At 39.6% G+C, this 288358-nt stretch overlaps 4 protein-coding genes and 2 long non-coding RNA genes across 42 annotated transcripts; 2 read left to right on the top strand and 4 right to left on the bottom strand.

Moving 5' to 3' along the window:
• Positions 1-22464: 22464 nt before the first annotated feature.
• On the bottom strand, positions 22465-29599 carry LOC118243895 (uncharacterized). Of its 3 annotated transcripts, none has more exons than XR_007708032.1 (3): positions 29375-29599; positions 26302-27752; positions 22465-22542 (listed from the first exon to the last, which is right to left on the bottom strand). It is a non-coding gene; the product is annotated as an uncharacterized LOC118243895 (long non-coding RNA). The 3 variants fall into 3 exon arrangements; XR_004777377.2 differs by lacking the exon at positions 22465-22542 and adding an exon at positions 24824-25289; XR_004777378.2 differs by lacking the exon at positions 22465-22542 and having other exon boundaries at positions 26080-26402; positions 27634-27752.
• A 29030-nt stretch (positions 29600-58629) lies between these two features.
• On the bottom strand, positions 58630-97348 carry LOC126913244 (uncharacterized). 34 transcript variants are annotated; one of them, XR_007708025.1, is made up of 10 exons: positions 96839-97342; positions 86073-86290; positions 82582-82905; positions 78320-78503; positions 73412-73502; positions 69889-70014; positions 68563-69753; positions 61571-61829; positions 59761-59865; positions 58630-58761 (listed from the first exon to the last, which is right to left on the bottom strand). It is a non-coding gene; the product is annotated as an uncharacterized LOC126913244 (long non-coding RNA). The 34 variants fall into 34 exon arrangements; XR_007708031.1 differs by lacking the exons at positions 58630-58761; positions 59761-59865; positions 61571-61829 and adding exons at positions 74317-74470; positions 75825-76081; positions 81049-81266 and having other exon boundaries at positions 69222-69753; XR_007708029.1 differs by lacking the exons at positions 58630-58761; positions 59761-59865; positions 61571-61829; positions 96839-97342 and adding exons at positions 81049-81266; positions 86563-86790; positions 87674-87748; positions 88595-88753; positions 92934-93008 and having other exon boundaries at positions 69222-69753; positions 82582-86290.
• A 5823-nt stretch (positions 97349-103171) lies between these two features.
• Positions 103172-105359, top strand: CCN2 (cellular communication network factor 2). The gene is made up of 5 exons (XM_035538433.2): positions 103172-103520; positions 103625-103850; positions 103946-104197; positions 104431-104642; positions 104983-105359. Exons 1-5 carry the CDS (start codon positions 103464-103466, stop codon positions 105277-105279), a joined length of 1044 nt encoding a protein of 347 aa, XP_035394326.1. The 5' UTR covers positions 103172-103463; the 3' UTR covers positions 105280-105359.
• A 16824-nt stretch (positions 105360-122183) lies between these two features.
• On the bottom strand, positions 122184-180338 carry ENPP1 (ectonucleotide pyrophosphatase/phosphodiesterase 1). The gene is made up of 27 exons (XM_035538667.2): positions 180177-180338; positions 176394-176945; positions 169524-169619; positions 168361-168433; positions 160356-160472; positions 158007-158132; positions 157776-157836; positions 152494-152591; positions 149286-149365; positions 147862-147981; positions 146678-146787; positions 145407-145472; positions 145025-145097; positions 143364-143472; positions 142524-142655; positions 140981-141012; positions 139899-140026; positions 138755-138824; positions 135866-135953; positions 132671-132846; positions 132080-132131; positions 129124-129278; positions 126925-127060; positions 125842-125922; positions 124845-124977; positions 123956-124112; positions 122184-123085 (listed from the first exon to the last, which is right to left on the bottom strand). Exons 1-27 carry the CDS (start codon positions 180336-180338, stop codon positions 122918-122920), a joined length of 3351 nt encoding a protein of 1116 aa, XP_035394560.2. The 3' UTR covers positions 122184-122917.
• Positions 180339-202614: 22276 nt separating this feature from the next.
• On the bottom strand, positions 202615-244663 carry ENPP3 (ectonucleotide pyrophosphatase/phosphodiesterase 3). Its single transcript, XM_035538516.2, has 25 exons — positions 244547-244663; positions 241362-241440; positions 238680-238802; positions 237386-237511; positions 235888-235948; positions 233394-233491; positions 230459-230538; positions 229742-229861; positions 228380-228489; positions 227445-227510; positions 226258-226330; positions 224155-224263; positions 223884-224012; positions 222925-222956; positions 219852-219979; positions 217894-217960; positions 216259-216346; positions 214871-215040; positions 214709-214760; positions 213810-213964; positions 209084-209219; positions 208053-208130; positions 206076-206208; positions 204326-204482; positions 202615-202788 (listed from the first exon to the last, which is right to left on the bottom strand). Exons 1-25 carry the CDS (start codon positions 244661-244663, stop codon positions 202615-202617), a joined length of 2661 nt encoding a protein of 886 aa, XP_035394409.1.
• Positions 244664-248925: 4262 nt separating this feature from the next.
• On the top strand, positions 248926-286325 carry MED23 (mediator complex subunit 23). Of its 2 annotated transcripts, XM_035538512.2 has the most exons (30): positions 248939-249052; positions 249954-249985; positions 250094-250181; positions 250897-251021; positions 251167-251278; positions 252055-252153; positions 252695-252796; positions 253801-253870; positions 255527-255639; positions 256853-256948; positions 257545-257562; positions 263988-264188; positions 265726-265869; positions 267038-267183; positions 267795-268040; positions 268212-268354; positions 268922-269096; positions 270804-270967; positions 272106-272230; positions 272696-272901; positions 273852-274032; positions 274861-275031; positions 275977-276193; positions 277011-277247; positions 278781-278946; positions 279912-279984; positions 281087-281301; positions 282167-282287; positions 284362-284493; positions 285184-286317. In XM_035538512.2, exons 1-30 carry the CDS (start codon positions 248993-248995, stop codon positions 285355-285357), a joined length of 4152 nt encoding a protein of 1383 aa, XP_035394405.1. In that variant the 5' UTR covers positions 248939-248992; the 3' UTR covers positions 285358-286317. The 2 variants fall into 2 exon arrangements, with proteins under 2 accessions (XP_035394406.1, XP_035394405.1); XM_035538513.2 differs by lacking the exon at positions 257545-257562 and having other exon boundaries at positions 248926-249052; positions 285184-286325.
• The last annotated feature ends 2033 nt before the right edge of the window (positions 286326-288358 follow it).

Below are 288358 nucleotides of genomic sequence, written 5' to 3'. Positions count from 1 at the left end.
TTGGAAATAAATCAACATTTCTAAAAGGTAACTCCTCTCATCCCCCCTACAGCCATCCAACAGGAGATGACTTGCCCTTTGAAGAGGTATCTATGCCTTTCTATTTATTTGTAAATGGAAGGTATTTACACAGCCTTTCTTCATGCTTTTGTCAACACAAATCCTTAGTCAAACACATATAACATAGGGCACTAGAAGGGGAGGGAGAGATAATAGCAGTAGGTAGTGGGCAGTCAGAATTTCTACTTTCTCTTATTTCTTTCCCTGATGAAGAAGCGCAGCTTTCAATATAAATGCATAGATATAGCCAAATTTAACCAGAGCCACTTCACTATGCTTATCTGCTTTTTGGCAAACCACCTGACTAAACAGTAGAGCTTATTAAAAATATAATTGTCTGAAATAGCTTTCTAAAAAGATTTTAAATGTCTTTTTCAATAACTGTGCCTTCCTAAGCAGGTACAACTGTTTGTATATGAACAGTTTCTCAGTCTTCAAACAAAAATATTGTATGATCCACAGTGCCATGGAGAAGGTGTATTTTATTATTTTGAGGGGGCAAGTATTTTTGAATATTGCAAAAGGTTAGCATTTTGATTTGAGCCATGTGACAGGACTTCAGACATACTCTGAATGATGTTTATGTGGGCATCATAAATTCCTTAGGATTTTGTAAACTCCCTCATCTGCCAGCCAGTTATTAACATGCACAGGTGTAAATCTTGCCTGCTCCTCCATAGAAGTAAAATGCCTCCATTTACTGTCAGAAGTTACCACCATGCTATTGCTCAGAAGAAAAGCATGAATAGCATTCAGAGGTGAAGTATGTCTCCCGTGAGGCTTCCAGGAGAGTTTTCTTCATGGGATCTCTGTGATGAGAATAGGGAGAAGATAAAGCAGTGTGGTTCCCACATACAAAGATGCAACATTAGCCTGATATGTTTTACAAATTTGTTTTACATGGGAATGACTTTTAGGAAATAGTTGTTTTTAATAAAGAATAGGGAAAGAGGAATGAATTCTCCCAAAATGCTCTAATCCAGTAACCATGAAGTCAGCAGTCATTTATGCCTAGATAAAATTCCTGCATCAAAACTGCAAGGCTACCTCAAACCCCAGGGATCTTCATATGCCAGATGAATCACATCTTCACTTATCATTTGGGAATGGAATGCCAGTAATGACTGCGTTCAAGCAGTAAATACAAAATAAGTGCTTCAGGTTTTTGCACCCTGAGTAATGCCAGTGAGGCCAGACAGTATATTTGGACTTCCGAGTTTTGTGTGTGTGTGCATGTGTGTGCTGTCATACTCTTCCATTTTAAGTAGCAGGCTTCCACCATTGTCTTGTATGCAAATCCAGAGCTAAGTGAACTGAGGAGAACCATAGACCAAGTTATTTACACAGTACCCACAGTCTGCTTACTGAGGTGTAGTGGTTTTAAAATGCTCTGGTAAGGAGCACACTGTGTTCTCTGCTGTCTAAATGTGCTGGAAAGCACACTGCATGTGTTGTCCTACCAGGTTTTGGTGATGTGAGCTCCGTGCCACTCTGCTGCAGGTGGATAACTTATAAGGCTCTCTTAGTACAGTAAAGACATGCAGTGGAAATGACTCACTTGAAAACCTGGAGCAAGTAGGGATGCAGAGAAGCAGGAGTTATGGTGAAGTTGTACTAATGAGGCAAAAATGGTGTAGTTTCATTACTTACACAGACATGCAGAAATTTACTCTTGAAATCTTGCCTGATTCATTGGTGTTTTCAATCCTGCTAATAGGGTTTACAGGAGAAATATTTTTAAATACTTTGATATTCCATGGAAAATTATATCATTCCACAGGGATATAAATTGATTGCATCTCTAGATCTTGGTAGGATGTACCAAGAGGAAAAGTTAGAACAAAGTCTGATCTGTTCTGGGATCCACAAAAAAAGAATAGGAATTTTGCCATTAAGTTCAGGAAAAGACATCTTCTTTGAACCTGAAATCCTTCTAATCACAGCACCTCCTTTACTAGGTAGTAAGTTATGGAGCTTGTGAGTGAAATACATTGTATTCTGTTACTAAAGCTACTTGCAACTTCATACAGTTGCCTGTTTTAATGTGTTAAGTAATTGGCAAAAATGTTTATTGTAGAATTTTTTTTTACAGTTAAATTTCATATGGAGGCCTGAATCAGCACAGTTTACCCGTGTGGATTTCAAAAGGAGCAAACACAAATAGCAGTTGTGGTATTGGGAGCTGCAGGATGAGTGTCAAGAGTGGGTCTCTTTAATTAGCAAACCCCTTCATCACGGGATGTAGGGACCTCCCAGATTCATGAACAGCTCTGAGAGGGATTTTCTACAAAAACAGCAGGAAGTAGAATGAAGTCAGAGGAAGAGCTATGACGAAAGCAAGGTCGGCAAGGATATTACTGACCAATCCAGACAACATGTTGGTGAAACAATGTAAATAACAATTTCAGGTAAGAAATCCTTCCCCAAATGTCTTTGGTCAACACCTGAGCTCAATCCAAACTTCCTTGGAGGTCCAAGAGAATTATTGCATTCTTCTCAGGCTTCTTCCTGTTTGTCTGCCACTGTCCTCCTAAGTTTTAGCCTGAATAGAGCCACTCAGAAATCATAGCATAAATTACAGAACACCATAATGGCACTGTCTCTCTTCTAGGGTACTACCTAATTTTCCAAACCCCAAAGGGTCCAAAAGCAACTTCAGCCAGCCAAGGGCCGCTCAAACAGGATCAGTTCTGATCCTAATGCACAGGTTCCCAAGAAGTCAAGCTGTCACTAAGAGCAAAGCAAGGGAGAGATGAGGCTTTGAGTTGCTGCTAGGCAAAGGCATAGGCTCCTTGCTGGCACTAAGACTGCTTGTAGCTGACACTGATAAAAGGAGGCTCTTATCCTTGTGGGGGACTTCAACTTCCCAGACATATCCTGGACATGCAATACAGCTCAGAGGAAGCAGTCTAGGAGGTTTCTGGAGAATGTGGAAGATAGTTTCCTGATGCAGTTGGTTAGTGAGCCTGCTAGGGGAGGTGCCCCGCTGGACCTTCTGTTCACAAACAGAGAAGGACTGGTGGGAGATGTAGTGGTTGGGAGCTGTCTTGGGCAGAGTGACCACGAAATGGTAGACTTCTCTATTCTTGTCGAAGTCAGGAGGGGGACAAGTAAAACTACTGTCTTGGACTTCCGGAGGGCAGACTTTGAGCTGTTCAGGACACTGGTTGGCCGAGTCCCTTGGGAGGCAGTTCTGAAGGGCAGAGGAGTCCAGAAAGGCTGGGCACTCCTCAAGAAGGAAATATTAAAGGCTCAGGAATGGTCTGTCCCCACGTGCCCAAAGATGAGCTGGCGTGGAAGAAGACCAGCCTGGCTGAACAGAGAGTTGTGGCTAGAGCTTAGGAAAAAAAAGAGGGTTTATGATCTTTGGAAAAGACGGCAGGCCAAAGCTCATCTGGAGCTCAATGTGGCTACTGCTGTTAAAGATAAAAAAAAATGTTTTTATAAATACATAAACACGAAAAGGAGGACTAAGGAGAATCTCTGTCCTTTACTGGATGCAGGGGGAAACTTAGTGACAAGAAATGAGGAAAAGGCTGAGGTGCTTAATGCCTTCTTTGCCTCAGTCTTTACCGGCAAGACCAGTTGTCCTCTAGATACCCAGTACCCTGAGCTGGTGGAAGGGGATGGGGAGCAGGATGTGGCCCTCACAATCCACGAGGAAATGGTTGGTGACCTGCTACAGCACTTAGATGTATGCAAGTCGATGGGGCTGGATGGGATCCACCCGAGGGTGCTGAGAGAACTGGCAGAAGAGCTGGCCAAGCCGCTTTCCATCGTTTATCGGCAGTCCTGGCTGTCAGGGGAGGTCCCAGTCGACTGGCGGCTAGCAAACATGACGCCCATCTACAAGAAGGGCCACAAGGTTGACCCAGGAAACTATAGGCCTTTTAGTTTGACGTCAGTGCCAGGGAAGCTCATGGAGCAGATTATCTTGAGTGTCATCACGCAGCACTTGCAGGGCAAGCAGGCGATCAGGCCCAGTCAGCATGGGTTTATGAAAGGCAGGTCCTGCTTGACGAACCTGATCTCCTTCTATGACAAAGTGACGCTCTTGATGGATGAGGGAAAGGCTGTGGATGTGGTCTACCTTGACTTCAGTAAGGCTTTTGACACCGTTTCCCACAGCATTCTCCTCAAGAAACTGGCTGCTCATGGCTTGGACTGGCATACGCTACGTTGCGTTAGAAACTGGCTGGGTAGCCGGGCCCAAAGAGTCGTGGTGAATGGAGTTAAATCCAGTTGGAGGCCGGTCACTAGTGGAGTCCCCCAGGGCTCAGTACTGGGGCCAGTTCTCTTAAATATCTTTATCGATGATCTGGATGAGGGGATCGAGTGCACCCTCAGTAAGTTTGCAGACGACACCAAGTTAGGCATGTGTGTCGATCTGCTCAAGGTTGGGAAGGCTCTGCAGGAGGATCTGGATAGGCTGGACCGATGAGCTGAGGCCAACTGTATGAGGTTCAACAAGGCCAAGTGCCGGGTCCTGCACTTGGAGCACAACAACCCCAAGCAGAGCTACAGGCTGGGAGATGAGTGGTTAGAAAGCTGCCTGGCAGAGAAGGACCTGGGAGTACTGGTTGATAGTTGGCTGAATATGAGCCAGCAGTGTGCTCAGGTGGCCAAGAAGGCCAACAGCATCCTGGCTTGCATAAGAAACAGTGTGGCCAGCAGGGCTAGGGAAGTGATTGTCCCCCTGTACTCGGCTCTGGTGAGGCCGCACCTCGAGTATTGTGTTCAGTTTTGGGCCCCTCGCTACAAGAAGGACATGGAGGTGCTTGAGCGAGTCCAGAGAAGGGCAACGAAGCTGGTGAGGGGTCTAGAGAACAAGTCTTACAAGGAGTGGCTGAGGGAGCTGGGATTGTTCAGCCTGGAGAAGAGGAGGCTCAGGGGAGACCTCATCATGGTCTACAGCTTCCTCAAAAGGTGGAGTGGAGGGGCAGGCGCCGATCTTTTCTCTTTAGTCACCAGTGATAGGACCCACGGGAATAGTGTCAAGCTGAGGCAGGGGAGGTTTAGGATAGGCATCCGGAAGAGGTTCTTTACTGAGAGGGTTGTCACACACTGGAACAGACTCCCCAGGGAAGTAGTCACTGCACCAAGCCTGTCGGAGTTTAAGAAGCATTTGGACTGTGCACTTAATCACATGGTCTGAATTTTTGGGTAGACCTGTATGGTGCCAGGAGTTGGACTTGATGATCCTTATGGGACCATTCCAACTCAGGCTATTCTATGATTCTATACCCACCTTTGGTTTCAATGAGAATTCAGGCCCTAACTTTCTGGATGGATGGTGTTTTTTCAGAATAGGATAATTTCATTTCCCTTTTGAAGACTTACAAGGATGTAGTAACAAAAGCAAAGACATAAAACAGTACCTGAAGCATAGGCTACTTTTCAACCTGCAGCAGCCTATAGGTATGATATTATCTTTTCAGACAAATATGATCTACGTAATATGAAGTGTTCCAGCATGCTTACGAGCTGTCAAAGGCCAGAAAATGGGATCTTCATTTTAAGACTGTATGATAAAGAAAATGAAAAACAACAACAACAGGGAAGGAACTTTTCCTTCACCTAAATTTTATTATTATTTTGCAACTCCTTCAGGTGTCCACAAGGAGTTCTGACCCCCCCCCCCAAAAAAAAAGACATTGTGGCATAGAGGTGTAAATAGAGGTATAATTTCAGTTCACACCAGAAGAACTTCTTCTCACTGAAGTACAGTTAAGCCCCACAAAGCACCAAAAAAACCTGCCAAAAAGTAATGCATTCACAAGCTAGTTTTACATATTGGCCTTATTTACTTCTCTGGTCTTGCATTCAGGGCTTGATCCATCTCGGGGGGAACATGTAATGCCGTGCAAGGCTGTTTGGTTGTATGACTGACAACATGACTTTACAACTTTGAACTGTTTGTATAGAAGCAAAATACAGAAGAGTACACTATCCCCAAGGGAAACGTAAAAACTACCGGTTGCTTCTCAGGTTTAAAAGTTTAAAGGTGGAAGCATCTGTTCAGGTATAAGAAAGAGTGTAATCAGCTGTTTGAGTATAATTCTTACATATACATGAACATTTTCCTCTCCAATTTCTAACTTGGAGTGCAATATTTTTCATCATACTCTTAGAACAGGATTCTGATGCTAAAATGGTACCTTGTGCAAATTTCCAGAGAAGAGAGAAGTAAACCAGTCCTGACTGCTATCTCCACCTCATTCAAAGCAAACAACTGTAAGAGAAGAAAATAAACCTGTACGAATGTTTTCAAGTAATTGTCATTATCCAAAAGCTTTAAATTGGTAGAATCCTTCAAAGGTAACTGATGTAAACTCAAATTACATCACTGAATTTGAAGTAGTAAGATACACTTGCACCATTGCAGAGCCTCAGCCACAGTTTAAATAGGCACTGCCTATAACTTCACAAGAATGAAAGAGAAAAGCATATCATTCTACCTTATCAGCTACTGGCAGACCTAGAGAAAGAAAAAACAAAGTTGTTAAAATTAAAAAGTAATGTTTATTTTACGACATCTCACTGAATGTGATATTGAATAGTAACCAGACAAAAAATAAAAGGCAAGATGAAAACGTACAAGGTACTTGCATTAATTTAGCTACAACGCAATTGACAACAACCACAATCTGCAATGATTTATAAGTGCCTTACACCATTCACCCTTCAGACAGAAAAATGGGATTCCCATATTATGTAACAAAAGTGCAATCCCTCTCACAATACGAGAATCTAGGGTACGTGACTGAGTACTGAAAATCTTCAGACTAAGCAGCACCAAAGCAAACTGAGAAGGGAGGATAAGTCTCTCAGAATGTTTATGTAAGAGAAAGAAGACCTCCATTTTAGACCTAGAATACAACTCTCAGAGAATGGCTGGGGACCAGATCTGGGGACCAGATCTGGGGACCAGATCTGGGGACCAGATCTGGGGACCAGATCTGGGGACCAGATCTGGGGACCAGATCTGGGGACCAGATCTGGGGACCAGATCTGGGGACCAGATCTGGGGACCAGATCTGGGGACCAGATCTGGGGACCAGATCTGGGGACCAGATCTGGGGACCAGATCTGGGGACCAGATCTGGGGACCAGATCTGGGGACCAGATCTGGGGACCAGATCTGGGGACCAGATCTGGGGACCAGATCTGGGGACCAGATCTGGGGACCAGATCTGGGGACCAGATCTGGGGACCAGATCTGGGGACCAGATCTGGGGACCAGATCTGGGGACCAGATCTGGGGACCAGATCTGGGGACCAGATCTGGGGACCAGATCTGGGGACCAGATCTGGGGACCAGATCTGGGGACCAGATCTGGGGACCAGATCTGGGGACCAGATCTGGGGACCAGATCTGGGGACCAGATCTGGGGACCAGATCTGGGGACCAGATCTGGGGACCAGATCTGGGGACCAGATCTGGGGACCAGATCTGGGGACCAGATCTGGGGACCAGATCTGGGGACCAGATCTGGGGACCAGATCTGGGGACCAGATCTGGGGACCAGATCTGGGGACCAGATCTGGGGACCAGATCTGGGGACCAGATCTGGGGACCAGATCTGGGGACCAGATCTGGGGACCAGATCTGGGGACCAGATCTGGGGACCAGATCTGGGGACCAGATCTGGGGACCAGATCTGGGGACCAGATCTGGGGACCAGATCTGGGGACCAGATCTGGGGACCAGATCTGGGGACCAGATCTGGGGACCAGATCTGGGGACCAGATCTGGGGACCAGATCTGGGGACCAGATCTGGGGACCAGATCTGGGGACCAGATCTGGGGACCAGATCTGGGGACCAGATCTGGGGACCAGATCTGGGGACCAGATCTGGGGACCAGATCTGGGGACCAGATCTGGGGACCAGATCTGGGGACCAGATCTGGGGACCAGATCTGGGGACCAGATCTGGGGACCAGATCTGGGGACCAGATCTGGGGACCAGATCTGGGGACCAGATCTGGGGACCAGATCTGGGGACCAGATCTGGGGACCAGATCTGGGGACCAGATCTGGGGACCAGATCTGGGGACCAGATCTGGGGACCAGATCTGGGGACCAGATCTGGGGACCAGATCTGGGGACCAGATCTGGGGACCAGATCTGGGGACCAGATCTGGGGACCAGATCTGGGGACCAGATCTGGGGACCAGATCTGGGGACCAGATCTGGGGACCAGATCTGGGGACCAGATCTGGGGACCAGATCTGGGGACCAGATCTGGGGACCAGATCTGGGGACCAGATCTGGGGACCAGATCTGGGGACCAGATCTGGGGACCAGATCTGGGGACCAGATCTGGGGACCAGATCTGGGGACCAGATCTGGGGACCAGATCTGGGGACCAGATCTGGGGACCAGATCTGGGGACCAGATCTGGGGACCAGATCTGGGGACCAGATCTGGGGACCAGATCTGGGGACCAGATCTGGGGACCAGATCTGGGGACCAGATCTGGGGACCAGATCTGGGGACCAGATCTGGGGACCAGATCTGGGGACCAGATCTGGGGACCAGATCTGGGGACCAGATCTGGGGACCAGATCTGGGGACCAGATCTGGGGACCAGATCTGGGGACCAGATCTGGGGACCAGATCTGGGGACCAGATCTGGGGACCAGATCTGGGGACCAGATCTGGGGACCAGATCTGGGGACCAGATCTGGGGACCAGATCTGGGGACCAGATCTGGGGACCAGATCTGGGGACCAGATCTGGGGACCAGATCTGGGGACCAGATCTGGGGACCAGATCTGGGGACCAGATCTGGGGACCAGATCTGGGGACCAGATCTGGGGACCAGATCTGGGGACCAGATCTGGGGACCAGATCTGGGGACCAGATCTGGGGACCAGATCTGGGGACCAGATCTGGGGACCAGATCTGGGGACCAGATCTGGGGACCAGATCTGGGGACCAGATCTGGGGACCAGATCTGGGGACCAGATCTGGGGACCAGATCTGGGGACCAGATCTGGGGACCAGATCTGGGGACCAGATCTGGGGACCAGATCTGGGGACCAGATCTGGGGACCAGATCTGGGGACCAGATCACTTCCCTGGGCAGCCCATTCCAATGCCTAACAGCCCTTTTTGTAAAGTTCTTCCTAAGATCCAACCTAAACCTCCCCTGGTGCAGCTGTTGCCCATTCCCCCTTGTCCTGTCACCAGGCACATGGGAGAATAGACCAACCCCCACCTTGCTTCAGCCTCCTTTAAGGTAGCTGTAGGCAGCGATAATGTTGCCCCTGAGCCTCCTCTTCTTCAGGAGGAACAATCCCAGATCCCTCAGCCACTCCTCATAAGCCTTTTTCTCCAGACCCATCACCAGCTTCGTTGCTGTTCTCTGGATTCTCTCGAGCACCTGCATGTCCAGCACTGCCCACTGCAATTCAGAGCAGAAAGCTTCTCGGAGAATCCCTTTTTCCTGCTTTTTTTTTTTGTCCTTGCAACTGATGTCCCCATGCATCTAGTTTTCCTAGTAGATTTTTTTATCCATTTTTCTCCTGTCCTCCCCATCATCACATCAGTAAAAGCACAGGGTGGCACTGTGTGTGTACCCACTCTGTCATCTTGCTTGCACAGAAGGATGCTTACCCCTGATAGCAGAGACACTGATTTGTACAGGTGGGGAGGTAGATCAATTCTCTTTAAGTTGGTGGACCTCTTCAGAAAGTTTCTCCACAGCTAAGACCCAGGCCTGTAGGGAAGAGGACAGACTTTCTCCCTTCTGCTTTTGACTTACATATTGTGAAAACAGCATTTCTTTCATGAACAGCACCTTCTCACCATTTCCACTTAGTGGTAGTAACTATCATGCCACCCATATCTATCCAAATCTGTTTCTACTTACCCGAAGGCAAAATTTGAATTCGCATTAAGGCACCTTTTTCACACAGCCTGTTGTTCAGTCTTACCAAATACTTAAGAACATTCTTCAAAGTCAGGCTTACCTGTATGCACTTGAGCTTCTGAGTTTTTTGTTTGTTTTTTTAAGGGCTGGGAATGGAGATTAGAATCCATATAAGTAATTTCACTGAAAACAGACAAGGTGAAGGAACTACTCAAACTCCTCAACATTAAACAACCATAGAACCCAGAAACACTTACCTGCTGGCTTCTAAACTTGAATGACTTCGAAACTGCTTCACAGTGAAGTAGTACCACCAGCATTTTACTGTACTGAGAAGGCACTACCCATGTAACTAGCTCATAGAGTCTCTAAAACTATTTCACAGAGGTGGAAGAAAACACAAAGAAAAGGCAACCTACCAGTAAACACTGAGTCCATTTCACCACAAGAGAAAAGCACCTCAGACAATCCAAGCCTCAAACTTCCCTAGGAAGGCAACTCCCCACAACTCCTCAGGCTTCCTATATAGCAAAGGTCAAATGATCCACACCTGGCAGATTTCACTTAACAAGGGCAGAGCCAAGAGACCTTGTGGAATAGGCTCATCTACCTGGCTTCAGTGTTTTAAGGTCAATTGCTCCTTATCACTACTAGAAATGACCTGACAAGGGGCTTAGTGGTTGGAGTTGACCTAATGAATTAACTACAAAAGGTCCACAAAGGTCATATTTCTGTTAGTTATTCTGTGAGGAAAATTAGTACAGAGCCTGTTAAAAAAATAAATAAAAATAAATAAAATAAATAAAGAAAGAAAGAAAGAAAGAAAATGACCTTAAAGACAAAATTGCTATCATAGATTTTCATCTGTCTAGTCATGACAGATAAAGAATGTAGCAATCAGAATTCCTTTTCTTGACATTAATGTTATTTAAATTTGCTTTTCTGAGATCTCTTCTTTATGCAGGGCTTTTCAAAATCTAGCCCCATGACCTCTGACTACAGTATTTACTTTGGCTGCATATAAACTATCACATATAAATGCCAGGATCCGGATCCTCACTCACTATTCTGGTCAAGGACTGGGCTGAAAGTTTTGGCTTTAATTTGGTTACAAGCCTACATTGCTGTTTTCTGTCAGGTCATGGGAAGAAGGCTGGCTGGCTTGGGGGAGCTTATATAGACATGGCTTTTAGGCGGCAAAGTGTTCCTCTAGATCTGGAAGTTTGAAGATGGTTGGAAAAGCCATCTGAGTGGTCTGAGTGGTTAGAAAGCTGCCTGGCAGAGAAGGACCTGGGGGTATTGGTGGATAGTCGGCTGAATGTGAGCCAGCAGTGTGCTCAGGTGGCCAAGAAGGCCAACAGCATCCTGGCTTGTATAAGAAACAGCGTGGCCAGCAGGACTAGGGAAGTGGTTGTCCCCCTGTACTCGGCTCTGGTGAGGCCGCACCTCGAGTACTGTGTTCAGTTTTGGGCCCCTCGCTACAAGAAGGACATGGAGGTGCTCGAGCGAGTCCAGAGAAGGGCAACGAAGCTGGTGAGGGGTTTGGACAACAGGTCTTATGAGGAGTGGCTGAGGGAGCTGGGATTGTTCAGCCTGGAGAAGAGGAGGCTCAGGGGCAACATTATTGCTCTCTACAGCTACCTTAAAGGAGGCTGTAGCGAGGTGGGGATTGGTCTATTCTCCCATGTGCCTGGTGACAGGACAAGGGGGAATGGGCTACAGCTGCACCAGGGGAGGTTTAGGTTGGATATTAGGAAGAACTTCTTTACAAAAAGGGCTGTTAGGCATTGGAATGGGCTGCCCAGGGAAGTGGTTGAGTCACCATCCCTGGAGGTCTTGAAAAGACATTTAGATTTAGAGCTTAGTGATATGGTTTAGTGGAGGACTTGTTAGTGTTAGGTCAGAGGTTGGACTCGGTGATCTTGAAGGTCTCTTCCCACCTAGATGATTCTGTGATTCTGTGAGGCATTTGGGGCAAGGGGAGATTAGATGGAGGCATAAACTGGGAAATTACCTTAGAAATGTCTCTGTTTCTGATGGCAGTACAGGTTCACTCTCTCCAGCATGGTCCTGCTTCTGGTCATGCCTTACCATGAGGATGCTCTGTGCTTGGACACCCCACTCAACCAGCTGGCCTAGCGTGAAGGAAGAGGCGCAGACCACCTTGCATTTAGTGTTGTTTCACATAACCAAGTTTAGAAAGTCTTGGATATAAAAGCTTCACTTGCCCCAAAAGGCTGGCACAGGAACATCTACAACTGACACCTGTTTCAAGCACAGGAAACCTCACAGCAGCCCTGTTAGAGCCTCTGAATCTTTGTGACTATCTAACTCATGTTCCATGGGGATTTCAGTGGTTTGTGGGGTTGATCCTGAATTCTCGCGCTTAAGAGAAGCCTAAGGAAACTGGATTTACACGGAGTCATAAGTATTCCCCTCAACCTGCTTTTATTGAAAGAAATTTCAGCAACACTTACAACAACTGCTGAGTGTTTTCAAAAATCCTTCTCCTTTGATCCTACTTTTGTGATGAAGGGATATGGTACTTTCCTTTCCAAACTTGTACTTTCCCACACTGTTTTGTGAATAGTGAACAATATTAAGAGACTTTCTTACCTTAAAATCTCGGGAAGATTTTAAACTCATTACTTAAAATAAATTATTTATATCCTGTTTTTCCTTTCTGAGAGGACTAAGAAACAAACAAACAAACAAAAATGCACTTTAAGATACCATGATAAACGCAAGAGAATGAAAAGTCCAGGTTTATGTTCAGTCCTAAATGACAGCACTTCAATATATTTTTATTCTTTTAATGAGCTCATTTTTCAATTACTTCTCTTATCTGATATTCCTGGAGGGCCCTTGACATTCCTCGCATTTTTTGCCATTTACATTCAACTGCTTCATGGTCTCCTTCCTACTTCAATCTTTCACTGAGATGCAAAGTTGAGTGACAGACTTTAATGAGGTGACATTTGTTGCTAAGGAGACATGCTTATTTAAACTAAATAAGAGGAGGTTACTTTAAAATCCAAATACACTATAAATGGTAGCTTTATGTTTGGGAGGGGGTAGTAGGTTTATCAGAGTGGCTATTAGCATATTTCTTATGTGCTATACTGGAAAGAAACCACCTACAATAACTTTTTTTTTTTTTTGCTTCCCAACATAGTTCCAGTCTTGCCAGTCTGCCATGCTAATTAAATCTTTTTCACAATTCTGCAGTTGAAGTTGGCAGTGTCTTGCAAGCACTTTGATTTAAATCCTCTTGGAGTCAATGTTGACTTGTTACTATAAGACGTATGCTTTTACCATGCTTATTTTGGCATTTTGCAGCCCTAATTCTAGTAATGATAATAACAACTTTAAAAAAAAAAAAAAAGTAAATGTTTCATTTTCTGGAGTACCCAGCCTGGTTAGGTCTTGTCTAAATTCCCCCTCTAGTGAAAGACTGAAAAGATGAAGAACATACAGTATTAGTTACGGGAATATACAGTGGCATATCAGATTAGGACTTCATAGCATGTTTTAACATCCATTGGCACACACGTGTTTCAGTTAAAGCCATTAAGAACCTTTAGAAATTTAAAAACTTAAGTGCATGACATGATGAAAGGTAGAGGGCAAAGACTGGTATAACATATATTAAAACAAGTTTACAAAATAAATTAGGCAATCAATACGTAGCTTTACAGTTACAGAAATCTCCTGCAGAGACTAATATACCAAATTCCAGAGAGTTTTGAACCCTCCCACAGCTTTTGTTCCTGATGTGGAACCTTATTCATTTTAGAACAGTTGTCTAATACAATCTTGGTTCAATTTCTGTAGATGAAAGTCCTATATATCCTTGAAGACTTTTCCATAAGAATGAGGTCAGAAAAGGTTGTTTTGAAGTTAGTGAAAATTCAATTTTCACTTAGATAAGAGTAAAATAACTTATTATCTCACATAAGAATTATCAGGAAAGGACAAAAAAACTTTTGTTTTGTTGTAGTAATAGTGATAAAGGAGATCATTACTACCGCCTTGTACTGCAGTTGTTTGTCTTTGACCTTGCCTTTTTCCTTGGACAATACTGATTGCAACAAGAGAGGAGGGAAAATGAAACTTTTCCACCCAGAGTAGCAAGAAATAGCTTTGGCCCCTGAAGTATTTTTAGTGCCTTTGAACTTATCCTGCAAAACATTTTATGTTAGATGCACATTTAGAATAGCTAAATTTATGTGACACATACTAAAAATAATATATATATGTATATATTTTGCTATCATAACTACATCTGTAACTATTATCTCATTATGTGATACAAAATTTAAAAAATAAAGTCTCTGTTCAGAAGCATGGAGCATACAGCAGCCAGAATATATTTAGTAATAAACATAAATCCATAAGTGCCTTCCTGATCCAGGTAAGAATCTAATCTCACATATGTTTTTCTACCTGGCTTCATTAGGACTAAACCTATCTGCAAGGATTACTTGTGAGCACAAGGAGTCTGAAGATCAGACATTTTACCTTTATAATATATACATATTTTTTTTCATGGAATCAAACCTTATAGGAAAAAGTAATTCTGAAATAGTGGTCATATTTTGTAATCTTTGTAGGTTTTTTTTTCAAAATCATGCACCAGTAATCTTATACATTCTCCCGTGGTTGTCCTTAGTCTTTAGTTGTCTGTTCCATGACCAGCCACAGACGTGAGCCTACACTAGAGAAAGCTGCAGACTGTAGATATTAGGCTCATCAATTTATCTACTGAGATAATGCCTACTAGAAGAGCGTTAGGACAATGTTCTAGGACAATGTATTTCCTACACAAGTGCAGACGTTTCCTGTGCGGGTGGATAGCCACTAGACTCCCAGAGGTTTAGGTCTGGGTTTGCCAAAAACTGCAGCCAACATAAACCAGGGATAACAAATGCTCTGTATTTTTGGTTGGGTGTGGGCTTGTAGGCCTGCTCCTGCCTCTCCAGTTGGCAGTGTTGCTCGTGGATGCCCCACTTTGGCACCACGGGGGTGAGACATGGTCAAGAGGGGTGGCTCACTTTGGCAGCTGGATCCCAGAGCTGGTACCTGGGTCTGCCTCTGCCACAGTCTGTGCTTGCTGTAGCAATCAATCTTTATTGATTTGTTTCAGCAAAACAGGATATCGTCCAAGAGAAAAACAGTGTCCCTTCCTTTAGCTAAGCATTACGATAACCATTTAGCATCATGATTTTTAAAGCTGAAAGCTAGGAAATGGGAGTGAAGTTTTCTTCAAGAAGATGAGGGAAACGAAGCGGGTTTCCCACACCCTGACAAGTGCCTGAGGGAACTATTCACTCAGTACAAGGCAAGGGCAAGGAGTTCATCTATAGTTATGGGAAATCGTACACATTTTTCTAACCCAATTTCATGAACTGTTTTGTAGTAAATATGAAATGGAACTGGGCTCTAGTGAAATGAGCATTGATAGAAAAAAAGGATTTTACTTTCATAACTTCAAATTCAAGGCAGCTCTAGGAAGAAGACATCCTGATAAAACAGTTATCTGAATCTACAATTCCCCTCAGACATCGCATTCCATACTTCTTTGCAGAATTTTTTTACACTGTTAACCCAAATATAACATAAATGAAGGCAAGTGACTTGGGCAAGCTAATAACAAAGAACAGAGTACAGGACTCTTAAAAAAGATTTATTAGATCAGCTAGGTTCTTGCTGTGAGACAAAAAGGGACGGTGTTTGCACAGCATCAAAGAAAATGAGCTCTGATTGATAGCTGATGCTTCAAATCTATCAGTAAATCATTTAGGCACATTTTAATATTTTCCTGAATCAGAGTTCTTGTTCAGGATATCTTAGTGCTGTTCCCTTCACAATACTTACAAATGGTTTATTAGAGAGATGCTAAACGTGCTCTGTAAGCAGCCTTTTCCAAAAAGATGAGAGTCAGGTAGAATGAAATTACTGCCACTCTTGCACCTTCTCTCACTTCTATTTTTGCTTCCCTAACAAAGAAAACTTCAGTGGAAATACCAAGATTCATTTTCTCTTGCTGTTTATTTCTTGTTAAACCTTTTTAATTGAAATTTATATTGAAAGTTTCATTCTATCTAGTTATTTGTGTATGTCTATACATTTCTATCTTACTATTTCTTTTCATAGAGATACAATTATATCTACAAAACACAGGGAAAAACACATTTATTTATTGAATCGTATGACATAATAACATGTCTATCCATGATTTCAGTCTAATTTGATTTAAAATAAACAGAAAAATATTTTACTTTGATTAAAATCCAGGGTTTGACCCCACCCTTCCTCCCACATCCCAACCCACCAGCCCAGGGAGAGCCTAAAGCAATAACATAGCAATTCTGCAATATGGCCTAAAGGTTAAGCGATTCAAGCTCTGCTGGATCAGGTGGAAATCTGGTCTAAAAGTCCCTGACTGAAACAGTTTTCTTTTCTTTTTAAAAACAAATGAGACTCCGGAGACAGCCACTGCTTCTCTAGTTTTCCTGATGGGAATGTTCAGTCATTATTCTGCATGGCATGATGTGTTGACTCCATTGACTTCATTTGGGTAATACCCAGTGTACTCTGGCATTAGGAAGGTCAGTAGTGAACTTAAGAAGTCTCAGAGGCAGAAATTTTATTCTCTTCCAGCATCACAATAAAAGCTACCATTTAATGCACAGATAACTCTCAGCTGTATATCTGTGCTAAGAGTACACTACACTCAATTTTTACCCTATGGCTTTCTTTTCCTCCTGCCACTCTCTCTACAGAGAAAAGTATTTAAAGGTGAATCTACCAAATATGTTTTTAGAGTAAAAATTTGTAACCGATAATAATAGTTTCCTGTGTTATTCACCCGTCCTCCATTAGGACAGGCAATAAGGAGATGGCTATAGTACTATTTACTTGTGTAAAAGTTTTTCTTTTTAATTTGTTTTTAACTGCTAACTTTGGAACCAAAAGCTTTTGAAAGTCCAGCTACAAGTGGAATATAGGTGGTGAATCAGACTTTAAGCATACTTGAAGATGGGAATGAGTATGGGCATGCCTGTACAATTTTGCTTTGGTGCCAGGATGGGCAGGACTCCCCTGAGAGAGCAATTGAGAGCTGACCACAGCACAACCAGATAACCAGATTGTTTCCAGCCCTGTCACTGATTCCCTTCACGTGAGTGCCAGTACCTCTCTGCTGAATGCAGTGCAGAAAAGCCATATACACACACAGTTCATCTTTCAGTTCTTCCCTTGGACCCAGGGGAAGCCCAAAGATTTATTTATCTGCAACGCTGACATTCCATTTTCTTTCTTATGATGAGGTCAGGAGAGAATTGCCACCCACCCTGAATCATAACATGCTAAACCTCAAAGCAGTAACACCAAAGCAAACAGTGGGGTGTATTTTCCCATTGAGAAAGAGAAGGACAGGTTGTCAGAGAAAGTGTTGTGACTGTGACTCTTCTGATCTCTTGAGATGATTGGATGAAACCGTGTCCACAATTAATATTTACTTCCTTTAAAAAACAATCACTGAATATACCTTGCTGCTAAAAGGCATTAAATGCCAGTAACAGCAGGGTTCTGCTGGACTATAGCTCTGGTAAAGCTCCTGAAGGCAGCCTGGTTAATGTAAGATCTGGTTCCTTATCCTTGCTAGCATGTTAACAGTAAATGGATGTGATTACTCCTGAATCCCACATCTTCTGTGAGGTGGTGTGAATAGAGAGAGACTGGAACAGGATCTCCTTGGGATAATATTTTGCTTGGATAGGACAAAAACACAAGAAGAATGCTTGCTGGGGACCACCACCCTTTGCTCAGAAGGTGGTGGTGTATTTAGCTACATGCTGTTATGCCTTTTGAAGTTGTCCTGGAAGAGTGTTGCCAGCTACAGTGCAATAATGCTTTTGCAGGATATCCCTTTGCATATTCTGTACTTCTACAGTGCAAAATTTGGTGGATACATAAACATTCCTCTGTGTAATTCTGATTAAATAATGTGTTATTTGGACTAAAGACCAACGCCTATAATAATAGTACCTGTCAGATCAAACACGTGAATTTCAAAGGAGTGCCATATACTGAAGCTATAAGTTTAATTCCAGCTTTCTGTGTAAGTTGTCTGATTTTAAAGGGTGTTTTGGAGGAATCTTTAACTTTCTTTGCCTAAGTCAAGCAAAATACTTACCAGATATGACCGGTCTTCTGAAACCCTCATTTTCTACCTGGTTTCTCTGCTTTTAGAACTCTTCATATCTGCTGTCTGTGAAATACCTGACTCCTTCTTCAAGATTTTCCACACTTTTGAAAGCAGTTACCACTTATGTAGTCTTCTGAACTTTAAAATATTTAACAAGTGGACATTTGCAGTATTAGAACAAAGAACTAGAGTTAGCATCCTACAAGTTAATGAGATAGTTCATGTTAGAGAATTGTTATTTCATTCTACATTTGTAGTCCAAGTATTTGTGTGTGTTTGCAAACACATAGGCACCTGCATAATGAGAGGTTTGAAAAGACAGCATCATACAAAACAAGAACAGTAAAGGCTATACGTCACTAAGATAACAAGAAGATAACAATATTTGCTTCTTAGGCATTGGAAAACAGAAGAGAAAAAAAAAAGGAAAAAAAAGGAAAAAGAAAAACAAAACACAACAAAAAAAAGGCTTTTACCTTTGAAAACACCTTGAAAGCTTTTGTAATCAACACCACTTCCTATGTTCTCATCCCTGAAAGCTTGGGGATAGGCAGTAATATTCCCACCAAAGGCTTATCGTGCAGGCACATGGCTACACAAAAACTCCTGCCACATTTAAGTTAAAAAAAGCTTCTGTGGAAACTTATAACATTTTTGCATGTCCAAGTTTGTCCAATGTTTGTAATTACTTCTGTTATCATTGCATATCACCAACATGACAGAAAGATTACAGTGAGGTTTCTAAAATTCTGAAGATGATGGACCCCTATATCCCTAAACCGAGAGACCACTCTGGGACAAAGTAAATCTTTATGTTGATTTTGGGTATTAGAAACTAGAATCACAGTCCTGGAAAGGTCAGATTAGCTACCATCTAACCCTGATATAGACTAAATTCTGTATGTGCATCTTCTGATGAAATTTTCCATGTATCTAAATTTGTTTCCTCATATGCCTGAAATCTGTTCCAGCCTGAGTTACCCTATGATCCTATGAACTTGATGCCTAACTTACACATAGGTAAAACAAGGAGCAGACATTCCTTCACCCTGACTAAGGGGACATGCAAAGAATATACCTAATACAGTACAGTATTGACAAAAACAAACAAACATCCACTACCACCACCACCAAAAAACAGTGAGAATAAACATTTTCTTTGGGAATATTGCCACAGCATGCAGCAGGTCCCTTCTGGCAACCTGCTGGCTGTTTACTGATAATGCTGACTAAGGCACTCCCTGCATGGGATGGTGTTTGTCCTCGACACTGAGTAACAACTGCCATGGAATCCACAGGGAATCTGGATGTTTAAAAGTTAGGCATTACAATGCTCACTGTTGTAGTCTACAAATCACTTTTTTTTTTTAATTTGTCCTTCAATTTGTTTGTTTTAAATGAAAGCTGAAACCCTGAAGATAAGCAGGAGCCTGTTTTATGCCTTTCAAGTGGCTTTCCTAGGTGCAGGAAAACACTGTCCTACTGGAAGTGCAAAGTAAATTCAAAACGTTACTGTATAACCTGCCCAGATCCCTAAAGCAAAAGTACAACAGAGAAATGGCAGAAGTATAAACTCTACAGACCGTAGAACCCATATTTCCTTGCCCTGTCCTGACATCTTGAATTTTAAAAATGGATAAACATTAAAAACAGTAAAATAATCAAATCATGGAATATAAGCCTGATGGACAAAGGTAGCCAGATGTAGTTCCCACCCTTGTCAAAAACAATAGGAAATCCACTTCAGACATGAAAATAAATTTCTGCCGAAGAAGTCTAATTCGAAGCCAAAATGAAATACTGGCTTTTCACAGACGTTTGTGTTTGTCTAGTTACTCAGTCAAGGTCACCTAAGCAGGAAAAAAAAAAAAAAAAAAAAAAAAGAGAGAGAGAGAGAGAGAGAGAAAGAACTAAAAGTGCTGAAATACAAAATAATCCATGCAGGAGATGAAAATATTTTTTTCTCCATACTAATATTTGAAAATGGAGTAGAGTTGCATTACCTTTGCTTGCTTGACAGACACTTTCTTTTTTTCCCCTGTATTCCTGTGCCAAACCAAAGCTCTGATTTGACAATATGAAAAGCCTGTGGCAATACAGATTTGGCTACTGCCTTCCACAGACAAAGTAACAACCATAAAGGTGTAGCTTGGGATTTCATGGCTATTCATGACAGCCACAAGGTTTTAGAGATAGAATTCATATGCAAAGGTAAAGGTGAGGAAAAGATGAGTTGATCAAAACTTACATTTCTTTTTAAAGGAAACCCTTAAAGAATCTCTGTCTGTTCTGAAAGATCCCCTCTTATTCCTAAATTTTGCTTTGTAAGGGATTGGTACGTACAGACAGAGGGTAACTGTGTATTCTACTGACCCTAGACATAAAAGGATAATCTGTCCATTTCATCAAGAATATAAGGATGGTAGTTAAAAAGTCTTAGAAAAATAATCAAGATAGAAAAACATGCCTGTGACAACTTCTCACTGAGAAATTGGCCCACAATCAAACACAAAGCCACAAAGACATTTCTTGCCCATATAATGCAGTCTTCTTTGACTACTGTACTATTCACAGTACTTCTTCAATTAGCACACTACAGTTTTCTCACACTTTATCATTATTATTCATAATATTCCAATTTCCTTTAGTGACAAGTGGGAACAATACTAGTAGAAGGAGGAGTTATTTCATAAGAAGAAACAAACTTTATTTGGAAAAAATAAAATATGGTCAGAAAGACTGCATTCACTTTGGCAGGTAGCAAAAAATTCTCATCATGATGTACCATGGAGGAAAAATATACTGAATGATAAAAAATAAAATTAGTGAGTTTAAAAAAAAATGACTGCCTATTCTGTTAGATACTTAGAACAAGTTTGTTAAAAATATTCCAAAATTAAGTTTAAGAGTGCTACCCTGAAGATTTACTGCAGTCTGGAAAAGCACCCAATGAACGAGGAACATAGACTGCATCCTGTATGCGTTAGCACAGCTGTATAATTTCTTAAAGCTGATTTTATTGTGCAGTAAAAGCATATTCTTTCTTTGGAAAGACCCTGGAAAAATAATTACATGTCTTATATGCTCAATGTTAATTTTCTTACTCAATGAAGTAAAATTCAATCTATTTTATGTCCAAAGACTGTCATCTTTTTGGGACACACTTATCTTGCCATCACTTCCATCCATACTAGCAAGTGAGCTGGCTTCAACAATCCATAAGCTGACAGATTATTTATAGGGTGAAACAGTTATTTAAAATGCCTATTTTTGCATTTACCTCTACATTAATCAATTTTATACCAGCTTTCTGCATCACTTCACCTTTCATCAGAAGTCCACATTGGAAAATTATAGCCTCACTCATGGACATTACAGAAATTTAAGTAACCAAAAAGGAGTAAGAAGAAGAGTAATTCTCTCCCACAGATAACTTTGCCATTTCAAAATCTGAGTTACGTCTGGTTAAAAATTCTTTATGAAACTGCATTATCAGCAGAAGATTCACAGAAGCACAGGAAGCCAAGCAAGCAGGGGATCAGGCAGGCGGTAAAGGCAGCCTGGTTGGCTTCTAGCAGAACATTTTCCAAACAGCTGAAGTCCCATGGCATTTCTCCATTCTGACTGATGAGCAGACTCAGGAGAGCAGATGTTTCACTCAGTGTTTCTGTGCCCAGCTCTAATCATGACAGCAATTAGTCTTCCTAGACTGCAAAAAATATTAGTCAGTTTTAAATGCAGGATGCTGGTCTAAGCAGTCACTTTGACTGCCCTTTTAAAGAAGTGTCTTTTTTCAGAAGAACACTGAACATGTGCCTATTTCCTATTTTCATCAAACAAGCACAATTAAGCACCAATAAGTTAAGCACCTATTTAGACTAGACACATGCTTGGCTTTTTACTAAGTATCAATAGGTATAAATGCAATCCCTGTCTAAGTTTTCCAAGCCAGTTCTGCCACATCAGCTCTGAACTGGAACACCTCTAGAAAGCTAGAAAGGAAGATCTGAGCAGAAACTGTCTATCACCAGTTCTGTCTGTCCATGGGGTAGTAAAAATGAGACTTAAGAGAAGACTGATGTTTTCCTTAATTGATACGAGGTCAAAAATTGAGCTCGACTTGCAGAGCCTCACATGACTACATCCACTGACTCTCAATAATTCTGCCCCTGAAGACATGCATTAGTAATACAGCTATAAATGAAAAAAAAAATGCTACTTACATAACCAAGCATAGCGTTTCAGCTCCTTCTGTATTCCTACAGTGAATTAGTACAGGGCAAGGCTAAGAAGAGGTGATATCCTGTCCCCATGAAGATTATCTTCATGAAGGAATTTTTCATTATTTCCTCCTGTGGTTCAACTTTGATGAAATTAGTGGTTTTACTTGCCTTAAACAGAAAAAATGATGGTTGCCACCAAGTTTTTAAGACTGGGAATACCTATTACTGGAGTCCGTCTCAGTAGGAGTCCTCTACTGGGCCTTCAAAGCCAGGTCAAGGGAAATCTAATTGGCATGCAGCTTCACTGTGAACTGATTTCAACCTCCCCATAATTTTTTTTTTCTTTTTTGAGATGCACAGTTTTTCCTATTGCCCATATTCATACAAGCAGGCATAGTGTGTGATTTAAGGATGTAATTGTAAATATTTTGGCTTGCACTGGCAATAGCATTTATTTTTTCACATGTACTTTGAAAAATGAATAAAGCTCAGCTTGAGAAGGGGCTTTCTGTGATTGTTGCAGTTAGAGGGTGGTACTTTTAGAGAAAAAACATTGTCCTTACAGATGTTTTCAGAGTGCCAGATGGTTGCAGGCTGTCCAGTTTCACAACTTGTAAGAAGACTGGATTATATTTTTATTTAAATATGTGCTTTTCAAATTGTGGTGACATCAGTTATTATCTGCTACAGCCTGTCCTGGTTCGTTAATGTAAGTGTAGAAATGAAAATTCCACCCACTGAATTAGGCAAGGAAAATGGGATTCTCCCACAGGCCACCTCAGAGTATTTTTGAAAATCCCACCCATGGAGTACTTGTAAGAATTGATAGCAGTCAGTACCTCAGAGTTAAGTCCTTCCTTAAGTCCTGGTTCAAAATATCTAAATTAATGGATTCAGTATGGGGAAAAGAAAATGAAAAGTCAGGGAGGATTGTGAGGTTTGTGTTTTCTAAACATTTTTGTTCTGGACAGTTTGTTCACAGTTATAGCATCTCAGGGCCAAATTATCTGATTTGTTTAATTCATCTAGTATTGTCCTTCCGTGCCGAAGGATTCACTGCTGGGGAATTCCCACAAGCCAAGGTAGTCTCTGGCCACTTCAGTCACTGAGGGGAGAGCTCTGCCATCTGCCCCCCATGCCTGTGTCAGCACCTGCTTTACTGGACACTCATCTCCTCTAGTAAGGGAAACCAGAATGCAAATGAATATTTTTCTTGTGTTTTCCACCCAGAGAGACTCAACAGAAGAAGCAGTCTTATTTTATAGGTAGTAAGTTAGAGGGGTGCTTCTCTCAGATGAAAGTGCCTCAATTTTTCAGGATCCAGATGTGTGGGGCACATAGTCCCCAAGGGCAGTTCCTTAGCATGAAGTCTCTCTCACTTCTGCAGGAAAACGATGTGAAAAGCTGCTTTATCAAACAGATATGCTGCCCAGCCATGCCACTTCATTTGTCCGTTTCTTTCCTGTGCTTTTATTAATATGGTATTACCCCCTTCATAGTCATTCAGAAAGTTCCTACAATGATCATTTTCCTAATCCAGACCTATTGTCACCTTACTCTTTACCTTAAACCGTTTCTTTACTCTTTCATGTCATAGAAAAGTCATACTTTTCTTCATGTCATACTTCACCTTCAAGCTAGTTCTTAACTAGTTCTTAACTAGTTCTCCTCTCTCCTACTATTTCACCTATATTTATAGTTGGTTTCCATCTTTTGCAGTCACATTTCTCCACAAATTTTCAAATGTGGTCTCAAAACCCAAGCTATTTATTTGGTTTCCTTTGAATCCCCATTGAAATCTTTCTCTTGACAGGATGCCTGTGACAATCTGGAGGGTTGACACTGCCAAGAGCGCTTAAAGTGCCTGTAACCAGTCTTCTGCTGGTGTCCAGCCTCTGCCATCTTTTTTCAAAGAGACAACAAATTTATGGGAGCATGACCCCTTTTTGATTCCCCACAGTGTGTTCATAGTCTATGATTATGGCTCCTAGGCACAATGAAGACACTACCTCAAAAAATTATTATTAGTAAAAGTACTTGGGAGGGTTTTTTATAGCTCACTTTTCCATTACAGTTGGTTCAGACACTCAGGAAGTTTCACATTTTGTCAGTCACATGTTTAAATCTCCACAGTAGTGTTATTCATCACTCTGCTTAGTTTTCACAACAATAACAAATAAATGTTATAAAATAATGAATAAGTAAATTAAATAAATGTGACAGTAGTGTCCCCACATTTTTCTGATTGGAATGTTTGCAGGTGTGTGCAGAGATTGGTTTTGCTAATTAAAGCCTGGGATGAAAATTCTGTGTAGAAAAGAATACAGTTTGACTAACTTTATAGGGAGCTATGAGTTCATCCTACCAAATGCTTTAAAAAAGGTTTCAGTCAAAACATTTTAAAGCAATTCCAGTAGAACTGGAATTTGTCTTTAGAACATGATTGGTTTTATTTAAATCATTATTTTCAACATCTTTACATAAGAGACATCAGTATTCCAGACACATCATGAAATTACATCTAAGAACATAGCCTGTACAGGTGAAGTGGTACTTTGCTTTAGTTTATGTTCACTAGTGAAACATATGGATACAGACCTCATGGGAAAACAAATGTTAATGTTCATCGGAAATTCAGCAAATCTGTGTTGACTCTTCCTAATATTCTTTTCCTAAAATTCATCTTTCTCCATCTCTCAGAAAATAAATTACCCAGCCATTCCCTGTCTGGTTAGAAAACAGGCACCCTGGATTACCAGGTTGACAAAAAGTATGTCCTTTGTCAGATCTCATGCAGTCATAGCTGAAAAGTACAATAAATGGAAAACTTCTCTGTATAGAGGTTACCACAAACTCCTCTTAGCTGATCAAGATTCAGTTCAGATGCTGTATATTTTTGATGTAGTGTATTTCAACTGAAAGTAAAAGAGTAGAGTCACAAAACCAGCAAGGCTGGAAAGTTGCCATCTCCATACCACAGTGATTAGGACATTCACAATGGATGTACAAAACAGATCCAAGGTCCTTCCTTCTCTCATCCAGCACAAGGCAATGAACCAAGGAGTAACAAACTATGACCAAAGTGATTCATTGAAGTTAAATTCTTCCCTGATGAGGTTTGTTTTACCTTCTGCATCATTCTTAACTGTTTGGAGGGAGAAGGTGTAACCTAAATGACTGTACAGTCTGGCAAGTGATTGATCTGTGGGATAACTTTGGGAAAGACATCATATCTTTTAGTTGTCAGGATCACTTTGATCACTTTAAGGGCAGAGCCTGTCTCTCGCCATGTGTTTACACAAAGCCTAGAAATGCAGGCCTCACTTTGGATCAGGGCCTCTAAGTACTACAACTTTCAGAGAAACAAAAATCAAATTTGAAAACTACGAGGAGATGAAAAGCACACATGGTTTTATGGTGACTCATTTTGTTCAGTCCTGAACACGTTGTTTTATTTTGCTCGCAAAGGCCAAGTCACGCATGGTGCCCTCCAAAGTAGAGCAAGGATGCCAAGCACAGAGGAGTAATGAACAGCAGAGCTCAGGGCAAGCATGTAGGGACTTTTTTTTTTTTTTTTTTCCATTTTTCCTTCACTGAGTACTGCATCACTAAGCAAATATATCTCCCTGCTGGTTATAAATAGGCTCTAGTGCCTTATCATGTTCTTGCTCACTGGGAAAGAATGTGGATCAGCTGAAGAATGAGACACCCAGGAAGGCTGCTTGAGCTTCAACAACAACTATTTTTTTTAAACCATCTCTCCTAAAGTCAGAGGCATACGTTCTTTGGGAATTAGTTTCTTGACCTGGTAAATGACACGATGCTTTATATACAAAAATATTAAGAGGAGATTATGTCACTGGTAAAAATGTGCTGAAATGAGGCCTTTCCATTTTGCATGCCTTTAAAGGAACTTTCCAAGCTTACCAAAACTGTGCAGTCATGCTTCTGATAGACAGCCAAGTTCACACAAGGACCAGTCCAAGGGCACCTTCAAAGGCAGTGTGCTAATTGACCTACCATACAAACTGCAAGACATGTTAGGCACCACATTTTACCAATGCAGGATCTCATTAAATGTAGCCCAGAAACAACTACTTTCCTTTATTCTTGTGTCACAAAGTGAGCCTTGCAATATCTGTAAATCATGACTCCAGGGGACATGGAGAAGGTTAAGGAAAAGAAGCTATAAAGACAAGGCACCGGGGTCAAAAGACAAGCCATGATGTATGTAGCTACTTAGGCTCCTATCCTCCCATCAATTTCATGGCGAGTGTTGGAGCCTAGAAGGAGTTACAATCTTAAATTCTTGTGTAGTTTTTGGCCTTCTGTTTTATACCTAGGGTCATTCAACTGACAAATCAATTCACCTTTTTGTGAGGAGTTCACAGTTCATAACTTGTAAAACATGTATAACACATGTATCACAAGCACATCTTCACAGAATTGAGGTCATGGCAACAAGAATGACAGAATATCCCCAAGCAAAAATGTTTTGGTCAAATAATTGAACATTAGTTCTGCTTGTCTGGTGGGAGGTACTTAATGTTTCTGTGGGTACTTCCAAAAAAGCAAGGCATCAGATTTCTGTTCCAGTTCAAATGCATTCAGAAGTGACAAGCCAGAGATCTTTACTTCTGAATATTGTCTCTTTGGATTTCACCTGTCATTTCATTTCTCCCTACAATAAGCATCTAATTCAAATTGATCCAGCTTTATTCAGATTTCCCAGACAGAAGTTCTATAGATTGAACCCCTATCATCCTTGATCTTCAGACCAGAAGAAAATTAAAGTAATTAAATAAAAGAAAAGAAAAGAAAAGAAAAGAAAAGAAAAGAAAAGAAAAGAAAAGAAAAGAAAAGAAAAACACTATATAGAAGATAAAAATATGGTCAGGATTTGACCTTAAAAGGCATAAAGATTAATTTAAAAAATAATAAGAGTAATGAACATCCTTTTCATCTTTACAGATTGGTTCTGCAGGAGAATTTTTGTTACATATTCATTGTTTTAAGCTTTAGGAATGCCTTACCTAAAGCATATATAGATTCAAAAGACAGGCCTATTTTTAGAGTGATATTTCTCAGCTTGTTTTGGCAAGGTAAATGTCAAAGCATTCAAAAGACTTGCATTCCCTGAGATTATAAACTTTGAGAATACACAGATCAGTCCCTGTCTTTAGAGCTTTCCAGAAGGAAACTCTTGCTTCAATAGCTTATTTGCTATGGATGTAGTACCTAGGGCAAAGAAATACTTACCATTGCCCAGGGTTCTATAAAACAGGGTGTTGGTATAGTATTTTCTAGATTACTCCATGGTTTTCAGAACTTCGTGAAGGCCTTTCTATGAACATCCACCCCATTCAGATAACTAAAAACTAAAAAAAAAAAAAAAAAAAAAAAAAAGTGCCATTAGAGATCTATTTTCTTCCATTAACACTCCAGAAAACTTTCTAAAACTCAACAATAACTGCAAAAGACTGGTCTGGTGTTCCAAATTAAGCATAACTTCAGAGGAAACATATACTAAATAAAAAGGAATCCCTTGACCACAGATAACTGTCCAATGTATGAACAAGATAGAAAACAAGACATTTCTTCCCTGTACAGCTGAAGTTTCATTTAGAAGATTGTCTCCTACTTCTGGCAGGAAACGTAGTGTCAGCATGAAGAATAGAATCACCCATAATCACAGGTCACCTAGTATCTCTCCAAGGCACCCAGACTTCTATAGCACTTTTTTTTTTTTTTTTTTTAACCAACAGAGATAATTTCTGTTCAAATAAATGTAACTGCAGACAGGAATCTGGGCTAGGTATGGTAGAATTACACAAGCAGACTGACTTACATCAAACTTAGAGAGCTACTCCTAAAATGTATACACACCCTTTATGCTTGGAAGTGCTGGACTTTGATCTCTGTTTCAATTTAAACCACAGCCAGGGTCTAATTTCCCTTTCCTCACATTTTTAAGCTCTCAAAACCAACATCAGCAAGTTCTCATCCTCCCCTGCACCTGGGGAGAAAAAAAGGCCAAAAAGGCAAGAGAACCAGCCAAAAGGAACAGGGGTGTTCCTGGTTTGCTAACTGGCTTTGCTCTGGGAGAGGAAAAAGAAGTTGACATTTGAGGAAAAATCAGGTAGAGCCAAAAACCTTGTTAAGCAGAAGCATCTGCGGCTTTGTCTTTGCTGAAACCATTTTTCATAGTAGTCACTGCCCTCTTAAAAATTAGTTACTCAAGTACAGATGCCAGTGGAGGCAGTTCCTCAGGATAGGTGACAGCTAAGTGTTTCACAGGGTGCACATTGGAAAGCCATTCAGCCTTTCCCTTTGCCTTTTGATTAATCATGCCCTTTCTGAGTTCTTCAGCTTGTTATACACCTCATCAAAAACTTTTGGAAATTGTATTAGAAGAAAGACTCATGTCTCATGTAACTTTGTTTTATACATGAGAATTTTCATTTTGAAAAAAAATACTGGTTAATGATAGAAAGATTCTATAAAAATAAAATCCTGTCCATAAAATTCCTTTATTCTACAGCTCCCGGACTTGAGTTCAGCATAGGAAACTTGCTTTTCTGATATGGGAGTCTGTTCTTTTACAAGAACAACTCAGAGTACTTCCTAATCTAATCTGTTTATCCCTCTAGCACAATATAAAGGAACCTTTTCTGACATGATCCTCTGCTGTCTTGTCTGCACAATGTCAGCCATGCTATCAGTCTACCAGCACAGACAAAAATGGTGTCAGTGCACTGATACTGTCAATGGCTGTGTGATGGAGCTGTCACAAAAAGTCTGTCCAAGCTTTCTTTGCAACATTTTCAGACACTTTTCAAAAAGCAGATGAGAGATGAGATGAAAGCAGTTGGACTTGATGATCTTAGAGGTGTTTTCCAACTTAAATGATTCTATGATTCTATAATTTTACTTTTTCACAGTGAAAACACACGGCAGTTCATGTGCAAAGCATGATAGAAACATACCTACTAGAACATACCTACAGAGACGGGTGCAGTCATTTGTGTGTCTGTTAGAGGGCTCCAAATTATTCTATGGTATAATGTGCCTCCTCCCAGGAATGCACCTCCAGCCACCTCCTCCTCCTCAGCAGTGTCACCCTTCATGTATCCACCACCCCCAGCAGCTGCTGCTCTTAAATACTTTTGAGAAGGGCACCAAGGGCTCTGCTGACCAGCCAAAGCTTTGACACGCAGTAGGTAACCTGTGAAAACACAACAGGATGGAATAAGGCCCAGAAAAGGAGGTGAACTAAGCTATAGAAAGCAAGGAAAGAGAGAAGATACAGGCTTTGGAGGTCTATTCATATTTGTGGAAGAACCTCCTTTATTGGTTTAAAACAAAACAAAACAAAACAAAACAAAATAAAATAAAATGCTGATGGACTTGAGCACCAGTGGTTGGACTCAAACCAGGATCTTGACTTCATTACAGTTCTGGATTGTTGGAGAGTTGTGTTGTCTGCTCTCTGTTGCATAATGGCATTACATGAGGAACAGATCAGCGTTCCCTACAAAGAATGTGAGTATAAACTGTCCTTCCTTTCTCTGGAGTAAATCTAGTTTATAAAGACAGTAAATTGCATGATGTGGGCTGTAACATTTGTCACCATTTAACCCCTTTTGTACATATAATCAAGTTTCCACCTTAATAATAATGGGAGGGGAATAAACTTTTACTTGGAAATCTATGTTAATTTCTCAATGAAAACAACTTAACTGATCATGAAAAGAATATACTGAATTAAAATAGTTACAAACTGATGAAATTCACATTTGTTTCACATAAAATGAAATGAGAACATGGGACAGGAAGACACAGCTTAACACTGTAAGAATGCTATTACAACTGACTACCCACATTTAAAAGTTGTAAACACTATAGAGTGAGGTGAATTGTGTATAATTACAAGCGATAATATGGCACTGAACAATACAAAATTTTGGCTTCATATCTGGAAAATAGCTCTCTTCGTTTGAGACAAATCTGCTGTATAGCACAAACATAACCCCACCTTGGTTTGCTGTAGATGTTCCAGTTTCAGGCTAGGAGTTTTGGAAAAGGTGCCATACACTACTGGCAGAAGGGTAATAAGATTTTCTTCATCTTTAAGAACAACAGCTTGTATACTAGGAACCTCACCCACTTAATGTCTGTATCACTGATTCCTGTTTCCTGATATTGCATATACCTTCCTATATAACCCCATTCAACAAGCATCTTACAAAACAGTTGTATCCTAAAAACAGTTGAGTTCTTTGTCCCAGACTCATAATACCTCTGCTAAAACTTTGCAGTACTGCCACTACTTTCAGTTTCTAACTTAGACTGATTTATAGTCAAATTAAAAAACGTGTTTCTTTTTTCCTGTGCAACACTCTCTTTCAGCTCAGATGGTTCCTTCACTGTTCTCTTTCACCCATGAACATATGTAGGGAGTGCAATCTTATTCTTTCTCTCATTATTCTAGGCCATACAAACCAGTCCTTCCTAGTCCTTACAAAACAGGATTCTCATCCCATAGCTATTCCAGTCATCCTCTCTGCACCTGTTTTGATTCCAACTCAGCTTGATGGAGAAATTGTACTGGATTCCAGAGGTAAAATCTCCTATGATGCATCAGACTCATCTACATGCCTATGTTAGAAACATCATATCTGATAAATTTTAGGATTATGTGTCTTTTTCAGTACTAGTTCTATCAGTGTTTCCTGGTTATCCTATGACTGACTCTACAGCATACACTACATCCTGTTTTCCAAGTGAATTCCAAGTTTTCAATGGAAAAAGTGTAACTTCTGCACCTTGACAATTCAAATGGGACAGGGATTTAATCACCTAGGAGCACAAAACCTGTGCAGTTGCTGTCATTCCCTTTGTCTTGAGAATGTTTCTCTCTTCCCCAGAGAAAAAGAATGACCTAAATAGAAATACAATGCATTGCATGTTTGCATGACCTCACCCTCATCTTGTCTCTTTGGAAAGTACCCTACACTTGACGTGCATTCCAAGTACATTCTACTTTGTAAATGTTTTTTATTCCTTATTCCCAGAGTTTATTTTAAGCTACTAGTCCCTAAACGAGGGTCATGACCTTCACTTTTGTTCACAAGCTTGGCAGTATAATTGAAAGTGGGGTCATGACCCCAGAAGTGGGTCTTGACAGACAGATGTTCTGAGATTCAAAACCCCCTTCTGACCTCTTTTAACACTGTTAAGGTCTCTAGTAGTGTGAAGCACATCATGAGAAGATGAAGCTCCACTTACCACGATTTAAGCAATTCTGATGAACCCTGCAACACTCAGCGTGAGTAGGAGTGATGTTGGCTGGTCTCAAGATATAACTCTCGTGTGTTTACCCAATGTACAATTAGCAATACAATTTTCTCTGTGTCAAAAAAGGTATTTTCAAGCAAGTGCAAGTAATATAGTAAAGCTCCTAGTAATATGCAGCACTTTACAAAGACTGTGAAGTTTATTCTAGGCTTCTGTACTTAAGCTGTGAAATTATTCTGGCATGCTGATAAAGTCTTTCCAGGCTTCCATAGGGATCATACGCATCGTTCCTCTCAGATAGATTGCATTCAGTTATTCCAGTGAGGTTAAATTGTTTGGTTTAGTTACAGAACTGTTCATGCCTAGACAAGTAATCTGGAAAGAATTCAAGGGCAAACATAGCCATTTTCCATAGAAAGGGCACAGAAGTATAATAGACACAGACTGAGCCCTAGTGTCATGATAATTCTTATTTATGACCATATTCTAGTACATTCATAAAATGAGGAAGTGTCTTATCCTGTTAGGGTGGGTGTGAAACAGTGATGAAATGTGTGTCACAGAGCTCTGGTTCCACAGTTGTCTGGATAGTCACCCTTCTCGTGTGTGTGTCTAAGTCTCCTTCTCAGAGCAACAAAGTATTGAGATCATCTTTGTCTCATTTCAGAATGAGTTTGGGAGGCAAAGGGACATATATCCAGATTCTGGAGTTAAGAAGCTTGCTGGAGTCCATCACTTCAGACAATGAGGCTGTGTCTATGCTAGTAAATCAAACAGTGCCCAGGAGCAGTCCCAAGCAATGTAATGCAATTGTCTATACAGTTCTCCTGTCAGAGTGCTCCCAGGCATGCTTTTGGTCTGTGCCAGCCAGCACTCCCAAACAATTCCTGGACATGGTTTGAGGGGCAGAACATTCCCGGGATCATTCCCAGCAAAGATTTTGAATGCATGTTTTCTGCTTTGCATGCTGAAAGAGTTTATTAGAATAGACATTGACTATTCCTGACAGTAAGCTGTTTTAAATTACGTATGTAGGGCGTGAAAGGTTCCATTACCTTTGGTAAAGCTATTTGTGATGTAATGTGTTATTGTGTTTAAGGTTTTGGGATCCTCACTGTAGGAGGACAATAAAGAGGCCTTCTGAAACACTCTGAGCAAGAAGCAAGGCCACAAACAGCTTTTAATGGAACCGAAGAATACAGAAGTATTCACTTTCTTCTTGTATAAGACCTGCTCATAGTATCAGCCCTGAATCCACCTACCTTCCCCAGAGCATGGAGTGATTAACAGGAGGCTGCAGGGCAACAGAGCTAGAAGTGGTGCTTGAGGAAGGTTATACAACAGGAAGGATATGCCAGCCAAACATAAACTCTATGGTGGACCCTAATAAGTCTCCACCACACTGACTAAAGGAGTCTTCACTTTACATGTTACCCTTTCCCTTCAGTCTGTCATTTCTTTTACTTCTTTCTTGAAGAAGAATAGTTGACACCCAATCTCATGTTAACACTACCTGCTTTTCCCTTTTGGTGGGGACTTTTTTTCTCCTTGTGAACTACTGCCAGCCTTTTTTCTTTTGATGTTATATTGTCCACTTTTGATTTAGGCCTGTGTATTCTGTCAGCAATCCCTCTGAATTTCAGGTAGTTTTGCCACAGTTCCTTATATACCAAATTTGTCAAAGGAAATGAACGTGCCTCTGCAAGGGTAATACTAACCCTCTTTAAATGACTGTGCAAGTGTCCACATCCAGGACTTAACAAAAATAAACCATCCTCTGCTCTGAGACCATCAGTTCAAGATCAATGGCTCTGAGCCCAAGTGCTTTATTTTGGTACCTGAACCACAAGCTGGCTGGCAGGACTGTGCATCAGCAGCCAGGCAGTCTTGGTCTGCTCTATTTAGACAGTTCTAGACACCTGGCACATTTGTCAGCATATTTCCCAAGGTGCTCTGACATGTATGTTCAGCTGTAGGGTAGCTCCTGAACATTCAGAGAGTCTTCCTTGGATCCAATTGCATTTGTATCAGAATGCTACTAAAACCTGGATAAATGTGTGTAGCATGCTTACCACACTACTATTTAACATGCTAGGGAAGAGAAGTCACCTCAGTATCTGTCTACTTACTATAAATGCTTATTATGAGAAGAAAAGCCTACAGGCTTCTAGCTTTTTACAGATGAGCCAAAAACTCCCTTCTCAGATGAAATATTTTCACTTTAACTTTTTTTCCCTGAGATAAAACAAAAAATCTGGCAATGAATATTCATACCCACTTGAGTACATAGGTCTTGTGCCCACAGCTACATCTGTAGCCATATGGAGAGCTCAAACAGTGAGCCACAAAGGCAGCACAAACCTTCACGAAGGCCTAAATTGCTATGCAGTAGATATGATGATTGAGTCATACATGACAATTCCTCTCACCATCAAGTCCAGCTGTTCTGTTTGCTGATCAGTTTGCCTTTTTCATTCTCTGTCTCCAGCCATCCTCGTTGCTCTTCCCTGAACTCTTTCTAGTTTTGTTACACCCTTTTTTAGACGACAAGATGGGAATAGCATGCATCACTCAAGGTGTGGGCAATGACATTCCCTGTTTTATTTGAACCTTCTTACTTTCTTGCCTGCATTGCATTTCCATCTCCCTAGGATGACAGTCTGTGTTGCTTACTTCATCAGACAGCTGAAGACAGTGACCTGATGATATATTTTTCTTCCTGTTTAGGCCTGGGATTTCATCTGTACAAACTTGTTGTTGCTCATTGAGGTAGTTAATTTGCTAATTTGCCTTTATGTTAAGTTTTAATTAATAGAAAACACATCTTGAGTGCCAGAACAGTTTACTACTTGTTCAGGTATATTCTATCACTATGTATCATGGTGATCTTTCTTCCACCGAGGTCCCAGCATACGCAGTGCTGATATTTTCATGAAAGACTGTGTACTCCAGTTTTCTCATCTTCTTTATTCGACTCCTTGCAATTCTCTGGGAGCATGCATATCACTTTTTCAGTTCTTAGCAGTCTAAATGACAGTTTTCCATTTCCATGATATCATCTCCTCTGATCTCCTATTTGGATAGAGAATCCACGTCATATCCACAACAAAAGAACTGACTAAAACCTTGAGCTCTTCCATATCCATCAGCCTCCTTTCATGCTCTTCAGTTTAAAAACTTATTAACAATCTTCTTAAGTGCTAGAAAACTTTGGTTTCTTTAATGTCTACACAAAGCCTGTATATCTTTGTATGTCTCCAATATAAGAGAAGGATCCCCTCTTTCTGTGATCCTGAAACCCTGTTCATTTACCATCTTTTCTGCTGGACACTGGAACTCTGCCTTTTGGCTTCTCCCTCCAGCCCTGCTCAGATCACTGTAAACCTTGCAGAGGATACAGCCATAGAAAGAAGTCTTATTCTGTTTTTAAGCTTCTGCCTACACTTAGCCTCCCAAATCTTTGTCCTGGCCTTCTTATGCTTTAAAGTACATAAGTTGACTAGGGCTCCAGGATGCTACTTCATAAATTTCATGAGACAACTCAGATCTCTTAGGAGACTTTTCACCTTTGCAGCCCTCTCCAGCCTGTTCCCAGCAGATGACACCTGTGTCCCTCAGGCAGAGTGGGGCCTCAGCTCTGTCCATCCTTCAGTATCTGCTCCCCAGCCCAGATCTTTGGGATCCAAAGCTTTACACAAGTGTCCAAAATGCTGGAGTCAATGTGAGGCAATAGACATCCCCCCCCCCCCCCCCCCAAAAAAAAAATAAAAATCTGCTCTGTCTGAGGGGAGAAGTTTAGCAATGCTCTCCTTCTCCCCTATGCAGCCTGGCAGCCTGGAGACCCCATGAAGTCTCCCCACTGCCCACAGAGCCCTCTGCGTCGCTAGCAAGGAACAGATAGCCAAATGAGTCCCTTCTGTTTCAAGAACGGCTCTGAGCCTGAAGTAAAGAAACCTCCATTTCCTGGGGCACTGCAACTACACATCACCCAATCTCAACTGCATTCAAATGAAAAATCATGTCAGGGCACACACCTTTGATCTATGCCAGATGCAAGAAATTGGACCCCACAGGTGCTGGAGCATAGGGAGACACAAAATGGATTGCTTCCTTTTAATTGCTTACGGTTAAAAATTTGAGAGTATAAACTCTGCAAGGCTGAACAATATATTCTCCCATAACTTATTAAAGTTGAATGGCACACAGGCTTGTTTTTTTTTTGCCATTCTGTTTCACAGAGCTGTCTCAGAATGGTTAGTGAAAACATGCTTTAAGATGAAAAGCTTTTGGAAGGAGAACAGCACATTCTGAGCACATAACAAGTACTCTGAGGCAAGAAAGGCTTTCTCTGATTTTTATAGTTAAGCTCATTAGGGATTGGGCTCATGCTTTGTAAATGATGCAATGGCAACAAAGCTGTATACTTAATCACTCGAGGTGGAACAGACTCACCTCTTCACATCTGCATATGCCTCTCCCAGCCCGGATATTTTGTTCCTCTTACATTCAAGCCCACAGAAAAATCTGTGGGTTGTGCATCCCCTCTCACTCGGCCCAGGCAAGCAGTGTCTGACTGTCTGGCTTTTGAAAACAGATTGCTTTTACTCTCCCTCTCTGAAAGTACAGTAGTCATCTGCTGGAATAGTGGAGCAGAAAAAAAGTGCCTATAGAGCTGTTTGCAGCTGTGTCCTGTATATCATCTATGGCTGTGCCCATAATAATCTCTGTCTACCACTTTCCAATATTAGAGAATTCTGGTTCACAGAAAGCAAAACGACTGACAAAAAGTTCTGATCATATCGGTTTTCTTTCTACTGGATTTCCTTCTTTCCCTGAAGCAGAATACGAGTCCTTGTCCTTTCCTTCAAGACCATTTAAAACTCTGTCCCTCCTAATTTGTTTTGCCCCATCCCTGGAGGTGTTCATGACCAGGTTAGATGAGGCCCTGATCTAGTAAGTGGTGTCCTTGCCCATGGCAGGGGGGATGGAACTAGGTGATCTTTACGGTCCCTTCCAACCCAAGCCATTCTATGATTCTATGCATCACAAATTACAGCTTCAGTCTTTTCACCCTTCAAGTCAATTACTCTCCATTCTCCAAACCACATCTGTTATTCCATAGTCCTCAGCTCACTCAGACTTTTCAAGTTTTCCATTTACATCAAACCCTAGGGAAGAGTGAGGAGATCATAATACTTTAAAAGTAAAACAACTTCTTAAACATGTGTAAAGTAGAATCAAATAATCCTTAGCTCCCTGTGGAGAAAGAGGGACAAGAATCCATCATGCAAAACAGGCAGTCACTCTGTGGTTCCCCTGACTCATCCCTTGTTTGTTGCTTCTTCTCAAAGCTGCAGTTTTAAGAGTTTATGTGCTCCAACATGTCTGTGTAGATCTTAACACGCAGCTATACTCTATGGTCAAGGAGAAAGGATAATCCCAAGAAGAATGAAAGCTGGAGGCTTTTCTCCAGCAGTAGTACTTTCTGTTAATTATTTTGTTTTGTTCTGCTATTTCCATGTAGAATGACAAAGGTAACACTGTTATGGCCTACATTATATTTGGACCTACTCATTATTAATGTCTTCCATATTTTCCCACTGGACAGAACATAGATTTTTTCCTTTAAAATTTTTTTCAACTTTCTCCCAGAGGACTAGTTTTCATTTTACACAAACTCAATTACTTTTGGTGTTTAAACTTACAAAATGACTGAAGAGTCAATTACTTCTCTCGATCCCAGTGTTCAAGGTGTAACATTTCAAAATTCCTCCTCTGTGCACCATCACAGCTTTTCAAGGCTGTGAAAAAAATGGCAACAAATATGGCATATATCTGGGGAAAAATACTGACGGTGAACTCCATGTGATGTGAGGTGAAAAACATACTGTGATGTCATGAGAAAAAATAAACTTTTTTTTTAGACAGGAAAAAGAAAGATGTCTTGGCTTGAAACGGTGGTCTAAATTGCTTTGCTGGAGCAACTGGCCTTTATCCACACTACTGTTAAGTACATATATAAGCACATAAAAATGTCACTAGGAGAAAAAAAAAAAAAACAAAAACAAAAACAAAAAAACTACTTTATTTGGTAGTGACAAAGTGGAAGCATCATATTATGAGAAGGATTAAAATAGCTTGTAGCAGCCAGATCAAAGAAAAGAATTCAATAACAACTGTTAATTTATTTCCCTCAGCTGGGCATAAGAGAAAGAAAAGGAAAACAAAAGAGGAGAAAAAGCCACAGAAATGATAAAAAGTAGAAGAGAAGCAGAAGGCAGCAAAAATGGGGCACATATTTTACCCGATGGGCATACAGAGAAGTGGGCTGGCATGACAGTGAGTTAGGAGCCAGAGAACAAAACCTCAGTGATGTGAACACTTTGCGTTGATTTGCTGCAGTCACTAGCATTCTACCTAAGAAAAGACACTGTGTGCAAGTGCCACGCCATTTTATGAGCACTTGACACAAGGCATTAATCATTTTTCTTCAGTAGAGGCAGCCTGCCAAGTATTGTTCTCTATTCTGGGGGAGAATTGAATGTGTTGCACCTACCTAATAGAGAGTGAAAGCTGGCCCAAAGTTTCACTTTGAAGCCATTTTGTTGGAGCTTTCCTGTCATATTGCATTCATTTCTATAAGATTCAAAATCTTCATCTCCTTAAACAGCTACATGGGGACACAGATATGTGGGGTCACTCCACTGGCCCACGCAGCTCAGCATCCTGCCCCCAACAGCCTCCATTTACCACTGCTCTGGGAAAAGATGGAAACCACTCAGACAACTGCATAAAGCTCTCATGAGGGGAAATGCCTTCCTGGTTCCTGCAGAGAACAGCATGTGCCCCGAAGCATGAGATTTGATTACCTTACTCCAGAACATTAAACTTCTAATGCTCTTAGAAAGCCTACAAGCTATTAGGCATTTTCTTGAAATACAACTACCATGTCTAGCTTGATGGCCCCCTATAGAACAGGCCATGTGCCTGGTATTTCCTTGTACTAATCACTAATCATTAATATCATCACATGATCCCTGCTCATAGCCAAACATCCGTTTGCCAAAGGCCAAGTGTCACCCAGTCTTAGATTCCACCACAAAAGAAAAGGTCAGTCTTGGATTTGGGGCCAATGAGACAACTTGCTTAGTGATAAGAAGGATCTATTTTACCATTTCTTGCAAGCAGCTGCACATACAACACTCAGGGAACCCAAACCTTCCCTGTGGCAGGGACATCCTAAGAGGAAAAGTGCACCTGCCAGCTGAGTGAAGTGGGTCAGCAGCCTGACCATTAGCATTTCACCCAGGGGCTTATTCTCAGTCTTGTGGTGCACCTGCTCTTTTGCTCCAGGGCTTAAATAGAAAAAAAGCCCTGTGAACTAACAGTGATTTGGAGAATCTTGAGTCTGAGATATTCTGAGGAGAAAAGAAAGAAAAAGAAAGACAAAGTGAGTTATTTCACCGTTGGCTGAGCCTGTGATCCCTTGTTTTAAAGCTGACAGGCAAACTGTTCCTACAGGCAGACACTGTAAAGTCATTTGATCTGCACCATAAGCATAGATCATTCCAAGTGGTCTAGGAAAAGGTAAATTTTTATCTAACCCCATCCACTGCAGATCATTCAGCTGTGAAGGGTTCTTAACTTTCCCCAGAAGAGACAAGATGCTCCTCTTTCATCATTGATACCCAGAGATTTGCTGGAAGTAAGGCCACTTATCTGGAGTCCCTGGGTATGCCATGACCAGATCTGACCAGGTAACATCACTGACAAAATTCCTGCCATTCTAAATGAAACCAGGGTTTCATTCCCTGTGACTGTAAAAGCTTTAGGTTCTGCAGTTCCTCTACAGTAGGATCTGTGGCTCTCAAAGCTGCGCTCTATAGTTACCCTTCAGGCATTTTTCTACCATATGCTAGCAGGCTTTAAAGGCAGTATAGTCAGCTAGATTATACCAAATGTTTCTGGGTCAACTTACTCGGCCCAGGCTCCTTTCTGCGAGCAGACTCCTTTCTCCCTCCATACAGATCTTTAACAGAATCAGTGGTATGCAGAAGTAATGCAGCATTCTCCTGCAGGTTTAATGGGACATGCATACACAGATGGGTGTATGGCTAACATCAAAAGATATGAAAATAAAAATAACTCCTTCCTTATTGAATAACTTTATAGATGCCACAGAAGAGATGAGAGAAGACAAGCAATGGTTTCTGCTGTACTATATAGTAACAATCTCCTCTCTTGTTAGAGATACAGCTGAGTAGAGAATAGATTTAAAGCCTTGAACTTGCTCAAAAGAATAACCACGTTTTATTTTTCAAGTTGTGCTGAAAGGTGCCAACATAAAAATATATTTAAAATAATAAATATATGAAGATATAGCTTAAACTTAATATTTCACAATTAAAAAAAAAAAAAAAAAGTATAAAGAATTGAGACAAAAATGACCAGTACTGTATATGTAAGAGGAAAAACTTGATATTCTCCATCTCATAAAATGACTGGAATTAGAATTAGGTGAGATTTGCTGTTCTGCTTGGTGTCTGTGTCTGCTTGGTTCTTTATGTTATCAAATCTTAATTTGATTTGAGTTCTATGCTGAATTAAATAAAGCAAGAAAAACAACTTTCATTCAATCTTAAGATGACATTGCTTGTTTTTACAGGGTTCCTAATTGAAAACACTTTTCATCCATGACTTAGATAGTGGACGATGTTACCTGAGCTACAAAATTGAGACCTGGATATTTAACCTCCATTTGTACTCAAGGTTTAAGAGAATTTGTAGTAAGTCTTTTTTTTTTTTTTTTTTGTACACAGCCAATTTAGATGGCTGCAGTTCTCATGAATTTTCTAATAAGTCTGCGCTGTGAATTTTTCTCTGTAACAGGAATCTAGACAACTTTTAATCTGCCTCCAGTTTTTGGGGAAATCATTCTGAACCCTCTAGTCCTGTGCCAATTGCCATCAGGCTCAGGCAGAACTATTTCTTTCAGAAAATATAGATCTATTCATACGCAATGATTCTTTGTATGAATTAAAGAAGTGCACTTTTTCTTTCTAACATATTTTTATTTCTGACAGATTATTTATGCACATTCATATTAAACTGGGACAATCTATCAGAAACAAACTTCTGCAGAAAGGAGGTCTGACAAAAGCCAAATTAGAAAAGTGTCACATATCTATGTAATAATCATTGTTCTGTGTAATTAGAGAAGACAACATAGGATAAATAGGGAAATGATACTAGTACTTCAAAGTAGCATTTTACTAACATCCTGTGACTTGAATTCCCTGCTTTACATTTAAAGTGAGCCAACTGATTGTTAAAAGCGTGTTTATTGGGGATTAACATTCATGTAAAGAATGAGTGCTTCCTAAGCTTTGGCATATCTGTTTTTAATGATCAACTGGCATGCAATTAGCCAAGAATAATGAACCTTTAAGATCTACATTAAACGTGTACTGGAGACATGTTTCAAACTGTCACTGAAGTCTTTCTTAGCTAATAGCATCAACATTTTTATTCAGAAATATAGAAATAACCACAGGCTCTTATTTTTATTGCCTCTCACTGTGGAAAGTCTGATTGGAGTAATTAAGTATGTCATCTAGATTAATGCCCTCTGATTCTTAGAAGTTGAAAATGGGTTCCTCTCCACATTTGCATTCATTAAAACTCATAAGAATTGTCTCCGGTTAATGCCAGTATTCTAATGACTTCTTAACGTTAACAGCTTTAAGGTTTGAGAAGAAAAGCATTAGTTAAAATAACTCTGTTCTCATAAGTTTTCTTGCCACAGCAGCTCACTGAAAACTTCACAGCTGACTTTGGTGGATAGGAAACAGTTGTGACTCTGAAGCTGTCACCACTGCAGAAGTTATTGTAGCTCTGCACTAGCAAAACTGAGCATTTATCTATATATGTGTGTATATATATATATGCGTATATATATATATATATTTTTAAGACAAGCAACTGAAGAATGACCTGTCCATTTGAAATATGAACTCTTCTGCCAGTAGGTGTTGCCTCATTCAGGTAAGCTGCCAAGGGCTTCAGTCAGTTCTATTCTGCTGCTCACACTTCATCCGTGATGGTCACTCTAGCACTGACCTTCAGTTCCTGGATCTCAGGGACTATTTTCCCATGGTTGCCGTGCACTTACATTATAATGTTGCAAACTGATCCGTATGTTGGTTCACTCAAAAAAGTCCTGTGATTACAGTGCTTGGGGATGTTTGACTGTTTACAAATGCCCACTGTCATAACTTTGTCTAGAAGTCATCATTTCCATTTCTACCAGTGTTGATCTAAGATTAGGATTTATGTTTATCAATTTTCTGTTGTGTTTGGATAGATACTTGACAAGAAGAAAGTAAAAGAATTATTTGAGTGAAATTAACTGTTTTTTTTTTAAACTTTCTGTATTTTTAAATTATACCTCATGCCAACAGACTCTAAATCTCACACAACAACAGTCATTAAATCAGTCAGAAAAGCATAACTGGGAAATTCTTTGGGGCAAGAAATACACTTCCAGAGGCATGTCAAGGAGCAAATACTAATAGTTAATTGTTACTGTTAGCCTGTTCTAGCTAGTGGCTTTTTTTTTTTTTTTTTTTTTAAGAGGCTGCAGCCTTCTGCTTCCTGAGAAATGATAAGGCCTTGGACTTCTCAACAGGAAACTCTTATTTTTTAGAAGAATTATTATTTCAACTGTTCTTTTACGCACGTTCTTCTGGAAAACCTAAAAAGGGAGGAGGAGTTTCTCCAAATAAAGTTGCAAGGATCTGTTCCTTACAAAAGATTCTTTTTCTGCAGTTCAACTGGACTTGTCCTTGTACTGAGACAGCAATTCCTCATGATGAGAAAAGACAAATAAGGAAAAACAAGTCATCTTGTTGTGCATCTTAACAATCCCTTTCAGAAGCCTTAATTTAAATAGCAATTTTCCCCCCATTAACAGCAAATAGATAGCAACTTTGCAGTTGGAATATACATAAACTCATGTGAAATCATACTATTCACATTTGGCAGATGTAAAATTGAAGCACAGAAATCAAGGTGAGTGCAGCCTATCATGATTCTGTGGCTGAGTAGTTTGTGCAAGATAACGCAGCAGGTCTGTGACAGAGATTTTAATTCAGATTTCCTGAATTTTCATCTGTCATCCTGACCATCCTCCTGCCTTTTCTCTCTCATCAGTAATATTACCAGAGTGATCCTTTCCAAACATCAAGCATGTATTTGGAAAGGAAGTGGGAGGTAGCTACTAAGGTTAAAAAGAAAGTCTATGTTTTAGAAAGAAAGAAAGCTCCATAAACTTCAGCTGGCACCTACAGTTGGAAAATGAGGTTTTCTTTCTTTCAGGGTGCAATTAAAAATACTACTTGTTGTGGTCATATGCAAAATATGCACGGAGGAGAATAGGCACAAGCTGGGGAATAAAATAACTGACTAGCTAGCACCATTGAGTCTCAAATACCCTGAAGATTGCTTTCTCTAGAAAAAAGACTGAGGAAGTGTGAGGACTTTTCCACTGCTGCCAATTCTCTCTTCTTTCCGGGCATAAAAAGGAGGCTTCCCCTTGCCTTTGTCTCCATCTCATGATCTGAGACAGAAACCCTCCTCACATAAGTAGCACTGTGGTTGGCCTTCAGAGAGAGCATTTTCTGCATTAAAAAAAATCCATGTTAATTTCATAACACAACATTGTTTTGGAGAGACATGCTGAGATTGGAAATTGTGCTTATGAAGTAGCCTTGAATTCCTGTGCATCTCTGGCATGCCATAACCCTACCCAGCCTGCTGCCTCCAGCAAAACAATGCATTTTTATAGAAAAGGCCCCTAGCCATGACTGCAGTTGAGGGTCTGCTGTTTTGAAGTGACCTTAGACACAGGCTACATCCATTCACTGGGCAAGGAAAGAAAGTACTCCTTTTTATCTACTCCATACAGAAGCAATGGATGAGGGAAGGCAAAACCATACAATTATCACTGACAAGTATACAGTGGAGAAGCAAGTCTGCTGTAAAACCGACCTTTTCAGTAGTGGAATGAAACTGAGAGATAAGGCTTAGAAAAGTTGTCCTCTAAAACTTATCGGGAATTGTGTGGGGTTTTTTTGTTTTTTTGTTTTGTCGCACACAGAAACCTTGCCAGCACAGTGAGAATCCAAGAGAACTTAGTGTCCCCATTTGGGCGGAAAATGGCCATGATAAACAACTGGAGGATGATGATAGCATATTGTACTACATGCTTTCTCCACAATATCCTTGCATTGCTCATTTTAAAAGAAGAAAAACATTTCCTGACTGGATACATAACAGAGGAGGGCAAATGTTCTGGAATGACCTGAGACAAAGGCAGGGTTTTGTTTTGTTTTCTTTTGTTTTAATGAGACTCAGAGAAAAATAATGGTTCAGGATACCAGCAAATAGCCCAGTTGGGCTTTTGCCCTCAATCTCAGAAGGAAGAAAAACAACCTTCCCAGACTCCTGACATTTTTCCCTATACCTGTCTTACATCTTATCCAGGATGGCCTGCTAGTACTTGGAGAGTGGTATTGCTCATGCTAGAATTTGGTATCAAAAGGCCTTCAAGTCTTAAGATTTCTTCTTTATGTTGGGTGATGCGGTTGCCTTTTCTCGAGACGTTTCTCCGTGGCATAGCTGTAGTTTAGTAGCAACTGTAATGACTAGTAGTCAGGCACAGAGATGACCTCTTCACCAGCACTGAAAAAGTAAAAATAGGCCCTAACCTCAGAAACTCAGAAACTTTTTTTCTAATACTTCTTAAGTATTTTACATAGGAAACTATTTGGTATTTGAAAATGCAGTATTTATTCAAATAAAGTATTTTACAATATCTTGAATAACATGTTAACTCATTAAAATCAAAACCAGAGAAAGCCAAGATTTGAAGAATCTGTTTGCTGGATTTTCCTGTTAAAAGCGAAGCCTCTTTTTGAATTTTCATTAGTGTGTCATTATTTTTGCTCAGCTGGCTTGCAAAGAACTCTTCACACCACTGTCAAATGCAATAGGATCCAGGGACAATGTTTTGATTGCATTCAAAAATAATTTCTTGTGTAACAGCAGAATATATACACAGGCATCCAACTCCTGACTCCAAGACTAACCTTTCATAGCATATAATATCACCAGTCACAAGAAGTTTCCACTTTCCTCAGCTGTTAGTTCTGAAGAGAAGTAAAAGCAAGAGACATGCTGAATGATTCTGCTTTCACATCACTGAAAGTCAGGACTAATTCCAGAAAGATCAACTGAACTATACTAGCATAATCTTAGCATAAGTGAGAACACAAGCAATATGTAATACCATTGTAATTGTTGGCAGTAAGAGTTCTGCCCTCTTGTGTATTTGTTCTTGTAATTATGACTGTCTGCCTAGTGTCTTTTCACATGCTGAATTTCATAATTATGTTAGCCCCTGTTTATTTCTTTTTGTCTGGTGACACCCATTCTCAGACATTTTTTTTCAGGTTCTCCTGATAAGGTTAGGAAATCTTAGTAGATCGTGAAATTTGAACAATGTCATAACACTGAATGAAGATTAAAATTTTCTCCTTCTTTAGGCCAGAATTGCAGACTTTGCTGTAATTCTCTGGATGATTTTATTTTAAAAGTCTTCATAAACAAATTTGAACCACTGTTAATAATTCTTATCTTTTTCTGTTTAATTTTCCACTTAAATTTTTTTTGAGTCTCTTCACACTTTCTGCAGCCTGAAGAGAACTTCATTGCTAATATATTGTGCACCACCGATAGCTTCAGGTATGCTTGCTATAGTCATCTTATAGATGATGTTCAGTACTGCATCTTCCTTCAAACTTTTTTTGCACCATCTCATCTCTAATGCTCAAGTACTGTTCAGATCCGGAGCAGAACTCATCTCACATAACTATCCCAAAGTCATGCCATCTGGTCAAGTCCATTGCCCTGGTTTCTTCTGTAGTTAAAAGAGTTAAGCCATTTTGTCAAGATACAAATATTTTCTTCATAAGATCAGTGAACTGAATTGCTTTACATCAATTAGAGCTTTACCCTAGACAGCTAGCACGGACTAGGTTTCGGCTTTCCTATGGCAAAGATTAAATGAGATGAATCTAAATTCTGGTGACAGGAGTTGGGAACCCCAGGCACACAGTGAATGGGAAAAAAATAACACTAGAAATGGCGGTTTCAAGCAGGTAGACAAGAAACTTCATCAAAAAATCTTATTTTACCATTTGAAAATATCTCCATGGCTAATGTGATAAGGCTATGAAAAGTAAATAAATAAATAAGTAAATAAATAAATAAAGCCTGTTCTTGCAATGTGCACAGGTAGGAGTATATCTGGTTTATTTTGCACAAGTACAGCCACTTAATTGTATGTAGTCTCCTACATTCAAATGTGATGAAGTAAAATAAAACCTCTTAGAAAATCCGGAGTGCAGAAAATAATACCTAGACAGTAAGTTAGCGTGGTCTGTTTGGTTTGGCAAGACAATGCATGGAAAGTATTTTTCAGTTGCTTTCTTTAACAGATACAATGCAGGAAAGAGAAAACACAACAACAGTGAAAAAAAAAAAACAGCACTGGCAGAAGACTGTGTGGAAACAAAGGGACCAAAACCACACTTAGGTCAGTTTTCAGAACTGTTCCTGCCTGTAGGAACCAGGCAGCAGTATGGCTTTGTAGGCATGTCATTAACTTTTGGTTTCATGTGTGAACACAGGACAGAGGCTCAGAGTCCTCAATACAACAGAGTGAGTTGAAACAGAGAGTGTTAGGTGTTTTGAAAGAGGTGTCAAAGACACATCTATTTACATGATACTCAAGCCCCTGTTTGATACTGACACAACACATATAACTGCTAAAACCAGTCTTCTTACAATGGTTAAACAGGTAAAAAAATCCAACACATCCCTTATCCATCCAGTCTGCTCTTCCTTCTTTTCAGAATGAGTGAGGCTTTTGCTAATTGCTGCCACATGCAGTTTTAATGCATGAACAAATGTCTCAGAAAAATATATAACAAACATCAACAGCTACTTTAGTTTGTGATTTAGATCCAATGTCACCCTTCCAAGACAGGAAAACAACAACAACAACAACAACAACAACAACAACAAACAACTTCCATGATAATCTTCTTCTCCAAGTACTGGTAGGGACATCATAATCCCTTGAAAAAAAAGTATTAAACTGGAAATACTGATAAGTATTTCACTAGAAGAGCCCAACTACTGCTATAGGAAGGAAATGGAAAGAATGAAATTTAAGAATTCAGCTATCAATTTCTTGAAGAGCTTAATTTTTCCATAGAATGCTTTTATTATTTTACCAACTCTGTAAAAAGTCTTGTTGCCTCTCTAAATGTGTGCCAGGTTATGCAATCAAAAAAAAAAAAAGGATTAAAGAGCCATCACTTTAAATAGAAGTTGCTGTTGCAAGTGAACACTTTTTTTATGTCATGTCTTGTAGAATCTGACCCTGTATTAATAGGCACTCTGTGGTATGCTCTCCGTTTATAACTTTATGCTCAATTTAGAATAAACACTACTAATGAAGAATGGTTTGAAGTAGAGGATGCCGTGCAGAAGTGTTTATTCTGGGCCAACGCCCTGTTAACAAAACTCTTTCCATTTGGTCCTCTTAGACATTTTAGCCTGCAAGTGGCCACATGAGGGGAAGAGACATTAGAGAGGACTACAGATTATCTTCTCTTATTTTTGCTCCAAAAGGAAAACGTGTTTTGATACAGACCTCAACCCAGCCAGAAATAATTGTGTGCTAACGGTCATAGGTCAAAATGAAAATAATCCATTTGGGGAGCTGGCATGGCAGGGCTGGGTGTAAGAGGAATAGATGCAGGTGCAGACTGACACACAGGACACTTGCAATGTGTATGGTTCATATTGGTTATTAAATCCAAAAGTAGAACTAAATTCCCAAAGGATAGGTATTGCAACATTTAATTTTTAGGGTTCTGTCCAAAACGTTAGATCTCCACTTTCCTTTGTACCACACCAGAGTAGAGCTGAGGCTTGAATATTAAACCACCTGCACTACAACACTTGCAGCTGCCTACAGCCAGTCAGGTGGGACAGACTAAGCCCAGGTTTTCAGTCAATGCCCAAAGCAGGGTGAGTATGGTTCATGCAAACATTGGATGCAGACATGGAAACAGCCTTGCAACCTGCTATCCCTTAAGTCTCATACTCCCTCTCCCTGCCTTCCTGGCCCAGTGAGTGTTGGATTCCTCATTGCACAAGGTTTTCTCTTTAACAGAAGCTGTGGAAAACAAGTTTTCCAAAAGCCAGATGATTAAGAAATTCTTCAAGGACATCAGAATCCAGATATGCCACAGCCTGGGCAACTATACTTAGATTAACTAACTTCTTGAGGACTAAGGCAGGATAAATCCCACCCCACATGCCCACCAAAGTATAAGACATTGCTTAAAATCAGAACTGGACCCTGCACCCCTGATTCAGAACTAGCTGGCATCCAGACCCCCTAAAGCTCAGCGATGCCTAGACTTAAAAGGTTTTTAATTAGTTCTTTGGTTATTCACTTGTTTGTATAAACAGTGATCTCTACTCAGAGGTCCACAAAGTAACAGCACTGCATGTTAAGCCCATTCACACCCATTCACCACAGGAACAGATCAATATTTATTTCTTTTTATAATGCACTTTTTATGTCATGTATTTTTGCATCTGGAGCCCAGTAACAGGGGAACTATTTCAGGCTGCAGAGTATGTATACCCTTTGAGTAGCTTGCATGTCCTTAGAAAGGCCAAAAGCAAGCAAGCAGCAATGAGAGGGGTCGTAACTTCACTGCCTGCCCACCACACCTGACTTCTTCTGGCAATGAGGACTGGTATTGACAAAATACAAGAGCTTTCTGCTAAATGCACCGGGGGGGGGGGGGGGGGGGGTCAGATCCATGTGCTGCCCCCTTGCACTTGGCAGCCCTGGCTGTCAGCAGTGGCATGAGGCTCAGCCTTCCCCAGCCACCACGTGCTTCGGTGCAACCTGGCTGCAGTCTGGCTGGCAGGGCCTCAACAGGATCAGTATTATCAGCTCAAACCTGTTTCTTATATTATCTCTCATGCACATAACAGTTTCAAAGAAAAATTTATGTCTGGAAACTTCTGCGTCCCCACAAGCCTTAGAAAGTCAAATCCCTTAGGGCTCAATCCAGATGCCTTTCGGTCAACCAGAAGACTCCCGTTGGCCACAGTAAGGACTGAACTGACAGTGGTTCTTGCTGCCAAGAGCAGCATTCACTTCAACAGCTGCTGGGTAGCCTGGAAGCTTTCAATCATGGGAAATAACGGGAAGCTGTAACGTTATGTGCCGTAAGGAGCCTGAGGAATTTGCTTAGGAAAAGAAAGCTGAGTATATATATTAAAAAAAAAAAAATCCTTTGTTTTAGTCTTCAAGTATCATAACAGATTAATTATGACTTGCAATATTTACTTTCACTTTTTTTTTCCAGCAAAGTTCTTTTGTGAGGCTTTTTTGTATATAATGTTAGATTCTGCCCTTTGTCCCCCACTTAACCGTTCTCCTTCCTATTAAAATGCATTAAAAATATATCCTGTTCTGAGCTGTTGTTTCATCTCAAGGTAAGGCACTTCAGTGACTTGGAAAGTATTACATCCCACTGGTTTTATGGCAGTATCTGGCTCTCATGGAGATGTGGTTCCTACTCATCCAGCTTTCTTTGGATTACTGCATGCAGCTAAAGGTCGTTATTACAGGAAAAATGAAACATCTTGGTCAAACTGCAGCTTGGAGCTTAAAAAATCCTGAGGAGAGTCACAGCCCAACACTGTTCCCATAGCTCACACTGTCCCAGATGCATATCAAGGTTTCTGAGATCCAATTCTATTGTTACCCCTATCCTGCATTAAACAAACAGAAAAAAACATCTAGACCTGCCTTGAGAACTGGGGCTGAAGAGAATTAAAGGTAGCAAAGGCTATCCACAGAAAATTTTGTAACAAATTAACAGCAAATATTAAAATATTAGCAAAAATTAAAATTTTAGCTAGGCCTCAATGGAAAGTGAAATGGTATCATAATGCCTTAAGCACATTATAATTGTTTTTATGCTCTTATTTCCCTCTTTAGACATAGGTCTCCAGTTATACCACAATTTCAGGACATACCACAGCCTCCTCACTTGGAGAAGAGGTCTGGTTCAGTATTGGAGCTGCAGGGCAACGAAGGAGTGTGCCCTTCTATCAGAAAATTTGAATGCAAAGATTCAACTCTACTGCTTTGCCCAAAACAAATTTATTTTGACTCTTGGCATTCTGCTTTTCCATTGCTAACAGTAGATATATTGACAGACAGAGACAGACAGATAGAATATATACCAAAGACAAATATATTTCTCATGTATTGCTGTTTTTGAAAAGACAGTTTTCAAACACCGCTATAAAGACTGATTATCATAGAATAAGCAAAATTTGAATTCAGCGGCAATTAAAAGTCAAATTACAATGCACAAATTCATAACCCACCTACAGCTCTGTGGTTCTGGCCACATCTGGCTGTTCATGCTCAAATTAGAAAACGTGCTCTAAGCCTGAGACACGGTAAGAGGAAGCTTAATGCTGTTTGCCATAGGGTAGCAAACGTGCCTGAGTTCATAGCTCTCAAGGTGCATTTGAAGTCTTGCTGTGGAAATATTTCTCTGGCCTACAGCCAACAACAGAATGAATGGTGAAGCACATGCCCTTCTCCTTGGACAACTGTATTAATAATGGGGTCTTCTTGTGACCTTTCCACAAGACATGTTTGAACACCATACCCTGTTATTAGGTCTGTACAACTTTCAGATCAGAACTGGCTGGCCAGCCTAGAGGACAGAAAACATTATATTGAAGTCTAGTCTGTACCCATTTAGAAAAAGATGCCCTTGTAAGATTCATCATCACATTCCTGGATATTTTATGCAGACAACACCTGAAGTGATATATAATCAACTATGTGGAAAGAAGAAGGGCTCATTCCCTTAACATAAGAGCTCATTCTCTAGACCAGTATGAATTAGTCCTTCTTCTCATGTCTCTTTAATTCTTTTTCTTTTTCTTTTTCCTTTTTTTTTTTTTTTTGAAAATATAATTATTGTCTGGGAAATCTGACTCCAGCTAGCCACCTGCCAAGTACTGACTCACATCTGTGTACAAGATGTTCCCAGCTCTTCTGCATGCATCTGTATCTATTTGCAGAACATATCGGATCAGCTGCTTTTTGCATGCACAGAAATAAAGAAGAAAGAGCCCCCAGCATAACCACAAGGACAGGACCTATGGTTTCTTTCCCTGCCTCCTAATTGCTCTATGCTTATCTCTCCATTCCTCTTGACTGGTGACAGAATTGATCACTGTGGCTCAGAAGCATTGCCTTGGACTCCCAGGTACAACTAAATCAAGTGGCAAATCTCTAATCCTTGGTTTGGATATGTTGTAGTCTACTGTGACTACATAGTGTCTTGATAACAAGCTGGCTAAAACGGCTCAGTTCCCATTCCTCAATTATCAGGTTAGAGCATTTCTCTAGTGATAGCAGTGTTCAAATATAACATCATTCATGGCATCAGCCTTGCATTGATGCTGCCTTCCAACACACTCAGTGATATGTGGGCACTCCTGAAATTAATTTGGACTCTTTCATGGGGGGAGAGCAGCATGTACACATGTGCATCACTCATGAATGATTGTTTAGATTGGCCTTGTCCTTCAAATTTGGTTCAGTCTTCTGTCAGGGACCTGAGTGCACCTGAGGGATACTGCAGGGGGAAGACAAAGACTGCAGAGAATCACTGCCCTGAGTAAGGCAGTCACTGAACCCAGAGCCCTAACATCTACTACTGGATAAGAGTCAGGCAACCTCTCTTACACATTAAGCCACCCCATCCGTAAGCTATGCAGACTAAGGAAGAAATTCCTCTAGTAGCTTGCAATTTGCTTCCTGTCAGTCCATTGCTGGTCTACCTTTTGGTTATTCTTGCAGTATAGCACTCTCAAGGAAATCTGAAGTTACACTTTTCTGACTCAAATCCATTTAATCTGGTGAGCTGCAGAAGACCCTGGAATTTTCTGGAAGCTAGAAATAGCTGGAAATAGCATGCTGTAAGCCTTCTTCTAAGAGCAATTGAGAGTTCATCTTATCTTGTGTTGCATCTGAGAAGGTTATTTTCACCAGTAAGAAAACCTATCATATCTGGTCTCCAATAATTTTCTTTAATTATCAATCTATAGAAAAAAGATATTTAAATGAAAAGAAAATGACCAAAGAAAAACACTTGGGCTCCTTTATATAGCTCTCTGCCAAATAATAAAATTTTTCCAGAAGAAAAAACTTCAACTCATTGCAACAAAAGAAAATACAGCACAAACTCCTTTACAAGTTAAGTGAAAAGCTATGTACAGTATTTAGCCATATTTTTATTCTTTGTGTCATAGCAGATCCTACCTGTATATTATGTACATGACACATGATTAGGTGTTCATAGTTTAATGTGTGTTCATAGTTTGTTAACACTCTTCAAAATCTCACTTTGAGAAGCAAAAATGCAAGAGGTTATGCTCCTGCAGCCTTGTAGAAATAACAGTTCTGGCAGGGAACAGAAGCACTGCCAAACTGTGTTGTCTGATTGTCTAATCTTCTTTTTACCCACCTTTCTGTGAAGAGGAATGCTCAGAGTTGCACTGTACAACCAAAAACCAATCTCTTTTACTTTTCACAGAAATTTATATTTAGACAGTCTGGGACAGGAGCCCATATTCTCTCTGCAGTGTATTGATACCCATCTGGTTGTTCAGCAGATATGAGAGGGGCCATTATGGTTGTGACTGTGTTGAAAAGGCAATTACTATGTAGGTATGTGTCACACTGTCTAAAGCCTGCCTTTCTCAGTGTTTTTGAAATTTGGACTTCTCAAATGATTCAAAGGGCAGAACAGTGAAAGCAGAGAAGAACAGAAAAATAAAACAGTCTGATGTCTCCTGAAGAGCAACATGAGCCTCTGGCTGTTACTTCATCCACTGATGCCATTTGGCAGAGGGCAGCCACATAATGACTCAACAACACACGACTGCTTCAGAGCACCTTCACGTTGCTTCCATAGCGCTGTGTTTCAACAGATTGCAGAGTGTATTCCTTGTTTAGTTCTACTATGGTCATCTTCAGATCTAGCTATTTCAATAGGAAAAAACAAAGTCTTTCCTAAAGGAACAAAATCTATTCCCATTATGTTAAGAGTAGATGTAGGAACTTTGCTTCCAGAAAGCAAACAACTCTTAAAACCCATCTCTGAAAGCAGTGAATGCTAGAAACAAGCAAGCAAAGAGAGTAAAATCTGAAATTCACCCTGGAGAAAGATCTCACAGGTGCAAAGATCCACTGAGGGAGGCTTTGGGAATCATTATGAGAATGAAAAAGACGAAGTGTAGCAACTGAGCTGATGATGCCTGAAACTAGGCATCATAATGACATTATGATAGCATTATAATGACAGCGATAGCTTTATTAGTGGTGTTTGTTTTTGTTTGTTTGGTTGGTTGTTTTATATTCCTGAATATGACCTACATGACCTCGAGGAAGTATTCCAGGATGTCAGTAATAGTCTCATTACCTGCTGGGACTGCTTGCACTTACCATGCAACTCCTGCAGTACCACTGATCAGCAATCCCATTCTTATCTCATCGGCTGCCCAGCTTTCAGCAGTGGCTCCAGCGGTGACATGGCTGGAACTGCTGCTGTGTGCCTTGGAGATAAAAAAGAACACCCTATCTGACTCACTGAGTTAATATCTATTAGCTCTGCCAACACTGTGTTCAGTGTCTGGGAAGCTGATATAGTAAATTTCTGCCCATATTGGTAATGGCAATGATTCACTGAAGCAGTTTTAAAGATGTTAGGATCATGTAACAGGATTAGGATTTCTCTAACTGGCAAAAGAAATAGGGATTTAAACTACTATAAATTATCGCTGAAATCTTTCTTTTGCCTTGGCTTTCTTTTCCATACTTACTTGGATTTCTCTTCCCAATGTTCTTTTGTTGTTCCCCTTCTTTTAATTTCCTTCTTTTTTTCTTAATTTTCCTTCTTTTTGAATTCTTTCTTTCCTTCTTTCTTTCTCTTTCTTTCTTCCCTTCTTTCCTTCCTTCTTTCTTTCTCTCTTTCTTTCTTTCTTTCTTTCTTTCTTTCTAACTGAAACCAGGACACTTTCTTTCTTTCTTTCAGCACAAACTGAGGCACAAGAAATACATTGATTACACTATGTGCCTTTGGTTTTTAACCTGTTCATACTGTACTTCTGGGAGCCTGTAGTTCCGCTTCTGTCAATGCAACTCTGCAAAAGTTTGGACCCTGCAATTTTCATGGGACATGCCTATATCTATACCCCTTCTTGAGAGTTCATATTACTTTGCTAATGACTGACCCCACAGAAGTAACTGGTGTCTAGAAATCTTGTAAGGGATGTGAGGCTACAAGATAGAATAGAAACTCAGAAGAATTAAAGTTGCAGGATTTGGACACAGCAAACAAATATGATGCATCTATTTTGGATGGGCCTGAGGGAAGGAAGGAGTCTGAAGGGCAGAAGACAATGTAGGCATGGAGGTGAACTGAAATGAAATGTAAGTGTACCAGGGAGGTAGCAGAAGAGTCTTCACTGAGCAGCTGTCACAGGACCACTAGAAACTGAACTGCTATGGCCCTCCCTGGGAAAGCAGAACTTTTTAAGAGGGATGGGTCCAGGAAATCTGTCCTTCATCACTTGTTCCCCTACCTTTCTCCCAGCAATAGCTCTGAGTATCAAGCAGACACCACAGCAAAACTTGTTGATGCCAAGAGCCTGGATGTGTCAGGAACACAAAACAAAATGAGTCACAACAGGAAGAACATAACTAATTCTAATTGCATATGTAGGAACACTGTTTACATCTGATCCGTTTTCCAGATTTATAATTTTTTTTTACCAGAAAACTTACTGGACGAGCAGAAGGAATCTCTATCCCACTTGCTTGCTTTTGCCCTTCCAGCTATGAGATAATAATCACATTGCATCTTTTCTTCCCCCGACACTTGTTCTCAGAAGTTTTAATCTTCTTATTTTCTAACCACCACACATTTTCCATCCGTAGAATCAACATGATAAAACACCTCTATACAAAGTTGAACTTTTTCTCCTACTTGTTTCTAGTATTCTATTTTTTACACCAAGTTGTCTGTTGTTCCCATAGTGTCCAGGTTTCTAATTTTTCCACTGAACTAGGGTTATGTGCAGTTCTCCTTTGTGTTCTCATCTACCCCTGTTTTCAAGTCTTCCTCAAATCTTCATGTGGCGGTTCATGTTGCTGCCATCATCCCCACCAGGAGGAATAGTGACTGTGTACTTGCCAAAATTGGAAACAAAAAGCTGTAGATGGAACAAGAGCTGTTATTGCCTATCTACAGATGAAGGTCTTGCCTTGAGGATATAGATACTTTACTTTCGTGATACTTTGCAACAGTGATCTTGAAATATGTGGAGCTCCATGAATGAGTCATCAGTAGTGTCTATCTAGTGTTCACTAATTCCCAACTACTGTTATTCATAGTTCTACCTTCAGCAGTACTTCTGAATATGAGCGCTACAGTTGGCTATAAAATCATTGCTTAGCCTGGTTTAAATCTGCACAGGCTGAATTTTCTTGACTTGCATGAGGCTGGAGATCCAGACCTCTTCCTAAGATGCATTTCTTCCAAGTGAAAACCCCAAAATATATGTTTATAAAAGCCTCCTAATATTTTTTACAAAAAAATTAGGCAGAAAGGACCAAAACAAATTATGGAACTTGGTTCATTCAAGGTGGCTTAACAGCAACAGACAAGACCAATGTCTCATCAACAACATACCACCTTGGACTGTAATCAGTACAGAGCATTCTTCAAATATTGAAACAGGACAGTGTTTAGATCCCAGGTTTGCTCAAAAACACTGGAATGAAAAAAAAAAAAAAGCATTAGAAGAAAATAGTTGGCTACCACTTACATATCTTCTGTTTGTTTGGAGCTGGGAGAAAAAATGTTACTACAAGCTGTAGTGAGACTTCTCTAATTATACTGAAAGGGATAGATTGAAGCCCAGGTTAGGTAGATGTAACTATTGCCCACTAACTATAAAAAAGGTGTACTTCTGTGGCTTTTTTTTGCAAAAAGTACCTTGTGGCTTCAGTGAGGAACTGGAAAACCTCCTCGCCTTGGCGCATCCATGACATATGGTGCTCCACGCTTTTTTCCCACATCTGTTATTTTGTGTTATTTTCACTTTTGGCCATGTAATCAAACCTTGTAAAACTCAAAGCTCAAAACTCAAAACTCAGAAAAAAAAAAAAGTCCTAAAGATGCAAAGAACATGCAGTACCAAATAACATTTGAGGCTGATGTGGTAGAAGAAGAAAATGAATCAACAATTTGGGAATTATAGGTTTGACACCAATGGGGGAAAATGCTGTAAAACACTTCGCACCCTCAAATATTCACTATTTCCCTGTCTTTGCATGGGGCCAAGTTCTTGAGCTCTATATGCATCCGTCTACTCATTACAGCTCAACAGTCTCAAATGCCAGTGCAGAATGACATTGACCAGTTCCTTTTTAAGTAACTTTACCGGAAAGTCTGAATGTTTGCAGATTAACTCAAGGCTAATCACTGAACTTCCTCGGTGATGGAAAAAATGTTGGTCACACTTACCTTTTTTTTTTTTTTTTTTTCAGTGGGGGAGGGGATGAGGGGAGACTAAAAACATTTGATTTGGCTTGAAGTAAAAGTGCATACTTCACACATATTTCTAACCAACCCCCCAAAACAGTCCCTGGCTTTGAACATGTTGAACAGGAAGCCATTTAGTGTTGGAATGCTTGCTTTGCCAGTCCAAGAAACACACATTCTTATTACTCCTGGGCTATCTAAAAAGGTTCAGGGTGAAAAAGTTTAATTTATATGTAGAACCTTGTTTCCTGTTTTTTTTGTTGTTTTTTTTTTTTTTTTTCCCTTGTGTGCCAAGTCTGTTTTTTAAACTCTGTGATAGGAAACACATTTCCCTTTTTCTCCCTTTCGTCTCACATTATTTACCCAGCTGTATATTTCGCTTCAATTTATAGCTTATACTCTTACCTGGCTTGAAGTCCAAAGACAGAATGAGAAAGAGGGAAAGATGGATGTTGTGTTTTCTTGGTTACTGAGGCAAGGGAAGAATCTGGGTGGAGATAAAGCTGCCTTTACATCAATATCAAGGGAGTGGTGGATGGAGACTCTTCTTTCAGGATGGTCTACAGTATATGTTCAAGAAAGGTGGGAAGCGGGCACAAGAAAGAAGTTGCAATGCAGAGCAGTTTTCCCCCCATCACTGAATGAACTTGTGCAAGTTTGCATTCTATTTACCGTCTCCAAATGAGATAGGCATCTCATATTTTGCTCAGTTTGGAACTACTTGCACGTAGAAGCATGAGAAACTAAAAATAAAGTTAAAATTTAAATAAAATAAAATAAAATAAAATAAATAAAATAAAAAATAAAATAAATAAAATAAAATAAAGTAAAATAAAATAAATAAAATAAAATAAAATAAAATAAAATAAAATAAAATAAAATAAAATAAAAATAGTTTACTGATCTTTGGTGTGCCTAGTATAGATATGTCCATACACATCCACTCTGCAAGAGAATTAGCTCCCCAAAGAGGAAGAAAAGCCTTCCTGAACAAGGACTGTTCAGGAGCAGTCATTCAAAAGGAACAGGCATTCAAAAACGAAATTGTGCACAGCTATTAAGTTTTCTACAATTAAAACCCAACCAGTATACACATAATTACGCGTGTTTATCACAGCTAAAAGGGACTACCAGGTCCATTACATTTTTGTAGTTCATTTCTGAAATTTTTAAGACTACAACAGCCTTTGAAATGGTTTGAGGCTTTTCTCTTCTTGCTGTCCCAACGTCTTGATATTACCCAATTAAAAAAAAAAAAAAAAGAGAGAGAGAGAGAGTGAGATAGAGACAATGCACCAAAAAGAAGCCTGAGACTGTGGCCTTTCCCATGTGCTGCCCTGTGGGTGAAATGATGCAAAAATGCCACTCCTCTGTTTTGCATTACTCTTCCTCAAGAGGTCAAAGTATTTTCATGAATAACCTCCAATTAGAGTTTGGTATAAACACAAATGATTTCTTCCACGTCTGCAGCAGATCTTTTGCTTCTCTATACCTCTATTACTAAGAAAATCTGAGATTTTAATAAGGTAGCTGGTGTACCTACAAAATCTCGTCAAAGAAATCCCCATTTCTTCAAGATGTGGTTGGGACACCCAGACTGCAGAGCACCTATACCTGCAGGAGACCTTACGTGGCATTGCTTCCGCATGGACTGCTATAGTGTCAAGTATGTGAATGAAGAGATTTGCCCACATTTCTACCAATATTCCCAGACATACTGACTGGCACACACCAGCTGGAGTTGGGACGGAATCCTCAGGGCTGTTGGGAAAGCAGAAATTCTTGAAAAAAGCTGTGGCATTTGTAGCATTTTCTCCATTTTTCCTTAGGCCTGTGAGCAGTTGCTTCCTATAAGCTGGCATACTCTAGGAAGTGGTGTGCTGAGGAGGCTCTGCTATGTGCTGGCCACAGCTAGTCAAGAGCTTGAGGTCTTCCATCCCCCACATCCTTGATTTATTTATTTATTTTTATTTATTTATTTTTTAAAATTTTTATTTTTCTGAAGAACAAGAACAGAAAGTAAAACTGTTCCTCCTCTCCTGTCAGAACCGCACAACCATTCCTAGAGAGTCCCTGGAGCAAAGTTCATGCTGGTTTGAAGAACCATTCTACTTTTTCTCTCTCTAGGGATTTTGGACTCAAGGAAGAAAGGAGGTCTGATACTTCTCTTCATATCACCTTGTTCAAGAAGGAAAAATGCTGAGTTCAGTTCTTGACTTTTGGATGTTGAAAATTCTCACCCATCCTCTGGGCAGCAGAATAAAAGGGTCCTCCATGGTCTGTCAGAACACTTGCAAAACCAAGTTTAATTAGACCTTTTCAGACTAAATGATAAATAAATAAATAAATAAATAATAAGAAAGTACATTGTGCACTATTTTGAGGGCTGGATGCTAACAACCAGCAGTAAATGTATTTCAATGGTAATTGAATTCAAGAATTATGGTAGAGCAAATCACTATTTGGAGACTGGCTGTGACACATTATTACAATGAGGAATTGGCAGAAGTAGAATGAACTTCTTATCCAACTGCTGTGCTTTCTATCCATCTTCCCTTTTGTTGTCTGAATAATTATAAATAGTTTTTCTGCTTAGGTGTTCCTCAGTCTTCTGGGAATCCTTAAGTACAGCTCTATTTGTTCTCTGTTTTGTGAACTCTTCATTTCATTTATGCAGCACCAGCTACAACCATATTGCTACAGGCCTTCCCTGAGGGAGTAGTCCTACAACAGGCAGCATGGAGTGACTTGAATACATACTCTTCAGGGCTACACTGTGAAGCAACTCTCCTGCTGTCTTCTCTGGAGTCCATAGAAAAACTCCGTGGCCCCAAGACACACTTATTGTATGTCATGGCCTTTCAGAACATTTCAGCCTGCTTCTTTGGTGTCACCATAGCATGATATCAAATTAATGCACACCATGGGACATGGTATAAGTCTGTGTGAGGATACCCAAGGGCATGAGTTTTCTAGAATAACAGGAAAATTGCATAGAGCTGAGCAAGCTGAACTGGTGGTTCCTGGAAGAAAATTCTCTCCAGAATAACTTGTGGGTTTAATCTCAGGAAGACTAGATTTATTCCAAAGGGGTGCCTGGAACCCTGTTATCAACAGAAAGAAAAAAAAATGAGCAAAGGTCCAGAGCCTGAGAACAAACTGGGCACCTAAGCAAGAGTGAGGACATATCTGCAGCTCTGGCATTTCTACCTAACCTGTAGCTTCCTCAGATCTTTTTTCCTAATTAGCCACAAGTGATCCTGCAAGTGACAGCTGAGCACATCCCTACCTGCTGAGAGGCTTTGCATGATTCTAGAAAGTTTCCAAAAGGTTAGATTATTCAGGAAAGAGAATGTCTGCTTGTGCCTCCACCTACATTTCTTCAACTTCTGGCCTGTATGAAAATGAAAAGTAATTCTTTTAAAAATTAACTTCTTTCTTTTCTTTTTTAAAAATTAACTTCTTTAAAAAAATAAAAATAAAAATAAAACAACAACAACAAACACCACAGTTGATTAGAATTTGTGATGGAAAAGACTTCCTCCCAATAGTTTTTATTTTATCCCAACAGAGTTATTCCAACCTTTGTAACTACTGTGCAAGCAGAATGAAGAGCTGGCGTCCTCCAGCTGCCCCCTCTCATCAGTGGGGAATGAGAGCCCAGGAGCAATGCTCTGACAGGCCTCCTGCTGTCTCAGTTGCATTAGTTTTGGCCCAACACTTTCAAAAACTTCAGGGGGGCATGACTCTATGCTCAGCAAAGTTGCTGGTAACCATCCTGTTGATTTCCACATTTGCTAGATCTGGGTCAAAATGCACAATTCCTATGAAAGTCTTTGGAGTTTGTGCAAAACACTATCTGGAGAAACAGTGCCCAGACAGTTTTTGGAGGCTTCATAAAGCAGCCTAACGAAACAGAAGGTAAGTCTCCCCAGGCTATGATGCAAGTGGAAGTAGGCAGTCACACAGGGCTTTTGGGAGTCACTTAACACCAACTAAGGTGTAAAGCCCATACACTTACCCAGGAGTAGGTGTTTGCTGATAAAACTGAGCAAACTATAATCCACATTTAATGGTTAATGGTTTTGCCTCGCTGATACTAGAAAACTTTCTGATAAGGGTTTAAAAATCCTGTCAAGCTCTTTGTAAGCTTCCTCAGCCAAATGGTTCAGGCTAATTAGAGAGCATCATCATCATCTGTATTTCTGTTGGAATGAGCCTAGGAAAAGCTGCTTTTATATTGATTGTTATGAAAGTCTGAAAAAGTAGCAACTCTCTTGTATGCACCAACTTAACTCCTGCCTGATCTGTGAATCCTGGCATACAGCCTGCCACCTCCAGGAGCTATGTTTCTTATCGAACTAATCCAGAGACCAGGTGTCCAGTGAAAAACAAAATATACCTTCTCAAATCTTAGTGTTACTTTTTCCCAGTGTACCTTCCTTAGAGTTGACCTTATAATGCAGTGTGAACCACAGAAGAATTTTCTCATTCTATATAACTCTCTATGACTGTAAGTCATCTTCAGTCTTACAGATACCTTAATTGAAAAATAGAAGGTTTATTTTTCTGTTTCTGAGTTAAATAACTGCAGGCATTTAATGAGACCTCCCATACACACTGGGATGCTGGAATTATTGTAATGGTTTTAAGAAGAAGATATTCAGCTATTTTCTGTTCCCTGACAAATTCCAATAGACTGACAAAGATGATCTTTGTTTGATCTTCAGGGATTTGTGGCATCCCTGTCCATGGCAGAGGGGTTGGAACTGGGTGATCTTCAAGGTTCCTTCCAACCCAAGCTGTTCTCTGATTCTATGAAGGAATATAACAGAAAACTTTTATTGCTGTAGATTTAAGACTTTAAATCGCAGTAACTAACATATATTCTGTCTCTTTCTGGCTCTTGAACTTCCAGGTAAACAGAGATTAAATTATAAACTCTTCTATGTAATAGCTGCACTGTCTGATTACTTAACTCAATAAACTGAATTATGTAAATACTCAAACATTAATAAAGATGAAGCTGAAAGGAAAAGATCTGTGAAATTACAAAAAAAGCAACCCAAGGTATCGAAAAAATCCGGTCTATAACTTACTCTGTGCTTAAGCTGTTAGTAAATGTTGTGTCAATGTCCTCCTAAACTGTAGAAGAAGTAGGTCTTCCAAAATACCTAGAATGGAGCCTCCAACCTGTCTTCCAGCAGCAAGGCACGGTAAAGCACACACAAGCTGTCATGTACAGGTATTTGTCGACAACAGGTCTTAGCATCTGTTCCAGAAGTCAATACCCCAATTAGAAATTTTCACATGAAATCTAATTTCTTTCTTTGCTGAGAATTAAGTGGATCTCTTGTCCTGTTCCCAAAGAGAAAAGAAGGGAAAATGCTCATTGTCCTTTTCATAACAACATTTTTTATATTGAAGGATTATGTTAATATGTCATGTCTTAGTCTTCTGTTTTCTAGACAAAACAAACCCAGTTCCTTTACCTTCTCCTCTAGGTCATATTTTCTAAACTTACAATTTTTACTCTGTTATGAACTTTCATGCCAAAAAAATTGTTTCATTATTGTAACTAGGAGCCAAGTAGAGTAACATATTTGCCTCTCTAATCTTGCCACCTTAAAAATCACATTCCTCTTAATGTAAATCACAGCTTAAATGTTTGTTGTTTTGTTGTTTGGTTGACCTTTTCTTTCTTTCATTTTTTTTTATTGACATTGTAAATGCATCCTATTCTCATCCATACTTGCTTTGCATTGTACCAGCTAAACATCCCCCCAGATCCTTTTAACCTTTTGGAAAGTGCTGAATCTGTGGGTAATTTTCATGTAGCTGTGATCCTCTGACTCCTTCCCTATGACCTTGAATTTCAACATAAGTTGCATGTCAGCACAGCCAAGTCTTCACAAACAAGTTGCTATGCTCATCTGACCCCAAACTGAAGAATGCCTCCCACCTTTTTCCACAACAGGACCCCTTAGGCATATTTCTACCCTCACACTTAGTATGCTGCCAAAACCATATTTGCCTCCCTGCATCCAGAAAATGCCGCACTCAGCCATCCTGGGGTGGATGTGCTCACGTGGAGAGGAGACAGATGTGTGCCAGGAGCTCAGATGGCACAAAGCACCTAAGGACACTGCAATACGGTGAGGCAAGAGGATAACCTGGGATAAATGGTTAAATTGCTTTTTAAGTAGCTTAATTATTTCTAACTCATCCATGTAGCAAATTATTGTAACTGGTTGCATGAAGACATTGGCAGAACACTAGTGGCCACAATCACTAACCAAAGTCTTGGTGAACAAAGATGTAGTTGAGCCAGTACCAGTGATTGTTCTTTCTGTGTAAAACATGGGAAAAATATTTAATATACTTCATTGTTAGCTTAAATCCCTGTGGTGGAAAACCAACGAAGTATTATTGGGTGTGTAACTTTTAAATGTATTTTTCTTCTTTTCTGCCAATGTTGTGGGAAGAGTAAGTAGCTTTCAAAGATTCTGGTCATTGACTTCAGCTTCCTCAAATCCCAAAGCAGACTTTTTCAATTCTAGTAAAATTATCTTCATTTTTCAAACCTTGCTTTATCTGTATGGCTGGCGATTCCCTCAGCTCTGTATTTCACCAAAAATAAGATTACTTTTATACAGTTAGTATAAAGACATTAGTATGTCTGCAAGAAAAATAGACTTTAGTTAATAATGTATCTATGGAAATTATGTTAATGTAGCTTACTGCATTACCTCTACATCAGCAGTAATTTACATTAATAATTAGAAATTGAAGTTGTGACTAGATTCTGAGCAAGAGAAAGTGGCTTTTGATTTGAACCCAAACGGCTAAAAGGCATTTCCTTTAATTTTGGATCAACTGTCAAAAAAGCAAGATTAAAATCCATACTATATAATTTCCTCTGCTCCCTCAAACACTGGATGTTGATATTATTACATCCCAATTTATCAAGAGTTATTTTTCTACTATATGTAATAATGACGACACTCCTTTTTTCAAGAAGATTTTATGTTTTGCGTGAATGAGTATGCACATGCAGATGTGGATAATTTCATGCGCATAGTGTGAGACTGGGTTTCTGTCTGTATCAGTCTGTGCTTTATGATGAATTTTACCTTTAGAGATTTCTCTGAGTATCCTCAGTTTCTTTCTAGAATCTAACTCACTCTCTCAAGAAGCACTAGGTACAAATCCAAGAAACTAGTGCCTTTCTGTTAAACCCTTGACTGTTTCCCATAACTAATATTTTGGGAAACAGGCCTTGATAAACATTTTAGTTTTCTCTGAGTTCTGTGTGTATATATATATATATGCAGATATGGGTATATCAATGAGTCCATTGTTTATTAAGGTGAAAAAAAATAAATGAATTCGTATATTAATGATCTTGTTTATTCTTACTCCTTTTTGACTTGTGATCCTGGTGGGAATTGGGTTTCTTTAATGTTTTATTTATAGTTTATGCAAACATTACAATTTTCATTGTATTTGCATCAACTCGTCCTGCAGAAGTCCTGTAAGTCTCAAAATAAATAGTTTTCTGTGTGTTGTCAAAACACTATTTAAAACCAGTTTAGCATTTAAGTGTGGTTCACGTTTACTGTCTTTCAGTGACTTCCCATCACTTGTGCTCAGTTTAGAAGTAAAAGGATGTTGGTGGTTTTAGCAGAAAGTAAGGCAGGATTCTTCCTGGTTCATGTATCATCACCTTTAAACCAGTCTCAGTTTCACTATGATATTACTGTAGAAAATTAAGGACATCTTGAGAAGCACAAATGCCAGGAAAGCACCACAAGGTGCAAATCATTTATAATAACCAGACATTATTTGTGATGGGGTAAGTGGCAGTGCACAAGGATAAAACGACTAGTGTTTCCTTATCAACCACACACATAGTCCCTGGGATTGAAAGATAAACAGTATTTTAGCTGTAAATGGATTAAAGCTTTTTTAGGCCATGTCCTGGTTTCAGAAGACAAAAACCATGGTGTATACCAGCATTTTTAAAGAAATACTGCAGAAGGAAGTTAAATTTTGGTCTAGCAATAAATACACTGGTTGAGAGAAACACTTCATGAGTACCTGCTATTATCTACTAAATACAATAAAACTGTCCCTGGTAATGCATTTCACAGTTGTTTTTCTTTTGTGAATACATATATCATTAAATATCACTACATTTGTCTGTGTTCGTGTAATAGGTCCAGGTTTTAATGTCTTGAGGTTTCCTGGAAAACACTGAGGTGAGGATGGACAAAGTAGTTTCAACAAAATAAAAAACTTTTCTTAGAATCAGTACTATCCACAGCTTGCCTTGCTTTCTGAAATGTTAGGTTGGTCTTTTTTACAAATGTTTTTCTATGCTTTTGTGCTTCTAGATCTGGGATAGACATGGAAATAAATGTTAACAGTACAAAAGAAAAGCTGAAACTTTAGTAGTGCCAACTGGAACCAGAAATATTGGATATATGACAAGAAAGTCTTATATCATTTCCAGTTCAATTTTGCAGTATCAAGACGTTTGACTCATTTAGATAAGGTCTGGATAGAAGTCTGGGCTCTCTGATGTGTGTCTGAACTGAAAACACAAATTAAAGTGAAGTTGCCAATGTTTTGGGACAAAACTATTTGGACACTGGGTAAGTTAAAATGTTATAGGAAGAATATTCTAAAAACTCCAGTATCCAGCTGTTGTATAAAACTGTGGCTGTTTGAAATTCTGTCATCAGTCAACTTTTTGCTAAATGGATGAATAAACTCCGAATGTGAAAAAAATCTCATTAAGGCAGTCTCTGTCCCTCATCTATTGATGAGCTACTGAAATCTAGGTAACACATTATAAGGAGAAGTCCTGCTTGTGCTTGAGGCTCCAAGGGGATAGACTGATGCTTAGCTAGGAGTCTTTCTAGTGACCTTGTTGAATTTTGGATCAGCCAGAGAAGTCAGTTTGTGTGTATATCTGAAGATCAATTCTATATTATTTTCTCCCCCTTTTCCTTAGAGGAGGGAGAGTGAGAAAGGAGTTTTGGTGGAGTTCAGCTGCCCAGCAGGGTAAAACCACCACAACACTATGCCTTAGGATCTGCAAAAATACAGAGTAATAGATAGGAGAGAAGGACAAATGTGATAGCAAGTAAGTTAGATGAAACTAGTACATTTTTACAGTTGCAGTTAAGAGTTAAGCAAATGGCAATTGCAAATTTTCATCTTTCTAACATGGGAATGCAGATGTTTTATGGCTGTTAAAAGACAGGCCTTATAAACCACACTGCCAAGTATGAGCAATCAGTTTTTACTTTAATTTTCCCAGGGTTCTATCTTTCCACAGGAACAGTATAATGTTTCTTAGGGGGGGTACATTTCACAATGGCTGCTTAGGTGCCTGAGCACGCTGCCTCAGAAGACACGCCATTTCTCACAACTTGCTACATATCTCCTACCTGAAGTGAAACTTCAGTCCATTTATACGTCTCAGACTTGAATAAGGACTGAGACATGCATGATGTCTAGGTACTTCCTAGCTTGCCCTTGATTTTGCATCTTTTGCAAAATAACAAATTATCACATTGTGGTTGTTTCTGAAGTGGACAGCATAACAAATTCATTTCCCCGTTTAATGTTCTCTGTGTTACTGCGTTTTGAAACATTAGAAAGTCTGTAGTTATTCCACATTTCTTTAGTCTGTAGAACATGAAGTGAAAGTAAATGGAGAAGTGAATTTTGATGCATGTCTTTTCTTTGAACGCAATCAGGGCAGTTTTCTTTCTCTCAGATTGAAAGTAGGTGACTCATTATCCCCCCTGCACTGTTAGGACTCAACTCAGTAGCATATGATTTATTATTCCCAAACACCCACAGAAATGTGAGGCATGTGTTGCATGCTTGAAGGTACGGTAAGGTCTGATTATCAGTCTGCCTTTATCCTGAGTAAAAACATATTAATGTCAGCATCAAGTCAGTTGAACAACTTGCAGAAGGTTTCCAGGAAGCATCTTTCTTCTCATGAAGAGCCTTAAGGCTTTTGTTACAACTCCAGGAACTCTACCAGACACAAAAATGCATACGACAACAAGCATGCCCTGTATTACTCAGTTACAGTCCATGAACTGTCACTTTTATAATTGTAAAGCAATTGCAATAACCCTAGTTGCTTAGAAAAAAATTGTGTCGGAAAATGTTTCTTTTGCTTTTCCCCCTATCCAGCTAACTGTCCAGTGTTAGAGTCATACAAAAGTCCTGCAGATGATAAAGGCAAGTCTTCCTCTATATGGAATGGGTCTCTGCTCTGATACACCAAGATTATCAGCAAGGTGATCCAGCTTTTGGACTCAATTTTTAAAACAGACCTCTGGTGTTTGTTTCTTCTTCCAGTTAAACTCTTACACTGCAAAAACGTGGTGACCCACCTACTTCTCCCCTTCTTGCTGCAGTAAGATAAAGGAAGACGGCAATAGGTTTCAGAGTAAGATGTTGTGGAGAAGAGAAGCCCATTCTCCTGTCCCATAACAAGCAGCATCTAGCCAGCACTGCCTCTGCAGATCTTTTCTTCAGGTGACTCAGTCTCCCACATTGCCTGTGATCCTGGAAAAAGGGCTCACGCCAACTAACCGTCCAGATAATGCTGCAAATTCCAGGCTAATCAGGGAAATTGCCTATTCACTTGAACAACAGCCACAGGCCTGGGAGACGCCAGCCTCCAACTGCAGTCATGCCTTGGCTCATTAGTCCTATGTGCCCCTGAAACTCAACTGTCAAAGGGGTGTTGAGCGCACAAAGCACTGGGCAGCATCTGAATTAAATTCCTGCACGGAACCAAAAATAGTACGCTTTGAGCCCCTTCTCTGTTGTGAAGGAAAAATGCCTGGACAAAAAAAAATGCTTTTCTTGGTATTATTTAATGTGTTTTTCTGTCTAAAAAGCTAAAGATTTTTGGCCTCAAGGGGTGCTAGCCTGTTACCTTAGAGACTGTTTCTTTTAGAGGCAGTGGAGTGGCAGAGGGCATGCCTTTGCTGCTTACCTTGGCAACCATGAATTGCTAAATGCTATTCCCATGAATGCAAGCCTTTCACTGCCATTAGCGCTTGCCCACAGGTATAAACATTCCTTCATGAAAAGGTCCAGGGGAATGTACACTACGTCGATAAAAATCAAGACGACAAACAAAAGCATATTATATAACGGAGCAGTTATATAAAATTAGATTTTAAAACAAGACGTGTCTTTAATGACATTGATCCTGGACGCGGTCAAATTTCCTGTTCCATTTATATTCCCTACAGCCATACCAAGCGGTGGCAGCAGGGAAGGGAGGAAAGCGAGAAAGCTCGACAGGATATTCTTGTTTCTGTAATTGCAAAATGGAAGACCACTGCGTCTGTACTCAGAATAAACGTGCTGGATGGCCTCACAGGAATAGCACGACTCCAGCGGTCTCCCTGCCTGGCACTCGGGCAGATGGACATGGGAGGAAAGCAGAGCTCCTTGGGGCCGTGCAGTGTCACCAGCTCCCCCTGCTCACAGGGATTCTTTATGGTCTAGCTGGGCAAACACTACAGGCAAAATTCTCGACGTGTTTACCTGTATAAAGCCCTTGTGCTGCAAAAACAAGAGATTTGTTGTATTCTTCCTGTAAATGAAGCTGTTGAGTGTGGAGGAATTAAGTTCTAAACTTAATTCTCCCCCTCCTCCTCCCCCCAGTCTCCATTTTGTAAACTGATGATTTTTAAAGAACAGCATTTCCATGCCATTATCAAATCAATTCACTTTCTCAGGTCTCATCTGATAGGACTTCCAATAAAAAAAAATGACTCATCTGGTTTTGTTAGATTGTAGTGAAGCGTATTTTAGAAGGAGAAATCTCTCGGGAAAACGACACCACTATGAGACTTTTCTCTAAATGCCGGTCAACAGGGAGCCAGAAACCAACTAATGGCTCCCATGGGCTGAAAAGCCCAGAGCTCAGCAAAGCACTAGGACACTATGGTCTTGATATGCCTATACAACAGCACCTTTGTGCAATGATATTGTGGTATTTCCAGGCAGGCTCATCCAGCCTGGAGAAGGTTCATCCCACCTTGGGAAAATCCATGTAGATGCATTGCTTAGCACCGCACAGAGAAGTCTCCCTGCCTTGCATCACACATGTGCCATGACACCCAGCAGTCAAATGGGCTCTTGAAAGCTGACCCTGATGCAAGGGCAGAAGGGGCAGGCTCTGGATGGCTGCTCCAGAGCAGCGCAGCCTTGAAGAGCTTCATCATCCAACAGTGATCAACGCAGTGGTCAAATTTATTGGAAAATAATGTGAGGCTTTCCTGAAAACAAAACAAACAAAAAGAAAATACAAAACAACCAAACAAAACCATTCACCAACCCAACTCCAGCACACAGATTTTAAAGCCATATTTCAAAGGAAGGCTTTGGAAGGGCTGGCCAGCTGTCCGCAGAGCTTCTGCCCCAGCATCTCCCTTCACCCTCCCACCTCCTGACGTAGCCCCCACACACCTGGCATGAAGTGCTTTCAACCAGCACACAGCAGCCTGTGAGCACCAGCCAATGACCCAGCCTCCTCTCCCACTGCAGGGGCACAAGCTCAATGCTGCTAAACAGTTAGTGCTGGAGCTTTGGGCTTTTGCTGGTTTCACTGGGGAACAGCTCTCCTCTGCATGCTAGTAGCACTGGTGGTTGGGATGCCATTGTACCCTTGTAAGAATGGGATCTTTACAAATGTACTTCACATGCTTCTGTTATCCCACCATTTATTCTGCTACTTTATTACACAGGCTTTTATTACAATTTCGTTAGGGACAGAAAAGGTTGAATCTTCAGTCAAATCAGCAGAATGAACATTCCTGGTGCATCATTAAGTGAATGAGGAACCACTTGCTTCATCTTTTAGAAGAAGAGTCCATTTTTCAGAAATGCTGATGTGGAAATACATGGAACAGAAATGCCCAAAGCCAGGGCCATGATGCTGTAAGAGGAAACAGGTGTGGTGCCGCCCTGCTGGCCCCAAAGCTGCTGGGTGTCACAGCAGACAGCAGTGCTCTCAGGACCTGGCTGAGCCTCGGCCGCTGCAGTGTCCCACGTGAGCATCGCAGCGGGGGCAGAGCTCTCGTCCAGCTGCTGCCCCCAGGTCTGCCGCACTGGGCAGGTGTGCCTGTGGGTTGGATCCGCTTTTGGGTCTCACGGACGTTCAGGGGTGTTGTCAGGGTCCAAAAACCTCATCCTAAAGAGGCTTCTTACGAAAATGAAACCTGGAAAACTTGAAGAGCACAGGACTTACTCCTGCTTGAATTCAAGTCATCCAAGAGATTACTTGTATCCATCTGTATGCACATAAATCTAACCAACACAGGCCATGCCAGACAGGAAGAAATAGGCACCAACAAGTACCTACCTTTTGGTCCCCAGCACAGTGAATGTCCTCAGCAGCAGCAAATGCAAAAAACAGAAAGCTGGTTCATGGACTCCCAGACTGAAATTACCTTTCTTCACAAAACAAATTGTGTTGCTTTCCAGGTGCCTGTCAAGTGAGAGACAATGGTAGTTAAAGGACATTTCTACAGTCCACAATTCCCAACTGAGGAAACTTGAAAAGACATTTAATTTATGAGACATGAAGAAACTGTGAAGCAATGTAGTTGTGAAATCCATTAGTGCATACAGCTTTCAAGGAATGCTAAAAAATTGGTGATGCGTAGAACAAGCTTAGCAACTTTACAAACTCAGAATATTTGCTGTTTAAAAGTTGTGGTATATTTCAAGAAAACAATCCCTCCAAAATGTATGATATTTTTCCTTGTTTTTCCTGTACTAACTACACAACATTGTTCCAAGCACCTGGATTTCAGTTCAAAGTAGCAGAAAAGAAAATGTGTAAATTGAATAGATTAAACAAAAAAGTCATAAGCATTTCTGAATTAAATACACACTTAAGAAAAATCTTCTGTCTCATAGTTGTGTCCAAAAACTGTTCTTTGGGTTGTTTACTGAAGCCCGTAGTGTATGCACTGAGAAGGCCAATGAGAGCCCTGGCATCTCCTTCAGGAAAAAGAAAAAGAAGAGAAAGAAATGAAAACAATCAGAAGTATCTGTAAGCATCCACCATCTGGCAGCTGAGCTGGTAGCAAGCAGACTTTAATATTTAGAGTCTGTTCAATTTTTTAGTCAAAACCATCACAATTCTGTTCCCTTTGAAAAGTTTGGAAGGCTCAGACTTGGGGTCCCTTCCTTCCTCTTCCCCATGGCACCCTCACCTTCCTGTCTTGCCTGATTCCTTTTTGAAAGCACAAGCCAATGGCTTCTGCTCTTTCTTTTCTGGCATGGAGCAGCAGCAACTGTTTACATCAATGAAACATAAATCTGGGCACGTAATACCATCAGGTATCAAACGAAATGAGCCAGATACTAAACAAACCTGGGGACTGGTAGTGGAATAAGGATAAGATCAAAGGCTGCAGTTATCCTATCTAACACAAGCTTTTCAACTGCTTCCCAGTCGTGCCATTGCAGCTCTACCAAGTGACGACAGCGAGAAATTTCCATTACAGGAAACACAGAGAATAAGGTCAGATACTTCATTATTCTAGTTTTCCAGCATCCATGTCAGGTTATATTTAGATTTGTTTAGCTGAGTTTCCTGCATCTGGGCTGTAAATTCTTGACATAATCTACAACTCCCAGAACAAGACAGTCATGACTTGCCTTGCCATGCCTTGCCTTTCCTTTCCTCACCTTGCCATGTCTGCCTTCCCTCCCCATAAAATTCTCCTCCTTCCCCAAAAGAGGAATTTGGTGTGGTTTGGTACCAGCTATGGCATTTTGGATTTCAGTGGATGGCTTTCCCCAGCTCTGCAGCCTGTCGGCAGGTGGTCCTAAAGGCAGCTCAGCCCCAGCCTTGACCCAAGAGCATCCACAGGATCACCAGGTCTGGTGTCCCTGGCTGTGACATACAGTGTTAGCATACAGGGTATAATAGTCTGGGTGGATGAAATCAAATAAATAGGTATAATTTCGGGAGCAGCAAGTACTGGTGGTTTTGTTTCTTTAAGCTGAACACATTCGTGTTAAAGGCCAAGTGTTGCCAGTAAAAGGACTATGCAAATTAAGGGATATTTTTTTCCTCTAGCATGGTGAAATTAAAGAAAAGCTAAAATTAGCATTCTAACACTAGCTTCACAGGTCCCAGTTCTGCCATTACAGAATGAATGTGCTGAAATGGAGGAGGGGAGAGGGGGGGACCTCTTATTTCTGGCAGAGAGTTGTGAAACGCTGTGATTATCAGGGAGCAGCAGCAAAGTTCCCTGGAATTAGCTAGCAGTCATACACCTCTAGCTAATCATGTTTCAGCCACTATGAACAGCTCGTACCCACTGTGAATACACCGGGGAAGCAGCCCTCATCTCCCCCTGCCCAAATTTTTGGCTGGCTGGATGTTCCTGATTATTTTCTTCCTCTGCTCAGAGTAAACCTCCTCTAATTCATTCACCAACATAACATGTCAGCTTCCATTGTAAACCAGTGGTCACAGTTGAAGGTATCAGTGCAGATGGCCCACAGTGATCCTCTTATACTGCTGTTCCAAAGTCACCATCAAACATTCCTCATCTGAAAGTAACCGTAGCTAATTGTGCTCCTGATTTATGTCAGAAGTTATTGTGTTACCTAGTCATGGTTAAAAACACATCTTACTCTGAGAGTTTTGGACTAACACAAATTCTTGATGCTAAGTACCACAAGAATATGCTACTAATTTTAGCTCATCCGGTGGCTTACTTTAATCACTGCCACTATAGTGAAGTCGCTGCTGGGATGTTGAACAGCAAATATTTAACAGCATTCTATCACGCTATGCGAAGGTGTAGGGCACAAATTGAGGAAGAATACCATATCCAATTGAAGTGGCAGAGGAATGCAGTAGACAGAATGTAATTACTTGTATGAAAATTTGCCTAGGAAACTGAAGCTAGCACCTCCAGTCCTTTAAAAAATATATCTTTAGACTATAATAATTAGTCCAAATTTCTTTTCTAGGTGCACATTGCATTGTTAGAGAGTAGGCAGACAAGTTAGAGTGAAAAAAAAAAGATATTAAAAAAGCAACAACAGAATGAATGTTTCCTGAATTTCTATTAAATTCAAGCTGATATTAAAAAAATGCCATGACTGTCTAAGAAAAGCAAAATGGAAATCAAGGAAAAATAAGGTCTGTTTTGAGATTTACACATTTCTGAACTTCCAGAATCCAGAGTCAGAAGGCAGAAAGAACCTGAGATACTTCTGACCCAGGAAAAGGTAGACTCCCTGTGAATGCCTTTTTCTCCGTAAGACTTAAGACCTGTGGCTAGGCTTTCACTTGGAAGCTGTTTGCCAATTCATTGGCGTTGTGATAAGAGCGTTCAAATGTTTGAACAATAACCCAGGATTTTTTTGATGCCCTTAAGTCGTGTGGGGAAAGCCTTGAGTCTGTACTCATTAGAAACAGCAAAGTCTACATCCAGAAGAGATTCAGAGGCAGTGCTGCAGGGATGCCCAGTGTTGAGGAAGCCAGCGCCCAGCCCTGCGATGCTGGGCTGCTACGTACCAGGCACTGTGCAGGGGATGCCTACAGGGAACCACATCCATTCTCTGCACTGCAGAGACCAAAACCAAGCAGCAAGCCTCTCCAGCTTGCAAACAAGTAAACCCTGAGGACATGCATAAATTTTAACTCTATCCATGGTGGCCCAGGTTTTGCATTCAGAATTATTGTAATGTACCTTCCTCTCCTCAAGCCAAAGTCCTAATCCGTAAGAAGACAGTCTAAATTACAACAGAGAACACGGATTCCTGGCCATGCTTTGCAAAATTGACCACGGGACAGTCTCCAGTGGTCTGGTGGACATTTGCACTTAGGTTGGAAGTGGCTGATTACTACTCACCTTGGTCCTTGGGCTCTGCCCTTCCCTGTTTCTTTGGAAAGTTCCCAAACAGCAGGTTACAGGCACTTGTCTTCTCATCCACTTAGACACACTGTGCAACAGAAGGATAGATTCTCTCAAAGACAAAGTGACAATTTGGTGTCGAGTATGAAGAGGGGCAGCCCTCCAAGCCAACCATAATCCCTTGAGCTCTGGAAGCAGCACAGCTAAGAAAGCTAACTGGCTTAAGCATAACACCATGCAGAGGCAGCAACACTTCCATCCACCCAGAGGCTAACTTGTGTGTGCAAGGCATACATACACACTGTAGAGATAGGACAGCAGGGATATTTGCTCACTGCTCTGATCACTGCTCTGGTTGCCAGTTTGCTATACTGTCAGATGTTCCACAGGTGTTAAAATGGGGTGTTTTGTATCTATACAGGCTGAAGACAAACTCATTACCCATTTGAACACTGTGGTATATACCTGCAGCAAGAAAGAAAACTAGAGAGTGGGTAGATGAGCCTCAAATACAAAAATCACTTTGATGATATATCATATTTTGGGCCTTCCTCCCTTCACAGTGTTCCATAAAATCAGCCTTAACAGAGACATTTACAAGCACTGAGCATTTAGAGGCAGCAAAGACCCCTTTTATTGCAGGAAATTGAGAGAAACTTTCCATGCACACACTCATGCTTGTGCACTCACAAAACCTCCTCGAATATAACTTTAAGAGATCCAGCACTATCGCTCGGCTCATCGGCCAGAACCACTTCATTTTGATTGAAGAAAGGAAAAACAACAACAGTAAAACTCAAACTACTGGGTTCCATAAATTGGGCCAAGTTCTAAAAATAGAAACACTTTCTTATGGAAAGAAATACAGAAAAGAAAAGAAAAAAAAAAAAAAAAAGACCAACACCAACAACCAGCCTCCAGAAGATCTGAACCGTTCCCAAAATTGTCTGAATTTGGTGCCAAGCACACAGGGCAGCCTAATACTTCAGAAATCTCTCATGCCAGTGCTGGATCTCTGCAGGAGCTAGTGACTGGATGTCCAAGACCGGGAAGTGACTGTGGAAAAAAAAAAAAACCACACAACTGTTTTCTAATGGACAAGCTGTTCGACCATTTTAACTGTTGCTTGAATGCTTGTCTTCAGGCAACACGATGTAAAATCTTCCCTTGGAGACTCAGCCCAGCTGCTGAGACTTGCAGCCTGGCACGGTGCTGCAGGCGCAGCCTCCAGCAGCTGCCTCCCCACAACACGAAGAGGAAGGCAGCAGGTTTTCTGCTCATGAGGACGCAGTTCAGCTCCGCTGGCGAGGCTGGCATCTTGGGCAGCCTCTGCCCACACACAGGGGGGCAGCTCGTCGGGGTGGCACCAAACCCCGCTGGGTGCACAGCAACCCAACGGCTTCCACCCCAGTGCTGAGCAGGGAACAGCAGCTACACGGACAGCACACACAGGGTGTGTGACAGCGCTTTTGCCTGAATGTAACAGCATGTTTTCTTTCTACCTCTGAAGACAATTTGGATTGCTTTTCATTGAAATATCTTTCTCCTAGAGACCCCAGTTTATTATGGATGGATTCCAGCACTTACAGTCCTGAACACAACTCTTTGCTGCTGAAAAGAAACTTCTTGTGACAACGCAGCAGGCAAACAAAGGATACCTTAAAGTGTGAAGTATTCTTTCCACTTGCACAAACACGGCAGAAGTGGCAGGTCAAGCAGCCCCGTGAGCATATGCTCAGTACGTGCCACACATTTCCTCTCCAATGGAAAGGGAGCGGTTCAAAGGAAGCAGAGCAAAGTTCCAACACAGCCTGGGCGGGCTCCGACTCCGATTTCTGTTTTGAAACTTTGCCTGCATTTCTCAGGGTATCACTGATTGAGAATGGATCTGCTTTCTCACAACAAATAACTCCTGTCAATTATTTGTACTGCAGCAGGGCCTGAAATCAACAGTCACGGGCCCGAGGTCTTGTTCTGTTCGGTGCTGTACAAACTTAGGCATGTTTCTGCAGGGCTGAAAAGGCATGGAGATGTGCTTTCAGTGAAATTTTAAGTATTTCAAGAGGAAAGGCCAATTTCTGTTTTCCTGCCTGCACTGTTCAGAATGCACAACACACAGAAAACAATGTTAAGAAAGTAAGTAACAAAGCAGCTTATGTTTATCCTCTGAGACTCTCTATTATCTTACTAAGAACCAGGCAGAAATACAGCTCCTTATGATTTTGCTTTCATGTTTTGCCCAGTCTCAGGATATATGGTACTAAAAGAACATATCCATTTCAGGGACAGAATACCAGAACAACTGCTTTCTGCACATTGTAATGGCAAGAAATGTAGGCCTTTAATATCCAGGCAGGAAGACAGCATTCAGGATTTACACAAATCACTGGAGAGCTTCGTGCTAAAATACCTGAAATGTCACTAACGACCTCCAGCAAACAAGTTCTGGAGGGTTTCCAAACCTTCTTGTCCTTCTGTTTCTCCCTAGACCTACGGCCTAGCAGACGTTTGTCCCAAACACTTGAAGATGCGGCCTGCAAAGACCCTGGCAGGGCAATTCTGCCGTCTCCTTCTGTAATCCATACCAGCCTCTGGTACTTTTGTGAGGCATTTCACTTGTTGTCCAATGCAGTCTCAGTGTTTCTGAGTGGTCATTTGCCCTTTCTACTAAAAAGGTTAAAAAAAAAAAAAGTTTAAAAATCTTAGTAATACAATGTTATTTAAACTTTAACAGCTTTACTGATGCTAAACAAGCTCCATTGTAACTCTACCAGTTTCCATATAAACTCCATATCCAGTTCTAACTTCTGTTTCCTGAAAACCTTTGCTAGGATAGCAGGGTAAGCTATTTTCTTACTCTCGACACAGCTGAAGCTTGTAGAAGGAATATGAAGGGCCAGGACTTTTAAGGAAGCAAGGCCACTTCTTTTTTCTTTTAAAAAGGGTTTTTAAGAAGCCAGATCCCAGCGGAATTTTTGTATGCCAAATACAAGAAATATAATATGAGAGAAACAGAAGTGCTATTTTGGGTCACATGAGTATCATATTCTGGACAATCCTTTTATTAGCAGGCAGATAGCCCTTTCCTGCCTCTTCTTTTAGTATTTTCAGACTTCAGCCTCATACATTTCCACCACTGCTGTGAACGGGACATTTATAAACTTCCTGTCACTAAAAATTATAGGTAAATCTGAACTTGAACTTAGCTAGAAGCACATCACAAAGCGCAAAGCAGCAACTCTCATCCTTGTTTAAGAACATGTTTTCAAAGAGGAGGTCAATATTTTTTTGTATTATATTTATCTTCTTTCTAAATGCCTGACCCAAATAAGTAATCAAATAGAATGAAAGCCTAAAGCCATCAGTTCAAATTTCGTCATGTGATTCTATCCTGGTGCGTAAGAAAACACTCAATTAACTTAACAAGCAAAGTGTGCATTGGAAATATTATTCTAAGCATTTAATGGAGTTACATAACTCTTGTGTGTTTGCTACAGATAGTAAAAATAGTTGAGAAACTTTTTTTCAGTAAAAAATGCCCTTTTATTTTAAAAATAAAAGTTGCTTATAGTTTTCACAGGCAATTATATCAGAATGTTTCTGATAAATATTATCAAAGTTCTTCATCTTACATATTTAATAAAAATAGTTATTAAAAATAGGCTCTTTTAAACATGGCAAAATAAAAATTGAGTCTTTCTTTGGAAAGTTTTGTTTTCCAGACAGCTATCACAAATATCTTTACTTCAGAGTAGAATGTGGTAAAATTTGATTATTCAAGACCCTTAATGATTCAGGCATTTTCTCCCCCTTCTTTGTAAGTTTAAGCACATACATAAGTTTTAAAGCTTTCGTATGATTTGGACCAAAAAGAGAAGCCCCTTGGAACTAAGACTGTGTCTGTACTAGGCACAGCTCCGACACCAAGGCCAACTGAGAGAGCGAAGGAGCATTTTTAATTACAGCACTACCCTATGCATTTATGATTACTTAAGTGCACTTTACCCCACCAGTTGTCTAATCCTTCCTTTTAACTTCTCCACGGTCTATTAAACATCCCCATTTACAAGACTCTCTGCTGGAATCAAACACTTGCTGGTTGCAATGTCTGTCTTTCCTGCTTACAATGTTCTGACAGCCCTTAACATATTCCAGTCCAGATTTGACCTCTCAATGGTATGCATCTAAATTGAGTCGATCTCACTGACAAAGATCAAGCTGCTACTTAAAGTGTCTCGTGGCTGGATTTTCCAGCAGACCTACAACTCCAAGCTGAAGGAGACATGAAAGACTGTGTGCAGCTGCAAGCGGTATTAGGAGGTAGGAGAACAGTGCAAGCCTCGCATGAGCTGAACAGCAAGTGCTACAGGGAGAAAGAAAGGGAAATAGGCTACAGACTCTTGGTCCCAACGTAAGCCCATGCCTAGAATGCATGATGGTTACACGCAGCCATGCATGATGGATACTCACCCATGCACTACTCATGCATGATGATGATACTATCCATATTAGATAAACAGGCTCTCCGAGTATAAATTAAAGATTTTATGCCATCTCCCTTCTACTGGATTCAGTTGTACTAATGGTTTAGAACTTTTCTAAAATACCATGAGGGAAAGCAACTTCCCTACAAATCTAGGAGGTTCATCAGTGCAACATGCAGTATAGGTCCTCTGTATGGAGAAAAGATTTGCTGCTCTCAAGCACATAGAGTAATTAATGAATGTTGTCCTGAAGGTGATTGCCAGCTGACATTAAAAAGAATAAAGAATGTAATTCCTACCGTTTTCCACTCAAAAGTCACAAACAATGTAGACAAAACCACAGCTTGCATGGGGAGATGAAGAGGCTAGGCAAACAGCTGTAACATTTACAGTTATATCTGTGTTTTTGTTATTTACTTACATTTCATTTTCCTTTGAAGTAATAGCCTCTTCTTTTCAGACAATTTTTGCTGCTGATGTTCTTAATAAACTTTAGTAGTATTTTAGCAGGGAGAGAGGAGAAAGCACTTGATTTCATTTTCTTGAAAAGCCTGTTTCGCCATCAATATATTGGAAAGCAAACAATAACTATCTTCCTGCAGGGCCTACAGAAAAAGATTTAGTACAAGAAAAGTCTTTGAAATAATTCTTGCGACATCAGTGTAAAAGAAAATCATGTGCTTGCCTGGCAAGCTCTTTTGGTCTAATGCAGAAAGAATGTGCATCTTGAAAAAGACAATCTATTTCCCAGATAATGTTTTTTGGATTTTTTTTACATGTTTCTAGAAATGAATCTGTGCAGTTTATATTCTGGTTACCCTCTTGAGGGAATACCGATCCAGAAAATATTCTCGTCTTTTTCAGTGGATTAGCAAAGTTAATGCCTGTCTCTCACAACTCTTTTAACTTTCCTTGCTCCTCTCATTTTTCTAGCCATCATTTCTACACTCAGTGACTCTAATCTCACAGAATGCAAGCTTGCCATTCCTTGATTTCTTTACCTACATCTAGTTCCTGAAGAAATGCATGGAGCTGTCATTCAAAACCTTTGTGCAGTGAGTCCAAGCATCAAGGAAAACAAAACCAGAGGCTTGACAAGATCTCACTGGGTGACTGAGATTTGGGACAACTAAGGCTTTCTCAGGTCCAAGTGCTAAAAAAGATACCTCTTATTGTTCTGGTAATGGAAGGGAGAGATCATTAGGTGGTGACTCATATCTAATCCAGGCAATGATAAGCAATCATAGAATTAAATTTAGGTTTTAACAAAACAACCCAAAACAATGACTTTAGATTTTATTTTACAAAGCAAGTACAAAACTAAGAAATAACTAAGATCCAAACTATCCTGGGGTGTATAGGAGAATAATTGTTCTGTGATACATCCTAGCAGTAAGAAAACCACTACCTCATTTCAAGAAATACATATATATACGTATATACAGCAACCACTGAAATAATATATCCCCTACGAAATGTTTTCTTCTTCACATGTAACACAATGGGCTGAAGAGTTTTAATTATCTTCTCCCAATGCTCTCCTCCCTGCTAGGATACAAAAACCTGTGGATACAAAAACCTGTGGCATTTCAACTCCATTGTGCAGCTAAGCATTTTCAGTATAGTTGCTTGCCTTGGGGTAACAAAATCAATTTGCTAATTTGGTTGTTAATTCGGGAAGAGAAGAATGTTGTTTCAAGGTTTTCTAAGGCTTCTGTATAATTCTCTGTCCCTTAACTATGTCTGATTTTCTTCCAAACATACTGTAGGTTTTGGAATTTGTAGTAGAGATGACAAATCATTCTAGGATTTGTTTCTCCCTTCAAAAGGTATTTAAGCTGAAGTACCTGGCTAGTACTTGGCAATTACTACTTATTGAATAAACTTTCTTGCTAAATCCTGTGTGCACCAGGTGTCCATCAGTCACTGAGCTGAAGGAAATTGAGGTTATTCCTAGGGTTTTCACTAAAGATGTGTGTAGACTTAAAACTTCAGCACATATTAGGTAAGCAGTTCTATTGTTTCTGAACTCTACATTTGAACAATACTATTGTTTTCCCGTCTGCTTTAAAATGACACAGGGTGTCTGCATAATGACATTTTCCCCTTTCAACAGGATAAATGGTGATGTCATCTCTCTGCAAGCACACACATAAATCTGCTGGAATTACATATTATGAAACATTTGAGGCAAGACATCCAGTATCTCTAGTATGAGACTCTTATGTTGTAGAAATAAAATGCAGGAAAGGATTAACAGTATCTAAGTTACTTAATAGCTCAGAAATGTAGGCAGAGATGATCTACCGTACAGATTTCTTTGCACTCAGTATGACTAAATCTTTGACTAATTTAAACATTTTAAAAGCATTTCATGTGTATCTCATAATTCCAGGAACACAGCAAGCATGTTGCTGCATTGCCATTTGGATGTTTTAAGTGGTAAGTCCTGGACTCCATGTAAGCATCTGCTTCCATTACAGTTGGCTTGGTTCCCAAGAACCAAAAACCTCTGCTTTTAAAAACTTCCTCTAGTTTTTTTTGAATTCTTTTAATAAAACTTATGGAATATATTTCATTTGCATAGAATTACCACATCCATTTTACTCTAACTTCATTCTGGGAGCATCATCTTTCAGTATGCAAAAGCAAAATAATTCTATTTTATACTATTAAACTCAAAATAAACTGTCAATACACCGGTTGGTCTCTGACCTGACTTTCTTCTGTCAGAACCAGGACCAAAATGCTGTGTGACTCAACTACTGAGACTATATTCAGCAATTTCATTCTTTGCTGACTTGTAGATAAGACAGAAATAATAATTAATACACCATAGTACATCATAACAGCTGCTTTAGCATTTTTTACAGTTACACCCACAGAGAGCAGAGTTTTCTGACTTGAACTTCGACTGAGTAAGCTAGCCTTCTCCCATCTTAAGACTGAAGAACCTTCAAGAACCTATGGGGCAGATCCCTTGCTCTTATGATTCTTCATAGTTCCTCCTTCCTTTTAGTTCTCACTTTTAGTACTGAAGTGTTCATTGAAAGTTAGACCCTTTCTGCTCTTCTCAGTATGTCAGCACTTAAGTAGCTGATTGCACTGGAAAAAAATGGGAATTGCCTAGAACAGTGCAAAACGTACTACCTTTTACTTAGATAATGACTATACATTTCTGTTCCTTGGAAAAAAATATATTCCAAATTTTCTAGATTCTTTGGCCAGTTGAATTTGTTGCCACTGAATTCCCTAATGATATTCTTTGCCTGGGACTTTTTCTTCTTCCAGCCATTTTATTCTTTTTCAAGGACCCATGCTGCTTTGTTCATTTGATGTTCTCCTTCAAAGGACTCAGCTTCACCCAGCTGCAGAAATACAAAACAAGACAAAAAAAAAAGTTGTCTTGGTTCTTTCATATTTTTTTTCTGCTGCTCTTGGTTTTGCTTCAAGTCTCATCCTCTATTCCAAGACAGCAGTGCTATTCTCTTTTCCATGTCATGGACCCCAAGAAGCCCTTTTCCTTGCAACACCACTTCTCCCTGTCTCTAAATCCCTTCTTCCTTTTGGGACAATATTGCCCTTTGAGCCTCCTATCTATCCACTTGCCACTGAGATCGATACAGACAAGTTCCCTTCTGCTCATCTATGCCATATCTCATACTCCAGCACCAGTCCTCCTCCACTCCAGCACTACTTCTTCACACAAAACAGCTCAGTTTAACTGGTTGGCATGCAAAGAAAACTGTCAGATATATTATCTTCCTTCAGAAAGACTTCAAGGCGCAGTTTTAGCATAACAGGCACAGTGAAATTATCAGTCCTTCAGTATTCACATATTCACAGGAACATTCTTGCATTGTGTAAACAGTTTTTATACGTGTTCCCTCATTTCTTTTCTCCACGTCTCAAGTTTAAGATTTAGCTTAAATACATTAGATCAAATTAATGAGCACTTTTCTACCATGTGTCTCAGTCACCCTAAAAAAAAAAAAAATTTAAAAAGTTTGCCACTGTGTTTTCTGCAGACATAGGAAAGTAATTTGGCCTAGGTGATTCATTGTTTATTCCTGCCCAGATTTAGTGCTCACTATGAAAGAATAAAGATCTTTGTTTCAAATGCCCAGCAAAACAACAGTAGCTGTTTTCACAGACTGAGTTTTGTGGTCATAAAGAAGTGTCGATACAGGAATGGAACTGTCAAGACTTAGTTTCTTGTTTCACACGCACAAAACTTAAGCATGTTCAAAACACACCATTTGAGTACAGAACATTATTTAAAGCAAAGCACTTTCGGGAAGCAGCTCAACTGACTGAATGTGCAGAAGCATATCTTTGAAGAAGAATCCTATTTTTCTCTATCTTTCCCAGGTATTTCTAAAGCATTCATCACTGCAGCCTGCAAGGCCACAGCAGAACGTGAAGACAACATGATCATAGCACATTTACAAATCCCAGGTACTACCCTGACTTTCTTAGTTCTGGTTCCAGTGGGTCGTGATGCTTTTTGTCAGTCCTGCACACGTCAAAACCTGTAACTGACTTCAGAAGTGGTCCCAGCTGGGACAGCTTCTCATGGGGGACCTTGCAATGCAAGACCAAAAACAGCTTGTACACCAAATGAAGTTTCTCACTGCATGTGGGCTTGTTAGGTGAGGAGTTCTTGTAGGGTGGGATACTGACCCATGCGTAAAGCAGCCTGGTTCTTAATATCCGGACTAAATCATGAAGAACAGTACAAACCATGGTATTTAAATTAAGAGTAAATTGCAATTTTCAGTCATGTTGTTGCTCTGTTCTCTAATATGCCGCATGTGGTGGCTGAACCATCCAACATTTGGACTGTGAATATGATACTGCCAAAGTTGTACTCGGTGGCTGCCAAACGGCTGAGCCCATGTGTGGCTTCACAGCTTGATATCCAGAGAGCTCAACTATGATTCAAATTCTGAAAAATCATCATGTCTAAGGTTGCAGCATGATTCAGCAGTCTGGAGGAGAGCCTTCCTAAGAGGAGAGAAAAAAACAACAGCAACAACACCAAAAAAAAGCACAACAAAACCACCGCAGCTGACCATATATGGCATAAAACTTTTAACAAAGTAAATGTCTTAAACACCTTTGCTTCAGAGCAGAGCTCTGTAACTTGACTGGTTGGTACAAAATATGGCTAGTCACAAGCACCAGGAGCTAAATTCTGCTCCCCTAACAATGGTGCAAGCTAATTTCAATGGTACCCAGCCTGTTTAAATATGAATACACAGAAGCTCCTCGACACTTCTCTTGCTGGCACTGTTTGAGGTAAGTCTGAAATCATTAACCAGGTAGAGAGCAAACTTCTTTATGAAAGAAAGCCTCCAGTGGTATTCCAGGAATGCTGCTAGAGAGGTGGACTCACTCCCTACCACACAAAGATGCTTGATTTATAAATGAATTAAAGCTTGTGAACTGACAAGGAACAAAAAACGGGGTCCTGCACACACACACACAGAACGCACTGGAAACCCCAGTGTTGTGCTAATTACTCCGTGTGCTCCAGGGATGTTTACACATACATAAAAGGTGAACAAAGCTTGTGAAAACGTGAAAACGGGGTGCCTACTGTCCTGGGACATGGAAGAGTTCAGCTGCTCATTCACATTGCAAAGCCTATTCCTCCAACTTGGCTCCTTGCCTTCTTAAAGCTGAAAATAGCTAAACTGTGTGATTTCCTTCGTGCACTGATGGATCAGGCGGGCCAGCTCTGCCTCCAGCCATGAGAACGCTCGGACTTCCCGCTGTGCATCTGAACACTGCCTGGCCAGGCAGGTCACACACCGTCCATCCATCTGTACCACGCTCATTCTTCTGCTGACGATGCCTACATTTCCCTTGCCAAGCAGAGTGGCTTAACGAATATTCTCTACTCCTTACAAAATACATGCTCGGTCATTTGGGAAATAATAATAAAAAAAAAACAAAACAGTGGCATAAATGCTGCTCCAGTTCAGGCTGAACAATTTGATCAGCACTACAAAATGTTGCTTTAGGAAAGCTTCCTTTTAATATAGTACATGAGATAAATGGAGCCTTTTTTTCTCATTCCCTTCTCTTTACCAGTAATTGAATGAAGTGGAGATTGTGAGGTAAAATCAAGCACATCTGGGTCAATTAGCATGGAAAGTCAATTCTTTAAAACCTGATGGATGCCTCTGGGAATCGTGCACTTCACAGCACGAATCTCAGTGCAGTGCTGCTCTCTCAGCAACTCAACTCAATTAAGCCATTACGTGGTTCTTTAAATCGGGGATCTGGGGGAATTGGTTAATTGTCTGCTTGTCATGGTTCCTCCTCAGGGAGCATGTAAACTACTTCTGTTTCTCCTATAGATGTGCAGTGCACATAAGAACAATCCATTTTAGCTGACTTATTCAAAGCTTATTTCTCCCGTGGGAAAATTAATCTTCCTCCTCAAATACTGCCCTGAAGAACAAAGCTGTCCAGTGGAAACAAACCATCCCATCAATACGGAAAAGGTTTTCATTGATTACAGTCAGGTTTGTATTTCTTTTTCCTTGCAAGTCTCAAGTATTTCTCCCTGCTTTCACTTGATCATAACTTTCACAACCAACCTTCTCAGGCTTGTGGTAGGGTTTCACCGTTCTCTGCAGCTATGAAAAGCTCTGCAACACACATGGACTTACCTAATGCACTATAAGTCACCCACTGCCTTTACAGTCAGCAGAGTCTGAGCAAGCAGTCTAAGCATATATGGAACTCTGCACTCAGTGGGCAGGGCTGACCATCTCTGGAGGACAACTCATCCTGTGACCAGATAGGTGGACAGAATGACACATTGGGGAATTCTCATCTGCCTCCACTGAGAGCTGTTCTGCATCCACTGAACCAAGGGATCCTCTAAAGAGATTGTGAACAACCAGCCTGAGGCAGATATCCCACTTCTAGACTGCAAAAATAGTGAGATTAATCCCACCTGCATCTCCCCACCACCGTCACTGTGACAACCAACCAGTAAAGACAAACTGCTGCTCCTGCCTCACACCACATAAGTGAGCTTCTCTTCACGTGCACACAAGCAGCTGCCTTTGCTCTTCTTTTGCTTCAAGTTTCAGACTGATGAACACCCAAAATCTCCAGCTGGCCTCAGTGGGAGACAGCTGCTGGGTGCTCAGGGTTGTGGAAAACAAATCACCCCATTTAGCCCCTAAATATGGATTTAGAAGGCTAACTTTAGATTCAGACTTTTTTTTAACTTGGCACAGTACTAAAATCCATCCAAGAGGCGAGTTAATTTTTTTACCATCAAAGAGAAGTAAAACAACTTCTCCAAGGTCATACAGTAGGATGACTAGGATTAGTATGCCACAAATTTTGTGTGCTATAACCAGAAAATTATTCTGCTTCCTAAATGTGACATAATTGGGACATAGTCTGATAAATGGAGACTGAGTAAGCCACACTAAATCTACTGATGTGTTCTGTAATGTCTGGATGTGTCCCCAACCCTAGCTATGAAAGGAAATGTAATTATGGTAATGGGAAAGTGCAGTCCGCCCATCATTTGGGTTACCACACACATACGTAACTGATTTCAAATATAGAACTGCAGTAACATCTCTTATACTCTTATCTCCTTTAGATAGCTTTTTCCTTCAGTTATAAGCTTGACATCTTTTCCTCTGACAGGAGAAACACAATTCTGGTGCATGTGCATTAGCCAGGGACTGTCATACCATTCAGAGGAGGTGGAAGGGCTGCTCTGCTCATGAGAGCTGCCACTGGGGCAGGCACCCTCACTTGCCCACGTAGGTCTAACCAGAGTATTTGTTTGGGTGCAATGGTGGGGATGAAGGAGGGAAGCTAGGTCTGAGGAAGAAAGTTCAAGAAGATCAGGAAGCCAAAAAATTTTATAAAGCACCCTTGTGTTTTGGAACCTAGGCCAATTTTAAAAATGAGGCATATGGCTCTTGCTGCAGTCTCAGCCGTGAATGCAGGGCACTGTAGAGATTCACAAGCCTTATTCAGACAGCCTCGCCTGGCTCTGGGCAAACAGAACAGCACAGCACACAGTGTGGGCTAACTCACACAGCTTCTGAGATGGCAGCTTAAACCAGGCAGCTCCTCAGGTGTAAAAGGGTAAATTTACACTGGCATCCTCAGAACATATCACTCACTCAGCTTGCATCATCTGGAGGACTTCTTGTCTTCAGAAGTTGTGCAATACGTACGTGTAACTTAAAAACTTGAGCTGCCGCCCCAGAATACGTGCGAGGGTTCCTGACGACAAATCTTCTGGCTCTCCTGCCTGTCTGCACTCCAGTGACGCAATGCCAGGCTATTTTCCCCCTGCAGCGGACTAGCAGGCAACCATTTTTGTGCACTTCTGCTTGCCCTGGTTACAGAAAAAAGAGGAAATATTTTATTAACTTTCATCTCCTAAACCAGAGTGTGCTAGATAGCCAGACTTCTAGTTTCACCAAGCTTTTGTGGGTAAAAGAGAAGTGGCTTTTTGCCAGATGTTTGCAGAGGCGTTCAGAGGTATCTGAACTTTAAAATGTTATTATCTTTAGGCTGTCATGCCCCGATGTTTATCATGAGCTAGAAGAGTATAAACAGAGGCAGCAGAGGCAGCAGTGAATAGCGTTAGAGAAAGGGAACTGTGACCTGCACATCGCCACACAAAGCCACCTTCCTGTAAGTGCCTTGTTCTTGCGCTGAGCAACGGCATGTAGCAGCAAAGTAATCCCAGCCATGCCAGGGACAGCCAGCCCGGCGTGCTGGTGGCAGCTCCTCCAGCATCCAAATGCAGCCGACAACCAGAGTTTCACGTCCAAAGGGGCCCTCCTTTCATCTTCCACCCTGAGCCAAAATCACATGGTACTTCTGTTCTCTCTGAAAATAACATTAGTGCTCACCTACATGCACCTGGACCAATTGCCAAACTATTGCAGATTCAAGACACTTTATATCCTTTCATGAAAACAAAGAAGCAAACAAACAAACATCAGCACACAGTACCACTTCTGCCTTCTGCCTTTCTTATGGCTTGTAATTCATCAAGATTGTGCCTCATCAATCATGTCTGGAAGAAGAAAAATGGGGAAAGACTAGCACGGTCACAGAAAATTCAATCTAACCAAGTCAGCAGTGGCTTGAAAGCCTTTGGATGCCTTGCAATTCACACGCAAGTAGTTCCCACAGTCTAATTTCTAACAAAAAGATATTTGCACCCCAAAGTTAGTGCAGATAGAGGCCAGTAACATCTGAAAGGGGCCAGTAACAACTGATTTGCTTCCTGACCATAAAATGCAGTAACCCCTACAGTTAAATATACCTTGTCTGCATGGTGAGAATGGGCCAGATCATTGCACAGCCAATGCATATCACATAGCCAATGCATGACTGCCCTGCATGTCCTGTACTGCAGCCTTCCATCCCAGGTCAGAGACTCTGCACAGTGCTGCCACCGTGTTTATGCCGGGGCTGCTCTGGCGCAAAGGGCTACATGAAATGTGGCACATGCTGAATAAAGACAGGCCTTCTTCCACAGCTGTCAGCAGCACCTTTGAAAAGCTGTATATGCATCTTAAAAATAATTGAAAAAAAATATAATAATAATTAAAAAGGAACCATTTACAATAAATAAGAACTTCCTTTTCTTGCCTTTCTTCAAAAACAGCTCTGGCACCCTCCAAGCCCCAGAGCAGCACAAAAACTGTTACACTGGCATTGGCATTGCAAACACGTACGCCCAGAGGAACACACATACACATACCTACACAGACCCAAAGCCCTCTCCCCAGGAATGTGGCCATCTCTTTTCAGGTACATACCAGCAGGAATGCATACACTGAAGAAACAGAGGAGGAAAAGAGTAAATTTTTTTTTCACATGGTCGTTTTTACTCTGCTTGCAGCAGTCCCCTCCTTTTACAGCCTCAGGCAGGGCTGAATTTGGCTGAGCCAAAGGCGGTGGAGGCATGATGCAGATGAGACCACACCTTCCAAGCACCCTCCAATCACACAGAAAGAGAGCAGATGTCAACAAACCCACACCTTTGTGGGACCAGCCCCCTCTTCTTACGTGAGGCAGTTTCCACTAAATAAGACCGCTCCCGCAGATGGCCGGCCTGTTTCCACTTGTGAGAGGTAAGCAAGCAAGGCCAACACTTTCCATAAACTCTGAAGCAAGGCTGAGAGGACTGTAAGCAGCTTTTCCCCTTCTGCTCAGAGAAAAGCTAGCTCCTTCCCTGGGAAGCGCTTTCATGCTGTGTGTGGGGTATCAGGAGCCAGTACAAACCTTCCCTCAGTCTTCCCTTCAGGCAGTCAACAAATTGTTTGCCTACAGAATATGGATACACATTCAAAGATGTGACTACTACCTCACACTGACAAGCCTACTTAACCTCTCCACCGACATTAGATGCCTTCTTTGCCACTCAGCAGAATTCAGATGAGATCCTCTTGCATTTTCTCTTACAGCCTTCTCTACACATGCACATCAAAACATCTCCAAAGCTTATTTTGAGAATTTCCAGCCCAGATCAAATGCAAGAGGCTTGTCCTAAAAGGTAAAGAACTGAACTGCAGCCAGGCTTCAGTATAACTTTTTCCAGATGTCAGAGCACACTCAAACTATCTCTAACATCAGTTCTGTTTTGGGACAACACGCAACATAAGCATCAGTAGAACCTTACTGTCACGGGATAGTAATTTAATTCCTTGGAAATGCTTAAGATGTCTGGGTTAAGAAGGCAAACAACTTGAAGGCATCCTGAGAGGAAAACCACAGTTCTGATGTATACTTTGCACAGCAAGGAAGTCCTGTAGAAACGAAAGAGGCAGACTCCAGCTTCCTAGAACAAGAAATATGAGACATCATGAAAGTGCTTGCAATGGCACACACTCTAGCCAAAAAAGTGGTTTTTAATAAAATTGGAAAAGGGTGTATTGCATTCCCACAGAAATGGTAGAAACACAGATGTTGTCCAAGTTTAGAGAAGGAAAAAAAAAAAACACTATCCACATTTTTGATGTTTGCACCAAAAGAAAAAAACTCCTGCTTTGAACATTTGATGGAAGAGTATTAAAAGAAATCATTATTATTATCGTGGCTCCCACCAGCAATACAAGAGGCCAGGATCTGTCAACATTTTCCTTATAAATCCATCCTTCAATAGAATCTAAGTTGGCCTGAAATAGCTAGTTGGGACCAAAATCTGGTTTGTGAGATCTCTGGAAACAAAACTCCATCTGGCTGTTTACAAAATTCTAGTCCGAAGAAAATGAGAGAGACCGTGAGAGAGGAAGAGGGATAATTTTTAGTGGCTAAAGCTATCGTGTTTGTGTTGCTTCACAGTGCTAATCAGCAATCAACAACTGAAAAGAAAGTTTGTAATTAGTGCTGATGAGCATCCCAAAGCCGGCATGCACGTTCAGCTATCTCCAGCGTTTTCTTCTGAAACAGGCAGCTGCCACATAAAACAGGCTGTCTCATGATATATCTGGAGCTCACATTTCCTATGACATCCTGGACAAAACTCATCAAGGACCACAGCAGGAAAAGAAAGATTCCCAGACATTCCTGATTTTCAGCAAAGAACCATTTCATGCCTAGGCTTAAAACTAAGTTGTCTAAACCAATATTATTATACTCATTTATTGAGCCAGTTCATTAGGCTTCAAGGGTAGCACTCAAACCAAAGGATAGATGCCATTTTCCTTTCTGAGCCAGCCTCCAAAAAGTACCTAACCCAAAACTGTCCAATTCAACGGAAGACAGAGAAATGCAGTTTCACCGCTAGTCAGATTTGGTAGATTTTTCATTTTATTGACTGGAAATACTGTTTCCCACCCACTGGTCCTGCACCATTGCATTCTTCAATGGCTTGGACCTCCTTCACATACATGAAGTCCATCCCAGCTTTCTATTGGCTTCTGCAGTCTCCTTCCACACTTCAACTCCCACAGCTATAAAACAGGAAAAAGCCAAAGGCTTTGTGATGTCCATTAGCATTTCCCTGTACCAACAGGCTTTGGAACCAGGCAGAACAGTAATGGGCCCTCGTGCTTCAGCTCCATTCTCCTTTCAGCTGAAACTCCCCACAGTCAAACCAATTTACCTGCACTCTGATGAAATATCCATCCCTGAGTTACTTGTTCTCCCTTATTTTCCCAGAGTTTACAAGCTCTTTTACACAAACATTCCCTTAATCTGTGCAGCACAACTGCCAAAATCAGGACTTGAGTGTGGTCTCTTCAACGCTTGGGCTGTGTTTTACTGTTCATTCCTGCAACACTTTGCACAACCAGTATCTTTTGCACACTAGTTTACTATTAAAATTGTACAACCCTCTCAATTATGTCTTAATTTTACCAGTTCAACAAATTACATAAATCCCTCATATTTTAACTCTCTGATGAGTTAGATCCTGTAGGAACACAGTCACTTAGCTCCTAAGCTTACAACAGAATTACTTTGTGAACAAAATCTCTATGACAGTATCTGAAAGAAACTTTGAAACAAAATATTACAAGAGAGAAATTGCAGTTGGTGAGAGACCAATAAACACACTGTAAATTCTGAGGGTTTGCACAAGAAACACTGCGTCGTGAATGGCTATTCCAGAAATGGAAAAATAGAGAGCCTCTTAACATCCAAATAGGGTGAGAAGGCAGTGCTCCAACAAGCAAATCAGAAGTGGAAAGAAAAAAATGTCTCTTGGATCCAAATAGTTTTGAAAATGAAAACAGGGATTAAAAAAGAAGAATTAAAACGTGGGAAGCCGAAGCCTATTCTCATATTTTATTGCGCCACTTGAAAGAAAACTAAATGCAGGCTATGTCCTGATGAGAAGCAACATCCTGTGTTTTCTGCCAGTGTTAGATAAGACTCACTGATGAAGATGGGGTTTAAAATAGGATGGGGTTCAAATTGATACACAGAAAGAGAGGTCATGTTACCTCTTTGCTTTTTTAAATGCAAGGATGACTTTTCTAACCTATGCACTTGGGAGGTGGTAGATACAGCAGGTAAGGCTCCTACATCAGTTCTTCCCTGTGGCCATCTGCAAAGCTGTGATTCTGAAAGAAGAAGTGCTGGTAACACCAACAGGCACTGAATGCTACAGCCCTTTGTTGTGAAAGGCAGGAAAATCCCTGAAGGAATAACCTGCACCAGCTCTCAGACTCCAGGCACCTGCAACACCACCCATTTTAGTCCTCTCAAAATGTCCCTAGCTTGTCACCCTTCCTTGAGATCCTTGAGGAGTCATGGCAGAAATCCAACTACAACTACTGTGGAGAGTTGTTCTGTGCAGGGCCACTAAGATGAAACTTTGTAAACAGGAAATATCCAAGTAGCTGTGAAGGGAGGCAAGGCCCTAGTGTGCGAGTGTTATCAGAGAATGGCTTGGTATCTTCAGTTCTCCCAGTTGTCTCTCAGCAAATTCAGGCCTTTTTGTGCTGTATCTCTGCAACTCCCTCTCTAGCCCCAGCAATGATTAAGTCCTACATACAAGGACCACTTCATTCAAAGCAATGAAGCTTGAGCCAACACTCCCAAATACAGTATATATTCAAGCGCAGGACTCAAGGAAGAGCATAGAAGACACGGACTGATTGCTGAAGGTCTCCACAGAAGTCATCAGTGATAGATTACTACTACAGGTCTGTCATCCAAAACTGAGCCTTTGAACTACTTAATAAGAGGCCTTGTAGTCCAATCATTCACAACACTGGGACTTGTTTTAGAAATAACTACAGTGACAGAAAACAGTAAAACTGTTACCAAATTTGCTTTTACACAATAGGCTTTAATGACTTAAAATGAAACATGAAATATTTTTAAGTGTTCTCTAATGTGGGCCACAAAATGGTTTTTCTGCTTCTTGAAAAATACTGGTATTCCAAACGTCTCTTCCAGCCCCACCTTAAAATGGCAAAGATCAAAAAAGTCCCTCAAAGTGAAAAAAAAAAAAAAAGAGGTATTTTTTCATGCCAATCAAGACCAGTGGGTTACTGATACAAACTGAATTTCAAAATATACTACCCCAATGTTTTTCCCTTCCAAAATCAGAAAGGAACATTAACATGTTAAAAGAAAGAATTACAAACTTTTTGTAATCTTCATTTTACAACAAAATTAATACAAGTGATGCCCATGGTCAATTTCATCAGAATGCCTCTTTCTAATGAAAACAAACTTTGATGAAAGCTTTCCAATTGCCCTAGAAATTTAAGGAGAAAAGACTACAGATGTTTCTGGTGACTTTTCCTGTCAGTTGAGAAAATGAGAGGCTGTATGACCTGCATAAGACAGATGAAGAGGTATTAAAAAAAAAAAAAAAACACCAAAGGTTTGACACAGAGATTTGAAAGGGATTTTCGTGGCCTGACTGTAGTTCTGACTCGTTCCCTAAGAGGAAAACATCTGATTGCCTTTTATACTCTTGAAAAAAAAAACCTGTCATAATTTTTAAGTGTGTTGATCATAGCTTATTTTTAGCTCTGACAAACCACAGAAACATCTCCAAAAATATTCCCAAGAAACACAGTGACCCTTCCAGCTTGGAAAGCAGAGATCTTAACAGAATTGTCCATGCTACTGTACAGGCTGAACAAATCTGTAAGACCCCTTGATGGCCCATTGAAAAGCTTTCCACATTTACCATGAAAACCCTGCTAGCCCTTTGGCTAGCAGAAGTATATCAAACCGTATTCAGAAACAGCTCAAGGAAGTCACCTACAAAAGACTGAAGCGTTACTCTGGAGACTGCAAAGGAGATTTATGGGACCCCAAGCTGAAGGCTGTGAGGAATAAGAGTTTCAGAGAAGGCAACTTACTGATGACCCAAGTGAAATGGGGAAAGGCGGTAAAAAGGACTGAGAGTCAAAATGCATTTGGAATGAGAAAACGATGGCCAGGAAAAAGAGAAAGTTGCTAAAACGAACAGGGATTTGATACGTAAATCATGTGAAAGTCAGTGAATGCTTTGCAAAATGGAGAGCATAGAGACGTAGGGAAGAAAATTTTACCTCTCATGTGCCGGTGACGACATTTTACAGTTGGTCAGGAGGAATGTGACCACTGTCCTATGGCCAGTCTGATGAAGCTATTTATAGCTGGGACTGGTTGTATATGTTTAATGATTATCTCAGCCCCACACTTACTCACTTCATGGATTGTCATTTCCTGATAGTAATTCCTTTGGGTTGAAGCTTGTTCATATTTGGTCACCCCCTGAAACTGAATCTCTGAGCAAGATGAAAACAATTACTTATGTGGGAGTGGGACAAGGCACTTTCTGCTAAATGCTATAACCACGAAGGTCATGCTCACAACTCAAAAATAGCTAAATGTTACAAATTTTGTTTCTGTGCTGTTTAGTAGAGTAAGCCAGGACTCAGGTTAAGTTTGACGAATATTCGTCCAGCACTTTTAAGGTCAGGAGTGCTTACAGTTGTAATTTTCACATATAAAGCTTAAAATTATCTATCTCTTTAAAGAAACTTAGCTGTCATTCCAGTTGTGGAGCAATGTTATATGCCTGTGTACTTCATATGTCCAAAGCCGGGGAACTCAGACTTTTTTTTTAAATGATGGCTGACAGCTAAACCAGAAACTTTTTAAAGACAACAGCATAAAAAGATTGTGTCATCACAGCAACAAGCTGTGTATCTACTGTCTGCACTCCTGATTCAAAACTTCCTTCCAAGGAAAAACAGTCTCTAGTCAAGAGCATCGCAGAGCTTGTGTCTATATTCACATTTGTCCATAAGAAAAGTTTCCCATCATCAATGCTGTGGTCCCATATCACATAAATTATGGGAGCTGTACTGCCTTAACCTTTTGGAGTTTTCTTCTCTCCACCTTCCCTGTTATTCTCATCTTAGTTCTCCACAAAACTCTAGCACATTGGTTTATTTAGTCTTGAAGTACCAAATATGCTCTAAGCCTCGCAGCTATGTTCCAGATTGGCTTTCTTGATAAATATCTGTGGACAGAACTTTTTGTTACCTTAGTTTTTATTCATTCTGTTCTAATTTACTTATTTTTTTAATAATTAAGTGATGAGAATTTACTGCTTTGTGTTGGTTTGCAGGAGAAGCATGACAATTTCTGAGTAATAACATAACTGGCAGGATTTGTTCAGACTGGCCTTCAAGAAACAAAAATCAGACATCCATTCATCAACTAATTTGGCTTGAAACAGCATATGTGGTTTTATTGCTGGAATTGTATCATAGCAAAATAACCTTTTTCAAATGTCAGAAGTCCTTTATGTGTCAGCTCTGAACATAATGTACAGTGTATTCTCTGCAGGAACAAACCTGTGACCTACAGCACCAGAAACATGTATCTACACCTTTTCAACTAAAAGAATGATTTGGTTGCATTACAAATAACAATACAAATTACAGTAACTGTGCTGTCCATTCATCCTATCCAAGGGTTAAACTGTAAGGAAGAGTAGAAATAGAAGAGCTAACACATCTAGCCAAAGTGTTGGATGTCTTAAACTGTCAAAATGGATTGCTGTAATTTCCCTCAAACTTCAAAATATTTTTATTTTTTTTCCTGAAAAGAATAAAACAATGAAAACTGAAAAGCCACAGAAAGGGTTATGGAATCACTAACCACATAATGCTGGTTTTGCTGTTGTTTTTGTCTTTGTACATGTATTCATTTTTCAGATGTTAAGGAACATGCACCATGTCCAGAATGAGCATCTTGACATGGCACATAGCAAAAACACTCTAACTTCTTGTGGTTTAACCCGGCCAGCAGCTAAACACCACACAGCCATTCGCTCACCCTCCCCCCACACTCTCTGGGATAGGGGAGAGAAACGGGAAAGTGAAGCCTGTGAGTTGAGATAAAGACAGTTTATTAAGACAGGAAAATAATAATAACAATAATAATAATAATAATGATGATGATAGTATTACTACTAATAATGTGTACGAAACAAGTGATGCACAATGCAATTGCTCACCACCCGCTGACCGACGCCCAGCCTATCCCCGAGCAGCCAGCCCCCCCACCCCGGCTAGCCACCCCTATATATCGTTCAGCATGATGTCAGATGGTATGGAATACCCCTTTGGCCAGTTTGGGTCAGCTGTCCTGGGTCTGTCCCCTCCCAGCTCCTGCTGCATCCCTAGCCTGCTCGCTGGCAGGACAGAGCGAGAAGCTGAAAAGTCCTTGGCTTGGTGTAAGCACTGCTCTGCAACAATTAAAACATCAGCATGTTATCAGCGCTCTTCTCATCCCAATCCAAAACATAGCACCCTGCCAGCTACTAGGAGGAAAATTAATTCTGTCCTAACTGAAACCAGGACACCTGTGCCTAGGATTTTTACACTGTTAGATGCCTTCCTTTTTATTATCTTCTTTTATATGCTCGCACATCAAGGCCAACTAGCAAATGTTCTAGAAGAAAAGATTTGACAACATAAGCTGAAAGTGCTTTCGGAAGAGTGGGACAGTAGTGCGGGTAAATTTACATGTGACACTGTGACACTAACTCAGGTCTGTGTTCTCCAGGTTTTTATGATTTGAAGAGTCCCGATGAGTGCAATAAACGGTGGCACAACTTTCAGTATGTTTCTGACTTGAGTTCCTTCTAGTACTCATGCATCACTGGAACTAAGGGACAAATTCAAAGTTGCTCTGAATTTATTTGATTTCAGCTTTTTCCATTTGCAGTTTTGTCTCCAGTTAACTCTTGAACTTACTACAACTGTCCCTAAGAATAGTCCAGAACCTGAGGTTTAAGAACAAGTTTGCCAAATGTATAAATGTTCTTGTTACTTTAGATATTTATTGATGAATAAAACCAACCTTGCATTCCATAAGACTCTGAATATACTTAACATACTTCCATTGAAACCTTGATACGTTACCTCGCAACAGCATAAACAAATTCCTTGTGTCTTACTTGGAAACCAAACCATTAATTCTCTTTTTTGTGTGTGTATGTTAGTCTGTGGACAAGGTTGCGGAACAGGCACTGAATTTATCAATATATTTTAAACAAAGAATGTGGATTTCTCCCAGGTTCTTTTTAATGACAGTTCATCAATCCTAGAATCACCGCCATACAAAAAACACAGAAAAATTTCACCCAAAGAATTTTCTACTTTCATATCTACTTTGCCATTAAAATGAAAAGGAAGACCTGCTCACCATCTTTCCTCTGCATTTTTAAAATAACACATTTAGCAAGGAGTACACACCATTTTTTGTTATTTCTCATGATAGGTTAGGAAAACATAAATGTCTTTTTTGCATTTTTCCTTTAATTCTTCCTTCTTCCTTACTTAGTCTATCTCATTATGAATCTGTACACTCAGATCTGGAGGATTTCATAAAAGAAAATGTGCCTGATCTATTCCTTTCAGTTGCTTTCCTGATCCATAAGTAGTTCCTGAAAATTACTTCATTCTTTCACCATTAAAAAAAAAAAAAGTAAAAATGTTGACTAAGTTGTTCAATGATATAGCTCCCCAATACAGATCAGCCTGTTCCTGAGTTCAGAGGGGCAAGTTAAAAGGGAGACTTGCATCCAAAAGGGCTCAGGACAGAAGCACACAGAATTCACCACAGACACAGCTCTTTTTCTGGCAAATGAGTTCCCCCATGGGTTAACAGACCCGAACACTGTTTCATGGTGGTAAAATGCTGTGGTGGTGGTGGTGGGAAGGAAGCTGCCAAGCCCACCTCATCCTTGGCCAGTTCACTCTCGCTGCTCTCTTCGCACACCACATTCTCCGCTTCCGTCTCCGTCCCCCAGCCCTTCCCACATAAACACATGCATGCACCTTTCCCTTCAGCCCTGCTCACCCTTTGCCACTCCAGACCGTGTCTGTGTGCCTGAGGGTCCTGGACACAGCACTAGAGGGTGGCCCCGCACCAGGCCCAAGGTGTAAGAACATACCTCCCAGAGGCCAGCTTCCAGCTGCTCCTGTTTTACATAGGGCAAGTGGACTTCACCAGCCCTAGTGTTCCCACAAGAACAACCCTTTCCCATCAAGTTGCAAAGTCCTCACTCTCTCCTCTGCCTTGCAAAGATGCTTTGCCTCTGCCGAGCATTTTTTCTTCATTAGCAAATAGCTTATCGTGGGAAAAGCCTTTTGTCAGACTGACAGGGAGTTTGCAAGCCCTGTACAACTCCCACATGTCATCTTCCCTTCTGAGTCAGAGAAACAATTCAGTCCCATTCCCCTCACATCTGGATAGAAAAGCTGGTCGCAGCGAATAAGAAAAACAGTGTGGTTTTGCGACATGGTGAACCATTCAGCTCGCCCCTGCTGCACAAACCTTCCAGCTCCTTCCTCCAACAAAACCTTTAATTCCCAGCACATACATTCTCCTTTTGCACCAATTCTTCTCCACGCACCGGACTGTCTACGGTATTCACTTGGAGTACAGCACTTGCCTTGTATCAGTGACTTCTTGGGCAGCATGGTCCTTTCCAACCTTCTACTCCCCCCTGTGGCAGCTTGATGGCAAAAAAAAAGAAATACAAAGCACACCTCCGAAGCCATGTACTGTATCATCACACTTTGTAAGTCATTTATGAAGAAAAAAAGTTATGTGAAGGCCTAGGCACAGTCTCACTAGATTAAGATTGTAAAATAAGAAAGCTGTTCCTAGGGAATTTGAAATTCAGCCCCCTGTATCTTATGAATGACATGAGGAGAAAGAAAAAGATGTGACTAGTAGTTATCTGCTTTCAAAACTCACCTGAAAATTCTGTATTACAAAGTTCCTAACTCAAGAGATGAACATTGGTTAGGACCGTTTTAGGATTTCCAAATACCTTGCAAATCTTAGGTAATGAAAAAAGGCAACTGATGAACTGTCTTTTCATCCTATGTCATAACTGAATGCTAAATAATCATAAAGATTTACCATGCTATTAAGGTCAGACTTTTCCACAAGATCCATCAAGGGTAACTTCCTCACAAGAAATGCACCACAAATAACTTCATAGACTCAAACTTCATAGAGACCCCACTGTCCAAACTGGTCAAAACAAACACCTAGGTACAGTAAAAACCTAACCTTGATTTCTATTTAAAACTCTTTAATAAAAATGTTGTACACAGAGTAATATGCTCAGAAACACTTGCCATTGGTGTAAGTCCTACCACTTTTACAACTTCATGCTTATTACTTAAAAGCCACTCATCACCAAGATGTTTGCTGCAACACATCTGTAAGCCTTAGACCTGGGACCACTGCACAACTCAGTTTCCTCGACTAGTTCCTGCAGGAAATTGAAATATCTTAGAAATGTCCCCACTTCCCTGACAACGCACATTTCTTCGAGTATCTGCTCTTCTCGTCTCTGCGTGAAAAATGGTCTAACAGAGAATTTCCCACAGACACCAGAGAGATCAGCATTGTAGGATGGTTTTCAGACCTGGTCTGGTGGTTGCCAAATTTCACACACATCCGCAGGTCAATAAGGAAGCCACCTTTGCTGTTGTAGGTTACATCCTAGTTTCCCCGTCTGCGTCAGTGTACAGATGTATTTACACAGTTCACATACCACAGATCACTTGCTGAAAAAACAGCCAGCCAAGCTGGCAGCTGAACCATGGGGAGCCATTTTCCTGAAAATCAAGCACTCCCTAAAATAATATGTTACTATGTTGAAGTCATAGGTCAGCTGATGCAGCACGCTTATCAAGTTCTCCAGGGGCTTTTCAGACCTGTGCAATAATCCAATCTGTCTACCACCTCAGGAAGGCCTGTGCAAACAGAAAAGCCCATGTTACACCATACCAAGGTCAGTTAACTCAGGTTGCAGCAAAAAGGAGGCAAATTTCACAGACAGTGATATCTCTCTTTCTCCCCAAGGAAAATGGTCCATTCTATTCATCATCCCTGAATGTATAAATATTGGCCCTACCCCATCACACAATGTGGACAAATGTATCCCACAGGATTCTCCACAGGACTCTAATTTTCCACAGCAGCTACAACATAAATTAACAGCTCCCATAGTCTACTGCAGAGTAAACAGCATTTGTTAATTAAAGTCCTTAATCTGGTCAAGCCTTAACTAAACATTGATGTTTCCCAGCTTGGGGAAAACAAAAGGCAAAACCTCAAAATTTACACTGACAGTTCCTGAGAGAAGCAAGGTGAAAAAAAATGAAAATAAGATCACATGCATTTTAAAATAAGGAGATCTGATTCACTCCTTCTCATGTAAGCCATGACAGAGTTGAAGGAAGTCTTCCTCCAACTCTTTTCCATGTGGTTCCTCTAAGAGAGGGACTTCAAATGACTTCTGGTGAATGTCCTGAATCAGGTCCCCAAACACGTTTCCTCTCCATCCAGCACCACTCATTTTTTATGAACTCTGTTAACCATTTATAGGACAATTGTCAAAGGAGTGGCAGGTGACTCACTTCAGTCCCAGTTTGACTTACTGCTGAAAGAGGTTGTGAACCTCAGTCAAAACTGAGGAACAGACAACTGAAAGCCTCTTCTCTCTTGACTGCCTCTTGCAAGCTGTGGAAAGGGCCCTGAGCTTCCCCACAGAAATGTAGGACACAGCCAAACTCTGCACAACGTAGTGAATGCTGCTCCCTATAGCACTGAAAAGATCCAGGGCAAATTTGTCAGAATACATTCAGATATACTGTACCTAAGGTTTGGTAGGTAAAAGACCCTTGGCTTCATGCTCCTTAGGATCTCTCTTTCATACAAATAGTTTTACGTGTGCTTTGAATACTCATTTTGATTATTCTACTTCCAGTAACCACGTTGCTGCTTTAAGACCACACACATTTGTGAAACACTCCAGTTACTTTTTAAGAATGAAGCCAAGAGCTGAAAGCAACGTTCCCAGTGACTCTAGAAGCAATAAAGCATTACAAGTTCGAACATAAAGAACATAAGTTTTAAGGACAATGATTACAGAAAGCAAGAGAACTCGGATCTGCTAACGGGAATTACATTGGATGGATTTGCTTTACTCATACTGCTGAGTAGGCTTAGCTCGATGGACTTGGACTTCTCAAGTGCAGATATTTTGATGGCCAACAGTGCACTCAATGAAACGGCCCGCTTGACGCTTGCAGAGAATCTGACCTAGTATCTCGAGGAACCTGGACTAGGTCCACAAGTTCAGCAGTAAACATTTCCACAGGCCTTATGCCCTCTATCCAGCGCACCGCCCAGCCTTCTCCTTCCGCTTCACCCTGGAGAAGAGCTAATGACTATTAGCAAATAAAATATCACTGGCAAGGTTAGCTGAAGTGAACCGTTGTTGCTCCAGCGCAGAAGAGTTGAGCCACGTGACTCACTGACACAGTAAAACAACAGCACGACGTGGATAACTGGCTTGACACCTCCTGGGAAATGAGGTTTTCTGTTTTCCTCTGCCTTTGTTGATTCACGAGTGCACACATGCCTCCAGAGAAGGACGAGTAAAAGTGCAGCAAGCAGTCTGCTTTAGAAGCGCTCTCTATGCCTACAGATACATAGAATAAGTCAGCAGATGACTTCTAAGAAAGATAAATACCAGGCAACCACATTCACGACAGAATAAATCTCTTTATTTTTATTTTGTGCCTACTTCTGAGCTAGCAGAGCAAGCATTGCTCGGAACCTGCATTTTAAGCGAAAGCCTGTGAACGTAGCTTTAATGAGACCTCTCTGGATTTTGAGATATATTTGTTACGATGCTTAAGAAATATCCTGGTGAGCATTTTGGGAAAGGAACTAATTGGCACACTAAAGCCGAGGCAAGCCAGGAAGGGTCCGAAGCCAGCTACAAGCCCGCGGTGATGATAAACAGCCCAGGGTCCAGGTGTCCATATATGGCCAGACTTCCTATAAGACTGACAGTACTGTATGTGCATTGCGTATGGTTCTTGGATCCCGTTCACATTCCTCGGGTATGTTTCTCTGGAGCTTTTGATTTCCGCTTTGAGGGCTGGCTCAGACCTCCAATTGCTCTTATAAAAAAATATCTGTGACTGAAAGTTGAAAATGTGCAAGATTCTTTCTTTAAGTACACAAACACTCCAAGTCTAGCCACTTTCCTGTAGTCTTGCCAGGTTTTCAGTATGTCTGATACCCGATCAAGTGACTTTTTGGGGGGAAGGAGGAAAAAAAAAAAAAAAAAGAAGGAAAAACACAAGAGAGGTTTTTAGCATATCCACACCTGTACATTTTACAAGACTTCACCAAAGGAACTGCACCAGCCGAAGCTGATGTAGACACACGCATACCGTATATAGCTGTGTAAACAAGTCTGCAAGGCCAGTATAGTGAATTCCTATTTTCAGCAGAAAAAATATACTATCTTAAAAGCATGTGCTGTATAAACACCTGCATGGAAGTCAAAATGAGTGCATTTCAACCATTTTATGCCTCAATGCCAAGATGTTCTTCTCCAGCTCGTGGTACAGTGTCACCAGAGAGGACAAGCTAACGACAGCTTAGCCTCTGAAAGAACCACCCTTACCTCCAGGGTCCCTTCGCCCCATGGCAGATGGTGAGTCACATTTAACAGCACAGAAACCAAAAATGACAAAACGGCAAACCTGAAGAGCACTGATCCCTATCCCACTTCACTGGCTGGCACAACTTGTAACTCAGGGGGCTAACTCCCGATTCGAGTCTGTGCAAGGACTGGTTCTGAGGTCCAAATGCCTGTATAAGTCTTTTTGTTCAGGGCAGCAAGTGGATGGGGCTTGCTGTACTTGGCCCGCAGTGTGAGGACTTAGGACAGATTTAACCTTTAATTTTGGATTTCCTGGCTTTCTGGTGGTTTGTTACTTTTAAACAGACTTTTTCTGTTGGTGAGATTCTCGGGTTTTGTTTAATAAAATTGATTCTCTGAAAAAACCTCTTACATGGAAAGTTATAAAACATGTCTAGAGCCTCTCTCTCTCCGATGTTCTCCTACCATATTTAGGCATTTAAAAAAGGCATTCTGTTTACCTGGTTACATTTGCATTTTGGTATGCATGTCATACATAGTTTGGTACACATATTATTTACCCAGCACTGAGGCCATTGGAGTCCTTCAAGTAAATAGAGATTTCAGGCGGCCTCATGTTTGAGAACATATATTATTTACCATAACCGTTCCTCTGGGACTTCTTCTCTTTCAGAGGCAATCTCATTTCTTTTAATGGAGAACTTCAAGTAGACGGAATGACATCCAAATGACTTTAGCAGCCAAAGTACAGGCCTGGCAGAATATAAAGACAGTTTTACAGTATAATATATCCTACTGGGGCTTTACATGAAAATGTATCTTTTTCCCTCAAGAATCCTGTGAATACATATTGCAGTGTCACAGCGTGGATGTGAGCACGCATGTGTACAGAGGAATGGAAAGAGGAAGGGATATGGCAGCGGGAGAATGACTACACGCAGAAGATGCTGTCTTTTAAGACACCCACCAGATTCCAATTTGCCTAACAAGATGCACGAAGGCAATCTCTCTCGTTAAATGCTAACATACTTCTGCGGGTCAAGAGTCAAAACGCAGGCATTCCTCGTGCCAAAGCGGAGGTCAAACAACGTGACATCACTGAATATTCAAATGGTACACGGGGAGTGGGGGGAAGAACCATCCTTCTGGCCTATGAATAAATAAATAAATAAAAGAAAATGCAAAGCCTAACAGTTATCTGCAATGATTTAATCCAAACCACAACACGTAGGTTTGGGGTTCGGTCAGATCCAAGGCACGGTGCTGGGGTTTCGGCTGGGCGCGGTGGCACGCCTGGTTGTCCTCCCGGGACGGTCTGACAGGGCGCTTCGGAAGCGGGGCTGTGCTAAGACTGTGTTGCTCGGGGATGACAGCTGCACACAGGCAGCGGGAAAATAATAGCCACTTCTTCCATGCTCCAGACTCGCTCCGTTGTGCCAAATATTTCAGAGTAAATAGGCACTCTCTCTATTCATAGAGAGCATCTATTAGGAAAGGAACACATTACAAATATTCGGTATGATTCAGGAGGACACAGAGTCAATTTATACACCCCGCGGGGTAATTATACCTTTTTTGGTCGTAACAAAACGCTCGGAATACGCCGGGACGGGCGGCGGGCACCGGCCGGCGAGGGCCTGGGGAGGGGGGAGCGAAGCATTCCCGGGCCGCCCCTAGCAACCGGCCGGGCGCGGGGCGGGCCGCGGCGGGAGGAAAACACGGCGATTTTTTTTTTTTTTTCCTAAAAAAAAAAGGGAAAAAGGGGGCGGAACGGGGGGAGGCGGCGGAATGCGGGAGCCAGGGGTCAGGGCCGCTCCGGGGCGGGGCGGGCGGCGCGGCGCGCAGGAATGCGGGGAATGCGGCTGCTGGTGCGCGGCCCCATTCAGCCCATTGGCGGGGCCGCGCCGCCGCCGCCTATAAAGGGGCGCCCGCCGCCAGGCTCCGCAGTCACGCAGCCACTGTCCCGGCAGCTAACGGAGCACCGAGCACAGCGCAGCAGAGCAGAGCAGAGCCGCGCAGCTCAGACACCGCCCGCACCAGCCCCGCTGAAGGGAAGCGCCCTGCCGGGACCTCGCCTCGCAGCCGCCTCAGGATGTCCCCGTCCAGCCTCGCCGCCGCCCTCCTCCTCCTCGTCGCCCTCCTCGGCCCGGTAAGTGCCGCCGCCGCCCGCCGCTGCTGCCCCGGCCGGCCCGGGCACGGCGTCGGTGGCGCTGACGGCCGCTGTCTCCTTCTCTCCCCCCGCCGCCGCCGCAGGACGAGGCCCGCGGGCAGGAGTGCAGCGGGCAGTGCCAGTGCGGGGCCGGGCCCGGCCCCAGCTGCCCCGCCGGCGTCTCCCTGGTGCTCGACGGCTGCGGCTGCTGCCGGGTGTGCGCCAAGCAGCTGGGCGAGCTGTGCACCGAGCGCGACCCCTGCGACCACCACAAGGGGCTCTTCTGCGATTTCGGCTCCCCCGCCAACCGCAGGATCGGCGTCTGCACCGGTGAGTGGGGACCGGCACCGGGGACGGGGGACGGGGACCGGGGGTCGCGGCGGCCGGGGCTGAGCCTGACCCTTCTCTGCCTCCTGCCCCCGCAGCTCGGGACGGCGCCCCGTGTGTCTTCGGCGGCATGGTGTACCGGAGCGGGGAGTCCTTCCAGAGCAGCTGCAAGTACCAGTGCACCTGCCTGGACGGGGCGGTGGGCTGCGTGCCCCTCTGCAGCATGGACGTGCGCCTGCCCAGCCCTGACTGCCCCTTCCCGCGGAGGGTGAAGCTCCCCGGCAAGTGCTGCGAGGAGTGGGTCTGTGACGAGCCCAAGGAGCAGACTGCTGTGGGACCTGCTCTGGCTGGTGAGTAGGGGTCCCTCCGTGGGTGGTGGGCTAAGGGGAAAGGGATGCCTGCTTGGGGTCAGGTGTAGCAGGGTGGGTTGATGTGGGGCTGCCCCAGCAGCCGGAGGGCAGCAGTGAGTGGGGTTGTCCTGCAGATAAGCATGGTTACTGAAATTTCCCTGAGAAGGGGACAGAGCATCTAGCAGGGCACAAACTCGGATGGTGGCCTCATCCTGGTTGTCTGTCCCCTGCAGCGTACAGACTGGAAGACACTTACGGTCCGGACCCGACCATGATGCGTGCCAACTGCCTGGTACAGACCACTGAATGGAGTGCCTGCTCCAAGACCTGTGGCATGGGCATCTCAACCAGGGTCACCAACGATAATGCCTTCTGCAGACTGGAGAAACAGAGCAGGCTCTGCATGGTCAGACCTTGTGAAGTGGACCTGGAGGAGAATATCAAGGTAAAGAGTCTTAGCTTTAATGTATGATCTACTAGGATGCTTTCATCAGCTGGCAAAAAAAAAATCTCACCAAAGAACATGGAATTCTGATAGGTAGTAAGTTTCAGTAGTAAGTTTCAAGTGGCTCATCATGAAGTTTGAGTTTTGCCCCAGTAGTGAATATTTTGCGGTTAAATGCCCTTATAATTCTCTTTCACGCATTATTATGATGCTATGTAAACACTTTCTCCTGTTGAAAGCATTGTAAGGATTTGTGCATCTGCCTGCTTTTAACATTTAAGCTTAGTGCTACATCAAAGCCTACCTTCTAAACATGTTGTATTCACTTATGTCCCAACAGAAAGGCAAAAAGTGCATTCGCACCCCCAAAATCTCCAAGCCCATCAAGTTTGAGCTGTCTGGCTGCACCAGCGTGAAGACCTACAGAGCTAAGTTCTGTGGTGTCTGCACTGACGGGCGCTGCTGCACACCCCACAGAACAGCCACCCTCCCCGTGGAGTTCAAGTGCCCTGATGGGGAGATCATGAAAAGGAAAATGATGTTCATCAAGACCTGCGCGTGCCACTACAATTGCCCTGGAGACAACGACATCTTTGAGTCTCTGTACTACAGGAAGATGTATGGAGACATGGCATAAAGCCAGAAGGAGACGCTAACTAGATTCTCAACTTGAACTGATTTGCATCTCATTTTGTAAACATGATTCAATAGCACAAGGTATTTAAATCGGTTTTTTTAATTTCAACAAACTGCTCCATGTGACCTAAGACAATTTGTCTACTGACCCCAAACGGTGGTTTGAAGAAGAAGGTAAAACGGACAGTGGGACCACAGCAAGACACAGCTTCAGAACATGCTGTTCATGAGGTGGTGTGAAGGGGTTAAGGGAAATGTGCAGGAAAAGCAGATTCAAGCAAACGTTCCCTTAATGTGGTACAGTATTTTTCATCTGGTAGTGCAATTGAGAAGGAGACCATTAGCATGTTTGCTGACACTGGTTTTAGTGACAGCAACAGCTGGAATGCAAACCCTCACCCAGCAAAGTGCTAAGCAGAAGGTGTTCTGTTAGTCAGGACAATAATGTTTCAGCTCTGACACTCTGATTCATATGGCTTGGTCAACAAGAATCAGAATCATGTCTATTAGACTGGACAGCTTGTGGCAGTTAATTTACCTGTAACAAGCTACTTTTTATTAATATTGTAAATACTGTGTATATATATTTGTACAGTTATCTAAATTAATTTAAAGTTTTGTGCCTTTGTTTAATGCTTTGAAATTTCAGTGATAGCCTTCTTTTTTGGAACAAGATAGGTAGGATCTAAAGCTTGTCTGACAATGCATTCAAAGCATGAAATAGATACTCTAGTGGAAATCATTCAGATGGGGCGAAATGGTGTATTGAGATAAAGATGGAGAGTGTAGGACTTGGTGTCTGTATCCTTAAAAAGCACTCATCTGTTGGGCAAAATGCATTTGCCTCCATTTTATTGAACAAGTGGCTTTAAGAAGAAGAGCTCTTCTGTAGCTAATCAGTCTTTCCACTTGAGCATTTGTTTCTGTCTTTGACTATGGCTCTTTTTGGACAGTTCATTTGTTGAGAAGTGTGACCAAAAGTTACATGTTTGCACCTTTTTAGTTGAAAATAAAGTATTTATATTTTTTATATAAATGGCTTGGCATTTCATTTAATCTTCACTATGACCTTATATATTTCCTAAGGGGCTTTGCTTTGCACTAAGTAAAACTCAAGTGCTGTGTTTTGTTTGTCCAGAAACACATACACTGGGGATAAGCTAAATGATTTGTGGTTACTTGTTCTATTAATAGTGAATCAAATGTAGCGTATTACTCTTCTACATTTTGAATGGAGGGCAGGGCCAGGCTTACTCTGCCAAGCCCAGTATTGCATTAGAAAGTGCAACGGGTTCCTCAGGCATCACGTGGTGCCTTTAAAACAGGCCAGCTGATCACCTTAGTGTTCAACCCCTGTCATAATAATCCATGCAACATGCTTAATTACATTTAAGTGTTTCACTGGTTAAAATTTCTTTTTCAGCTAAGGAAAAGAAAATTTTTTAAAGTGTCTGCATTGAAGTGGTTCCTGACTCAAGTCAAATCTAGAAGTCTGAAATCTGGTGAACTCAGTGAAGAGCTAATGAGCTGTACCATAAAAATCATAGAATAATACAGGTTGGAAGGGACCTCTTAAGATCTCCTGATTTAACCTCCATGCAGAGTAATTCCTACTTACACGTGGTTCCACCTGAATTAAGACCTTAGTGTGTTATGGTAGACAGAGCATGGAACTCAGATGCCAAATACCTGGATTATCTTCCTACCTGATGACTGGGGAGCAAATCTGTTTACCTGACAGTTCTGCCTGTAAAATATCCATTGATTCAAACTCATGCAGGCCCACAGGTAAGAAATGTAAGAGCTACGCAATTTGGTGATGGTCCAAGCCTCTTCTCAGATAAGTGAGAGCAGTGTAAGGACAGTGAGACTCACTTTCCTCATCCCCTAAAGTTAAAAGGGAAATTTCAGACCTGTACTAGGTCCTACATTAATAACAGAGTTTCTTTGCCCCTTTATTAAAACTAGGGGATTCTTTGAATTTAAAATTAACCTTTGCACCAGAAGCATTAGTTCTTGTTTTCAGAAAAAACACGTACCCTCCAACAAGAATCCTTTTCAGGCAAACAAGTTCAATCTGGAATTTCCTGGTGGTGAAAGAGTGTTAGCTTACAAAAATGTCCATCCTTCTTGAGAAACTTCCAAGCCCATTGATTTCAGCTAGCATTAGCAGCAAATCAGTATAACACCAGCTTTGACTAATGATGGACAGCAGGGCCCTAAACTAATAGGAAGTCGATGGGAGTCTTTCCAGTGGCCTCACCGACTGTGCATAAGGCCATAGAAGCATTTCCCCTTCCTCTTAAAAGTACAAGGAATTCTCTTGGCATGAGGAAGTGGCTTTCTGTGTCCCATATGAAATACTTTTGGGTAGCCTCTGGCTCTTACACTCCCTGAGACGCTCCAGCATTTTTTCTTTTTTTTTTTTTTTTTTGCAGGTTATGAATATGATGCAGCCGTTCAGTTCACCCTGGAAACACTTCAAAGGTTCATACAACCACAAGGACTGGTTGTCCAACTGCTACTGTGTCTCCACCCCCAAGTAATGAGAGAACTGTCATTTCTAGTTCCAGCAAGTACAGGACACACACGGGGTTCATTCATAGCCATCACTACAAAACCTCTCAGGGTCGGAAGAACAAAAAGGAGCACAATGTTTCTGGCAGGTTGTGAGTAACACCTTTAAAGATGAGGTATTTATGGAGCTGCTCAAGCCTATTGATTAAAACCCTACACTCTGTTCTTTTACAATGGTCAAAATTGATATTGAGCATTATAATGAATAGCCATTCCTTATAACATCAGTTTGTGGGTCTCCTAACCGGCTCATGAGATACACTTGCTTTTTGCTCCCAGTCCCCTAAGGTGGGCGCTGTATCTCAGATCCCCTAACCGCACAGCGCTGTGTCCTCCTGTGGCACCATCCACCAGCTGTGCCTGGCATATGAGGCTGCAGGGCTGCAGAGAGGCAGCAGCACCCTGCTTCAGGGAGCACCACCTGTAACTGAAGGCACCCACATAGGGGTTCCCCCAGAGCAGCCCACGACCACGGCCTCTGATTGGTAATACAACAATACAGCTGCTTTGAGCACCATCTGACAAATTATCACGCCATTTCACAGGCCAGAGGAGGAGTATGGAAGAGGCTTCCTTTTAGAATATTTTAATGGTGGTTGCTCCTACTGCCATGAATTAAAATAAGCAAGTATGTTGCATATGCAAATGTGTTTGCAAGTTGTTACCCCCCCCCGAGCCTATCAAGGATCATAAATTTCAGCTACCGCTGCAACATACTAATTTGCAGTCCTCTTCTTTTCCAAGGACATAGGTACTCTTCTGGAAGAAGCATGCATTTTACACCTTTTCACAGGCATTAGGTTTTCACCTCTGAAGGTAAAGAAGTTTAAATAGTTTGTTGTAAGATCTCCTAGAGGTGTATGCATCACACTGTTTGTGAGATTTTCTTTCAAAGGTTTCCTGGGAAAAAGGAACTCTTGTGTGGAATTTATGGTATCTTAAATGACGGTTACAATGTGGACCTTTCAACCATAAAGATGTTTCCTCATTTCATTCTTTGTGCCCAAGATATATGGATGCAAGAATAAAAACTTGACTTCAGAAATCCCAAGCCACTTACATGGGAGAGAACGTTGGTTCACATTCCTTCCAAAATACCTTGTTTTGGGAGTTTGCTTTTAGGTGTTTGAGTTTGCATTCTCAGAAAATTCTATGATGTGGGTTTGCTACTGCACTTTTAAAAGACCTTATTCACATATGAAGGTATATACATTCAAATAGCTAGCTCCCTAAAATGGATCTCCAAGAATACTAATAATACAGTAGGTAAAGCACCACTGTGAAGTCAACGCTCATTTAATAAATGATACCCAATTAATCATTAAACAGAAGGTGGCTGGAGACCAAAGTATCAAATATTTTGTGAGATAACTCTAAGCCATCGTATTGCAGAATTTTGTCCCATAACACATTTGCATGGATTTGCAGCTTAGCTTTCTAACACAAGACAGATGTGAACAACAGACACTGATTATAGCCCTTTCATATGAAATAGGCTCTACTCTCCAGATGGAAATTTGTCAGATTCCTTAGAGCTAAGAAACATCCAAAAGACACTCATTAAGAAACTCTTCAAGAATGAGCAACTTTTAATGATCCATAACCACACAGGAACAAATAAGTCTTTGAGCAGTGTCCAGTTGTTTGTCTCACAAAGATGGAGGCTCAGCTGAGAAAACTGACTTTTGGAGACATCAGTAGAAATAGCACACTCTAACTAGATCATTTGTATTTTTATAATGTAGCACATCTTTTTCAGATATTGCACTTGAAGAAAGTACTCTTAACATTACACTGAAAAGGACATTTAATGTTAGAAGGCACAATAATATTCTTACCTAAACATATAATAATTCAACCATTCTGACTTTGTATCCTACCACCAAAAACACTGCTTAAATGTGGCTTTAACTGATGTTATACTATGCCTGCATATGGAAGTAGTTAGCAAGGAGAAGTTGGGATGAAATACCAGTGTAAGGCTTTGCCCAAAACCCAAGAAGAATCTGAGAGAGGAAGTAGCTCAGTTAACTTATTTTTCCTCTCATTTTCCACTTCTTTCCTCCCTGCAGTTCCTTTGATTCATGCCCTTAAATGGACATACCAAAAACCACCACATTCTCACAGTGTTTTTCAGCCTGACTGGAACCAGGAAATACCAGAAATTTCTTCACAGAACCTGTTCCCAAACTGTACTAAAGCCTTCAACACATTTACAGCCTGAACGCAATTTAGAAGCATGACTAAGGCCCCATCTCCACCGCACGATTGAGCGTTGCTCCTGCACTGAAGGATGACTGCTTGCAGTCACTGCTGCTAGCCCTGGCAGCTTCAGCTCTCCTCTGTTCTCATCTGAGCCCATGCCCCCAGAGCAGCAAATCCGGAGCAATTCTGAAAAGACCCCCCAGAAACCTTGCCCTGTATATTGTGACAGCATTCCTCAGGTCCTGCCCGTTACTGAGGCAGTGCCAGATGCATTTGCTTAATGGGCAGTAAATCCAAGCCCAACAGTGGCAGTGTTTATGCTGTGAGGAACAGCCTCGTGTGCTGGACCAGCAGGTTGCTAGCAGTACCGCGGGGTAAGCACAGCCCAGTGGTGTCTCCGTTCATTACTCGGCCCCATTAATTGGGCTCCTGAAAGAAATGCACAATCTAAAATGTTTGTTGTTGTAAATTAGTCTTAGTATAAGCAGGTATTTAAGAGCTTTCAGCAGCTACAAAATATGTTTCCCTGCTCCCAATCTAAAAGCTAAGAACAAGCGTTTTAGCTGGTGTCAGGACTTATCTCAGCCCAGGTAACTGACGTAGCTGCATTTGCAGTGGTTTACACCAACCCTGACACAAAATCCCAAGGCTAAACAATTTAAGGGAATCTCACAGGGCTCTGTGCCCGAGCAGGCTCCCAGGAGGACACAGGCTGGCACCTAGGGCATTTACTGGGCAACAAGCACTTGGGGGAACACAAATTACACAATAAAGCAATCTGTAAACAGATAAAAGTACAACCTGCTAGGCAAGTGATAAGCCAGATTATCTGGTAAACAAACATGATGGACTAGACTTCAAAATACATCTGAAATACTGTTCAACCTCTAGGTAACAAAACATCTATGAAGGTACTAAATACTATCTTAATGCACTGTGATGTGCTACAATGTTAATTATGCTGTATTTCTTAAATCACACAATTTAAAAAATAATGATAATTGTATTCTTAACCAAAGAAGATATTAGATAGTTTCCAAGGGCGATCATCTCATCACGGGCTTTGTGATTTGGTAAAATGCCATACTCTGGAGGAACTTGTTTTGCCCTAACTCTCAGGCTTTGGTCTCACCACAGGTGCATGGTGTTTCCATGATCCACGAACAGGTATGGCCCAGCCAACTCTCTGCTGCCACACAGCTCCAGCCCCCGGTGGAGAGCCCAGCAGGAAGAGAGGACTGGTAAAACAACAGAAGACAGATCAGCTAAACAGACAACCAGCCCTCTGGGGTTCAGCTTCTTGGCCAACAAGAGCAAGGTAAAAATTACTGTGCTGAATTTGCACCTTCTTACCAGTGAATCCAGAGCAAAAAGAGAAGTGCATCTTTGAAGAAAAGCAGCAGGGAAAAACAAAAACATGAGAGCAGTTGAGAATGACTACAGTCTGTAAAGCCAGGGAATAAAAGTACACGGTCTGGCTGAGAAATGTGTTATCTTCACAAATTCCCAAGTTCTGCTACCCTAAGTAAGGTCAGTGTTAGAGTTCACTGATCTCAGTGGAAAAGCCTATTTGTTTGAATGAATTTTCCACACTGTTTATGCAGCAGAGGAAACATGCAGAACAATGGAAATATGTAGAAAGCCACATTTGGCTTTTCCCATTTAGAAATATTGTGCTAATTCTAGGCTTGTTCTGGGGTCAAAAAGGCCAAGGTCAATAAGCTGATGAAGCTTTTAAAATCCAATATGATAGGAGTTAATAGGCCAGGTCGCCTTACCTTGGGGACTGCCATGAGTGTCTCTCAATGGGATTCCCATCAGTGCTGTAGCTGTAATTGCCCTTCTGGGAGGACATGTCCAGCTGAGGATTTTCCACCATGCGTGACTCTAAAACTTTTTGTAAGATAGCACAGAAATTAAATGTTTCTTTCCCCCTGTTGCTCATTCCAGCCACAGCTCCATAGACTCAGACAAGGAGCCTCACAGGTAAAGCTCTGCGTAGATCAGCACATGCCCCCGTCAGTGATCCCAAAGGGATTCCAGCATTGCTAACACCCACCAGAAACTACCTGGCATCAGCGTTGCAAGGGAAAGCAACATTTAGCCTTGCTTGCTGTGTTATACTTTCAGCAATGCTGCTCATGCTTATGATCCACAGCTGTAACAAACAGCAGCAGAGAAGTACCCTTTTACTTCACAGTTATCGTATTAGGTACCCAACAAAATGCTGCTGGAGGTGAAGTGGCAGCATTACCCACCTTGACTTATCATCCAGAGAACCAGACCCTCAAAGCCAGAAAACACAGGATAAATCTAGTGTAAGGATCTCCAGTAAGGTCTCACCATATACACACACATCGTAGCTTTCTGTATTATGCATTTATCCTCATGAGGATGCCGTTATCATAAAAATGTGTCATCTCATCCAGTATTCCACTCTACAAATCTGAGTGTAGTCCACTTTGGAAAACTGTCTTACAACTGAGATTCTTAACTGTGGCTTTTCTGACTTCTGCAAGTACATAATGAACATGACAAAGCTTTGAAGTACAGCCAACCTTTAGCGAGCAATAACTTTCCGGGTAAAAACATGCTTTCTGTATCAAGAATTAATAGACAAAATATATGCAGAATTTTAATGTAATATTTTTCCTGTCTTTGCATGGCATTCTCCACAGACCTTATCACAAGCAATTTAGAAACTATATGAATATTTTCCAGCAACTGGGCATAGATATATATAATTCCACACACATACACACACCAAAAAAATAAATAAATAAAAATGACCCTGTAATGCTGGCAGATAAAATCTCCTTGTGCTGTAGGTGAAGGCTGGTTGTGATAGGCAACAGATATTTGTTCCAAACGGTTAACAGTTCTGTCAAAGACCTCTCCAAATAATTAGATTTGTTAAAGCAACCTTCGGATGTGTTTGTACTCTGTGCAGCCACACCAGGAAGACCTGTGGGCTCCCAGGATTGCACAGAAACAACCTGTCCTTTGGTCAGAAAACACAGACTTGTGCTCTGGCAACTGCATTTTATCTGGCTGCTTCTACAAAACAGGAAAGAGGAAAAAGTCTGTCTGACTTTTCTTTTAATGAGCGTGTTTAGATTTTATTTTTTAATTTTTGATGAGGCAAATTTGGAGCACATCATTATAGGCTTTTCATTATAGGCTGCTGTTAACAGATGGTGCAGGGAGCATGGCAATACAGTCTAATACTTCGCCCAGCTGGCACTAACAGGCCACCAGACCCAACACCAGACCAAGGCTCCCAAGCAGCACGTAGACCCTCCTGTGGGTGCTCCCCGGACCTGCCCGGGGCTGTGAGCGAGGTGCCGGCAGCGGGACGGGGCCGGTTCCCGGCCTCACACCGACCCCGCGTGGCTGCTGGGCGTGCTGCTCCCCTGCTGCAAGCTTCGCCTCCGCACAGAGGCGCATAAACCAGCCCTCGCGCTCTTGGCGGCGGTGGGTGATTCATTTCTCCATTTCTCCTTTGAAATCCTGATATTTCTTTGAGGGTGGTGCGAGATAAGAACGGAATACAGGCAACGTAGGAAATCTTTCCTATTTTCCCTATAAAGTATTTGAGCAATAGCTGCACACACCTCTGAGCGCCATGCATTACTTAGGCATGCTTATGCACTCTGCGTATCAATGCCTGCAAGGATGCAGGAAATAGAAAGCAATAAACAAGTGCTCGGCTAATATTGTCTGGAAGCAGCTGCCAGTCACAGGTTGAGGTCTCACTGATCCTGTCTCTCTCCACTGCTTTTGGGCTGTAACAGGAGCCCCGCACAGACCCTCCCTGGGCATCCCAATGGCACCTGACCTGACCCACTATAACCTGCCTCAATACATCACAATTATCGTCACCAGAAAATGTCCAGAAAATCATATGAAGGAGAAAAGAAGTGTACTTATTGAAGGCAATAATAAAGAAAAATATTTTAAACGCCTTGCTTTTTACCTTGCATGTCTTCTAGAAACTAATCAACCCTCTGAGGTCCGAGTGTTGGGATGAAGAGGGCTTGCTTTTCCTCCTTGGGCGGGTACAGCTCCACACATAGGCGTTGGGGATCTGTCAGCCATCCATGGCATTACCTTATGTAATTACACCTCTTTTTCCACTTGACTAATTATGTTACAATAAGCTTTTGCGTTAAATTGTTGAAAGGGAAACTCATGTCCCTCCTGGCTTCTTCGACATGCATAGACAATGAGTCGCATCCATTTTGTGTAGGTTGGGTCTGATGAAGGGGATTTGGGGTCTGATGTTTTGGGTCTAACCCAAACTGAGTGTAAAAAAACCCTCTGATCCAGCTCCTTAGTAGAGACCCTTTTCTGCAAAACGGATTTGGACACGCAAGTGGCCAAGAGGGCTCCTGGGTGTTTTTCTCCCCATCATCTCTACCACAGCTGACCCCTCAGCCAAAGCATGGAGCCAGTCCAGTTTGTGGACACTTACGTTACTTAGACTCAAAACAGTGGCGGAAAATGCTGGGTGTTAGGTTCATACAATTCCTTCATTAAAAATACTTATGAATATCCTTTCAATAATGTTTGAATAACAACTTTAAATAGCAGCAGCCTTTCTTTGGTAGTCACTCAGAACCAGAGAATCTGAAATCTCACCTGAGAAGATTCTCACCTGAGATTTGCTTTCATTGCCCTGTTCCTTAACACCACTGGTGCACCTCATCTGCATGAGAAAGGAGGCTTTTTAGAGATATATTTCCTCACATCACCTTTCCCAGGCAAATAAATGGTCTTCACAGAATTTCAGACCTTTATCACCAACTCTTAACCAACCCAGCTGGAAATGCTTAGTAAGCTTCCAACCTGGCACAGGACTCAAGAGGCTTTGAGATATCAGGACCACTGTGTCAGGCATGGGTCAGAAAAATATCCTTCACTTTTCTGGTGCCAGTCTCTTTTTTGGGAAGACCTGGGGACAGCCCAGCTTTGTGCTCACCATCATCACCGTTCTAACAGACCAAACTCCTCAGCTTCTAAGTCTCTGCCAAGAGTTACACCTGGAAACTACCTGTGCACAAATAGTGCTCCCAAGTTGCTGGTTTGAGAACCTAGATGAGGCAAACATTTCCTTACACAGATTGCTTTACACAGAAATCTCTGTACCCCCTTTTTTCCTGTTAAAGGTGGTGGCTCGGCCAAGCAGGTCTAAGGACATTTTCAGGTTAAATTCTCTCCCTAGTAAATATTTCATGTTCTGATTCTGCCTTAGCGCAGCAGCTCCAGCTGTTTTCAGGTTGGCTTTGAAGTTCTTATGTTCACATTGGGAAGAGGAGGTTCCTTGATTTAAATTTTGAGTTTTGCTCTAAAGGCTTCTATTTCCCCTCTGCTTTTACTTGCTTGTCTGGTTTGTTTGTATAAACAAACTAGTGAGTATCACAAACAAGCTAGTATCATTGCTTTGGTCTTTCAAACATCCCCAGACAAAGGCATACTTCAATTGGCCAAGCCTTACTCACCTGCCTGGCCATTTTCTTAGCCTACATGTAACGCGCAAATCCATGACTGACACAGATTTAGGCTCTAGACATCTAGGTAGTCTAACCCAAATACACAGAAGACTGACTTCATAACGCTTAGAAGTCCAATACTCATTCAAGACCTGTGACAACATAGTGCCTGCTTACCAGCCATCTCAATCCTATTCTCACCATCTGCAAAGACCTTAGTCTGAGCCAAACTGAACTGTGACAAATTTACTCATACAGCTCAGCAATAGCTCCTGAATTACTGGTGTAAAAGCCCTGACCTTTCCTATGCTACAGGGTGCGTGAAGACAGATTGCCTTCTTTATGGCAGCCATTAAGTTAAGGGATCTCAGGCACTGGGATGCCACAGGTGTGACTGGTCTGTGAAATGATGATAGAGATCAACAGACATGGGAGTCAGCTGGGATCAGGTTTGGTGGACCCACATGGTGGGAGTCCTGAAGCTGTCTCAAAGTGCAAGTAACTGCCCAGCTGCATGCTGGTGCTTGGAAGAGCTGTGGCAGCCACCCAGAAAGATGCTGAAAGATGACAAAACTCAGAGTTTCAAGTTTGTTTGTTTGGTTTTTGGGGGGGGTGCTGACTAGACTTGTTCTGAGGGGTATCATTGCCACTACATTTCTGAGACTCACCAAGAGCATGCAATTGCCACTGTCAACTCAAGCATTGAGATGGAAGAGCCTCTGGTACACCCACAACCTGTTCCCAGGGCCAGTCTATCAGCTGCAAGGGTGAGCCCCACACCCTGATTTTGGGGAAGCCCAGGCATGCTGTCAGGGAACACCTGGTCCGGAAAACAACTTGTCCAGTTCCCCATGGAGGCAAAAGCCCATAAGTAGGCCATGCAAGCTTCCAGGTGAGCTTTTTCCTTCGGACCAAAGCAAGCTTTCTTTCTGTTGTACTATGATCATAGAATCACATAATGGTTTGGGTCGGAAGGGACCTAAAAGACCACCTGGTTCCCACCCCCCCTGCCATGGGCAGGGACACCTCCCAACAGACCAGGTTGCCCAAAGCCCCATGCAGCCTAACCTTGAACACCTCCAGGGATGGGACATCCACAGCTTCTCTGGGCAACCTGTGCTGGGACCTCACCACCCTCTGAGTAAAGAATTTCTTCCATATATCTAATCTAAATCTACCCTCCTTTAAATTAAAACCATTCCCCCTTGTCCTGTCACCACACCCCCTGACAAATAGTCCCTCCCCAGCTTTCCGGTAGGCCCCCTTTAGGTACTGGAAGGCCGCCATGAGTCTCTTCACTTAAGAGCCTTCTCTCCTCCAGACTGAATAACCTCAACTCCCCCAGCCTGTGAGGGAGAGGTGCTCCAACCCTTTGATCATCTTTGTGGCCCTCCTCTGGACTCGTTTTAATGCTTCCACGTCCTTCTTGTGCTGTGGGCCCCAGAGCTGAACAGAGTTCTCCAGGTGGGGTCTCACAAGGGCAGAGTAGAAGGGGAGAATCACCTCCTTTGTCTTGCTGGCCACGTTTCTTTTGATGCAGCCCAGGATATGGTAAGCTGGAAAACCAACAGTATCCAATGATGCCACTCCTTGTCAAAACTATAGTTGATCTGGGGCAATGGATGTCAACATGTAAGCCCTTCATGATGGGGTGGCTTTGGCAAATTGTTTCCTCCAGATATGAGCCCTTTTACCCTCAGGAGACATTGTTCTCCCTTAGCACACAATCAGTGGTTTTCACAAGCTATTTCTTAGTGCTGCAGTACCTTGTCCTGTTTGGCTAAACCTGGGGAGTTTGCTGAAAAATCTACTGCTTTGTGATTTTTGTGGACTCCGGTATTAAACTCCATGTTTAATACTCTTTTTCTTGTATATAGGTCTTTTCACTGGTAGTCCTTTGGATTCACCATCATGTCTTTGATGCCAAAAATGTCCAATTTTCAGAAGTTTCCTTGTGGTATGGATGACTTGTTTTGGCAAATTATCATTGATTTGCAAAGGATTTATTCTGGTCAATGCAGGAATCTCCACATTTTCAGTGTACAAGGAGCTACACATTAGTAAGCTATGAATGTTGAATGCAACTTTCATCAGATGCTGAATCTGTATGGCTGTCACCAACTGTTCCAGAGTTATAGCTACCTCAGCCCTCAGATGACAAGGCTGTAGAGACTGCAAGTCATTGGAACAGACACTTGCCTCAGAGCCAGCTGGTGCAGATATCTAACAATTGGTGCCTTTTTCTTCAAGGTGATTTTTGATCTTCCAAAGAGTGTTTGCCCTGCTAAAACTCTTTGCTCCTCCATATGAACAGCGTATCAGGCCAAATCTTGTCCTCTGGAACCCGAGATCTGAAGCCAAACTTGTTGACTTAACCTACAGATTTTGCCACCCAATCCGTTAGCTAAGTTTCCACTGAAGTCTTGAGTGTCCATTGTCATACGACCACCCACCTCTCCAGTTTGAACCAGACTATTCTGGCTATGATGTGTTCTGACCTTGTGGTATATAAAGGAGCAAGGGAAAGAAAGCTACGGACAACCTGATTTATATTACATGAACTGCAAAATGGCATCCATTTCTGTAAAGTACCTGAAGAACAGCTATTGGTCACAGTGATCAAGCAGTCGATACAGAGTCATAGTGCATTTCTGCCCTGCTGAAGCCAGCAGTGGGATTTAGCAGCACACATCTTATATGATTTGGACAAGAAAAGTAAATTATTAACATCTGCAGTGTAATTAGTTTTACTAGAACACAGGATATACAATAATGTATATGAAAAACACCCTTCCTCAGTTTGTCTAGCATAACCTTCCAATAATGTTTTGGATTCTTAGGACTCCAGTAATTCAGTCTTCCCAGTGCTCTCATCTCTAAAAATTGTAGTAGGAGTGTTAGCTCATTACAAGAATGTGAAGTATTTCATAAAAAGCTTAGGAAAGCCCATTTTCCAAATGGTTTGTCTAGATTTCTACTATCCTGGGGCCATATTTCTTTAAAAAATATAGGCCAAGCAAAACAGATCTTTTCCCAGTTACCTCAGATCAGACCAGAAGAGGGGCAGCTATCTGCAAACACATTTGCTGTTGTGTAAAGTCAAATGCATCCATAAGTGATTAGTAAACTTTGCACTCCCCTAAACATTTTTTATCTTCAATAGCAGAACCAAGTGTACTTACAAATTACTTTCTGCAGTGTAAAAAAGCCAATTACAGCCTTTAAGTAGTTTCAGCATTATAACAGTTTAATTAAAATTTTGTGGTGGAATGTGCAATTTCGCGCAGTCAGCAGGTACATGATTTGAAAGTGAATTTGTTATTCTCAAGCAGTGCACTTTCTACCACCTGGAAATTCAAAGCTTTAGTACAGATGCAGGATTGTGAAGCTTCCAGCATAGGGAGACAGGAAGAGACACAAATGATTTCTCTTTCAAACTCCAAACAGAGGCTGGTGTTGGAGTATAGCTTTGCCCAGGTGTGAACACAGAGCCTCACGCGTGTTATGGACACAACCCAAGGGCACTTCCACTGCCTCTTGATTGGGGGACATTGGTCAGGGTTTTGGGGTGACTCAGTTTTCCACCCTGCTGCATTTTATTCGAGTGGAGAAACTAAAAATAAAAAGGACTAAACCTGCAATAAAGGGCAACACAAATTTAACACATGTTGTGGCCAAGGAGGAATATGATAATTTGCGACAGCATCCTTTAAAATCTGTTGCCAGGCTTCCATAATTATTGCAAGTTTGTCCATGGTCTCCATAGCAGCCTTTCCTGAGGCTGGAGGCCGGCGTGGTGACTCATAGTGGTTCAGTGAGGGACTCGGACTCTTTTCCAAGGGCATCTGAGTCACAGGATACCGAACCTGGGCTGGTTTCCTGTACCACTCATGATACACAAGCCACCTCAGCGCGGTGCTCCCAGACAGCTGAACGTTGCCGCAGGGTGTATGGAGGTAGGCAGGAGACGTTGCTGTTGCTGCTGCCACTGGTGATGGTGGAACCCAAACAAAATATTTGGCAATTTCTGCTTTAGTAAGTTGCTGGGCTCACATTCACTCTGTCCTTGAACTCCTCAGAAGGGTAAAAATGGCTTTCCACAACACAGTGATAAAAGAGCTGGATATAGTCCTCACCATGCACCCTGGGATGGGTTCCTATCCCTGTTGTGGTGCTGCGGTGGGCATAGCGTTACAGCAGCTGCAGGGTGACTCTGCCGTAGGAGAAGCCCCTCACGGTGCCATTGCCCTTCACATCCTCTCCGGGGCAGTAGGATGGGCAGCTCGTCCTGGCACAGAGGCCTCCTCAGCAAGAGTACTGGTTTCACTGCAGATCTTGGAAGAAGTGAGGCGAGAAGTGAGGCCTTTCCTCCCAGCTGAGTGCCCTAACCACAGAGCCACAGATTTAGGCTTTCTTTGCCATTCCTTTTTGTCTTCTGGCCTCTGTGAATCTCATTTTCCTGGAAAAGGGAAAGTGCCCTCCCATGCAACAGAGGAGTAGTTCCTCCCTGACTGCCAGGCCTGGTTTATAACCTTGTATTGAAAGGGATAATTACGTACATCGAATCTCCTCAGACTAAGGACAGACAGATGCCCAGGCCACCCACTCTCCAGCTGAGACCAAGCACCCTGGCAGGTGCTGATGGCAAATGGCTCTTGTGCGCTGGGTGGATGCAGTGGTTCCAGTGTGTGATGGGTGTGTTGAGAGCACACGTGCCAGAACAGGCCTCTCTCAAATACAGGCAGACAGATTTTGCCTCATTTTATTTTTAAAACACTTTGGACAGCCTGGGATAAGTGAGAGCAAGAAATCTATCATGTTAGTCAAGCGAATACAACTCCAAAGGCATTTTGTCAGCAGCAAAACCATCCTGAGCTGTCCTCTCCCCCATTGCTCATTCCTGCCCCACCATCCTAAAAAATTTAGTAAATAAACAAGTCAAGTTATGGGAAAAAATAAAAGTGTTTATTCACAACACTGAGATGACACAATTGCACATTTTTAAAAAGCAAATATGAAGAAATAAAAGAAGCAAAACTATTTACACTAGGATGACACTAAGATAGTTCTCTGCTCTGTCAAGTTAACTTGGAAATTTCTGGCAAGGCCACATCGCACACTCTTCTCAGCAACCAACCCGTCTTGATGACCACATCAGCTTTCACAGCCACTCTCCCATCCAAAATCTTCCCTAGATCAAACCAGAAGTCAGCTGCTCCCTAAAGTCCATCCTGTTCTATCTTTACCCAGGAGCTAGGCTGGCCGTGCTGCCTCTCAATTGAAATTGGCATTGCTTCACTTTCTGAAGGCGTTAACATCCCTGTCATTTGCATTCAGGAGATGATACCGGTTCTACCAGATGTAAGAATATTTTGTCCCAAGAGGAAATAGGTTTACCTCCCAAATTTACTGATTCATTGGTGTATTTCATTGAGATTATCTTATATTGGAGCTTTATTCCATGTCAATCTGAATCAAAACCAACCTTGATAAATGAGATTTATATGGAACTTCTCACCACCTCTTGCCTGAAATCAGGCATCGGTCAGTAACTACTACAGCTTAGAAGAGTTAGAGAGTGCTATGTATGTGTACTAGTATTCAACTAGTCAGTAGCATTTGGTACAAAAAAGGGTCAAGAACAGCATACATCATCCAATGTTTTTATTGGTCACAGGCAACGTTACAAAGCAGTTACACTGAATAATGCTGTCACAGTCATGTCGTCATGTGAGGTTGCTACAACACATTTAAATTTCACACAGTGAAACTACTTTAGATAAAAAAAAAACAAAACATGCTTGTAACAGAAGGTCAAGAAAATACATTTAGGTAAAGGAAAAAAAGTCCCAGGACGTCAGCCCACTCAAACTGAAGTTAATGGGAAAGCTTCTATTGACTTCAGCAGGCTTTGAATCCAGCCTCCACCATGCCCTGACCAAACTGTAAGGTCAAATGCCTCTCTCTGCTCAGTCGCAGACTCTTCAGTCTTCTAAAATACTTGTGCGTGATGTATTTTCTTTCTTTTAAAATGAGAAGAACAAATGTGTAATTGACTATGCCAAACTTTATACATAACAGAGGCAATTTTGACTCGTCAGTTTTAGAGAGAGTGGGAGAATTACAAAGGTGAGAGTCTAGAAAAGGAGGGAGTTTCTACACTCCTGAGTGCCTGTAGCAGCTGTGTGTGTGACCTGAGAGCTTCCAAGAAAGCTCATGACATGCTTCTTCAGGATTTGCATCTAGCAGTGTCTGCGTTCAGGATAGGTAACTTATGTGAGCTGGATGATGTAGCACTAAAGAGACAGCTAAAAATGTAGCTAAGATCTGACTGTTTGCTGCCAATGGACAACTGAACTGCCTGTGGGCATTTACTGTAGTGATGAGAAGTAAAACCTGTGCCATTAAAGAAGATCATATTACCATTTTAAGGCAACAATCTTAGTGCAAAATTACCTTTTCTTGGAGGAAAAAAAAAGAATTTCAAAACCACAACTGACATAATCATGCACCAAATCTAAAAAGGCATCTTTGCTTTAAGAAAAAATATATTTTACTTCAAATTAAACTTATATCTGGTGAAAAATTATTTCTGAGAGGTCAGGCATCTTTCTGATTATTTTTTTTTTCTAATTTGTAGGTGACTTGATGCATCATATTCAAAATAATTCTGAGGACGCATATACAACATGCAAAATATGCATCAAACTCTCCCTCAGTGTTGGAGACACTAGAGGGCAGCAACATACCAACACTTCACTGCTATCAAAACTTTACCTAGGAGCCTATTCCTTGCTGATGAAGTTTAATGTATCAGTCTTACTGCTAACCTCAATATAGGTTCTTCCACCATAATGCTGCATTATTTTATGAGACCCAACGCTCGGAATGCAATTCATGCTTCAAGGAAAACTGGAGTAGAAAGGTGCTGCTGTTTGTATTTCAATGGTCAAGAACATAGTTATTTCCCTCAAACTGTAAGATATTTGCTAATTATCTCTATTTTTAAAGTAGAATATTGATCATAACCCATACCTCATAAATTTCTCCTTCTCCAGTGCATGTAGAAGATTTTTTTTTGTTTGTTTCTCAGACTATGATGATCAAATGCCAATAACATTTAATAATGGACATGGTTTACCACATTCAAGTGGGAATGACAGGAGCTGCCATCCTGTGTTATATACATAGTCCATCAGGAGTCCCTGAGATACAAATATGGCACACACTCTCCTCCCTACTGGCATTTTGGTCAAGAGATCTCAATAAATGTTCCAGCTTATTTAAAAAAAAACTTTTCATTAATTAAAAACAGTCTATTTACAAATCAGTTGTGAAATGGACAATAACATTCCATAGGAAAAATCAGACTGTTTCAAAAGTTGGTAAATATGTTTTTAACTGTAAAATCTCAGATACTGGCTGTTTTCTGTCTTGATAGAAGCTGAGTCCTGTAAGTAATTCTATATCTCTGACCCGAGCTGTGTGAAACTTCATTCTCTCTTCAACCCACAAAGACTCAGACTTGCCATCCTATTGGGAAAGAGGAAGAAAAACATGGTTTGTAAAATGTAATTTACTAATTGACTATACATATGTCAGGGAATAAAAAAGACATTTTAATGTCTTATAAGGGCAAAACGCAGTCACTGGTGGCAAGCATCTAACAAATAGAAAGCACTGGCTTCTACAAATAGTTATAATAAGCTTGACTGAATATAGTACTTGCTGTTAACATCCTCAAGTACACAGAACGAGAATCTGCACCAGCTGAAAGCTGGTGATAGTGAGGAGTGTCTGGTGAAATCCAACATCTATCCACCATCTCTATCATAAAGCTGCTGCTGAGAACTGTATTTGACTTGGGGAGTGACTTGTGTACATCTCTGTAGGACAGGTCAGCACGCTTCACATGCTTTGTTCTGGTTTATATGGAGAATAGCTATGTGGATTCCCATCATAATGCCAAGGCACCTGAACTAGAAGCAGCCAATGCTGTTCAAGACTATCCATATCTTCTCCTTTTGGGTATGCATTTGATCTACAACTGAACCTTCTTGGCGGATGAAACCTTCTCCTAGAAGCTCTTCAGCGTTCTCAGATGTTATGACTAGATACTACTGCTACAGAAAGTTATGTATTCATCACACTGATTCTCTCAACACATTCTCACTACTCCACTAGCTAAAAGTCTTGGTGTTTGAACAGAAAATGCCTATTTTCACGTTTAAGCATATATACACATTTTAACATAATTCTGTTTTCAAAAATGTCTTCCCTCCTGGGATGATCATGATAGACCGCAGGGTTTTTACAGTCTTTAATTAGCTAATCACTGATATTCAAGCAAAACAAGTTCAAGCCTGGCTTCTGATGTGTATGGGGACTAAACAGCCTACTTACTGCGCAGCTTTCACTGTTGTCTTCTCTGTGAGGCACAATGAAAGACAAGGCATCTAGAGACCCTTCACATTCCAGAGGAGTTTCAGAAGTATTTTTACAACTAGTCAGCATAATGAAGAAATGACTTGGAACAGGAACTTCTGAGTTACCACGGTGTCTGAAATGCATAAGATCTGTCAGTAAATCTACCAAATCATACTTGTGCAAAGAACAAATGGCAATAATCAGCTATATTCTGGCATATTGACTTTACCAATCCATGTGTTTAATTGAAAGAAAGCTAGTCCTGGAAGGAAAATTCATCTGTAATCAAAGTTGACAGTATATTCCAGATTAATATTCCAGATATCAAGTTTGGCTTGTAGGCTGATCCAAATAATGAGTTTGATGAGGTATAACAACTAAGAACTGATTTATCATAAAAGGTGCAGGAATTTACCATCTGTCCGCTATCTTAAACCAATTTTGCTAGCTGGGACCAACTACTACATTTGTGCTGACAACTTAGTAGTGGAATACTGCCAGATACATAGACTCAGGAATATCAACCACAATACTAGGGATAAGACCCTGCCTCATCCACTCCTAGAGGCAATATCATAAGTTTTCAGGCTAACAGACATTATTCCACATGCAACAGCTTCTCTTACACCTCACTGTCAGGTTTTAGGATGACACATTTCTAGCATGCATTTTCTATGTGCTTGTTGTTTACTTCTGAGCTTTACACAGCTCTGTTTAGAGCCGTTTTACTGCCTCTCTCTGAACTGTCATAACCTGACAAGGGTCCATCTCAGCAAGATGCCTTCCTGGCTAACAAGGATCATAATTACTTTGTAACTTCTAATGGAGTAGAGAAGCAAAGGATTACAATGCAAAAGATTCTCACCTTTTCACCTTTTCTGGGGTATCATACAGTCCATCAAAGTCATAATCAAACACAGGACCACTGACTACATTGACACCATTTCTGGCTGCAGCATATTCAGGCAGCAGATATTGATGGAAGTAGTTCCATAACACTGAAACACAGCAGTTGAAGTGGTAAGCATCATCTCCAAGGTAGGAGATGTTAATATAACTGTGCAGAGTTTTCAGTAGAGTACAGGCAGGCATGGTAAGCTAGGAAAATAGTAAATTATACAGGTGTTCACAGTTTTCAAAGGCTACATCTATCATGGCTAGCATGCAGACCCACATCTCTATTTCATGTGCATGTTTTCAGTTTAGATGTACATGCAACGTCTCCTTACTTCTATATTCTTAATTCAATTTAAGAGAGAACTACTGCTCCATTACAAAAAAAGGACACCTCTTTTGTCCAAAGGAAGTGCCATACTTATTCTTCTTTTCATCAGGAATGTGCTTAACCTCCCTTAGCTGACTGCCTCGTGTCCACTCTCACCTAGGAAAACCCAGGTTTTCATATCTTTTCTGCTAGAGATTTGATTATTTTCCTGTTTCCTTAGTGATTGAGACCCTAAATTTCTGCCAGGAAAGTCATCTGAGATTAGGAGATGTTCCTAAAATAGAAGTGAATTTAACTCACATAACTGAATAACTGGCATCTAGGTTCTCTAGAAGACACTGTATAAAACCTTGTTTAGATAGGAAAGGAAATGCAGGCAAAAATATCAGGCATTAAATGGAGACATCTATACTACAATCCTGTGCAACTAGCCAGTTGATTAGGAATCATGAGCTCACAATGGTAGGTCTTTGTCCCGCAGCTGACAAGCCTACTTCAAGGAAATTTTCACCAATATAAGAAGTCCACAGTCTGGGGAGCTCTTATTTCACAGAGACAGCTGTATCAGGGATCTTTTTCATGGTTTGGAAGCAAGCAAGATATCAGCACTCTTGCATTCAAATGCACAAATATATACCTTTAAATGCAGGATACATTGGCACAATGTTGCTGGTAAGCAAGGCATCATAGTGAGGCCTCCCTGCATCTGTCATCAAATCTAAAATCAAAAAGGAATTAATTACTTGGATTTGTTACTTTAAAAGCATGAAAACACAACTTTAAAGATTAATGTAATGATGTTAATGTGGCGCTGACCTAACTTCACTTCTCGAAGTTGATGTGGGTGTCAGTGGTAACTTCAGTATATGCTGAAGTTTCCAGTTCCAAAAATAAAATAATCTTAGCAGCAATACTAATTGCACTTGTCACAGTGGACACATATTTTAACATTTTAGAATATCAGAACAGGTTTTTGAACTGAGGGGAAGGGTATAAAATTCACTCCATGAATGTCAGACCAACTTGTTCTGCCTACAGAATTTAGGCACAAAAATAGGAGCTCTGTTTGACTTTGCAAGTTACACTTGATGTGGATGTTAAAATAACCCACTACTCAATACTTTATGCAGTAAAATGGATGTAGAATACTTCCAGATCACATCAACAACAGTTCACATACAACGTAACCATTTGTAAACAGCCGAATATTTTTGTAATAAGCGTCGAGAGCAAGAGCATAACTTTTCAGACCAAATACTGAATCCCTTTACTAAAGACCACATAGGGCATATAAGAGTATATTTCAAGTGTAAAATAAACTTAGCATGGCAGTTTTTCACTTAAGGACAAATGCCTCAATTTTACTTTGGGTAGTTCCAACTAATTCCTGTCACACAAAGTGAATTTGCAGTTTTTTAGTTTGCCAGACTTGACTCATGTTTTACACATTCCTTCCAGTTTCTTCCGTGAGATGCCATGTTAGAAACTTGACAAGCTCAGAAGCTTTCAGGAAGTAGTAAATGACCTTGGACAACCCACCAACTGCTGAAGCACCTGTAATGTTCTTCTTTCTCATATGCTAAAAAGAACTGCAATAATTCAGCAACCACTGCTTCAAACTCTGATTAATCAATCAGTAACATTTATAAAAGAATATAGCTACTGCATTACAAATTATTTAAATCACATATACTGTAAACAATGAAGGCAATGTATTTACTTGGAGGAGAAAGGAATCCATAAGATAGCCGAGGATGATTGTTGTGAAACGAACATGTCTGGTTATGATTAAAAGGAATACGAACATCCTTGTGCAAACAGCTGGAGATATCTTCTGTAGCAGAAAGCCATTTGTCCTGTTGAACAAGAAGAAAATATCACTGGTAAAATGGACAGCTGACTTGCAATAATCTCACAGGGTGGGGGATTGAAGAACTCTAAATACTTAGCAACAGTTGCCTTCAGTGGTAGTGAAGAGACTTAAGATTCAACTGGTATCCCTGTTTCACCAGTGAAAAACAAGCCCTCCCATCTGCTACATATATTTTGTAAATAGATTGAACAGAAGTGCAGATTTCTAGCTGACAGTAACTTTTTCCAAATGAAAAGTCAGAGGTCCCCACAAAGATAACTTGATCTGGTGTGAATGTATTTGCCCATTCAGGCTAAGAATCAGAGGCAGCCAGATGTGCTGTTAGTCATCTCTCCCCAAATGGCCACTTGCTACAGTAAATGGTTGCTTCAGGCCACCAAACTCTCAATAAATTGAAGATCAAGCCAACCTTGACAGAGCTTAGCTTGATTTACTTGTTGTAGTCATTATTTAAAATCTATGAGGCCCAGATAATCGAACCAAAAAGCATCTTCTACAGTCCTAATTCAAGAATGACTTGGCTTCTACATCTTCTCCAACTTGGAAAACCAACCTGAAAAACTTTCGTTCTTGAGATCATTGATCTGCATGTATATGAACATTTTAGCATAGGGCCCAGGACATCAAAGGCCAGATTTATCTCCACCGACTTCCCCCCCCCTGCCCCAGTCAGGATGATCTTCTGATGGAAAGATTGGATCAGGGCATGAATGGTTGTAGATAGTCCAAAGGTTACCTTTTCAAAAGGCTCCTACAGCACTATGAGTACCACTTAAAGACTTAAAGGATAGCCCTGCCAAACTGCTATAGTGGACCTATGTTGCCAAGCCGTAGACTCATAGGGCCTCAGTACCACTGGCAATGGTCTCCACACTTCCTGGTGGATCTGCTCTCTCCACAAGACAAAAACCGCAGCTCATGCTGAGGAACAGGAAGGAATCAAAGCCAATCCTTACTAATATAGGAAAGTAAAGAGAAGATCATACAAAATGCCTTTTTATATCTCATATATATTTGGACTCAATACTGAGGCCACTTCTCTTCAATATCTTTATCAATGATCTGGATGAGGGGATCAAATGCACCCTCAGTAAGTTTGCAGACGACACCAAGTTAGGTGTGTGTGTCGATCTGCTTGAGGGTAGGAAGGCTCTGCAGGAGGATCTGGATAGGCTGGACCGATGGGCTGAGGTCAACTGTATGAGGTTCAACAAGGCCAAGTGCCGGGTCCTGCACCTGGGGCACAACAGCCCCAAGCAGAGCTACAGGCTGGGAGATGAGTGGTTGGAAAGCCGCCTGGCAGAGAAGGACCTCAGAGTATTGGTTGATAGTCCACTGAATATGAGCCAGCAGTGTGCTCAGGTGGCCAAGAAGGCCAACAGCATCCTGACTTGTATCAGAAATAGCGTGGCCAGGACTAGGGAAATAATTGTCCCTCTGTACTTGGCTCTGGTGGGGCTGCACCTCGAGTACTGTGTTCAGTTTTGGGCCCCCCCACTACAAGAAGGACAATCGAGGTGCTGGAGCGTGTCTAACAATGGACAAAAAAAGCTTGTGAAGGGTCTGGAGAACAAGTCTTATGAGGAGCAGGTGAGGGAGCTGGATTTGTTTAGCCTAGAGGAAAGGAGGCTCAGAGGAGACCGTATTGTACTTTTTACAATTACATTAAAGGAGGCAATAGCAAAGTGAGGAATCAGTCTCTTCTTCCAAGCACCAAGTGATAAGACAAGAGGAAATGGCCTTAAGTTGCACCAGAGCAGGTTTAGGTAGGATATTAGGAAAAATTTATTCACTGAAAGGGTTGTGAATTGTTGGAACAGGCTGCCTAGGGAAGTAGTTGAGTCACCATCCCTAGAAGCCTTCAAAAAATGTGTAGATGTCGTGCTTCATGACATGGTTTAAGGGTAGACTTGGCAGTGCTAGGTTAACTGTTGGATAAGATGATCTTAGAGTCTCTTCCAACCTAAATGAGAGGTATTCAGGAACAACTTATGTTCAAGCTTTTTACTTTTCAAAGTTGCTTCTAACCTTTATTCAGTTACTTACATCTTTGTTAATGGTATACGCATTCCACAAAGACATCCTGTAGTCCTTGCTGTATGCATTTACATAGCGGTAATGGTAAAGTAGGCAGTAATTATGTCTCTTCTGCAGAACTCTGGGCCGTCCATAGGGCAAAGTAAGTTTCTCTGTCTTCTTAACTAGAACAGAAATAGTGCTTGTTATGTTTCAGTCAATACTGTTTTTTGAGAACCCTCCTCTCTTATACACCTACACTCACCCTAGTTTCTAATTACCAAACAGAGAAGTCACAGTAATGGAGTAAAAGAAACTAATTCTTGTATCAAAGGTATAGTTTCTGTGACAACGCAATAAGTAAACTGACAATGCCAGTATAAAGTAAAATACCAATATCCATAATTCAAACATACCACGTTCAGTTTTACAGTATAGTTAAAACATTTTGCCATTTAAAATAATAGATGAATCTGATGCAAATTTAAGTCTTAGTTGACTTTGTGTTTTGATACAAATATATAACGTGGGATCTGCTTTTACTTAACATTTAGATGGGACACAAACCAACTGTCATGATTTCTAAGCTGCTAAAGGGACTACTTTAGCATAACCCACAAAGTCATATTAAAAGTGACACTTAAAGGGCTATGAAATATAGAGATCTAAATGAAATACTGGTTAGATCTTCAGATGCATGTGGACTTGCTTTATAATGACGGTGACAGCCACAAAAGCTTTCTTCTCTCTCTCTCTCATGGACCACACCTCTTTAGAAAGTTTGTATACGGAAATAAATATCTCCAAGTGCTTTATGCAAGATATTGCACAAATCCTTGCCTAAGACACTGCCTGTTTATATTGATTGGCCAACCACCTCATCCAACAGATGAGTGAAGACTTTCCTTTACAACCATATCTTTCTGATACGGTACGTGGGATCAGAAGAGGAGAAGTTATTAAACATAAGCTGAAGAGTAAAGCGGAGTTAGCAACAGAATTATTTAGAGTCAATATAATTCAACTTAAAAAGAAAAAAAGGTAACTAAAGAAAGTCATAAGAAACACATGCTCTTGTAATCATCTGCTGCTGTCAAAAGACGTCAGCAAAAACTTTCAGGTCCTTCTCCCCACCCACCCTCCCAAGATAAGTTTAAATTTCATCAAAACATTGAAGACTATTTTGCTGACTGGAAACAAACAAAAATTAAGTTTTTCAAGTTTCTAGTTCTCTGACGTAAAATAAAAAACTAAGCAAAGCTAGAATATTATGAAATTATCTTAAATAATAAAAATATTACTTTGCTGCTGAAAATTGAAGTATTTTCAATTGTTACAGGTCTGGAATTATAAGGAAGGGTATCAAGGTTCAAAGGATATTTTCTGTTAAGTAGTTCACTGCCATCCACAAATCTACAACTTCAAGGCAATTGTTTTAAATGAGGAAAAAAAACGTTCAATTAATGCTGCAGTTTTCTTTCTCACTGTAATTCCACATCACAAAGAATGTCAAGATTATGACATTTACTTCTCTGTCCATGAAGGAAAAGGCAAACATTTTAATTTTTTTTTCATAAAACTGAATATGCAGTTAATACCTCATTGTTCTCACAGGCTGTCAAGTTATAGCGATCAAAGCCAGAATATGCAAAGGTAATTAATAAACTCTAAATAATCTTAAGGAGCACCTAGTCTGGCTAATAAATTTTCATTATCTGTGATAATGCCTTTTATAACTAATAAGTGCACAATTCATACAACTTAAAAGCAAATTACTGCTATTAAGATGAGTGCTAACATAGGTCTCACTCATAATCCAAGCCCAGACCCCACTGTTTCAGAAATGTAGATTGAGCACCTTAGGTTCATATTTTAACAAAATGGGACTAAAATAGATTATGCGCCTGGCATATTTCTTCAAAGCCAGATTCAGCAGAGCACTCAGGCTTCTACCTACACATTAACAACTTATTTTAGTGAAACTGCTTACCTGCTACAGGAAAAGCACATACTTCTGCATCTTACTAACTGTATGTCACTGTGTGCTCTCATGGGTGTTACAACACTGAAAGATTTTTAAAGGGCTCTGGGACACATTTTAAAAAGATGCCCTATTGTTAGTGGAAAAGACTCAAGAAAACTCTGCCCACTTTTTGTGCCAGGGCAAACTACACAAGTCAACAGAAGGCTTAAATTAGTCCTGAATAAGCAGCAAGTATTGCTGTATGCCTGCCTGTAGCTGGCATACAAAGCCAGTAGTTAATAGTGAGGTACAGTGGGGCGTCACCAAATACAGAGTTTATTTGCTTAAGAAACAAGGTTTAATTAGCAAACACATGGCAAAGGTCTCTATCAGCTTATTTCTCCTTCTGACAACCTAATCATCTTGATTTCACTTTTTAAAGCATTAGTATATTCCATTTCAACTTGATTTTCATTATTTACTTATTGTCTTACTTGCTTCATGCTCAAACTAGTCTATTTTGTTTTATGAGTCATGAGCACATTTACCACCTTGCAAACTGCAGCTCAAACATGGCATGTGTGTTCACAGTTTTGAAACACAGCAGAATCACAATAAGCAATGACTTAACTTAACCCCATGTAACAACCAGATCACATGAATACTCCATGCTTCATTATAAGTGTGCTGGCATCACTTTCTTGTCAGATACTTCCCTATACAACACCTTTGCTTTACCTTCTGGAGTGATCATTACTTCAGTGCTGGAAAATTCAGATAATAATACATGTGCCATAGAGACACACATACAAGAATAAGCATTTATTTAAGAGCAAATGGTTCAGCAGGACTGCATCTGAATCCCAAATATATACACAACATCACTATAACCCCAGAGTAGTTCAAAGAATTTTTATCCCACATATTTGAGATTTGCTCAGAACTTTAGACATCAAATATTTCATGTTTTTAATCATTCTTACATTTTTGTTATCATTCTATTCTACTAGCTAAAGTTCTTACCTTCTGTTTCAGTGAGATTTAAACGCTGTTGAAAATCCCTTACTGGCAAACCCTGTAAGTATAAAGCAAAAACACTGAGATTCTCCTATGTGTTCCACAAAGCAAATTATGAGGTACTGCTACACTTAAAATAACAAATGTTAACACTTCTGTCTTGCAAGTTATCCCTGTACAGAACTCACTGACATCTACGGGAAAGGAGCCATGGAGAATATTCAGAAACATGCTTTTGCCACAGGCAAAATGAAATACACAGCCCAAGGACACAACATAGTCACAGAAAGAAAGTTTCAACACAATTTAGTGAAGCAAGAACTGAATGCTTTCCCCATCAAAGCTTGCTTCTGCAGTGTTTTCCAGGCTCTTCATAGCTGAATGTGTCTTTACGTAAGAAAACTGCAAAAATGAACGTGCAAATACAGGCTAGTACCCACTAGCCCCAGGCAAGATTTCATTTTGATCTGAGACTAGATCAAAAAACAGATAAAAAACCCAAACTGAAAAACTACAGGGTAAATACATAATCCAGAGTCTCGCTCTGAATACAACACAGACATCTGCCTCCACAACTTCAACCATTTCAGCACATACCACTGTCCTGCAGGAACAGCCAAGGCTCACTGGAAAGGTTCTTTGTCCCACAACAGAGCATTCAGAAGGATGGATTGTTTCTTTGGGATGCTGAGGGATGTAAACGGGATTCCTTAAAAGATGATTTAGCTGTCCATGGGTTCCGTTGTTTGGGGCTGGTTTCAAATCAAGCAAGTCTACAAAAGAATTCAAATAACAGGATGAAAAAAAAAAGACTGTAACACACTGCTGCTTGTATTGTGATTACGGTTATGGGTGATTAGAAGTATGGGTGAGTCAATAATCCTGCACTGCTTGCTATTCAGAACAACTGAAAGGGAAAGTAATGACCCCTTTAAAAGGAAGCACATATATTCTCAGCTAGGGTTCAGGATAGTATTAGTCTGCTTGCAAGGACAGAACAAGCACAAAAAATGACAGAGGATTACTTCCAAAGGGAAGTGAACTTGCAGCATCCAAACATGCAGTAGAAGACAGAATGGAAATCTCAAACACATAACATGTGGCTACACATTTAAGTTCTGTTTTTTTTTGGTGGTGGTGGTGGGTTTTTTTGTTTTTTTTTTTTTTTTTAATTATCTGGAAATTAAGTACATACACTTCAGTTAAACATCATTAAAGTGTAAAACTGTAGAAGAACCAGCATAGAACGTGGGTTCTGCTTAGCACTGAACTCTAAAATGTTAAGCTTCAAAATTCCAACCAAAGCAGAGTCTAACCATAAAAAACATCTGTATTCCAAAACCACCTCTGCAGTTAAAGAAACTCAAGCAACTAAAAGCTGCCTAACACCAATGCTCAGAGATGCATCAGGCAATTTTGCAAAGCTGAAAAGACCAAGCCCCATTTCATGTTTAATCCTCACTAGGATTTGTAGATTTGTTGTTCCTCCATCTACTTCATATTATTTCATAGGTTTAGTATGTTTTCAAAGTACAGCAGGTGACGAGACAGCCTTGTATCCAAAAGCTCGGGGGTTAGATCACTCACCTAGAGCACAGGAGTTCAGAGCTCAGATTTCCTTCCTACATGTGGAAATTGAATACATTTCTCCCTGCACTGTGCCATTCATGTTATGACCTCATTCCCTCCAGAATAAGCTGCTTTGCTTTGGGAAGAATAAATCAAGGTTTCTAAAGCAGTCCCTGCTCCACTGAACATCTCAAACAAAACAATATATAAATAATAATAATAATAAAACAACAATAATAATAATAAACCACACCACAGAATCAATCCTGGAACTCACATACCCAGTTCAACAGCTAAATTACACGCTTATCTTCTTATCATTTTAATTGGAGCATCCAGGAACTCACAATATCTGAGAAACCCTCAAGTCTAGAAGTTCAAACGCTTTGGAAAACATGAGATGAAATTCCCTCATTCAGACAACACAATCAGTTGCGCATATGTGGTGTTCATGATTTGAGCTCTGTTGTGCTGCATAAATTGGAACCGTTCTTTCTCTAGCTGCCCTTTGAAGAAAGTACACCCTAGGAACCCAAATGACAAGGGAAAGAAGATGCCTTTCTGCCATCCAGAACCACGCCTAAAGCCCTTAGCAAGGAAAAGGTTTAGGAAGTTGTCTCATTTCATCATTTTCTACCTAAAAGTTAAGTTGCTGGCTTCTAACTCTCTCTGTACAGGATAGAAGAAATCTGTATCTCAGTTAATACACACAAGATGTCTCATCTGTCACTGAACTTGCTTCCATGAGATGCCAGTAAGGACTCTACCCCTCCCCTGAGGCATATACAGAACGGAATGGGGGAGTATAAGAAGGTTCAAGGAAATCAACCACTACATGACAAGACATCAAAACACACAAGGGTATGCAATACACACTTCCTAATGGCCTCTGTTTCCTATTCCAGCAAAGAATTTAAACATGTGGTTTAAATATGGTATACCTGAATATTGCCACTGATCTCAAGCATGTGCAGTGTTCCCGTTAAGTGCTTTCTGGATCAAACCCTTTGGCAACATATTGTCTCTCACAGAAGCATGTGTTAGAGCAAGCATGGATCCTGGCAAGAAAGAGAAGGAGGCAGGAGATAATGGAAAACAGGTGAAGACCTCAAAGGGAATAAATTAACTGTGAAAGCAGAAAAACTAGCAGTGGGCATTGGGAGAAACCATGAAATACAGAACGAAGGAGAACGGACACAAGAGCAGGAAATAACAGTCACATTGTATTTGAAAGGGGAAAAACAGGAGGGCAGCCAGGTCTGATTTTCTGAAATAAAACCCACTTCTCTGGTGCACTGAAGACCATGGAGGTATAAGAAATGGGGAACCTGAGTACTGCAGCTATGCAAATGAAGAGACTGAAGTTTAGAGCAAGACTCCAAAGCCATGGAACTGCAAGCTAACAATATAGCTGCAGACCATTAAAAGACAAAAAAGGTGCATTTGAAATAGCTGTGATATTAAACAATGAGAATGGACAGGGAAACATCCAAATTCAAGTAATAAAAGATACAATACATACATTGAACAAGTGACACAGACATGGGTGAATCAGGGGGAAAGTTTGTTACATGACTCAGGAAGGTATGTCAATTTCAAAAAGAAAATCTCAAATTCAGTTAACTGAATTAAAAACATCTAAATCAGATAATTAAAATTGAAAACATAGGAAAGGAAAACAACAAATAAGAACACACATGACAGACCTCACAAGAAATTGCTCAAGTGCATGAAAAATTGGATGGGGCAGGGGGGACATGACTCAGGCTTTCTGGAAATGAGCTGCGTGGCAGCTGAACCCATATCCTCATAACCGTTACTGTGATTGCTATTACTACACTGCCTGAGTAAGGTCACCTGAGGGATTAATATTGAATTAAGCTTCTAATTAAATAGGAGAGAGAAAGGGAGGGTGCCTTCTTGACGAGAGGGAGATTGTAAAGTAGGCAGTTTTAGTACTGGTAAGCCAGTGGCACGCACAGGGACTAGTGGAAAATACAGATATAAGCAGCCTAACTTGCACAGCCTGAATAGTTCTCAGTCATTTAGAAGCTGAATCTTTCTCAGAAAAACAAACAGCTTTTAATTAATGAAAATCAGCATGAAATCTTAAGGACAGTTTTCTAAGGGCTTTTAAAAGTTCATTATTAAAAGAAGATTTCTGACACCCAAAAGCTATTACGTTTTTAATGAACAAAGGAGACCCCCATTGATTGTACTTACCACACATTAAATTATATACTTCAATGTTTTCAAATGGATCAACCTGAGTTTGAAACTTGAATCCTGGTCCAAAACCAATGAAGATAGCCTAGGGTTCACAGAGAAAAGTGGAATTCTCTTTCAGACAGTTTGAAACTGAAAATATCTTCACACTCAGCATTTTCTTCCAAAAACTTTACTTTAGCAACATAGTATGGATCAAGTTAAAACATCCTTTTCTTTAAAAAGAATTCCAGTAAAATGCATGTAATCAGATATTTGAAAAGATATAGGAATAATTTTAAAAAATAGCAAAGGAGTCGTAGGAAAATCAATTCTGTCTCGTTGCCTTTAAAAAGATTCCTTCATCCATTTATGAAGTTCTTTGCTCTCCTCTGCTTTTCAAGAAGTTAAGCTCATTCTCCTAAATGATTTAAGTGATTTAATGAAAATGTTGAGCCAAAATAACCATTGCTGTTCATGCCCTGTTGTGGTTTAAGCCAGCAGGCAGCTAAACACCATTAACTCTACTCTAGCCGAAACCAGGACACCTGTAGACAATTTGGAAACTTTTAATTTAAGTCTGTAAAAACATCTGTTAGAATCGATGTTTTAAATAGATGAAGGAATTGTGAGATCCTAGACTTCTATCTCATATTTGCAGCTGTTTATTCTTCTTGCACCACTTCCTGAGCTGTGCTGGCACAAGCAATTGTATAGCCATACAGCAAACCTGATCCAGAAACTCGGTCAGTTCAAAACATTTTTTTTTCTATTGGCTCTTTTTCATCTGGTTCAGTTCCCAGACCTACTTAGCTCTGCAGCCACGCAAAGCTTACGCTAGGATAGAGCAGGGTTCACTGCAGGACTAAGAGCAAGGTAGCATAGGCAGCAAATGCTTGAATTCAACTGTTGTCAAGACAATTGTTTTTAAACTTACCCTGAGATATTCAGGTAGGGTTGTTTGTTTGTTTGTTTTTAAGTAAAGTAGCTTGTACACATCTGCCATGTAAATATACTGAATGAGCAATGGATGCTTTGCATTCTGCAGATCTCAAAGCTCTTTGCAAACAATGCAATTGTCTCATTTCATAGCTGTGTGGCAAAAATAGAGGCTAAAAATTCTAACTTCTTTTTTAAGATGTTAGCATAATGCAAGCTGTTATTCTGCAATTGTTGCTACCAAAATCTGTGGCCTAACAATGTACTCAAGAGGCCTAATCGCAACTAGATGAGGCAGGAATACGCTACCTCCTTTCTGTTGACCTGGGCAATTACACAGTATGAAATCTATGCTGGTATGATGTAAGCTACAACAGGATGAGAAAGACCAATTAGGGATGCTATAAACTGACAATCCCAAGTCTGGCAAGAAGTTTGACTTTATTGTTAAACTGCTTAAGAAAACTTATGCAGTCGAACTGTAGCAGAGAGACTACAGTACGCTGTCATTTGGCATCACATGGCCCTGTTGGTTTAACCCATGGTTAGGTATAGAAAAATCAACAGATTTTCTGTTGTCAAATCAGGGAAGAAAAGTAAGCCTGGAAGGATAAACTGATACACAATTAATACAGGTTTGATTAACAGTTAACAAAATAAGTTGATGTCAACACTAAATATTTCTATTTATCCTAATGTAAAATAAGTCTTTTAAGAGTAAAATCTATGTTTTACAGGGACTACATAGGTCTTTTTACAACACTGTTTAACTCACAACTGTTAGTAGATTTTATCCTGAAAATAACTTTATTGAAATTAAGACTATCGCCTTTCATTTTGTTGATAGAGACCAAAGCAGAGAATAGGTTAAGTGACCTGCCCATATCAGAGGGAGCTGACTGACAATATGATTTCATGTTTCTCAAGTTTAATACCCTATATTTCCTTTCCATTCCTTATTAAAGAGAAGATGTTAGGGACTCTGTCCTCAATTTAAACATGACTGACATGCTTAACAGCAGGGCTACCTCAGAACAGTGTTACCTAGGCTATCATGAAAAAACAGAATTATAGAGTTGGGAGACCACTTGGTCAACTTATGCAATAAACTGAATCAAAAATAATATAATTATTTCTGCAAGATGTGTGTCTGAACAGTTCTTAGAGTATTCCTGTGGTAGGACCTCCACAGACTTCCAGGTCAAACTATTCTACTCTATAATGATTTAAAAGGAGTTTTCTAATAATCAAATCCATTCTTCTTTACTGTAGTTTAAGACTGTTACTTCTGGTGGTAGTTACTGTGGAAAATGGAGAATGGACCAGCCTTAGAGACCAGAGGAACTGACTGGCTAAGGGATACTGGCAGCACCATGCTCTCCAGTGGTACGTGGTAGGAGGCAGGGAGACAACAGTAACCCCCCACCCTCTTCCTTTTATTTATTTTTTTAAACCATGAGGCCAAGGAGCTGCCCAGAAAGGTTGTGCATTCTCTGTCCTTGGCAGTTTTCAAGATGCAGTTGCATAAAGTCCTGAGTAATCTGGTCTGATCTCACGGCTGACTCTGCTTTGAGTTGGAGATAGGACTAGAGACCTCCTGAGGTCCCATCCAATCTGAAATCTCGTGCTCTATGATTCCTATATTTGAGGATTTGGAAAGATAAGTTTTCTCTTTTCCTGCATTTAATGTTAAAACAATAAAACTTGGAACATCTTTATATTCTCACCAGCACAGTCAAATCTCTGGGGCAAGTCCTGTTGCATTTTTGCCCGACACTTACAACAATAGAATCCCACCTTGTGCGGGTTACCCAGCACATCATAATAGTAATCAAAGAAATGTTTGATTTCTTTAATTGCAGATGACCATAGGTCGTAAAATAATAATAATCCCAACACCTAGCAGCCACAACATTCGTAAACTGAAGGTGCTAAAAGTAAGAGCTAACATAAGTTTTCAAGTCTCACCTGCATACTGGGGAAGCGATTATCAGAGCCATGGAATCCACCTGTGCAACTTTTAATCTCAAATGGTTTCCTATTAAAAAAAAAAAATCACAATTTATATAACTCATACTTTACAAACCATATCAGCTTAGAATACATTCCATGGTGCGTTGTTTACTTGTCTATTTAAAGATTTCAGGCTTATCCATAGGGAATAGAAATTCTTCAAGCTCTGGAGAAGAACGCCTTTAAAATTAGAATGATAGTTTTCTCCATAAATCTTATTCCTCTGGAATTCTCAAGTGTCTATTTAAAGTCAAGTATCAGAAGACACATGAACAAAGTATTTGTTCTTAGGGTAAGAGATTATCACTTCACTGGCATTTAAGAAACAGAACTTTACAGTATACTACATAAGTATTTTCATAAGATTTTTTTAATAAACATTGTAATGTAATTCAGAGCATTCAGCTGGGCATCTTACAGTCTAGTAAAAACAAATCTCCAACATATGTCAGGTCCACATACATCACTTAAATGCATTCATTTTCAGTAACCCAAACCTGATTTGCAAAACCTGCACGTTTTCAGTTTTACAGAACAGGACTTATTGAATACATGAGCTGAAAACCTCTTTGGTGATGAAAGCCCTGGAATATCACAGAGGTGTTCAAAATTACATTATTACAGCAGGTGCCCTTATTCTGGGGGTTGTAATTTCATTGGTCAGAACATGTAAGCTAATTACTAACAACAGCATGTTCTGTAAATTCAATGTGGATCACTCACAAGACTGATTCAACAACAGTTATACACATGCTTAACATTCATGACTCGCTTCAGAAATTCCTAAAGTATGGCACGATGTGCTTGAGAAAAAGGAGACCTTAGTTTCTAACATTTGTGTCTCAAAGCCTGCTGCTACCTGCATATTCAACAAGGGAGTATCCATAGCTGTGAGTTTAGAATTGAGCCTTCTCAGGTCTGCACAAACTGCAGAGAAGAGCATGGTTTCTGTATCCCTTGCAACAAGAAATTCAAGAACAAGAACAAAAATTCTAGGCTCCAATAGCTATCATTGGACTCTAAGCATCTGGAAGACAAAGGCTATGAGAAAACAATGAATTCTTTGCTGTATAACCAAGTACTGAAAACTGCAACTTACCTAGCAAGTTGCCACTGGGAGTTTAAATAAAAGTGCAATGGTTCAATCCGGTCATTGTTGGCATAATGGAAACGCTTGGGTAGAAGGTGTTTCATATAAGCTTTGAAAGGTTGATTTGGTTCTCTGCACTGAAATATTTCAAATTAAAATATAAATTGTAAATTTCATCACAATTGTCTTTATTTCATGCACAGTTCTTACAAAGCACTTCACTTACAAAGCATCTGCAACAGCTTCTGTTAAGGACAATGGGACTCCTTTAAGTTTGGAGTCATATGGTCTGGCACATAAATATTAATACTTAGAGCAAAAACTAACTGGTTTTTCATTCAATAATTATTAAAAGAATATTTATATGAGATTATAGAAACCATTTACTCTTCTTATTTTTTTCCTTATGGGCTACAGTTGTACAGAACCAAACTGTATTGCCTATAATTCATAAAAACTACAGAGACATGAACATTATGATATTTTCAAGTGGTAGGAGACTATCCAGCGCAATAATTGTACATTTCTGTAATACTGGAAGTCACAGACACTCTAGGGTTTTTTAGATTGGTCACACAGGGACAAACAGATTTTTCAGTGGTGCAGGGATGTGAACAGAAGTCTAGAAGTATAGAGCAGAAAAGCAAATTCCTTAAGTTGGAATTGACAAAAACGTATCACTATCCCAGCTCAAAGCTGTTTATCAAAAGGGTGTGAGCAAGCTAATCATATGCTTGTCCAGGAAACGGAGCTAAGCTTTACATTGATTTGGCCCTCAGTCAGCATGGTCCAGATACACAAGTTCTCCAGTTTGAAGAGCAACATGATACAGCATTATGTAAGAGGTAGTGAAAAGAAATGAAAACAAAACCTTAGTTAATGCACAACCAGAGACAGTCAAATGACACCTTACCGAACTTTGACCTTCCCTTCCCTTTCCCTACAAGGAACTACTTTTTTTTGTTGTTAACTTTACAGCATATGGAAGGCCACTGATTCAAAGTCTAGATGCATTTCAGTAGCTTAGAAAATAGCTGATGCTATAAAATACCAAGTAGAAGTTAAGCTAGAACAGGTAAGATGACACTTACTGTGAGGTTTCTGACAATGCCTTCATAGTTAACTGGAAGAATCATATGTAAGAATTAGTCACCTAAATTAAAAAAGATCAGATATAAAATGAAAGCATTCCCATTATGTAATATATTTAACTTCAAAATATTTCTGACACAGAAATCATTTTTCCAGAATGAAAGCTCTGCGGAGCAAAACATTCACTAAGCTGTCAAGTTATTGTTTCTATGAACTTTCAGTTCAGAGACACTCCTTCCTTGCTTAATTACAGCTTTAAATTTTTCAAGTACTTTAGCTGCAGTTAGAAAAATAATCTGAGAAGTACGCTTTCACAAAAGAGGCAGCTAAATGCTGTGCTAATGAAGCTGGATTTTTCCTACTTACTAATAAAACTCTAAGGAGAAAAGAAACAAATAGAACAATCAGGACGGCAGCTTTATCTGGCAAGCGTCCTTAGAAAGAAAAGCCAAGAACAAGCGAGCCAAGATTCAGATTCTTAGACTCAAGCCAAAAGGGGACATCACATCATTTAACTTGACATTTTGTATAACACAGGCCCATTACATTTCACACAGTTACTCTGCCCTGAGTCTGATATTCAGTTCCTGACTGAAGTACATAAAGGATTACGCTTGCAAGGGAACCATTAATAATTCCTGCACATATATACTCAGTGCTACAAAGACAGATACAATATTTCATGAAAATAGTGCATGTGACAAAAACAGGAGATACTCTGCTTTTCTTCTCCCTGAACGTGTTTGTCCAAAGAGAACCTGGAACCCACACTTTCCAAAGGAAACATTAAAATTGTTTAGAATAGCACCAAGTAAACAGAACTTAAAGTCAGTGGGGTTGAGGCATACAAGTTTTAATGGGCTTGGAAAACAATTATCTAGACAGAAAAAGCAATGAAGCGTGAAGGAAGCACTTGTATTCAACATTAAAATGAATTAAAAACTGCCAGCATTAAGTGTTCTGCTGCAATGAGACTGCTTAATAAATTGAAATTTAAGATCTGTAAGCATTCATTGATCTTTACTCAGGTTGATAAACTTCTTTTATGATTATTTGCAGTTTACTCAACTGGTTTGTTGTCAGACCATTAGGAGAAAAAACTTTTATTTTAAATAACAATGAAATATAATACTCAAAATGATATGTAAAAGATGGTAAAATTTTTACATTTCTTTAAGTCTGAAATACAGCAACTCTCTATATAAACTGGTAAATCAGGAAATAATGTGAGACATGAGGGGAGATTTTGGGGTCTATCTTGAGTACTGAAGATACATTCAAAGGAATGCCCTTCACAAAGCAAAGCATTTGCGTGTTGTCACTCTGAGGCATCCCACATAAGCAATTTGTAGAATTTATGTACACTTTCAGATCTGCAAAGGCGAATGGTCTTTAAAAGCATGGGTGTACCACTCAGTATTTCCCCTTAATTATTACCCAGCTTGTCCCTAGCTGACCCGGAATATGTATATCCTAAGTTTGTACTCAGAAAGCACAAAACGGTACAACAAAGTAACAGAAATTAGTTTAGCAACTACATACAAGAGAAATACTCATCTGGAACATTATTAGGTCGAAGGCGAGCTGCAGGACCAGGTACTAATATGAAATCTTGAACATTATCCAGGTAGGTGCTCAGATATGCTGTTTTCCTGCAGCTCCCTGCTTCCATTCCTGCACAAGAAAATAAAATTTATTTAAATATGTGAGTATCAGTGTGGAGTATCCTTGCGGATGAGACACATAAGTTAATTGTAAAAATCAGAAATACAATTTCTCAGGTCTTTTTTATCAGCAACACCAAGACATGGTCAGACCAAAGATTCACTTAGCCCAATACCTTCCAAAAGCAGAAAAAAAAGAAAAAAAAAAAAGATTGGTAAAAGATACAACTTTTCACTTATTACAGAAATAATTATAAAAATATAGAAAAGCTATTAAAGAAATAAACTGAAGTTTCACATTCGCAGCCTTTTAGTAATGGATAAGAGAATTAATAACTGAAAGGAAGATGTGGCTTTGGTTTTCAATTCAGCAATTCATAGACTTGTTGTGTAGTGTAGTTAAAAGAATAAAATGAATTTTTTTTTTTCAATTCTCCTTTTGATTTCTTTTATCAGTTGGTAATGATTACAGGAGAAATTTGGAATAAAATATGAAAATGATTTAATCCCTCTCGATGTTCTCCACTTCTTTTCCCCACACTCATAGTCTAATTCTCACCCACACTGACTATCTCTTATGCCATGCCCATAATACAGAAGTTTATATATATTAGCAGGTTCCTTAACATTGCCACAAACATGCAAGTATAAACTCAGAATATTACTTTATAAAAACAGCCCTTCAAAATTTTGATACATTTTACAAAATAAAATTTACCATGATCTGATATAAAAATAATGTTCAGGCACTTATGCAAGTTCATCTGTTTGAGACCATCCATCAGCATCCCAACTATGTTGTCCACTCTCTGTAGTGCCAAAATGACCTGCAAGGACAAAAGCAGGCATGTAAAGTGCCTACTGATCACTTTAATTAAAAATAAATTAAAAAATACTGCTAGAGAGAGTGAATAAGTTTAAACTGCAACAGTACATGCTAGTAATAAATAAGGATTTCTTCTTATAGACCATTCAAGGTTAGATGCAGTCCAGACATAGGTAAAGGACACAGGGGAACTAACCAACTGTGCAGCAACCCCCAAACGCACAACAGGGAGCACACAGAGTTCACATGAGAGGAGGAACCGTGAGGACAGGAGAATACAACATTCTCAATACCACATTAAACCTGCTTTTCCTTTATTCCCACTTCTCTCAGTTCTGCACCCTTTAGATACATATTTTTTGCATCTACTGAGAACAGACTCAAGAGGTGCACCTCTAACACTAAATGAAAAGAGAGCCTGGAGACTGGCTAGCACCTGCACAGCTCAGAGCTACCTCCATCTACAGAAGACTGGATGTATCTACACTATACAGCTCTTGGTCCTACTTTTTTTCTGTGCCACAACCTGTGCTAAGACAGAACTACACATTTTTATGCGTTTTCTCAGTTTAAAACATTTGAACAAATCAGATTACAGACAGTAAGACTGGTTTTAAAGTATGATATTGAGGATGTTTGTCACTTTACCAGGAGCATAACCGAGGACAATATGGAATGCCTTAGGGCAAGAGTGCTGGTGGCAAAACACCAGAGGACTCAAGAGAACAAAGGAAGCCAAGCCTGCGGCAATCTTCCTCCAAATTACCATTGTGAGTGGCCCTGGAGCAAACTGTCCTTGAAAGCACCTTTGAAAAAGCAAGAGCTTTTTCTTGTTGTCACCACTGCGGTTAAATACCTAGCTGATGCTCAAACTTTCTGACCAGTCAAGACAGGAGGATTTTTTAAAGTTCCTGAGAGCTTTTTCCTTTGCATGTTTCACTTCTACCTGTAAAAATATAAAGCTACTTAGTGCTCTTGTAAACAACAACACCGACCAGTCCCAAAAACTTATACAATAGCTTATACAACTGTGTGATAGGGTGAGCTTCCCTTTTATCACTCTCTTTCCAAGAAGACATAAAATCTAACTGCAGGGAGATAAGACCAATATTCATCTGAACTTTGCACAGGGACTGGGGAAAATGAATGAAAATCATAACATGAATGCTTATCCACCAAAATTTGGACTATCATGGGTAAAATCTATGTTCTTGACAAGATGAAACTGTACAAAGTTTTGGTGGTGTGTTTTTGCTGGTTTTGTTTTGTTCTAAAATCAGCATAAAAAGTTTGTATGGGTCAGGTAAAACAACATACAAGAGATGGCAATTTTAAAGTTACTGAAGCAAAATAAAAATTAGAGTTACTGAATAGGCTGTTTACTGCATGCTTTGCATTGATGTTAATTATGGACACGCTGTCTATTAAAAAAATCTTTTTCTAATAAGTATACTGAACACAGTCTTGGTTCATCTAATGCGATTTATAAAAGGTTTATTATAGAACCAGAGCTAAAGTTCAAATTAAAAGAAGAAAAAAAATAAATTACTTACTCCACTGCTTACTGGTCCAAACTTATGGCCTGAGGAATCTGGTTCTTCTAAATACAGAGTGTAAAAGTGTGGTCTATATCAAACAGTACCAAAAATGTAATATTTTACATATACGTTGAGACAGTTTGAAGAGATTATATTTCAACAATGGATACAGAATATTGGAAACAACTCTATAATTCAGAAGCAGGGCACATTAGAGGGAAATAGAGAAACATAACAGTAAAAATAGTTTTCAGTCATAAAAACAAGCTTGCATCTAATAGTATTTTAACATTTCTAGAGTAATATATAATATAGTTTAAAATAGAAATCATATTTACAAAACATTTCATTGCAATACCACTGGAACAAGAACTCATGCTTGCAATTGTATACCTACCTTTCATCTTCAGGTAACTGCAGCCAGCGAAGAATAGTTACCACCCTTTCTTCAAAAGGGACTGAGCTGTATCAAAACAATACTAGATCAACTAAATATTTCCAAGAGCTACAAAACTTTAGTCACACATATTACAAAATCAGTGTTTATTAGCAGAGAAATTTGAATTCAACTGAATGCTATTAATGGATATTTAACAGAATACAAGTTTCTCTGTGCTAATTTTCTGTGATTCTTGAGGAGTTGATGTCCTTATTCTAAAGCTTACATCAATATTCTCCCCATTGACTGCAATGAAATTATAATATAGTTCTCAGTATTTCTTGTGTTTATTTTACAAACAGAATAATTGATTTTAAGGTACAAAAGCATGTGTAGGTTTTCTTTCCTGTATTAAGTTTTGAAAATGTCTTGGTTTGGGGGTTTACGTTTATACAGTTTGAATACAAGTTCTCATACTATGTCACAAAGGAGATCCTCATCAATCTGAAGCAGACCAACAATAAGCATGTTGACCTGTAACATTATGAGGCATCCACAAAGTTAGTAATTCAGCTACCTATCACAAGTTTAACTGAACATATATGAATCCCTAAAGAACAGCATAGATAGTAAGTCAAGAATCAGGATTTCCATTCTATATTAAGGTGTAGGGAGACAGACTGATTCAAGGAAGACAGAAATGAAAAGCCTTGTTTCTTGTAAGAGATTTGAAATTATTAAATAAATAGTGATAAATACATTTATGTGGCATTTTCGTTAGACAAAAAATGCTTAAATGCAATGAAGACCAATCACTGACTAAAATATCACTGCCTTAATGTGAAATATTATGAAAATTTGCAATGAAAATAATTTGACACTGGAACAATTTACAAGTAATGATTTAAGAGTAAGATGTTAGTTTTCAGGGATAATACTATGTCAAGACCTGATACATTCACTTTGTGAGAGATTTGGATTGAATGACTCTAAACACACCCATAGATGACTTGTATAAATATAAATGGAAAAGCACTAAAGCGTCAAAGCTGAGTGCTCTTAAAGCTGTTTTTTCCACATATTTCCTGTAAAACGTTTGCTGAAGAGTGGCAAAACCATTAGACAAAGAATCTACACTGCAGTGAAAGGAAGTTAATTTGATCCTACTTTTCTTTCATATGGTATAGAACTATTTAGAAATGCATAAAAGGTTTTATACTTTCTCTGGGATCTGTCCCATCACAATAGTTAATGTAAAATATTCATCCAAGACACAAGATTTCACATACCTATTGTATTTTTCATACAGATTTGGAAAGGTCCCATCAATTGCTACATCTGATCCAGGCCAGAAGAACGTAGCAGCTTTCAGACCTTGGTACATAGCTGTTAGCCAGATCTGCAGGACAAGAATAATCATTGTCATTAGTGGAGTTCACTCAGTTGTGAACCACTCCCACCATCTCTGCACCTTTCAGAAAGATCAAAAACTAAAAACGTTAAGCAGAGCACTCAGGACAGTCAATTTTGCATCTCTCTGCTATCTGCAGTCCCGATATACCATCCAGCCTGATTCCTTATTGCAAACACCCATACCCCTTCCACTGCTACACTGCGGGGAGCCAGGACAGAAGCAGGAGCTACCAGCTTCCGCAGCTAGGAGCAATAATGCAATAGCAGAACCACAGCTGAGTACTACGAAGCAGAAATTTCTCAAGAACAACGGAGTAAGCAAGAAAGAGCAGGAATGTTCCTGCATACTCTGAAATATAGGAGCAACAGTTAGGTCAATGTTTCTGATTTTAAGGCAGATCCCATGATTTACAGATTTTTCTGTTTTCAGCGTGGTTTCCTGCCAGACTCCAGCACCACTTTCTTCTCTGTGGCCTGCAAAGCCTACATTTGTGTTCTTTCCTCCTCAAATATCAGTCCTCCACACATTACTAAAAGGTTGCATCTGCTCCTTCACTGTTCTTCACATCAGCTCTCACCCAAACTTTCCCATGCCAGTTCGTTTTGATGGCAGTCTCAGCACATTTGCCATAGCAGTATGATTAAACTAAGAGCTTTTCTTTTAAAACTGTATCTTTAGACTCAGTAGTAATTTGGGCAGAATGCAAACCTTTACTACTGCTTATTACTGTAATTGGTCTGAAAGTTTCCTTAGAGAAGTTAACTGCAAGCTCACGTGATATTGAGAACAGAAGAAAATCTGCTATCTTTACTAGTTATTTTGAGCTAGTTTTCTCTTTACGGAAAATTTCATTTAAGTTCAACAAAATATATTACACTGCTTTGTTCCTAATTCTGCAGCTCTAGTATAGCAATTTTGAATCATGATGAGTACGTAACGCTCCTTGGTTGACTTAGAAGTACCCTCTGTAACTTTTTTAACATCACTACGCAGTCAAGTGATGTTAAATAATATGACAAAATACTGCTGTAACGCTCTCAGCTGTGCAATAATACTTACAGGCTGTCCTTGGTACCACTGTGGATTAAACTTCTCTTCACTTCTAAGGGTGAAGGATGCATTTCTTTTGAGGTCATACATCTTGTTATCAATTATACCATGAGATTCAGGATACAGTCCCTGTAATTGAGAGGACACCTTGTTGCAATGTTATGAACCTTCTGGCTACACAAATATATGTTTGTTAGACAAACATGTTCAATGAATAATCTGTATGTGACCCTACTCCAAGCTCAAGACTACACCAGTACCTCAAATTGCAAATTTAACAGCATCACCTGTTATTGCTACCAAAACCTACCTTACAATTTTTAAATGCTTTGCAGTGAGATTAAAAAAAATAATTAAAAGCATTTCAAAGGAGAATTGTATATCAATGGATGAAACCTCCAGCTGGGGAAAACCATTCTATAAACAGTTAAAGAAGTTCCGAGTCACCAGCTGCTAGGTAGCTTTAACAGTCTGAGTGCTCTTCTTTCACACAGACTGACTTCTTTTTAGATTAAAGGGGATAATAACACCATTGGGGCTTTCATGAACACAACTGCCTGCTAATTTTCACAAGAATGGGGAGCTGAGACAAAGCTCTACATGGTGTTTAGAGATACTCTAAAGTGGCCATAGAGCACGGTTAACACCTCTAGCTGCATATTGAAACATGGATACTTGGCAGGATTACACAATTAAAAATCTCATTCCTGCACTCCTGCTGATTTACCAAAAGCCAGTCCTGAAAAACTGGGAAGATAAGAAAGAAGATGCAGATCGTCAAGTATTTAATTCAATTTTACTTCTCACATCATGAAATTAAGAAGGCTCTGCGGGATTCCAGCCCTGCATTCAGAGCTGACAACCTCCTTTTTTCTTTTTCCTTTATACACAGGAGGTGAAGATATTCACAAGGTCAGGTTTGGGATAATTCTATCCAGGTTTGGGTACAGTCAACCATGGAGCCGACACTAATATGATACTCAGATCTTTCCTTTCATTTCATGTATGTCTTTGGGCTATGCCAAGATGCCTTGAAGAAGCGGAACAAGGCTGACAATTTAAAGTCAGGCTGCTCTCACTCCTGACTTTAAGAACAGATAGATCTGCAATTTATTGGAATGAGGTTTTACAAATGAGGTTTTGTAAAGTGGCATGATTTACATTTATATGGGAATTCCTGCAACTGGTCTCAGAAGAACTGGATTACTTAAAGAGATCAGATCTGAGCAGTTAACTATAGTGTTATACAATGACAATCTAAATTATGCAACGAGCATAATAAATACATTTCCATATTCTGGAGGGAAAATCCTGTAGTTTTAGTAATCCACACAGGAAGGAAAAAAAAAAGAAAAAAACACTGTTGCCTTGGAGACAACTTGATAATGAACAGTCTCTTCGGTAGTGCAAACATAATATACATGAATTCTTACTGTGACAACGGAGTAATGATTGGGAAAGGTTTTTGAAGGATACACTGGTCTCATACTGGAAGTGTATGTTCCACATTTCTCTAGAAGGAAAAACAGCAAATTTACAGACAAAATTTCTGCAAGTTTCTATTATGCAGACATACTTTTTATTATTTTTTTTCTAAATCGTGCTTCTAAAAAGTTTTCATTTTTCAGACTTCTGGTGTTAATACCTCATTTTTCTTCCCACATTCATTTACAAGCTGACTGAATGTTAGGAATACAAAATTTTGATATTCATAATGACTGACTCCAATAGTCATACGAGCAAGACCTACAGTCCTTAGGCACATGCATAGGTAAAAATGGATAATAAAAGAAATCACACCCTCCAAAGTTGCCCTGGTGAGCGGTATGTAAAATGAGCAGCTTGAGACCAACTAGCTACTTCACCATGGGAGCTCTCAGAGGTGAGACAGCACAGCTGCCACCACAGTGGTGCCCTGGCTTTCTCAATCACCTGTCGAATCACTTTTTTTGGCACTCTCTCTTCTTTATATATATACACACACATACACATAAAGTATATTAATAAAAATAAGCTCTTATTATAGAATGAATCTCAAAGTTTTCTTTATCTTGACAAAAAAAAAAAAGGTTCTTAAGGAGAAAATTTGTGCATAGTAGTATTTGTTAGTATGAAGTCACTAGCCAGGCCAAAACACTTAAGCAAAGTTTACTCAAGTTAGACTTCCAAAGGCAAATGTGCAGGACCTGATTTTCAGAAAAAAAAAAAAAAAAAAAAAAGCCTTCATTATCAACATTAAAAATACAACGTGATAACCAAAAACTTTTCAACAGATCCTAAAGATCCCTATAGAAAGAAAACCAATCTTCACTGGCCTTCTGGGTTACCTATATACATATATAAATAAAATAGAATGAAAGGTTTAACAACAGAAGAAGTGTCATGCCAAGGCACTTAGAACTCATTGGCTGGGGCTTTGGGTTAGGTCTCAGTTGAAATAACCCATTTCAGCTAATTAAGAAGAAGCCAAGAAGCCAGCCAAAAAAAAACCTCTCAAATTACATGGGCATTCTCTCCAGCTTTATGCTCTTAAGTAACAAATTATCAGTTCCACCCTTTTTGGTATGGCAACACACTTGATGCATTTCAACCATTTCCAAATCTGTTGTTGAGGCTATTTTCCTAAATAGTAGGGGTTTTTTTGCTGTTGTGTGGGTTGGGTTTTGTTTGGTTGTTTTTGTTTTGTTTTAGAGAAAGATACACTTAAAACATATTTTGTACAAAATTGTAGGGGGTATCATTCCTATTTTTGGTTTGTTGTCTTAGTTAAAGACAACTGAAGACAAAAGGAGGATTTATTTTAAAATTATTATATCACAGTCTAGAAGAATGTGAACATGTCTTCTCCAAACCCCATAATACACATAATGGCTCTATCTAGGTTCCCTTAGAAGCCTCAGCACCATTCTGAATTCCCCACCTTCAACACATAACTGTGTGTGTGTGTATAATAAAAGTTGCTAAAAGTGAAATTGTGATATTGCCTCATAGGCGTTTACTCTAACAAAAATCTCCATGGAGACATCAGAGTTATACCCTAGTGACAGAATTAAAAATATTACCATTATTTTCTCTCATATGTCAGTATCAGGAAATAAATGAGGAATATAATAGAATGCTGCACTTGCCATCAAGTGTTTTAAAGAATAAAATCCAGAGATTTAGCAATGTCCTAATTTAAGAAAATAGTAAGTAGTCACATTAGGTAATGTGAATAACTGTTCATAGTTTCATAAATCCTGTCATTCATAAATTGTAAGTCTTTCTGGACACTTACTAGTTTAGTCTCTCCAGAGTAATGGAGAATGATGATACAGAATAATATTTTTTCCCCAGATTGTTCTTTATTTTATTCTAAAACATTATTAGACATTCTGGCTTTAAAATCTTCAAAAAATTAAGTTTTGACCACTAAAAACCTCAATGATTCTGAAGAGGTGAATTGCCTTTGATAAAGATACTGAAGGATTTGGTTGAGGCAACTCAATTTCTTAGTGGTCAAAATTTATCATGGATTCAGTGGAAACAGAAATACAAGTTTATTACAGAAGTCACCACAAAAAGTTGCACTGCAGCGTATCCACACTAAAGAATGCAGAAACTTTGCATGCGGCAGTGGACATCGCAGCCTGGAAGTCCTACAGATGCTTTGTGACACCACTATCTTGTATCTCAGCCAGAGCTATAAACATTTGTAATAGCCAACCTCTCTTCTCAATGCTCAAGATGTTGAAAATTTCAATAACTGCAGCTTATGAAATTGTTTCAAAGCCTCAATTAAAAAAAAAAAAAAAAAAAAAAAAGCTAAAACCTCAAATACATCTGTGAATTGTTATCCTCTGGAACAGATCAAGTTGTAACAACCACTGTACAAAAAAACAAGTATTTTTACTGATTTATTTTTAGTCAAACTGAAACCAGTCATACCAGGTAGTAATTTATGAATGACAGCAAGATTGGCATATTTTTCAGACACGAAATGTCATCGGTTCTTTACAGACCACAGGAAAATGGAGACAGGAAAAGTAACTAAAGTTACTTAGACACTACAAAGTAGTGGCACTACCAAATCCAGAGAAAAAAACATACATATGAGAAATGAAGTTCTCATTTCTTCTGAAAATGTTTGTTATATGAAGGTTTTCTCAGATTCATCACATTTCTATGCTACATACCAGCCCTTCCATATCATCTTCCTTCTCTACCTTCTTTTTCAAGTAGAATGAAGTGCTTTCTATCTCACTTTGTTTTCTCCAAAGCCATTCCATCTAAATACGAGACAATATGCAATATAGAGCGAAAAGCATTCCTACTTCTAATTCCCCCCACATAAATAAAGTAAGCACACAACAGGAAGTGTCTATCTCTGAAATATAGCAATTGTTGCTTAACTGTTTTTTTAAGGTATTTCTGAAAATCCAAAGCCTAGCCAGCCCATTCCTCCATACCCTCCCTCTCCTTGCCCTTCCACCCCCACACACCTCCAGTTCTGTCTGCACAGCTGTTCTACAGTGCAAAAATACGAATTTCCACAGAACCGTGAGGATTTAAAAGAGTAGTAATAGCATACACAGAAAAACAAACCCCACAGATTTTTGAGGTAAAACAGCATGATATTGCTTAGACAAGGGAACTACTCACGTAATTTGCTAATAACAGGTAGGAGTCTACCCCACGTCTGCAAATATTCTGCTCTGAAGCCATCCAATGAAAACAGTAACACCGGAGATTTGGTAAATCTGAACAAACAGAAATTCAAGTATTAAAAGAGAGACTGAGAAATAAATTCCTATCACTTATTTCAAGAAAGCTTTCCCAAGAATCTTGAAGATGTTCCTTAGGGGACTGTAAACCAGGCTGAGGAAATTAGTTCTCTGAAGCAGGAAGGTTTGCAGGCTGGCACAGCAGCAAGCAAGACAGCCATTGTGTCCTCTTTCTTTGCAGGCTGGCATAAGTATCCTGCTAGAAGAGGTAAGGCATACACACACATACACACATCCTGACAAGGCCTATTTTCACAAACACACACAATAAAACAAAAGCCAAGATGCTCACATAATCTGCCTGGGGTTTTTTGGTACTCTTATCTTGAAATCAGTTCCACTGGAGCCTCACCCAATCCTTTCCATCTCAAGGTATGAAAACGGAAAGAGAAAAGGCAATGCTAATCCATGGCTTTCCTTTATTTAGAAGAACTTATCTTCTGCACAAAACTCTGAACATAACTTGTGCACTAGATTTTCCTTAATCAGCAACTATAATACATATTTTTTCTTTTCATCTTATAAAGATTGTTTAACCAAATAAGAACTGAATCTCCACTCCTTCTGTACCAGAAGTACTACCAATCTCCAAACTGAAAAATGTGGTCCTATAACTGGAGCACTATAATAATATTTCAGCCTGGACTTGGCAGATAAATCCAGAAACTGATTTCACTGGAACAAGCAAAAATAAATTCTCTCCTTCCAGTCTCCACAGGACCTATGTTTTCCCAACTTCAGCCCTGTTCAAACAATTTCTCTCCAACTGTAAGTTCTTAAAACATTGCATCACTGATGGAATAGTCATCAGTAACTTCTTCCTTGAAGAAAAAATATCCTATGTTGAACCTATAAATGAGGACATGCGAGGCTGCAAAAGCACTGCAGTGCAGCAACAACCACTGAAAAAATAAGTTTGTCTAAAAGAAATTAATATATTTTACATGCCAATTAGAAGCTCATTTTTCCTTTCTGTTTACAAATTGTAAAATGAAAATGGTTTTTAAAATTTTTATTGGACTTTAGTTTCCCAAAATAAAACAGTGATGACAGAAGACAAATATTATTTATAAAGTGTTGACAATTTCTTTATTGAGGTACTGCATGAAAAAATCCAAACAACAATTTACCCTGACAAGTAAAACATTCATAAGCCTTATTTTAGTCTAAAACAAACGTGACCACATTAAACTGAAGATTAATCAGGCAACCAGAACATGTCTATCCTTTTTTTTTGGATGAACAGTTGGAAGCTTTTGGAAGAATTTCAGCTAAAATGACTTCATTAGTCAGAACATAGCCTACCCTACCCCAGACAGAATAAAATATTAAGATGCATTTGTAACATAGAATCACAGAATGATTTGGGTTGGAAGGGACCTTAAAGACCATCCAGTTCCTACCCTCTTTTAGTTTAAAGACGTTTCTCCTTGTCTTGTCACTGTACTCGCCAACAGAGTCCCTCACCAGTTTCCCTGTAGGCCCCCTATAGGGGGTACTGGAAGGCCGCAATGAGGTCTCTTTGGAGCCTTCTCTTCTCCAGGCTGAACAACCCCAACTCCCTCAGCCTGTCTTCGTAGGAGAGGTGCTCCAGCCCTCAGATCATCCTTGTAGGCCTCCTGTGGACTCATTCTAACAGGTCCATATCTTTCTTATGTTGGGGTCCCAGAGCTGAACTCTACTCCAGGTGGGGTCTCACAAAAGCAGAGATGTTTGTGGCCTGGTTTTCATCTATATGGTATATTTAATACCGTCTTTTGGAAAGCTTAGTAGAGACAGTAAGAGAGGAACAAGAAATGAATGACCTTCAGGCCAATATTGAAGTCTTTAGCAGAAAAGAGCAGGGAAACTTCATGTACTACCTTTGCCCATATTACACATATTTTTTGCACCACAGATTTTGATTTCTGCAACTTCTACAAATACTTAACTTTTTTCAAACAAATTGATTCTCTCCAATGCAGAGGTCTAAAAAATTTCACTGCAAAGTTCCTTGCAATAAAATATGAACTTCGAGGCAAAGACTGTTCAATATTACCTACCCATAAGTCTAACCTAAAAACAAATTTAAAATAACTCCTTAGAAAGGGACTTTATGCAGTTGTGCCTGGCTTAACATTTTTGAGTTAACCAACTACTGAATACATGTTTTAGTTGTCTGCAAATCCATCTACTATCACCTCATGCACATAAATTATATTTGGCAAGATAGACCATTTCCACAGCTAGAGATATCGGCACTTTTGGTCTTTGTATACTCCCAAATACGTAACTCAAAAAGTCAATGACCTGTCCCATAGTCAGGGAAATGAACCTTGAGAGCCCATGTTAAACTCCATTCTTTGGAAGAACTCCAGTGCAATCCCCTTTGAGTAAAGCTCTATTTCACAAGACAAACTGATCTGAGCTCAGTTCTGAGACAAATCAGTGATTTCTGTGACTTTTTCTGTTTGTAGCTTAGCTTTTGCTCCGTCAAAAATGTGTTATCATGAGCAAGCAGACATGAGAGTACAGAGGCCCAAGCTTTGGCCCTGCCAGTGATTCATGCTGGCTGTGTCCAAGCCGTATGACAAGGCTGTTTCACAGCTCTTGGATAAATATGTATGCCACAGTCACATCCTGACTCCAAACTGAAGGAAATGCAGTGGTAATTATCCACTCCTATAAACTGGCTTCTATGGAAACATAACGCAGGCAACACAAGCTTGCTGTGGTCTAGCAGGTTCACCAGCCTGGATGATCGACAGACCAGAACTGTGGACCATGCTGCCAAGCTGACCTGCTTCCCAGAAGGCTGGTTAGACCACAATTTAAAAAAAAAAAAAAAAAAAAAAAAAAAGGAAAAGAAAAAGAAAAAAGTCTCCTCAAAAAGCTAAACATACTACACAGAGAATTTCCTACTGCCCCCAGGCATACAGTGCTGCCTACGCACAGCCATAAAGCATAGGAAGTAAAATGTTCTTTTCCATTAAATGTATGTAAGGCCTCAACAGGAAGCACAAATACACAATTATTAAGGAGAAAGTAAATAATAACCTTCAAATACATAGGAGAGAACTACAAAGCTATTTCTTCCAGCTCACTGAAGACAGCACATGTATTAATAGGCTTAAATTACAGCAAAAGATACTAAACACCAGGAAAACCATCTAATTAAGCAGTAGGATAAAGTGCTTAAGAAGGTTTGAAATCTCAAAGTAGTATTTCACTCCTGAGACAGTGGGAAGGACTAGATGACTCTTGAAATCTTATAGCCCCTTATAATCCTATTACATAACATAGAATCCAGTATTGGAAAGATTTAATGTGTACTTCATTTTAAGCATTTGAGCCGTCTTACTGAAATCAGTGGGATTTCTCAGATTAAGTACATCATCGAACACTGCAGTTTTTGTCTCCTCTGTCGCACATAAGCAGTCGCAACTAAAATTTTAACAACAACACGTTGTATTAATATGCACAGAATCAGAATCAATATCCTGAGGCCTCAAAATGAGCACTGAGCTAAAGTCACCTGCACTCCTACCTACTCCGCCACAGGAAGAAGTGAATTGTTTACAGACTTGTCAGTTTTGGGAGAAGTCTGTGTGCTAACAGTCTGAGATGAGCCTTCAGTAAATACCATTCAATTCAACTTTGACCACACATCACCCTTTCCTGGGCTGGGTTTTATTGCAACATTTATGGTTTTGCCAGGATTAAAACAATTTTAGTCAAGTAACTATGCATTCCTTTCATGCACTGAACAGGAACAAAAAAAAAAATACAACCAAGTTAACTAGCAGGAGTTGCCATTTGACATTTATACTATTGACAGTGGTTCTGGACAACACTCTTGTTTATCTGCTCTTTGGGGTATCACTCCCTAATCATGCATTCAGGAAACCAGCATCCTAGTCAGTTCCTAGCACACAGCCCTGAATTAATTCCTCAGAAAAGGAATTAATAATAAAAGGTTTAAGAACTGGCTGGCTACAAACCTCCTATGTGGAAGTTTATGAGGGACTTGGGCTCAATGCTAGAAAGAAGCTCCAATGTCTGTCTTGAAGCAGATTCTGAAGTGTCAGTGTTTGTTATTGTTCCAAATCAGAATGAAAAGTGCTCATTTGGTATAAAAATATTCCAAAAGGAAATACGCCTTGTTTGACAATATTGTAACTCAAATAAATATAGTATGATTCACATATCTTAGCATAAGTAAAAAAAGTAATGATGTAAGAAAAAAATGAAGTGTTTTTACTTTACTAAAAATATTCCATTTCAAAATCAGCAAAATAATTTGGGGGGGGGGGATGTTTGACACTTTTCAGACAAGAATGTAACTTAACTCAACCCCGCAGCATGTTTTCAAACGTTTTTTTTCCAGTGGAACACTTTTCAGTCAAGAATGGTTAAGTCACTTCTATTAATGCCTGATTCATTCAAGTACAGTGTGCAGTCAACTTAAGCTTTAATGTTAATTTGAAGATCCCACAGCAATAACATTACGTGAAGTGCAGGCTGATTTTCTGGCTGGGAACTACTTGAGTCCAAGTGCCACAGCCATAAACTAGATGACCAACTCCTCAGACAGGGCACATGCAGCTTGAAGGAGAAGGCCTGACATAGAGCTCACCCACAGAAGTACAAGGATCCCATGTGCAATGTTTTACACCTTCTAAAGAAAGTAGCTCACTTTGCAAACAATTCTGTCCCAGTCCCAATGACACTGGGACAGTGATCTGCCCACTTTTTGTAGCTCTGGTGTTGGATAGGCACAGAAGGACAAAGGTCTTTAGAAGTGACTACGAAGACAAGCAGTCAGGAGTCTGAGATTGCTGGGTGACAGCATGTGTTGGAGCATATGTAGGACAATAGTGAGGCTGGCACAAGGGAGAGCTCTCCCGACTGTAAACGCAGCTGCGAGAGATGGCAGGGAACAGACATGTCTTGCAAGTCAAGCAAGTGCTGGGATACGTGAGTGCTGCTGGGGTAGAGCAATCTGATCTGTTAGTACGCGCGACCAAATACTGGCCGAACAGGTGTGCTCGTCTGGCTGGCAGCCACTCCTGCTGTGGGTAAGAAAGGCAAGCAGCTCCCATGAAGGCACGCAAGGGAAAATAATCTCAAAAATGAAACGTAAGCAAAGAACAGAGCTATGCAAATATACAATATCCTCACCCTTTTGGACACTGAGGTTCAGTAATGTCCTCACACTCTTCTTCAACCCAGCTTGCCTCTCCTTAAAACAAATGAGTGCAATTTATTTTTCAAGACAGTAAATTCCTTTGTTGATCAATGCAAGTTTTTCACTTCATTAGGTGTTTTTAAAATTATACCACATCCTTGCTCCTTTCAAATAAACACAGGTACACACAAGAGAGACTGCAGGAATTTGTCGAGGGCACTTACCTTTACAAACAGCATTATAATTGACACAGCAATCGTTTTTTTCCACACAATCATCTGCACAGGAACAATGATATTCTGGTTGCCTCTTCTCTCCACACCTGAATTTATTACAGGTCCATATATGAGCTACAAATAGATGAGAGAGGGGGACAGTACAATGGTTAACACCAGTGTAAGTGCAGAAGTAACAAACTGAATGGTAAGCTTTGTCTCAAATGCGTACTCACAGAAAATCAGTCCTGAGGTATTTCATGCATGCATAATGGTGCAAGCTTTGGAAGACAGAAACAGCCGTGGCTAAACAATTCAAATGCACAGCCGACTGAAGACAACTATTCAGCATATGCTTATAAATACCACAGATCATAAAAGGTCAACAGGATGAATCTTTTTACAGACCTCTTTAAATATGGTAATTTTTGTGGATTTAATCTGGCATACTATAAACAAGCTCCACAACAACTGCACCAAGAAAACCCCCAATTTAAGTCTGAATTTGGAATACCTGGAACACACTGAAAAACAGTAACTTACTCTGACTTGCACTGAAGACACAATGAATTTTACCAATCACCATCACGCATTACAGCTTTTTTCAGCATCTCTTATGCACAGATATAACTCCGTTATCATACAAGACTACTGTGTAAACTGACAGAAGGACCTGCTGACTTCAACTTCATTGCTGTTTTCAGTAGCAATTTTTTTTAGTGAATCATATTTATTTTTCTGAACAGAATATCCCAATACATCTTATCATTTCAAGATACAAATTTTGTTATCAGTTGTAAACACAAGCAGATCCTTCACTGTCAGTGAGGATAAACCTGAGTGATTTACTGAGTGAATTTACGAACTGAATACCTAAGTGATGGTTTTAATTGAGATGTGGAAGCCAAATCCAGAAGCTTGAGTAGAGGACAATCATTATTCAATCTTCATACAAGACTAATGATTAGAAAACTCTGAAAGTATTCTCATCTGGTTAACAAACATATGTACGTAATCTTACTTCCAGGAATACTGAGCTTGAGTAACTCTACCAATGTCAGTAATCTTAACAGTTCTGAGAGAGAGCAGAATCTGTTATGGTTCTGGTTATGCGGTATTATTTGGAAATCATAAGTTCATTCTCCACTGACATTAAGACTACTGAATTAAAAAACATCATTCAACACATCTGATAGTAAGTGAGTAGTAAGACATACACTCCTGTTTGTGAAGAATTCTTTAAACTGCTATAATGAAACAAAGTGGAGGGTAAATCCCATGTAAATACTATAATATGCAAAAAGCTTTATGCAATGTTGAGGACCTTTGAAAAATAGTTAGCTGAAGAAGGCATCTGAGCTCAATTTAATCATTTGGTTCTAAAAAGTAAGCATTGATCTTTTTTATTTCTGAAACTATGTTCATAATTTTTACAAATACTTATAAAGATGGGTAAGAAGAAAAATAGTTAACTGATAAGAGCACCATGCATCAAGCACTAAGACAAAACTACATTAGAGAATACAGTCAAGTTCTGTCTTTAGTGTTACTACCCATACTTAACATCTTTCATCATAAAATTTCTCCACAGTATTTGTCACACCCTTGCCCATCTGCCTTCCAGCTTCCTGGTAACTCATGACAACTTCTTACTTTGCAACTGTTCTCCACCACTGCAGTCTGTTTTGTTGTCATGCCATGTCCCAGAGGCTGGCACACTGCCCTTGTGTCATGCCCAAGCTGGGCAGAGGGCTTGAGTAGTACGGTACTGTGTAGGGAGGGTGCATTCACAGAGCTGCTCTGTCCTTCCCCTTTCTCACGTGGGTGATGACAGACAGAAATACACAACATGCAGAATCCACTCCTGTTTCCGGCCTGCCCCAGAACATGCTAGCTGTGTATTTGATGCAAGGGACAATACAATGGATGTCACTGTTCTCTCACTCCTGAGCACAGAAAACAAAAAGCTAGCTGAGACCTCCAGTCACGGTTCTTCCTGCACTTTTTAAGGGGGAGTGCAGCAACACGGTCCTTCACAGCCTCTCCCCCCCACAGGGCTTTTACAAGCTTTGCTGGTGTGTAACAACAGCTACGCACAGCCCTGAAGTTTCCACAGGGGTCCCCAGGACTGCTTTCACCACTGCACCTCCGCCTGCAGTTGCAACAGAGCGGGCAGGAAGAGGGGGAGACCACCGGCAGCACAGCCACCGTGCTGCTCAGCCTCCCCTCTCTTGTCCTTGCGGCCCATTTAAAGTCAGGATTACAGCCATCTGACCACAGCAGAGCTCACAGTGAGTGCAAGGCCCTCCCATGTCACACAGTATGAGAGTTTGCCTCCGTAATTTTTTCTATCCTTACCTGGTTCTATGCACGCTTCCTGGTAATCTAAGCAGCAGTTTCCATGCTTGACGCAATCTCTGTCACAACGGCAGCTTCCAAAAGACCTTTCAAAGCAACGGCCTTTGCAGGTTTTCACTGTAATATTGGATAGTGTTATCAATTAATATGCAAAGGGAACAAGTATGATCAGCATATGGAGTGACACAGCTGGTCATTCCACAACTTACAAGGTGGCTGCAAAAATAGCAGCAGCTGAAGACAACCAAGAGTCTTGATCCAACTAAATACATTCATTTTCTCTTATTGAGTGGAAAGTATTTTTCATCACGTTGAACAAAAGGTTCTGTTTTAGTAGGAATGTGGCATTTCATTTGTGGCAGAAGGCAGTGGAACAAAGGATTACAATTCTAGTTGTGAGTGAAATTGCCTTTCTGCATCACCAGAAGATGTTGGTACAGTCGTTCAGCATATGGAATACCTCCATCAGAGAAAATCCGAACCCGTGTCTTCAGTTAGCACGCCCTAACAGTGAAATGCTTTTGCAAAAGCCTCCAAGATCTCCATTTTGGAGGCCGACAATGTTCCACTTTCTGTAACTAATTAAACGTTAATTGGAATCCAGACTGCACCTACACCTCTCCTATGCTCATACCTTCTTGGCATTACTGTTTTCATGTAAGACACTGCCACTTCAGCACAAGGAATTGAAGAAGCCCAGCTCCACATGGCACTTTATTATGTTTGAGGTACTACCCTGAGACACAGGAAGAGTTGTTCCAAATCAGACACAGAGATACGAACTTGAGAGTACTGCTCGCTGGTTTATTTTTTGTTCAGTTTTAATGTGAGAAAGGCATAGCCTTCTTCCACTAAAAATTATTGCAGGACTGTGTGTTAAACAGATTAACTTTGAAATTACTCTAGATCTGCATCATGAATAAAGTTGTTCCCAAAGTGAAGCTTAATTTCTTAAAATATGTTTCTTAACCTTCTACCTGAAGAAATTTCAACTGCAAAAAAAAACGTATTTTTCAGGACAGAAAACAGCCAAAGGAATTCCACAAGGAACATTTTCAGACTAGAATTCTAACCAGTAAAAAAACAACTTTTTTTTCATAGTTGACTGGAAAAGATGAAAAAATAAATGTTCTAGGACAACATGGAATATAAATTGTTGTGTGTTGTTTTTTTGTTTTTTTAAATAGTGAACTGAGAAAAGTCAGCCACGTGACATCACCACAGTGACAGCTGAGATACAAGGAAGCTGCCAGACCAGTCACTGACTGCCAGGATCAGTTTACCTTTCAGTTAAGTACACAGGTACTGAGTACACCTGAGATTTGTTTCCCAGTATTTTCATGCCACTCTAAGTGAAGCTATTTCAACCAATGCATCCAATCCTCTTCATGTAACAAGAAAGGGTGACATTCTGATAATATTAAAAGTAATTTACAGAAGAAGAAAAAAAGGAATTGCTTAGAAATATTACTGATAAAAGGCATGTCAATTACCATCTTTTGAACAGCTCGGCTTCAGGCCAAATATACATCCTAGGATTGTCGTTAACATGCAGACACAGAGTACCTGTGGGACAGAAAGCAAAAGAAAACAATCTTAAGTGACCACTGAATGGTTCTGATAGCATTCATTTCCTCTATAATGCTACACAGTTGTACTGAAATTGATAAACATGCGGATTAGGAGGCTGATTTCACCACTCTCACACGCAGTTTTCACTTGCAGAAGCAGTAATGTTGTTTGCAATTAATTACCCATGCACGAAGGTTCTCTAGACTAGGCCTGTGCATTTAATTTCTTAACTTAAAGTAAGTATGGGAAGGGAAGGGAAGGGAAGGGAAGGGAAGGGAAGGGAAGGGAAGGGAAGGGAAGGGAAGGGAAGGGAAGGGAAGGGAAGGGAAGGGAAGGGAAGGGAAGGGAAGGGAAGGGAAGGGAAGGGAAGGGAAGGGAAGGGAAGGGAAGGATATCTTTAGACACGTATACATTTTCTACAAAACTTTACTTCTTCCACTTCTTCCTTCCTCCCAGGCTGTTCTAAGAAAGTGAAGCGAGTTATGCCATTGACCACAGACTACAAACAAAAGCCTTGGCCCTTAAGTGATACCTATAATTTTCTTAGGCAGGAAAACCTTTTCCCACTTCCTAGTATGTAGCTCAGTGTTGGTCTATACTATGGTAAGCAACTGTGGGATGTCACATTAGACCGACCACAGTGTCTTACACTGACCAGAAAGTATCACCATGCTTATTTTGGATTCTCAATATATTAAAGTTATCAAACAAGCACCATATTGTTCATGCCCAGTATTTTAACACAAGATCTAATGCCTACTCAAATATAGGGCAAGATTGCTTCTAACCTCATTAAGCATTGGATTTCGGTCCATAAACTTTAGGAATAGTGTATATATTATCACTACATCTACAGTAATTAAAGGGAATCTAGGAAAGCCAGCAATGCACTCAAGACTGCTATTCTGTTCAAATGTAAAATGTAATAAAGTGCTTTGTCTTTTAGGACTTTTTGTAAACTACCTTAAGAAAAATAATGCACAAGACTTTCTTATTCAGAAGTATTTGGTGAGGTAAAGACAGCAGAGGATGTACATCACCTTTCTGGTCAGGAAGAGGATCTTCTGAGAAAAATCACTTTTAAACAACAGTTCAATATTTTCAGACAGACTTTAATAAACTTCACGTACATGCCTACACAAAGTCTTTATATTTTTTCTACTCCTCCATCAGCAAAAGCTGCATCCAATCAGCCTTTTGAGTGTGATGCAGCAAAAATCACAGAATCAGGGAATGGCTGGGCTGGAAGGGACCTCTGGAGGCCATCTGGTCCAAGCCTCCCTGCTTAAGCAGGGCCAGAAAGAGCTTGTTGACCAGGACCATATCCAGGTGGCTTTTGAAGATCTCCAAAGAGGGAGACTCCATAACCTCTCTGGGCAACCTGTGTCAGTGCTCTGTCACCCACACGGTACAAAAGTGCTGCCTGGTGCTCAGACTGAACCTCCTGTGTTCCAGTTTGTGCCCACTACCTCAACACATTTTAACTCACCACATTTTAAAATGCACACGTTTCTCAAATGTACCTTTTAAGACAATGAGCACTTGAGTAACTAAAGACTTTGTTGTTTTTTTAAAACAAATACACAGTTCATAACACAGTTTTATTCACTAAAGACTACGAATATAGCATTAAAAAAAAAAACAAAACACAAAAACCACAGGAATTATTGCCTGGATCTGATCAAACTCTTTCCTAGAATTCTGCACCAGGCAAGTCTGTCTTCTTAAATTATTTCATATAATGTCCAGAGGAGAAAATAATTACTTTTTCAGTTCAAATCTGTCTTTGAATTGACAGAAGGAAAATAACAAGAGGATAAGAACATTCGCGTTATCAACACACCTGCCAGATACACTACAACTGATGAAAAGTAACAAGTATCCAATAATCCAGTTGTCAGGAATGATAAACTGCAAAACTCTACACTGTTATTTTTCCCTTCCATTTTTTTCCCTAGCAAAATAACGTGCAGTAACAAGAAGATTTTTTTTTTTTAAGGCAGTATCAAAAGTATTATCTTCCATGGAAATTGTTCTGGACCTTTGAAATCTTCCATCTGAAATACCACGTAGATAAGTATGTGCACAGTGAGGTAGGTAGGACATCAGATGCTAGACTTCAAAGCCCAGAAAAGTCATTGTAAAGAGCAAAACTTGTTACTGTTCTTTTTATTTATATATTATTATTCAGAATGTAGAAACTCCTTCATTTGGTTATAAAAAGACATCTTGAAAATATTTTATTTCAGGTTGATGACGTATTGATTTCTCTACTCCTAACATGCAGTGCTACCAAGCTCAAAGAGTAGAATATCCTCTGATGTGTAACCACAAACAGGCCTTAAACAAAAAACACTCTATCCTGAGTGTAACTCTAATCCTGAGATTTTGGGACCAAGTGTTACAAAGACCTATTTTTGTATTGTGTTTCAGATTTTCAGTTTTACACTTTCCTGAACATGCTTAATTTCAACTAGCAAAGGCATGAAAGGATTATGTTTACTGTGGCATATGAATCTCTTTTGGGTTTGAAAATGCTAATGCTTTTGATGAAATAGTTCAACTCATGTTTCCTGCAAGCAATACTCTGGAAACCATGGTGCATCATAAATGACAGCACATTGCCAGTGCTCTGCGTGTCTACTATAAACCAGTTCTGTTCTCAAATTTTTTGTATAAACAAGAAAAACAAACATGGTCCAGGTCCTTACCTGGTATACTGTGTCCACCTATAATAAAAGAAGAGCTGAAAACTTGTATTGAATCATTACATTGGATATTCTGGCCTTTGCTTTCTTAACACTAGCCCTACTACTTTAAATTTTAATCTTAAAAATATTTTACTGTAGAATTCTAAAGCTCTTTTTTCTTCAGAGCTTAATAAAGAGGCTTCACAAGGATGGTAGCTTAGAGCCAAAGCATTTGACAATGTTCTGGGACAGTCAACTGTAACTTCATACACTAAACTGCGTACTTGCTTTGAACTAAAGCTTTACCTTGAACCTAAATGATTTTAGTCATCTGGATATTCCCCACACATGACAAAAATGTTCTGCTGGAACAACTAAACCCAGCCAACAGCAGTAAAAGGTCCTGCAGGAGTTGTTACACTAATAGTTGACACCTTGTCAGTGAAAATGCTCCAAGATCATCAGCTCTGTAGATGACAACAGAAGACATCTCTTAAAGAAGATTGCCCAGCTACAGAGAGTCATTGCACTACTATAGCCCAAAGGTGCCCTAATTTACTTTGCTATACGGGACCTCACTGCAGCAGATAGGTTACTAATATTACCTGAACTATTTTGCATATGACTAGCTCAAGTTTGGGATGCTGCAATGTGCTGTGTAAAGTTTTTTTTTTTATTATTATTATTATTTTATTTACTTATTATCGTTGCTATATAGAGACAAGTAGCTGCACATATTGCTTAAGGTTTCCTATCAGGAACCTTGTTAGAACCCCAGAGCATCATGCTGCAAGCACCAGACTCAGCCATCCACCACACCTCTCCTGTTCTCTCCCTCATTCCCCGCCATCCCCTCCACCCCGCAAAAAAGCGAGAATTGAGAAGAAAAATGTGCAATAAAGAAAGAGTATGGGAATCCAAAACATAACAGGAAGGCAAATAAAATTAAAGAACCAGACCTCATTACAGACAAAAGTAGCACATGAACTTTTTATGCTCTGTAACTTGAGAGAGTGTTAGGACAAAATGTCAGATTTGGTTTTAATACAAATATTTGGGAAAAGCTTCTAAACCAACACACTAACAACTGCAGAGAAGAAAATGTCCTGTTTTAAAAATATTTTCTGAGAAAGTTTGTTTTGGAATCAGAAACATTGTCATCTAGGGATGAATCTCTGTCCCATCACTGCTTCCTTTATGTGGGAGGACGCAATAAAAGCTTTGCCTTGTAAACATTATGGTGGTTGGGAATAGGTGGTTGTGTGTCTGGAAGACTGCAATCCCGAAAACATTTCAGAAGCCTTTTATTTTGAGCTGAGCAAATGGCAATATGATAACATGGTTAGAGAGCAGATCGTTTCCGACACTCTTCTCTGTAGAGCTGAAGTCAAAGAGAATTTCACCGGGCGGTTCAGTGAGCTGGTGAAAGGGCCACAAAGCCAGCACACATGCAGGCTGCAGGTACCAGATACCAAAGAGACTGATCAGCTGCACAGCAGGTCTTAGTGATACACAGGGAAACCTCTCACCCACCTTAGCTGCTGTCACCTGTCCTTTGTAAAAGAACAAAGTTCTTCTGCCTCGGTCCACTTCTCTTCACTTTTCCCTAGTCTCATCCACCACTCCTACACTCCCTCCACTCTTCTATTTTGTATTTTCTAAGGCAAAGAACACATGGATATTTCTTTTAAGGAATAATCATTGGGGATTACCTTTCTTCCTGTGTTTAATGACCTTCCTTACTCTTTGCCTACCATGTACTCAGCTGCTTTCCATCTTCCTTTTTTTAATTGCTGGCATTCTATGTCACTCCAAGATTGAAGACACATCCATTAACTAACCACTATGTAATTAATAAAGAAGCTGTGCAAATAGTGGATTTTCATTCTAACCTCCATGACTGACTCTAGCAGTTGTGTCATGTCTGTCTATGAAGTGAGCACGTCTAGACCAGGTTGGTAATGCCAGTATTACAAAACCCATGGAATTTTCCGAAACCACTGGGATCTGTGAAGGGCTTACTATTTTTTTCACCATTTTGTGCGCCTAAAATAAATGACTGAAGACCTGGACTTTAGCACTGAAAGATCTTTGAGAAATAATTTAATTTGCAAAAGTGTAAAGAACATAGTAACATATAATGAATTTCAAGTAAGAACAGAGGCACCTTCTGTCTTTATAAAGAGCACTGTTAAAAGTGCAGAAAACATATTGTACAGATTAAAAAAATACTTATCTACACTTGCCAGAAGCAGCAGAACATTTGCTCATCCTTATAAAAGCTATTTTTAAACAGGGATAGCCCTCACCAACTCAGCTTTACTCACAAACAGTAGGATATTTAAGACTTTCTACTAAACTGAAATGAAGCGGATATTTTACCCACACCAGCACAGCCACGTAGCTAAATAGGTGGCCAAAACGAAGTAATCAACACTGAAACAAGTGCATCACACACATCCTTCTTCCTTCATCTCCATTTTTCCACGTTAGTAAATATTTTTATGTTCTCTAAAGACTTTCTTCTGTTGATCCACATTCTGTGCCTGGAGCCCACAGGGGAAGGGGAGCAGCAGAGGCTCGCAGATGCTGGTTGTCCTGAAACACTGAAAGTGACTGAATTATCCTGAAGTCAGTGGAGGCAAAAGTTAGGGTTTGCACCCAAAACCTCTTCAGAACTAAACAGAGAATTTACTCTTTTAAAAAAAAAAAAAAAAAAAAAAGACTGTTTTTCTTCTCAAACAGGCATGCAGAAGATCTACCCATGCTGTTTCTATGGAATGATCTCAGACTGTTATTACATACTTTTGCAGCCTAAGGTCATTCAACAGACAGGAAAGTTTTAAAGGCAGTTCACGCCACTGTAAGGTATCATAAAAAGCCTTCAAGGAGCTTATCAAAGAGCTGTGACTTGACTTGGTGGGGAAAATATCAGCAGAAAACATTATCATACTACAGCTCTCAAATAGTTTTGGAAGGTACTTAAAGTGTCTAGTTTTGACAAGACAAAAATAAAACAGCAGCTTTCAGCTCAGTTCTAAAATATTTTTCTTATTTGTTGCTTATCCAACTGTATAGGTACAGTATGTTCTCTGGGAAAGTATTAATACACAAGCTCGTATCAAAGTACATGCATTTTACCCCTGTTTTTTGTTTTTAAAGCATTTTACTTGCCATGTGAGAATTTAGAGGGAGACAAAATTACAAGCACATGCTAGTTTAAAAAAAGAAAAAACAGGAAATTTAACTTACCTTTAAAGAAATTAAATTACCAGAAAGCAGCTGACTCTGCTATTTAATCAGCAGGTAAATTTTTTTTTTTTTTATAAAGACTTAAGGATAAACAGGATTGAAAAGTGATCTTGATACTTAAAAAAAAAAAAAAAATAGTACCATACTTTCAAAAACAATTATTTTACTTAGCACAGTAGACAGAGACCGCCATCTACTTTAGTGATAGTGACACATGAGAGCATGGTTACATAGAAAAAGAAGAAATTGTCAGCGCTGTGTCACCTCAAAATTATAGTCCAAGCAAGCTGCACTTGACCTATGAATAAAAGCAAAAGTGGAGAAGAAAATAGGGCCTTGAGCCATCTTCATGCTCCTCCTCTTCCGAAAATCTATTTTCAAGAATAAATCTAAAGCTGCTTTTATATATAGTACTGTCATAAGATTTGTAACAAGAAAAGTGTACAGAGGGCGCTACTTCAACTGAGTACTGATAATGCTACCGAACATACCAAGTAAGCCCACAGTCACCTCCATTTTTTCTGCTGCAGACGTTGGAGCTACTGCCATGGCATCAACTTTAGGCTGAACAGGAAGACATGATGACATTACAGAACAAGTGAAGAAATCCTGTAAGATGCTGTAAAACCATAGGGAGTGGAAAAAAATTACAGATTCACAAAGGGGTACAGGAAGAAGACAGGACAAATAAGGTATCAGAGTGATTCACTATGACCCTTCACTAAGCTCACTGATACCCAGTCACAGGCACACCTCTAGCCCTGGCTCCTTTGGACATTTTCCAAAGTGAAACGCTGACAGAGAGGCCGTTATTTACCTCTGCATCCCTTGAATGTAGTCCTTCAAAAAAAAAAAAAAAAAGGGGCAAACTATCAAACCTTTGTTACTTCACAACACGGAAACTTTGTATTTTGGCCAGAAGAGCACTTGAGAACTGGACCACTGTATCCTATCAAACAGAAAGAGCACCATGGAAGATAAACAACAGATTTTGGTTATTGCTATAGCTGCTTACACAAAATCAAAAGTTATACATTTTATGATTCTAAGAATAATCCAAAAATAATATGTATCTTAATCAAATTTGTGCCCAAATACTACTGCATATTAAAAAGCATCTATTTAGATCAATTTGCCTATAAACCTTTGCACAGGAGAACTGCAAAAAGGTACATCTGAGTTTTTTCCAGTTCTGGAAATATTACGTCTTTTCCCATTAATTCTCTTTTCTCCTTAGCTATCTTATTCACTCAGTGTTGAAGAGTTAAGCAATAGCCAAAAGCCCTTACTTACTCTACTTGTTGGAATGTGCCCTCCACCACACTGCATTTACAACAAGATCCACTCCTGCCTTATAAGAACCCTTATGGAAACTTCTTACGTAACTGACCTGTGCAACATCTGTGCAGGAAAAAAAGTTTATTTTTTTCAGTGCAGAAAGCATATTTTTACTTTGTTTTGATATATTTCCTGTGTTATTTTCAAAATTCCAATACTGATCATTATAAAATAGCTTCTCTGAAAATAGCATATACTAATGTTTCATTCAACTGTGACACCACCGTGATGCACCACAATGACAAATTCTGTTACGGCATTCTTTAACACAAGTATTTAGCCAGTTTCCACTGAGTATGGTCACAGTGACGTTTACCGGTATATTAATTTCTATAATAATGGCTCCACAGCGAGAACTCCGCAAGCCTTCCATGTTTTCAGAACCTTTAATGTGCTCCATTCCTCCTTTCAGCTGAAATCAATAAAAGTGTACCTTCCACGGTAAGTCGAAACAGAACAATTCAGCCATTGTGTAATTCTACTGATATCACTGAAAGAACACCAAGGGAAAATGTTGAAGAGTTGAAGCTGGAAGGAAGCCTTGCATAACTTTCTATCTTTGACCTCACCTGAAATCTAAGAGCTTTAACACAGCAACACAGACAGTTGTTCCAATTTCAAGTTAATAGCCACGACTACAGAAGGTTAAACTTTAAACTCTTAATTGGTCCCTTATTGCTTTAGCATCTGAGAGGAGGTGGTGCCAGGACCAAGAGCCCTCTCCCTGCTCCCAGGAGTTTGGCTGCCTGTGCTGGGGTCCAGCTCTCTGATATTGGTGCAGCTGCTGAGAGCACTGTTTGGGAAATCCCAACCAGCCCTAAAGACAGCTATTTGACAAAAAGCCAGCAGAAGCCTCAGCAGGGTCTCTCCCAAACTTCTTTTGGGAGCTGCATTTAGGCAGTTTTTCCTTTGCCCCCGCCTCAGCTGGATTACGGCCACCCTGCAGCCTTGTCCACCTTGGCCAAGCACCCTGTTGATCCAGGTCCTGACCCTAACTCACATACTTGACTTTATTCCCTGACCTTGGACCTGCTTCATCACTACAGACTCATCTGGCAGTCTAGACTACTGGCCAAACATGGTTTGTGTTCCCAAATCTGCTTTGCTCACCATGTCCCTCACCAGCAAGGCCACTGCCTGCGTTGGCCTTGTCGTCCTACCTACAGGTTTACTTTCTCCTCCAGCACAACATGCGCTTGGCTGGTCCCTGACAGGTAGGCGATTACTGCAAAATTAAAGAAATGCTCAAGCAGGACCTCTGAGCACACATGGCCCTAATCACAGCCCCCATCACTCATTTGTGTGGTCTGAGCAGACCAAATGGCTGATCCTAGCACACTACAGTCTAATTCATCAGCAGATAGTCTAAACTAAAATTCCCAGGCACAACGTGGATGTTTTCAGCCACACAAACAGCCAGGGATGTTGACAGAAGCACGCACGTCCCACAGCTGGATGTACTTAGGTCGATCCCCAGCTTTGTGCTGCAGCTGTAGCTGACGAAACCAGAAGCACTCACATGCTGCACTCAGAGGTGCGACTGAAGCCTGCAAGATGGTTTTCAGCCTCCAGCTCAGATACATAATAGTATCTCATGGCCTGTCCTAAACACCACCCCGTTCTGTCCATGCTGGTAGCACTGCATAACCTGCCAAGCTCAAAATGAGCTCAAGTATGCTATGAAAGCTGCAGTCACACCTGGCTATGGCCTAGCCAGACACAAAGTCACCTTGTCTCAGATCAGACAGCAACTCTGAGACACTGCAAGGATCAGCCTAGCCTGCAGTAAAGTTCAAATGAGTCCCGAATACAATTACTACACAGGAAGTCCCTGTTCTCCCCGGTGAAGATTTTTTATATAAACTTTTGGTTTGGAGGGTTTTGTTTGTTGTTTAAATACAGACTAAACCTTAATTCCTGCAAGGGCTTCTTTGGATCGTGTTTTTATTTTGTATCAGCTTCTGTCATCTGGGACAGGATACACTGGCAAGCACTGTGAAGCAAAGCACAAGTTAAGCATGAATACAAGTTAACCCTGGAAAAAATGCCTTCACAGTTGGAATGGCTGAATATTTCTTAGCTTTTTACAGGATGAGAGTGAGATGATGGTTTCTCTCTTCAATACCCAGCATAAAGGTAGCCACATGAAGAAAAGTAAGGAAATTATGGGTTTACTACTCTACATGCACAATGAGAACTATTTGCAAAGCCTTCCTTGAAAAATGAGATGACTGCAGAACGCCACTAAAAAGATTATGATCTTAAGTTTGGCCAAAATCTGACATTTTGTTTAAATGGATTAAATCAGGCAACAATTAATGTATTGTTTATATATTAATGGCTAACAAGTATAATATGTACTTGTAATCAGATCCATTTACACAATATCAACAGCAAATGCAATAAGAAAGCTTCTGACAAACATTATTTTTTATTGCATCTTCAGAATTCAAAACATATACAACTCTCCAGCTCTAATGGTTGCTCTACTGACGGAACACAGGCAAGACATTTACTGTAAAAGAGCCTGTTTCCAAACACTGAAATGGAGTTTCCTACTAAATATTACCATATTGGAGACTGGCCAAGAACTACCTTAATATTTTCTAAGCAAATAGCACTTCAAAGGCTACATATATTGTGGCCACCCTGTCACTGTCATTTTTACTTTTTATACCACCAAAGGACATTTGGCACCATAAAAAATAATAATAAAGTGATCGCTCGCTAAGCGATTATTATTAAAATTACTGTTAAGCTGCAGGGAGTTTCTTGGGCCCATTTTGAGCCTAGTCCAACACTCTCACAGGAGCAAGTAATTTCAGCAAGTGCCACTTTTTTTCTCCTTTTTGAGTAAGGAAAAGTCCAATGCAAGACTGTACAAAAAGGCTGAAATGCAATAGTTTGCTGAGTGCCAAAAAAGATTAGAGAAAACACTTCATGTGGAACCCACGCCTCCCAAACTCAGGCACGAAGTATGGTACCCTCGAGTCAGCTGGATCCACTGCTAAGGAACTGGAACCCACAAAACACCTGCGCTAAAGTTTGTTAAGTCAATAATCACAAAGTTAGGGCTCGAGCATTTTCCTGGCATTGACTTTCCTCTCATCAGTTACATTAATGCTTGAGCCTGTACAATAAACACACAGGGAAAATCCATGGGTGTGGAAGAGCTTTCTGTGCAGCGCTCCCCCCGGAACAAAGGCCCCATCGCAGCAACTGCAGAAGGCAGAGAAGAAGAGTTCGTCCAGCCACCACACCCACGGCAGGAGCTGAAAGTCTGCACACAGAATGCCCTTTTGAAGGGTCAGGGCTTCAGACAGCTGAGTCCTGAAAACCTCCAAGGATAGAGCCTACACAGCACCTCTGGGCAGCCTGTTCAAACAATTATCCTCACTAGGATGGTTCCCCCTTACACCCAGTAAGGATCTCTTTTGCTCAGTTTATGACCATTGTCTCATGACCACATAGCCTAGGTTCATCTTCCTGATGACATCCCTGGAACTGTGGGATGGCTGCTGTTATGGGTGTAACCTAATCCCCATCCAAGACATCTCCTCCTTAGGCTGAATCCATCTAGCTCCCTTGGCCTCTCATCACAGGAGAAGAGCCCCAGCCCTGACCACCTACGTGGTCCTCTACTGAACTCACTCCAGTTTCACTGATCTTTCCTGTACTGGAGGGGTCAAACCTGGGCACAGTATTCCAGATGGGATCTAACTGGTGATGAGTACAGGGAAAGAAAAAACTTCTCCTGATTTATCAGTCTGTAGATAGCCCACCACACTTAACTTTCACTGCTTGACAAAAAGCCAGCTGAGAATGGCACAGGGACTTCCAAGGATGTCATAGAATCACAGAATGGTTTGGGTTGGAAGGGACCTTAAAGACCACCCAGTTCCAACCCCCTGCCATGGGCAGGGACACCTCCCACCAGACCAGGTTGCTCAAAGCCCCATCCAGCCTGGCCTTGAACACCTCCAGGGATGGGGCATCTGCAGCTTCTCTGGGCAACCTGTTCCCGTGCCACACCACCCATCTCTAGCATGGTATCCCTCATGGGCTTCCATCTGCAGATGTTTACAACATTTTATCCCACCCAATAATTTTGCCTTACCCTGAAGCTGATAAGGAGCTCGCTAACTATCCAAAATAAAAAGCAACCATGCCTACAGGTGTGCAATCACTTATCCTGTATTGGTCCTCATGGCATCTGCATTGGTCTGTACCCAGCTGTAAAACAGAGTGGCTTCTGGGAGCACATACCAAGAGTCACACTGTCTTAACTTGGCACGTAAAGCTGTTTAAATTCACAGGGTATTACACAAGCTCTATCCACCCTCCCAGTGAACTGCAGAAAGCAACTGAAGAAAATTTCAGAACTCTGTTTTGTGTTTGGCACATGCCTAAAACACTAATCTTTAAAAACTGAGCTGACATTTTTGAAAAAAAGTAAAAGGAAAAAGTGATCCCAGACTTCCAAAATTATTTTACTCTTTATGCTCCCTGAAATGCTTCAGGGAATCTTTAAAAGAAACAATCATACTTTCAAGGTCTCAGCCCAGAGTTTACCTGAATTTTTCCGATAATTTTTTCTAAACACGAATTCTCAAGCTGTAAAAAAAAAAAAAAAAAAAAAAACTCTAAAGAAACTTTCTAATGAAAGTGTCATTAAAATGAGTTTTCCAGCTCTGACAAAGAAAAGCCTAAGGCTGTCAACACGAAAAGTCATCTGTTTTATTATATTTCCCCCCCCATGACACTTCAGCTGTTTTAAACAAATGGAAAAATTATTTCAGTGAAATGAGTGAACCAGACCAAAATGCAATGCTTGAGAATCACTGGCAAGTTTGAACTGAAAACACTAAACCTAAGGAAGAATTACATTGCTCACGTGTGGGCAGCAAGCTGCTCAGTCCTACAAAGGCAGCAGGTATACCTGGAGGGGCCACGAACAGCATGTCAGGCTTTGAGGCATGAAAGAGCTCAGAAAATGGGCAAGACAAAGGTGTACTTGGAGATTTCAGAACTGGATAAAAGGAAAATCATCTCTCATGGCTGCTCAAGCTGGATATTTTCACTGTTGCCTTTAGGGAAGCACGATGGGTTAGTAAATCCTGCAGGTGTGTCCCACCAGCCAGGGGATCCTCTCTGCACACAGCGCCAGAAGAATGACCAGCGCCGTGTGAAAACCTACAGCTGAGCTAAAATTACACCTGCCACAGCACTAACTGCTAAAAGTGGAGGTGATTCTATACCACATCCTCAACTACCCACATCCTCCCTCAACCATCGTACGCTCTGGTAACAATAGCTGAGCACCACCATGTAGCATCAAGAGGCTTCTGGAACCAGAACCAGAGCCCACAGGTTGGCTCTGTGCGGCACAACCATTTCTGCAAGGGAACCCTGCAGATCCTCTGTAGCAGGGAATGGTGACCCCATGGGCAGAAGCCAGTAACACAGAGGGCGTGCTCCCAACCTGCACAGACATCTGTGGGTGGCAGGCACACGTACAGGAAGAGGGGAATATGAGCAAGTCTCTGCTTTCCAGAAAGATTTGTTGTTGTTGTTTTTAAATAAAAAAAATGAAGAAGAAAAAAAAGCATTACCCAGACACTTACCTGAAACCATCTATACCCAAATAACAGGAGCAGCAGTGGTGCATGCAACTCAGGTAAATGCAGGCAAAGGAAGTCTACCTATGCCTACTTTTCAAACATCACTTTTATTGTTTTCCACTACATGACCCAGAACACCAAGCAGGTAAGCTAACTTCTTTCTTACCTCTACAGTGGAATGACACTATTAATACATTGTAAAATGCAGTGGCTGGTAACAAAAAGAACCTGCACTTCCAACTCCAGTTTTCCACCATTCTGACTTCCTAACATGATGTTTAAGCCAAATATACTCTTGTTTTACTCAGGCCAATATAACCTACAAGATTTAGAAAGTTTTTTCAAGTTCTCTCTGAATACTCTTAATTGTCAGTGCCTGCAATGGAGCTGAAAACAATACTACGTGGTTCATAGTGGTTTATATTTAGAGCTTTCAAATTACTTCTGTACAGACGACGTATACATCACTTGAAAACTTTAGTCAGCACAGGATGAATGTTTTGCCAACTGGTCTGGAAAATAAGGACTTGACTCAGAAGCGTACATTAAGTATGCACAAAAGTTTAAATTTGTGCTCAACTCCAGTCTTGAAGTGACTGTTTGTATCTAATCTTTTTGTTGTATGAGAGTCTAAAAAGGCTAGAGCAACTGCATTGGGTTTGAATAACGTATGATTTTTCACTATCACTACCTGTTTTGAGGACTGGGAAATGATGGGCTGTTTTCATCATCATGGCATTTATTGGAACAGCCTGTCCCTCCCAGAAGAGAGCAAAGTTATGAAACAAACTACAGCCCTTTACTTTCATTTAAAAAGGCTTTTCGTCAGCATAGTTGCCAAAAAGACCTCTGCATGGAAACTATAATAGGACCTTCAGTGAAATTTGGTATTTTTCTTATGATAAGGTTCTGACAAGCTTGCAAATGCAAGGTACAGCCTGTTATGTCAGAAAATATGACATAACTGTAGCTGCGATGGTGTGGTGACCAGCTCATTTGGAATAGTAACCACAATACTAAAAGGTCAGGAAGTATGACCTGTACATAATTGCTACAGTGTGGAGGCCAGTTCATTTGACACAGTAACCAGCTTATAACACTACCCCTAAAGTTGGAAAGGCACCTTAATCCTTATGCTGTAAACGCACTGAAGGAGGGCTGGTTACAGGTGTATGTTTTATATATATAAAGAAATAAAGGCTGCTGCGGCTGCAGAGAAGCTTCCTTCCACGAGTGCCCCGGTTTAACCTTGACAATGACTTTAGCCTCGCAACGATCACACCAGGCAGTCTGGACAGTCTTATTTCCACAGCCCGACAGGAAGGATAATTATAATATAGCAGCGTGGCTAAAACTGGAAGCTGACCTACCTGCTAACAGCGGCTTTGCACGCAGGTCCACCGGACTCGGGCTGAGAGCGGCTGCAGGAGCACTTGGAGCAGCACACCGCCAGCTCTCACTCCCTCCTCCGTCCCCTCGGCTCCCCAAGGCTTTTAAGCCTTCCTAGGCAGACTTCCCCACCGCTCCGCGCCCCGCAGGCCCCCTGCCCTCCCGCCACCACTCACCAGGGACAGCACTTTGTAGGTGTTGGGGTCCTTGCTCCTGCCTCCCGCTGCCTTCTCCGGCTCCTCGGCCACCTCCATAGCGGGCAGCATGGGCACTGCCGCGGCCCGCAGCTCGCCGTCGGCCGCCCCCGTCCCTGCGGGGCCCTCCCTCCGCCCGTTGCCCGCCGCCGCCGCCACCATGGCCACCGTCTCCCCGTTGCCCTGCCCGGAGCCCCCCGCCGCCACGGCCGCCGTCCCCCCGCCGCCCGGCATGCCGCCGCCGCTCTGCCCGCCGCCCGCCCCGCCGCCGTTATGAGCCGCGGCCCGGCCCCGCCCCGCCCGCCAGCCCCCGCTGCCCCGCCGCGGCAGCGGCTCGGGGCCGTGCCCCGGGGCTGCCCGGTGGTGGCGGTGTGGCGTGGCGGTGTGGTGGTGGAGGAGGGAGAGAGGCCCCGGGAGGGCGCCGGGAGGTGGTGGCGAGGGGGAGGTTGCCGTGGGGCTGCCCGGCCTGGCCGTGGAGGCGGCTGCAGCTGCCTCCTGCCCTCCCCGTGCCCGTTTCGCCCATTTTGAGGCAGCCTGGGGTTACATGTCCCACGGGAGATCGGGGGCAGCAGCATCAGAGCAGCTCCATCCACGGACCTAGGTACCCATCTACAGACCCTTCCACATCTTGGAGTTAGCCACGTCAACCTCACCCATGGTTCGGCCTCTCCCTTCCTATTCTCACTAAATTCAATGAACCATTCGATACAAGAGATGGGCGCTGTTAGCTTTTTTTAGTGACCCTACTTGCCAGTTTGTTCCATGCTTATAGGTACAGCTGTCACTGTCAGTTACATGCGGTCTATGAGCTGACCAGGCACCTGCAAGCTGCCCTGAACACCTCGTTCGTTTCTCCAAGAGATGTAGAAGCGCCCTGTTGCACTTGTTGAAGTGAAGTGTTTCAGTTCAATAGTTGCAAAGACTGCTCATGGTTGAAATCGCTAAAACTTAGCAGCCTGGCAGAAGAGGACCTGGGGACTGAGGTGGACAACAAGTTGAACATGAGCCCGCAGTGTGGCCTTGCTACAAGGAAGGCCAAGGGTGACCTGGGCTGCATTAGGCAAAGTATTGCCGGCAGGTGGAGGGAGGAGAGCCCTCCCCTCTACCCAGCACTGGTGAGGACACACCAGTGGGCACAGTGCGGGGCTCCTACGTGCAAGAGAGACATGGGCATGCTGGAGAGAGTCAGTAAAGGGCCAGTGAAGATGATGAAGGGACCGGAGTGCCTCTCCTGTGAGGAAAGGCTGAGAGAGCTGGGATGTTTCAGCCTAGAGAAGAGGAGGCTCAGGAAGCATCTCATCATGTATATTAGTACCTGAAGGGAGAGTGCAGTGAAGATGGAGCCAAGCTCTTTTCTGTAGGGCACAAACGGGAACACAGGAGGTTCCCTCTGAACACCAGGCAGCACTTTACTGTGAAGGTGACAGAGCACTGGCACAGGTTGCCCCGAGAGGCTGTGGAGCCTCCCTCCTTGGAGATCTTCCAAAGCCACCTGGACGTGGTCCTGGGCATCCTGCTCTGGGTGTCCCTGCTTGAGCTGGGGGTTGAAGCAGATGTCCTCCACAGGGTCCTTCCAGCCTCAAACATCCTATGAAATAACTCATTTTCCATTATTTATTAAATTTTATGTATAGCTATGTATATTGAAATTAGATTTAGTCTTTCAGTTGTAATGTGATGATGAGTTTGAAATCTTAGGACTTGAGGATTATATGGCAGATTTATTTTAACAATCAATATACTCAGAAAAGAGTGGCACTTGCATGGTTTCTGATGAAATCCACACTCTGAAAAATAGGTACAGTGAAATGAAAATTTCCTTTGAAAGTGATTTTAATCCCTTCCAAAAAGTTACTGCTCTGTTTTCTGTTTCAGCTGAATCTCATAGTCAAACGGCCACTACAATTATCCATTAAAAAAAAAAAAAAAAAAGTAAAGATTGAGCCTTTATTTAACGTTTATAAAATTAATGGTCTGAAGTACTACTTCAGCTCCCAGCATATCAAGGGTTACTGCAGGACTGACTGCACGTGCCTGTCATCATCTTCTGAGGCAGGACTCTGATCTGTTGTGGCTCTGTAGGTGTAGTCTTGAGCATTTCTATTCTGATGGTTCACTTGATGACAGAGAAAAGGAGAAAGCAACAGGAGCTGTGGGCATCAAACTCTTGAGTCTACAGTAAGATTCATCTTTATTCCATTAATGCAGCATTTCAAACAACACTACAACTAAGCAACTGACATATGTTTATGGATTTTGACATGAGTGTTAAAAAAATATATACATTCAACAGATTGATAATTTTAAAAGACTCATGAAAACTGACAGAGCAGAAAGGTTTCATTCATTGAATGTGTTTTTAATAACTAGTGCAACAAAAGGCGATGATAACCTCCTCTTTCTAAAAATGAAACGATATTGCAATCATATATTTTTAGTTTTAAAAAAACCATAGCTTAGTTTCTTTCAGTACCAAATACTCTGTCAGGAAATAACTTTTTTTTTTTTTAATAAAAAAGAAAAAGATCAAGGAAAATTAAAAGCTTTCAGCCGATTTTTTAAAGAATTAAAGCTTCATTTTTCTTTTTTTTTTCTTTTTTCTTTTTTCTATTTGTATATAGAAATGTATTTTCTGATTAAGAATAAGTCAAATAGAAATCTCCCTTCTTGTACTGTGTAATTCATCCACTCAGAATTGCAAACAGCACATTCTGGGTACTGATGATTCAATGGAAATGATATATAATTAGATCACAGACGAAAATGTGTCTTTTTTTCCATTTAAAGAAAGGCTATACTGCAGCTGGAGCTAATTTCCAAGTCATTCATTCAGTAACAATCCATAAACAGCTACTTTTCTATACACAAATATTTTTGAAACACCCTCAGTTTTACAATTTCTTTCTATGTCAATACAAACAGCTAAGGTGCTTCAGGCTAAGCATGGAAAATAATTAACCCATGTGGAAAATAATTAACCCACCAGTAAGGAGAACATTCATTTCAGCTGACTGAGAGGGTATCAAGGGTACTCTAGCCAAGAGTAAGGGAAAGCCAAGTAGGGCTAAGTTTTGACATCACTGAAATTATGTGAAATTACCTTTCTGTTGAATTCCGGGACAAGACACTAAACATTTCAAGTGTTAAACCTTCAGAAATCTACAGTTGCTTCACCTCTTTGGGAGGAGATTGTGAAATACCAGTTAATACCACTTTAATAAATCTCTGACAGAAGACATAACTGTGCAATGGATTAATGGTAATGATTATGAAGTTCGCAAATCCAAATCTAAGTTTTGGCTGTGGCCACTTCAGCAGAGACTCAGAAAGCTTTAGAAGGAGCCAGGTCTTCTGTCAGTGCAGCAGTCAGCCCAAGCGCTGACTGATTCCAGCTTCCTCGCCAAATGTAAAGGAGAACGGCATTAAAAACTGCTTTGTGTTTCCAGGCCTCTTCTGCAAAGGGAGTCATCAGAGCTTATCGATTTTAATTGTCGTCCGGCAAGGGAAGACAAACAAATGCGAAAGATATGGTGAGAAAGAATGGCAGACAAGAGTTCTCCACACAGTTGCACCTCAATGCTCCTGTCACTTGCTGTTTACATTTTTTTTTGTCTGGATGACGTCCTCAGTGGATGCCTGTTTCTTCAAAAGACTGGAGCAAATACCAAGTATCTGCCAAACCGTCGCCTGTCCCCAGCTCGTGAGTGGGCCATAGAGCAGACAGGAACAGCAACTGAGTGGCAGGGTGAGCACGTTGCACCTCACTGCGTGAGTGGACTGTCCCTGGCCTCCAGCCAAGGCACGGAGACCCTCGCTGCTCTCAGCAGGAGACAGGTTTAGCTTGCGGGCAGAAGAGTACCGTAACGTGAGGTTGCCTGTGATAACCAGCTCCAGGCTGGCAGGGGCTTGACCCTTAAACTGCAGCATGAAGCCCCTGCCAGTGGGTGGTGGAGCTGCTGGCAACTCTTTCTCGTGGCATTATCTCTAATCCTCAGCAGAATGTCTGTAGCCGTAAAAAAGACCAAAAACCCCAGACTGATAGCCTGGATCAGCTTGTTAAAGAACATTACATCTCAGTGCAATGCTGGACTCTGCCCCTTATGAGAGCTAACAAAGCTGTTTCTCAGCTCTCACTATAGGGACTTCTCTGGCATGCTTGTATGAGAGTTGCATTGTAGACTATTCTGAAAATCTACAAAGAAATTAGTAATTTCCATAGTTATCTGAGTTGTTGTTGGAAGTTTTATTCAACATTCAAAGTATGTATAAAACTTTTTTTTTTTTTTTTTTTTTTAATTAAAGAAATCCCTAATAAAGACAAATGAAGCCAGAGGTTTATCTGAGACTGTTTCACTGTGTCCGGCAGTAATGCCTCAGATGAAGTCAGAAATTCCACGGTGTTTATGGACACATCAAACCATGTGGACTGAGCTGTGTTTTTCAGATTTATATCTGTAAAGCCAGCATCAAGGGATGGTACATAGCTGAACAAGGACCCAAAGATCCAAATGTAAGATAAAGTTTCAGGACACACATTGCAAGACTCAGAATCTGAACTTTCTATTACACTGTTTGGCAGGAAAAAACTTAGAACAATTCAGCCTTTTATAAATGCTTATTTCAGAATCTGTTAATTTTGCTCTCCAAAATGCCCCCTTTAAATAACTGCCCACTTATTTGGCAGTTTTACTGGTCTTCAAGAAAAATATGATTTAAAAATAACAAACTGATCATGTAGTATTTCCTGTAGTATTGAAAAAATGGCATAATCCTGCCTGCATTCAGTGTTAGTTTGGCATAGATTTTTGTAAATTAAATAAGTGTTATTCCAACTGCTGTTAGATTACTGGCAACAATACAAACAAACGAGCCTTTAATTTTAGCTGTTGTACTTGCTTTGCAGCAATAGTCTGCCTCTGTAAGCTAAATAGAAATGTCATTATTTGCTTTCAAAAACAAATGTCTAAAAACCTTTACACTGTAAAATCCTGACACAGCAACAATGTGTTGGCAGTGTTTGGTGTGAAGCACCAGTTATCACCTAAGAAAATACTGGTCAGATGTTTGAATACTTTAATAGTACGCAAGCAAACATTCATTACAAGACAATTATGCTGTTATTATCAGAGCAATCTCCCTAGAAAGTATGGTTTCAATGTCTAATCTGCCAACTGTATCTAAGAGGTCTGCATAAGGAAGCCTATTACCAGGAGGAAAACCTTTGTACCTACAGTGGAAAAATTGCAGAGAGTTCACAAACCGGAAGAAAAAAATAACAATACTGTATTGGAGTAAGTAGTCCAGGGAGTTCTTGAAGACGTGATGAGTTAATTCAGTGCTTGTTCTACCGAAACTGAAAGTAGTCCTTACAAATCTGAGAGGAGTGCAGAGCTTCTATCACTTGGCAATGGCTCAGAGCAATAGTAACTGTACTGTAACAGCCACTGCAGCTAGCTGGAGATTTAAAGAAGATAAAATATTCCTTCACAAGTTAAATTTTGTGTTACTATCTAAAACAGTCAAATAAACAGAAGTACTTGCGTTCTCTTCCATGTTGGTCTATGCGTGATAGAGACAAGCTCCAGTGTACTCCTCTTTCAGTTTCTGCCTTAAAAACCATGTCTTCTAAGACACCTCTTGCAACTTGGTGTTTCAGGAGGTAACATAGGCCACTGTGAAACTGCATTCACTGACTCTTCTTTGAATAAGATAAATGTATTCTTAGGGCCCAGACACACCACTTGAAATTGCATTGAGAAATCCCATCACATCTCATTGATTTTTCACAACACAGTGTCCAGCAAGCCTCAGCGCAAACTGAGATTGGAAAATAAATAAATAAATAGGCTTTCAAAACAGATAAACAACTGGAGGCATAGATTTGAAAAAAAAATAAAAATCTAAGGAACTTAGGAATGCACATCCTGCATCTCCAGACAGACATATTCCTAAATCATGTGGGCACTTTAAATCTGCCTTCATTTCATGCCTAAGAGTACAAGTGCTGTATTAAGTCAGATTAAACAGCAGTCAGAGATCTGCAGCTGAGAACATTTTTGAGCCAAAAGGAAGGTCTCCTGCTGTTTCAGATGATTTTTCATTGCATATAACCGTTTTCTGAAAACATGCACACATTTAGTATCTACCCCATTCTGTAGTAGGGAGTTTTACTGTTTAGTTCTTGGTATCTGAAGAAAAACCTCTTTTTATTTTACTATTTATCATCGTCATGCAAAAATATGTAGGTCAATGTAATTTCATAAAGTCATGCCCTGTAGACTAGCTTTACCATTCACATGCTGCACATTTCAGCAGCTACAGGCATTGGCATTCATATAACCATTTTACTGGAAGCAAGTGCATGGAATGCCAAGTTAGTATTTCACTGCTGGAACAACATCTATTTCATATGGACTTTCTAAATGTCATCTCAGCTAAAACAAGGCTCTGGAAAATATATTTCAAAAATTACCCAGAACAATTATCATGAAAAAAAAAAAAAAAGAAAAAGTGATTTTCACAATACAATTTGTTCTTTCCAGGGTTTATCAGTCCATAAATGATTCAGGAACTCAGCGCACATTTAAGGAAACATCTGGTATTGTAAAATATGACACTACACAATAAAAGCCTCATAAACAATTAAAATAGTACGTGCAAGAATAACAGAAATACCATTTGTTACTCAATTTCAGAAGAAAAAAAAAACTGAAGAAAGCATAAGGAAGAATTCTAATGGGTTGACAAGGATAATGTTAAGATCAAATGGAAAACTCAAGAGAGAAAACTCAAAGTTCTCCAGAAGGGAAGTGAGGAGCACCTGGGAGGAAAGAGAGGGGAGGTTGTATCTCTGGTTTTTAGTGCTGCAGATATTGTTTCTTATTCATCTGAATATCGGTGCTGTACATGCAAGTTTAGGAGATGATCAAATTTGACAGAACAAAACACCTAATGAAAGCATTTTGCTGTTGGGATCAAATTTCCCTTCTGTAAGAGGACAGCCATAAATCTTCTAAGTAATTTGGTTAGCTGTGGGATTTCTGCGCTTCAAAGTCTTGACCATCCCAGCCTCCACTAGACATCTGGTTTTTCAATCCTGACAAATCTGTGGACAAAGACTTCTGAAAGCTTAAACACTGTTTGAAAACAATATTCTTGCATAAATTTTAATCAACCATGAATTTTAGAGCTCTCTAGTAATCCTTAAGTAGGCTGATTACTATCGTGGTTTGGTTTTGTTTGGTTCGTTGGCTGGTTTGATTTGTTTTGTTTTTCAGGAAGACAATAACTCTTTTCTGATGCAAATAGCTATCTAAGATTAGGGTTTTATGTGTTGTAACTGTCAGGAACAAATGTGTTTCATCATGCTACCATATTAGCCTGAGTTTCCCTCTGGTTCACGTCTCTTGCTCACCCGTTCTACTTCTGTGCTTCTTCTGGCTTGATGTACGAACAGAAAAATTCAGCAGGAAGCGAAACCTTTCTACTAGTAAGAAACGCTCACACTCTTGTCTCTAAAATGAGTCTGGATGTGAGTGGATGTGATCAGCACCTGAGCTCACCCCAGTCCTCCTAAGTATTCAACTCAACCTTGTCCCCCAGCTAACCCGTACCACTTCCTCTTGGACTCCCCCAACAAAAAAAACTACCCAGGGAAATTCCTGGAGAACATCTTAGAATTATTTTGCACTCCACAGTTTGCCTCCTCTGCACAGTGATAACATGAGACTGTTTTCTGGGACATGGCCCAGGCCAGAAGTCCACCAGGAAATGGAATCTATGCATGTTTAAATGATTCTATTATTTTTTAAAAATCCTTCTGCATGGTTTATCTCAAGGATGCACTAGGTGTTCTGGGGCAGTGCATTGCACCTACCCCTCTTTTTGAGAACAAGCATGAAGTCTAGCAGACTGCCAGCTGCTGAACCCATGCTACTTTATGATGTGATCTAGACCCAGACATCCTCAAAAGATTGCCCAGAGATTCACCAGAATTAGGTGTCAGGAACAATAGCTAATTCAGACTGCGGGGAATGCCAGGAAGCCCATTCTTCCAAGTTTGAATAAAGGTCTTTGCAAGATGCCTCAGACATGATCTTCAGGAGATGAGAAGATCACAAGAAGATCACATCCAAACTCAACACATTGTCCTACTTTCAGAGTAGAATTTAATTATATTTATGTAGGTCATGATTTTATTGGTGGATGAAGTTTACTGGAGACTGCAGGTGAGGCTGACAGACTCCATCAAGAAAATGTGTTAAACCAGTCTGAAATGGACACATGGCAAATTAGTCATTGCTGGCTCCACAATCAGGATAAAGGAGGAGTAAAACCATAAGTCTTTCGTTCTCTACTGTTCTCCTATTATACTTCCCATAGCGCTTGAGAGGTGGAAGGCAATACTCCTGAACATATTCAGCAGGTAGAATAACAAAAAGCATCTCTTTTACACAGCAGCAACTCTTCTGATGATTTCATGTGCACAGTGGGTATTTCATGCAGCAGCCTCTCAGCCCATTCACTACTCGATCCACTCTGTTCCAGCTTAATTTGCAAACTAATCTTCTGAGAAATAGGGCTTACTTTATAAAACACCCAAAACATTTATGTCAGTTGTTAATAAACATTTTTTTCTGCGTATGTCTACATTAAACTAGTTCTGCAATTCCATCATATGGGCATGCCATAATCAGATTATCTTCAGATGTCAGAGACAGATTTGCTTCTTCCATACTTGGTTCCCTTGCGTACTCTCGTTTGCCTCCAGTTTCTCAGTAGTCCATCACTTACAGGAAAGTTTGTTTCAATTCAGCAAATCTTGTCGAAGCATCACTCACTGTAGTACATGTAATGCAGACTCTGTGCAAGTCACAGATGCAAGCATTGCCTTCTCATATGAGCTCTTCATGCTAGGACAAAAAAGCTGGAAAAGAGGAAAAGGCAGCATATGAAATTTATGTGGCAAAGAACTCCTTCAGAGAAAAGATCAAAAGCTCACTATTTTTCTGTTCATTTGTCTTTTTCTAAGAAGATATGAAGGGAAAAATAAACACACTGAGTGCCAGCTCTTGTGTGGATGTTTCTTTGGACTATTTAAAAATTAATATGTTCAAAAAAAACCAAACTATGTAGTTTAAGGGAGGTTGAATTGACTCAACCAGGATGTTAGCAGTGTCTGAAAGTCATTTTACCTTCACCGAGAAAGAAACACGCTATAATTTCAGTGAATATTTATTTTTGTCTGGGGTTGCTCTTTCACGGAAAGTTCCAAAATTTCTGTGTACAAGATACCTTGGACACATCGTTTACAAATTATTGGTAAATCAGTTTGTCTCAGACTAACCATTTCAGCTTCTGGAGAATAGCTTGTCTTTAGAAGGTATCTTCCTATAACACTTTTGTGGTGTAACTCACCACTTAGTCACCCTACTACTTACTCTTATCTTCTAAATTGCAACATAAATCATAGAGAAGCATCTGAAAACTAGTGAGAGTTGAGATTTTTAAGATGGTGAAGTGTTTGTGCTAAGGCACTTCTTTGTTAGTTACCAGTTCAAACTTGTTTAGTGTCAATAATGCTGATAGCATTCAGCAGCAACAAGTTTACTCCTGGTGATGACCTGTGGCACACAGTTAACCATTAATCTAACAGCTACACAAAATGTTCTTATATTTTGAATCTGAAGTCATGTTTCTAATCTATCCTGTTTAGAAAAAGGTCAAGTTTACTTCTGAATTAGTCTACATGTAGAAGGGGGATAGGGCAAGCAATTCCTTAAGATGAAGTAATGTCACTTTAATTGACGGTCAGAACTCATTGCCCATAGTCTTCTGGTTTAGCAATCAACTATGCCCCTTGGGCTTTTGGAAAATGTATGAACAATTATGAAACAAAACAAAAAAAAAAAAAAAGAAACTTTGGGCATAGCTCCATGTTCTTCTTGGCATTCTTAGAGAATAATAGTAGTGTCTAACAGGATTCTGTTGAAAATCTAGTTTGCATTTACAGAACCCCATTAATCAGCACAGACTATTTCCTCATTTAGACGAGTCATAGTTTCTTCTCCTGATGCCTCACAGAGACCTTTCCTCCAGCTTTTGACACAGCCAAGTTTTCAACTAATTCTCAACTAAGTTTCCCCAGTGAGGATCTAAGCCACTGACTAGCACAATGTATAGAACAAGAGCCCCAAACCTGAACTTGTCTCTTATGAGACTTGCGTCTCTCTAACATGAAGAAATCCAACTCAATGACTGTGACACCAATCAGGAAGACCCATCTGATAAGAAGGCCTTCTTATAAAGGATCAACGCCCAGGGCTCCCACCTTGATCTGATCTCTCACCACAACCATCAATCCCAGAAATGAACAAGCCAGCTGGCACTGGATAATAAGATATAATATGAGACTAATCCCCAAGCACTGGTGGCCAGTCCCATCAATGCCAATTGTGCTCTGTTAGTCTGTACTTTGTCAAAGTCCACTTGTACTTTGTTCAGTCTGTACTTTGTTTACAAAAAAGAAACCCTACATGTTAACACGTATTAATATTGTTTAGCTTCTCCACTAATTACTGGAAGATAAATATTAATGGAATGGGTTTAGAGAATGTGAGGAAAATATTACTATGCTCCTTTCTGCATATTAGCTTAAAGTCTTAAAGTACGTCAGACATCTATCTGCCTTTTTAGCACTTTTATGTGAAGAGCAGAGAGAGATAAGTAGGCATTAATTGTACCCTGTGAACTATATAAATACTGAATCTTTGCAAGGCTTAAATGAAAAATATTTGGAATAGCTTTTTCACAAAAGCTACAAGGCAGTAAATCTGCTCATTCTTCTCCTTTACAGTACAAAAATTCAAAGCTCCAACATATAAATTTTAGCTCATGCACCAGCTCAAGCATGTAAACCAATTTACTTCTGATCTTCTTTCCAAGGTTACTTCTCAGTCACTAGTATTTATCCTATACATTGCGTATCACCTAGATAACAGAGAGGTGGACAGAAAGGCAGAATCTGTTATTTTTTTCAACTACTGTGGAAGTCTGCAAGCTCTCCAGCAGACAGGTCTTGCCACTGCCCAGCACCCTAGCACAATAGCTGATTACTCTTCTGTCACTAATGAAACAATGCTGCTGATAAATAGCGATCAACAGCCACATCCTGCATCTGAAACTACAAGGAGGCAGGGACCCAGCTGTTATGATAGTCACATAATAGTCTCTTAGTCAATCAGCTCTTACACCTAGATAATTTGATATATTTAATTTCCTTTGGCCTCCTGCACTTCATCTTCATCTTCCAACTGACTGCTCTCAGTGGATACAAATGTGTGTGACCTGCAAGGCAGCTTCTCTGCAATAAAAGCTTCTGAACACATTCAGTAACTACCACCTCCTTCATCATGTGTCTGAGCTCTTTTTAGCCAGGCTGCTTTGCCCCACCCTCTGTATATGTTCCAACTAAATTTCACATCTTTTTCTTATGAGGAGTTAGGATAGGATTTTGGCAAAGAAAGCGAGGACAACAGCATGGGTTCTGGATGAGCTGGAGAGGAGAGTCATGGCAGAAATGCTGTGCCTGAATGAAATTTCCTGTCCTAGGGGAATTTGTAGGACTTCAGCCATTCTCACATTCTGCACCAGGTCATAGCCATCTCCCAATGTGGACAGAAAGATAACAAAGCAGGTAGCATGTTGGCTGTTAAGACACTCACTCAAGTCCATACAAAATCCAGCATCAAGTTTGTGCTTCAGGATGCTCCAAACTACAGATTTTGTCGGCTCAGCCAGCTGTGCAGCAATGTGGCTGTCAGCCAGGACTCAATGAGTTCAGGTTGTTTGTCAAGGGGAGTCTGAAACAGAAAAGTCATGGGGTTGATATGTTGGCACCTAACATATCTTACTCTCAAAGTTCTTTGGCTGACAAGGTTGTTGGGATGCCACTGAAAGCAGTGCAAAAACGCTCTGCAAAATTATTTAATTTCAGTGAACTGACTAATTCAGAACGAGAAAAACCAAAAGAGCTAACTTTTATTAAGCCTCTTCTGGCCAACTCTGTTTGTGCTCTTTTTCCCTGACTAGTCAAAGGCAGTTTGTACACACATTTTCTCTGGCTCAGCATGACGTCTCCTGTCGTCACATTTCAGAGAGGTTCTCTTCACACATTCTTGCAGATGCTGTGCAAAATAGTCACTAAAGTCAATAGAGGAAAGAGATATTGATGAGCTGTGTTACAGCTCCACCCTTGGAGTAACAGACATCCTCTGCCCCTATCTCCACGCCTTTTCCATCAGTCATCCACACACATACTTCCCAACCTCACAAACACAGCTGGAAGTAAAGCAAAGAGGGAACAGTTTTCCTATCCAAGCTTTCAGGAGGATGATTCACAAGAAATGAAAGCAAAGTGGGAGCTAGGACTGCTGAAATAGCAGCACAAGCAGTACTCACAGAAATCCTGGCAATAAAGATACATATTTTTTTCAATTGCAATAAATCCAAAAAAGTTTCTCAAGTTCCTGTCCATAAGGACTTTCTGTTTTATCTCCATTAAGTATTCTTGAGCACTGTTTGGTAATCAAACATCTTACATTAACTTTCTATGGTAAAAATGCCTTTTTACTCATTCAATCATTATTCATTGAGGCAAAGAACACAGATCCAATCTGAGTCACTGAGGCAGTTTTCATGGGACATTTCATGGGACATTTCATGTTATTCAAGCTGACTCATAAACTGACCAAGCTCCTTCTTGTTTGTCCCACTCAACTTCCACTGAGTAGCTGTTCCTGATGCTTACTGGTGAGAATCCGTCTGCTGATTTCCAGCTGGAATCGACTGCTAGTAAATTTATATATTATTCTAACTGCCAACATTGCTCTGTAGCATAGACAGCTCTTTTTATCTTTCTGCTCTTCACCACTACAATCACTCCTAGCAATACAGCCAGAAAAAGTGGTTTATAACCTTGCAGGTACTGGGTCTCATCTGCTATAAAAGACAAGATTTAAAATATTTTATTGTTTGATAAATCATAAAAGTAGGTAAGAATATAGGGAATTCTCTTTCCATGTCATAGTAGGAAACTTCCTTTGCTCCTGCTCCAAACTGAAAACACTTGTTCAGTAACTGGAATTACAATGTCCCTTTACAGTTTGAAGTCCTCTTCACCCACTAAACCGCAACAAAAATTATTATCTCTGTGCAGTAGCCAGTTTTGCATTGGTTCTGCTCTGGTTTTGTCTATAACACCTACTTCTTGAGACGATGTGGACAAGCATTTAACAAGCTGCTTAGCTACTGACAACTAACAATCAAAGATGGGGAGGTGCCACCAGTGACAGTCACACCATTTTTCACATGTGAATGTGAAAATACATGTGAAGCCACTTAGAATTAACATCTAAAAAAAAAAAAAAAAAAAAAAACAATTACACAATTCTATCTTTTCTCTCCTCTACTTGGCCATTAGGGCATCACTATAGCAGCCTCTCTGTTCAGCTAAGCCCGTGTGGCTATATAATCATAGACTCATAGAATGGTTTGGGTTGTAAGGGACCTTAAAGACCATCCAGTTCCAACCCCCTGGGATGGGGATTCCAGGGGTGGACTTCCAGGGACGGGGCATCCACAGCTTCTCTGGGCAACCTGTGCCAGGGCCTCACCGCCCTCTAAGTGATTAATTTCTTCCTTATATCTAATCTAAATCTACACTTTTTTAGCTTAAAACCATTACTCCTTTTCCTGTCACCACACTCCCTGACAGAGTCCCTTCCCAGCTTTCTCGTAGGCCCCCATTATGTACTAGAAGGCCACAGTGAGGTCTCCCTGAAGCCTTCTCTTCTCCAGGCTGAACAGCCCCAACTCCCTCACCTTGTCTTCATAGGAGAGGTGCTCCAGCCCCCCGATCATCCTCATGGCCCTCCTCTGGACTCATTTTAATACACACATGTCCTTGCTGGGGGCCCCAGGCCTGCACACAGTATTCCAGGTGGGGTCTTGTGAGAACAGAGCAGAGAGCTCCCTCAGCCTGCTGGCCACGCTGCTTTTCATAGAATCATAGAATATCCCGAGTCGGAAGGGACCCATAAGGATCATCAAGTCCAACTCCTGGCACTGCACAGGTCTGCCCAAAAGTTTAGACCATGTGACTAAGTGCACAGTCCAATCGCTTCTTAAATTCAGACAGGCTTGGTGCAGTGTCTACTTCTCCGGGAAGCCTCTTCCAGTGTGCGACCACCCTCTCGGTAAAGAACCTCTTCCTGATGTCCAGCCTAAACCTCCCCTGCCTCAGCTTAACACCGTTCCCGCAGGTCCCATCACTGGTGATTACAGAGAATAGGCCACCTGGCCCTCCACTCCCCCTCGTGAGGAAGTTGTAGACTGCAATGCGGTCTCCCCTCAGCCTCCTCTTCTCCAGGCTGAACAGGCCAAGTGACCTCAGCCGCTCCTCATACGTCTTCCCCTCTAGGCCCTTCACCATCTTCGTTGCCCTCCTCTGGACACTCTACAACAGTTTAATGTCCTTTTTGTACTGTGGTGCCCAGAACTGCACACAGTACTCGAGGTGAGGCCGCACCAGCGCAGAGAAGAGCGGGACAATCACTTCCCTCGACTGACCAGCAATGCTGTGCTTGATGCACCCCAGGATACGGTTGGCCCTCCTGGCTGCCAGGGCACACTGCTGGCTCATATTCAACTTGCTGTCAACCACAACCCCCAGATCCCTCTCTGCAGGGCTGCTCTCCAGCGTCTCGTCGCCCAGTCTGTACGTATAGCCACGGTTGCCCCATCCCAGGTGCAGGACCCGGCACTTGCTTTTGTTAAACTTCATGTGGTTGGTGATCACCCAGCTCTCCAATCTGTCCAGATCTCTCTGCAAGGCCTTTCCACCCTCAGCCGAGTCCACAGCTCTTCCAAGTTTGGTGTCGTCAGCAAATTTGGTCAAAACACCTTCTAGTCCTACATCCAAATCATTTATAAAAACATTGAAGAGGACTGGCCCTAAAATGGAGCCTTGAGGGACCCCACTGGTGACCGTCCGCCAGCCCGATGTGGCCCCATTTACCACAACCCTTTGAGCCCTGCCCGTCAGCCAATTGCTCAGCCATTGTATGATGGTTTTGTTTAGTTGTATGCTGGACATTTTGTCCAGTAGGATCCTATGGGAAACCATGTCAAAAGCTTTGCTGAAGTCCAAAAAGATCACATCAGCTGGTTTCCCTTGATTGACTAGATGGGTGATCTTATCATAAAAGGAAATCAAATTTGTTAGGCAGGACCTACCCCTCATGAACCCATGTTGGCTGGGACCAATGACTGCATTGTCCCCCAGGTGCGCTTCAATAACTTCAAGATCATCTTCTCCATAATTTTACCAGGCACTGACGTGAGACTGACAGGCCTGTAATTGCTAGGGTTTTCTTTCTTGCCCTTCTTGAAAATTGGCACAACATTTGCCAGCTTCCAGTCTACTGGGACATCTCCAGATTCCCAAGATCATTGAAAAATAATTGAGAGAGGTCCCGCGATGACATCAGCCAGCTCTTTAAGCACCCTGGGATGAATCCCATCCAGACCCATGGACTTGTATGGATCCAGGTGGAGCAGCAAATCCCACACATGTTCGGGGTCGGTTGGGAGTTTGTCATTCCCCTGTCGTGGTCCTCCAGCTCAGGGAACCCTGGGTCCCGAAGCCCATCATCAGTGTTGAAGACAGAGGCGAAGAAGGCATTAAACGTCTCTGCTTTGCCTGTGTCATTGTCTGTGAGGAAACCTTCCCCATCAAGTAGCAGACCTATGTTTTCTTTGGTTCTCCTTTTTCTGTTCACATATTTAAAAAAACCTTTTTTATTATCTCCCACAGACATGGCCGGCTTCAACTCTAGTTGGGCTTTGGCCACACAAATTTTCTCCCTGCAAACACGAACAGCATCCCTGTATTCCTTCCACGTCGCCTGACCCTCCTTCCAGCAGCCGTACACTTTCTTTTTTCGCCTAAGCTCCAGTAGAAGATCCCTGGTCATCCAGGCCGGCCTTCTGCCCCACCTGCTTGACTTCCGATATTTTGGAATTGCCTGATCTTGTGCTTTTGGGAGGCAGTGTTTAAAGACTGATCAGCACTGATACAGCCCAGGGTATGGTTGGCTTTCTGGGCTGCAAGCACACGTTGCCGTCTTGCGTTGAGTTTGTTATCAAACAACACCTCCAGGTCCTTCTCCACAGGACTGCTCTCAGTCATTTTCCATCCGGTCTGTATTTGTGCTTGGGATAAACACCAATGCACATGCAATGCCTCGTTTATTTGAAAAGTGGTATGTAAAAGTTGAAAGCAATTCACAAATGACACTTTACAGTCAAAAAGCAGATGGATTATCAGAGACCAAGAGAAAATCATAGTTTTCTTCAGCTTAACCTCAAACCTCAATAAACAATCCAAAATGTCACACAGGAAAGTCCCTGAGCATAAACAATATACTGGTGTATCATGTCCCGTGTATCATTTCCCATGTATCATTATCCCATGCTGTAGCTGTACAAAATGCTGTACAGCTTTGTCAGACAAGTAGACTGTGGATTCAGTGATTCATAAAACAGAAACCTTAGAACATCCAAAGTTTGTCAGTGTTATTTTTCTCTGCAGTGATGTCGCATTAATTACAGTATATAAACATATCATAGAAAACATAAGATCAATTCCTATGAAGAAATATAATCTTTCTCACAGCAGGTTTTATAAAGTTCCCGATGCATTCCAGAAATCAAACAGTTCAACAACTTCCCTTTGACCTTTATATCACTGATCAGTTGTGTTTCACTGGATGAGATTTTTCAAGCAATCCATCAGCAAATTTGTCAAACAATATTACAGCAATCTATTCATGCTCGTATTGGGTTGTTCATGACTAGAAAAGGGAACTTCCATAACTGCACTAACAGCATGTAACCATTTCTGCTTGTTACTTTGAAGTATACACAGATTGTCTTTATTCAAGACACAAAGATCTTTTATTCTATTTTTATTTCTATTTCTAGAAAGCTTTCACATTGCCTTTGTAGCACTTCGTAACTTTTAATAGTTAGAACATCTGGGAGTACCACTAACAACATTTCCATTGGATTATTCCTCTTCAACATTTTGCATGTGAGGAACACTTTAAAGAAAGTCTATATATACTTCTGTAACCCATATAGCTTTATAATATATCTCATACAATGGTGTATACTTGTAAGTCATCACCAACAAGTCATTCAGATCAACAAAAATTTTTTCTCTAATGGTCTTTACATCAGTATACTATATTGAAATCAGTACCTCAGAGAACGGTTGTAATGACAGACACATTATCATAAAATGTCAAAGCCTTTTGTTGTTGAAAATGCTTATTTCTGGACTTCTTATAGCTCATCTTATTCCTTTGGCAGAAGCCATCTGTTTTTAATGACTGGATTCGTCACTTTTACACTAAGCTCTCTTAAAGTCCTGAGTTATGAAAGCAGCATGATTTCTGGTCTGAGAAAACATGGGGGGGCAGCAGTCAGAGTCCCAAAGATAGAACAGGGAGGTGGTTTACATGCTGGATTCATTCCAAATTAATTATTTAAGGAATATGGCTGGCATACGAACAGTTGGCCCAAATGCTGAGAGACAAATTGGAGAAAGGAATGGGAGCTTCTTTAACCGTAAGAGGTAACAACTGGAGAACACAAAGACCACATTGAGCCAAAGCTGCAGAAGAGAAACATGATTGGGGCTGGGAAGAGAAGAAGATACACCTTGGAGTAATAAAAATGATGAGCAGAAACCATGGGAAAAAAGTACAGATGATGCTGGACAGCAGATACAGCCAGTGAAACAGTATACAAAGGAAACTGGTGTGGTTGCATCTTTTACCTAATGTGGATGGACTACAGAGAGGGGTCACTGTCCAGTCCTTGTGCCCTCCACAACCCACAGTCTCCTAGGAAAACATTACCACTTCTTTCTGAAAGATTCCCGCTCATCTCCCACCAGACAGTGGCCTGTTTGCTGTCAGTCCATGTGACAGTGCCTTTAGGAATCAGGATTACAGGCAATCAACTGCTGCCAAGCTGCCAGAAGCCTGTCTGATAATCCAGGCAGAGCCTGAAAGTTGTTGGCAATGTTTTATTTCATTTTAATTTATTTCATTTACTAAAATAAGTACTAGAACATATCATCTGCTTTTCCTAAGCATATGCAACTAAAATTATATGCTGCTTATAAGATTAACTCGCCACATAAACTATGATCTAAATCATAACTGTGGAAAGGAAATGAGACAGGATTTCTCAGTCTGTGGAAAAAATTTGAGTAAGCAACAGCTTGAAATTACCTTTCCTATGAGACTGCAGTTAAGCTTTCAAAAATGCTAAGGAACAAAAGCTTGAATAATCCTAATAATACATTTTTTCTTTTTTTCTTTTCTTTTTTTTTTCTTTTTTACATTCAGATGGCTTTTTTTTCTGCCCTTCTTCCTCCTTGTAACTGAAGACTGATTTGAAATGTTTAATGATGCTAGGGAAATATACAACATCCATAATCTGAAATATATATATATATATATATATGAACTGATCAGACGCAAAGATGTGGACAATGTGCCTTAAGGAATGTTGGAAAAGAGGGTTGCAAACTAATCTCTTTGCAACCCACTGCTGCATAAAAATGTGCTCCCAGGTATAGAAAAGGCATCCGTTTGCCTAAAAGAGAGGAGAAATTTATAAGGAGAAATTAAGACCAACTGTGATTTCTGAAGCACTTTTGGAATACTTGGCTGATGGGAATATCCTTCAAATGTTCTTGAGACGATAGAAATGGTATTCACAGATGTAGTTTTGGTAGTTAGACACAGATCTGTCAGCTTTTCTTTTGAAAGCAAAAAGCAATGGAAAAAAAAAAACACACAAAATATAACAGCTGAATAGATGGAAATTACATTCATTGGCTTGCCTGCAAAGCAAAAGGAACATTGCTTCACAAAATGTTTTTTCTCTGCCATTCCCCATCCACACTCTTTCATTCCCTTGAGAGCTGAATACCATTCTTGAGATCTGAGAGGGAGTTCTGTGTCATGCCCTACATATATGAGAAGGAGAAGGACAGAAAGGCTGATAGTTCCTGTAGTTATTAGGAAAAGGTTTTGGTTGAACAAATTGAGCTTTTTATTTATAGCTGACTGACACAGCTTCCATCTGTGCTAAGGGTTATACTTCTCATACAAAAAAGTCTGGCATATCTGAAATGCAGGACCTCGAGAAAACTTTTATCCTGTACACAGTATGTGAACAGGCTTATATTTGGCCACTAAGAAAATTTCATAAAAATAAATAAAATCCCTGGCTTTGGAAGACGTCCTAAAAAGTACAATGATCAGTCTTGCAATTTTTGAGGCATTCCCATTGCTGGGTAGTCATAAGTGGTGTACTCTAAGGACTGATACTGGGCCTAATGCTGTTTGACATCTTTAATTACCTGAATATTGGAGGCAGAACATACCCTCAGCAAGTCTACAGATGACATAAAACTGGGACAGTCATGCTGCCATCCAGAGGGACCTTGACAGGCTGGAGAAATGGGCTGACATGAACCTCATGAAGTTCTACCCAGAGAAGTACAAAGCTCTGCTCCAAGGGGGGAGCAACCCCAGGTACCAGCTCATGCTGGGGCAGATGATCTGGAATGCAGCTTCTCACTGGTGGTGGACGCCAAGTTTAATATGAGACAGCAGTGTGACCTTGGGACCAAGAAGGTCAACGGGCAACCTGGGCTGCATTAGGCGAAATATTGCCAGCAGGCGGAGAGAGGAAATCCTTCCCCTCTCTCCAGCACTGGTGAGGCTGCCCCTGGAGTGCTGGGCTCCCCAGTATAAGAGAGATATGGGCATACAGGAGAGAGTGCAGCCATGAAGATAATCAAGGGCCTGGAGCATCTCTCCTGTGAAAGAAAAAGCTGAGAGAGCTGGGACGGTTCAGCCTTGGAGAAGAGGAGGCTCAGGGAAGATCTCATCAATGTCTTACTGAAGGGAAGGTGTAAAGAGAACAGAAACAGGCTCTCTTCTTTCATGCCCAGTGCCAGGACAAGAGACAAACTGAAATACAGGAAATTCAACTTAAACATGAGAAAAAGCTTTTGCTCTAAAGATGGAATTACTTGCCCAGAAAGGTTACAGAGTCTCCATCATTGGAGATATTCTGATACCTGATGGGACACAGACCTGAACAACCTGTTGTAGTTGACCTTGCTGTGGGCAGGGGGGTTGGACTGGATCCTCCACAGAGATGCCTTCCAGCCTCAGCAGCTCTGGGAACCTCTGATTCCCCAGAGTGGCGTATTTAGATCTGCTATGTTTGCAATGACCTAGAAAATGCATCAAATCTAACCTTCAAGTTACAGCTCTTTTCAGCTTTTTATTCCACCTCACCCTGTAAGTGGTCCTTACAGGCACTCAGATCCTCCTGAACCATTGTGCATGTCCTGCCTGGAACCTGCTGAGAAAAATTCAAGTTGTTAAGGGGTAGAATTAGGAAAGAAGTTGGGAAGTTTTGCTTTCAAGGGAATGAAAGAACATTTGTTTAGAGTGCTCCCATCAAAGTGAGGACCTGAACCCATAGCTTATTTCTCTTTCAGCCACACAGCCCTACAAGCAGTCATGAAAATGATTAAAAAGGCCTCGGTCATCTTTGTTGTACCTTGCACGCACAGCTGGAGTTGGTATTGTTGGTATGTATCTGTTTGTGAACTGTTGATCCTGCTGAAGTCACAACGTAGCCAAAATTCACGTGTCCCACCATGCGGCTTATAAGAGTGATTTCTCAATTATCTCCCACTGTCATCATAACAGTAAACAACATCTGGTGTTGAGGCACGATCAGCCAGAGAAATGACTTCCTTACCACCAACTACCTACATTACTTCAGCCTCTTCTTTCTCCTGAAGGAAAGGCTGTGCCCACCACGTGCTCAGAAGACACCAGCCTGCCCCCCAGCTCATAGCAAGGCTCTCTGCAGTCCCTAGTGCTGTGCACACGCATGTGCCAGGTGAGCTGTTCCCTGAGCTAACCAGCAATCTGACTCGGCAATCAGAGGCAAGCCAGAGACCAAACAAAGCTCAGCAAGTTCGCTTTTCCTTGGAGAGCCTCTGAAAATCAGGAGTCCTCTTCTTCCCACGCACATTTCTCTCGCATGGAGTAGGGCCTGGAGACCTGCCCTCCTTGCAGCTGGGCTTGGGAAGCATTTGCTCTCCTGCCAGCTTTAACCATCGCAGACAGAGCAGGCTGTGGCCAAGCTTCATTCCTTAATGGCTTCCTGGTCAGTGGGCAGTTTCTGATCTGGCACATCAGTTGCCATGTGTCCTTAATATACACCCAAAAGTAATTTGGATCCTTGGCAAAAGACACCCCCAGCTTCATGTCTGGGTAATCCCAAACCTGAAGCTGCCCTAAATTGTAACCCTGACTGATCCCAACTCATGCTCCTCCCTTCACTTCTCATCCCTCTGAGGGCTGTCATGTTCTTTGATTTCTGCCCAAAGGGACTGAGAAGGAATCAGACTTTCTGCTATTTCCAGACTTTGGGAAGGAAAGTCATCCCAGCAATCTCCAGGGAAAAATATCTTTGGGAAGGGAAGTGTGGCTTGATCGAGAAGAGGCAAGCGCCTCCTCTTCTCCCAAGACATCAGGTCTGGATGCACAACATATTTACCTGACTCCTTATGGACAGCAATTCAATCACAGGCAGGGACTCTGCAATGCATAGAAACTGTACAGTTAGGATAGAAAACACAGTTGCACATTTTGAATATGAAAAATCCTATTATCCTACGTGCAAACATTGCAGGATCACCATGGGAGGTGAAAATCAGCCCTATCTATATCCATTGATCCTATTTTCCTAGAGGAAAATGTCCAAGAAATGAGTCAAGAGTATTCTGTGCCAATGTATTGGCACAGAATTCAATAGCAAGAGTGCTCTGTGCCATTTAAATGTCTGCACTCAACTTTGAAGGTAGCCTTCAGTGAGGTACTGACAAAAAGTTAGCAGCGTCTGTAATAAATATTAAAGGAGAAAAAAAAATGTGTTTTTACATGGTGACAGTCTCTAAGGGCCAGGGCGTGGTGCAAGGGAAATGTGGTAGCACTTGTTAAACAACAGTTCTTAGGCTTTTCCTTGCTCTGGCTGTAGGATTTTCTGGGGCAGGGTAAGCTGTGTTTCCCTCACCTGTTCTCTCCCATATGACCCTGCCTTGATGCAGGAACAAGACTAGCTATAGATAGTGCCAAATTTCTGTATTTACTTACAGATTTGGTTCTAATACTGAAAGAAGTCAACATAAGAAAGGGAAACAACCAAATCCACCTGATTCAGATGTTCATGGCTTCAGGAGTGTTCAGTTTCTGTTTCAATAGTGGACAACAGAAAATCATGTTTTACAGAATTTATATTTTTAATTCTCACACATAAGGTGGCTATGAGAGCCAGGACTCATCTGTTTTTATAGTCAGCAGATTGATTTATATCTATTCCACTTCAGCTTGATACTTAGGTCTCCCAAAAATGGCAGAAAAACACAGAACCAAAGGTCTTGTCATTTTTGGAAAGTTATATGTACATCCCCTAGAAAAGAGGACAAGTTTTAACGTTTCAGAATCAACATTATTTCTTAGTTCTCACAACACTTTAGAGTGGTTATCAAAGGAACAGAATGTTTCTAAGAGTAAAGTAAATATTTACTATATGCTGGTTTTATTATGTGTTATTGTCAATTTGTTGTACCTTGTACTGTTTCTGTCTTTGCATTGGTAAGCATTTCTGAGTTAAAAATATCAGTTGTATACATTCATTCTGTAGAACACTATTTTGTCCAGCTTCCCTATAGCGTGCCCTAAGAGCACGTCCTAAGTAGACTTCTGACAATGTTGCATTTAGTTTCACTGCCTGAAGTGCAATATGGAATATATCCCCCTTCTACTCTCTTTTATATATCAGAAATTTAATTTATTTGATAATTTTAATGAAAAAAAAAAAGTATTCTTTGCATTTGTAACGCCTTCTAGAGTTGAGTAACACAACCAATGTTGAGAGTCTTGAAATGTAAGCAGCTGAAATGGTAAAAGTCAGTTTTATTTGAATTAATATGTATATATTTAGATTGTTCAAATGACTGTGTTGAAGTTTCTAGCTTTAGTGGCATATGAATACTTTTTGAGACATTTGAGGCAGCTCTTCATTCCCATCTCTATGTATATTGCAGAAGTTGTTCTATTTCAAAAAGCAGAAGATCCATAAAAATATCTTAGGGAACTAATATAAAGTTCAGGCTATACCCATACCCCTACTGCTAATGCAACCCTATACATACAGTATTGAGTGTTTTCTTGTGAACTGGCGGAAGACTGTATTTAATAAATAAATAAATAACATTTCTACCTATGGATAAGGCATTACACTTTCAAACTTAAACAAAATGCCTGTGCAAACCTATGAACCTTTTAACAATTTTAGTTAAGGTCTCTAAAGCCTAAATACCAATGAATTTCCCTGGCATAAATCTCCAGGGTTGAAGATCTGCATTTTCTCCCATGTGCAGCTCTGATTATGTGATGCAAGGGGGTTAAACAGGGACAAATCCAACCCCTAATCATGATTCTATCAACCTGATTTAAAGCTCTTTGAAGTCATTATGAGTCATAAAATCCAGATTTCTTATAACAATCAGTGTTGCACAGTACATCTATAAGTTTTCTAGAATCAAAGATTATTAATAGTAATCTAAAAACACTTGCTGATTTACTGGAAGAGTTTCAGACATGCTCACTGCTAGGTACCTATCTGAGGTTACAGGTTTGAGCACTTTTTGCGCTGGAGTTCATACTGGACATATCAAGATGATATTTTGCCTATTTACTGTATTCTAAATTCCCCAGGCACAGAAATAAATGGGAGTATTCTAAAAATGATATGTTTGCTGCAAGTGTCCTCTATAGTAATACGTATTATATATCATACATTACATACAACAGAAGACTAAAAGTTCTCCCAACCTCTAATGCAGGCATTGGCTCACGTAACTGGGGAAGGGGAATTTTCCAGCAAATCAGTCATAAATCCAGACATGTTTTAAATCAATTGATGACTGGGCTCCCTATTCCCTTCCACTTAGTGTGTGTGGAGGGGGGAACAATTCCCATGTTTTTTCCTGTAAATCGCAAAGCATGCGGCAGTTTCAAGGAGCTCTGTGAAACCACAAGATCAACTAACAGATGGATGTAACAGTCTTGGGGGAGAGGAAGAGGGAAAACAAAACTGCCAGAAGCAATGTATAGCACCATTTATGTCACAGGGTGTGAGAGATGCTCTGTGTACTGCACACAGAAGCGGCACCGAGAAAGCTGGAGACCCTTGAACATGGAGAATACCAAGATGTCAGTGCCAGAGGAAGGATAAAGGGCTAAGAACCAAGTCCTTAAATAACTTTTTCAGTTATTTATTCCTATGCAATCTCCCCACCTTTATCTGTGAATGACCCATTACACTTGCAAACAGTAAGTAGTACGACAGTTAAATGAACAGTAGGGGAAATAAACACAACCCTGGCAAAAACACTTTCAAATTTGCTTTTTTAGAATAACTGCAATTTCAGACTCCATTCACACAAAAGTTTGTTTAAAACCCATACATGTGATCCAGATCCTCTTGTGTTAGATGCTACAGAATACTGAATGAGAAATACATTTTTTGTCAGCTTGAGAGGCAGGGGTGTTCATACAGAAGGGGCAACGTATATCAGCAGGGTGAGGTGGGGTGGGTTTGGGGAAGGAGGCAAGGGGTGGTAGACATTTGGATAAAGAGGAATTACAAATAAGTTTGTGAAGGAGGACAGTGAATTAATTTTGCAGCTATTTAAGTCTAGTACCTGCCATGTGTGATACGTTGGTCCCACATCTTGATGCATGATAAATATTGCTAAACTATGCTTGGAGTATAAGTGAATAAACAGCTCACCTAAGACGTGGAAAAGTATTTTTTTTCTACAAGTTTTTAAGACTTCCTTTTAAAGAGACATATCTTCTTCAGTCTACAATTAGTTAAAAATTGAAACACTCTAACATGTTTCTCCAAAATTCCCCACTGTGCCTACAAACAAGACAAATGGTCAATTGTCTTCTGTTATTCATACCTGTATTTAATATCACTTTTAGTGGAGAAAATCAGCTCAACACTCAATTAACACATAGCATTTCAGTAATAGCAGAATTGGGGAATTTCCACTGCCTTGTCCTACTGCCCTGCTCACCGCAGTAATTTGTGTACAGCACAGTTTGAGAGATTTTTTGTGTATAAAGTCACTACGGAAGGTAACACTGACCATTTTTTGCATTTCATCCTCTAATCTCAGGTTTAACTATTTAAAAATAAACACAAATATTTTGGTGTTGCCAGACATTCGTGAATCATTGCAAATACAGGTAAATATCCTGACAAAATCCTTCTGGCCATAGTGTTTCTTTCACCTCTTCTTGTTCAGAATGCTTTAAGGTTTCTGAAGGGTACAGAATACAGATTACTCATTGACTCTAATTTCACTTCAGTTGTTACTAGTATAATGAATTAACTCAAGTGGAGAAGACAATGGATGGTCATAGAAGACAAGTCCACTATATACAGACTCTATGTGAGTCTGAATGTCTTTTTAAGTACATAGCAGTTTCCATGTGAATTGGATGAGAAAGAGGAATTCAGAACATTCCAGGGCATTAGATAACCTTAACCTCACTGATAAACACAAGGAAAAAAGCACACGCACTCCTCTCAAACTGTTTCACTTTCCAGCTCCATTGTAGAAAGTTTCTATACAGCTTACAGTTCTGGGTTCTCTACCATGACACATATTCCTGTTACAGGTTTTGTTTGTTTGTTTGTTTGTTTTTCCCCAAACCATTTGCGTTAAAATATTCTCAATTTAGAAAATTGGCTTAGCAATGGCAATTTAAGTAAATTAAGACAATTTTTATTCAGTTCATACAAAACACTTGACTGAAGAACAGGAATTGAAAACAAAAGTAGCTGTGTAGTGTGTCTTTTCTTAATGAGGAGCTGCAGCCGTGTTTCCTGCATAATTTAGCAAGGAAATCACTTTGATTTTCTTTCTTCCAAATACCACTTTTTAAACACAAAGTCAGTTAATTTCAGTCTCAAATGTTGGCAAATACGTCTTTAGCTGTAAGATCTCAGAAACAGATTCCTGTCTTTCCTGGTAAAAGTCAAGCCCAGTTAGCAGTTCCACATCACGAACACGTGCCGAATGAGCCTGAACTCTTTCTTCAACCCATTCAGAAGGCAACCTGTTTTCCTGCCAAAACAAACAAGAACAATGTTCCAGCACTGGTCATTGTCTAACACAACCACCACACAAGAGAGTGCCTTTTATGGCATTAAAGGCCTTCAGTTTGTAAAACTTTTTTCAGTTTTTCCTAGACATCTTTGCAGCCTTGCTTTTACAGATCTCACTTACATAGTGGCAAAGGGATGTTCCCTCTCACCACTTCCAAAGTAACAAAGAAGCAAAATTATGCTGAAATGGCAAATATGGCTTTTAACTACAAAGTACATGTGAGTCTTATTTTAAACAACCAAGTCAGGATAGTTTTAGTTACTGTACAAATTAACTACAGTACTCAGGCTAGCCAAAAAACAGGTATATGAGAACCTTAACAAAGTCTTTACAGCAGCTTAGCCTTGATTGTTGGACAGCAATAATAATTGCTAGATAGACAGGGAAAAAATGGAAATATAAGCTCTAATCAATGCAATATAAGCACAATCAAATATGCTGAATTATTTACCTACAAAGTTTTTATGCAGATGATAATTTGCTTTTCTGTTACCAATATCTTCTTCTGACACAATTGTTCACAGTACACAATGAAAAATATGGAGTGCAATGATATTGAGGTTTTTTTGCTAAACTTTAGAAACAACAGATTAATTGCTAGAGTATAAAGGCTAATTCATAAAGATTATTTATTTTGTGCAGTCAACTCTGAGATGACAACACAGAAGTGGAGATACCCACGTTCTTTCTAAGCAATAAGCTTGTACCCATCTGGATTTATGAGTTCCAAATCACTAACTAAACAAACACAATTGCATTGCTTTGAAGGCTAGTTCAAGTCTGTACAGCTATACTTTTGTGTGGGAAGACTAACACAGACACTGAGCTAAGGAACCTTCTGCATCCCAGGGCTTATGGAATAGATATATTCCAATAATTGGTTCAGCAATACAAGTTATACTCCACTAATTTATTGTCATTGTTTGCTACAAAATGTGAGATTTGCACTCTTAGTGGAAAGCATATGTCTTCTTTAATTAAAGTATGTATTTCTGATTGTTAACTGTGAATTTCAACTGCAGAATGATCCATCTAAATGCCTGCTGTCTAATTTCTGACAAACATGGAACAAAGGACTGAAGGAATTCCTCTGGCTACGTTGAAGGGAGTAATATTCCAAGACCTCTGATACCTCCAGAGTAAGTTTATCCTGCAGCCTTCCATACAGATATTTCATCAAACTTGTTTGTTCTGCTGTTCTCAGCCCTTCTCACTCACCTGTCAGGTGACAGTATTTCCAAGTCCTCTTACCAAACCCTCTTTTATTCTTCTCGCTTGCTTCCAATCAGCTGGTTTGTTTCCTGCTGCTTCTCCTGGAGCTTCTTGCTCTCCTAGTCTTCATGATCTTTCAACTCATGCTCAGCTACTGGGAATGAATTTACTTAAATACTGGTCTAAATACTTTAGACAGCTAATGATTCTCCAGATAACTGTATCACACAGGGAATCAGTTCACAAAGCTTATTTGCACACGGAAACATGAAACTATACTTACAGCACAGCTTTCAGTGTTGTCAGGTTGATGAGGAATGACAAAAGACAGAGCATCCAAAGAGCCTGTGCAGTTCAGGGGAGTATAGGATTTGTTCTTGCAGCTAGTCAGAACCACAAAGTAATGGGTTGGGATAGGGATTTGTGTGTTGCTTACATGCCTATAAAACAAACATTAGTTAAGGGATTTATCTGGATATCAACTGTAAAAACCATTGATACCACTAGTATTTTATAGAATTCATCTCAGTACAGATCTTTCACTGTTATGACTTCTACTTTTCTTATGATTAAAATAAACAGCTTGGGGGATTCATAGTCTCAGTATCTGTTTCCTGAATAGCCAAACACGCATGGACTAGTCCTTTTGCTACAAGCAGTCCCACTGAAAATTACAGGATTGCTTATGTGCTCAACACTCTGCTTTGTCAAACTCAGAGATCTCTACATCTGGATGGGGCATGATAGAGCATCATATGTGCCCTTCATTACATTAAGCATTTCAACCACATGTAAATGAGCAGAAGAAGAGAGAAAAGAAGATCAGCATCTGATTCTTGTCAACAAGAAACGCCAGAATGATGAATTGTGGCTATATACCACCAGTTTAGGATACCTAATTCAAAATGTCTTTTCCTCCATTTACTGGTTATTTTGTTAGCATGGCCACTTCTGTATACAAACTTATGAGGAGCTTCCCAAATTTGCTGTATTTCTTCAAAATTTAACCAAACACCACCAGTGAAATCATTGTTCTGCTTACTATGACTGAATAGCATGCTGAATGGAACATGCTTGTTCAAAACTGTAGACAAAATTATGTGGTCGACTGTGTATTACGGCATTCTGCTTGGAAGGAAGTTCCAGTCTCTCCTCCCTTCCACCCTCCTACTTCATGGCAGGGTTGATTTTCCCATTCTCAAACCATTTTTGACAGATGTGGTATTAAGTCTAGCCTTGAATAAAACATCTCCAAAGACAGATTCAGCAGGACAGATTTCCAAGCATTTTTCTACTACGTAAGTGTCCTTACTGTCAAAAGGTATTTTCCCTATATTTGGAACAACCCAAGTTGTTTGCATATTCTGTTTTGGGTTATTTTGTCTGTTTGTTTGGTTTGGTTTTTGTTCTTTTCCCTTCTACTTTCACTACTCCCTAGTAATACTTGGTCTTTATCTTTTACAGAATTCTGTTTTATGAAAGCCAAGAGTACCTCTCAGGAATGTTACACATTACATACCCGGCTACATGAATGCATTGAACATGCAAAACTGGTCTTTGCTAAAACACAGTTTGAGAAAACAGGGAGAAACAACAAATACAGCAAAATACAACAAAATATAAACATACATACAAATACAACAAAACAAACATAGAAGCAAGAAAACTGCACTTAAGCACATCCTCCATACATTTAGATGTCATATATTCTTCCAGTATTTCCACTACAGAGGACAAAAAGTCTAAGCATAAACTTAGGAAGTAAATTGCTGGTCTGTATCTGTGCATATATGTACATAGTTACACATGTAACTGCAAAGCCTTTTTCTCTTTACTGGAACTTCAATTTCGACAGTATTGTACCTGCTTACAAGAGAATTTGCCACTGTATGAGCAACAGTGGATGTATCATTAGAAGGGGAAGACTCAGTTCTCCTTGACACTTGTTTTTTCATTCTCTCTGAAAAAAAGGCTTGTTTGGAGACAGCGGGAAATAGTCCAGAGTTTGACCTTTGGCTTTTCTGTATACTTACTGTGCAATTTCATCAACAGTGTCAACATGGCCATCATAATTGTAATCAAACACTGGTCCACTGATAACATTTACTCCATTCCTTTCTCTAGCATACTTCTGAAGAAGCACATTATGGAAATAGTCCCATATGTCTGCAATTAAAAAAAAAATACAAGCAGATTTAACTTTAAATTGGGGTTATTTCTGCACTAAAGAAGAAGAACACCTTGCCTTTTTATTTTTTGTTATAGATAGACAAGAAAAAAAATCCAAACTAAACTGTCCGTAAAATCAACTCTTGAAACAGAATTTGGATTTCATCACAAAGTACAGGCTGTCACTCACCATTCAGGGTAATGGTAAATGCTATTACACCTCTTGCAAGCTCCGTTGTACTACTGGAGACAATGCATTCATTATCAATTTGAAGACAAAGGTACAATTATAAAGCTGAAAGGCCATTTATTTCTGGCCTATCTGCTAGCACCCAAAAATGTGCCAATTAGTAGAATCCAAGATAATGGCTTTGAGAAAGGAATATTTACCACCTGAGAGTTAGCCTAACTCTACAGAACTCATGTCAAATATCACTAGGCAATTTGTCTTATTTCACAAATGTTATTTGAGCAAATATAATTTGTAGATTACAATCTACTAAGACTATTTGAATATTTGCAGTTATCAAGGAAAAAAAAAAAAAGAAAACATGGGTTTGGAGGGCTGGGAGGTACCCCCTATAGATTTATTCTTGTTTATGGCCTATAGTAACTTCTTGTAAGTTTAAATCTATTGTACAGTTTTCCTTGGAACACTGGATTTTCCATAATGTCTTTGATTTACTTGGAAGATTAAAGCCACTTAGGTTTTCTGGATCTCTATTTTTTATATGATGTGTGAATGAATAAATGATGTCTGAATGCATTAGAAAAGTAGTTACATCATAGAATCATAGAATGATTTGGATTGGAAGGGACCTCAAAGGCCATCTAGTTACAACCCCCTGCCATAGGCAGGGACACCTTCCACTAGACCAGGTTGCTCAAAGACCCATCCAACCTGGCCCTGAACACTTCCAAGGATGGAAGACTCGTTCTAATACTTCCATGTTCTTCTTGTGCTGGGGGCCCCAGAGCTGAATGCAGTGCTCCAGGTGGGGTCTCACAAGAGCAGAGCAGAGAGGCAGAATCACCTCCCTCGACCTGCTGACCACACTACTATTGATGCAGCCCAGTACACAGTTGGCTTTCCGGGCTGCAAGCGCACATTGCCGGCTCATGTCAAACTTCTCATCCACCACCTCCTCCTTGTCCCTCTCCTCAGGGTTGCTCTCAATCCATTCTCTGCCCAGCCTGTATTTGTGCTTGGGATTGGCCTGGCCTCAGCCCAGATCATTACTTTTACTTCAGTAATTTCTCTTTCTATTCTTTGTCTACGAGAATGAGCATAAGCCTAAAAGTAAAACAGGACAACAGGCATTTGTATAAATTCTAATCAATGATTATAAACAAATGCAAGTCAAGTTGGTTGGAAAGGGTTAATGTAGCTTACTGTACTTGTATAACAGAAATATCTGCCTGAAAGAAATATTCTACAGTATCTGGTTTGAGGTTCTGTTTGATGAAACGTCAGGTATCAGGGCACTGTTTACAAACTTTGTCCTGTCTTCCCTTGAGACCTTGCAAAAGAAAAGAAAATGTGCCATTTTCCTTCAACTCGAGCCTTTCCCCATGGGGATATTGTTCCACGAGTTCCATAGCTAGTACTTCATGTTATGTACACCTAAGCAGAGGACTATAAACATTAAAAAATTAGTTTGCGTAAGTGTATTGTAAAATTTCATACATCTATTTTTAAAAAGATTTAAATACATTTGCATGAGATCTGGATATACTGAAGGCCACGACTTAATGCTTTTAAGTCCTTGTCATAGCTATATCAAATCCACAATGTTAATTACAGAAAATTAATCAAAAATAATCAAAATCTTGGATCCTACCTCTGAAGGCTTCATACATGGGAACAATATTGCTGGTGAGTAAGGCATCATACTGTTCAAGAACAGATGAACTGAAGTCTACATAAAAGAACAAAGTATATATTAATGAAATGGTATACAAAGACCTATTTGATACATGCGTCACTATAAATTTCAGGTACATGTAATTAAATCACTTTACATTTCTTAACATTTAAATTTTCTGCTACTCCACAGGAGTCAGAACACAACACATGAAGCCATATACAAAGACACAGTTATGTCTGAACTATATTGGGCTAGATAGAAAGTTTCTGTCATAATTACGTCAAATACCAATGACAGTTTTGTGTTTTTTTTTTCACATGTAATATCTCAGAGAATAATTTTAATTTATTTGTTCGTGGAGTAGACTGGAAAGGAACTATTAGTGCATAAAGTCACTGTATTTATCACCTATTGTATTTTCCAGGCTATTCCGCTTTCATGAGATGTGTTTTCTTTTGATTTCATCTCTCTATGAAGCAAGTTCCCCAGAAAGAAAGTATCTTCCAAAGTATATTAATTTGTGTGGTACCTTTGTGATATGATTAAAAAGGCTCCGTGCCTATCTGATTCCTATCCATTTGTAACTGAAGCTGATATTTGAGCATCAGTGCATGATCCTCTCCAAAACTAATGTCTCCAAATTTGTTTCTACAACCTGTTCAATACAGTCATTACCAAATTTGTCAATAGAAAATGAATTTTCATACAGAGGAATAGGGGGAGCTCTTCACTCAAATCCTTTTACATCTTTCTGACCAGTTTTCATCACATTCAAGTTATTCCATTTTCTAAAGAAAAACGTAAATGTTCTAAGCTGAAAATATTTAGATACAAGTAACAGTTGTCTGGTTTTTGGTCAGTCTACAAACACTGGAAACCTTTTTCTGCCCAACATGCTGATCCAAAGAAGTTTGTTTTGGTGTTTGGGTATATGTTTAAACATAAACCCACATCCAGCTGATTAAGACTTTCTATGCTCCAGCTATAAAAAGTATCATGCTCACTGGGAGGATAGAGGAAACCGTATGTCAAGTTCAGCCCTTCTGGGTAGTCGGAACAATTTTGGCTATGAGCAACAGGGATTCTAACATCAGCCCGCAGACAGTCTGAAACAGTGGGAGGAAGAGAAGATGTGCTTTCCTGTGAAAAGGGAAAAAAAAGTATTACACCCACGGCTGTGGCTAACATAATGCTCTGTATGTTTTTAACTTTCTAGAATGGTCTTCATTGAATTTTCTCCTGTTTTCATAATGAATCAGGCCAATGCAAGTAATGGACACTGATGCTCTCTGCCAAGTGTTTTTCCTCTACTTCTGTTTGTAGGTAATTCAGTGAAATCCTTATGCAGCATAAGGATTAAAGCTGTATTAGCAAAAATAAGGTTATACCTTAGGCAAAAACAGGCGACACCTTTGTCTCATTCATCCCTTTTACAAATTTCTGGAAACACAAATATGATTTCACATCCTCCTGCAAAGCAGTTTATATATAAAGATGGCAATAACACCACACCTTAGCATCTGAGAATACTATCTCAATAATAACAGTCTGTGCCTTTGAAGAGTGAAAGTTAAATAAATTCAGGGTAAATTCAGCACATTTTACTGGCTAGCTTCACTAACTTCAACTGACTAATGTTAGCATACGCACTAGCTAATACCCGGCCAAAAGTCATTCTGACTAGTGTAATTGTTTCTATAGCCTTATATTATACAATAGCATTAAACAAAACATGAGAATGTGTATTTATGTATTTAACTACACTTTCTTTTTTCATACTTATTTACGTGTTATTTATTTTCATTTTGGTAAGAAGGGAACACATTTAATTTTTACACCTTTACATGAAGAAGTTAAACATCTAAATTGAATTTTAGCACATTGTAGATTTTGATTGGTTTAAACCAAGCAGAAAAAAAACAAAAATAAAGAAGTGGAAAGTTCCTCTCATGCCTCTTCACACTTCTTGATTTAATTTCTTTACTTACTTTCATGTGAATTTGTAACGATGCTCATATCACAGTCAGGTTATATATTAATGGAAAATACATATACGGCATGCAATGAAATACAAAATACAAAAGGCTGTTTTTGCCGTCTGAGAAGATAAACTGTCCTTGTTAAGCAAATGTAAATCCCAATACAAAACTGACACCCAATTCACTTCTGGAATTTGTCCTTTCTAGTGTTGAAATCAATCAGGCAAGGTTAACAGATCAGGTTCACTCTGAAGAAATTAACTTAATAATTAAGCTGTGATATTCAACAACAACTTTGATTTCTCCATGCTCCCTGAAAGAAAATATGAATCAAAGTAATAAGGGACAGAGTAAACATGCCAAGGACCGTCCTGAACAGAACTTCATTTTAATTCTCATTAAATATAGGGGTCACACCTATGTTATCCAAATACAGCAATGAATCTACTTTCAGACCTATATCATGATGCTGGGTTTTCAAGACCATTCATGTTTTCTCCAGCCTGAAGCCATGAGAATATCCCCCAACTCTTCCCTTATTATCTTATGTTACTTGAAGCTATCTATAAATATGAGCTGTAATACAGGTGCCATGGCAGGAAGACAGTGGTTTAGAGCTGTCTCATGTGCGTACTACATCCTGTATTTTCTGAAACACTCTCATACATTCAGAAAATGAAAGCTGCTCATGGCTGTTTACATTGGGCAACACAGGAGAAAATTTAACTGAAGAAATGAGAATTCATAATGAACATCATATGAACTCTCAAAATATTGAAAAAGCAACCACTCAAGAATATTTCAGCTTGCTTTTTCAAAGATCTACAAGTCAGGTGGTGAATAATATCTAAAGCTGCCAAGAGATGAGAATGGCTACCTATGTCACCTTTTAGTACAATGAGATCAACAGTTAGTGAAACCCAAGATTGCAAGCCTTATTTCTGATGCTCTATAAACTAATATACTCACTCTACCACCTCTCCATTCCTCTTCCTCAAAAGAGAGAAATTAGCTCTTTTTAAATAGGTAGTCTTTCGATAAGAATAGAAAGATTCTCAAAGAAGCTGTTGGAAGGGCTGATTTATTAAGAAATGAGGTCTTGACACTGACAACCACCTTCTCAAAACTTCAGAATCAGGCCAGGTTTAGCTGTTTGGCTCCTTGTCTTTAAGTTCAAAGAACCATAATGCCTCGTGAAGAATGCAATTACAACTGTAAAAAATAGCTTTGCCTACCACACCATGCATTACCTTTTCTGATGCAGGTTTTTGTCTTTTGACTAGTTCATAATTAACATTGAGAAGCATGAGATATTTGCATTACATGACAGACTTGAGCATCTGCTGTGGTCACATCAACTTCAGCCACTTCCAGGAATCTTTTTTCGGTAATCAAGAAGAAAAAATGCCAAACCACACAAAACAAAACTTCCATTATCCCAGTGCACTGAGCTGTAGTTCCAAAAAACTCAGTGACTTAGACATGTATCATTGCAGTTTTCATCATAAGATAGATTAGATTATTATACATTTTAATACATTCTTATAGTAAACTTAAAAATTCTTACATGTAATTTTCTTTAACCTCAAAAAAATGTTCCAGATTCCTACATAGAAAACCTCTTGAAAGCTCAGAATGGCAAATAAAACTGCAGTTCCACTGTAAAAAGTGAATTCACTTTTATATACAGCAAAGATATTATATGCAAAGATTTTATATACAGCAAAGATATTCTACATTCCGTAGGTGTCTGTGGCCAGGTGGAGGAGCTATCTTTCTGCAGGAAGAACCTGCCTTCTTCCCTGGCAGATAAAAGTATAAAAAGTATAAAAAAGTATATAGTATATATAACAGTATAAAAGTATATAAAGTATAAAGCCTCAAAAAAAATATATCCTTCAATCTTTTTTTTTTTTGACTGAGAATACTAAGCAACCTGAAGTCTGACATCATTTATTTAAGATCTGTAACTATATATTATTCATGATATCCCTGATTCTGTATCAAGTGCAAGTGTGCATGTGTGCTGGCTTCATCAGCCAGCCCAGTTTCAAAACTTCTAAATCACACAAAACCAGCAGACCTTCAGCCTGTACCACTTGTTTTATGGTTTAAACCCTCCTTTATAGCTATCTACTGTCAAAAAAATACCCCACCTTGCAAATTGTATAAATCTCTGCACAAGCTTTATTGAAAACATAAATAATGTAAGAGACATTAAAATTATGCAGAAATTGCAGTCTTCTGCCATTCCCATGTAATGTAGCCAAAGCTTACAGTCAAAGGTAGTGGCTGTAGCCTTCTGTCCTTCCACTGCTGTCATAACTTGCAAAGCTTTTCCTCAAGTGTTACATGTTGTAATTAAACTAAAATTGTGATGTCAGCTTACTGTGGAAGGTATGTTAGTAATTGAGCCGACTCTTAAACTTACAACCTTTCACCATTGTGCTTCCGAGAGTATTAGAGAGAAAATTTCTTCTTTCCTATTCTTTCTATAGGAAATGTACATCATTGTACTTGTCTGCTGTGAGCTATACACTCTAATACTTCTGTCTTAATCATTCACCACTTCCCACAACGTTGCATAAATCACCACCAGAAACTCCCACATATATGTATTTGTGTTAACTTAGATCTTACATTGGGCAAAAACTTTTCCAACTGAGAATTTGGTTTTCAACAAAAGAAAATGGCTGAAAAGTAACTTGATTTTCTGAGCTTTTTGCTGCTGTTGTTGAAATATTAAAAAGACCTCAACTCTGGTGGGATTTTGTAATTAAGCAAATTCAGAAAAAAAATCTGCCCACAATTAACTGGTTTTCAGTATGGTAATGCACTTTCATACCAGGCTATAAGAGCAGATCATCAAAAACAATGAAGTAAAAATAATCTTTGCTGAAATTGACATTTTTTTCACTAGGTTTTAAGCCTTGTTAGGGTTGGATTTATGATCTTCCACCCAGATTATGAACAATTAGTATAAAGCATAGAGTAAAACTTTCTGAAATTCAAACATTCTAGCAGCATATATGTTTAAAATTATTTCCCCATATGTGTACAGATAAAATAAGAAATCACGTAGATATCATTAACACAGTTCTCTTCAGAGAGAAAAATAAATGTTGAAGTGTAAAAGTTGTTTCCTCGTGGCAACTTAGAAAAAGGGTCAAATTATACAGTGGATTAAGCTCATGAATGTCCACTAGCTTACAGACCCCGGGAACTCAGATTTTTCTAGGGTTGCATACCCTTGAACTCTCAGAGTTTCATTCAGATGTAATGATATTTCATAAATTATATAATGTAATAGGAACAAATAAGCAAAACATATCATGCATTAGTACAAATTGTCTTGCAGAGTTGTATAAAGGTTTGTTAATAGGATAAAGACTATGATAATCATTGAAAAACTTAAAAGTTTCTGTTTGGGAAATCACAGACCACTTTTGCTCAGGAATTGACAGGCAAGTTGGAGTAACCTTCACACTTTCTCTCTTTTAAAGAACTGGCTTAATGGAACGAACTTCTTTTATATCTTGTGTCCCTAACATATGGCCATTCCCACTTATTTAAACATGTTTTTAGATATTTAAAATTTGACAGATATCATTGATACTTTTTCCTTTTCAGAAATAAAGGCCTTGGTCACATAATATCCACCAGTCCTTAACCAGAATTCCTAATGAATGAACAACATTTTCAGTCCAGTGTATTAGACATTTAAGAATGATACAAATGTTTGATAACTTACAGGCTTATTCACAGTGTATGCAGTCCACAGTGGCATCCAGATATCATGGCTGTATCCACTCACATACTGATAATGGGGAAGGAGGCAATAAATGCTGTTCTTCTGAAGAACTTTGGGTCTCCCATATGGCAAATGGTATGAGGTTGCATTCTTTACTATAATTTAAGAAAAAATGATTGATTCATTCTTCTATAACATTTCTGATGACACAAAGGTTTAAGCCAGCAGAGAAAAAACACAAAGCAAGATGTAAATTAAAGCATTAACAAATACAGACAGAACTGACAACAAACACAAGCATGTATTTCTTTAAGCTATTAGCTTCTAAGTGGAATAAAGAAATGTAGAAAACAGTTTTAATTTTGTTTAACGTAGAGGGGTCAACATGATATGACATCAGACAGGCAAATTCTCATTTCTTTGCAATTTCATATGAATATAAATTTTTTTAAAATTCATCTTGCCAGTGGAAAGAGAGCTATTAAGCTAGCAAACATTGAAATGCTTCGTAAAATTTCCAGAAACCTCACAGAAAAACATGGTAGTATGAGAATTTTTATCAAAGACAAACATATGGTTGCAAGGTGGCAAAAAACAGATATGTCATATAGTTCAGAAGTACTCAGGCTTTCCACTGAAAACTGTGTGGTTTTTCTCAAGATTTTAATGGGATTCAGATCTAGTTCTTGTGCATAAATGTCACTACAAAAGTATCAATTAGTATCTTTTAAGGAAATGCAAAGAAACAAGAAAAAAAGTTATGCTTCTGACTTGGCTCTCCTACTTCACTTCAAATTGCAATTAACATTGCAAAAATTCCCACTGAAACCAATAGCTTAAAATATAGAACAGGCATAGATTTAAAAATATTGCTGTCCCTTTCATTTCTTTCTACTTACTTTCATCTGTGGTGAGATTTAACCTCATGTTTATTACTGCAGAATCTGTGATCTGTAAAATATCAGAGAATCCTTCAGAATGAATCAAGCATTTAGAAAAATCAAAGAAATGAGAACACACTTGAAAAAGATGATTGAAAGATTCCAAAAGTTCCTACTTACATTATTGCATGTGCATCCCAATTCATCTGCAGGAATCAGACTGGAAACTGGACATGATAAAGGAGATGACTCCTCCTTTGCATGTGAAGGATTGTAAAAAGGCTTTTTTAACAGGTGGTTTAAGCTGCCATGTGTTCCGTTGTTTGGTGCTGGTGTAATATGTAGCAGATCTGTTGGAAATTTTGAAATTTTAAATCATTTTTAAAGCTATTTTAAGACTAGAATAGCATTTTAAATAGACTCTCTGTCCACTGCTATGCATTTTCTGTCAATTTTTTTCTAAATGTAGAACAAACAGGTTATTCAATTATTTAAACTATTAAGTTAACTACCATCATCTTGCAATTTTCCAGATACAAAGGTTCATTGATATCTTCAAGATTTGGTAATCTATGTACTTGAGTACTGTTCATGCAGTTTTATACATTGCCATAACATTCCTGAGATTAAATGATTTTATGCAGAGTACAAACTTGTTTGCAAGTCACAAAATCACAGAACTGTTGAGGTTGGAAGGGACCTCTGAAGATCACCTAGTCCAACCCCCCTGCTAACAGGATCACCTAGAGCACATTGCGCAGGATGGCATCCAGGCGTGTTTTGAATATCTCCAGAGAAGGAGACTTCACAGCCTCTCTGGGCAACCTGTGCCAGTGCTCTGTCACCCTCACAGTAAAGAAGTGCCCTCTCATATTCAGACAGAACTTCCTGTGCTTCCCGCTGCCTCTCATCCCATCTCTGGGCACAACTGAAAAGGGTCTGGTTCCATCCTCTTGAGACCCTCCCTTCAGATATTTATACACATTGATGAGATCTCCCCTCAGTCTTCTCTTTTCCAGGCTTAACAGACCCAGCTCTCTCAGTCTGTCCTCATACAACAGCTGCTCCAGACCACGAATCATCTTAGTAGCCCTCCTCTGGACTCACTTCAGTAAGCATTCTATTTTATTGCATTTTTGTGTGATCCTTTAATCCTTATTTTCTGAGGAACATACTTCCTAACTGCTTACTGTCGTGGCTGCAATGGTTCATCTGAAGCTACGAGCAAGAGCTGTAACTCTCTCTGAAAGGTTCTTATCCCCAAATGATTCCACAGACACCACTTCAACAGCAAGCCCACATGGCAGGAGCACTTCTCCATGGTTCTTTAGTGGACTTCTTTTGCAGTCAGAAACAACCTCCAACGCAAAATAATTTCTGGCAGTTAATCTTTCAGCACCATATAGGAAGCAAAACAGCATGGCTTCCATATTGTTTGTGAAAAAAAATAGCTTCTGAATGAATTCACCAAACTTCTTGTTACTCTTACTCTTCTTTTTCTCTCACAACACTGGCATTTGAAAGCACTGCTGGTTTATCATCTTAAGTACTAGATTGTTTCTACTCACCACACATAAGGTTGTAAACCTCGATGTTTTCAAAAGCATCCACTTCTGTTTTTTCTTTAAAACTTGGGCCATATCCTAGGAATATAGCCTAGATTGGAAAAAAAATGCTATTTAAAGGAACCCAAATTAAAAAAACAATTCAGTTGTATTTTATGCAAATGGGGACACTGGACCAAAATAACCTTTTCACAGTCATAAGTTACAATACAGGATTGCTCTGATAAAAAAGGCAAATTTTGCCCATTACCTATAATTTTAAGAAAAAATATTTTATCTTTTTTAATATTTTGATGCATACTTATGAAAATTATTGCTTGCTGTGTTTCAAATTCACACATTTTTATATTTTCATTGCAAAAGTTGGTAACAACAATACCATTTCAATAAACACAGAGTTTTGGCACTCACAGATCCTATTTAAATGCTAATATTGAGCCAGAAATATAAGGTTTGGCTTTGTATTTTTTTTTGCATTCTCAAAAATCTTTGGATAGCTTAGGAGCCTATTGCTGTGGCTACAGCCAGCAGTAGGGAACTGGGGAGACCCATCTCAAGCTTTGCTGAGACCTAAGTCAGTAACGCCAACAGTACAGTCTAGTACTGGACATCCCTTGCTGGGATCTGTAAGCATTTTAACAGAACACTGATACTACCTACAGTCCCACATCAGTTTCTACTACTTCATAAGCCTTCTTAGCTCTCTGCCATGAGATACAGAAAACATGACTAAACAGGACAATGATCTGTTCTAAAATAATGTTCTTATGTTCTCACAATAGAAAAGGAATTTTTAATATATTTTAAAGACAATATTAAGACATATTACTACTTTATAAATAAATATTTTTTTAATCAGTCGTTTAATAATCGTAAGATTATCTATGATTAATGTCTCTACGTCAAGCAGAACTTTATTTTTTTTTTCCAACACAAACACTGAGTGCCATTCTGATCAGTATATTGACATGTGATTTTAATACAGTTGTGAAGACCTAGAAGAATCTCATTATTAGGCACAGGACATGGGACTAGTAGAGGTATGCTTGACCTTACTTAAAGGTTCACATCACAGAAAGTACATGAATAATATGTATCCTCTTGAGCTCAAAAGCTCAAGAACTCTAAATAGACCTGTTACAGGACGTGAAAGAGACAAAATTTCAATACAGGCTATATTAATGTACAGACTATATTAATGACCTTTTTGCCCTGATGACATGCCTAAGGCTTGTAAGACAAGCAGAGAAAATGAGATTTAGCTTATTTGAGCACACAGGCCTTCAGATGTTCAACTGGATTCCCAGAGCTTATGGAGATTTTTCAGTCATTGCTTCAGTAGAAAAGGAAAGAACTTAGTGTTCCACATCTGAACACAGTATGCTTGATTTACTGGTTCCATGAAGTTAAGGTGAGCGACAACAAGTTTTACTACAGGATCCCAAAGAAGCTGGACTTGTACACACTGATGAAAAGCAATACCAGTATGTGAACCCCATACATGTTCACAGTTTACATGTCTGGATGACAGGCAAGAAAAAGCGCACTGCAAAAACTATTATATATTCTCCTGGTTCATCTAGCACATACTGATTTTCTTCATGAAAAGATGCAAGACTTTAATAGAAATCATCTTACCTCCATACTTTTAAATTCATTGTCATAGCCATGGTTACCTCCATCACAAAACGTGTAACTGTTGTCCCTAAGAAGAAACCATCATACACTGTGAATTAAAATGGCACAAATAGAGACAGCTAGTAAGAGTCATCCTGAATCACTGCACTCTGGACAACATCCTCAGAACTGACTCTGAAATAATATTGTGCTGCTTTTTGCTCATCCTGTGTCCATCTTTATGAAGAACTCTCCATCTTATAACATAGTTTGCTATGGACAGAAACAAAATGTATTCTAAGCAACTATGGAGTGTACAGTGAATCAATGTTTTCAAAATAAATTGAATAAATGCCTGTTTTTGAACTGAGGCCTTTACTCGGCAAGAACTTTCACAACAGTGTAATCTGCTTAGGAAGAATTCTTCAGTTATATTCTGTGGTATCAGCAACTTAATATAAAAGTAATAATGGGAAAACTTATCTGTTATCTTCTGTGGAACGACACGAATAAGACTGCAAGGGATTTTGCCTTACAAGAGAGTGCAATCTCATCATATATCTTAAAAGGGTGAAGGAGAGATGTGTATGTGTGAGGGGGTTATAGAATTATTAACACGCCAAAATAGTCTGACTTATGGTGACTAACGCTTGTATTAATTTAACTGTTGCTGAGATACCTGGAAAGATAAAGACATAGTCATCTTATATTTATTCAACACATACTTGTCAGACCTATGTATCCTGTTTTCGGAGGTACAAGAACACTCAAGCAGAGCTAAAAAGAAAAGGTGAATGTGACATTTTTATCCATGGTCTAAACTTTGGGCAGACCTGTGCGGTGCCAAGAGTTGGACTAGATGATCCTTATGGGTCCCTTCCAACTCGGGATATTCTATGATTCTATGATTTTTCCCTGGGCATTTATTTTTAGGTCCAGGACAATTATTTGGTTGCATTAAAATAAACAATCAAGTCATGTACTGATCAGGTATTTTCTAGTATTTGAATAGCCTTGAAACTACAAGTCAGATCTTAGTTTTGCTATTGTAGCCCTGTATCTAAGAAATACAGTATTGCTACTAATGCCACCAACTTTGTCCTGAGAATAGTTTTTTATATAGATAGCAGTAAAAATTGGTTATTCTGTGTAGAATGAGATATTTACAGCTCTGAGGTAATGATGTAGTGTGGAGAAAAACTGACCTGGTACAGTAGCAGAGGGGCTTGAAAAGGGGAGACACAGAAGACTACAGACATGAGATGACAACAGACTTGCCCAAGCTGGCCTCTGGAGACCCCAAGGCTAGAAACAACTCACCAGTGTTTTGGTGAGTTATTAAAGAAATGTAGATCTGGAAACTAATATAGCCATATTTAGAAGTGAAAAAGAGAAGAGGAACAAGTATTTAACACATGTAAAGTATGCCAGAAACAGTAGAATGAGATTGTGTTGACTTGCAGACCAGTGAAGAATGACGAAGTTATAGAAGTGTGTTAGCATACATATAAAAATGACCTCAGTAGGATCACAGAGTGAAAAAAAACAAAACAAAACAAAACATAAGCATCATATTCCTACTGATGAAGGATTCATAATGCTAATTACTGGCCATATCCACAAGCACAGCAGACTGAAGTCATAAGGGCCCAGAAGAACAGTGACAGGATGACCTTAACACCAGGAAAAGGTCTAGATACTAGGAAGGATTTGCGTAACACTTTTAACTGCATTATTTTTGATACTATTTTTTTAATATAGGTTTTTTTTTTCTTTTTTTTTCTGTAAAAATTTGTTCTGGAGTACTAGACTTCTTTGAATAGACTGTTAAGATTTCAATCATACTAAAATACATTCTTGGCTTACATTATTTTTACACATGAAAAAAATTTAAATGTAACACTGCAAGTCTTACAAAACAAGAAAGGAGGCATCAACGAATGAAATGAAAAGGAAAACAGTCACAAACATGATGGTACCTTACAGCCAGCCACTGTCGATCCACCAAAAGATGAACTTTGTCAATACGAATGTTGTTAGCATAATGGAACCGTTTTGGCAGGTTAGGTGTCAGATAAGGCTTGAAGTGCTGAGGGGATCTTTTGCACTGCAACACAGGAAAGGGCCCACTCATGAGTTTTGTGCAGTATCAAAAATAAATCCATCATTGAGTATTATCACAAACAGTGACAGGTATGTAAGCACAAATCATATTGTTCAGAGATAGCTTCTCCAATAACCCTGCATATCTCATTTTCAGCCCAAGAGGCAATGGAAAGAAAAGTGACTTATTTTGGAATTGTTTGAAAATATACTGCTATAATACATATAGTAAGCATACCAATACTGTGGTAAAAGCACTGCTAAGGCTGAAAGACATTTAGTAGTAATGTTTACTCTATACATCCGTACTAATGTCACTGGCATCTCGTATGTAAGTTCAAAAACTACAAGAGAAAGTTCCTAGGTAGTTCATGATTTTCTGCCATCTTCTATTACTTTGCCATTCAATAAACAACAAAGAAAACCAAGTATACATAACATAGTACAGTCTAGAGTTTTAGGTGCAAGATTGAACATCTAAATGTCTAGTGCTCAGCTATTAGCTACAGTCCTTAGCTTTAACATCCACATTTACTATGTTAATATAACTGCTGTGTTAACAGGCATACCATGAAGGAGTTTGCCATCAAGAGCCTAATGACAGCCATACAACATGCTGCAAAGATTTAACTGCATATCATCATCAGGAGCCACTCCACCAGCCAGCAACAATCACAGCAATGTTTTAGAGGTGTTGATCCCGTTCAGAAATCTGGGACAACACAGAACAGCTAAAATGCTGAGGGAATTCCTGGTAGAAAGCAGGTTAAGCCAGAGAAGAGGACCTGTTTTATCACACAGGCAGCACACAAACTATCGCATGCTTTGGAGTCTGATCTGACATCTTCACCTTTGAGCCGTAGAATTCTATACTATGCACAGAATGACATTCATGTATGAAACGAGAGTAAAATGTCCCTGGATAGTCATCTAAGAAGCACAGTGAAAAGCAACATGTAAGGATTCAGTGGGTTTGCTAGCTCAGGAGAGGAGATCATTCTGCAAAAGATACTCTAATAAAAGGGAAAAAATAGAGGAAATCGACCTAATTAATATACAATCCACAATTTCCTTCTCTGCCCCAAAGCCTCCTTCTAACAACCTGAAAGAGACAAAACACGGGATACAACTATCTACGAATAGACAGGGGGAAAGGAAGTCTCCTCAATCCAGATTATTCCTACAAAAGAGAGATGTTGCATCTCACCTTGTAACTATTACCAGTAGCAGTTTCAACTAGAGTAGAGAACATGCAGAATCTGCTATTGCCTTCACACTAATGCTCTTTGGTATGACAGGCTCCACGTCATACAATGGGGTAGAAGATGTAACACTGAAAAAGCTCCTTCCTCTATTCCCAGCCCGTGATATTCTACTCCCGTGTCTGCTTTGGATGCTGGAACAAAGGACATGCTCTTAGGTATTCAGAATCAATAAGAATTTAAACAGGAATTTCACCGCTCTCTGGACTTCGGGTGGCTGGCAAAAGCTACGTGTTGTATGGCACAGATGAGTTATTCAAGAGGTTACAGGAAGACCTCCAGTGGTGGTTTACTGGAAATACACTCAGCTGAGACAGCCTAGTATTTTTCCAAGCTGAGTAAATACTCAGCTCTAGAAGTATCAGAACATCTGTCCACTGCTTGGAGTAGGACTAGTCACAGAATAGGAAACAAATTGCCATTGAAGGAAAGAAAGGAAAATTATGGCAATATAGAGAGAGTGAGCAGTTTATATCTTTAATTCACTGTGAATCATAAATTTAAAGGAATACAAAAAATCAAGCTTCCTACAAGGATGCTAGTTTGCATACCACATGTATAACAAGTTAATGTATAACTTGATTAAAAAAAAAACAAACAAATAAATAAATAAATATAAAACACCACCACCACCAAAAAAAAAAAAAAAAAAAAAAAAAAAAACCACCACCACCAACAACAACAACAACAAACAAATAAAAAAAAAAGTGAATTATCTATCTAAAAGACTATAAAGAAAAATATGCAGTGTTCCACCTTATCACCTTTCAGTAAAAGAAACAGTCTTGGTCTTCCTGTGTTTTGCACTGCATCCTGCACTCATTTGTTTGCATCCTTCAGCACTCAACTGCCAGAGTACACCTAGAAGGAGCAATGGTCTACACAGGAGACACAGGCAAGCTTGGACCTGCTCTCAAGTGCTACATCCACAAAGTATGGCAGAACTATCACCATGGAGACCAGTGGTAGTGCAGCATACCTAAAAGTCCTGCAAGTGCATAAGTCATATGCCATAAAAGATCCTAAGAGCCATACCGCCTCATGCCAAAGGTCCATCTTGCCTAGTACTCTGTTCCAATAGTAGCCAGAATCAGATACCAAAGTATAAAGAAAGCATATACGAACTAGTCAAGTATTAAATTAATATTCTTTCTTGTACCTGCTCAGCTTCCTCTAGGCTTACTTGTGCATCATGTTTAACAGCCCTTACAGGCCTGTCCTTCTTAAAGTCATCTAAAATCTTCCCTTCGTATTTATATAGTAAGCCTCTACAAAACCCTGTGGCAATGTACTCTACAACATCAAAATCTGTTGCATGGAAAAGTTGCTTTAACCTAGCCTGGGTGCAGCCCTTGTGATACAGAGCTAACAGGATGTCTATTATTTAAAGCACCACTGTGTTGTATTCTGTTCCATAATGAAGATACACCTTACTTTCTCCATCTGAAGTCAGCTGTTTCTTCCATTTCCAAGCGAAGCTCAGAAAACTTCTTTGCTTTGAACAGAAATACAGCACAGCACTCATTTGTGTACTATTTTTGAACAACTTGTAGAACTACCTCCTGTGGTACACTACAATATGCTATTTAAACTGGCACTGTAATCTCAGTTTTTCACAAACTATGTTTTTTGGTCAGATTCCTGTTAAGAGGAACTACGAGGAAAAAATATTAAAATATTTACTCACTGTGAGGTTTTTAACAATTCCTTCTGAGTCAACTGTTAAAAAGAAAAGATCAATCAGCATACATTAAAACAGTCGAAGGTCCAAAGCCTTGTGAGAAAAATTTCAACACACTTTTTCCTTGTAAAATTGAATTTCTATGTTAACTTGTGAAGATTATGGTAACCATAACCTTCCATGGACAGGAATGTTATGTTTCCAAGAATAACTGCTTGTATACATGGTAGCCTGTGACAATACCTGGTACTTTGGGTACATCAAGAAAGACTGTTGAAAAGCTATGGTAATGACTGCCTACACCTAAAGCTGATAAATCATGAAAACCAAATTTTCTTCTCCCTATGAACCTCTGTTTGAAATAGAACCTTATTTACATTGAATTGGACCTGGACCGCTTGTCTAGTATTCCAATTCCAGCAGCAGTCACAAAGAATCCAGTCTGTCTTAGCACTTTCACCTTTCATGTTTTAGAAGAGTAACTTCAGTCTTTTGACATTAGCCTTCTAAAATACAAATCAGAGCATTTTACAGAAGGCAAGTTCTTTCAGAAAGAGTAAGATTATTAGAAGAAATAAGTCAACAATTATACAGAAAATAAAACACATAATAAACATCATTATTCGCTCCTCTGGACTTCTCAGTATACTTTGTTACTCTGTTCCTGTCTGACTTAGTCTGTTACTTAAGCCAAGGAAAGTCTGCTCCAGGTTGTATAAATGCTGTGTCTATAAATATAAATACAATTAGAAAAGATAAAAGAAAGTGCAATAGGATTCCCGCTTTTCATTAAAATCTGCAATAATTATGCCTTTTAGAATACTTTATGAATTCTCTAAACTCACTGAATAGAGCACTTCCATGGTTTACCTCTCTCCCTTCTTTTCCCTGATACAGAAAGTTTTGTTTGTTTATTTATTTCCTGATATAGTGCTTGTGCAATCCCAGGATTGGTCCACACTTACAAGTATAATAGTCCTGAGGAACATTGCTTGCTCGAATGCGAGCTGCAGGCCCAGCGTATATGTAGAAATTAACCTGTTGGAAGTAATCAGTCATGTATTCTAATTGGCTGCAGTAGGTCATATCCATCCCTAGAGAACAATACAGAAACAGTTACATTTCAAGATACCATAAAGTGATTTATAAAATTGATTAAAACTAGTAAACACACATATTACAAGAAAACAATAACTCAGTGAAGTTTACATTGAAAAACAAAATTATATAAATTACCATGATCAGCTAAAACAATGAGGTTTACACAATTGTGCAGGTTTCTCTGTTTAAGTCCCTCCATTAGCATTCCTAGTGTTTGGTCTGCTAGCTCTAAGGCTTTGATTACCTGTGAGAGAAACAAGGTTCATTAGAACTTTCCTTTGTTGCTGATTTCAAGTTATCACTTAATCAAGTTATCACTTAAATCAAAGTCTGAAAAAAGCAAGTTTTTTTGTCAGCTTTCATGCTGTTCATATTGCTTCATTTCTTCTGCTCCAGTGCAATTTACCATCACCATTAGAGTACAGATGTGCAAAATCCAAATACTCTACCACAGAATTTGCTACACTAAGTACATTTTAAAGACTCACATTAGACTTTTTTTCTATTACTTTAGCTTTAAAATATGTTTATTAAAAGAAAAATGTAACACATTCAGATAAATTTTTCCTTACTCCCCAATTTATATAAAATATAAGATTTATAATATTAAATGCAACTGTCATTGTAGCATGAGAATGTCGTTGTATTAACAATAAGCAGCATTTCAAAAATATTTACATACACTTGTTATCTATAGCATCTAATGAAACGTGGTGCCCTTCTCCAATACAGAGTCCCTTCAAGCTTCCTACAGAAAATCACTGACCATCTGTACTGAATTTACATGGCAAGGTTTTGGTAGTGGGGGTCTGCAGGGGTGGCCTCTGTGAGAAGAACTCAGCAGCTGCCTCGTGTTACATAAGGGCCAGTTTCAGATGGCTCCAAAGGGACCCGCCGCTGGCCAGAGCCGAGCCAATAAGCAATGTCTGCATCTCTGCGAGAGCAAATTTAAGGAAGGGAAAAAACTGCTCTGCAACAGCAGCTGGGAGAGAGGAGTGAGCACCAGCCCTGCAGACCCCAAGGTCAGTGCAGCAGGAGGTGCTCCAGGCAGGCAGCAGCAGTTCCCCTGCGGCCTGTGGAGAGGCCCCTGGTGGAGCAGGCTGTCTCCCTGCAGCCCATGGGTCCCACATGGAGCAGATCTCCACGCTGCAGCCCCCCCGTGGAGGAGCCCCCGGTGGAGCAGGTGGATGTGGCCTGGAGGAGGCTGCGGCCCATGGAGAGCCCCCGCAGGAGCAGGCCCCAGGCCGGAGCTGCAGCCCGTGGAGAGGAGCCCACGCAGGAGCAGGGGGGCTGGGGGGAGCTGCCACCCGCCCATGGAGGACCCGTTCTGGAGCAGTTTGGAGTACCACACCACCACTGAAGTAATATGGGAGAAACCCATCACAACCCACCCTGCAGATCTTCACAGAGAATAGCTCTTCCCTAAATGGCATAGCTGACTTACTGTCTCCTTCAAAGAGCAAACAGAAAGGACAACACCTTACTCAGTCTGAGGAGTTGCACCCTTCTTGTTCCCCTAGCTGCACTCTCTTGACAATCTTGCATGCAAGGACAATGCACACATATACAATCATGCATATAGTCAAGGGTTTTTAAAGCCTTTGTGCACAAAGAGAAATGGAATTTGCTTTTCAATTAAGGAGCCTAAAACTGTCCTACAAAGATCAGTTATTGTGTTCTTGTCTGCTACAAGAAGGCCTTCTGTTGAAGATCATTTTCAAAGCTATTACGCAAGACCATTCTAGGAAGGAGCTGATATGATAAGCCCTAATCTCCTTAAAGATTGAACTTTTTTCATGCATGCAGATAAAAAGGAAATATTACAAATTAACAAACACTGAAGTAGAATGAATGGAATATATAAGAGACAGTTATGAGAACCTTCTAGGCCACATGCTTCCAAATATCACTTGCCAATAAAATTGCAGTTTAGTCTAAATGCACTCAACTTGAAACTTAATACTATGTATTAACAGTATGAACAGTATGAACAACAGTATGAACAGAAATGATTTTCTGCCAGTGTGTTTGTATTACAGCTCTTTTGGCTCACACACACTGCTGAAATCATAACTACGGGCTCAGCTACAAGCAAGAGTCTAACTTAATGAAAACTCAGAAAACAGTCATGGTAATTTTTGATCTAGTATACTTTCCAAGCTTATAAATCAGATAAGTTTATAGTATGGCACCATTTTTAGTGATATTTAGTCTAGGAAAACCACAAAAACTACTTACGCCACCACTAACTGGTCCAAATGAATGTCCAGAAGAATCTGGTTCTTCAATATACAAAGTGTAGAAATCAGGCCTCAAGTTACAAATAAATAAAAAGGAAATATTATGAAAATTTGGAGACAACATTGTAAAAAAAAAAAACTCATTTAAAACAAAATAAAAGGAAATACGAACATAATTATAAGTAATTTCCTCTAACCTTAAGAAAAAAGAAAAAAACAAAAACGGTAACTATAATCATCTACCTTCCTCTGAGTTTTGTAATTAATCAACATGGACTATTTTATTTGGAATTACATTTTAAGAAGCAGTATCCAGTATCTTTAATAGTATCCAGAAATCACTCTGTAAAACCTCAGGATTTTAGAGAAAAAAGCAAGTTGTTCCTTGAGATACAAATGCAACTACCACCAAAATGACCTTATCCTGCTCAAGCGGTGTGGCTCTAGAAAGTGTCTCCTAACTGCAAATATGAAGACTTTGGTAACAAATCATCATATAAAAGATTTCACTTGTTTACATGTTACAAAGATCAGCATGGTAATCTGTCATTCTATTTAAACACACACACACACAAAAGATTCTTAATCTGTCATTATTTCATTTAAACTGCAACAGATACAAATGTATTGGGCACTTAACTGCCAAGTTACAGTCCAAGATCACTACAGGGTTCAGAATCTCGTGTCATTTAGAAGATGTAAAAGTCTTCTACTTTGTCATTCTCTGATACATGCAAACATAGTAATATCCACACCACTACTACCAGTACTGACATCTGCTTTTCATCCTGAATTACTGCCTGCAATTACTTTCAGATATTTAACCTTTATTTTGTAAGACCTTTCATACAAAATCTTTCATCCTACACTCAGACTAGAAACTGAATGTTTCATGTTTCACCTAGGACATATGCCAAGAAAAAAAAAAAGACAAAACAATAAAGGAAAACTTAAACAACAGTACATTCCATTCAGATACTTATGCACCTCTTCCTCTTTTGTATCTACAACCTTATGTTGAAAATTGTTAACTATACTTATACTACAAGTTCATGTTCAGCAAATTCTCATTTGAGATGGTGAGGGAGATTCCACGTTTCAGAAACACTAATAGAAAGTTCAACAGCAAAGTATTACAACCATTCTAAGCTGTATTCTTACAAACCACTAGGATATTACTGTTACCTTTCAGATTTGCTATAATCAAGCCATTTCAGTATTCCTGAAATTCTCTCTTCATATGTAACTGAACTGAAACAAACAAAAAAAAGGTATGTCAACAAGCCCTTTCTGATTTGCCCTCCTAATTCCAAGGAATATAAGTACAGAGAAAGAGTCCACCTAGTTACTATATTACTATATTACTCTAGTAACATAATAAAGTCAATGACTTGTAGTTCCAGAATGACATATCTTAGTAAGATACCAGTAATAAGTAATTTGTTATCAATACAGCCTTACAATTATATACTAACTTTAGAATGTACAGAACCATGAGAGATTTACTGAAATCACACAAAAAAAAAAAAAAAAAAAGAATTTGCTAATATCAATGCCTTCCAAAAGATGAAAAATTACTTGCTCTAAAGGTCATCTTCCTTCAGTAGCTTCCCTATGCAGTGTCTTTCTTCAATTAGTTCTTGCCTTCTATAACCTCTTGCCAGTGTGTCCAAGTTAGTTAGGGCATAGGTTATCTGAGAACTTATTATCAAGTACAAGTACTTTTAAAGAGTTAGTTATTATGTGTAGATTTTATGTGTGAAAATATGGTAGTCTTTGGTATAGGTTGGAGGTGGCTGCTAATTATTTACAGGATGCCTTCTCAGTGGGAAATTAGTGGTTTGCACTTGGCTGAAACTTTCAAAACCATCTAGGAGGGGAGAACATACAGTACCTTTTGCCTTTCTTATTGTGAATCACCTAAATGGGTTTGGAAATTTTAACTATTAATGGCAGTTCCATGGCAAACACAGGACTATGTGACATGGCACTTGCCACTCAGACTGTTGTTTAAAAATGTAATTATTAAATTAAATTATTTAGGTATTTAACTGTTATATGACAATTTGTATTTTTGGAGTAATCTAGGGGAATTTACCACAAGCCTTATAAAAACTTACTTGTTGTATATATTGTACAAGTCCGGGTATGTACCATTAATGGGAACATCAGAGCCTGGCCAAAAGAATGTGCCTGCTTTCAAACCTTGGTACATTGCTGTCAGCCACATCTATGGATAAAGATATAAACAAATTATTTTATTGCATTTACACCACTGGAGGACCTCAGATCACCAGAATCAAAATACATGATTGGATCAGAAATATGGACTGCAGGCATACATTTCTTTCTTCTTTCATACATCATGTACCTAACAAATCATCTTGTTGCCTAACAAATGTATCAGATTTGAAGTTTGTTTTCTGTGTACACATTCTGAAGAAACATTGGTAGCATGGGAGCGAGTATGCTGCAGTTTCTTGGGAATTCTCAGGAAAAAAAAAAATCATACAGGTATTTCCATAGCTGACAACAGGTAGTGTGGCCTTTTTCCCAATGACATATCCCACAGAATGGATATGTGGATCCAGTGGAATGAATCATGAAGATGGAAGATATGGTTTCTAGTTATATAATTTTATTATTATAGGGTATATTTCTCTTCATTCTAAAGAGTGCAACTGTAGTCCCTACTGAATCCTTCAGAAAACAACAGCACCAAGATTTTTGTACTTGAGTATACTATAAACACGACTACACATATAAATATATAATCTGTATGTGTGTATATAATTAAATATATATGTATGTTAAACAGATACATTAAGCATATACTACATGTGTAAATATTTTTTTTTCTATTTTTGTACTACTTGGTATTTCTAGTAAATTAATAATATTAGCCATAACCACAGATACAATCAGGAGGTAGGTTTTTTTGATGAAATGAGTCACATTTTACACAGAAGTGTTCATTTAGCTGGAAATGAAGTTTCTTGCTATCCTATTCCTTGTTTTTATATGCCTGGACTTTATAAGTGTATTTTTAAATGGATATATTATGGAAGTAGATTTGCAAATTTCATTGCATTAGCTAATTGTCAAAAACTAACTGACCAAAAAAACAAATACAACCTACAAAACAAAACCCTATCAAAAATTTACTAAGATTTCCTGTGGCAAGAATTCCATTACAATAACAGCCAAAATATTTAAGGATTTTTCAGAAACTGTCACATTAAGAGAAATTTTTAAGTCTCTGAGTCAACATTTTAAAAGTTCTTTTACCTTCAGAAAGAAAACTGTTTTGTAGGCAGCCTATAATATGAACCCTACAGGACATTTAGCATGTACTGCATGTATATCACACAACTTTGCATTTTATTCTCTTTTTATTTTATTTTATTTATTTTTTTTTTTTTTATAATATGACACACGATCCCTTAGACATAGAGGAACACCATGAATAGAGGTAAACCTACTGGCTGTCCCTTCCACCACGAAGGCTGGAATTTTTCGGTCCCTGAAAGTGAAAAATGCTTGTTCAAGTCTACATCATACATGTTGTTATCAATAATACCATGAGATTCTGGATACAATCCCTGCAAAATGAAAACAAACAAACAAACATAAAACTATGAACCTTAAAATCAAATGAAACCTAAATTATGTTGCAATACACAGTACTGCAATTATTTTATGGCTGTTTTATCACAGAAACAGAATACATTTCCTATCTCACATAGCTCATCAGATTCCTTCCAGTGAATTCAGTGTGCCTTGCAAGTTCCCTTTCAGTTTTCCTGTTTTCTCCACAACCCAATTAAAAGCTGATATGCTATAGATTAAGTATCAGATATGTCACATGGTTACGTATCAGCTGCCAAACTCATCCTAACACAGACACTCATCAAGTGGCAGCGCCCTCACCCCTATTCATCCATACCCAATTAGACTGACAAAGATCAGGAATAACAGGTTCATAGGCCAGAATCAGATAACATACCTATGTAAGCATGTAGGCATGCCTCCTTCCTTCTACATTGCTGCATGTACTATCTCAGCATGCCTCTTTATATATCACTTCTATAGCTTGAGTTCCCATGTTCCACAAAAAGATTAGTTAATTCCTTGATACCACAAAATCTTTTCTGTGTCGTATAGATAAAGAAAAGTACAAATAGCAAATTCTCACTTACTGTGACAATAGTATAGTGGTTTGGAAAAGTTTTTGTGGGGTAAGCAGCTCTCATGTATTTTGAATGTGTGCCACATGTTTCTGCAACAGATTACAGAATTAATATAAATTTCCTTTTTTTTTTTTTAGTTGAAAACTAACAGTCTTAAAAACAAACAAACAACAAAAATCACCACAGCCAGCTGCTCAGTTGTCCAGTTGCTATGGTATTAGACAGGAAATCTGACGCAAAAATAAAACACACATTCTGGTGTTTCCTTGTGAGCTAGGTCTACACTCGATTGCCATCAATGAACACAGGACACTCAATTCAGCTGCCTGAACCCTATATGCCTGAGGTCATTTGAGACATCTTTAATGATTCTGCCCAGTCTGCAGGTGCTGCTCCTGCATCTGGTCTGCCAACCTAAATAGATGTCTCTCATACTTCAAATCACCCAAAGTGGCACTGGACATATACGTTTATGTAACCAGACTGAAGCCTCAGGTCAGACCAGGCAAGACAATCTGCAGAGCTGTCTGGTGATCAGAAGGACTCAGTTGCTACAGCACTGGAGTCCAATGCCATTTTAGATACCCTCAGATATCCAAGACGTGTACAGGAAGCCAGCAGTTTTGATGCAAGATCAATGGGAGACCTGTGCCCTGATGTAGATGCAGAAAGCCACCCTCTGTGGCACCCTCTGTAAGCTGAGCTGACATGCCCTCTAGGCACTTGCACCATACTGCACAGACTGTACTAACCCTAAGTGCACTGACTACAATGGACATGTAGATGTATATAGACATCTCCAAGAACATATCTAAATATAGGTGCCCTGCTCTGGACTGAATCCCATCCCAAGTGCCCAGGAAGGCTGGACATGCTTCAAGAATGAAAACTTGAAGGCACAGGAGTTTGTAGCAAGATGGGTGTCATTCTCTTTTCTCAGGTGACAAGTGATAGGACGCAAGGAAACAGACTCAAGTTGCGTCAGGGGAGATTTAGATTAAGTTTTAGAAAGAATTTCTTCACGGAAAGACTGGCATTGTATTAGGCTGCTCAGGGAAGTGGTGGAGCTGCCATCCATGGTGGTATTTAAGAGACGTGTGGATGTGGAGCTTAGGGAAATGGTTTAGTGGTGGACTTGGCAGTGATGGACATAAGGTCATCATTGGAATTGATGATCTTATGGGTCTTTTCCAACACAGATGGTTCCTTGATTCTTCCCCTCCAACCATTGTGCCACTTTTCAGCAATTAATTTTCAAAGGCATTACCACACCTGAACATCTGTAATAGCTAAATGCATTGCAATTCAACTTATTTATCCACAAAATAAAAGGTGTGAAGACTCTAAGATGCCTTAATGCCATTTTTAACATGTCATGTGGAGAAACAACTCTGTATTAATCTGTAGTCAGCTGATTATTTGATTCACCAGAAGCACAATTTATTAGTTGATATAAAGCATTTCCATTAAAGAATATAAATTGATTTTAACTGAACAAGTTCAACTAAACAACTGAAAGCCTGATATTCATCAAAACTGTTCCAGTGTTGTACAGAAAAAAAGGCTTATAAGAATGTTTAAAGAGGGACTGAATAATTAACAAATGAGAAAATCAGAAGAATTTTTTTTACAGATTTGTCTTGAACAGTAAAGGAGTTATTTTCATAACATATATTCTGTAACAACTTGCTTGATTAGCTCTCTTGAAAATGCTAGGTTAATGGAGTCCTAGAGAGGAAATATTTTATGGTACAAATCAGCTTGAAAGTCTTCCTTTTGCAAAGAAAGGAAATTCCCTTTTCTACCCACAGTAGATTATTGAGAAATATAAGCATTAGTGTGCATAAGTAAATATTAAAGCTGACCACAAGTATTGAATTAGAACGGATCTTGTTTAAAGGGATTTCTTGGAAACATACACCTAGCATGGTTTTCATGCCTTATGTCAAATTGGCATTTCCTTTTCACCTCTTTCAAAAGAGTGGAATTGAACACTGACTTCTTCATGCATGATTTCTTCACTGATTCAAACTCCCTCCATTGTCAGAAAGACAGCAAAGAATAAAATATTTGCACAAGAAGTCATTTGCACATTGTTTTAAGTTCAGGCTCCTGGATATCCTTGGTAATCCACAAACAAGATTGTTTACTATTCAGTAAGCAGAACATGATATATTCAGAACAGACAAACACTGTCAATTTAGACTATTACTGCTGAGAAGAAATGAATAAATTTGCAGAGATTTTGTCCAGGTACAAAGCATCTTGAGAGTTGAGCTCTAAAATATACAGGAAATTTGAATACAAAGTGTGCACTAATGGTTTTCAATTTTCAGAGCCCTCTACAGCACAAACTAAAGAAATACCGAGAAACAGTTGCTTGAACCTTACTGCAATTATATCAATACATTATTTTATACCAATACGTAAATTACATTATATTTAAGTCTAAGAATATTCACTGTCATTCTCTTAAACATGCAGCTTCTTTTTAATATGTTAAAATATCTGACTTGGAAAAGTGCACCTTTGAGGGATACTTCCCAATAACCTAATGCATTTTTTCTTAGTATTATACTTTAATGAAGATCTCCTTACCTAATAGAATTTTTACTGGAGTACAGAAAATGTATGAAATCCTTTGCTGGAACTATTTTTCAGCCTTAAACTGTATTTGAATGTATATTTCAAACTAGTTATTTAATAAAACACTGCAGACCAATATTAATGGCCTTCTTAAAAAAGAGTTGTTTGCTGTGCACTCGAATACAAGAATTAATGTAGAATATGAAATAATATAAGCATACAACTGATAAGGGAGACCTGATTTGGGATCTTCTTATTGTTGAGCAACATGTGAGCAGCATGTTGAGCAGCAAAAGGGACTAGAGAGGCTGTATGCAGATTTTTAAAGAAAACAGTCAAAGCACTTCTGGTAACTTACTGAGTTTTTCAATATTTGGCAGCAAAGAACTCCAAGTTTGCAAGTATTCCGCTCTGAAACCATCCATTGAAAAAAGGATAAGTGGTGGCACATCAAACCTGTAAGAAAATACAACTTCTTGATCATTAAGGAGTTTGAAGAGTTAGTGACTTGTTAAAGTCTTTAACAACAAAACAAATTCTATTTTTAAAAGCAGTGTCCAGAACTCCCATGTGATTCCGAGAATTAAAGTCACAGTGAGAGATAAACAAATAGCTCAAGTACAAATACACAATCCTCCTGAAAAAGAAAGCACTGAAGGCATAAAATACAAGCTACTCATTATATATACAGCCCATGAAAATAAATTGTTTGGTTCTTTTTCATCTTTTAATTACAAATATAAATCTACTGACTAGCATCCAAATTCAAGCCCAGAGTACAGAACAGCCAAAGCACCTCTGTACATAGCAGCGTTGAATTCTGTCTCTTCTCTCTTTACACATCTTAAAAACCTTTCAGGGCACTTGCACAAGAACTGTAAAAGTACAGCAATCATCCAGCAGGCAGCTAGGGTCTGGTGGCCGCTGGGCTGGGAAGAGTAATCTCTGCACTGCCAGGTTTGTGCTGTTTACCTTACCACATTTGCTTTGTGAAGACATTAGTGGGTAGTCCAGGTTCTCTGTGGATTATATCTTTCAAGTTAGCTCTTTCATTGAGCTAAAGAAAGTTTTCTTACCTCAAGTCTGCTAACAGACTGCACACAAAGCTAAGAAAAGAATGCCGCTGCTATCATGCCTTTGGTAAGACTTAATGTAAAGGAACATGGATCAAAAGCCTTAGATCCAAGTTTATATGGAAGGTATGATAAAACATGTGCAAATTGAAATTGATCTCTAGAACAATGTTTAGATTGTTGTTGTAAACGTTCTAATTAGGAAGTGCTACCTGTGAAAAAAAACTTCCAAGTTATTAGACATGTTTTTTTTTTAACCAATCTAAAAGGACTGATAAAGAAAAAAATGCATTAGGAGATATAAAATGCTAATGCTACAGCATTTTACTTATAACACAAATGGAAAAAAATCAGTAGGATCAAGTTATCTAGTTTTGCAATTCAGTCTTTTTGTTAACCATCAGTATGTATTCCACTGTTTCCTTAGAAAAAATAATGCTTACAATTGAATGAAAAATGTAGTTTGAAATAGGTTTCATTATGTGTGATATCTAAAATAAATAAAAATAGAACCAATTATTCGTAATTTGTAGAAAAGGTTCACTACATAAACCTGGAAAACATCTGAAAAGAATAACTATTGATTAAATGCAGTTACTAATATGTGACTTTGAAGAATTTTTTTGAGTAATACTTTGAGTGATGACTATAAAGTTACATATTCACATCACACAATATCACAAAAAAAAAAAACAAACTATCCCAGTTTCTTGTTCACCATAGTGTTTCCAAAACACTGAAGTACACTGTTGTCAAAAGTTTTTATACAAGCATTTTGCATAAAATAGCTTGCTGATTGGAGTTTGAAACAAAATGGAGCTTTATGTAGCTGTGTTGTTTACAGCACTTAAAGCGGCCTTTTTCCTCCACTAATGTCTAAATTCTAGCCTATGAAACTTTGTGAACTCTGTAAGTTATTTGTTAACCTAAGAAGTATGTATCTTTGTACCTATGCTTGGAGGTGCACGCAGGAACCCATGAACTTTAGAAAGAGGCTGCACTACTAAAGGTATAATTGCTATAATTAAGTATAATTTGGCAGTAAAATAGATAACATAATAATAACATGACAGATACTGAGACTGAGCCAGAAAATAATCCTTTTTATCTTGAGAACAACATTTAAACGATATTTCTGCCTATCCTATACTTATAATGTCTGCCTGTAGATATAAAATATCTTTATAAAATAACTACAGGTGGGCATCAGAATTTCCATGTTCCAGATATTGCAGATATAGCACTACTTTCATATCTTCTTTTTTAATTAACCTTTCCTCCCATGTGTTCTTTGAGTAAAAATAAATAAATAAATAAATCTGTTACTTAGATAAAGAATTACAGTCTTCTAAGTTATCTATCTAAGTTAATCTAAGTTATTGTAGCCTGCATAGGCTCGTAGAAGGTCAAGATTGAATTATCAGAGATACTGTGCTAATAACCTAAAATGGACTATGAACAATTTGTGATACATGAATCAACTATAACTATTTTTCCAGGTCTTTGCAAACTGACTTTCAATCTGGATTTGAACTCCTGTACTCTGCTCTAAGCTGTAAATGATAAATGAATGTGCAACAAAATTACATAGGCTCAAGAAAAACAAAATGTTGCTAGCCATAATCCATTTCTATAGAAAATATATTCTATAGGCAGGCATCTTATTCTCAGTAATTATAAAAATCTCTTAAAGACCTACTGCGGCTGAGTGAAGCATTTCTGCCCACCGTAATATTTCTTATTTGTTAAAAAGAAGAAAAAAAAAAAACTTTATCCTACCCAGCTGGACACTGAGGAGTTTCAAGTGGTGTACATGGTTCTTCTACCCAAGGTATTTCACCTAAAATGACAAAAGAAAATACTGAGTTAGCATTACAAAATAATACAAACAACAAATAGTACAACAAAGAAGTTTCCTGGTTGACCTTTTTTTAGAGCTCTTTCTGACACTTTTTGTTTCAATACAGAATTATAGAAAAGTAGGGCTAAAAATACCTTTAGACATCATTTAACGCAACCTATTAGGCCTTTAGACACTGAAAGGACTAATGCTTACAGCTGTAAGTTAAAAACAAAACACACATACTACGCAAACAAGCAAACAAAATGGAGGAAAAACGACTATGAAAGCTTAGCCTAAGTTTTATCTGGCTCTAAAGGGGTAACATTTAACTGTATCCAGGATCGACACCAGAATACTACCTTCTTTTTCTGCAGATTCCACTTATACATTTAGTGATGGCTGCCAGGACTTCCTTTAGCCTTTATTTTTTATTTCCCCCCACCCCGTAAAGAGCCCAAACTCCTTCAGTCTTCCCTTATTGGCCATGGCTTCTGACTTCCAGGTCTTTCTTTCTGTTATCCCTTGAATGCTCTACACCTGCTTCACATATACACTCATTTATGATAATGATCTGCCCATCCCTTTGGAAGAAATAAGGGAAATAAAAGAAGAAGTAAGAAAAGCATGAAAGGAAGGAAAAAAAATAAAGAAAAGAGAAGAAGCAGTGGCTGTTAAAGTTCTTGGCTTACCACAGAAAGCTTCTATCCTAATAAGCATTCAGAGGTGTGGATGTACACTAATCTTAACTAGGTCAGTACTTTCTGCTCAAACAAATTAGCATCTAGCCAAACTCTTGACTGTTTTTAGCTTCCATTTGCAGTTAGGTGACAGATATAATATTGCAGAAGTTGACTTCAATCTCTGCCACCTCACAATATACAGGAGTTCTAATAACAGATAACACGTTTTAAGGCACCAGTATACTCTTCAGATATCATTTCTGTAATCCAATTTTACCAATGATGTTATGTGTTTAGACAGAGTCTGTATGAAATAATCAGGTATAAACAATGACATTCAAAATAAGTAAAACATAAGAAACTCATTTTATAAATTAATTTTTAGTAAAATGAAAGGGGAAGTTTTAATTAGGGCTCATTACTACTACTATAAGTACTTCAGATTCCATGGAGTTTGAAGCAGGAACCATGTCTCCAACTATTTTTTGGGGAAAAAAAATAATTGGCATAATGCTGCAGTATTCAGAACACTCTTTCTTATGAATGAAACTTCTCAAACTTCTCTCCAGAAATCTTCTTCTTCCTAGTCAAAAATACCAAAAGCTTAACCTCAAAACATCTTCATCTTCCAAAATGTAACTATAAGAATCCAGCCTTGAGAAACAAATGTATCGACCTTTATATTTCCAATGTTTGACCAAACATTTATTTCACAGGAACACTTTACATAAAATTTTTCTGACTTCTGATTTACCTTTGCAAATGCTGTTGTAGTTTACACAGCAGTCTTTATTCTGCAAACAGTCATCAGAACAAGAACAGTAACTTCCAGGTAGCCTTTTCTCACCACAACGGAAATTAGTGCATCTCCAAGATCGGGCTGAAAATTATAAGAAAAAGATTACTATTCAGTGCACAGAATGTTATGTAAACTCCTTTGTGTTGAAATCTCCCAAACATACAGAAAAAAAAAAAAGAAAAAAAAAAGTTTTCGTTAAACCACTATTCATATGTCCGACTTGATTTACTTTAAAAGTTTCATGTAAGAGGAAAATTCAAGATTTCTCTTAACACATAAAAACACATAACATGTTGCTGCCATTGAATGGTAACACCAAATCATAGAATAATTCATTTTAGAAAGGTGTTACCAAAGCCATCTTGTTCAATGCCTTCCACCCTTCAAAAATAAATAAATTAATTAATTAATTAAAATGAAAGAAGGCAAGAGATCTTCTTTTTTCTCTCTCTTGTGCATAATTTCCAGCAGATAGAGAAAAAAAAAAAAAAAGATCTAAGGGTCTAAGGGCAGAAGCAGGCAGAAAGTGATAAGGATGAAGAAAAACTGAGCTGCTGCCAAGACAGCATAGGGACTAGCTGGAAAAGAATCTGGACTCGAAGCAGAAATAAACAAATTTCCTGGAAGAACACTGCAAACCTCTGATTCCATTAATTCACAAGTAATCCCCGAGCCTACATAAGGTCAACAATATCCTTTACAGGAACTCCCATTAATTTTCAAAAGGACAAAAAGTTCTGGTGCACAGGCATTGTTTCAGACCCCTAGTCAAAGAAAACCTGTCATTTCATTCACACTGGTCCATAACTTCATCTGGGCCAGGAAACATGCACTGTAAATGCTCTGGTTATCTGTGAAGGAGTTGGCTGTACTGTACTGTTGTGCTGTGCACTGCTGCATTGCATTGTGCTATACGTGAAGCCCATAAAAATTGCTTTAATTAATATTTTTGCCTAAAAAGCATGTCTCTCCATAAGAAAAAAGATGAGGATATAATTTGAGAAAGAGGTGGAAATATTTCATGCTAGGCAGTCTAACAACCTGAATGCAGCATCAACTCAACACCACTGGCTTCCTCCCTCCTCAAGTCAATATATGGCATAGCACGCCCCGAAACCTTTTTCCAGCATGGCCAAAGGACCTTCTGTATATCAGTGTAAATACAAGAACTGATCTTTTTCCAATTAGTACTATGCAATAAAACAGAATAGAATGGAAACCAATGAGCATGGACTGATCAAGAACCTACTTGGCTCCACACAGGCATCTTCATAATCCCAGCAGCAGTTTTGACGCTCTTTGCACCCACTGTCACACTGGCAGCCTGCCACCTCTTTTCGATAGGGCTCGTCACATTTGTGCCTGCAGCTGACTGCAACGAGAAGGCAAGGGATCTCAATGACCAGGCTGCAAAACAGTCCTGTCCCAGCCAGGTCAGCTGAATGGATCATGGACATGGAAAGAAAGGTGATTAATTTTCCAAACCAATTTCCCAAGTCATTTTCCACTGCAGCCGCTAGTGCACAGGTCAGACCAAGCAACACGAGAGTTGTAGGAGGTCCTCTGGATGCTGAAGGTCCTGGGTTTTGTTTTGGTGTGCTCAGCCAGGACCTCTGGCACAGCTGTTTCTGCTACACTTCTCCCCAGAGAGGCGATGCCCAGGTATCCCACCCTCCCACTGGTGTCTCCTCCGCTTATTTCTGGATCCAGGATGCTGAGAGAAGAGGGACTCACACCCTGGGTGTGGGCCAAGGGCTCCCTGAGGGCTCTGCAGCAGCCTCATGTGGGCAGGGGCTGACAGTCCCCAGGCTGAGGTGGTGCCCTGGGCCCTGGGTGGTGGGGGGAGGCCCAGCGGGCTGGGCAGGGCTTATTGGTGCGCTCCGTGGCCTGACCGTATCTCTCCCACCTAATCATTAAAAAGTGCCTTAAAAACCTGCAGGTTTGATTGTTTTGACCCAAAGAAAGAAAAGGGTCCACATAAAGGGCCTTGCACAGGAAATGGAGACGTGCAGTTCCTCACCACAGCTCTGATACCTACAGGCAGGGAGCAAGAGTTCTGCCTCTGGGACATCCAAGGGCAACTCCAACTCTCCAAACATCACCTGCAGCTCCACACGAACCACGATGAGCCTTGTGTCTGCAATCTCTGTGCTGCAGAAGTACTGTCTGAACCACCCTGAGCACCTACATTCCTAGTGTTCCCATCTACCCACAGTTATATAGCGATAAGTATAACTACTCAGATTTGCTGGTGCAATCCTATTATAGTTGCCAAAAGGTTCATGCTTGTGCAAGGTGTACTGCCTACAAAAATCAGGCTTTAATATCCACTATGTATGGATATGGAGCTATGAGCTAAAATTGCATTTTTTTCATGCTAGTCAGCTTGTTTCACATGTAGAAAGTTCACAAGTTGTACTTTGCTCTTCATGTGCATACAATAGCAATAATCATTCATTCAAGAAAGCTAGGCAAATAATTAGAATAAAAATATGTAATGAGCATACATGGATCTGTGAAAAGAAACATACAAATGGAAACAAGTAATAAAAGGTTGTATTCCATGTTCTGCCAAGGAAAAGCTGTGATTTTTCACAAATGTTTATAAACATATGCAAACATTTTTGCTTCATTTTTAGTCTCTAAAGTATTTCATTTAATTTTCCCTCTACTCCCCAATTTCCTCTATTTCCCCCAATTGTTCCATTGGCTTTAGAACAACTCAGAGTTGTTCAGATGGTCTACCTGAGTTAAAATGATATAGAATATACACGGTGAGTCTAAGTCAGAAGAAACATAAAACTTTTCCTCTGTCTGAAGCAGAACTGTTCATACTCCTAACAATCTGCAATCTATACCTCTAATTTCTTTACAATATTTACAAAACTGCGTGAGTTCTGTTAAGTTAGTATGTTACTTCATACTTCAGAATGCTACTTCATCTTTCTTAAGTAGATCTGGTTATAAAGGTAGCAAACAAAGTTTAGCAGTCCCTATTTAGGATTGCTCTGTAACATCTGCAGTCAGAGACACAAACACTCTCGTTCAGTGCCATCTTTCACCTTGCATTCACTTTCCACAACAATGATCAAGTTCCTCAGGTAAATGTCATTAAAGACTCATGTGGTAGGTATCTACATATTTTACACAGAAAGTTGTAATGCAACACGTGCCATCAAACAGTAATTACAACTCCATTTCATCCTGCTAGAATTGAGTGATTGAATGAGTAAAGAGTTGATGTAGGTAAATATGTTTGATACATGTTGATTAGGAGTGAGATAGATACTGTCCTTTCTTGAACGCCTCCAGTATGAGATTATTATTGTTTTGATTCTAAGTGAGGTGTTATAACTCTCCGTGTGATGTCTATTTGTTCTGATCCTGCTTGACCCTGACATCAATATGCTATTCCATTTTTTCAAATTATAAGATAACATTCCACAAAATCAAAGCATTATACCTTTTTTACCACAGATTTGCAGAAATTGATGATTTCACAGAAAATTCATGATCAGTTTTAGCCACCTGAACTATGCCAAATGCACCTGAATTATGAATCTTGAAGGTGGTCCAATGGTATCTCTTTTACAGAACATGTTGCTGAAATAATTGCAATGTATTATATATAATAAGAATGTCCTATCTCAAATTTTCTGAAAATATTATTAAGATAAAAATACCAAAGCTGTTGTGAACTAGATTTAACACTTCTAGAGTGAGAAGCAAGGCATTCAGTGGTTTAGGATAGGTTTTCAAGTATAATTATGTGTACAGATTTTATACAATCCAACTTGAAAAATGCAAGAACTTTATTTTCATAGGTGGTAGGTTGTTACAGAACATTTATACTTTATAAAAGAGGGTTTGCTGAAGGCCGTTAGCAGATCTAGCTTAAGTTGTAATTATACTGGAAGTATCATAAACATACCTTGCTCCTGGGCTCCACGGTTTAGTCCAAGTCCCAAACCTAGTCCCAGCGACACAACCACCAAAGCAACTAGCAGAAACTGTCACACAAACACACAAAAATTAAAGTTCATAATTGTGATAAACTGTTATGTTTATTAGGAATTAACTATATGACATGGGAAGCACAGAAATAATAATCTTGTGAACTGTTTGTAAGGCAACGCCTAAATACTGCACTTTTAACCTAGGGCCGGTCCTATCTTGTAACTGAGGAATTCTTTGATAGGGAAAAGATAGTAGAAAGTAATGACTGTATTCACCTGTTTTGCAAATTCTTAATCTATGTAAAGAGAAGGAAATCCCCACCTTTCTCAACCCCAAAGCCTTTTTTATAGTTTCTGTACTTTCCTGAAATGCCCACAGGGGTTTCTTAAAAAACTCAGCTGGACTGAGGCTGCAAGCATCAAGTTTTCATCCACTAGCCAGTTTCTTTTAATGAGTAAGACATCATATTAGTGAGGTTAGAGAAAACTGGAAATGAACAAGCAGCCCAAGGAAAATGCGTGATAGAAAGTCACATAATGGTTGGGAGACTGGGGAGGAGCTGAGGAAACCTTTATCAGCTTAACAAACACTCTAGATGTGCTGGCTAAAAGGCATAGTGAAAAACGACAACTCTCTATATTACAGCGTATCCATTTTTTACTTAGGCAGTAACAGGAAGGAAAATGCCTGTCAGAGAAAAGAACCATAAAACAATCCAGCTTACTTCCTGCTTTTGTCTCAGAGCCTAATTCTGTCTCCTGCCGCTTCCAGCAACCATCAGGCACTAGCAAATACTGAGATTCAAAACGGAGTAGAAATGAGAGCAGCTTACCCTCATACTTTTCATTACTGTAATAGAGCCTCTAGGGAAGCACCCTAGGCTTTTCATCACTGCCCATGCTGCCCCAATACTTCACCAAATGGCACCAGCAGAGAGTGCTGCCCTCTTCTCAGGTGAGGGGTGGGTGTACGCTTTGGCCACAGGGCAGCTCCACTCCAGGACACAGCCTAAATGCGCATCATTCCTACCTGCAGACTGGGAAGATCAACCTTACTTGCTCCCTGCTGCTCACTCCCTGGTTTTTGGACAGGAGAAATACCCCAGCAGTAGGAATGGAAATGGAATTGGTGAGAGAAATGGGTAAAAGAGACTGGTGGGAAAAGCATGAATTGGAAGGATTGCCCAAAGTGGCAGAAGAGTCTCTTGAAGAGTCTCTTGAAGAGAGACCCCAGGTGCGAAGGTAGCGGTTTAATGTCACATCCAGTCAAGCAGGACTGAGAATTAGCAGTCACATCTGGGCTAGAACACCTGCCTCTTTCTGGATGGGGAGCACAATTCTTCCAATGTACTGTAATTGGTTTTGTTTCCTGAGCACAGACCAGACCAATCCCCAGGGCTTGCAACCTTCATCTAAAAGTTCACTCTGGTTTTACCCTCCATTTTCTTACAAACTTATATTTGTAATTGAAGTAAATAGGCAATACTAAATTTAAAGGATAGCTACTACAGCAACTAAATGTTCCCACTGCTGCAAGTCAGTAGAGAGCTGAAGTAAAAACCAAAAACTCATGTTTAACAGGTATAGACACAAGGTATTGCATTTTATTACCAAATTTACACAAAGGCCCTTGATTTTGGGACATTGATCCTTAAGGTAAAATAACATCAGTAGCACCTATTCAAATCCTCAGACTTTCTACTGCTAACTTCTACGTCTAAATTCATGACTAGGGCTTCTTATTCATAAAAAAGTTGTCCCTAATGCATATTCTCTGACTGTCCTCTGGAGGACCTACTAGGTAGTGTGACTACTCACTGAGCACACAAGTCTCCATCTGAACTTTCAGGAAAAAGTTACCAAGGAAGTAGTTCATTCATGTAGTTTCTCAAAAACATAAATCAATTGTTTAGAATATTAACAGCTGACACCTCCAATATCGAGATTTTGTTTCTTATAAAGGCAAGCATTTGAAAACCATTGCATTTGGAAAAACGAATATTTTATGATACTTAAACTTCTCAGTTTACTCTCCTAAGTACCTTTTGAAAGTACTGTTTACTTTCCTTCCCGGTTAAACATTCTTCTTACACTGTTTCTTGATTAAATTATTTTTATTGAAGACTTAAGGAAAACAATGTCTGTTATTTTCACTTCTCTTTTTTTCTCCATTTCCAAAATTTCTTGTATATTTTATGCAATACTTGCATAATGCAGCATTAAATAGGAACTTGCATTATGTGACATTGTTCTGATGACATAATGCTGAAGAATATCACAACCTGCCTCTCTTTTTCATGGGGCTGTTTTCAAAATTAAGTTTTTAGTCTTTTGAAAGTCATTACCTGTCATTTTCAGTAAATTCCAATTCTAGATGCAAGAGCTTGTGTAAACACACACACATATGTATGTATAAATATATATATAAATTTAATATTTGTTTCATTTATGGTCAGAAACAGAAGCCTAAAATGTGTACCAGTTCAAACAAAAGATTTCAAAAATGTAGAAAAAAAACCAAACAACACGCATTCTTATCTACAAGGTAGTTGAATGACTCTTAAAGCCCTGGGGAAGAAGGAAAGGGTTGGCACAGTATTTGAGACGTGAGAATGACAATACTGGATGAAATGGTTCATTCATCTTTTCCTGTACCTTGCTTTGGGAGTGATTTTCATCAATGCCTTGCCTACATACTCTTTTTTATTAATGACAAATCCAAAGACACAAAAGAATAAGCAAAAAGGAACTGGGGATGCATTGGCCACAAACAAATGTATAAAATAGTATACTGAAGCACTGTCTGCTGTGCAAAAGATCTATCAGTTTATCATAGCAAAAGAAAAAGTCTAATTAATTGCCAGGAAATATATATATATATATAAACACACATATACATATATACATATATGTATATTTGACAGTATTAAACTGCTGGATAAGTACCACAAGAACTTCAGAAATCTGCCAGAGAAATTAGTACCTTTGTGCTGTAGAACTTTAGGCTCCAATTACCAAGCTACCCTGAATCATTACATTAATACAACAAAACTAGTAAAAAGTCTACAGATTTGAAAATTGTAAAGTTTCTACAGTTCTGAAAGGAAAAAAAAAAAAAAAAAAAAAAGAGTAGCAGCCCTGAAGAACAGCGCCTACTTACAGCACAGATTATCTTGTATTTCTGTAGTGTTTTTTTCTTCACATACTGTGATGGTTGTAACATCATGTCATCCAAATGTCTGCCTTGATGCATGTCTAGTTCATCGCGAGGATTCATTTTGCCGAGGTCTGCCTCTCAGTTGTGCGTATGCTGTGCTCCTTTGGCTCCCCAGCTGGGTTAGCTGCAGCTAAGAGGCTGCTTCTGCTTCAAGTGTGTGTGTACTTTGCTCAAAGGTTTCTAATGTGGTCTTAGCTTTTACATTGGTGATAGGTTTGCAGGAAGCCAAAGTAAGCAGGAAAACTACTCAGCAAGGTCAAAGGCTGAAAAGAAATATTCACGCAGAGAGAACTGTTTTGCCACATTTCAAGATAAAGATGGCAATAGATAAACTGTAGATTAGGAATAATATGTTGCTAAGCAATAACTTGCAAAAACTACACAACTTTGACTACTCAACTATTTGTTAAAAGCCTGTCATCCAGAGTATTTCTTGACTTCACAGAAAGCGTCTGGGATTCTGTTAAATACGTTAAATAAAACCAATACCTAAGTAGATGGATAGCTTCTGCTCTATGTTACATCTATGTTTTGAGTTCCATTCCCTTATTTAGCACCAGAGGATTCCTCCCATTGAGTTTCAATCCATTTTTGTCATAGACTTCTTTCAGTCTGCTACACTTTTTTTTTTTTTCCAGTAGTGGTAGATGCACTCATTAAAGACAAACGGTATACAGCCAAATCAAATTCAATAAAAACAAAATTTAAATACATTTTGAAATGTATTCCTCATTCAGTTTGGTGGTTAATGGGAGGTCTGTTTGTTATGGAAATGTATAGCCTTCATAGCCTCCCAGGATTGAGAATCAGGGTTCTTGAATCATAACCTATTGTAATTACTCAAATTTTTATCCAATTCTAAAGTTGAGTACCACATGAGTCATAATTTAAAACAAATTTATAACATTTATTATAAAAAACAAATGCAAAACATAGAACCATATGAGCTGCTATGAAGAAAATTAGCTCTATCCCAGCCAGCCCAAACCAACACGATCTCCACACCTTATTATCTGCCATTTACGTTATGCTTATGTCTCACACTATTCAATACATCCTCATTTAACCACCGCGTCCCTGCCCATCCTTTGATATATACACAGATACCATTCTCTTAGTCTGTGGTTCACCTTTGTAAAATGTTCCTGAAATGTCCATGGACATATCTTCATGACTTGGGTTCCAGCTGTTATGGTGGTCACAGGACAGGAGAGGGGGTGTGATGTTACTGGCTGCCAAAGCCAGCTCAAGCTGGGTCACTGCTGCACTTGCGTGGCTTTTTGTGAAGCTCATTCTTCATCGGTTTGAGTGGTTCCCGCTGCAGTACTTCCTACAACACGCAACTCAAATCATGGGTTACAACTTAAGGGTCTATCCATTCCAGTCTTCACCCTTTGTCCCTTTGGAGCAGACTATCAGACTTATCTTTGCAACAGACTCCTCACTCTTGCCCGTGCTCCTAACCAAGGGTTGCAATTCCTGTAGGGGTAGTGCTGCAGTGTGGACTTACTCGGAAGGCACAAGTCCCTCTGACTTGAGACGCTGCAGTTGCAGCCTGTCCATTAGCAGCACAGGAAAAAACAGCAATGCCCTGGCAATTTGCCAGCCCAGGGACATGGCCTTTGCTGTTATCAAAATGTTCCCAGGCACAGCAAAACATGATGCTAAGTGCAGCAAATAGCAGCAGCTAACAAGCACTAGACTCCGATACAGAGAAGCAAGCAAGACCTGTAGCAAGCACAGAAACCTGCCAATGAATAGCTGAACAGTGTAACAGCTATAAATTAGGTCTAGGACATTCCAATCAAATCTGTTATTATCTTGAGCGCCACTAGCCCCAGGTTGGGTGCCAAAAAGCACTCTGGTGGGTTAACCCCTGTAGGCAGCCAAGCCCCACCCAGGCACTTGGTCCCTCCCTCCCAGAGGGATGGAGGAGAGAACTGCAGGGGTAGAAAAACAATAAAACCCATGGGCTGAGCTAGAGTCAGTTTAATAGGTAAAATAAAGCTGCATGCACAAGCAGAGCAAAACAAGAAGATAGAACTTGTTTGCTGTCCTCGTATAACAATTGTGAGAATTAAATTGTGTTTTTTGCAATAGAAAATACTACTAACCTTGCATATTTGAAAGTGATTGCGCAGGCATAACAGTGGGGGGTATGTTAGGCAGATAAGGGGACAGTGGAAGGTCCCACTGTCCCAAAATATGGAGGATGGCTAAGAAAAACAAGACAAGCAGTTGTGGAATCAGCAAAAACAAAACAAACAACCAAAAAAAGATCACAGTCCCCTCCAGTAATGAGAGAAGAAGAAAAAAGGGGGGAAATGAGAAATTATAGGTTGCTCAAATAAAATTGTACATATATGGTATAGGAACAAGCATCGAGTAGGTTGTGAGCCTGTAGTACTCAGCCAGTGAGGAAACAGGGAAGGAGTCGAGTGTTGGGTAATAGGGGATATAAGGTTATGATACACTTCTGCTGTGGGCTCCTGCTGTTGCAGTTGTGAATAAAAATGCTGCTTCACTGAGATCCTCGCCTGAGCCTGTGTTATTGGCTGCAGATTGTTTCTCACATATAATGTTGCTTGTCAAAATGTTTGCTTGCTTTTTTATATATTTAAAGTCATTTTGTACGGTGTATTTCCTCTTCTGTCACTGGAATTACAGGGTCATTTCTTTCTCATGCAAATGTTTCTTTTCTTCCTTGTTTGGTCAGGCTTACAGCTCCATTTTACTTAACACACAGAATCTGCCACGGCCTCATTCCTTGGCAGAGACAACTACGTGTAATCCCAGCCCTTAAGACGTGTACTGTTCTTCCTCTTTGACGCTTGGGTCCCTTACAGAAGGCACGACGACCTTTACTTAGACCTGACTTGCTCAAGTAATGGCCCTGACTTGGGCCTCAGCTCTACCTCAGGGACCAGGTTCTCTGCCATAGGTAGGATCATATGTAGTTCAGTTTTATTAAAATGAGACGAATATGGCGGTTTCACGCTGATGGACTCCTAAACTCCACCACATCGTCCTTCTGCTCCCCTTCCTCAATACAACATGGGCAGAAAATATGATATAAAAAAATGGGGCTGAGATAAGGACAGGGAAATCACTGACCAATTACTATCACAGGCAAAACAAACTCAGTGTGGGAGATTAATATAATTTGCTGCCTATTGCTAACAGACTAGAGCAGTAAGACACTAAAGCAAGCTACAAAGATCTTTCCCCCCATCCACCCTCTTCCACCTCCTCCCCAAGTAGCACAGGGAATGGGTGCTGCGGTCAGTCCCTGACGCTTCGTTCCCGCCGCTCCCTCACGGTCCCTCTCTGCCCCTGCTCCACGCGGGGTCCCTCCCACGGGATGCCGTCCTGCCCGAACTGAGCCTGCGGGGGCTGCCCACAGCCAGCAGCTCTCCAGGAACTGCTCCCACACGGCTCCGTACCACGGGGTCCATCCCCCAGGAGCAAACTGCTCCAGCACGGGTCCCCCACGGGTGGGCGGCAGCTCCCCCCAGTCCCCCTGCTCCTGCGTGGGCTCCTCTCCACGGGCTGCAGCTCCGGCCCGGGGCCTGCTCCTGCGGGGGCTCTCCATGGGCCGCAGCCTCCTCCAGGCCACATCCACCTGCTCCACCGGGGGCTCCTCCAGGGGCTGCAGCGTGGAGATCTGCTCCGTGTGGGACCCATGGGCTGCAGGGGGACAGCCTGCTCCACCAGGGGCCTCTCCACAGGCCACAGGGGAACTGCTGCTGCCTGCCTGGAGCACCTCCTGCTGCACTGACCTAGGGGTCTGCAGGGCTGGTGCTCACTCCTTGCTCTCCCAGCTGCTGTTGCACAGCAGTTATTGTTTTTTTTTTTTTTTTTTTCCCTTCCTTATATTTGCTCTCACAGAGGTGAGACACCCAGCATTGCCCCCGGCTCAGCTCTGGCCAGCAGCAGGTCCCTTTTGGAGCTGGCTCTGATCTGCCATGGGGCAGCTGCTGGGCTCTGCTCCCAGAGTCCACCCCCGGCAGCTGCCCTCTACCAGACCTTGCTGTGTGAATCCACAGCACCAAAGGCACCGTTTATGAGATAAATCACTGTTGGGACCTATTAGGGAGTTCAAGACTGTCCTGCGATCCACTTTTAAAACGCAAAATAGGGTGTGGTATTTGGGCCAAGTAATGTGGCCCAGGACTCTAGTTATAAAGTTAGATTAGGTTTAAAATAAAGGTAGCCCTTCCCTTCCCTTTCCTCCCTCCCCGCCCGGAACGCTGTAGCTGCGGAACGCCCGTGCCGCGCACCGCTTCCCGGGGGGGGGGGGGGCGGCGGAAGCAGCCGGGACCTTCCGGCGGGGGCGCGGTGCCGCCGCCTGCGGCTGCCGAGAGCCCGGCGGGGGCGGGCGGCGGGGCCATGGCGCTGCCCATGGCGCCCATGGAGACCCAGCTGCAGAGCATCTTCGAGGAGGTGGTGGTGAGTCCGGCCGGGCCTGCAGGCCCGGGGCGCCGTGCGGTGCGGGCGGCGGAGCCCTGTCGGGAATGGCGGCCTGAGGTTGTTCGTGGCGTGGTTATTTGTCCGTACCTGGCTGGCCTCTTTGTTTGATAACTTCTATTTATTTATTTATTTTTATTTATTTGTTTTCATGTTGTCATTCAGATTGTGACTTGACTGTGCTGTCGCTGCCTGTTTTTTCAGCAGTATTCTTTCCCCAAAGTTGTAATGGGACAAAGCAAAACGTTTTAACAAATTTTCATGGCATTTTTGAAGCTGTAACTGAGAAAATACCATGTAGTTACTTTCACTGTTGCTATTAGTCATCTTATGGACAGCATTGAAGCTTACTTATGTTTCTGTGCAGAACAGATGAGTGTCAGGTTTTCTTCAGTGTCTTGAAAAGGCTGAGAGTTACAGTCATGTCTAGGCTTTGCAATTGAGCATAATGGTATTTAAGAAGAAAAAATGCTTTAGAAAAGATAAACTGGATATTCATAGATAATTTTCTACTGCAAGGCCGTACGATTGCTTAATGGAATTTTAAAAGCAATGGACTTAAACTTGGATGGAGAAGTAACTGTGAATACAATTGATTTGTGTAACCAAATGTCATGAAACAGGAGTGGGACAAAAGACTTATTGGGATTCAGAAATATTGGTTTCTTCAAGTGTGGGAGAAGAGCTGCAGTTACAGAATTGAATCATTTCTACAACTTTGGGACGTAAATTAAGAAAGAGTCTAGCGTAACACAACAAATGCATCCACCTCTGATACAGTCCCATAGGAGTCTGGTTGTTATTCTTTAGTGTTGCATCCTGCTGGTTAGGCACCCTTGGAAAACCTTGTCACAACAGCTCACCTGGGGCTTTTCTCTTGCAGAAAACGGAGGTAATTGAAGAAGCTTTTCCTGGGTGAGTGTGATGTTAGATTTTTTGTTTGTGACTTTCTGTGTAAATGTATCTTTCTACTTGTGCTCTTTCGCTGGTGTAATGCTAACAACGTTTTCTCATTTGCATTAGTATGTTTATGGACACTCCTGAAGACGAGAGAACCAAACTGATCAGCTGCCTGGGTGCTTTTAGACAGTTCTGGAGCAGTCTTTCCCAGGTTAACATTTAATTTGTTGCTTCGATATACTTTTTTTTTTTCCCCCATGTAGTATAACCTTGTCTAGTAGACAAACACTTAAGCTATAAGGTCTGTTTCCAGTTATTCAGAATCTGATTTCAGGTATGGCATGGTAAAGAATATAGGAAGACTATGCAAGAAAAAGATCAGCTTTTACATTAGAAAGACTATATAGTTGCTTAGCAAAAGTTGTGCACTTCTAATAAAGATAACCAATTGGAAGTAGTAACTGTTAAGAAAAAAAGCTATTTTTGGTAGAAGTGAATAAGTAGAAAAAAAATGAAAATAATGTTTATGTTCAAAAATGACCTTTTAATAGTTAGATGCCTCTAGGCATTCTTCCTGTAATGGGAGATCTCATCTTCATTTTCAGTGAATTTGATTATAACTGATACGGGAAGAATTGTATAAAACAATTCTACTTTATTCTCTTCTGTGCTGAACCCATATGCGAACAACGAGGTTGACTATAGAAATCAGTTTCAGGTATGAGACTTCAGTGGGAAGCGTTTACAGTACTGTATCAAATGACTTGTAGGGAAAACTGAATGTTGGACAACTGGACTAAAAACATTTTAAATCTCATTCTTATCTCCTGTCAGTTTCAGTTCTTCACAATAGGACTTTATATGAATTCTATAGTTTGTTTCATTACCCATAGATACATTGTCTCTCCCCTATGCTGTTTTTTCAGGAATCCCATGAACAATGTGTCCAGTGGATTGTAAGATTCATTCATAGCCAACACAGTCCTAAAAGAATTTCTTTTCTTTATGACTGTTTAGCAATGGCAGTTGAAACTGGACTTTTGCCACCCAGGTAAGTTAAGCCACAGTGGGTCAATAAATAGGATACTTGGAAGCTGCAATATTGCAGGGTTTTATGTGAGGGTATTATTAAAGTATTGCTGAAGAGCACGTGCTTATAATCCGTCATTCATTCTTGCTTTGTCTTCCTCTGCTAGGATGGTTTGTGAATCTCTGATAAACTCCGATACGCTTGAGTGGGAAAGGACACAGCTGTGGGCCTTAACATTTAAATTGATCCGGAAAATTATCGGAGGTGTAGACTACAAGGTATTTTCCCCCCATTCCGTTCTTTGTGAGAAGATGTATTGCTTTATGGCTTTGCTCTTATGCTTTTGTGCTGGTGAATTGCAGTGTTTCAAAGTCTGCTTTGTTAATGAAAGAAAAAGGTAACTGAGTGAGGCCAGTTTTAATGCTTTTTCGTAACTGTGCTTTACGGTAATAGGTAATTCTGTACAGATATGCAACTTCTCCTACTCTCTTTTCTAGCACACAGTCATCTTCCATCCCTTTATTGATTACTAAATATCCCTCGTGGTTGCATAAGTGGTACATACAGAAAAGTAATGCTATCAAGCAGTAAGGCTGAAGTTCTTGCATTTGCTCTGCCCCCTGTTGCTACATAGGAGAAGCAAGTCTGAGTCCTTGGCATGGTCCGACTCCAACAAAAGGAGTAGAAAACCATGCATATCTCTCAGAAGACCACTTCACAAAAGTTGGTGGGCAAGATGTTGTTAGAGCAAAACCCATAAAGCACAACATTGTACATTGGGCAGTCTGCACAAGACATCATATGCTGGATATCTCTGGATGCACATCAAAATTTCAACAGTTATTTTTCTTATCTGGGGTATGCCAAGATTGAGAAGTCCCATAAGAGGTTTAATGTCATTAGCATTCGCATTCTCCCTAGCAGTCTGTCTGCTGGCACTTAGTAAAAACCATCTGATTTCACTGAAGATGCTGTCTGGTCATATTCACTGTGTAATTTATCTGCCAGAAACGAAAAATCTCCTGGAACATTAATTCTGTGTGCTTTCTTTTAGGGTGTGCGCGATCTGTTGAAAGTGATCCTAGAGAAAATCTTAACAATTCCAAACACTGTGAGCTCGGCTGTCGTGCAGCAGCTTTTAGCAGCAAGAGAGGTAGTTAGCTGAATTTTATGATGTCATTATGATGTCACATCGTTCTTTTGCCATTCATCAGTCTTTCAAATAGAGCCACTTTAGCTATTAGAGTTGATACAGATCAACAGCAAAGACCTGTTCTTTTCTGTTATTGTGTTTTGTACCTCATACGAGGAACTTTTTGGGGATGTTGTTGTGCACTAAAATCCCTAAAGGAAAAATCAGACCCCATATTTGACTTACTGAAGTAAGTTGTATGAGATAAAATGTTGAGATCAACTACTTTCTTTTTTCTTAATGAGTGAAAATACTAGTTGTTTTCAGCCTTTTATGGGCAGACGTAAAGGCATAGTTTTACTTGGATTTAAACAGCCTAATTTACACTAGTACAATTAAAAGCAGATTCTAATCTAATGTACTATCAGGGTACAACTTAAGAAAAAGTATTTTAATCTTATTGGTATTTATTTTTATGGGTTTCCCCAGACTAGTGGACGGGCTATACCTTTGTCTATCTTATCCAAACTTTTTTAATGCTGATACATTCTTCTACTTATAGGTGGTAGCCTACATTTTGGAAAGAAATGCATGTTTGTTACCTGCCTACTTTGCAGTTACAGAAATCAGAAAGCTGTATCCTGAAGGAAAACTTCCCCACTGGGTAATGACAAGATATGAAATCATGTAATCTAGAGTTTTGTTTTACGCAAAACAAAATGGTGTCTTTTTTTTTTTTTTTTGCTTAACAAATTTAAAGCGAAGATTTAGGATCTTCTATTTAATGGCAAATTCTGTGTTTAGGTATGTCAATTAAAGGCATAGACTTGTTGTGATTGCATCAGCAGATCCCTGTGTTCTTGCATGAAATTGATGGCATAGTTTTGACCTCTAGCTTGATGTTCAGAAGTCTTGATGCATTGAATTGGGTTTGTTTTAATACATTTGGAAACATAGGTCATGCTTACCAACCAGCTTGTGCTCTTTCTGTAGTAAGAAAGAAAAAAATCACTTTAAATTGCTGACTGGCATGGTTTTATTTGTTTGTTTAAATTCAGTTCTGCAGAAATGTTTGGGGCTGTCGTGCAATAAAAATGGTCATTGTTTCTATAAAGAATGTAATATTGATCCAATTTTTAGTTTTGTTTTCTGTTAAAATAGCTAGATGTCTGGGAAAAGGTAAAATCCTGACCCCTTTGAATTAATGGGAAAACTACTCCTGACTTTTTCTGAGCCAAGAGTTAATCCAGAGCATACTAATGTAGGTGCTCTATTGTTGTGGTATTGTTATCCAGAGGCAAACAGAAATTCTGAAGTTTATTTTGTCTTAAAATCTTTGCTCCTAAATAGCATACACTGAAATAATAGGGTATATGTAAAAGAAACCATTATTATACAGTTATTATCAATTATTATTATTATTATTATTCTCATTCAAGTGCAAAGTGAGAAGAGTGCTTCCTTCCTCTTTACAAGGTTGCATTTTTCCTTTTGTGGTTCCTAGTTTCTGGAATATTTTTCTGACTTCTTGAAACGTGTAGGGAGATACTATTTTTAGCAGATTTCTGTGTATCTTACTAAAATGCATAAACTGTTTTTTTTAGTCTTAAATATTCTGTATCAATATATGCAACTTAGTCTTATTTTTTTTCTCCTTTTCTCATCCAGCTACTAGGTAATTTAGTATCGGATTTTGTGGATACCTTCAGACCCACAGCAAGAATAAATTCCATTTGTGGTAAGAGAATGACTTGAATTCACTAAATATTTTGTTTCATATAACCTTTTGGGGCATATATTCATCTAAGCAAAATGAATCAGGGCTTATGTTTCATGTAGTATCTTTCCTTTTGTTAGTTTATTTTCAGACTTGCTTCTCTTCAGTTTTTGCTTTGAAGGGGAAAATTGATATTGACGAGGTTAAAATCATTCAAGCTGATAGCAGAAGTGTACTTTTTGTTACGTGGCTGTGTAGTTTCTATCTACAGTAGACCTTAAGAAAATCATCGCTTTTCTACATTTAAGGATTTTGAGATAATACAGATCCACCAGTATGTTAGTCATAGAATGTTTCCTGTTTTCAGTTTCCATTGGAGCTTTTGTAGCTGCTCAGTTTCATCCCTATTGTGGCAAAGTTCTCTGCGCACTTCCTAGTTCAAATGAGTACTGGCTCTCTTCTTTCATGAAGGAAAAACTCACCTTCATTTATTGCTAGAAATCAGAAGAGCAAAAGTGTGCTGTTTTAATTGTGATGCATGTTGTGGTTTTCTTTAAAAAGATAAAGATTTCTTCTGTTTGCTTTGAGAACTAAGTAACCTTATGACAGTTGCATTATTTCTTAGCTCTAAGCAAGTTTTATTGCAACTGAACTTAAAGAATGAAGAGATTAAGAATGTAAAATCATCATGTCCCCAAGCATTTTGATTACAAAGCAGGTAGTTATTTTGCATGTATAAAAGGGTTAAGGGGAAGATGCAAGTATTTATACTTTTTGTTTCGTGTGATAGTGTTATGGTTGGTCTGGACAGTAGAAGTCATGGAATTTGAACTGAGAATTATATTTAGGTCAAAGTTAGGGCACCTAAATTTAGATTCTTATACATAGGTGCACTAGGGGCTCAGACCAGATGCTTATGGTTAAACAATTGAAATATATCCCAAGTCTCTAATCTATACTATCTAATGAGTCTAAATTTATCCTCCAAAAAACTCTTGGTGTGCAGTCAGCTGAATCACACTGGCCTACACTGACGTAGTTGACTAGATTTCCTGCGACTGCAGGAGGAGCACGGACACTTGTATTTGACTAACGTCATCTTGAATGGAATCCTGCCCACAGTCTGTCTTAGGGGATGAAGGAAGGAAGAGGGAAAGAATAGGTTGCATACTTAAACTAGTAATACCGCTTTTGTTGCAAGGGCCAGTGTACTAAAAGTTAATCCCTAGGCCAAGCAATGGCATTAGAACAGTCTTTGGGTAAACTGAAAAGTCTTTGGGCACAGAGGTTACTCCTCTAAAGATGAAATAAAACTGACAATTTGTGGAGCACTATTTTTGTGTGTGTGTGTGTGGTTTGGCATACAGTATGAAGTGCTATGATTTTTCCCCATGGGAAGTAGTGTTTCTTTTAGATTAATACTTGCAAATACTTTCATTTTCAGGGTACCCAATCTGAATAGAAGGGGATTTAACTCCTTAGACATTTTGTTAGTTGAGAAGTTGAACTTTCTGTTGGGAAAGATAAAATCAGCTTGAAGCAATCCTATGGTAAAAAGCTATAAACAATGGAAATTTAAGGAGAGCATAAAAGTGGCCGAGGCTACTTTTTGCATCAGAATGATTAATCATAGGCCAGTTTCACTGTTTAGAATTCATAATGTTTCGTTGCATGTAGGTCGCTGTAGTCTTCTTCCTGTGGTAAATAACTCAGGTGCCATGTGTAACTCCTGGAAGCTGGATCCTACAACCCTTCGTTTTCCTTTGAAAGGTCTCTTACCATATGATAAGGTATGCCTTATTAAGCTTCTTAAACCTCTTTATGTTCTGGAAATACAAAGGTTTTATATCGTATGGGGGGGGCTGAATTCAACTGTGAATATCCTATTGTTCCAGCTAGCCTAACGTTAGAGTTGTAGATGTTTTCCCTGTGTTATGTATTTCAATGACCTCAGACTGTATGTGGAGGACCTTTAAAATAGCATGTGGTGTAACTGATGCCCAGGAGGCTGAAGAAAAAGTTGTTTCATGCTCTTTGTTGGTGTGTGCTTCTGGGAGCAAGTGGGAGCAGAGAATTGATTGAAAAATAGTTTAGCAGTGAGGAGATGAAAGAGAATGGGAACGTGATTTCTTCTTTTCTATGCTCCTTGTTATTTCATGGGAAAGATACATTTGCAATTCAAATGTAAATATAAGTTAGCTTATTTGAAGTTAGAACTCTAGAGTGTGAAGCAGTGGTGTACTGAAAGAAGTTAACAACGTAAATGATCAGGACAAAAATCCAAGGTATCCCGTCCCCAGTATAGCCTAGGTGTCTAAGGAAGGATATAGAGGATACATATCTAATGTCGCATACTGCTCACAGTCCACAGCTATTTTCAGTTTAGGGGTTTACTGAGACAAGCTTGGTTTCTATATTTAATAACCATTTCTCTTCCAAATACTTGTTCAGTCTTCTCTTGAGCCCACGTAAACTGTCAGCATCCTCAGTATCCTTTTGACAAGGAGTTCTACCTTTCAGCTTTGTTGCATGAGCTGTTGGCTTCTATTTGTTTTAAATCACACGTCAGATAACTTTTTATTTAAAGTGATTCAGATGTTGGAAGATACAGTGAGCAGTTCCATATCTGCTTTCTTCGTGCCACTTGTGATTTTTATGGATCTTGGTCATGTGCTTCCTCAGCTGTCTTACCTAGCTTCCTTTCAGTTCTTGATGGTCTTCCAGAGTCCTGCTCACAGTTTTCCAAGGCTGTTTTCAGAAAGCATGACACCCTGTTACTGGTTTTAAAGAATGTCTTTCTATCTACTCCCCATAACACCTCTAAAGAGTTCTAAAGAGTTACAATTATTTCCTTCTTTCTTTTGGGTATCAGAGAGCAAAAAGATTTGCATAGGTAGATCTGCGTAGATAAAACACTTGTTACATTGCTAACTCAGTTAAATGATAGTATTAAACATAATGTTGAGGCAATATATGTTTGTGTATGTTTGCTTTTTTTTGAAGGATCTGTTTGAGCCGCAGACTGCTTTGTTGCGATACGTGCTGGAGCAACCGTATTCAAGAGATATGGTCTGCAATATGCTAGGTCTGAATAAGCAGGTACTGTACTGTGCTGTAACACGTGGTTTAATTCTGCATAGAATCTGCACTATTCTTTTTCTCTTTTCTTTGCTATAGCTAACTAAGCAAAACAGTTTAGGTCCAGAGAGTGATTTTTTTTATTATTTTTACTATTTTATTTTTATTTTATTTTTTAATGAGATCATATTAGGTTAATTGGACACTGTTGTTCCTATCATTTGGATATTGCTTTACGAATGTTAAATTAAAAAGTAGAGATTTAAAATATGATTTTTTTTTGCATTGCTTTTTTTTCCTATAAGGCCAGCCTCAAGTACACCCTTGACAGACAGTAGGAGACTGCTAGCTCAAAAAATCGGCTTGACGGTTACTGTTCCTGTTTTTAGTTCTTAAAACGTTGTATTTTGTTGTATTGGCATGTTACAGTACTACAGTAGTGGAACGTTGGGCTTTGCTTTATTATGTTTTTTCTTTTTATACATTAGAATGGGGGGGCTTAGTCTGACTTGGGGATCCTTGAGGCTGGCCTCATAGTCACTGTTTTGTCTTTTCTTTTTTTCTTCCTTTATTTTTGTTCTGTCCTGTCTTGTCCTGCCCATCCTCCAATGCTCTAGACCTTGAACATTGCTCAGGTATGTTCACAACCTTACTGTTGTATTGTGACTAACGATACGCTGGCCGCTTTGTAGCCACTGATTCCAGTTAGAGAATACATGTACAGTCAGGGCTTGAAATTGGCAGGACCATTAGACAAGGGCAAATTGTCAATACAAATCTCTTCAGATATGAGAGATGTAGCATAAAACTGACAGTCAGTGGTCCTTTGGTCCTAAGATTTTGATTGGAATGGACTGCTACCATTACCTTTACCAGTCATAAGTACTTTTATTGCTGGAATTTTCAGATAAAGAGAGACTCTTAGTTCAAGACTCCTTTCCTTATGCAGGTGGAAAAACATCCACTGCACTCAATTGTAAAATTACAAAGCTGTAAATACAATCCTTGTAAATATATATATATATATATATAAAAGCAAAACACATTTAAAAAAAAAAAAAAGCATTAGGAAGTCTCTGTAACAAACTTCCCAACAGGCAATTATAATATTCTTCAAGCTAGGTGAAACACAGTAGTGTGATAAGTAGTTCCTTAAAATTTGGACTCTACCTGTGGGGTTTTGTTTGTATTCGTTTGTTTTTGATTTAAAAAAAAAAAAGGCAAGCCTGAGCAAATCAATCAAGTAGACTTTGTTCAAAATTTGAAATATAGTACTATATTTACAGTTGATCCCTTGTTACAATAATAATTCCTCTCCTATTTAAAAAAAAAAAATCATTTCAAGCTTTATAAATGGCGTTGCTGTTTGCAATACTATAGTGAAGGTTGTGTCAGTGTTTCCATTTAAGAAACTTTTTTCAGATTTTTGACTTGACTATAAAATTCACATGATCCTGAAACCTTGTGTATATTTTCTATTTTAAGTGAAATACAGCAATGCTCCAGTGCTCTTTCTGGGTTGAGACAATATTTTGGAATGCACAGATTCCTACATCTTGGCAAACAGTACTATACTGTTGTATTCAACGGTCTTCTGTATTTGAGACTCTTAAAGCAGCTGAAATGTTAAACTTCAGAAATGGGCTGCTAGGTTTAGTGTTCAGATGAGTAGTATTTGTATTTTGTGTCTTTCTGTGTCTACATTTAGATAATAAATCAAACTCTTCTTGTATGTATGTTGTAGCTGGTAAATCATACAAGACTACAGAAAAATAAATATTGAGCCTATTTTATTCTTCTATTTGTGGTCTGTGCCTTACAGTCAAAAAATATCAATGTTAAAAATGCTGGTTTTTTAGTCTTATTTTTCCATCCTCTAAAAATAGTTGATGGAAATTCAATTGAATTAATGAAATATATTGAAGTATACTTCTTAAAACTTGCTTAGTAGCATAAGAACTTCTACACAAAGTTTCAACCTGGCATGAAATTTTATGGCCAAGGAACAAACTTGAAGAATGTAGCTTATAAAGGAAATGCTGACAGAACATGAACTATAGCTGTGCTGCTACAACTACACCAGCGTAAGGATGTTTAGGCTGCTGTGATTCAAAAGTGCAAATTTAGAGTAGGGTGGTGTAGTGGTATAGAACAGGAATACTATATGTTCTACTGAGACATTGATATTCTCTGTTTAAAACTGTGAAAAACATTACAATTTAAATCACTTTTTAGGTACAAATTAATGTTATAGCTGAATTTGTTAATGTAGCCAACTGATAAAAAAAAAAAAAGTAATTACGTGCTCTTCACAAGTTGTGTTACTGCGTTGGTGTTTTCGGTAAAATGGCTGATAATTTTGTATTTTATACTTAGAACTGAACTAACCGCTATACGTTGATTGTCACTGTAATAAAAGATGCTTAGCAATGCAAATAGTTCCAAGTTTGTTTCAAAAATGAATATGGAAACACCTCAAAGTGATGATCAGGCATTCCTTTTTATTTATATGAAGCTGCTTGTATGCCCTGTCAACTATTCACACAGATCCAGTTGCAGGATTGGAGCCTTCATTTGAATCTTTTGGCATCTCAAACTAGGTATGGTTCAGCAAATCGGAAATTTGCCCTAGTTCTCGAATATTCTTGAAGACGAACAATGAAATTCTCTGGTTCAGTCTTAACTAAGCAGATGTGTGTTAGAAAAATGTTCACTCAAACCGTCTCTGAGTTGTGTAGAAAATATATATCCAGCTGTCCTGCTAACCTTGAGAAACAAGAAGGTAAAATCTGGTATGTTTATGGATTCATATGTTCCTTTCAGGAATTTAAGTTTTGTTGTGGGATTTTTATGAGTTTTTTTATACTTTTACCAAGTCTATGTATGGCTGTAAGTCCAGATGCAGTAATACAGACTTCAGAATATTCCTTCTGTTGGACTATGGGGTTGGCTTTTTTTTCCTGCTAGTGTATACTTCTATGTGTGGTAGTATTTTCTTTTCTAGGTGTGTGAACTGGTTTATAGGAAGGAGAGTTTTAAATTGTATCTTATCATGTCACTTCATATACATGGGTAGTACTCCCAATACTTACTTACCTTTTGACTAATTTTGTTGAGGTATTTAACAGTCTGTGTGGGTTTGGGTTTTTGGGGAGTTTTTTGTTTGTTTGTTTTATTTGGAAAATGCTTAAAAGCTTAGAGTGTCTTACATTGCCAAATTTATGGTTTAGGGACCATGTTTAAGGGAATACTTAAAACAGTTGATTCTTTAAATCAAACTGTAGTAATGTCTTAAAACAGGCATGAAATTACTTTTGAACATTTTGCTTTATATTATTACCTTCTCTATACGTACAGATTTGCATGAAAAAAAGTCCTTTTTGAATAATTGAATCCCTGAATAATTAATCTGGATGGCACTGCAATCCCCTAAAAAATGAAATTTACTTAAGTTTAATCTAAACTTTGATTGGTCTGAGTTGGGGAAACTTTGAAAAAAGGAGGTAATTTTTCAGGTGTCTTGTTTCTATAATGTTACACAAACTTTTAATTAGGACATACTGTAGTGATTTTGCAAATTGCCAGTGGTGATCTGCAGCTTCGACTATGAGATTATCTGTACCGTGCTGGGTTCAGGTGGGTGTGTAGTTGTAATCTCTGCTAGCTACAGACCAGAATAGTTTGCTTAGGGAAATTGTTTATTTGATGTCTGTCCATGCATCGTGGAAGTAGAATTAAAATATCAAGTGAAAGGAATGACATAATGCAAAAAATGACTTCCCCTTTTATTTTTGAAGTATTGTATATTGATGTTGGGGACTTTCTGGTATTATCAGTGTTAGCATGGCAAAGTACTAAAACTAAGGGTTGTGATTACTTTTTTTGATACATTTCTGATTGTCTGTGTGTTGAGACCTCTTGAGTGCAATTTCCTTGTTCAATCTTGCACCATTTTTAATGAGGAAAACTTCAAAATGCCCACTGAACTTGGTAGAAATAGAATCAGGTGTAATATAAACAATAAACTATAGGGGCTCATTTTGAATCTTGGCAGCATACAGTTGTGGAAAATGGAAGTGAGAGGGGGCTGTAGTTCTGTTCTGCATCAACTGCTTTAGCCATTTAACTTATGCACTTTGAATTTGACTTCTGGAGATACCCATTGCTCAACAGGACTCTTTGGCTCTGAGGTGTGATCTCCTGAATCCACTATTTATTAAATATTTTCAAGCTAAATGGTGTTTCTTTAAAATATTTGAAACAATAATAACCTGCAGCTAGCCTTACTGACTTCTTTAAAATAATTCTCTTGTATGGAGGTCTTTTAACAAAAAAATGAAGGACAATTGAAGCTTTGATCTGCTACGCTGGTCCATTAGAGGGCTGGTCTTGAGAGAAATTTTAGTATCAAATTGTCCTGGTAGTACTTTTTTTTCCTGTATCTCTTTATCATTTAATAACGTTTTCAATGACGTTGTGTATTTGTCAGATATTTAAAGGTTATTTTCAGGAGTGAAATGGAGAGTGTTTACTTTATTCACATTTTTGTAATTTGGTTATTTTATTTCTTATTTTTAAAGACCAAAGCATAGTGGTTTTTACCACTGTATTTTTCCACATGTAAAAATATTTCCAAAATCCCAAATCAGTTTTAATTTTGAAACACAAATTCCTGTTTGTTTTTGAGGAGAATCAGCCGTCACCTCTATTTTGTTCATGTCTCAATACACAGAGAAGTTCTCTTTCAGTTATGAGTAGTTAATAAGACCCCAATCCTGCAAAGACATAGGCAAGTGCAGTATTTTATTTCTGAGCGTTCCAAAACTCATAGAAAATTTCTGCTTAAATGTGTTCGCTGAAAATAGAGAAAAAAATGCCAGAAAACTAATTAAAGAAGATAGAATAATAAATACTGCTATGTTTATCACAGAATATCGTAAAGCAATAAAAGGATGAATTTCAGAATAAAAGAATGAATTTATTTTACTAGTTTCCTGGCTCCTAAACCTTTCCCAGTCTTAGAATTATTGAGAATACTGAAAATTCCTACTGGAAATTCTGGCTTTCTTTTTAACAGTAATATTTTCCTGTTGTATTCTTTCAATAACTTTATCCTAAATTAATATAGCCTAACATGATTAGGCTTTTGGACATTAACCCAGTGCTTAGCAAACTATTAAATTTCAAGCCCTGTACGTAGTAGTTTTGCATGCTGGATTATAAACTAGTCTGTAGTCTTGTCTGTTGCACCCTGCTCTGCTTCATAATTAGTTGCTTGGTGAGGGAGGGGGGGACTGGGGGAGGAGGGGATAACAGAAACAAAAAGCACAACAAACCGAACAAAACCAAAGTATTCTCAACTGATGATGTTAACATTGCTCTCTGTAAACCTGTAGCGTGATTGATCTGTGGCAATGGCATTGGCATTGTGTACTGGAAGAGAAGGTGAAACAGTAACCGGTGCTTTCTATTCTAGTTAGAGGTTTGTGTTAAGCATGCTTCAAGAAAGCACAGCTAGAATTGTAGCTTTCTGCAGTTTGGAGCTGGCAAAGAGCATGCAACAGGGGATGCTGTTCACTATATTTTGCCAGCTTTTCCCATTCGTGCATTTTATTTTCAATTTAAGAGAATATTTTCTTTTTTTTTCCTTGCAAAAAATTGCCATCAATGAAAGTTAGAACAAGCATCCCCTTTGAGCATCTCTCTTTCCTTTTATTATTTCTTACTTTATTAATTAAAAGGTGTTTTTAGGCTGCCTGGCTAGTAAGTCAAAGAACTCATCTAAGGCATCTAAACTCATCTAAACTATTTTATGAATATTTGGGTAACCTTTTAAAACTTTTTTTTACATATGCCTTTTTGCCTCTAGAAAGGGACCTTGCATTTTCATGATTAGTGTTTGAGCAGCTCAGTTCCTTTTCTTTTGTATCATTTAAAGTAATAATGTTTTCTTTAAGGCTGCATTATGTTACAGGCACCAGATGTAAAAATAAAAAAAAAAAAGAAATAGAAACTTGACCATTCCTGAAGAGAGATTGTAATGAAACAGGCAGAGGTTAGATTAGTTCCATAGTTCTAGCATTGTCTGAAGTAAATTAAATTCCACACAGCTTTTTGTTCTTAGTAATAGCAGTTTGTACCACTAACTGTACAAATACAGAGCAATACAAGGTTGTTGCATTATGCTTAAATTTAATACTTGTGATCTGAGTTCCAAACTGCTAGTGGGCCTAGCTTATGTACATCATACAGTGCTAACATACAGATCTGAATGTATAATGCGTTCCTTACTTGATTGTTGTTGAAGGTCATTACAGAAGGTGTGTTATTTTAAGTGATTTGTCTGATTGCGTACCCCGCTATGGAGATTGTGGCTGTCTAAATCCAACATGTAAAGTGTTCATCACTGTAATACGTAATTACTGTTCTATGCATGGTATATAGAACATGCTGATTACATCAGATTAACTTTCAAGTCTTTTTGATCTTGCCTTGTACCAGGTGGTGCTGTGTCAGTAGGACTTCTAATTTTAGGGGTACTGACCAGTTCATTCTGCTGCTAATAGCAGGTGAGCCCAAACAGGGTGAGAAAGAGGAGGAATGGTCATGAAACACCTGTACTGTGTATTGGGATGCTTCCTCTGATTTTGTCAGTATAATTGGTATTTTTTCCTTTATGGTGCTTTCTGCTTTTGAAATGTACTTTACAAGGAAGAGGAAAAAGAACAAAAAACATGTTAAAAGAATATTTTTTTCTGTAAGTGCAAGATCAGAAAAATAACATTGGGCATGAATTTCTTTAAAATACAGGAAAAAAAAAAAGACTTTTTTGGTGCACTGGTGATCTGTGTTATGGAACCGAATAGGGAGTTACCTAAAAATCATCATGACCTGTAACATAGTGCAGCTTTAATACAGTGGCTTATCCTTAACTTAAGTTCAGACTTCATTTCATGCTTCCCAGCCTTCTGTCAAAGTACTGTACTATAACTGCAACTGTACAAGCCCTGAAGTTAATGGCAAGACTTTTGGAATACTGTATCTGATCTCTGCCTTACAGCACAAGCAGCGCTGCCCTGTGCTGGAGGACCAGTTGGTGGATCTTGTGGTGTATGCCATGGAACGGTCTGAGACTGAAGAGAAGTTTGACGATGGTGGAACCAGTCAGCTTCTGTGGCAGCATCTCTCCAGCCAGCTCATTTTCTTTGTGCTCTTTCAGTTTGCAAGTTTTCCTCATATGGTCCTGTCACTCCATCAAAAGGTAAATTGTTTGTATCACTCCCACTTGGTAAGAGAGACTTCATAAAAATTAAAAAGTAATCCTCACCCCTCCCAAGAAGTACATTATGGGTAACAATCAGTTATTTTTATTATTGTGCCCTGTAGAAGCAAGTCAAATTCTCAAGTTACATTGTTGTTAGGTAGGTCTGTTTTCAGTTTGTTCAGTTACAGGGTATTGTATTATATTTCAACTCAAAAAGTGTTAGTAGCGAAATTCGGGAGATAAACTGGCATAATTTAGAAGGTCTGAGTACTGTACTGCTGCATCCAATATACAGTGAAGCTTCAAGCAGAGCAAACAACCTGTGCAGTGCGTGAGCTAAAGAAACATGCCTTGTAAATGAAAGCAAGAATTTATGGTTTGTTCGTTTAACCAGTCTAATCAGAGTGATTTAATCAAAGATCATTTGTCCAATTACAGTGACATTAGCAATGACAGTCTACAGTTATTGTTACTTCCTAATGGTAATACTGTTAAAAGTGATACACTTCCTGGTATTTACCATCTCCTTTCTGAATCCTAAAGGTGGTGTTGCCAGTGTTCCATTAAAAAGGATAGGAAGGGTTACAGTAAGCCAGCAACATCCTGAGCTCTCAGCTGAGAGAAGTATGGTGTTCATGATAGGAAAAGGGTGTTCTCACTATAGGATCAGCTTGTGGCTATTTAGATAAAATTTCTAGCATGCTACACCTTGCTCCATCTTTGTTTGTCCATGGTTCCATGTATGTCCAAATTTACTATATGTAGTGTGTTTTACATGTGGAGGATACTTTTCTCCCTGCCCTTTTTGGTAGCCCTAAAATTCAGTTGTTTTCCTATAATGACTGTGGAGGATACTTTTCTCCCTGCCCTTTTTGGTAGCCCTAAAATTCAGTTGTTTTCCTATAATGACTGTCAATGAACCTTTGGTAAAGCAAGTCAATGCTATTAAAACAATAGGTGCTATGCCACAAAACTGTACAGATCTAAGCTGAAAATCAAGCTTGGTAAGAATAAAGGTTGAGTAGAGTATTTGTTATGAGAGAATTGCTGTATCAGACAAACTAAACAAATTAAAAAAGATACTCGAGCAGGCCCAGAGAGTCCAGATGAAGCAAGTCCAAGTAATCTGGGTTCAGAAACTTTCTAGATAGTTAGTGTAAAACCTATGGCCTGCCGCAGTATTCCTTTTGGCTACAAGGCTACAAAGTGACAGCTTAAGGCCAACGTTTAAGAGTTGCTGATTTTTCAAAACAATGACCCTGGAGAGCTAAATACATTTTAAACCCTACAGTTAACCTTTGTGGCCCTGACAGTCTGTTTCTCTGTTATGACTAATGCATCCATTTGCCATCTTTCTGAAAACACGACGTGTATTTCTATGATTCTATAATTTCTGTCCATGGCCTGCTATAAAATGCCCAATAATCTCTGAAAATTAAAACTATTACAGCCTGTTTTTCTACTTTCATGGGAATCATTGCAGTGTTTTTTCTTCTGCATTCAGTATTTGTCTGTTATTGAGTGTTTTTGACAGTTGGCAGGCCGTGGTCTCATTAAAGGAAGAGACCATCTGATGTGGGTGCTACTGCAGTTCATTTCTGGCAGCATCCAGAAGAATGCTCTGGCTGACTTCCTCCCCGTTATGAAGCTTTTTGACCTCCTTTATCCTGAGAAAGAAGTAAGTCTTGTCTATGAAATCGTTTGATTTTTCCAATTATTATTCAACATGACAGCTTCATACATAGGTATTACTATTGTTGTTGAGTTAGTGTTGCAGCAGTGTGCTGCATAGTTATAGAACTTTTGTAGTCAAATGAAAAAATTCAGTGTTTCCTAGCTATGTTTTTTCAATAGCCACACTTGGTCAGTGTTTTTGTAGTCAAAAAGAAAAAAAACACGACCAAAAAAACCCTTCTCCTAACTCATGTTTTGCCTGAAGTAGATCTGACTAAGGTTTTGAGGAGGGGATTTTTAGCACGCTCAGGATACTATTAAGGAATAATGTTATGGAATTTCATTGCTATGTCTGTCCTATGACAGAATAATACATTATCAGACCATTCCAGGAGCAAGAAAATGAACACGACACTTTAAATTCATTTTGTATTAATGGTTCCTTCTGTGGTCGTAAATCAAACTCTAGTCATGCTTGGTACATTCCTTTAGAATGAAGGTTCTTAAGAACAGGGGAGTTAGAGGAAGTTTTTAAACTTCCACCATGACAGCATTGTTGTCAAAACATCCTCATTTTTTGCTCTTACAGTGCCTTCTGTTTGAGGTCAGTAGGTACACTAGCACAAACGTGTGGTGTACCAAACTGATAAGGGTTAAGTGTAGCATTTTTTCTCCTCCTAGGTTGGTTTTGACTGGCAGAAGTTCTGTAGTACAATTTGTTGCGTGACCTCACAGTGACTTTTGTCAGCACAAACTATGGGAAGAGTGACAGGACTGGTTACTTTAATGTAGTGATGGGCTTTGAGCTATGTTTGTTTCAAGTGTTTGTGGGCTTAGAGCATTTCTGAACATTTTCTAGATGTTGTCAAAGGCTGTTGCTCTTCAGAGGACCTGTCTTACTCTGCTCTTGATTATGCATTGCTGCCATCTCACTTGTGGTGCTGAGGCATTAGATAATTTGCTATATTTCAGAACAATTACTGAGGTCTAGTTGTGTTCCAGAGCTCTCGAATTAAAGTGATTGACAAGGAATAGAATCTGTCCTCTAAATATGTTGCTTGTGGTGTTGCAAGTCAAGAAGAAAAACTTAACCTTGTGACTACCGGCTATCTAAGCTGGTTTTCTGTACGTTAATACACGCAACATGTTACACTCACGTGTTCTTTCTTTAGTGTATTCCTGTACCTGACATTAACAAACCCCAGTCAACTCATGCTTTTGCAATGACCTGCATATGGATTCATCTGAATCGGAAGGCCCACAGTGACAACTCCAAGTTACAGATTCCCATTCCTCATTCTCTTAAACTTCACCATGAGTGAGTTTTGTTTGTTTGGAGTGTGTGAGTTTGTTGTTTGTTTTTTTTTATGTTTTGATTTGTTTCTAGAGATAATGAAATAGGACCCTTCAGGTCTGTATTCAAAATGTATTCTGTGATGGAATGCTGATGGGATAAGGGTTATCAAAGGATAAAAGCACTAAAATCTCGAAGTCAAAACACCTCATAAAAAGTGCACTGCTGTTATAGCTTAAAGGAAATTGTTTTAAGTCTAAGAGTGATTAATCTTTTCTACTGGTAGAGAACCGGAAAGCAAATTGACTACCTTGTTTTATTATGCTGTGGCTTGGAAAGTGTGTATAAGAGGTATACTGGGCTAAGTTTTGTCTGGAAAAGTGTTTTTTAAAGTGTATTTTTCTCCTAAGGTGACAGAAGAAAATATATTTTGAACTGTTTTTACTAAACAGTGAAACTAACTATGGCATAAGACCTAGTTATTTGATGTGATGCAATTGATAAATATTTTCTTTTTTCGCACTATTTATAATCGATTTTTAATCTGTGGATATTGTGGTTCTAATGTTGGAATGCATGTGTATTTTTCTTCTTGCTTCTTCCTACTTAATATATAATCTGTCTTTGGCATGCAGGTTTTTGCAACAGAGTTTAAGAAATAAGAGTTTACAGATGAACGACTACAAGATTGCCTTGTTGTGTAATGCTTATTCAACCAATTCAGAGTGTTTCACTTTACCAATGGGTGTCCTGGTAGAGACTATTTATGGCAATGGCAACATGAGGATATCTCTTCCAGGGACTAATTGCATGGCATCAGGGTCTATTACCCCATTACCAATGAACCTCTTGGACTCACTCACGGTTCATGCAAAAATGAGGTACAGTATCCAATGAGCCTTTTTTTAACCTGTTAATGCTTATGTAATTATCATCAGGACAACTTTTCTCTGTCTGAAAATGTCATGTTTAGATTTGTGGACTTACATAATAAACTTCTTAACTTTCAAGTACTTGTTTTTGATCAAAAAATATTTTCTTTCTTTCTTCAGCTTGATTCATAGCATAGCTACAAGGGTAATTAAGTTGGCTCATGCAAAATCTAGTGTGGCCTTGGCTCCTGCTCTCGTGGAAACCTATAGTCGCTTGTTGGTTTACATGGAAATCGAGTCCTTGGGCATCAAAGGCTTTATCAGTAAGAAAGCTTTTCTTCCCCCCTCCCACTTTCCTTTAGTTCAGTAGCATTTTCTTTCAGTAGGAACTGGAGGCCGTATCAGAATCTAATGATGCAACATCATGAATACATGTGTAAATTGCCTTAATATTAAAAAACAAAAAAAACAATAGTTACCCTACTGCTGCAGTAAATTTCAGATGAGAGTGCTGCAGTCCCTTTATATCATCACTTGTACTGTCAGGACCTTCCTACTCAATCTGTCTTGTATAAAGAAGAATAAAAATAAAAAGACAAAAAATGCTTAATAGAAAACCTTAAGTAAAGGTACTAAATTGGTCAGAAATTATATTTAATTTCACTTCATGAAATAATTCAGATGTCTGCTGTATATGTTCAGCCATGAGATTATTGAGCTCTACACGTTTACAGCCTCTTAAAGCAGTGCTTGCACATCTGCTGTTTGGAGATTCAAAAAAAATCTGACTTGCAAATAAATATAATGATCTATCCACGGTATACTCTGTAGTTGTTTTTTTGAAGTGTAATTACTTGGAAAACTAAACTTTACAAACTCTTTTTCATAAGGTCAGCTCCTGCCAACAGTGTTCAAATCTCACGCATGGGGAATTTTGCACACTCTGCTAGAAATGTTTAGCTATCGCATGCATCACATCCAGCCTCATTACAGAGTCCAGCTGCTCAGCCATCTTCATTCCCTGGCTGCTGTGCCGCAGACTAATCAGAACCAGCTTCATCTGTGGTGAGTGATGGATACTATATTTAATCGTTATCTCAGATTGCTTCTTCAACCTGTGTTGAAAGTTGTTTAAGAACTGTGTTTGAAATTGGATGCAAGTACTTTCCAGTCTCAGTTCTGTGAACGTGGTGTTTTGTGGAACCTCAGCAGGTTGTGTTTCGGAGATATAGTTAGATGTTAGCAGTACTACTCTGCAGAGTTGCACGAGGCAGCCTCTCTTGCACAGACATGATAGCAGTGTCACAGGTGTGACAGGTTCTTTTCACACAGTAACGTGCACCAGCACCACCATATCAGGAAGTATCAGAAAACTGTTGAGTTTCTTGCACTGGAGGAAAAGGGCAATGCCTGCTTCTTGCAGTCACAGTGATTAGTTTGTCTGCCCGAGGGGACTGTGCTTGCTTGCTCCTGTAGAAGATGTGTAATTCCATTACAAGAATTAAATTTGTTCCACTTAATTCTTTAGTATAGTTTATTTTCAGTCAGATCAAAGAAATAATCTCATTCATTCTGAATATGTAAAGGAGTTAGCACAAAGCTGTGGTGGTTTTATGTGAATCTGAATGGATCAAAAAATGGTACGTCTTACATCAGTGTAAGCCACACAGTAAAACAAAGGCTAATCTGCATACAGGAAAGATGGAATTAGTAGCTGAAGTTGTAGAGTTGATACACAGTTAATTCTAGGGAAAAGCTTTGAGTTTAACTTACTGTTAAAGTGACATTTTTATTTTTGTATTTCTTAAAGGTTAAGCTGCAGACTGAGATACAGTTTGTATGCAGAATGTGGGGTTTGTTTGTTTGTTTTTAAGTCCATTTATTGTTACAGAAGGATACTTCTTGGGGGGAGGCCTGTGAGGAAGAGAGAGCAACCTCATTGGTTCATATCAAGGAAGTCTAATTAAACTAATTTCTCAGTCCAAATTCAAACTGCTCAGTTGCTTATCCTTTAAAAAGAATGAAGAGAACAAGTGAAGATAAATTTCTCCTTCAGTCAAGATCTTTTTTTTTATTCACCTGGGTACTGTTTTGTCTTGTTAGTTGGGAAATATAAAACCTGATCATTAATCAGACTACCTAAGTATGCATAACATGTAACTAGATCGGAGTAAACTAATATATGGCTTTGGCATTTCAAAGACACAATGTTGTAAAAGTCTCTTAAACTACTTCAAACTATCTGGTGTGAAAAGGACTCCCCAATTAGAGTGCTGGAAGATAAAGTGCTTCTCATTAAAAGCAGTACTTCTTCATTCCTTTAATAAGGATGATTTACTGCTGTCTGCTTCAAGGTGATAGCTTTGCAGTTTTCCATGCCTTATTCATGCTTTTTTGCTCTGTTCTTGCGTATATATGTATTATTTTTCCATATATTTCATGTTTAGATGAAGAACTTCAAAAGGTAACAAAAGGGGGAACTCTAAATTGGAGAGACTCCTGAGCCTTTTTGATGGGCTTTGCATCTGGAATTTTCACTAAATCAAAGTTTGAGAGCTTTATTTGAAAAGAAAGTACTTAAATGGTTGATAGGTTTATTAAACAGCGTGGGAGTGTGGCGGAGAATTTTGTCAGAAAATTAAGAACGTTGCTTTCAAAACAAATGCTTCTGTATTATATGAAGCAGAAAGTGGTGGAAGAGTATTTATTTTTGGAATCTTAGAAGCAGTAGTATAAGCATTCTTTGTTAACTAGGCTGTTTTCTTCTTTCAGCGTTGAGAGTACTGCTCTAAGGTTGATCACAGCTTTGGGCAGCTCGGAAGTCCAACCACAGTTCACACGATTCCTCAGTGATCCCAAAACAGTTCTTTCGGCAGAATCAGAAGAACTCAACAGGGCTTTGATCTTAACTCTAGCAAGGGCAACACATGTGACAGGTAATAGTGGTACTTTGAGATATAATCTAACTGAATGGTAAAGTCAAGCTTCTTCTCTAAATGCCATTTAACAGAATATCCCAGAAACGGCATGGTCAAAAACATACCCCCCCTTTTTTTTTAAAAAAAAAAAAAGGCAAATTTTTTATTTCCAAATACTGAGATTGTTTTTAGGGAAGAGGCTGCTATTTATAACAGAAATCAGATGTTAAGAGCTGTTTTTTATGCAGAGATATAGTGTGACCAGCTTCTTCTCTCTGTCTTGTTTTCAATTTCATCATTAAATGTTTGGATTGATTAAATATGTGCCATTTAAGGAAAAAAAAACAATCACGGATTGTTGAGGACAAGTATGTTGCTCATGCAGAAGCCACCAACTATATAGCTTACCTTTAAGACAAAGTAATGCGTGTTTTGGATTCCCTTTCTTGGGGAAGGGAAGGGGCAGAAGCTTTTCACCTGTATTTTAATGTGTTAACAATTTGCAGTGACAGTGGTCAGGTTTTTGATAGCTTGGAGAGGGATATTTTCTCTAGCTCCTTTGTTTAAATGGAAAAAGTACAGTTTTAGTCTGGAGACTGGAGAACTAAAACAACTGATTTCACAAAAACTGGTGGAGGAAATATGAAAGGGAAAGGGTTTTGTTTTTTTTAACTTTCGTTCAATCTTTAATGTTTAGTCAACATTGGGGCTGGAGGAAGATGAGTTTTGTGTTTTGTTTCTACAGCTTAATTGAGAAAGGTACTGCTGAAGAATCTTTAAAGCAATACAAAAGTGCCGTCTACCAATTTTTCCATCGTTAATTTACTCAGGATTTTTTAAAATTAATTCTAATGAGTTAACTAGCAAAAGCATGTCTTGCTGTCATTACAGGAAATTAAATATAAAATCTTAAAATTATTTGCTTTATTTCTAGCTCAAAGCTAAAAATAATTTCATTACTTTTAATAGCATAAAATAGCTTGTTCTACAAAATATATAAGATTCAAAAGAAGGGGGTGGGAGAAGTTTATCAAAAGGGGAACCATGTTGAACGAGCAGAGGCTTAATGCCTTTTACTACAGAAGAAATACGTGTAAGAAATAATAGTGGTTTTTTTGTGTGTGTGAAATGCTAATGTCATCAATCCATTTTCTAGACTTTTTCACAGGCTCTGATTCAATTCAGGGAACTTGGTGCAAGGATATATTGCAGACTATCATGAGTTTTACTCCACATAACTGGGCATCACATACACTAAGCTGTTTTCCAGCTCCACTGCAGGTAATAGTTTCGAACTGATGATTTTATAACTAGAAATACAGAAAACTTATTCTCTTTGCCATTTGCTTGTTCATGAGATTCTTCTCCCATCCATACGATCTTTATCTCAAGTCACTAAAAACCAGTATGATTGTAACACTGATCTTCAGAAATGCATTAGCTTTTCCTGGAATGCTCTTAGGCCAAGTTTGGCGAGCTGGTAGTACCAGTGCAAGGTAAATCATATCTTTCAAAACAAAAAAAAGTAATAATGGAGAAGCTTCTTCTCTTGTGGCAATTTGTAATGTGACTTTGTTATAGACAAAACAGTCACTGTGGTGTCACAGTGAGGCAACAACCCTGTCTAGTAGGTTTTTATTGTACAAGGAAGTAGAAACTTAAAACCTGCTAAATCAGGCTAAAGTTGACCTGTTGCAATGTTTTGTTTTAGGCTCTCAGTCACACCAAAACCTACTTTTATTTCAGGTGTTCTTCAAACAGAATAATGTACCTCAGGAAAGCCGTTTTAACTTGAAGAAGAATGTGGAAGAAGAATATCGAAAGTGGAAGTCCATGACCAATGAGAACGGTATAATCACTCACTTTTCCGTGCAAGGTTCACCCCCACTTTTCCTTTGTCTTCTGTGGAAGATGCTGTTAGAGACAGATCACATTAATCAAATTGGCTACAGGTGAGCTTAAAAGCTGTGCAATTTCAAAATTACTACAACAATGCTTTCTGTTCTGAGGACATAGGCCCTGTGCATTAGAGCTTGATTTTTACTTTTCTATTAATTTGAAGCATGGGGGAAAATAGGAGTGGAGCCTAGGTGTTGGTATATAGTAATAATTTTGCGTTGTTTAAGGTTGATTACACCTCCTAGCTGATTTTTTTTTTTCTTTTGGTGTTGCACACAGTAGTCTGTATATTCTTCCTGGTGAGAGAGGTGTAGACAAGGAAGTGAGGTGTTTGAATTCAGCAATTTACTTAGCCTTTATACACTAAGAGAAGATATATATATATATATATATATATATATATATATATAATGTTGTATTGAAATTATATAAGTAGTCCTACATTTTTTGACTTGTTCTCTGTAATAATAGCGTCAGCTCTGGTCATGAGAAGTAAGATTATTCTTTTTCAGTCCTCATTAGGTCTGTTGAAACAATGAATATTTATAATAGCACGTGTTACTCTTCCTTGCAATCAGGAAATAACTATTTTAATGTTAAGGTTATACTAAAAACACACAGTACAGGAAAATAAAACCGTGTTGCAGAAGATCATGCTAAGAGTTGTGTAACTTCATAGGTTATGCGCGTAAAAATGCGTAATTAAAGCATGTATTCTGAGCAGAATGCTACGGGTAAGAATTGGTGAACTTGAGTCATTTCTTCTTATTAGTGTCCAGACTTTGGAATTCCCTTGCTCAGCGGATGGGGATTGTTTTGGTTTTGTTTTGTTTTGTTTTCATTTAATAAGGTAAGGTTTTTTTAAGCAAACATTTGTATAAAATTCACTTGTTCTTATAAAATGGATTGCTTAAAAATGTATTAGGAATACTAACATCGATTGGTTGCTTTTATAATCTGTGCAAGTATCCTTGTAAGAGAGACTTTTCTTCTTCCACAACAGAGTATTAGAAAGAATTGGGGCCAGAGCTCTAGTGGCACATGTCAGGACATTTGCAGATTTCTTGGTGTATGAATTCTCTACCTCAGCAGGAGGCCAGCAGCTTAATAAATGCATTGAGATTCTGAATGATATGGTATGGAAATACAACATTGTAACACTGGATAGGCTGATATTGTGTTTGGTAAGTATTGCCTTAAAAGAAAGGATGTGAGAGGTTTCACAGAACTTGGTCCTTGCATTCTTTGTCACTTTTATGGGAGCAATCTTTTTAAAAAATGCATTGGTTTTATGTATTGACTATTTGCTAACCCCAAAATCAAGTAAAACAGTAGATTAGTTCTGTAAGCAACATAGAACTCAGTCATACAGTTCTCTGAATCTTCAGAGAAAGCTTTTCTTGGTTATTTAAAGGCAACCATTGAGTTGGTATTACTGTATGTTATTGCTATTATGCTATGGTGTGGAAACAAACGCGAAGTCTTGTAACCATTAGAGTTTTCTATTTTTGCTTGGAACTCAGCCTTTTTCATGCAGAAAAATAGGGGAGAAATGGCATTCTCTGACTTTCCAGGTTATTCTGCAAAATAAAGAAAAGCAGAATTTACCCAGAGGAAATTAAATTGGGTTTTAAAACTCTAGTCCAAACATGTCTGTGGCCAGAAGCTTGAAGAAATTTTAGATTCACTGTCATTAATTGGATATTTTCAAGAAGAGAAATGAGAGCCAAAAGAACTAGAATTCTTGGTAACATACTTCCACTGGAAATTTTTTGAGACTTTTTGCCTGTTGGATAGAAAATGTGATGCTTAGTTTTCACAGGAGATGACAGAGCATACCTCTGTTGTGTGTCTTCACTCCAGTGTTACAGTTGATAAATTACATGTTCAGTGTGAATTTGCATGCAGATCTATCTAATGTGCTAAATGTAGGCTAGCCAATGTTTAAAGGTTCTAAAGCAGACAGTAATATCAACTCTAATTCCATGTTTTCTGATCTTTTTTGTTTAAAGGCTATGCGTAGTCATGAAGGAAATGAAGCTCAAGTCTGTTACTTCATAATTCAGTTACTCTTACTCAAGCCTAATGATTTCAGAAACAGAGTGAGTGATTTTGTGAAGGAGAATTCTCCAGAGCACTGGCTGCAGAATGACTGGCATACTAAGCATATGAGTTATCACAAGGTATCAAAGCTAATAAAATCCTTTTATTGTAATACTATGCTATGGAGTTCAGATCAGCTAAAAAGTCTTTTGTCCTGTAAATTACAGGACAGTTCTGTAGATTCTTGGAGTTAGTTTATAAGTAGTAATTTATTTGGACTAGTATGAAAAAAACAACACTATGTTTATGTAATAATGTTAAAATTATAATGCAATCGTATCTAAAGATGGAAGCATCTGAAGGGTTGGTTAGAAATTTTTAAAACTAAACCCAATCATTTTAAAAATTATTTTAAAAATTAAAAATAATTAAAATTTTAATTATTTTAAAAATAATTAAAAATTTACTCATTTAGAATAGAGGTCCTGTGCATCAGGGAAAAGGTATCTGTTCTCTGGTTCCTCATCATCGGGTTCCCCATCCCTGTAGTGATGGCACAGGGCCTGGTTGCGTTGTCTTCACTCCACTCCACCTTCCCTCCTATATCTCTTAGTCTGCGCACCAAGCTCCCCTGGTGTTACGAATGCCTAAGGTTGCAGTTTCCCAGGGAGTAATTACATGCATGTTATTTCTAGTGTTCTGACTTAGTACATAATGCAGAAACTTCTAGTAGTGCTGATTCCCCTAGATTTTCTCTTAAACCACTTGACAAGGAAAACACAGTCGCTGCCTGCTTTCAGCTTTGCATTGGTTTTCTTAATGCTCCTTTATGCCCCTTCAAGTGGTGATGAAACTGTGTATATTTTTTTTTCCTGAAGAAGTTGTATGTAGGAGTCATAACCACTATTTAATTTCACTCAGAGATAAATTTTCTTCAGTAAGATTTACACTGGTAACCTCTCATTGCATTCATGTATGATAATAAGGGTTATGAAGTGTCCTTTGAAAGCAGTGTCGATTCTGAATATTTAATGCAGTGCTTTTAAAGAAAGAGCTTTTAATTTTGTTGGATTTCTTCCCTCCAGAAATACCCTGAAAAGCTGTATTTTGAAGGCTTGGCAGAGCAAGTCAATCCCCCAGTACAAATCCAGCCACAGTACCTACCAATTTATTTTGGAAACGTATGTCTGCGCTTTCTGCCAGTGTTTGACATTGTAATCCATAGATTTCTGGAACTGCTTCCAGTGTCTAAGTCACTAGAAACTTTATTGGATCATCTGGGAGGTTTATACAAATTTCATGGTAAGTTATCTGGGAATGCAGACTTTTTATTCCTATTGTGACAATTCTGTTCTTTCTCCTTCATCGCCTTCATTCGTAATTTTAATCTGCTAGCACAGTGATGTTTAATCCTTTCCTATTCTTTGAGCCCTATGCGCATTTCCACAAAGAAGTGCATTCCCTGGTTAGTGTATTTCAGCCTACAAATAGTGAACTTACTTTTATTCTGGTAGCTTTTGCTAGTTCATGCTTGCTTTACACCTTTCCCTTTCACTCCCTTCTAGTAGTGAGTACTTGGACTTGTGTCTTAACAATCTTTCCGTTACCAAGACTGAAACAGACAGGAAAAAAAAAAAAAAAAAAATTCCTCCATCCACCTTTGTTTAAGGTGAAATAATTTAACCTGTTTTTTAATACTTTTTATTGCACTTTTACAGTAAGTTTTGTATAGATGACATAGATATGTTATGGCCAGACATTTTACAATATTCTTTTACTGTGATTTCATACCTGGAGTCTTCCTATTTAATACCTTTTATATGAAGAGGTGATTAAGTGGATTAATGTCGGATAGGTTATTAAATGTTCATATGTTAATATTGACTTTCTTGCTTAACCTCTACCCATCTCCCCACACATCAAAGTATAAATGGAAGACAAAAGAGAATCAGTGTTGTTTAGTGAAGTAAAGCACATGAATCCATTCCAAATACACTGTTTTGAAATACCTGCAATTTAGTCTCAGGGAGCTCTTGATTTTAATTTCATGTTTGCAACCAGAAATGTAACAGTGATGCTAAAAAACATCCTGTTCACTTTGTTGTTTTCTTCTTGGCAGACCGTCCTGTGACTTACCTGTACAACACTCTTCATTATTACGAGAGGCATCTCAGAGAGCGCACAAACCTCAAGAGAAAGCTTGTTCATGCCATAATTGGCTCTCTCAAAGATAATCGCCCACTGGGCTGGTGTTTAAGTGATACTTATCTCAAATGTGCTATGAATGCCCGAGAAGATAATCCATGGATTCCTGATGACATTTACTATTGCAAACTCATTGGAAGACTAGTAGACAATATCCTTCTTAAACAGTGCATGAAATAAGCTGTGCCAGTGTCTCGTAGCTTCATTTCATCAAAATGTAAAGTTCAATTTCCATCCGTTCAGCCTAAATTCATATTAGGCTACTTCAGTATATTTCAACTGTATGCATTTGTTTCTAGAGGTGTGAAGAATGTCAAAGCAGTAAACCAGTTAAGCAGATAAAGAACTGACTGCAGATGATTTAATATGTACGTATATATACACGTATATACTAGGTCAGTGGTCTCTTTGGCCAGTACAGAGCAATACCTTCTAATTACAGGCATTGTTTAGAAGATGAAAACAAAGTTGTAATGTGTTTCTTCAGTATTTTTTTATTATTTTATGCAGGGACTGTGCTCTCCTGGTAAAAACAGCTTGAAAAATATGGTGAAAATGATATACAGTACAACTTTATAAAAACTTCACTATTTATTCCATTATTTCTAAATGCTTAATGCCTTCTAAATTGAATTCTAATTGCCTCATAAAATCAGCTTGACATAAAGCATGATTGTGTAAAGAACAATGTAGAACGTAAGATTAATTTTTTTCTAGTGCCTTTACCAGTATTACTAAGAAAATATGTTGTAAGCAGTGCCACATTTAGGCATGTATATAGCTGAATATATATAGGTGAAAGTCAGTATACGTGCTGTTAGCTACTGCTGACAATCTGGTTTTTAGGCGGGAATAACTAGAAATTATATCTTCAACACAAACCTAAATTTTCTTAATTGTTCCTTTTTACTTTTTTATGGTTATGATCGCAGTTAATTTAAATTCCTATGGAAATATCTGGTGAACCCATGCAGCTATGTTCTAGAGAACAGTGCTAGACACTTTCTCTTTCTGGGTTAGTTTTATGGAAGTTGGCCAGTTTTCTGGGTGTCGTGTCTCTTCCTTCGCTTATCTTCCCAAACCTGCCTTTCGTTTATGTGTAACTTGGAAAAAGTTTACTCGATCTATCTAAAGAAAGCTAAAAATACATAAAAACCCTGCTTTTATGCAAATGTCAACAGTGCGGTGGGAGATCTTTTCTGCATGTAGCTCAGATGAGCTAGTGTTCCTTGTGAAAGCAGAGTATTTTCAGACTAAGCAGGTGCTCACTTTGCATAAACTGTCACCCTGGAGTTCTGCTAGGAGATCATATACTGAAGCAAATTAATGGTTTCAGATTATGCAGAGTAGAAAATTCTTGTTATTTTCATCTTGTCATGGAAGCAGATGGTGAATGAGATGGTTGGTGTTGTTTTGTTCCACCTCTTAATCAGGGAAATTTATCCTCTGCATGACCATGTGTGTAGTGCATCTGTAACTATGTATTTGTGCAATCCTTCAATGACTTATATTGATGCTCTTGGCCAGATGTCTTATTTTTATGAACTGTGTTTTTTTATTAGTTCTCAGTAGCTTATCTTTCATTTCAACTCAACTATATATGTATATGTGTTATATTTTTAAATACCATGCTGCTTACACTAGTCGTTGTTGGGGAAGTTTTTTTTTCCTTAATCATTGTCACCTATGGCAGGGAAATCACCTGGTCCGTTTCCAAACTGTGACTGGAGATTCAATGAGTTTCCTAACCCAGCTGCCCACGCTCTTCATGTTACCTGTGTTGAGCTCATGGCCCTGGCAGTTCCAGGAAAGGATGTGGGCAATGCACTGCTAAATGTTGTGCTGAAGAGGTACGTTGCATCTCTGAAACTGTTTTCTGCAATTTTTTGAGATTGCTAAGGTAGTTTGCAATATTCATTTTCATTGAGTTTTATAATTTTTAAGTATAAATAATGACATTTTTAATTAGGTGTTTTTGGAGGACAAACAAAGCTATAGGGATCAAGCAGAAAAATGGTGTGTTGGATTCCTGTACTGTTGTGGATTGTGTGTACTTCAGGAACCATTGATTCAGCACAATGAAAAGATGGAGGGAAGACCTCACACTAGCTAAGGAATTATCCAGTGGGTTCAGTGGCACAGAGACTAGAAAAAGGCTGTTGTCCTTTAAGCTGGCATGGGAGGAAAAAAGTTGATATGCAGAGAAAGGGGCAGGAAGCCTTGGCAGGATTCCAGATCCTTGTGATGCCAGTGTAAAATCAGAGATACTTTAAAACGGAGTAGTGTACCAAGGCTGGCGTTCTGTAAGGATGCATTAAGCTTTACCCATAGTTCTCTTTCTCGATTCCTAGCTCAGTCACCGTGAAAAGAACTGAAGTGAAAGGAAGGACCTAGTATTCTTGCAGTGACTCAGATGTCATCTTTGATAAACACTGATAAACTGAAATGATTTTTTTTCAGCCTTGTTCAGCTTAGTAATGTATTATTGTTATCTTTGTGGCATGTGGAGGGAAGTAGTCAATAAAGGGACAAGTAGCCTTTAAGCACTCAAGTCTGTTTTGTAGCAATCACAGTGTGATTACAGTATTTGAAGAAAACATGATAGAAAAGCAAAATCATGTCTGAATAAAATTTTGCTGGTAACATCATAGTGGTATTTATATTGTCTGTTGACTCTCCTGCATAGCTGCATATGTTTGTATAGTTCTCTCAACTTGAGAAATGTTCTTTGTATAAGTACAGCTTGTTCTAGGTACGCGAAAAGCACAAGCTGCAATTGTGAATTTCTGAGACTGAGTTTTCTTTTTCTCTGTAGTCAGCCCCTCGTGCCGAGGGAGAATATCACAGCTTGGATGAATGCTATTGGACTAATTATCACAGCCTTACCAGTAAGTCGATACGTTGTACTTTGAAATAAAAAAAAAATATCTTTTTTCCATGTAAAGATTATCGTCTTCCTCGAGCATGTTGTAAAATGTTTTGTAGTTTGCAATGTGACAGCCAACATCTGTAGATTCCTCAGAGAGCCATTCTGAAGGCTACTTCCGTGTTAGAAAAACATCTTTTTCTGCTTATCCAGCATGGAAAAAGTGAACAGGCTTTCTGTTTTTCTATTTTGTTTTGAGTCTGGGAGAAAAAGAAGTGAATCACTCCTATTTAAAACATATTTAAATCCCACATCTGTAATATTAATTGTAGACTGGAGCTATGAAGATGAGAATCTTCATAAGACTTCTGATGCAAATCTAATGTTTTTATTAATGCTTACACTTGCACATCCTGTACCTCTTAAATCATGTAAATAAGATGTGCCTAAGACTGCAAAAGCAAGTATATGCAGTATTAGAGAACGTTTCAGTAGAAATGTTGATATCCTGAATATAATGACTTACGGTATCTGACCAGGAATGTGTGAATAATTTTAATCTTGCTAACATTTATATGTTGCTTATATGTGCAACAGTTATTTTCACAAGGGCTTCTGTCCAGCAAAATGTTTCCTTTCCGTGGAAGAAAGGCAACATTAATTTTGTCCTTATTTTTGTTATTTTTCATACATGTGTTTCTCCTGTGTCTTCTCCTTGCACCTTCATGTATATTCTCTGACATTTGTGCCCTTCTTTGTTTTCTTTTTTCCAAGTTGGATTTTTGGTCTGTTTGTTTGTGCCTATACTCAGAAAATTCTTGGTCTCTTTTCACTAAGGCTTTTCATCTCTGCCCTGTTTCTTTTGGAGCCCTTTACATTAGCTCTCTAAATAACGAAGTTCATGAAATACGTCTTGATAATGCCACACCCTTGAGTGTGCCACGCCCACTAACAATGATGTATTCTGTATAATGCTTCTTAATTTTTAGGTTTGTCAGACAGATTTATAAACTGCCATGTAGTTGAAAACATCTTAGAAATGTGATAGTGGTAGAGAAAAGATAAGGAGCGTTATCTTAGATGGTGTTCTTTTCAGGAGGAATTCAGACTTTTTGTTTTTCCAGGAGCCATACTGGATTGTTCTCCATGATCGCATTGTGAGTGTTATCAACAGTCCCAGCTTGACATCGGAGACAGAGTGGGTTGGTTACCCGTTCCAGCTGTTTGACTTCACAGCATGTCACCAATCTTATTCTGAGATGGGTTGTAGCTACACTTTGGCTTTGGCACATGCTGTCTGGCATCATTCTAGCATTGGACAGCTTTCTCTTATTCCTAAGTAAGTGCAGTGATACTTGATGATTTAATTTGTCTTTAGAACTCCATGCATATTGTAGGTAAAGAAGCTGTACTGGTAGTATTTATACAAGCAAGTATCTAGGGGGTAGCACCAAAACCCACCTGATAAATCACAAGGTTTATTCCAGCTCCTTATTCCCCAACACGACTCTTGTGTCTGTAAGTTTCAGAGCTCTCATATAGAGTGTGATTGCCTTTCATCTGCCTTTTTAAATTTTGATTAGCTTTTATGCTTTTGTTTGTTCCTTTCATGTTCAGCTTTTCTTAAAGGCATTGACTCTAGAGTAGTCTTAAAGCATCAACTGTAATTGGTAAGTGTGTCCTTTATTCTGGCAAGTGCCCTGTGGCTGCCAGTTGAGATGCTTTACTGACTGAAAGATGCAGTAGTGATCCACTTAGTCATTAAGGCAAGTAAAAAGTACCAGAAGTTGATTAGACTTTCCCCAGTGCTGTGTTAATGACAGAATTAACAGATGTCATTTACAAATACCAAGTTGTAACATACTGGACAGAAGTGAAGGTAGTATGATGTATTCCTGTCAGTCAGTCATGACTGTTGATTTAAAACTGTTGTTAAAACTTTAGAGCACAGCTTTTTCACTGTACGTGGCATTCTGCTAAGCTCAGGTGGGATTGTTTGTCTCCTTGAGACAAGGTTCTAGTCTTGTGATAATGTCTGGAAATGTTCTAGAGTTTCACTGAAATAGCTAGTATTTTCTGAAGTATGTTGTAATGTCTAAAATGAAGACTCAGATCTGCGAGAGAGAATCCTTTGTTTTGGTTAAAATTTGGGCCGGGGGGAGAAAAAGTGCAATTCAAATAGGATGTATCTTAAAATATTGCAGGTTCCTCACAGAAGTATTGATACCCATAGTGAAAACTGAGTTCCAGTTACTCTACGTTTACCACCTTGTCGGTCCTTTTCTACAACGGTTCCAGCAGGAGAGGACACGATGCATGATAGAGGTAAAGTGTAGCTCCTGGATTACTTTATGCGGTGTATGTTATTTTTGCTTGTCAGTTACATTAAAGAGTAGACTGTAACAGAGATCTTTCTTATAAACATTCAGAATTGAATTCTATACAAATAAAACAGGGTTTTTAAGGATCTGAATTGCTGGGTTGCTATTCAGCTACCTTGTTAACTGAAACCCTGTCCATTTGGTTCAGGATGAAACACCTAGCACTTCTTTTTAAAGACACGTTTGCTTTGGCTTTCAAATTGCGTGTGAAATGTGCATCAGACTTAATGTGTTTTTTAAAAGCTTCTATGCAGGTTAAAGAAGGTAAGTAAGAGCTATGTACTGTGAGAATGAGGGAGCACAAGCAGTTTCTTACACTGATATCAGTGGGGGGCTGGGGAGGGAAGAAAGGGAGAAAAGAGATGGAGTTGGCCAGTAGCCAGATGAGCTAAAAAACTGCAGGTAGCAGAGTCCTTTAGGGAAAAACGAGCTAAACATGGGAAATGTGTCTTTACGTATTTGTGCTGACAGCAAATCTCTGCTAAGCCTGTATGGCAAGTATGCATCTCATCTCTTTCTAGAGTTCGATCAACATAACACAAAGGTTTACCACCACTACTAATTATTTTTTATCCCAAATTACCCATGTCCATGCTGGGGATTTCAATTTAATCTTCTTATGTTCCCATTAGATCAGGTGATGCAATATTTTCCCTCATTTCTTTATAAACTGTTTAGTTTACATACATCATTTTGTGAACAAGTCACAAAATGTAGGAAGGCATAAACAGTGAGCTTTGTAACTGTTGTTCCCATGTTTTTGGATGTATTGTGAATACAGGATACTGTAAGGAGCTGTATTAGTTAAATAATCATCCTGTAGTGTTTCTGTATATTTCTTTACATATTTCCTTCAGTTTTCCTACTGAACTATGTCATTTTCTGATTCTTTTTAAGTGTGCTTTAGAAGCATGAAACAAAAATACATCATTTAAAGGTCGGACTAGGTGATCTTTGAGGTCTCTTCCAACCTAAATGATTCTGTGATCATTTGGGAATCCACTGATCTCTTTTTTTTTTTTTTAATTCTTTTCTCTTTTTTCTCATTTTCTTATAGCTACAATAAAAGTCAATCCAAATTACTATTTTTTTCATGAAACAGTGCTTAAGTACTGAAGGGCAATAGAAAATGCTGTTTAGGTGTGGAGCAGTATCTTTTTATAGGCTCCTGTATAATACTGTAAATAGCTAGTAAATACTGCTTTGACTGGTTTCTTCCTCCCTCAGGAAGGAAGGGTTTTTGTCTTTTTTTCTCTGCATTGAACCAAAATACAAGAAAAGATGGAAAAATGATAGCTTTTTAAGTTTCTTAACATTCCCAAACTACTACTTTTCCTATGCAAGGAACTGATTTCAGTGTCGGAATATCATGATGAGTTACTCCCTTCAGAGTAGGCAGCAGCTGTCGTGTGACTAAAATGACAAGTCACAAAGTTCAAATTTCACATTGCCGTTTTTAAATGGTCATAGTCTTACATAGGTTTGCACACAAAGCCTCCTTTATTAAGTATGCTGAATCATTCTAGTTGTAGAGAATTCATCTCTCTGTGGAGAATGCTTGAACCATTAAAATGCACTGTATGCATTTGCCGAAGACCTAGCTGTAGTCTAGGTACAAGCTAAAACAGTAATCTGTAGTCTCTTCTCTCTAGAAGACTCAAATCTTGTGTTAAACTTCTTATAGGTATTTATTAATGTCTACTTTCCCAAACATTCGCAAATTTTGTAGGCACTTATTCAAAGCATATTGCAGTCAGTGATGTTCAAGCATTAGTTATGTAATGTACCAAAATACCATCACTACACTCGCTGAAATTTAGCTTCGGAAAAAAGAATCGTTTAGTCAAGCATAATGGCATTGGTTAGACTTGCCCATTTGCCTCTGCAAGAAATAAACAGGAATTACAGGTACTTAAAAAGCAGAATATATATTTATTACACTGTTGAACTGTGTTTCTGCTCTAAAGCACTTCAAAACCTGTTTTGATTTTGGGTGTTTTTTGTGTCTGTGGAGACAGATTGGAGTGGCATTTTATGAAATGCTCCTGAATGCCGATCAGTACAGCTCGCACCTGAACTACATGGATCCTATCTGTGATTTCTTGTATCATATGAAGTATATGTTTACAGGTGACAGTGTGAAAGACCAAGTAAGTAAACAGTAGATACTGATACTTAATTATCTTTTTTTCCCTATGGCAAATTAATATTTTTAGGAGTGATTTTCAGATGTAGCATTAAAAAAATGCTGAATTGTTGACTGGTCTCTCTATATGCAAACTGAGGAGTTGGTATCCTTTTATACAGTTGAAACCTTTAGACACAGTAGGCTGAGTATCTCAGATTTCTGGATTTTCTGTGGTGTGAAAGAAGATTACAGCTTGAAATTTTTAAAGTACCATTATTAAGTAACCAGTAGAAAGAAAGCTGTATAAACTTTTGGTTGTTTGACAGCTTTTTCCTCATTTCAGTCCATAACTTTTAAGTTTTTCCTTAGTTTCTGATTCAGTTAATGTAACTTGACTTGTGACAAAAACAAGAATGTATCCATAGTTGGTGGAAAAGTAATTCAGCTAGTTTATTTTATAACAGCGTGAACTTCTTTAAAGCATAATTAGTGTGAATCATTTTGCAAAGCTTTGGTGTACAGCTATTACAAGAGGTCCATAAGTTAGCATGGTGAATAGAATGTTAACATAAATACCATGATTTACTGTATCTTTTTCCTTTTTTAGTTGTGCGTATGTAATGGTCAGGTACAGTGGTCAAAATACTTCTATTTTACCAAATGCATTTCTGTCTTTATTATTATTTATTATTATTATTATTTTATTTTACAGGTTGAGAAAATCATTTGTAATTTAAGACCAGCTTTGAAGCTTCGGTTACGTTTCATAACGCACATCAGCAAAATGGAGCCAGCAGCTGTTCCACAGCAACCTCTCAGTAATGGCTCACCAGCACCACAGCCTAGCCAAGTGCCTGTTAATGTTGCTTTGCCGGTTACACAGTGAAATGAAGTGTTAGGTCGGCCTTGGTGTGATGGTTTCCTTCTACTAGTCAAGGTGAAACATCATCTGATCTGAAATCTAGTATGCTGTGTAAAAGGAAAGAGAACCGCGTGCAAATTTCTGCTTCATTTTCTTTTGCATAATGAAGCTGTCCAATTGTGTGCACGCCAGTTTCCCTGCCTATTTATATCAGACACTAAATAAGGTATATGTTACCTTTCCTTGAAAGCACTCAGTAAACTTTCTCTGCATGCAAGTACGTGGATTTCTGAAGAGGTTACAGTATTCCTGCTCCCTATCCAGATCTGAGTCACCTGGACTTATCCTTCCTTCTGTCTATCAAATGAAAGGACATTCAACACATGTAGCCTGGTAGAAAAAAGGCCTTTATAAATTTGGCTTCTGCGTTATTAGAAGTTTGTATTCTTTTTGTCCAACAAAACTTAAATTCTTCTCATCTTTTGGGCAGACAAATTAAGTTATTATACAGAAAATCTCCTAGAAAAAAAGATTGCATCAGTTGCATTGGGTCAATTATTCTCAGTCTTTGGGAAGATGTTATGAGCTTTTGAAAATATCTGTAAATTTTATATGTACAGTTTACATTCAACAAATAAGCAGTGGGTTTGATCTAGCATCAGTTACTAGGCTAGATTACTACCCAGAGGCTGTCTCTAATGAATTTATTATGAAAGTCTGCATATTCAGTTAAAGCTATGCTGGTTGTTATTTTATCTTTCTTATTTGGGAAATGGTGTAATTTTTATCAGGTCAATCGTATGAATTTTATTAATATCGATATCTTATATTTTAGATTTGTATAATATTTGACTTTAAGTTTTTTCTGTGTACTGTGTTCTGAGGGTTTTGATAAGAGAATTGAAAGACTAAATGTTTTGTAAATACTTGTTTGACAAACTTTTTTTTAATTAAAAACAAAGCAACCAAAAAAAAGCAACCTTTTATCACTGTAGTAGTAGTGTTTATTTGTTTTCCATACATTTTATGTTAAAAATAAGGATACCATAGCAAGTATATTTCCATGGCCCAAGTTCTTTATCAGCTTCACAATAGCACCAATTTCTACCCATTTCAGAGTCAGATTTCTATCTTTGATCTATGCCTTTCTAAAAATGTGATAGTTATGAAAAGGAGTTGTTGGTTCTACGGGTGGAAGTATTTTGGTTGGTTGGTTATGAAGACTGTCAAAAAGGGACGGCAAACCTGCATTGCTGGAAACTGCCATCATCTAGATTGTACACTTGGATCCCAAATTCTGCCAAGTGTAATTTAAGTAAGAAAAAACTGTGAGTGCTTTTCAATTAATTTGTCTGATACAAAAACATGTTTGCTTATCGCATACTACGTGTTTGGTCTAAAACATGTTTTGTTCCATTCTAGAGTCAAGTTATTTTAGTGATTTTTGGCTTAGTTTAGATAAGGAGGTGAACACAACTGGTCTCCAAAACTCCAGTGGGGACAGTCCTATCCATAGAGCCATTCCCACAGGCATTCAGGGCAGGTCTGAGAGGCAAGATTCTGATGGTGGCTTTGCAAGCTTCTGTTGTCAGTGAAACTGTATTAATAGTGGTTCTCTTCCTAAACAATTTTTTGTTGTTTTTTGTTGTCTGTTGCCTGCAGAACAGCACGTTACCTGGCTATTCAGCATGATAGTTATGACTGAATTATTTTTAACACTGCAGGCATTTTCCTGAATTGTCTCACTTCATATTGAAATACATTTTTAGCTTGATGTGGACCCTGAGTGTCCTTTTAAATATTTAAACCTCATCTGACTTTTATAGAGAATATTTATTTAGGAGACTTGAATGACATATTATATAGCTGGTTGAGTCAGTGCAGATTGTTAGAAAAAGTTTGCATTCCCTATTTAAACACCAGAGGGAGACTTCTTCAGAAAATCTCATCATTGTTTGGTTGTGTGTGTGTAATGCATCATGAATACTCAAATCTTTGGAGTTACCAACATTTTTATCCAAGATTTAACAACTTAGAAGCCATATTGTGCTCTTGTCCTAGGTGTTTAAAATATGGTGTTTTTTTTTTCTTTCTTATAACCAAGTTTGCTTAAGGACTTGCTAGAGCTGCGGGATTTGCAAAATCTTCCAAACACATCTAGGAGGCTTTAAGCTACATGCTTTTCCCTCTTAATTGATGTGATAGTACAGAGAGAACCTGGAAGAGGATTAATGAAATTGAAACAATAATACATCATCTTATGGTAAGGATAAAGGATTTTTTTTAAAGCCAATCACTTGATGCATGCAACTGTTACCAGAGTTGATAAGAGATTTTTGTATTTTAAGCACATCAAAATGTAGGCAATAAAGGAGATCAGTATATTTGACTTGGATTTTGGCACTAAGACCGTTCAGATTATATTAGTATTTGTGGACTGTACCTGAAATTGTGCAATGTTTTCTGAAGGTGCACCAAAACAGGGTAAGATCATTGTAAATTTTTGCTGTTAGTTTACTTACCCCTTTGATTCTCCACAAGATGGGTTTACCTCCATCCTGCCTGCTGCTGAGAGTAATCTTACAGTAGTGAGTCAATGTATGAATAAAATGATCATGCAGTATGTAACCTGCAGTACCCTATCCAGCTCTAAAAGGTGGTGAATGTTCTTGGTTTTCACTGTGCCTTTGTTCCAGCCCTCCTGTTTCTTCTGTATCAGCTGTTAGCTGTGGACAGAGAGACACTGTTTTGTTTATGCATTCTTCTCACCATTTTAATCAAAAGCAAGGTTTTACCTTCCCTTCCCATGTGTGTTTGCTGTGCATAAGCAAGCTTATGTAGTGCTCTTCAAATCTGGTCCTTCCCCTCATTAGTGTTTCCCTCAGGGATTGATGTGGGACTTGGGAGATATGCATCTGTTGTGAGACTTGATGGGAGTGAGTTGTTTTTAGGATGAATGGGCTCCTCCTAATATTTTTCTCCTGAAATGTGTGGGAATCTTGTCTATGGCCTGGTGAGAAGAACT

The sequence above is a fragment of the Cygnus atratus genome, chromosome 3 (genome assembly GCF_013377495.2).
Source record: "Cygnus atratus isolate AKBS03 ecotype Queensland, Australia chromosome 3, CAtr_DNAZoo_HiC_assembly, whole genome shotgun sequence".
Classification (NCBI taxonomy): domain Eukaryota; kingdom Metazoa; phylum Chordata; class Aves; order Anseriformes; family Anatidae; genus Cygnus; species Cygnus atratus.
This window is presented reverse-complemented; position numbering and strand designations above follow the sequence as displayed.

Bases quoted from the DNA above. Each gene is read 5' to 3' on its own strand.
- CCN2 (XM_035538433.2), top strand. From the start codon at position 103,464: ATGTCCCCGTCCAGCCTCGCCGCCGCCCTCCTCCTCCTCGTCGCCCTC. The intron at 103,851-103,945 runs GTGAGTGGGGAC...CTGCCCCCGCAG, and splicing joins CAGGATCGGCGTCTGCACCG to CTCGGGACGGCGCCCCGTGT. The intron at 104,643-104,982 runs GTAAAGAGTCTT...ATGTCCCAACAG, and splicing joins ACCTGGAGGAGAATATCAAG to AAAGGCAAAAAGTGCATTCG.
- MED23 (XM_035538512.2), top strand. From the start codon at position 248,993: ATGGCGCTGCCCATGGCGCCCATGGAGACCCAGCTGCAGAGCATCTTC. The intron at 267,184-267,794 runs GTGAGTTTTGTT...TTTGGCATGCAG, and splicing joins TCTCTTAAACTTCACCATGA to GTTTTTGCAACAGAGTTTAA. The intron at 272,231-272,695 runs GTAATAGTTTCG...CTTTTATTTCAG, and splicing joins GTTTTCCAGCTCCACTGCAG to GTGTTCTTCAAACAGAATAA.
- ENPP1 (XM_035538667.2), bottom strand. From the start codon at position 180,338: ATGCTGCAGTTTAAGGGTCAAGCCCCTGCCAGCCTGGAGCTGGTTATC. The intron at 143,473-145,024 runs GTAAGTAATTTA...TTGTCCTTGCAG, and splicing joins TTGGACCAGTAAGCAGTGGA to GTCATTTTGGCACTACAGAG. The intron at 124,113-124,844 runs GTGAGAATCTTT...TATGCATTTCAG, and splicing joins ACCCCAGAAAAGGTGAAAAG to ACACCGTGGTAACTCAGAAG.
- ENPP3 (XM_035538516.2), bottom strand. From the start codon at position 244,663: ATGAATCCTCGCGATGAACTAGACATGCATCAAGGCAGACATTTGGAT. The intron at 237,512-238,679 runs GTAGGTTCTTGA...TATAATTTTCAG, and splicing joins AGATGCCTGTGTGGAGCCAA to CCCGATCTTGGAGATGCACT. The intron at 219,980-222,924 runs GTGAGTAAATAT...CCTGTGTTGCAG, and splicing joins GAATTGTTAAAAACCTCACA to TGCAAAAGATCCCCTCAGCA.